The following is a 288,358-nucleotide window of genomic DNA, read 5'->3' as shown; positions in this document are numbered from 1 at the left end:
CTGCCCACGTAAAACAAACGCTTTGCCTTCATGAACGCTGTTTGGAGGGTCATGACTCGTGGGAATAACGCCGCCCAATCAGTTAACCTGCTAGAGAGATCTTTCGTTGCTCCCAAGCATGACATCACACTCCCTAGGAGGAAGGTAATGCCACTGTGGCGACCGTACTCCTGGGGGCGACACAAGTGCACTGATGCCCAGCCACTGCTCGATGAATCTGCTGGTACATTGACCCAGACCACTACATTCCCCTCGCATGCTACACAGCCTGAATCTGACCCTGATGAAACTCAGGTTACCCTTCCCATATACAGTTCCATCTTACACGGTGACAAAGAGGAAGCTGCAGATGAAAGTGCAGGTTCGGCCCACCCGCCATCAGACACACCACCGTACTATCAGGGGCCCTGTGCCAGTGCCGTCGCCAACGAGTGGGCCCCCCCTGCTTGCGCAGGATCACAGCACTTGCAAGGTTGAAATACTGTGCAGTGAGATGGAAGATGGGGACGACGAGGAGTCCAGACTAGTACAGGGCTTCCCTAGCGAGGAGACTTATTTAATTGTTTTCAATGTTGGGACAGCAATTTTTGGGGAGCACTATACTCTGGAGAATGATAGATGGGGCCCACCATACACTGGAACATTCCAAAGGTGGACATCAGACACTGGAGCAGCATTTACAGGGCCCATTATACACTAGAGCATTAGAAATGGGGCCCATTATGTTTGGAGCATTATTTGGGCCCATAAGACAGTGGAGCTTCATCCATGGGGACCAACATATACTGTAGCATTATGTGGAGCTCATCATATACTGTTTCAAACATTATATGGGACCAATGATTCTGTATGGAGAAATAGATGGGCCTCGTCATGAGATGTAAAAAGTGAGGTATTTTTCATTGTACTATACCGCTATTTCTCTGCCGTATCGGAGCATGATGAGTTGTGGTATTATGTGTTAAAGGGGCGCTCTTTCGCCCAGGGCACATGAAAACCTGGAGCCAGCCCTACCCCCCCACAACTTTAGCCAAATAACCCCCATTTTTCAGTGCGTAACTTGTATTATGAAGTTAATTAAGGTTGACCAGCTTAAGTAAGAAGAATTGATGCTTTTGGCATTCAAATGAGCACTGTAGGTGTGTTTCCTTTCCTCCTCTCACTGCCGACTTTTATTCCCCATTGACTTACATTGGGTTTCATGTTTCGGGACGACCCCGACTTTTCCCTATAATCCGCCGATCTTGCTCGACCCGACTTTTGGAAAAGTCGGGTTTCACGAAACGAAACTCGACCATAAAAAACCAAAAGTCGCTCAACTCTAATTAGGAGCATTCCTCTTCCAAAACCCAAAACAGGCGCTCCCAGAACTTGCAGTGCGTGGTCCTTTTTTGACACAGTTGCAGATGATATTTGCTTAGTCAAATGCAAGCTGTGTCATCAGAAAGTCAAAAGAGGGAAAAGTGTCAGCAACCTCAATACCACAAATATGTGGAAACATGTGCGGACCAAGCACGTGGTGCAGTTACAAAGACACACTGAAGACATAGGCCAACCTACAGCACCACCTACCACCTCTTCAGCTCGTGTTGCAGCCTCTTCCTCCAGCTCACACACAGCTGGTTCGGCTTCCTCACAGGACCGCCATGGAAGAACCTCTGGCACTGTTGTACAGAGACCCAGTGTAATTCCACCCACAGCACCACATTCCCTGTCATCCTCACACTCCCAGGCCACTCTACAGCCATCGGTAACACAGGCATGGGAGAAAAGGCGGCCATACTCAGCAAACCATCCCCGAGCACAGGCTCTGAATGCTGGCATTGCAAAACTATTGGCCCTTGAACTGCTCTCATTCAGGCTGGTGGAGACTGACACCTTTCGTAACTTCATGGCATTGGCAGTCCCACAATACAATGTGCCCAGCCATCCCTGCCCTGCAAAAGCATGTGGAGGGAAAAATTAAACATGCGCTACTAAACGCCGTCAGTAGCAATGTCCACCTGACCACCGATGCGTGGACCAGAAACCATGGACAGGGACAATACCTTTCCCTCACTGCCCATTGGGTAAATGTTGTGGAGCCGGGTACAGATCTTGAGAGTGGCGATGTATGTGTTCTGCCAACTCCAAGGATTGCAGGAATCCAGTCTGTACACATTGACTCCTCCTCATACTTCAGTTCCTCAGAATCAGCACTGCAGGAGCCGTCACGGTCAACCTCCACATGGACCCATGAACGCTTACCTGTTACGACCGATATGAGCACAGCCGTAGCCAAACGTCAACAGGCCGTACTGAAATTAATTTCTTTGGGGAATCAAAGCCACACAGCGCAGGAGCTCTGGAATGCCATCAAGCAGGAGAGCGACATGTGGTTTGTGCCAGCGAATCTCCAGCCAGGCTTGGTAGTGTGTGACAATGGCCGAAATCTGGTGGCAGCCCTGGGCCTAGGCAACCTCACTCCCATCCCATGTCTGGCACATGTGCTCAACTTGGTCGTTCAGAGTTTTTTGAGGGACTATCCGGATCTTGATGCACTGCTGCACAAGGTCCGCATACAGTGCGCTTCCTTGCGGCGTTCCAGCATCGCAAGATCGCAAGATCACACTAGTGCATTCCATCATGTTCTCCATTCCACCCGAGAGCAGTGCTGCTAGTGCTTTACAAAGCAGCTCTGTGCTTCGAGGCAGTGGAGGAAGCTCTGCACAAAGAGGGAGCAGAGGCAGCGCCTCAGCACAAGGCAAGACCAGTATGGCCCAAATGTGGCAAAGTTTTGTGTGCCCGCCATAAATGTCTACACCATCACAGACGGCTCCAGTCAGCAGGAGGCAACATTTCCGTCAGATGGTGACAGACTACATATCTTGCCCTCTCAGTGTACTCCCAGATGGCTTTTCCCCCTTCAAGTTTTGGGTCTCTAAGCTTGATACATGGCCAGAGCTTAGCCAGTATGCATTGGAGGTGCTGGCTTGCCCTGCTGCTAGTGTATTATCGGAACGCGTCTTTAGTGCCGCAGGTGGTGTACTAACAGACCGTCGCACGCGACTATCCTCCGATAACGTTGACCGGCTTACTTTTCTGAAAATGAACAAGGCCTGGATCTCGCCGGAACTTGCCAGTACTCTTCCAGAATAAATAATTGGCTGGCAACAGTATCCAGGTCTCCTGTTGTGTTCATGTTTCTACCACCTGAACTGTAATCCCTTGGCTCCTGTGTTAGTGGGGTTCAGTAACGCCAGCTGCTCCCCTGCTGTGTGTCCGGCAATATCTCCTGCTCCCTCCACATTCATCCCAACATGAGATATTAAACTTGCTCCAATTAGGCCTTAGCCTACTCCATGACTGACCCTGGGCTCCAATACCACCAGTTGCTGCTCAGATGTGCCGTCTGCACACAGAAAAACACTAGCTCCTGTGTTAGTGGAGTTCAGTAACGTCAGCTGCTCCCCTGCTGTGTGTCCGGCAATATCTCCTGCTCCCCCCACATTCACACTACAACTGATTTTAAACTTGCTCCAATAAGGCCTCAGCCTACTCCATGATTGACCCTGGGCTCCAACACCGCCAGTTGCTGCTCAGAAGTGCCATCTGCACAGAGAAAAATACTAGCTCCTGTGTTAGTGGAGTTCAGTAACGCCAGCTGCTCCCCTGCTGGGTGTCCGGCAATATCTCTTGCTCCCTCCACATTCACACTACAACTGATTTTAAACTTACTCCAATTAGGCCTCAGGCTACTCCATGATTGACCCTGGGCTCCAACACCGCCAGTTGCTGCTCAGAAGTGCCGTCTGCACAGTCAACATACTGTATGCTCCAGTGTTATTGGGGTTCAGTAATGTCAACTGATCCCCAGCTGTGTGTCTGGCAATTTCTCCTGCTCTGTACACACAAACACAACTACAGATTTTAAACTTGCTCCAATTAGGCCTCTTTCTCCACTCTGTTTGTAGTAATTACCCTGGGTTCCAGCCAGCACCGCCAGCTGGTTCCCGGCAGTGTCTTTGGCACGGGTACTCCCTCCTGCCCAGCCTGGTTCCAGCACGCCAGCTGTTTCCGGGTAGTGTCAACATCACTTTGCCTCCAAAACTTTGTCCTGTCGGGTTAGCCGACTCTATGGTGCCTGCAGTTTAGGTGCTTCCTATGTGGGCTGCGGGATCTGGCAATAAAGGCTGGTTCCGTAGTGCTAATAGGACAAGCACCCCCTGTAGGACTGTGGGTTTCGGCAACTGCGGCCGGCTCGCGGCCTTGCAACTTTGTTTTTCATGGGTACCTTCTGCTACCCATCCGGGTTCCAGTACCATCAGCTGGTTCTCGGCAGTGCCTTTGGCTTAGGCGCCTCCTTCTCGGTATCCGAGTGCCAGCAATGTCTGCTGGTCCTTGGTAGTGCTTTCTGGCAAAGGTACCTCCTGCTTAGTAACCGGGTTCCAGTACCATCAGCTGGTCCTCGGTAGTGCCATTGGCTCTTGTTCCTTCTGCTGCCCATCCGGGTTCCAGTACTGTCAGCTGATTCTCGGCAGTGCCTTTTGCTTAGGTGCCTCCATCTCGGTATCCGAGTTCCAGCAACGTCTGCTGGTCCTTGGTAGTGTTTTCTAGCACAGGTACCCCCTGCTTAGTAACCGTGTTCCAGTACCGTCAGCTGGACCTCGGTAGTGCCATTGGCTCTTGTAGCTTCTGCTAACCCTCCGGTTTCCAGCACCGTCAGCTGGTTCTCGGCAGTGTCTTTGGCACGGGTGCTCCCTCCTGCCCAGCCTGGTTCCAGCACGCCAGCTGTTTCCGGGAAGTGTCAACATCACTTTGGCACCAATACGTTGTCCTGTCGTGTTGCAGTTGGGTTAGCCGACTCTATGGTGCCTGCAGTTTAGGTGCTTCCTATGTGGGCTGCGGGATCTGGCAATAAAAGCTGGTTCCGTAGTGCCAGTAGGATAAGCACCCCATGTAGGACTGTGGGTTTCGGTAACTGTAGCCGGCTCACTGTCTTGCAACTTTGTTTTTCATGGGTACCTTTTGCTACCCATCCGGGTTCCAGTACCGTCAGCTGGTTCTCGGCAGTGCCTTTGGCTTAGGTGCCTCCTTCTCGGTATCTGAGTTCCAGCAATGTCTGCTGGTCCTTGGTAGTGCTTTCTTGCACAGGTATCTCCTGCTTAGTAACCGGGTTCCAGTACCATCAGCAGGTCCTCGGTAGTGCCATTGGCTCTTGTAGCTTCTGCTACCCCTCGGTTTCCAGCACCGTCAGCTGGTTCTCGGCAGTGTCTTTGGCATGGGTACTCCATCCTGTCCAGCCTGGTTCCAGCACAACAGCTGTTTCCGGGAAGTGTCAACGTCACTTTGCACCAATACGTTGTCCTGTCCTGTCGCGGTCGGGTTAGCCGACTCTATGGTGCCTGCAGTTTAGGTGCTTCCTATGTGGGCTGCGGGATCTGGCAATAAAAGCTGGTTCCGTAGTGCCAATAGGACAAGCACCCCCTGTAGGACTGTGGGTTTTGGTAACTGCAGCCGGCCTGCGGCCTTGCAACTTTGTTTTTCATGGGTACCTTCTGCTACCCATCCGGGTTCCAGTACCGTCAGCTGGTTCTCAGTAGTGCCTTTGGCTTAGGTGCCTCCTTCTCGGTATCCGAGTGCCAGCAACGTCTGCTGGTCCTTGGTAGTGCTTTCTGGCACAGGTACCTCCTGCTTAGTAACCGTGTTCCAGCACCGTCAGCTGGTCCACGGTTGTGCCATTGGCTCTTGTTCCTTCTGCTGCCCCTCCGAGTTCCAGCACCCTCAGCTGGTCCTCGGTAGTTTCATTGGCTCTTTTAGCTTCTGCTACCCAACCGGGTTCCAGTACCGTCAGCTGGTTCTCGGCAGTGCCTTTGGCTTAGGTGCCTCCTTCTCGGTATCCAAGTTCCAGCAACATCTGCTGGTCCTTGGTACTGCTTTCTGGCACAGGTACCTCCTGCTTAGTAACCGTGTTCCAGCACCGTCAGCTGGTCCTCGGTAGTTCCATTGGCTCTGGTAGCTTCTGCTACTCCTCCGGTTTCCAGCACCGTCAGCTGGTTCTCGGCAGTGCCTTTGGCTTAGGTGCCTCCTTCTCAGTATCTGAGTTCCAGCAACGTCTGCTGGTCCTTGGTAGTGCTTTCTAGCACAGGTACCTCCTGCTTAGTAACCGGGTTCCAGTACCATCAGCTGGTCCTCGGTAGTGCCATTGGCTCTTGTTCCCTTTGCTACCCATCCAGGTTCCAGTACCATCAGCTGGTTCTCGGCAGTTCCTCAGCCTTCTTGTACATTCTGCTACATTTCCAAGTTCAAGTTTTTGGAAATGGTTTTTGGTAATCACTCTGGATCTCCGTGACGACGACCCTGAAGACGACGACCCTGAAGACCACCCCGAAGAAGACGACGACACCTAAGATGATGACCCTGGAGACGACGACCCTGAAGACCACCCCGAAGAAGACGACGACCCCAAAGACGATGACCCTGAAGACGACGACCCTGAAGACCACCCCAAAGAAGACCAAAAAGATGACCCTGAAGAAGATGACCAAGAGGACAAAAAACATGAAGACAACCACCAAGATGCAGAACAACAAGAGAGAGAAGACCAAGAAGCAGAAGAACAAAAAGCCGAAGAACATTAAGCATAAGACTAAAATTCAGAGCAAAAGATATTATCTAAATTATAAGCAGAAGAAGACTAAGCAGTGTATGGGGGTGAGTCCGTTCCTCCTCGTGGTGCCCCTGGAAAATGCCTGCTGCTGCAGGCCAAACTGAACGTGGACAAATCCTGTTGTACATCTTTTGTGACAGGCAGAACGGAAGGTGTCATCTTCAAACTTTTATAGATAACAACTACAGGAATGCCTGTCACAAATAAGAATATGATGAAGAAGAAGAATAGGAAGAAGATGAAGAAGTAGAATATGAAGAAGAAGAATAGTTGAATAAGAAGAATATGAAGAATGTAAAAAAAAGAATAATAGGAAGAAGGTGAAGAAGAAGAAGATGAATAAGGTGAAGAAGAAGTTGATGAAAAAGATGCTGCTGCTGCTGCTGAGGATCATGAAGGAGAAAGTGTGGGAGAAGTAAAAAAGAAGGTGAAGAGCATGGAAGTAGTGAAACATACATATCTGACAAAATCTAAAAAAGGTTAACATAGTCAATATCTTTGAAACTCCGAATGTCTTAAAAAAATTTTTTTTCCTGCTATTCCATTTGATTGGGCTAAACCTCTATGCCTTTAATGTCTCCTCCACCTCCCCCAATACATTCTACATTATTCTTAGTTGTTTTTCTTCATGTAGAATTAATCTACAAGGAAAAAAAGGGTTTATGTTAATTCTGATATTTCTGTCCCATTGACTTGCATTGGTTTCCGGTATCGGAATCGGCGATATCCGATACTTTTTGGGTATCGGTCCGATCCAATCCGATCCGATATTTCACGATATCGGAAGGTATCGCTCAACACTAGTCACCAGATCTCAACCCCATTTTACTGTTGTGGGAGCAGCTTGACTGTACAGTACACAAAAAGTGCCCATCAAGCTAAACCAACTTGTGGGAGGGGCTTCTGGAAGCGTGGGGTGAAATTTCTCCAGATTACCTCAGCAAATTAACTGCTAGAATGCCAAAGGTCTGCAATGCTATAATTACTGCAAAGGGAGTATTCTTTGACAAAAGCAAAGTTTGAAGGAGAAAATTATTATTTCAAATAAAAATCTTTTTTTCAAACCTTGTCAATGTCTGGACTAGATTTTAAATTCATTTGGCAACTCATTTTATTGATAAAAGTATGAATTTTCATGGAAAACACAAAATTTTCTGGGTGACCTCAACATTTTGAATGGTAGTGTAAGTGTGACAAACATGCAAATGAATAGGAAATCAGGAAGGAGACAAAAAACACTTTTTCGCACAATTGTATATACTCAGCCACTGGAGTTCTTCTAACAATATATTAGTGAAAGCTGCATATGCAAATAATCGTTCTTCCAAGAAGAGGAAAGATAGCTTTCGAGTGACACCTATTGGATTCTGGAAGCAGCATGCTTTACATCACTCCATCTGGTTGTTGGCATTGTGCTTGGTGATGTAAGGCTTGCATGCAGTTCTTCAACAATGAAGACTCATGCTATGAATCTCCCGGCGAACAGCTTTTGTGCTGATGTTAATGCCAAAGCAGAATTGGAAATCTGAAGTTATTGAATTAGCAGAGTGCTGGAGACTTTTACGCACTCTTCACCTCAGCAATTGGCAACCCCTTTTTGTAACCTAATGTGGTTAGCCACTTCATGGCTGAGTTTTGTGTGCTTCCTGAACACTGTTACTTTTCATTAAAACCTTTCACAGTTAATTACAGAATGTTTAGAAGGGAAGAACTTTCACACACTGACTTTTTACTATGGTGCCATCATACTCTGTTTTTAACTGGTATGTCTGCTGAACCTGCTTCAGAATACTCACTGCACCCCTGAACCCTCTCATGCATTGTTCACCCTCTGTTTTTAACTGGTATGTCTGCTGAATCCGTTTCAGAATACTCACTGCTCCCCTGAACCCTCTCATGCATTGTTCACCCTCTGTTTTTAACTGGCATGTCTGCTGAACCCACTTCAGAATACTCACTGCTCCCCTGAACCCTCTCATGCATTGTTCACCCTCTGTTTTTAACTGGCATGTCTGCTGAACCCGCTTCAGAATACTCACTGCTCCCCTGAACCCTCTCATGCATTGTTCACCCTCTGTTTTTAACTGGTATGTCTGTACTCTGTTTTTTCCCTGACTTTAATTCCATGTATCATACCTCAAATTGACTGTATGCATATTGATATAGCCATGCTCCTCACATCTTGTCTTATCTGTCCATCCTGTTCCAACCTCTTTCTTCAGCTTTGATGCTAGGCAAATGTCCTATTAACTGCAACCTTTTAATTGCCCCCTGCTGTGAACCATCCTCCAGCCCCCTTCTCCTCCCTCCCTCCCTCACTCACCTGACTTCACTTCATGGACATTTGAATGGTATAAAGGCCCATTTACATTTAGCGATGCACGAGCGATCCGACCAGCGATACGACTCAGTCAGGATCGCTGGTGCATCGCTAAATGATCGCTAGCGAGCTTCTACACAGGAAGACCTCACAGCGATGCAGCAGCGACGCAGCGGACGATACTCACCTTTCACACACAGCGATCCAGACATCCTCCCGCCCGCGTCCAGCGTCGCTCGTCTCCACACAGCAGGAAGCCCAGCAGGAAGCAGACAACGAGAAATGGAGCCGCCCGATCTCGCGCGATCAGCGATGGACAGCGGGGGAGCCGGTCGGAGGTAAGTATCACACATAGCGATATCGCTAGCAATATTGCTATAACGTCACAAAATCAGTGACGTTTTAGCGATATTGCTAGCGATATCGCTATGTGTAAAACCCCCTATAGTTGAACAGAGCAGGTCAGATTTGACCTTGGTCAGATGTAACATCATTTGAAGTGTAACATCTTTAAAGTGTTACATCAGAAATATTACCAGAAATCGGTCAGACGGTAAGACTAACCACTGCTTTCTTACTTTACTTTTTTTTTTTTCCCCTCCTCCTTAACCATGCTCACATTTGCCATCACCATTTTTGCTCCACTAATCTTTACTCTCCTTCGCTATCCTCAACTCCTGCACCCTCGAACCAAATAACTATCTTCCCCTCTCTTACCCCCCACCTCGCTTTTTCTGCAGACATACTCCTTAACCTCAGACCTCTCCTACTAACATACAATACAAGACGATCACTCTCCTTCACCCACCTGCTTTCACTTTCTCTGCTTCTTCTCACTGCTGGTGACATATCCCCCAATCCTGGCCCCCCCTACCTCATGCATCCCACTAATCCTCACCCCTATCTTTCTCACACTAAGAGAAACTACCGCAATCCCTCACACTTAAAACCTGTGCCACTGACCCCCTCCCTCCCGCACCCTCTTTCTGGAGCACTTTGGAATGCTCGCTCCATCTGCAACAAGCTCCACGTAATCCACGACCTCTTTACCTCCCGCAAACTTTCCTTCCTGGCCCTCACTGAGACCTGGCTGACACCCCCTGACATGGCCTCCCCGGCCGCACTGAGTTATGGTGGCCTCCACTTTACCCACACTCCTCGCCCTGGCAACAGACATGGTGGAGGAGTGGGTTTCCTCCTTTCTAAAAACTGCTCCTTCAACCCTATCCAACGCCCACCCTCCCTTATCCTCCCTTCTTTCGAGGTTCACTCTGTCCGTATCTACTCTCCCTCTAATCTTCAAATCGCTGTCATATACCGACCACCGGGCTCAGCCACTACCTTCATCGACCAATTTTCCACTTGGCTCCTCCACTTTCTCTCTGCTGACATCCCCACCATCATCATGGGGGACTTCAACATCCCCATTGACACCCCCCAGCCAGCAGCCTCCAAACTCCTGTCACTTACCTCATCCTTTGGTCTTACTCAGTGGTCCACCACAGCCACCCACACAGATGGACATACATTAGACCTCATCTTCACCCGCCTCTGTTCCCTTTCTAATCTCATAACCTCTCCCTTCCCCCTATCTGACCACCATCTACTCACCTTCTCATCCTTGTCCTCCTCACCTGCCCCCCATGTCCAGCCACTAGCACATCCTCGCAGAAACCTCGCACACATAGACATTCACAGATTCTCAGACTCTCTTCTACCTCTGTCCTCCATATCTTCACTCCACTACACGGACAGTGCCACCGCTTTCTACAATGCCACCCTCACATCAGCCATAGACTCAGTCGCCCCTCTAATGCATGGCAAAGTGCGACAATCTAATAGGCAACCCTGGCACAACAACCTCACCAAAAACTTCGACAAGCATCCAGGGTCGCGGAGCGTCGTTGGAAGAAAACACGTGCCAGACGACTTCACTGCTTTCAAACAAGCTACACTTGCCTTTAAATCAGCCCTCACCTCTGCTAAACAGACCTATTTCACAAACCTTGCATCTTCACTATCCCACAACCCAAAACAACTGTTCAGCACATTCAACTCTCTCCTCCGTCCACCACTGCCACCTCCAACTCCCCTCATCTCTGCTGAGGACCTTGCCACCTACTTCAAAAACAAGATTGACCAAACAAGGCAAATGTTTACAGCTCCACCACCCCAACCGCTACACATACCAGACCTCTGCCCTTCCCTAATAACCTCCCTCTCCAACATCACTGAAGGAGAGCTTACTCATCTCCTTTCCAAATCACACCTCACCACCTGTGCACTTGGCCCCATCCCTTCCCTCCTGCTTCCCGACCTCACTAACATGATCATTCCAGCCCTAACCCATCTCTTCAACCTATCCCTAACTTCTGGTACCTTCCCTTCTGCCTTCAAACATGACACCATAACACCCATCCTCAAAAAAATCAAACCTTGACCCAACTGCTCTGCCCAGCTATCGCCCCATATCACTGCTCCCGTTTGCTTCCAAACTCCTTGAACAGCATGTCCATGCTCAACTTTCCTCCCACCTGTCATCTAACTCCCTCCTTCACATCCTGCAATCTGGCTTCTGCCCCCACCACTCCACTGAAACTGCCCTGACCAAAATTACTAATGACTTACTCACAGCCAAAGCTAACAGACAGTTCTCCATCCTCCTCCTTCTTGACCTGTCCTCTGCCTTTGACACAGTTGACCACTGCCTACTGCTACAGATTCTTTCTTCCCTTGGCATAAAAGACCTTGCCCTGTCCTGGATTTCCTCATACCTTTCTGACCGCACATTCAGCGTTTCCCACTCCCACACTACCTCCTCATCCCGCCCTCTCTCTGCTGGAGTCCCCCAAGGCTCTGTCCTGGGGCCCCTACTTTTTTCCATCTATACTGTTGGCCTAGGACAACTCATAAAGTCCCATGGCTTCCAGTACCACCTGTATGCAGATGACACTCAGATCTACCTCTCTGGCCCAGATGTCACCTCTCTGCTGTCCAGAATCCCGGAGTGTCTATCAGCCATATCCTCCTTTTTCACCTCTTGCTTCCTAAAACTCAACGTAGACAAAACTGAACTCATTATCTTTCCTCCATCTCACATATCTTCCCTACCCGATCTATCTATTATGGTAAATGGCATCATGCTCTCTCCCGTACCTGAAATCCGCTGCCTTGGAGTAACTCTTGACTCTGCCCTGTCCTTCAAACCGCATGTCCAATCTCTTGCCACCTCCTGTCGCCTCCAACTCAAAAATATTTCCAGAATCCGTCCCTTCCTCAGTCTTCAATCTACTAAAACTCTTGTACATGCCCTCATCATCTCCCGCCTTGACTACTGCAACACTCTCCTCTGTGGCCTCCCTGTTAATAATAATAATAATAATAAATTTTATTTTTATAGCGCCGACATATTCCGCAGCACTTACATTTCAGAGGGGATTTGTACAGACAATAGACATTACAGCATAACAATAATCACATACAGTAGATTATAACAAATACCAAGAGGAAAGAGGGCCCTGCTCGCAAGCTTACAGTCTATGAGGAAAGAGGTAGACACGAAAGGTGGGTGGTAACAGTTGCCCTGATTGTAAGGACCAGCCATAATGTTAAGTGTTTGACAGTACAGACACAGAGGGCTAATGGATGCATAAAGCATGTGGGAACATGATGCGGGAAATCTGGTTATGGTAAAACTTTTGGCTGTGCCACACAGGGATAGATTAGGTTAATGTGTTGAGGCGATAGGCCAGTCTGAATAAATGCGTTTTCAGGACACGCTTAAAATTGTGGGGATTGGGGACTAATCGTATTGACCTGGGAAGTGCATTCCAAAGAATTGGCGCGGCACGTGTAAAGTCTTGGAGACGGGAGTGGGAGGTTCTGACTATTGAGGATACTAACCTCAGGTCATCAGCAGAACGGAGGGCGCGGGTAGGGTGGTATACTGAAACAAGGGAGGAGATGTAGGGTGGTGCTGAGCCATGGAGGGCTTTGTGGGTGAGGGTAATAAGTTTATACTGAATTCTGGAGTGGATGGGCAGCCAGTGTAATGACTGGCACAAGGTAGAGGCATCGGTGTAACGATTGGTGAGGAATATGATCCTGGCTGCAGCATTCAAGACAGATTGGAGAGGGGAGAGTTTGGTAAGAGGGAGGCCGATTAGAAGAGAGTTACAATAGTCGAGACGAGAATGAATAAGAGAAACAGTAAGAGTTTTTGCAGAGTCAAAAGTAAGAAAAGGTCGAATTCTAGAAATGTTTTTGAGGTGCAGATGACAAGAGCGAGCCAGTGATCGAATGAGGGGGGCAAAGGAAAGCTCGGAATCAAGTATGACCCCAAGACAGCGGGCATGTTGCTGGGGAGTAATAGTGGAACCATACACAGAAATAGCAATGTTGGGTATAGGTACATTAGTAGCGGGAGGAAACACCAGAAGTTCAGTCTTTGACAGGTTCAGTTTCAAATATAGTGAGGACATGATATTAGACACAGCGTTTAGACAATCGCCGGTGTTTTCTAGAAAGGCTGGCGTGATGTCAGGAGAAGAAGCGTATAATTGGGTGTCATCAGCATAGAGATGGTACTGGAAACCAAATCTACTGATTGTTTGACCAATAGGGGCAGTGTACAAGGAGAAGAGGAGGGGGCCTAGAACCGATCCTTGGGGGACCCCAACAGTAAGGGGAAGGTGAGAGGAGGAGGAACCGGCGAAAGATACAGTAAAGGAGCGGTCGGAGAGATAGGAGGAGAACCAGGAGAGAACAGTGTCCTTGAGGCCAATGGAACGGAGCATAGTGAGGAGGAGCTGATGATCCACAGTGTCGAATGCTGCAGAGAGATCCAAGAGAATTAGCATGGAGTAATGACCATTTGATTTAGCTGTTAGCAGATCATTAGAGACTTTAGTGAGGGCAGTTTCAGTGGAGTGTAAAGAGCGGAAACCGGATTGGAGAGGGTCGAGAACAGAGTTTTCTGAGAGATAGCGGATAAGACGGGAGTGGACCAGGCGTTCCAGGAGTTTAGAGATGAAGGGAAGATTAGAGACAGGTCTATAGTTAGCGGCACAGTTTTGGTCGAGGGATGGTTTTTTAAGTAGTGGATGTATGATGGCATGCTTAAATAAGGAGGGAAAGATACCAGAAGAGAGAGAGAGATTAAATATTTTAGTTAGGTGAGGGGTGACAGCAGGGCAAAGGGACTGGAGGAGATGTGACGGAAATGGGTCACTGGTGCAAGTAGTTGGGCGAGAAGATGCAAGGAGCCTGCTTACTTCTTCTTCTGTTAACTCTCTAGCACCACTCCAGTCTGTCCTCAATTCTGCTGCCCGACTAATCCACCTCTCTGCTCGCTACTCCCCTGCCTCTCCCCTCTGCAAATCCCTCCATTGGCTCCCAATTCCCCAACGAATCCAGTTCAAGATATTAACACTGACCTACAAAGCCATCCACAACCTTTCCCCTCCCTATATCTCTGAACTAATCTCCCAATATCTTCCCTCACGTACTCTTCGATCCTCCCAAGACCTCCTACTCTTCTCCACACTTATTCGTTCCTCACACAACCGCCTCCAAGATTTCTCCCGAATATACCCTATCCTCTGGATCCTTCAAACGGAACCTGAAAACCCATCTTTTCAGGAAAGCTTACAGACTGCAATAACCATTTTGCCGCCTCACCACCGCCTGAGCTGCAGCCTCATCACCACCAGAGCTGCTGCACCCCAGACCTTTTGTCTCTTCCCCACTATCTGGTAGAATGTAAGTCCACAAGGACAGGGTCCTCTCCCCTCTGTACCAGTCTGTCATTGTAAATTTGTTGTGGAAACTTGTTTACTGTTAACGATATTTATAACTTTGTATGTAACCCCCCTTCTCATGTACAGCACCATGGAATTAATGGCGCTAAATAAATAAATAATAATAATGATAATATTCAGCAAGCCCTTTGGAACAAGATATTTTTTCACAATTGGTTGTACGGGGTGACTTCACGGCTATTGGCTGATTTATACATCTGTGAGAATGGGACTGTATGAGAAATCTGAATTTAGTTAAGACTGGTGTCCCAGTACTTTTATCCATATTATATTTTTTCAAAAATAGGATCAAGAATGTTTCAAGTATTCTTATACGATCTATCAATTTCTTTGGAGATACTATATATTCAGCCCCAAATATGAAACATATATTAGATCTTATTTTAAACTTTCATTTGTTGTTTCATATGTGAAAAATTCCCTTAATTCAGTGGATAGTAGCTACATAAACCTAGGCATTAAGAAAGCCTGAACACCCACGAGTATATTACGCAAAGCTGATATGAAAAATTGCTAATGTCCTAATGTCTTTCAGCGGAGAGTCCAATGTGTCTATATTTGAGATTTTACATATTCTTCTTATTTTCATTTAAATGGAAACGACACAGCCCATGGACAGAAGTCTGAGTATTTTCTCATCCTAAAAAGTCCCGTTCAGTTGACCAGGTCTACTCTTTCCATCACAAAGCTGTGACATATAAACCGTATAAAATTGAAAAAATAAATGTATAGAAAAAGATAAATATGGGACAACATTTAAGAGAAACAAAATGAAAGATACATACAGATATGTTTGCCTTAAGAGGAATCTTGGCGATCCCTGTAGCTTCACCAAAATGGAAATTAAACATTGTGCAGTTCATATGTAGATCATTGGGCCATCTATGTACTGCATTGACACCATGGGTCCTTCAGAGAGAAATGCTCTTTATAGCTGCCCTCCACTCTGGCAAATAAATGGAGTTCCCAAATTAGGGTCACACCTTTATCACAATGATCCAGTAGACTCTGACTTGATAATGGGAAAATCAAAAATATTTTGTAGATAATGTATTTAAGGCCACGGTCACACTTGCGAGTGCAATGCGAGAAACTCGCGTGAGTCTCTCACCTCAATACCCGACACTGCCGCCGGCACTCGAGACCAGAGTGCGCGGCTGCATGTCTTTCCATGCAGCTGAACTCTCTGGTCCGAACCGCCGGCGGCAGTGTCGGGCATTGAGGTGAGAGACTCGCGCGAGTTTCTTGCATTGCACTCGCAAGTGTGACCCCGGCCTAACTAAGTAAATTGTACCAGAAACACAACACCACATAGAGAAGCACAACAGTATGACGATAGCACCGTGTTACAAAGGAATTAATAATGTGCTGTATAGATGTATGCGGCTTTTTCTGCTCTGTAATTTATAACGTTCCACACTGTAACTATATTTCAGGCTTACTGTTATTGTTTCTTCTATGTGCCTAAAATGTGGTATTCAGCTGTGGTTATGTGTATATCAGAGCCATATTATTATGTTTACCACTGTGTTTAATGAGCATATTGTATCATACACCATATTCCTAGTACTTCATAAACTTCATATCAAAGTGGAAACTTGTCAACGATGGTATGCTTAGCATTATGATAATCATCTCTTTGTGAAGAGCAGTGCGCAAATGAAAAACAGTGATGACAAAGCAAGAATAATCATATTGCAAAGATGGAAAAGAAGAACCAGGTTGTCTTAGCTGACAATATATTAGAGATGTGTGCAACTGATATATGAGCTAGGAAGGACATGAGGAGGGGTTAATGACATGAGGAGGGGTTTGGGGAGCCACACAGAATGATTGCAGAATAAAAAGTGCCAGGTGCCTGGATCTATCACACAGATGCTTCCAAGGTGCATAAATAATAAGGAAGAGCAACCGAGGAAAAAGTCATATGAAATATTGTAAAAGCAAATAAAATCTGTAAAGAGAAGTGCATTGTATGTGGACCAATGTTTAGATCTCTTTAACCATGCTTAAAGGGAATCCGTCTACATTTTTGGCCTCCTTAACGAAAACCGATACGTCTTTTTTCTCAGAGCCGCTTTTTAACTGCTCTGAAGAATAAGGAAATAGCGCCGCCCGGCGGTGGCAATTCCCGCGTGTGTCAGCTGTACGTGACAGCTGACACCCTGCAGTATTGGACCCAGTTGGTTTTGTGACTGATCGGGGCCGATTAACCCCTTAAATCCCTCTCTCAATTGCAACAGCAGTATTTAAGTTGTTACAATTTTTGAAAAATATCAACAATCTCAAGGCTACAAGTTTATCTCCAGAGATCTTGTTGTTCCTTATCCACGGTGTGCAATATAACGAAGAAATTTACAACCCATAGGACTGTAACCGATCTCTTTGGACGTGGATGGTAGAAAAAAATTGAAAAAAGGTTGCAACGCAGGATAGTTCAGATGGTGGATTATCAGCCCCAATCAAGTTCCAAAGAAATTCAAGCTATCCTGCTCAGGGTGCATCAGTGTCAGCACGAACTACACGTCAATATTTGAAATTAATCGCTATAGCCAGAGACCCAGGAGGACCCCACTGCTGACAAAGAGACATAAAAAAGCTAAACTGTCGTTTGCCAAAATGTACATGAGTACGCATCTAGGAAAGCATCTTGTTAACAGAATGAGGCCTACAAAGAAAAGAACACAGTACCTGTAGTCAAATATGGAAGAGGTTCAAAGATGTTCTGTTTTTTTTCTTTTGCTGCCCCTGGCACTTGGTGCCTTGACTGTGTGCAAGACATCATAAAATCTGAAGATTACCAAAGGATTTTGGGTTGCAATGTAGTGTCCAGTGTCAGAAATGTGTGTTTGTGTCCTGGATCATGGGGCTTTCAGCAGGAAAATGACCCCAAAAATACTTCAAGAAGCACTCAGAAATGGATGGAAACCTAGCACTGGAGAGTTTTGAAGTGGTCAGCAAAGGGTACAGATCTAAATCACCTTGAACACCTGTGAGGAGATTTTAAAATTGCTGTTGAGGGAAGGCACCTTTCAAATATGAGAGACTTGGAGTTGTTTACAAACGAAGAGTGGTCCAAAATTTCAGCTTAGACGTGTAAGGGTATGTGCACATGTTGCGAATTGCTGTGCGGATTTTTCTGCGCAGAATCTGCATCTCTTGGCAGAATCCGCAGGTCAAAATCCACAGGTTTTTTATGAGGATTTATTGCGGATTTATTGTGAATTCTGTGCGGATTTGGCATGCGTTTTTACACCTGCGGATTTCTATAATCCGCACAAAGAATTGACATGCTGCGGAAAATGAACCGCTGCGGATTCCGTGCGGAATTTTCCCGCAGCCTGCACACAGCCAATTTTTTTCCCATAGGTTATCATTGTACTGTAAATCTCTTGCGGATCTGCAGCGGCAAATCTGCAACGTGTGCACATACCCTAAGAATCTTGTTGATGGTTAAAGGAAGCGTTTGATTGCTGTTATTTATTCCAAGGGTGTGCAGCCAAATATTAAGTTGAGGGTGGAAATAATTTTATTCTGCCAATTTTGGGGGTTTTGTGTGAAATTACATCAAATTTGCATTTTTTGCTATGTTTTGTTTTGTATTGTCTCAATACACTCAAAGGGAATAAACATGTGTATAACAAAACATGTGTTACTGCAATAATTTTCTCTAAGAAATACTTCATTTTCTGGAAAATTTTAAGGGTGCCAACACCTTTAGCCATGATTGTAACTCAGATGGGGATCAAAACGTAATGCTTGGACTGGCTGATGGTTCTTCTGACCTGAGCGTAGTAGCTGCACAGAAGTACATGCTGTCATGCTTGAGATGGGAGAGCCGTCAGCCAGTCCGAGCATTATGTTGCGATCCTTGTCCGTATTATATGGCTGTCTGAATTTTCCTTAACTTTATCTTTTTTCACCAAGATAAATGGACCATGAAATAAACAGATCAATTATAATGCCTATAACAGAAGGTGAGTAGTTTACAGAATTGCGTTTTAAAGAACTTGCCAGACATTGGTGGTATATTGTTGTATCAATTGATGATGTTCCGAACTCTGTGCCCCCTGCCAATCACTAGAATAAATTAGCTCTAGGGCAGCGCCATGCCACTTTGCACACAAGTTATCAGACATTATTGATGGACAAAGCCTGTGATCCTTTTAAAGGAAATATGACTTCTTTATAAAGTTTGCCAATTATTTAAGAAAAAGTCATCTATTATAATTATATTAAATATAATTATATTGGTTCAGAATTAAATATTTAGTATGTTTCTTCTATTTTCCTTTGTTTATTATATATTTTGTTGTTTTTATATTCTTGTATACAAAACCTGAATATCTAAAATGAAATGTTTGCAGTGATCTATCATACTGTGCTTTCTAGATTAATCAGATGGTCTCCAGATGCAAACTCCATGGGTTATGACCAATGGTTTCATCAATTTGCTCTCAAAGTGGCATGATTTGAGATAGTGATATCTTATGAATTTACAGTATGTCTTTGATGTCTATATTGGGACCAGAATATGGAACATCTACATCTGTATTTTACATCCAGCAGACTCACCTCATGACTCAAAGGAGAAGCAGCACAGAATAATTGTAAAGGATAACATTTCAGAATTGAAGTTGGGCTTTTTTGAATTATGTAGTTTTGCTGACAAAGGTACTATTTTTTTATTCGATTGAGGACTCTGAAATCTCAGTAAATTCACTGAAGTGCCAAGAAGAATTGCTTTGACTTTTTTAAAAAGTAAGGTAAAAAACACTTTTTATCTTTTGTTTTTATATGTTTTTAGTTTACATCAAAATACAATATACACATAATATCAGAATGAGAAGATTATTGTGACATCTACATGCAATGACAAAATGTTAATTCTTACAACTAAATTGGAGGGAGTATCATGGTTGGTAGATGCATTACATATAGTGTTGAGCGATACCACCCGATATTGAAAAATATCGGATTGGATTGGATCAGCCGATCTAAAAAAAAGTATCGGGTATCGCCAATTCCGATCCCGGAAGTCCCATTAAAGTCAATGGGACAGAAATATCGGAATTAAAAAAACCCTTTCGGGAGGGGGGAAGAGTGTGGGCGGTGCGTGGGCGGACACTGTGCGTGTCTGTGTGTGCTGGTGGGGCCTGTGCGGGCTGTCGGTGGTCTGTACGAGCCTTTCGGGGGCCTGTGTCGGCTGCCGGTGGTCTGTACGGGCCTCTCGGTGGTCTGTACGGGCCTTTCGGGGGCCTGTGCCGGCTGTTAGTGGTCTGTGCCGGCTGCTGGGGGCCTGTGCCGGCTGCCGGTGGTCTGTACGGGCCTCTCGGTGGTCTGTACGGGCCTCTCGGGGGCCTGTGCCGGCTGCCGGTAGTCTGTACAGGCCTCTCGGGGGCCTGTGCGGGCTGTCGGTGGTCTGTGCGGCTGCCGGGGGCCTGTGCCGGCTGCCGGTGGTCTGTACGGCCCTCTCGGGGGGCCTGTGCCGGCTGCCGGGAGCCTGTGCCAGCTGTCGGTGGTCTGTGCGGGCCTGCCGGGGGTCTTGTGTGTGTGTGCAGGCATCGTCCGATGGGACTACAAGTCCCATCGGGCGATGCCTGCTACACTGACAGTGATTGACATATTAGCCAATGATGGGACAGTAGTAGTCCCATCATCCGGCTAATGTGTCGAATGTAAAAAATATATATATATATATACATACATACTAGATACATACTACATATATACTACATTCATACAACATACATACTACATTCATACAACATACATATATACTACATACTGCATATATACTGCATATATACTACATTCATACAACATACATACATACTACATACAACATACATGCTACATACTACATTCATACAACATATATACATACTACATGCAACATACATGCTACATACTACATTCATACAACATACATGCATGCTACATACTACATACATGCTACATATATACTACATTCATACAACATACATATATACTACATACTACATACATATATACTACATTCATACAATATACATATATACTACATACTACATACATATATACTACATTCATACAACATACATATATACTACATACTACATACATACTACATATATACTACATTCATACAACATACATACATACTACATACAACATACATGCTACATATATACTACATTCATACAACATACATATATACTACATACATACTACATATATACTACATTCATACAACATACATACATACTATATACAACATACATGCTACATACTACATTCATACAACATACATACATACTACATACAACATACATGCTACATATATACTACAGTCATACAACATACATATATACTACATACTACATACATACTACATATATACTACATTCATACAACATACATATATACTACATACAACATACATACTACATATATACTACATTCATACAACATACATACATACTACATACATACTACATACAATACATTCATACATTTATACAATACATACATATAGACATACAGTACATATAACATAGAGTACATACTCACCATTACTTGTCACATTGTTCCCCAAAGCCAGTGTCATCTATGAAAAAATATGAAAATGACAAACAAGCCATATACTCCCTGATCCGCAGAAATCCACGACCGAGTGTCCCACGCCGATTTCCCGTGGAGAACAGCAGCATCAGCTGATGCGACCGCTCTCTAGGGGCTTCAATAATACAATGTCGGAAGGTAGGTATCCTACCGCACTGCATTCCTCCGCCACTGTAAAAAAATAGTCCCTAGTCTCACTTTATGGCAAAAGCTGTGTGAGAAAGTTCCCACGCAGCTTTTGCCATAAAGTGAGAATAGGGACTATTTTTTTTTAAAGTGGCGGAGGAATACAGTGCGGAAGGATACCTACCTTCCGTCATTTGATTCCTGGAGCCCCCTAGAGAGCGGTCGCATCAGCTGATGCTGCTGTTCTCCACGGGAAATCGGCGTGGGACATTCACTCGTGGATTTCTGCGGATCAGGGAGTATTTGGTGGTTTGTTTTTTTCTAATTTCTTTCATAGATGACATTGGCTTCGGGGATCAAAGTGACAAGTAATGGTGAGTATGTACTGTATGTCTATATGTATGTATTGTATGAATGCATGAATGTATTGTATGTAGTATGTATGTATGTTGTATGAATGTTGTATATATGTAGTATGTATGTAGTATGTAGTATATATGTATGATGTATGAATGCATTGTATGTAGTATGTATGTTGTATGTATGCAGTATGTAGTGTGTATGTATGTTGTATGAATGTAGTATATATGTAGCATGTATGTAGTATGTATATATGTTGTATGAATGTAGTATATATGTATGTAGTATGTATGTATGTTGTATGAAAGTAGTATATATGTATGTAGTATGTATGTATGTTGTATGAATGTAGTATATATGTAGTATGTATGTAGTATATATGTATGTTGTATGAATGTAGTATATGTAGCTTGTATGTTGTATGCAGTATGTATGTATGTTGCATGAATGTAGTATATATGTAGTATATCTTGACTTCAGCAAAGCATTTGACAAAGTCTCTCATACAATCCTTATTGAAAAAATGACTAAGTATGGAATGGACAAGGCAACTGTTAGGTGGATTCATAACTGGCTTAGTGATCGGACCCAAAGAGTGGTCGTAAATGGCTGCACATCCAGTTGGAAGAATATCTCAAGTGGGGTACCACAGGGCTCTGTCCTGGGCCCTGTATTGTTCAACATCTTTATCAACGATTTAGATGAAGGAATTGAGGGTAAACTGATTAAATTTGCTGATGACACAAAGCTAGGAGGGATAGCTAATACTAGAGAAGAGAGAGAGAGGATTCAAAAAGATTTAAATAAACTGGAGAAGTGGGCAGCAACTAACAGAACGGTTTTTAACAGGGAGAAATGCAAAGTACTACATCTGGGCAATAAAAATGAAAAAAGCATATATAGAATGGGAGGAATAGGGCTAAGTGACAGCACATGTGAAAAAGACTTGGGTATACTAATAGATCACAGACTGAATATGAGTCAACAGTGTGATGCAGCAGCAAAAAAGGCAAATGCAATACTAGGATGTATTAACAGAAGCATACAGTCTAGATCACGTGAAGTCATTATTTCCCTCTACTCCTCTTTGGTCAGACCTCATCTGGAATATTGTGTCCAGTTTTGGGCACCACATTTTAAAAAAGACATCAACAAACTGGAGCAAGTTCAGAAAAGAGCGACCAGAATGGTGACCGGTCTGCAAACCCTGTCTTATGAGGAAAGGTTGCAGGATTTGGGAATGTTTAGTTTGCAAAAGAGAAGACTGAGAGGAGACTTAATAGCTGTCTACAAATATCTAAAGGGCTGTCACATTGTAGAAGGATCAACTTTATTCTCATTTGCACAAGGAAAGACTAGAAGCAATGGGATGAAACTGAATGGGAGGAGACACAGATTAGATATTAAAAAAAACTTTTTGACAGTTAGAGTGATCAATGAGTGGAACAGGCTGCCACGAGAAGATGTGAGTTCTCCTTCAATGGAAGTCTTCAAACAGAGGCTGGACAGACATCTGACTGGGATGATTTAGCGAATCCTGCTTTGAGCAGGGGGTTGGACCAGATGGCCCAGGAGGTCCCTTCCAACTCTACGATTCTATGATTCTATGATTCTATGATTCTATGTATGTAGTATGTAGCATGTATGTTGTATGTAGTATGTATGTATGTATGTTGTATGAATGTAGTATGTATGTATGTTGTATGAATGTAGTATATATGTAGTATGTATGTAGTATGTAGTATATATGTATGTGGTATGAATGTAGCATATATGTAGCATGTATGTAGTAGGTAGTTTATATGTATGTAGTATGTATGTAGTATATATGTAGTATGTATGTTGTATGAATGTAGTATGTATGTTGTATGTATGTTGTATGAATGTAGTATATATGAAGTATGTATGTAGTATGTAGTATGTATGTAGTATGTATGTAGTATGTATATATATATATATATATTTTTTTTACATTCAACACATTAGCCGGATGATGGGACTACTACTGTCCCATCATTGGCTAATGTGTCAATCACTGTCAGTGTAGCAGGCATCGCCCGATGGGACTTGTAGTCCCATCGGACGATGCCTGCACACACACACAAGACCACCGGCAGGCCCGCACAGGCCCCCCGGCAGCCGGCACAGACCACCGACAGCCCGCACAGTCCCCTGAGAGGCCCATACAGACCACCGGCAGCCAGCACAGGCCCCCGGCAGCCGGCACAGACCACCGACAGCCGGCACAGGCCCCCGAGAGGCCCGTATAGACCACCGGCAGGCCCGCACTGACCGCGCATCATGATGCGCACAGACCGCGCATCATGGTGACATAATTTCAGCAGCCAATCACAGCCATGCCAATAGTTAACATGCCTACATGCCTAACAGGATGTGCCCACACTTCTGAGGATTCCCATTGGCTGAATCAAATCGAGCGGGCTCATTGCATTATGGGAACCTCCGGTTCCGGTATCTGATATAGAAAAAATATCGGTACTCGGTATCGGAATTCCGATACAGCGAATATCGGCCGATACCCGATATTTGCAGTATCGGAATGCTCAACACTGATTACATACGTAAATTACATATGTCACCCATGTATGACAGATGTGCACACTTACTGTACAAGGCAATAAACCAAGTCCATACAACGCAGGTAAAGAGCAGAACTAATTTTTTGCCTGAAATCTGCCTAAAAAGTACTTAAAATACTAAAAAAAATGGACATATGCACAGAAAGTCATTTTATTTTAAGTACCTTTAACCATGTTCAGTCTTTTGGAGTTAATTTTAACTGCTTCTGGTTTTGAAACCCATGAAGCAGCTGAAAAAGTTTTGCTATGTAAATCAAGAGCAGCATGATGTAGTGGCTGAGGGTCATATCTCTCCACCAGAACCTGCTCCTGCAGCGTTGCCTTCTGTCATCATGCATTTATTCTGAAGATGACACTGGTGATAAAAGAGATGTTGGAAGTAGAAGCTCTGGACGCCACAGGCTCTGTCCAGCTATTTAGATTAGGGTGGCTGAGACCTGCAGTGCCATCCAGGCTTACAATATGGATGTGTGTACTTCCCAGCTGGAGTTATCAGCTTTCTGCTCCAGCCACTTTAACCGCATCACACCCTATACTCAAGCTAACAGCTTACTGCTGGAAGCTGCCAGACCTAGTCTTGAGCTCCACTCCTGGCAGCCTGCACCACCTCACAGTAGATATTGAAAGACCCCAGCCCAGGAGTCCCTGTTTAAATCCAGATTTCTGTAAAGGGCTTAAAGGATGAAGACCAGGGCAATTATTGGAATCTGCAAAGTGGAGTGGTTTTCCAGAATCCTGACCATGGTAATCATTTTAGGGCTGCCAGGTGACCACTGACAGAATGTCATTACACTGAGACACATATTTCAACGATGTGTCTGTTAGGGCCCTGGATTGTCCCTCTGCACAGGGTGGATTTCGAGCCTTATCTTCTCCTGCGGTCTCCCATTCAGTTCCAACCACAGTGGATGCTGCTCAGTAAAGCATCTTGCTCAAACTTGGGCTGTGCGCATTGTTACCCTGCCTCTCCAGGTTCAGCTATGGTAACTAACAATAGACAGCAGCGAGCAGTCAATCCTTAATCTAAGTCCAGGATTCGCTCTTCTGAGTACGCTCGTGAGGTGGCAACCTCTCATTGGTGGTCAGTCGTCAGCTGCTCAGGTTCTATGCCAGCTCTGGATTGGCCAGCGAGCAAGGTCCTGTCTGATTGGACTTAGGCACAGTCTATAAAAGGGTCCTTGGGGTGCCTGGCGGTGTGCTAAGATCATTTTCATTGTGTGTGTGTGGGTGCAGACTTTGCCGCTCTGTCGGCTTGTGTGATCGCCTAATTTTACCTAGAGAGGCAGGTTTCTCTTTGGCTTGGCCTAGCACCTGTATCGGCCACGTGTACTGTTAGCACGGGCTGTTTACAGGGCACAGTCAAACCCATGTGCTTTAATCCTTTTGTTTTGGGTATAGCACACACCTTTTTGGTACCGCTCGGCGGTTAGCTGAGTGTGGTACTTGTATTTTTGTGCCACTCAGTGGAGCTGTATTAGTTAGTTTTATTTTCATTGCCACTCGGCGTCTAGCTGAGTTGGTATTCCACATCCAGTGCTCACCCCTCTGAGAAGTTATTAGAGCAGAGTAATCTGCACTCAGTCCACACAGGGTGACGATTAACCTTGTGTGGACTGAGTGCATTGCTCATTAGCAGCAGGTTAACATCTCTGTACAGTGGACCCCGGGTTGCGATCACACTAAATAAAATCACTAATAAAGTGCAATTCGCCAACCCTAACAGACACCAGGGTCTGGCTAGCAATGGCAGACGAGCAGCGTTTACAGCGTTACAGCCAGCAGCTGGAGGGTAGGTTGTCCGCTCTTGAGCGCATGACCGCAGCAGTGGATGTTACTGCAGTAGAAGCTCATGCAGCCAGTGAGGCTGCGTCTCGTGTGTCCGTTGCCTCGTCTATTCCGTCTCTCTCACACCTTCCCCTGCCTGATAAGTTCACGGGTGAGAGCAAAGTCTGTAGGGGATTCATGAACCAGTGTGCTATACATTTGGAGCTGCTGGCGTCATGTTTCCCATCTGAACGAGCTAAGGTGGGATTCGTGATTTCATTGTTAATGGACAGGGCTCTGGAGTGGGCTACACTGTTGTGGGAGCGCAAAGACCAGGTGTTGCAGAGCATCTCGCAGTTTCTGAGCACTCTGAAGCAGGTTAGCTCCTCGCATCACCCATGACACCGCACTCCAACGTTTGGCTTTAATCCAGGGCTCCTCCATGGTCAGCCATTTCGCCATCCGTTTCCGGACTCTAGTTCTGAGTTAGAGTGGCTGGCTAAAGTCCTCATCTCTGTCTTCTGGAGGGGGCTGACTGATCATGTGAAAGACGCTCTGGCCACTAGGGAGATTCCGGCCACACTGCAGAAATTACTTTCTGTCGCCACCCGCATCGACCTTCGGCATTCTGAGCGAAGGTTGGAGCGAGCCCAGTGTAGGCAGAGGTTTTGGCTGGCTCCACATTTCACCAAGCCTCTGGAATCTCCGGCCCAGGTGTCAGAACCACAGGAGGTCATGGAGGGTTCTTGAGTGGAATCCAAGTCTCGTCCTGCTCATGCACCCCCGATCTGCCATATTTGTAGGCAGCCTGGCCATTATGCCAACAAGTGTCCCCAGTGGCCGGGAAATGACCGCGTCTAGTGGCTATAGGAGAAGGCTCACTAGACATGGCGGAGTTGTCCTCCAAGTTGACCACTAGGGTGACACTTTCTTATGGCTCAATCAGCCACTCTATGGAAGTTTGTGTGGACTCTGTGGCTGAGGGTAATTTTATGTCTTCTGCCTTCGCCCAACAGCACATAACACTGCTGGTGATACTCACCAAGCAAGTTACCATCAGGATGGTCAGTGGGTTCGCCTTTTCCTCGTAAATCACATATCAGACCATTCCTATCTCTCTGGCCATGTCTCCAGAACATCAGGAGATAATCTCATTGTTGGTCATTCCCGAGGGTAATCGCGAGGTATTTTTAGGGATACCCTGGTTATGTCATCATTCCCCTCATCTTGACTGGTGTGCAGTGAGTAGAGTTGAGCGACTTTTGGTTTTTTAGGGTCGTGTTTCGTTTCGTGAAACCCGACTTTTCGAAAAGTCGGGTCGAGCAAGATCGTCCCATTATAGGGAAAAGTCGGGGTCGTCCCGAAACACGAAACCCAATGTAAGTCAATGGGGAATAAAAGTCGGCAGTGAGAGGAGGACAGGAAACACACCTACAGTGCCCATTTGAATGCCAAAAGCATCAATTCTTCTTACTTAAGCTTGTCAACCTTAATTAACTTCATAATACAAGTTACGCACTGAAAAATGGGGGTTATTTGGCTAAAGTTGTGGGGGGGTAGGGCTGGCTCCAGGTTTTCATGTGCCCTGGGCGAAAGAGCGCCCCTTTAACACATACCACAACTCATCATGCTCCGATACGGCAGAGAAATAGCGGTATAGTACAATGAAAAATACTTCACTTTTTACATCTCATGACGAGGCCCATCTATTTCTCCATACAGAATCATTGGTCCCATATAATGTTTGAAACAGTATATGATGAGCTCCACATAATGCTACAGTATATGTTGGTCCCCATGGATGAAGCTCCACTGTCTTATGGGCCCAAATAATGCCCCAAACATAATGGGCCCCATTTCTAATGCTCTAGTGTATAATGGGCCCTGTAAATGCTGCTCCAGTGTCTGATGTCCACCTTTGGAATGTTCCAGTGTATGGTGGGCACCATCTATCATTCTCCAGAGTATAGTGCTCCCCAAAAATTGCTGTCCCAACATTGAAAACAATCAAATAAGTCTCCTCGCTAGGGAATCCCTGTACTTGTCTGGACTCCTCGTCGTCCCCATCTTCCATCTCACTGCACAGTATTTCAACTTTGCAAGTGCTGAGCAAGCAGGGGGGGGCCCACTCATTGGCGACGGCACTGGCACAGGGCCCCTGATAGTACGGTGGTGTGTCTGATGGCGGGTGGGCCGAACCTGCACTTTCATCTGCAGCTTCCTCTTTGTCACCATGTAAGATGGAACTGTATATGGGAAGGGTAACCTGAGTTTCATCAGGGTCAGATTCAGGCCGTGTAGCGTGCGAGGGGAATGTAGTGGTCTGGGTCAATGTACCAGCAGATTCATCGAGCAGTGGCTGGGCATCAGTGGCATTACCTTCTTCCTAGGGAGTGTGATGTCATGCTTGGGAGCAATGAAGGATCTCTCTAGCAGGTTAACTGATTGGGCGGCGTTATTCCCACGAGTCATGACCCTCCAAACAGCGTTCATGAAGGCAAAGCGTTTGTTTTACGTGGGCAGTATGGTTGCAAAGCTGAACCTTAAAGGAATGTCCAGAAGGGCACCACCAGGAGTGGAGCCTACGGTTAAATTCGACTCCACCTGGGAAACCTCAACCATGCCAGCTACAGAACAGATGCACACATTGCAAGCTTAATTCCGTTAACGAACGAGACTCCGTCATGCCCCGCGGTCCGAGTCCGGCTTACTAGAGGGACACGTGAGGCTCTGGCACATGAGATTGGCCAATAACTGGTGTGTCATGCCATTACATGTCCGTGGCTGCATGTGCGCTACACTGAAAAGGCCAGCATTTGTCGCTTACAGGTGCAGATAACCCGCTGAACAGCGTTAGTGATGGGGATCACTGATGACAATTATTACCCGCGAACAATGATTTCCAGTAAGTGCAGGTCAACCACAGTTCCGGAATTAGGCCTAACCATCATTCCTGAAAAAATGAAAAACTTACGTGTGCAAACCACAGGTGCTGTAGCTTGCTTAACAGCTCGCCAGCCGTTCTCACGCCCAGTATGGATTGCACGTGATTGCACAAAGGTTAGAAAGGGTACCGTATCCCCGGATAACATGTATGGATAGCGTACACATTCAAAATATATGTCTGTACATCAGGAGGCAGGCTCAGACGGTGTTAGGCCCAGTATGGATTGCACGTGATTGCACAAAGGTTAGAAAGGGTACCGTATCCCCGGATAACATGTATGGATAGCGTACACATTCAAAATATATGTCTATACATCAGGAGGCAGGCTCAGACGGTGTTAGGCCCAGTATGGATTGCACGTGATTGCACAAAGGTTAGAAAGGGTACCGTATCCCCGGATAACATGTATGGATAGCGTACACATTCAAAATATATGTCTGTACATCAGGAGGCAGGCTCAGACGGTGTCAGGCACAGTATGGATTTGACGGCCCAGATTACACAGCGGAGGAGCAGGGAGAGGTAAAGATTGCAAATGCTGGGGCCCTGCCCAAGCAAGGGGGGCCCACTCATGGGCGTCGGTACTGGCACTGGGCCCCTCATAGTACGGCGGTGTGTCTGACGGTGGGTGTGCACCACCACAGTCAGAGACACTTGATTGCACTATGAGGGACCCTGTGCCAGTGCCCGCGCCCAAGAGTCGGCCTACCCACCTGTCCAGGGCAACGGCACTCGCACGGTGTCGTGCGCTAGGTGGTGACCCCGGCCATGGGGGGGGAGGCAGCACAGTTAGGGAGTTTTAGAAAGTGGCATATGTTAATGTTGGACATTCAGCTGATGCAAAAGGCGAAATAGGTGAAGTCCCAGGAAGAGGTGGACCAAAGCAAGCCATTTTTCTGTCTCCCTATGTGTCATCAGGGGAAGGTGGGACAAAATCCTTGGAAACCCATGCATGGTTCATTTTAATGAAGGTTAGATCATCCACATTTTGGGTTGACAGACGGGTCCTTTTTTCTGTCAGGATTGATCCAGCTGCACTGAAGACTCTTTCCGATAGCACACTTGCAGCTGGGCAAGCGAGCTCCTGTAAGGCATATTGGGCCAATTCAGGCCAGGTGTCCAGTTTAGCGGCCCAATAGTCAAAGGGGAATGACCTGTGTGGGAGAACATCGATATGGGAGGAAAAGTAGTTTGCAACCATAGTTGACAACTGCTGTCTCCTGTCACTTTCCATCGATGCAGTATTACCAGTTGTGTGAGCGGTATTTGAAAAATCAGTCCACAACATTGTCATGAAACCCCTGTCTCCAACGCCACTTCTGCTGTGTGCACCACGAACACCTCTGCCAGGCTGCCCCCGGCCAGTACGGCTCGTGTGAGAACCATAACCGCTGCTGTGGGCTGGGAATGCCTCAAGCAACCGATTTACCAGAGTTGCTTGTTTATTAGCCAATATTAGGTCAAGGTTCTCCTGTGGCATGATGTTTTGTAATTTGCCTTTATAGCGTGGATCCAGGATGCTGGCCAACCAGTAGTCGTCATCGTTCATCATTTTGGCAATGCGTGGGTCCCTTTTTAGGATCTGCAAGGCATAATCTGACATGTGGGCCAATGTTCCCGGTGTCAATGATGCACTGCGAGTGCTGGTTGGAGGAGCACTTTCTGGCAAATCCACATCCCTCCAGTCACGCACAAACCCTGTACCAGACCTTGCCACGCCAACATTTTCACTTGCCCCACGAGATGCATCCTCCTCCCCTAAGTAATCATCCCCATCATCCTCCTCCTCTTCTTCCTCCACCTCGTCCAGGAGAGGTCCCTGAGCAGACAATGGCTGAATGTCATCAAGGATTCCCTCCTCCTCTTCCTCCTCATCAACATTGGCTGCAGAAGCCTGCTCCTTAAGGTGCATCAAAGTTTGCATGAGCAGACGCATAAGTGGGATGCTCATGCTTAGGATGGCGTCGTCTGCGCTTACCAGCCGTGTGCATTCCTCAAAACACTGAAGGACTTTGCAGAGGTCTTTCAGCTTCGACCACTGCACACCTGTCAACTCCATGTCTGCTCTCAAAGTGCCTGGCCGTGTATCCTCCCACAAATGCATTATGGCCTGCCTCTGCTCGCACAGCCGCTCCACCATGTGCAGGGTGGAGTTCCACCTTGTTGCAATGTCGAAAATGAGGCGGTGGTTGGGAAGGTGGAGCAATCGCTGCAGCTTCTGCATACGAGCGGAGTGTACAGGCGACCGGCGGATGTGCGCACACAGTCTTCGCACCTTCTGGAGCAGGGCTGTTAACTCCGGATAATTTTTGAGGAAGCACTGCACCACCAGGTTCAAGGTGTGAGCCAAGCAAGGTATATGGCTGAGTTTTGAAAGGGCTATGGCTGCCACAAAATTACGGCCGTTATCACTAACTACCTTGCCTGCCTCAAGATGTACACTGCCCAGCCATGTCGCTTCAAGTACTCGGCCAGCACCTCGGCGGTGTGTCTGTTGCCCAAACACATCATCTGCAACACAGCCTGCTGACGCTTTCCACTAGCTGCTCGATAGGGGGACACATCGTGTGCAACAGTGGCAGCTGCAGATGGAGTGCTCGTACGACTGCGCTCTGTGGACGAGCTTTCGCTTCTGGAGGAGGAGGAGGGTCGAACGCCTACAGCCAACTGTTTCCTATACCATGGGCTAGGCAGCACTGTCCCACCACCGCTGTCCCCTGTGGACCCTGCATCCACCACATTAACCCAGTGCGCAGTGATGGACACGTAATGGCCCTGGCCATGCCGACTGGACCATGCATCAGTTGTGAGGTGCACCTTTCCGCTCACTGACTGCTTGAGTGCATGGACAATGCGGTCTTTCACATGATGGTGGAGGGCTGGGATGGCTTTGCGAGAGAAGAAGTGGCGACTGGGTAGGTCATAGCTTGGTACTGCATAGGCCATGAGTTCGCGGAAAGCTGTGCTTTCCACCAACCGAAAGGGCATCATCTCAAACGAGATTAGTTTGGCAATGTGGGCGTTCAAACCCAGTGTACGCAGATGAGAGACTGAGTACTTTCTTGACCTACTCATAGTGTCTGGGAGGGTGAGCTGGACTTGAGAGCTGCATATGGTGGAAGTATCGGTGGACAGGGTGGACTGAGAGAGGGTTGATGATGGTGATGGAGTTGGTGTTCTTTCTGATGGCCTAGAATCAGTCTTTCGTTGATATAACAGTGGGATTCCCTGACTGCTGTGGCCTTGCAACGACACCTCAACATTTGCTGCTGTGCTAACCGGTGGGCTTACAGTGGGGGAAACAATGTAGCGTTGCTGACTACCTTCGTTGTGATCAGTTGCACATGTGGCACTTGCGGTTTGGTGTTGTGTCCACGCTTGCAAGTGCATGCTGGTTGAATGTCTAAGAATGCAACTGGTATTCAAATTTTTCAGATTTTTCCCTCGGCTAAAGGTCTTTACGCACTTCTTACAGATAACCTTGGCCTGATCATGAGGATTTTGGTCAAAAAAGTGCCACACTGCACTCTTCCTACTTTGGCAGACATTTTGCGGCCTAGCACGCTGTGATCTTTTGACCCTCTGGACAAGCTGTCCAGCAACTCTTTTGATGTTTGGAACCTGTCTTTGGAGTGCTCCGGGCCTGCCAGATAACAGCTGTTGTGATGTCGATGTCTGCTGTGGATGCTCCTCATCTGAGCTATTGGAAGCAGCACCCTCTTCCCCCAATGGATGCCAATCTGGGTCAACAACTGGGTCATCCATCACCTCCTCTTCTATGTCATGTGCACCTTCCTCTGTGTCACCGTGTATGGTGGTATAGTGTGCGGGAAGGGGCACCTGAGTCTCATCAGGGTCAGAATCTGGCTCTGTACACTGCGAGGACAATGTAGTGCTCTGAGTGAATGTACCAGCAGAATCATCCATCAGCGGCTGTGCATCAGTGCACTCCATGTCAGATTCATCTTGGCCTGGGTAATTCACCATTTGACTTGATAATCCAGGCATGGTATGTGAAAACAGCTCCATGGAGTAATCAGTAGTATTGCCTGCGTCATCCTTCAATCTTGGTTGGGGTGAAGGACACAAGGAAAGGTGTGGTTCATGAACATGAGCCTCCAATGACGACTCAGTGCTTTTACTTTTTACAACTGAAGAAGAGGAGGCGATAGAGCTGGAGGCTGAGTCAGCAATGTAAGACAAAACTTTTTCCTGATGCTCTGGCTTTAAAAGCGGTTTGCCAACTCCTAGAAAACTAAGCGTTCGAGGCCTTATGTAGCCAGACGATGACGCAGGCTCAACACCTCCTGCATTCGGTCCTATTTTGCGCTTACCACTACCATCAGATCCACCACCAACACCATCAGTACCAGCTGCCAACCCCCGCCCAATTCCACGGCCTCTTCCACCAGCCTTCCTCATTTTTGGCAGAAATGTAGACAAAATCCAACAAACTATATAGTAATGTAAAACAAGGTACAAGGTGTCTATAGGACAGGGGAGATTTTGAATTTCTGCAGACACTTGTGGACACTGGACACTTTTGGATTGTGTGAGGCCCACTGATATCTGAGCGCTATGTCACAGGCTCGATGGCACAGCTGTGACAAAAGTGACGAGAGGATAAGGGAGATTTTGAATTTCTGCAGACACTTGTGGACACTGGACACTTTTGGATTGTGTGAGGCCCACTGATATCTGAGCGCTATGTGACAGGCTCGATGGCACAGCTGTGACAAAAGTGACGAGAGGATAAGGGAGATTTTGAATTTCTGCAGACACTTGTGGACACTGGACACTTTTGGATTGTGTGAGGCCCACTGATATCTGAGCGCTATGTCACAGGCTCGATGGCACAGCTGTGACAAAAGTGACGAGAGGATAAGGGAGATTTTGAATTTCTGCAGACACTTGTGGACACTGGACACTTTTGGATTGTGTGAGGCCCACTGATATCTGAGCGCTATGTCACAGGCTCGATGGCACAGCTGTGACAAAAGTGACGAGAGGATAAGGGAGATTTTGAATTTCTGCACACACTTGTGGACACTGGACACTTTTGGATTGTGTGAGGCCCAATGAATATCTGAGCGCTATGTGACAGGCTCGATGGCACAGCTGTGACCAAAGTGACTAGAGGATAAGGGAGATTTTGAATTTCTGCAGACACTTGTGGACACTGGACACTTTTGGATTGTGTGAGGCCCAATGAATATCTGAGCGCTATGTGACAGGCTCGATGGCACAGCTGTGACCAAAGTGACTAGAGGATAAAGGAGATTTTGAATTTCTGCAGACACTTGTGGACACTGGACACTTTTGGATTGTGTGAGGCCCAATGAATATCTGAGCGCTATGTGACAGGCTCGATGGCACAGCTGTGACAAAAGTGACGAGAGGATAAGGGAGATTTTGAATTTCTGCAGACACTTGTGGACACTGGACACTTTTGGATTGTGTAAGGCCCACTGATATCTGAGCGCTATATCACAGGCTCGATGGCACAGCTGTGACAAAAGTGACGAGAGGATAAGGGAGATTTTGAATTTCTGCACACACTTGTGGACACTGGACACTTTTTGATTGTGTGAGGCCCAATGAATATCTGAGCGCTATGTGACAGGCTCGATGGCACAGCTGTGACCAAAGTGACTAGAGGATAAGGGAGATTTTGAATTTCTGCAGACACTTGTGGACACTGGACACTTTTGGATTGTGTGAGGCCCACTGATATCTGAGTGCTATGTGACAGGCTCGATGGCACAGCTGTGACAAAAGTGACGAGAGGATAAGGGAGATTTTGAATTTCTGCAGACACTTGTGGACACTGGACACTTTTGGATTGTGTGAGGGCCACTGATATCTGAGCGCTATGTCACAGGCTCGATGGCACAGCTGTGACAAAAGTGACGAGAGGATAAGGGAGATTTTGAATTTCTGCAGACACTTGTGGACACTGGACACTTTTGGATTGTGTGAGGCCCACTGATATCTGAGCGCTATGTGACAGGCTCGATGGCACAGCTGTGACAAAAGAGACGAGAGGATAAGGGAGATTTTGAATTTCTGAAGACACTTGTGGACACTGGACACTTTTGGATTGTGTGAGGCCCACTGATATCTGAGCGCTATGTCACAGGCTCGATGGCACAGCTGTGACAAAAGTGACGAGAGGATAAGGGAGATTTTGAATTTCTGCAGACACTTGTGGACACTGGACACTTTTGGATTGTGTGAGGCCCAATGAATATCTGAGCGCTATGTGACAGGCTCGATGGCACAGCTGTGACCAAAGTGACTAGAGGATAAAGGAGATTTTGAATTTCTGCACACACTTATGGACACTGGACACTTTTGGATTGTGTGCGGCCCAATGAATATCTGAGCGCTATGTGACAGGCTCGATGGCACAGCTGTGACAAAAGTGACTAGAGGATAAGGGAGATTTTGAAATTCTGCAGACACTTGTGGACACTGGACACTTTTGGATTGTGTGAGGCCCACTGATATCTGAGCGCTATATCACAGGCTCGATGGCACAGCTGTGACAAAAGTGACGAGAGGATAAGGGAGATTTTGAATTTCTGCACACACTTGTGGACACTGGACACTTTTGGATTGTGTGAGGCCCAATGAATATCTGAGCGCTATGTGACAGGCTCGATGGCACAGCTGTGACCAAAGTGACTAGAGGATAAGGGAGATTTTGAATTTCTGCAGACACTTGTGGACACTGGACACTTTTGGATTGTGTGAGGCCCACTGATATCTGAGTGCTATGTGACAGGCTCGATGGCACAGCTGTGACAAAAGTGACGAGAGGATAAGGGAGATTTTGAATTTCTGCAGACACTTGTGGACACTGGACACTTTTGGATTGTGTGAGGGCCACTGATATCTGAGCGCTATGTCACAGGCTCGATGGCACAGCTGTGACAAAAGTGACGAGAGGATAAGGGAGATTTTGAATTTCTGCAGACACTTGTGGACACTGGACACTTTTGGATTGTGTGAGGCCCACTGATATCTGAGCGCTATGTGACAGGCTCGATGGCACAGCTGTGACAAAAGAGACTAGAGGATAAGGGAGATTTTGAATTTCTGCAGACACTTGTGGACACTGGACACTTTTGGATTGTGTGAGGCCCACTGATATCTGAGCGCTATGTCACAGGCTCGATGGCACAGCTGTGACAAAAGTGATGAGAGGATAAGGGAGATTTTGAATTTCTGCAGACACTTGTGGACACTGGACACTTTTGGATTGTGTGAGGCCCAATGAATATCTGAGCGCTATGTGACAGGCTCGATGGCACAGCTGTGACCAAAGTGACTAGAGGATAAAGGAGATTTTGAATTTCTGCACACACTTATGGACACTGGACACTTTTGGATTGTGTGAGGCCCAATGAATATCTGAGCGCTATGTGACAGGCTCGATGGCACAGCTGTGACAAAAGTGACTAGAGGATAAGGGAGATTTTGAATTTCTGCAGACACTTGTGGACACTGGACACTTTTGGATTGTGTGAGGCCCCCTGATATCTGAGCGCTATGTCACAGGCTCGATGGCACAGCTGTGACAAAAGTGACGAGAGGATAAGGGAGATTTTGAATTTCTGCACACACTTGTGGACACTGGACACTTTTGGATTGTGTGAGGCCCAATGAATATCTGAGCGCTATGTGACAGGTTCGATGGCACAGCTGTGAACAAAGTGACTAGAGGATAAGGGAGATTTTGAATTTCTGCAGACACTTGTGGACACTGGACACTTTTGGATTGTGTGAGGCCCACTGATATCTGAGTGCTATGTGACAGGCTCGATGGCACAGCTGTGACAAAAGTGACGAGAGGATAAGGGAGATTTTGAATTTCTGCAGACACTTGTGGACACTGGACACTTTTGGATTGTGTGAGGGCCACTGATATCTGAGCGCTATGTCACAGGCTCGATGGCACAGCTGTGACAAAAGTGACGAGAGGATAAGGGAGATTTTGAATTTCTGCAGACACTTGTGGACACTGGACACTTTTGGATTGTGTGAGGCCCAATGAATATCTGAGCGCTATGTGACAGGCTCGATGGCACAGCTGTGACCAAAGTGACTAGAGGATAAAGGAGATTTTGAATTTCTGCAGACACTTGTGGACACTGGACACTTTTGGATTGTGTGAGGCCCAATGAATATCTGAGCGCTATGTGACAGGCTCGATGGCACAGCTGTGACAAAAGTGACGAGAGGATAAGGGAGATTTTGAATTTCTGCAGACACTTGTGGACACTGGACACTTTTGGATTGTGTAAGGCCCACTGATATCTGAGCGCTATATCACAGGCTCGATGGCACAGCTGTGACAAAAGTGACGAGAGGATAAGGGAGATTTTGAATTTCTGCACACACTTGTGGACACTGGACACTTTTTGATTGTGTGAGGCCCAATGAATATCTGAGCGCTATGTGACAGGCTCGATGGCACAGCTGTGACCAAAGTGACTAGAGGATAATGGAGATTTTGAATTTCTGCAGACACTTGTGGACACTGGACACTTTTGGATTGTGTGAGACCCACTGATATCTGAGTGCTATGTGACAGGCTCGATGGCACAGCTGTGACAAAAGTGACGAGAGGATAAGGGAGATTTTGAATTTCTGCAGACACTTGTGGACACTGGACACTTTTGGATTGTGTGAGGGCCACTGATATCTGAGCGCTATGTGACAGGCTCGATGGCACAGCTGTGACAAAAGAGACGAGAGGATAAGGGAGATTTTGAATTTCTGCAGACACTTGTGGACACTGGACACTTTTGGATTGTGTGAGGCCCACTGATATCTGAGCGCTATGTCACAGGCTCGATGGCACAGCTGTGACAAAAGTGACGAGAGGATAAGGGAGATTTTGAATTTCTGCAGACACTTGTGGACACTGGACACTTTTGGATTGTGTGAGGCCCAATGAATATCTGAGCGCTATGTGACAGGCTCGATGGCACAGCTGTGACCAAAGTGACTAGAGGATAAAGGAGATTTTGAATTTCTGCACACACTTATGGACACTGGACACTTTTGGATTGTGTGAGGCCCAATGAATATCTGAGCGCTATGTGACAGGCTCGATGGCACAGCTGTGACAAAAGTGACTAGAGGATAAGGGAGATTTTGAATTTCTGCAGACACTTGTGGACACTGGACACTTTTGGATTGTGTGAGGCCCACTGATATCTGAGCGCTATGTCACAGGCTCGATGGCACAGCTGTGACAAAAGTGACGAGAGGATAAGGGAGATTTTGAATTTCTGCAGACACTTGTGGACACTGGACACTTTTGGATTGTGTGAGGCCCAATGAATATCTGAGCGCTATGTGACAGGCTCGATGGCACAGCTGTGACAAAAGTGACGAGAGGATAAGGGAGATTTTGAATTTCTGCAGACACTTGTGGACACTGGACACTTTTGGATTGTGTGAGGCCCAATGAATATCTGAGCGCTATGTGACAGGCTCGATGGCACAGCTGTGACCAAAGTGACTAGAGGATAAAGGAGATTTTGAATTTCTGCACACACTTATGGACACTGGACACTTTTGGATTGTGTGAGGCCCAATGAATATCTGAGCGCTATGTGACAGGCTCGATGGCACAGCTGTGACAAAAGTGACTAGAGGATAAGGGAGATTTTGAATTTCTGCAGACACGTGTGGACACTGGACACTTTTGGATTGTGTGAGGCCCCCTGATATCTGAGCGCTATGTCACAGGCTCGATGGCACAGCTGTGACAAAAGTGACGAGAGGATAAGGGAGATTTTGAATTTCTGCACACACTTGTGGACACTGGACACTTTTGGATTGTGTGAGGCCCAATGAATATCTGAGCGCTATGTGACAGGTTCGATGGCACAGCTGTGACCAAAGTGACTAGAGGATAAGGGAGATTTTGAATTTCTGCAGACACTTGTGGACACTGGACACTTTTGGATTGTTTGAGGCCCACTGATATCTGAGCGCTATGCGACAGGCTCGATGGCACAGCTGTGACAAAAGTGACGAGAGGATAAGGGAGATTTTGAATTTCTGCAGACACTTGTGGACACTGGACACTTTTGGATTGTGTAAGGCCCACTGATATCTGAGCGCTATGTCACAGGCTCGATGGCACAGCTGTGACAAAAGTGATGAGAGGATAAGGGAGATTTTGAATTTCTGCACACACTTGTGGACACTGGACACTTTTGGATTGTGTGAGGCCCAATGAATATCTGAGCGCTATGTGACAGGCTCGATGGCACATCTGTGACCAAAGTGACTAGAGGATAAGAGAGATTTTGAATTTCTGCAGACACTTGTGGACACTGGACACTTTTGGATTGTGTGAGGCCCAATGAATATCTGAGCGCTATGTGACAGGCTCAATGGCACAGCTGTGACCAAAGTGACTAGAAGATAAAGGAGATTTTGAATTTCTGCACACACTTGTGAACACTGGACACTGTTGGATTGTGTGAGGCCCAATGAATATCTGAGCGCTATGTGACAGGCTCGATGGCACAGCTGTGACAAAAGTGACGAGAGGATAAGGGAGATTTTGAATTTCTGCAGACACTTGTGGACACTGGACACTTTTGGATTGTGTGAGGCCCACTGATATCTGAGCGCTATGTGACAGGCTCGATGGCACAGCTGTGACAAAAGTGACGAGAGGATAAGGGAGATTTTGAATTTCTTCACACACTTGTGGACACTGGACACTTTTGGATTGTGTGAGGCCCAATATATATCTGAGCGCTATGTGACAGGCTCGATGGCACAGCTGTGACCAAAGTGACTAGAGGATAAGGGAGATTTTGAATTTCTGCAGACACTTGTGGACACTGGACACTTTTGGATTGTGTGAGGCCCAATTAATATCTGAGCGCTATGTGACAGGCTTGATGGCACAGCTGTGACAAAAGTGACGAGAGGATAAGGGAGATTTTAAATTTCTGCAGACACTTGTGGACACTGGACACTTTTGGATTGTGTGAGGCCCACTGATATCTGAGCGCTATGTGACAGGCTCGATGGCACAGCTGTGACAAAAGTGACGAGAGGATAAGGGAGATTTTGAATTTCTGCAGACACTTGTGGACACTGGACACTTTTGGATTGTGTGAGGCCCACTGATATCTGAGCGCTATGTCACAGGCTCGATGGCACAGCTGTGACAAAAGTGACGAGAGGATAAGGGAGATTTTGAATTTCTGCACACACTTGTGGACACTGGACACTTTTGGATTGTGTGAGGCCCAATGAATATCTGAGCGCTATGTGACAGGCTCGATGGCACAGCTGTGACCAAAGTGACTAGAGGATAAAGGAGATTTTGAATTTCTGCAGACACTTGTGGACACTGGACACTTTTGGATTGTGTGAGGCCCAATGAATATCTGAGCGATATGTGACAGGCTCGATGGCACAGCTGTGACAAAAGTGACTACAGGATAAGGGAGATTTTGAATTTCTGCAGACACTTGTGGACACTGGACACTTTTGGATTGTGTGAGGCCCACTGATATCTGAGCGCAATGTGACAGGCTCGATGGCACAGCTGTGACAAAAGTGACGAGAGGATAAGGGAGATTTTGAATTTCTGCACACACTTGTGGACACTGGACACTTTTGGATTGTGTGAGGCCCAATGAATATCTGAGCGCTATGTGACAGGCTCGATGGCACAGCTGTGACCAAAGTGACTAGAGGATAAGGGAGATTTTGAATTTCTGCACACACTTGTGGACACTGGACACTTTTGGATTGTGTGAGGGCCATTGATATCTGAGCCCTATGTCACAGGCTCGATGGCACAGCTGTGACAAAAGTGACGAGAGGATAAGGGAGATTTTGAATTTCTGCAGACACTTGTGGACACTGGACACTTTTGGATTGTGTGAGGCCCACTGATATCTGAGCGCTATGTCACAGGCTCGATGGCACAGCTGTGACAAAAGTGACTAGAGGATAAGGGAGATTGGATTGCTTTTAAAAAAGCAGTTTGCAGAGCAGTGGGTAAACAGCAATGCCATCCTGTCAGGAAGCCTTAAAAGGCAGCCCAACAACCAACACCACTGATACACCACAATATAGCCTCCCCTTGCACTGCACACACAGTGACTGGTGTGTTGTGCAGGCCAAATCGCTAGCAGCAGAAGCAGTTTTTTTTTTCTTCTCAGCAGGACAAAAAAAAAAATTGGGATTGCTTTTAAAAAAGCAGTTTGCAGAGCAGTGGGTAAACAGCAATGCAGGAATGTCAGGAAGCCTTAGAAGGCAGCCCAACAACCAACACCACTGATACACCACTATATAGCCTCCCCTTGCACTGCACACACAGTGACTGGTGTGTTGTACAGGCCAAATCGCTAGCAGCAGAAGCAGTTTTTTTTTCTTCTCAGCAGGACAAAAAAAAAATTGAGATTGCTTTTAAAAAAGCAGTTTGCGGAGCAGTGGGTAAACAGCAATGCAGGAATGTCAGGAAGCCTTAGAAGGCAGCCCAACAACCAACACCACTGATACACCACTATATAGCCTCCCCTTGCACTGCACACACAGTGACTGGTGTGTTGTGCAGGCCAAATCGCTAGCAGCAGAAGCAGTTTTTTTGTCTTCTTCCCTGCCTAACGCTCTCCCTACAGAATCAGCAGCAACCTCTCCCTATACTGAGATCGGCAGAAGTAAGATGGCGGTCGGCGTGCACGCCCTTTTATACCCCCTGTGACGCCCACCAAAGCAAGCCAATCACTTGCATGCCCTTCTGAAAGATGGTGGTGACCCCTGCCTATGTCATCACGTTGCCCACAGTGTCCGTGGATCCTGATTGGCTGAAAAAGAGCGCAAAACAAACTTTTGAAACGCGACTTTGGCGCGTAAGTCGCCGACCTCGTGGCCGACCTCATCCTAGGGTCGGGTTTCGTTTCATGAAACCCGACTTTGCCAAAAGTCGGCGACTTTTGAAATTTTTCGACCCGTTTCGCTCAACTCTAGCAGTGAGCATATTGGGATGGAGTGGGTCATTTAAGGGAAGGTGTCTGAGGGCTCAGGTTGCTACATCTGAGATCATCTGTTATGAATTCTCTCTCTGGCTTCCCTCTGGTGATTACTGAAGATAGTGGAGCTGGTCAGATTGAGAGTTATCTTTCTGGACTCCCTCTGGTGGTTACTGGAGGTAGTGGAGCTGATCTGATTGACAGAGGCTTGCCACCTGATAATGAGGAAGACGATTGGAGATCTGGGGTTTCTGAATGGGATTTAAGACTGCTGACTTCCTCTATCCCTACTGGTGATTTTTTTCCTGTGCCTCCTGAGGTCTGATGTATCCTGATCTTTCCCTGCATGTTCAGCTAAGTGGTTCATTTGCTATTCTGTTTGCATTTGATCTGGTTTTGTTTATCTCTGCTTTGTGCGGGTCAGCTAGCTCCGGCTGGGGCTGTGCTGAATCACCGCCCATATGTTACTTCATGTGCCAGTTTGTTTTGTCCCTTTTTAGATTGGTCTCTTTTTGCCTTGCTTTCAGAATATACCTGAGTGCTGATATAGTGGGGGGCGAAGTCGTGTGACTTCAGTGTTTTTTTTGCATCAGGCGTGTTGGACTTTTGCAGGGTTTTTTGCGTGATTGCAGACAGTGTCTTTCCTTTCCTGTCCTGTCTAATCAGTGTGGGCCCCATTGTTTGCTCAGTCTATTTTTCTGCCTGCGATTGTATTTTCATCTTGTCTCACCGACATATGTTTGGGGGCTATCTATTCCTTTGGGGTCTGCTCCAGGGCATTTTCGATTTCCCCTTTCTTGCTTTAAGCTTAGTTAGCTCTCCAGCTATGCCAAGGCATCTAGGATCATTGTAGGTACGCTCCACGGCTACTGCTAGTTGTGTGGAAAGGATCAGGGGTCTGCATCCGCTTAGTTACCAACCTCTCTGGTTTTCTGTTTAATTTTACCCTTCATTTTCTCTCTAGGGAGAAGAATCTCTGTGCTCTATCCCATTACGTTGTCTCATATGAGGAGGGGGACAAGCCTCAGCTTATTGTCCTGTTAGAGAGTCTGCGAACAGTAGCCCTGGTTTCCCTTGAGTCGATGCCTCTGGGCAAGAATCTGGTACCACCAAATCTGCAGCCAGAGGTCCTCTCTTGGGATCAAACATTCAGGTTGGGTGGACATTTTGGGACCAAAAGGACCTCTGAGCTTCTGGCAAGTTCATATTGGTGGCCAGAATGGCACGCAACGTTAGGGACTATGTCCAGGCATGTGTCTCCTGCACCAAGAATTGGCCATCCTTGCAAAGGCCCGCGGGCTTGTTACATCCCCTGCCGGTGGCAGATAAGCCCTGGGAGATGGTCGGGATGGACTTAATTGTGGGATTGCCCAAGTCCTGTAACAATACAGTCATCTGGGTAGTCACCGACCATTTCTCCAAGATGGTACATTTAGTTCCCCTTTAGCGGGTACCATCGGCAAGCGCTTAAGCACGTCTTCCATCTACGCGGCATGCCTGACAAGATAGTCAGTGACCGGGGTCCCCAGTTCGCTTCTTGGTTCTGGAGAGAGCTCTGTTGGCTGCTCAATATTGAGCTTAATCTCTCTTCAGCATATCATCACGAGACGAACGAGTTGGTGGAGAGGGCCAATCAGACTCTGGTCACATACTTACGGCACTTCATCTCTGCCAGGCATGATGACTGGGCATCCTTGCTGCCATGGCCAGAGTTTGCCATTAACAACGCCTTTGCCGATTCTACAGGGCAGACTCCGTTTCTCCTTATTTATCGTCAGCATCCGCGGGTTCCTATGCCCATGCCCGTTTCATCCTCCAACTCTAGGGTGGTGGACTGGGCTGAAGTTTCCACAATCAATGATGGTTTTTGGGAGCTATGTCATCTGTTGATGTAGGTCCACTTTGTTTTATCAAGACCAAAGTCAGCGCTGCCATCTACTAGAAAATTTTAGAGCACTTCATGCTTCCCTGTGCTGACAAGCTTTTTGGAGATGGAAATTTCATTCTCCAGCAGGACTTGACACCTGTCCATACTGGCAATTCCTGTTTAAAAACAATAGTATCACTGCTTTTGATTGGCCAGCAAATCTGTCTGACCTTAACCCCATAGAGAATCTATGGGGTATTGTCAAGAGGAAGATGAGAGACACCAGACCCAACAATGGAGATAAGCCAAAGGCTGCTATCAAAGCAACCTGGGCTTCCATAACACCTCAGCAGTTGCACAGGCTGATCGCCTCCATGCCATGCCGCATTGATGCTGTAATTGATACAAAAGGAGCCCATACCAAGTATTGAGTGCATTTACTGAATATACATTTCAGTAGGCCAACATTTTGGATTTTAAAATCATTTTTTCAAGCTAGTGTTATAAAGTATTCTAATTTAATGAGATAATAACTTTTGGGTTTTCATTGGCTATAAGCCATAATCATCAACAATAAGAAAAATAAACACTTGAAATAGATCACTCTGTTTGTAATGAATCTATATAATATATGAGTTTCGCTTTTTTATTGAAGAATTGAAATGGATTAACTTTTTGATGATATTCTAATTTTGTGAGATGCATCTATAATAAATAACATAAAAAGGAGATCAAGATTGGGTAAGGATGCAACAATGGCTGGAGCAGTTAAAATGCATGCAAAAAGTACAAAAAATACAAAAAAAAAAAAGCTGTATACATTTCATAAGTTATAAAAGTACAGATTCCAGGTTAATTAAATCCTGTTGGAAAATTAATAAATACATTTAAAAATAGTAAAAATCAGCTGAATGTGGGAAAAAAAACAAAAAGTGATAGTCCAAGTGCACTCAAGATAGGAAATATATATATACCATTTAAGAATAATAATTAAATGGCTACATCTATTATCTCACAATATATGCATGTTGGTGGTATTGTCATGTCCGTGAAGAAGCTTAGGTGAAGCATGAGCCGGGCGTGCTCTCTTGAGTGAGTATGTGTACTAAAAACAATATGGCTCTCTGTCTATCGCTACTCTCTTGCAATACTGGCTGCTGGGATATCCATGGTTTACAATAGCACTCTGAACACTTGTTTACCTACATAGCAAGATAATTCATTTGGCAACTTTTTATGTGATTTATTATTTTTCTGTATGATTAATCCAATAAAAAATATTTGCTTTTATTTTTCTGTTTGGCATAATGTTTTTTTTCTTGTGTTATACATGGTTTAATACCTTATTTAAATAGTACCCTGCTGGCAATTGCCTTGTAAGAGTTGACTCAGGTTACGTAGCAAAGAGTTGCTGACAATAGAGAAGGGCAAACATGTTCGGAAAACGTTCGCCAATCTCAAATTCGGCATGATGCAGCACATTCGGATTTGTGTTCGCTTGCATGAGCATTTTTATTCAAAGTCGGCATAAGTTGGTCACAGTTCGATAAATCATCGTGTCACCACTAATGCTTTTGTTATGACTTTGGCTATGATAGTGGTGCAGTATGATGATTGTGAGGGACAGGAGGACGTGTTTGATGAGGGAAGGGGGTGTGGAGAGGTTAGAGGTTGGTATCGCTGTGTCCAGAACAATCCAGTCTATAAAAGTGTCACACTAGTTAACCCCTTCAGTGAACGCTGTAAAAAAACACAAAAATTAAACAATGCTTTATCATCATAACGCTTGGAAAAAGTGGAATAAAACGCGATAAAAAAGATGAATGTAAATAAAAATAGTATCGCTGAAAATGCCATCTTGTCCTGCAAAAAAACAAGCCACCATACAGCTCCATCATCGGAAAAATAAAAAAGTTATAGCTCTCAGAATAAAGTGATGCAAAAATAATATTTTTTCTATCAAAGTTTTTATTGTGTAAAAGCACCAAAACATAAAAAAAGATATAAAGAGGTATCTCTGTAATCGTACTGACCCAAAGAATAAAACTGCCTTATGAATTTTACCACCAGTAGAAGGAAGAAAACAAAAAAAAACAATTCCTGAATTGTTAGTTTTTGTTCTTTCTGCCACCACAAAAATCAGAAAGAGATAAAAAAAAAGTTATGTGCCCGTAAATGGTACCAATAAAAAAGTCAGCTTGTCCCACAAAAAACAAGCCCTCACATGACTCTGTCGGCTGAAATATCGAAAAATTATAGCTATCAAAATAAGGCAATGCAAAAATTTCTTCTTGCAAAAAAAAGTCTTTTAGTATGCGACAGAAGCCAAACATAAAAACATAAAAAAGGATATAAATCTGGTATCCCTGTATTCGCACCGACCTAAAGAATAAAGTTACCTAATCACTTACAGTATACCGCACGAAGAATGGCATAAAAAATAAATAGAACCAATTGTTCACCTGTTGTATATTTGTTTATTCAGCCTCCCAAAGATCGCAGTAAGGCTCAGCGCACATTTATCCTGCGCTCTATAATGAGTGCTTATACCGGGGTTTCCGTGTAAATCTCTGAAATATGTGATTCAGACAGATCCGCCGGCATAAGATTCCCTATAATGAGGCAAATGGAGGCACTGTGAGCGCCATAGGACCTGTGATCTGGCGTTGTCCATCTTTTTAGCCGTGCACAAAAACGCGGTCCCCCATAGTTTTGTTCACCTCTGAAAGAAAGGACAACGCTGAACAGAGGCCAGATGAAGTTCAGAGTAAGGGTACCGTCACACTTGGCGACGCACCAGCGATCACGACAACGACGCAACCTGGTAGGGATCGCTGGTGCGTTGCTATGAGGTCACTGGTGAGATGTCAAACAGTCAGATCTCAACAGCGACGCAGCAACGATACGGAATGATACCATGGTCATTGGGACCCTGTCTCTCAGACCTGTAGTATTGAGGTTGTTCGTCATTGTCCCTGTCAAACACAGCGATGCATGCTGGCCAGCGGGACACCAGCGATCAAAAAATGACCCAGGACATTCGGGCATGATCAGCAACATCAAAGCAGGGGCCCGTTCACAGCTATGTGTCACACGTAGCGAGATCGCTGGCGAGGTCGCTATTGCGTCACAAAATCGGAGACACAACAGCGATCTCACTAGCGATCTCACTATGTGAGCCAGGGGCTTAACTCAGCTGTCTCATTATAGTGAATGGATCCATCTGGGGTTTCATCTGTCATGTAGCTCGGAAATTTAGATGGAAACCCCAAACTACGTGCTCAGCATAGAGCACCAGATAAATATGATCCCAAACATTATGTAAAATGTTCCCAATGAAAGCTTCAACTCAATCCACAAAAAAGGCAAGTACGCAATTCAGGTCCGTCATCTGCTAACAACAGGTGTAACATCTGTAACAACAAAAGGATCTGGAAAAGCAAAATAGCTCATTGTCCTCCAAAAGAAATTTAGCAAATTCTGTGTTCCCAAATCCAAATGCACCCCTGCCTTCTGAACCCCAGTGTGCATAAACCACCTTTAGCATTCACATTTGGCAGGGCTATAATTTCCAAAATGGAGTCACTTGGGCTGGGGGATTCTGTAAAGCACCTTGTGTTTCAAAATGCTCACCAAACATCTAGATAAGTTCTTTGAGAGGTCTGGTTTCAAAAATGGTGTCACTTGTGGGGGTTTCCACTATTTAGGCACATCAGGGGCTCTCCAAACGCGACATGGCGTCCGCTCTCGATTCCAGCCAATTTTGCATTCAAAACATGAAACGGTGCTCCTTCACTTCCAAGCCCCTGCTGTGCACCCAAACAATGGTCTTCCTCCACACATGGGGTATTGATGTACTCAGGAGAAATTTCACAACAAATATTGTGCTTCAGTTTCTCCAGATACCTTTGAGAAAATAAAAAAAATTGTGTCCGAATTAAAATTTATGTGAAAAAAGTTAAATATACATTTTTTTCCTTCCAAATTGCTTCAATTCTTGTGAAGCATCTGAAGGGCTAATAAACTTGAATGTGATTTTGAATACCTTGAGGGTTGCAGTTTGGAGAATGGTGTCACTTTTGGATATTTTCTGTCATACAGACCCTCAAAGTCACTTCAAATATGAGGTGGTCCCTAAAAAAATGGTTTTGTAAATTTTGATGGAAAAATGAGAAATCGCTGGTCAACTTTAAACCCTTATAACGTCCTAACAAAAATAAATTATCCTAATCCTATTAGAACAAGGAAGCATGAGCCAAACGATATATAAAAAATTACACCTTTATTGACAAACAATAAAAAAAGTAAAAAATGAAGATACAAATACATAAAGAAATACAAGAAATATTGCCTACATGAGATCATGAACCTATATTTCACTAGACAAGTGTCATAAAGAAGGGAGAATAAATCAATAAGTGCAATAGCCACAACATTGCCAGGAAAATAAAATGCCAAAAATAAATAATGTACATCTATAAATCACAGGCATCAAGCATAAATCTAAATAGGAAAAAGATTCCTTATAGAGCCAGTCTAATAGGTACATAGAAAATATATAGGCAATGTAAGGGTTAATCCTATGGATTAGAGCTGAAAAAAGGGGGCTCTAAAAGTACTGAACATGTAAATAAAGATCTGCCTTTCAAAAACTCCTAGATAAATATATAAAGTGTATAGTGCTGATAATGGTGTCTAATGCAAATCGAAGTTGTGTTAGGGTACCGTTACACCTAGCGATGCACCAGCGATCCCGACTAGCGATATGACTCGGTCAGGATCGCTGGTGCATCGCTAGGTGGTCGCTAGTGAGCTGCCACTCAGGCAGATCTCACCAGCGACATCGCTGGGGACGGGGATCGCTACTTACCTGTCAGACACGGCGATCCTGCGTCCTCCCGCCCGGCTCCACACGTCGCTCGTCGGCGCCACAAGAAGCGCCGCAGGAAGTGACCGACGAGGAATGGTCCAGCAGCTTCTCGCGCGATCAGCGATAACCAGCGGGGGAGCCGGTCGGAGGTAAGTATCACATGCAGCGATATCGCTAGCAATATCGCTGCAACGTCACAAAATCGGTGACTTTACAGCGATATTGCTAGCGATATCGCAGTGTGTAACGGGGGATTAAGCTTAACTACCATAGTGTAGCAATCAAAAGGGCTGAGGCCTCAGACATAGCAGCAAATAACAATGGGAGCAAATAAGAGCAGCAGATTATTGAGTAAGGTGACAAGTGTGCATAAGGAAATAAATTAAGGGAATAGGACCTAATGAGGCAACGTTTCGCATGCAGCTTCTTCCTGGGGGAGTTTTCATGAAACCCACTATGCACTTTATCTATTTATATAGGAGTTTTTGAAATGCAGATCTTTATTTACATGTTCAGTACTTAGAGCCCCCTCTTTTTCAGCTCTAATCCGTAGGATTGTATTAAACCTTACAAATTGCCTATATACAGTATTTTGTATGTACCTATTAGACTCGCTCTATAAGGAAACTTTTTCCTATTTAGATTTACGCTTGATGCCTGTCATTGTGCTTATGTGATTTATAGATGTACATTATTTATTTTTGGCATTTTATTTTCCTGGCAATGTTGTGACTATTGCACATGTAGATGTAAGCCCCCAATCTAACCTGAAAGAGAAGAAAAACAAGTTTTATTATACTCACCCAGGGGCGGTCCGGTCCGATGGGCATCGCAGATCCGGGTCTGACGCCGCCCATCTTCATGCAATGTCGTCATCTTCCTTGCTTCGTGTCGTGGTTCCTGCACAGGCGTACTGATCTGCCCTGTTGAGGGCAGAGCCAAGTACTGCAGTACGCAGGTGCTGGGCCTCTCTGACCTTTCCCGAATGCTGTAGATAACTCCCTAAAGGCAGTGGCCGCTTATAGCTGAAAAAAGAGGTGACAGGTTCCCTTTAAGTATTTTGTGTGACATATCACTCTGATTTAGGTGCATAAAAACCAAAAGTTTGAAAATTGTGAAAATGTTATACATTTTTGACAAATTTACATTTTTTTTCACAAATAAACACATGAAATTTTGAAGAAATTTTACCACTATCACAAAGTACAATATGTAATGAAAAAACTCTCTCAGAATCAGTGGGTTCCGTTGACGCGTTCCAGAGTTATAACAACATAAAGTGACAGTGGTCAGATTTCAAAATTAAGGCCTGGTCATTAACCTACAAGGTGGCTTGGTCCTTAAGGAGTTAAACTAAGACTCCTTTAAGTTTTATTGTGACCTTTGCATTCAAAATGACATTTTGGCCCTTGGACTAGAAACTACAAGCATGATATGCCACTTATATTCTTACTTTCTTTTTTTGCAAGCCATTCTTTTACAAAGCTCATACATTTTTATGCACGGTTTATATAAATAAAAGAAACAAGGTGCTAGCTGCAATCTAATGCTCAACAATGAGATATTAGGCATTAGATTTAGATTTCTACAATTTTTTGCATGCTCGGTGTAGCGATCTTGATATCTACCGTACTTGTTTTGAATAAAAAGCCACTTTTCTTGTCCTACAAAATGAATTTCAGTGGTCATTTCCTCTACTGTACTCAACGCCGAGACACAACAAGATCAAATGGCACTTGATATAGAATGTAATGAATTGAATTCCAGTATGTGTCTGTTGGTTTAAAAAGAGTGTAGCAGAATTTCCAGCACACTATATAAACTCAAGTATCAGCTTGCTTTGATCAAAAAATCTCAAAGTTTTGCCAACACACCTGCACAAACCTAGGGTTATCAAGGACAGTGTGATATTTAATATCTTCTGCAAGGAAACCAATCATTGTTGAGTTAATGCTACAAAAGAGCTGTGCAGTCTAACACCATGACCGATCATATATGAATAGTATTTTAAAACATAAATGTAATGAAAAATAACATTCACCTGCAGTTCTCCAATTCTTCCTAGCTAGATACAAATTAAAGCAGACAAAAGCACATTAGGAATTAACTTAGCACAGAGCTGAGCACAGTAAACTTTTGAACCAATGTGATTTTGCTATTTCACCACTGGGCCAACACATATTGTATTTCTTAACGCTATATGGGAAGGTGCACTCCATTTTAAAAGACATTAAAATTAGAGCCTAGGTTTATTAGCAATTCTATAATTCTTTAGAGAAAATAATTTTGCTGGAAGTACAAGGATTGGACTGCAGAGGACTGGGGTAAAGTTATTTTCTCTGATGAAGCCCACTTCAAACTATTTGCGACTTTTGGAAGAATAATTGTCCAGAGAAGAAAAAGTGAGTGCTTCCATGAGTCCTGTGTCATATCAACTGTAAAGCATCTTGAGACATTCATGTGTGAGTGCTTTTCCTCCATGGAGGGGGCTCACTCACAATTTTGCCTAAGAAAACTGCCATAAATAAAATATGGGATCTAAACATCCTCCAATAGAAACTTCTCCCAAGGATCCAGGAGCAATTTGGTCATGAACAATGCTTTTTCCTGAAAGATGGAGCAACATGTCAGAAGGCAAAAGTGATTATTAAGTGTCTTGGTGAACAAAACATTGACATTTTGGGTCCATTCCAAAAAATTCTCTAGATTTTACTCTCATTGAGTATCTGTGATCAATCTTATAAAACGGGATTAGATATTAATGAGTTGTCTGGATTTGGCCCAGAAGCTGATATCCAGCTGCCAGGGAAAATAGCATAAGTCTTGAAAATAAGGGTCTACACGGTAAATATTCAGTCTTTGCAAAAACTTTATGTATTTATTAATAAAAGTTTCAAAAAAGAAGGCAGATATGAGGGGGAGGAGGTGTATGCTGCTGCATTTATTGACTCATAATGCGTTGAAGTGTGTACATTCTATGAGAAGGGAGGATCATGGGAAGGGGTCACCTGGCAAAAGCAACATGCACAAAGAGAAGGAGAAGACCAAAAATATGCAGTTAAGGCACATTTCTGACTGTCACACTGGTAGTTGTGGAATTAGTGTGCCACGGACCAAGTAGAGGCTAGAGGGGCATAACTAAGCAACCACCTGGTTCTTCATTAGAGTCCCTGATGGTGTGGTTAGATTTGGCTGCAGGGTGGATGCCAGGTACAACTCAAAGACAGACCCCAGAGCCTCAGCAGCTGACCACCTAGGAGGCAGACATCAGGGATGGTCTCGCAGAGTTGGACTGGCCAAGAACTGGCTAACAGGAGAAATGGATGCTGTACCGCTGGTTAACAGAGCAGGGTCTGAATAGTAGATCATGGCTGGTAGACAGAATGGATACTAGATCAAGCACGGACGGGATAGTTTCAGGAACACAGGGCGTACTCGCATGCACGATGACAGGAGCAGGTTTATACTGGACAGGTGAGCATAGTGGTACAAGTGTGGATTAGACGGATCAAAATCAAGACTTGGTATAGGCAAAGAGATAGATTCAGACAGGATGGACAGGATCAGGTTCCTGCAGGACGGATAGGATCAGATTCAGGAAGCCCAGATACAGGGACTTTACAATGAAGTAGCAAGTGTACACTAATCACTAATGTTTCTCATGCACCTCTATAAAGGGGAGGATGCCTTTAATACATGACGTCTCCCAGCTATTGACTGGGGACATTTTCAGAAGTGTGCTGCCCCTTTAAGAAACAGGAACATGCGTGTGCTCAAAGCACATTCCCAGGAGTCTTGCTTTCTGTGCGGGAAGAAACAAACGTGGCCGGACTGGAGTAGAGCAGGTGCATGGCTGAGCATGTCGGTGTCCCTGGAGGAGAAAGAGGGTTCATGCAGTTATGCCAATGCTGTAAATACAGTGGCTACAAGGCCATGAAGTTTTCAACTTCAACTCTGCATAATCTACTTTTCCATACTTTGACTTCATCTCTGTAAAATGGTTCTTAGATGGACAGAATATAAAGCATATTAACATGATTGCCATGTCTAAACTTGTCTAAATTCCCATTAAAGTTAATTTACCAATTAGCCAAAACTAGTTATAAACAATATATTTTTGTTAATCGTGGAGATGAAGTTGGTACATTTCCTCTGACTCTGATTTTAACTGTACAAAAATTAGATCCAACTTCAAAGTCCTGCTGGCAATGGCATCTACTATACATCTCTATCTACCTAAGTGGAATTTGTGATTTACAAGAGGTATACTTTAATTTAACAGGTGTGCAATTTTAAACTATTTAGTTAAAAATGTGTATTAAACACATTAATTAACTCATTTAACTGAAAATACCAGTACTTTTTTATTTTGTTCTCAAGCACATGATTGTGATTTTATAGCAGTGTAAGACTGTTCCCTTTATGACTTTATTAGTACAAGCAGGTCTATAGGCATCAAAGTGGTGCCCATGTTATGTTAGAGCTTATTAAAAAAGAGGTGGAAATAGTCTCATGAATTTTAGCTAAACATGAGAAGTTACATACATAGTAAGTTATTCTGTTTCTTACGTATATGATGCTCTCGCACGAAGATTGTTGCTTTTTCCAGAATTTGTCCTTACCGAAAAAAAAAAGCTCAAGGAGGTCACGAGATGCCCCAAGGCAGCACTTAATGAGATGAAGGCTTCTCTTGTAATGTTTAAGGTCAACTTTAATGAGTCCACCATAAGAAAATACTGAAAAAAGTGTTTTCTGCAATGGAGGAAAAACAAGTTGCTGATGTCTTTCTACTGAGACATGATGCAAGAAAGTAAAAGACTGCACAACTAAAGCTGTAATCCTTTGAATGAATATCCTCCCCATTCAATAGTAGATTGAACTATTTCCTAAGAAAGTGTTCTAACTACTTAAGTAATTTAGTAACTTTTAGTGACCTAAACTTAGTATATTGTTAGTGTGGTCTTATGCCTGGTATCTGTAGCGTATGAGACAAATTTTGCCTGATCACAAGATGCTAGAAACGAGCAAATATATTCGAGTGGAAATGAATTCTACTAGAATTTTACAAAACTTTGGCACATGCAAATTTTTAGCAATTCACTTTTGTGTTGATTCATCAAAATGACGGCCTATGGTCGCCATTTTCCTGAACCATAATAGGCCATCAAATGGTTGAAAACATAAAAGAATGGTTATATTCATTTAACTATTCACCTCTCCAGCATTTCTGCTACTCACTGGCACCTCTCCGATCCTCGCCGCATCATCTGATACCCCACCCCTCTCGATTGAATTTTTGGACCTCTCGTAATGTGCTGGACTTCCAAATGTCATGGCGCAGGAGGGTTTAGCACAGGTGCATGATGTCATGATGCCATTGACTTCCTGTACTTGTGCCCAGAACCCTCCTGTGTCCCTTGATACCTGGTAATGCAAGAGGACCAAAGATTCCAACTCAAGTGGCAGGAGATCATAAGATGCCACAAGGACTGGATGGGAGGCAGTGATAACTGCAGGATCTGGAGAGGTGAGTGGTGAAGTGAGTATAATGATTTTTTTTATATTATATTATGTTTATTGTGCTTTGGGGTCTGGAGAGACTCAAGAGTAAAATAATGGACATTAAATTCATGGAGAATAACTTCTCTGGTTTGACTTTGCAATGACAATAATAATAAAAGTATTTTTTCATATGATAAAGTGGCTTAGATACCTCCATTTTTACTTGTAAGTGTTATATGAACTAAATGAGAGGGTGTATTGAAGCCTGTCTATACAGGTAAGCATCTCTGTCTGTTTTTGTTTTTTTCTCAAATATTGGAGGATTTTTTCCTCTGTTCTGTGGTTTTCATGTTAGAGTAGGACTGGCAAGTGTAAGGAACTTTGACGTTAGTTTGCCAGCTTACGTATTATGGCCATAATTTTTACCAATACCTTACATATATTTATATGTTTTTGTGCACTTTTTATCTTTTCAGGGTGCAGTTGGGCTCAAATGGTTCTGTAAACTTGTGGCCTCTGTTCACACGGGATGCATTATAGTTAGCACTGGGCAGCCTCCCTATATGGTGTTACTAAGAGGCTGTGAACCATATGCTCTGCATTCCCTGTGTGAACATTGCCACATACGGATTATTTTTTTGCACTGGTGTACCACACGGCCAATCCCTGATTGTAGGCTGGCTGTTTCATTAGGTATTATTGCACCTGTGCAGTTGCCATTTTACATGGATTCGCTGCACCCTGATAGTGCATTTGTATTGAGGCCTGTCTATACAGGTAAGCATCTCTACCTGTTTTTGTTTTTTTCTCAAATATTGGAGGATTTTTTCTTCTGTTCTGTGGTTTAATTGAGAGGGTGTGTTTCATTTACAATCTATAGTAATTTAAAGAGTGTGTGTAACTTGCTGTAGCAGAGCTGGATGTGCGGATAGCTCCCAGGAACAGTAGTGTTGAGCAAGCAATCAGTAACCTTCTTCAACGAGAGCTGAATATGTGGATAGCACTCAAGAATAGAGATGAGCTAACTTGTTTGAAAAACCTTTGCCAAACCCAGATTCGATACGAACGTAGTACATTCTGATCCGTTTTTGGTTTCCCGAGTATTTTCCCGCAAAGTTGGCAAAATTTGGTCACAGATCAGTTAATGATCACGTTTCGACTAATGTTTTCATTTTGACTTTGTCTAGGATAGTAGTGCTGTATGATGAGCACAGGGGGGGCATGTTTTATGAGGGGATGGGGTGTATATAGGTCAGAGGTGGGGCGGAGTGTTTTTTTTTAAATAACTTAATGTGTGCATATTTTGGCAGACAATCAGGGAGCAGAAACCATCCACGACGTCATGACAGAAGGGCTTCTGTGATTGGCTGCTGAAGTCACATGTCCCTCTCCATATAAAAAGAGGAAATGTTGTTTTGCTGGTGCCATTTTCTCAGTGTAACAGTGCAGAGAGGCCACTCCTGCTGCTGCTGCAAGTGAAATTGTCATTTAGTTAAATAGGATCCTGTCCTGTGTGAAATCAATCTTCCAACATCTAACTATTTTGTTCTTATAGTGTTGTGCAGGTAGGAGTCCACATTTCCTACTGAAATTCATTTGGCTAAAACTGTGTTGCTCTCAGGAATCAGGAGGCCCCATTTGCTAATAAAAATTGTTAGGACTAATAGTGTTATGCAGGCTAAAGTCCACATTTCCTACTCAAAATCGTTTGGTCTAATATTGTGTTGTAGTTATAACTCAGTAGGCCCCATTTGCTAATAAAAATCATTAGTGCTAATATTGGAGTGCTGCCAGGAGGCACAATTTTCTAATCCAATTCGTTAGGGCTAATAGTGTTGTGCAGACCAGAATCCACATTTCCTACTCAAAATCATTTAGGCTAATACTGTGTTGCCTTCACAACATAGCGGCCCCATTTGCTAATCAAAATTGCTAGGCCTAATACTGGGGTTTAGCAAGGAAGCCACATTTCTTAATCAAAAATCTTTTGGGCTAAAAGTGTTGTTCAGGCAAACTATCTCAGAAAATAAATACTGATTGTTCATTAAGGGACTGGTGACTGACAGGTGTGTGCCTAAGGTTGTGAAACAACTGGTTAAAAGATGGGAAAGGTACATACAACATGACTGGGAAAAAGCGAGGTTGTGGTGGAAGGGGGAATAGTTTTGGTGTTCGGCATTGTACGTGAGTTAGGTGCTAATGTTACTGAAAGCTCTACTGAACAAAAAACGTCAAGTCCTATCCAAAGACAACTGACAACATCTGTTCCGGATGGACTACTCGACTCCCTTTCTTTGGCAGTCGCACAGCGGTACGCCTTGTAGATGAGGCTCAGAAAGAGCATGTGTTCCAGTGGATGGCAAGCACCGCATCAAATGGCCTCTCCTCCTCTTCCTCCACCTTAACATCAGGAACAGTACAATCCTGAGAGGTGGCCACCCAATCACTCTTGTTTCCTCGCACATCACAAATTTCCAAACGCCCAGCTGACTGTGGGGAACCACAGGTGGGCAAGTCTGCAGAACTGTTCACACATTCTATTCCAAGGGCATCAGAGGTCTGATTCAAAGATTTACTGAATCCAGAGGAGGAAAACATCTGCACCGATGCCTAATAATAATAATCTTTATATAGCGCTAACATATTCCACAGCGCTTTACAGTTTGCACACATTATCATCACTGTCCCCGATGGGGCTCACAATCTAAATTCCCTATCAGTATGTCTTTGGAGTGTGGGAGGAAACTGGAGTACCCGGAGGAAACCCACGCAAACACGGGGAGAACATACAAACTCCTTGCAGATGTTGTCCTTGGTGGGATTCGAACCCAGGACCCCAGCGCTGCAAGGCTGCAGCGCTAACCACTGAGCCACCGTGCTGCCTAACATTTTTTCCTGTTGGATCCGGGTCTGGATAAAGTGGGGTCTGAGCAGAATCCAGACCCTCATCACTAGACTTTAACCTGATGAGAATTAGATACCAGATGTGCACTCAAACTGTACTGTGATGTCAAGGAAGGAAGAGGAGTAGGGTGACTCTTAGAGTGAGGAGTTGGAGAACAGAGAGGATTATGATGAGGTGGTAGATCCCATACTTTGTGAACCCTGAAGCACACAGCTGAGTAGCTCAGGAGAGGAGGTAGAGGAGGATGAAGATGAGGAGGATGCCACACAGACACGGAGTGATGCAACCATGACAAGCACTGCATCCTCAGCCACAACAGTGGCTGTGGTCAGCACCGGTTGCAAATCTGCAGTTCACAGTGGCTGCAAGGGTTGCTTAGCCTGTGTCTTTTTGAGACCCGCAAAGGATGTCCCAACTAACGTTATCTACCAACTTTGCCAAAAATGATAGTAGAGGCAAAAATTTGACTGCTACATGCATGAACCAGAACATGCGTGATCAACATGCCTTAGTCTGGGAATTACACTGCCTTAAAATGCAGACTAGAGGGCCTCGCCAACCACCAGCCACATCATCAATTATATCTCGTGCTTCTTCCTCCTCCGTCACTGTGCCAAGTGTTATCACACATGTCTCCATCTGCAGAACCTACACTTGTTTACCCCCTACAGTCGGGGTGAGTGAGAGCCCATCAGCTGTTATGGAAGTGGTCATGCTTGTTGTTTTTGTTTCACTGAGCACAACACAATTTTTTTTAATTCACCATAACATCTCCATCTGCAACTCTACTGACAGTCCAGCAGTTTGTCCTGTTCACCCTACTCCTCCTTTTCTCAGCACAGCACCCAGCCCTCGTTCCCGCAGTTATGGTCACATAAAAGAACATCTTCTCCTTCACATGGTAAAGCTAAGAGCTTGAACTCCACTATTTCCAATCTGTTGGTCACGAAAATGCTGCCTTTATGCCTGGTGGATACAGACAGTTTCCATAAGTTTGTGGCCATTGCAGTCCCCCAGTTCCAGTTGCTCAGTCGCCATTACTTCCCTAAAAAAGCTGTGCCTGCACTACACCAGCATGTCTCAGACAACATCTACTGTTCCCTGAAAAAATCTATGTCTGCCAGGATCCATTTCACCATTGACACCTTGGCAAGCAAACATCGGCAGGGGCGCTACATCTTGTTGACTGGGCACTGCTTGACTCTTGTGGCTGTGAGGGGCAGGTAGTCAAGTGACTGCTCCACAAGTCTTGGAAACCCCAAGGCTTGCGGGACTAACCTCTGTATCTAACATTTTCTCCACTGCTTCTGGCTCCTCCACCTCCTCTTGGGCCTTCACCTGCACCCTCAACCTCTGCTGTAATAAGACACGTGTTTCAACAGTGCAGAGAGAATCCCCCATCCTTCGTACTGTGCCGTCAAGGACCACTGCAATCAGGTAGTGTTTAACCACAAAATAGCAAGTACTTGTGAAGTGAAAAGGAAATGATACATAGTTTTCTAAGTATTTTCTAAGTATTTAAATAAAATTTAAATCTGAAAATTGTATCATATATTTGTATTCAGCCCCATCTGAGTTAATACATTCATTAGAATTACTGCTGCAAGTCTTTTGGGCTATGTTTTTACCATTTCTACACATCTAGAGGCTGACTTTTTTACCCATTTTTTTTTTGCAAACTTACTCTGGCTCAGAGAGATTGGATGGAGGCGTCTGTGAACAGTAATTTCCAAGTCTTGTCACAGATTCTAAATAGGGTTTAGGTTTGGACTGTAACGGTGCCTTTTACACAGATGAATATGCTACAATCTATTGTAGCTCTGGCAGTATGTTTAGAGTCATTGTCCTCTTGGAAGGTGAACCTACAACCCAGTCTCAAATCTTTTGCAGCCTCCAAAAAGGTTTCCTGCAGGATTGCCCTGTATTTAGCTTCATCCAGCTTCTCATCAACTCTGACCAGCTTCTCTGTCCCTGCTGAAGAAAAGCCTCCCCACATAATGATGCTGCCACCACCATGTATGATGGTGGGCTGGTGTTTTCAGGGGATGTGCAGTGTTCATTTTCCTCCACACACAGTGCTGTGCATTTATCCCAAAAAGTTCTATTTTGGTGTCATTTAATCTAATTTTGCCACGGAAAAATGTCTCGAGTATAAGCCAAGTATGTATTGTCTCCTCATCCCTGTCCTAGTATGCATGGCTCCCCCATTGCTGTCCTGGTATGCATGTATCCCCGGTCCCTGTCATTTTATGCATGACTCCCTGCGGTTCCTGTCATTGTATGCATGGCTCCCCAGTCTGTCCTGCTATGCATGGCTCCCTAGTCCTTGTCCTGCTATACATGGCTCTCCGGTCCCTGTCCTGCTATGCATGGCTCCCCCATCTCATCCTGGTATGCATGGCTCCTTATCCCCTATCCTAATCTCCCACCCACCAACGTGCCCTTGCAGCATCTCAATGGTCCCGACACCCTCGCAGCATCTCGATGGTTCCGGCTTCCAGCAGCTCTTCGGGCGCGATTACGTGGAGCTGCTGATTAAGGTATTGAATATGCAATCCACACCTATGGGAGTGCAGATGCATGCGTGATCGCATCAGAAGAGCTGCTGGAAGACATAACCATTGAGACGATGCGAGGGTACACTGGCAGGTGAGTAGGATGTCTCTGGAAGCTTGCAGCTGTCACTGTGTGCTGCTATGCTTCTGACTCCTGTGACCCGCTGCTCCACCGCTCCCCCTACCCTGCTAGCTTTCTGGACAATTGACTCGTGTATAAGCCGAGTGGGGCGTTTTGAACAAAAAAATGTGCTGAAAAACTCAGCTTATACACGAGTATATACGGCATTCTATCTACTAATATCAACAGTATAAGCAAACAAATATATTTTTTTATGCCAGAGAGAGCATTTTGTAAAGAAAACATACAGTACATTAAATGGCACCATACATGTATCAGAAAATATTCCTTTAAAAATGCACAACATATTTTTAAACAATCCTGTAAATATTTAAATGCCATCAAAAATATGATATGCGATATAAAAACATGAGGAGATTAAAATTAAATTGAAGGGTTATGGGGTAGATAAAAAAATAACATTATTTTTGGAAAATGATAAAGATTGCACAAAAATCCCCAACAAAATAAAATGTATTTTTAAAGTAAAAAAAAATGGATATTAATAGTATGGGAAAGTAAAGTCATTTTGTTAGTTTTTTAATTAAAAAGCATCCTGAAGAAATGTCAAAGATTTGTCATTTGCCAGAGAATGTCTTCACGTTGGCTCTCTCTATACAGTCCTACTGTTTTTGCAAACAGAAGCCTGTAATTCTAACTTAATAGACAGCTGATATATGTGTGTATTTCAGTTTCCAGGGAGATTTACCAGAGCCTTACAAGCTGTTTCAAAACACATTAGTAGACTCCAAATTCTATTTCAGATCCAAGTCTTGTTACAAATTTATGTGTTTAACAGAAGTAGGAAGGAAAAATATAATGGGTATAGTAAAACATTTACATTCCTGTCACAAACTGTGCAAACACATCTGTTCAAACTGCTAAATGTAGTTATGGCACTGCAATTTCCAGAGTTTTTTTCTTATTTTTTGTTAGATTTCCAAGAATATTTGAACATTCTGGCATAGATAAACGAAGAAATTCATCCTTCTTGCAAAGGTACAACTAAAAATGAACGTGACACCCCAACATGTTCGAAAATTTATAACATATTAAATTATACTCCAATCCCACCATGTAAGGTGCAGAGGAACATAGTGAAACCACTTGACTATTGGCACAGATATTTTATAGAAATAACATTGCAACTGTATGGTCCATCTCATGACTTATGTGGTCTGAGGTTTGGCAGTTCCTCATTATAGCTTCCTTCGTTTTCCAAGCATAATTTTACAAAATGTAATCAGGAGACTGCAAGAAACATCCTCTCCCCGGCGTATGTATATCGTCTTTATTCTACATTTAACAGCTAGGAACATTTGCTGTCATTACTGATAACTAAAGTACATTCAGAAGATATATAACTGTCAAGCTAAGCCAGCTCTGTCCATTTTATACCTATATTTTTGTTTTTATGTGCTCTAAAGTCAAGCGATAGTTTTTTTTAATAACGTGTTTAAGCTATTTCTCCAAAAACAGTGATGTGAGTGAAAATATTTTACACATGATGCAAAAAATTGTAAAATTACTCCCCCCAAATATATATACCCTATTTTCTTCCACACGTGGCATTAATTGGTTGATTTGGTGTTCATTTATGAGAGAGAGCTCTGTATTGCGGGATAGTATTGGACCACTTCTCCTGCTTAACTACAATAGCACCCATGATCACCTAGATGGGGACAAGTTCATGCCAATATCACTTCCATATTCTGTAGGTTGATTGCTCGCAACATTTGATAATCTCCACTCCCCTCTCATCAGAGGCCACATAGTAGCCACATAAGCTAATTCTTTGCCAGTATCTCATAAGTGAGAAGCGGCTGTGAGGACAATCAAGCACAAAAGTCCGTTATCCAGACAACAGCATGGAGGTAAAGCAGTACTGCTCACCTGATGCAGTTGTGTGCGACACATCACTAAGAGAGTTTCAAAGTAGAAGTTTTCAGTTGCTACAGCTCTACAGATTGGCATAGCCAAGGTAATGTTCATGTAATAAGAGTTGCGGGTGTCCGCACTGTTGATTGCATACCCCCAAAAATCCAATAAATTATATATATGTGGAGCGCCACACAGGGCCGTGGGGTTCTCGGTACCTACCGGGCCGTGCGGGTCTTAAAGTGGAATGTTATGGCAGTAGTGACCCGGTCCGTGGCCCTGGGCGTCCAGTAAAATTAATAAATGATGATGATGATAGGGTAGTTTGTAGAGGAAATAGTTATGTGGTGTTTAATTGTGACGCCACCCGTGTTATTCGGCAAGGGTTGCCGATGCTGCAATGCAGATCCTCAGGGATGGTGTTAGGGCAGCAAAGATGGTTAAACTCTCCATGGGTAGAGCTGTGTCCCAGGGCAGTTAGGATGTTAAAAGTGATGATAGTGGCTGTTGTGGTGAGTGCAGTGCAGGGCAGGAGAGATGTGAATGACTCAGATGTAACAGCAGGGTGCAGTTACCAATGCTTTACTCACAGTTCACTTATGCACAGATGCCCGCTTAGTGCCGTGTCCTCCAGGTGAGGGGTCCCACAAACTTCCAGATAGATTGGGATACACCTTTCCATGACTCCCTTCTGTGTGCTTCCCTCCTGGCTGTCTCATTGCTCTGGTTTCCGCTCTCCTGCCCAGCACCTTCACAAACAGTGTCCAAAGCCAGCAGCTGCGGACCTTGTTGGGTGATGTCCTCTGAGTCCCCTTGCTCCTATATAGCTGCCTTTTTGGTGAATGAATGTGGTTGTGGCTGAGGTACGTACATCTACCCCAGCCTCTGGCTTGCTAGCTGAGTCTTGTAGTCCTCCACTAGTCTTAGGGGCTGGCTCCTCCACTGCGACCTGGTCCCTCCACTTCTGGATACAGGCCCAATGGGTGGCCTCCACACTTCCCGTGCTCCAAGGACCCCTTCTGTCCTCCCGGGAGCTGACTTCAGGCTCCCCTCACAACTCTCTCTCCAGCTCTTCCTATTGCACTCCTTCTCTGTCTCCTCACATTATCACTAATTCTCCCCAGACTCTGTCAGCCCTCAATCCTTCTCTCACTCCCCTCTGACTGACTCTTTCTAGAACAATCTTCTTACCTCAGCACTAGCTCCTCCCACCAACTGTAACTCCCTTAAGCTCCACCCCTTCTCTACCTTCCCTACTCATTCCCCAACCCCTTTCCTAGCCAGCCTGGGATGAGGCCATCCTTCCTAAGAGTACACCCAGATGCCCTGACTGAACTGGTGTGTGTTGGGTGCGAGTGTTAGAGTTCTAGGTAGTGCTCTCCCCTTTCCTGAGAGAGGGATACCACACCTCTGGTGAGGTGCAGTACCTCTGTGGTGACCGGACCCTCAGGGGCACCACATTTGAGGGCAACAGTGTGATTTATTCTAGACATATTTTTAAGTGCTCTAACTTCTTCATCAGGAGGACTACAAGGATTGTCAATCTTTGTAGACTCCTGATGAAGGATTTAAGTCACTTCGCAACATGTTGAGAATAAATTGCACTGTTACCCTCATATGCCATTTGTTGGATTTATTTGGATATACAACAAGCAGCACAGGATACCTGCAACTCTTATTACTCAAACATTATCCCATGAGTAATATAAGACTGTCCACGCATTAGATAACTATCAGCCAAATAGATCTTCCTCTATACTCAACCTGACTGATCATGTATGTCCAGATCCTTATCTCCTCTTGCGAACTGTTATGAGAGCAAAGTAAGGAGGTCATCATATATATTATAGGAAATCAAATTTGTGAACAATTTTAGGGAATGTTCTTGACCCATCAAATATGAACAATTTGCGATTCATAGAATCATAGAATGTTCGAGTTGGAAGGGACCTCAAGGGTCATCGTGTCCAAACCCCTGCTCAATGCAGGATTCACTAAACCATCTTAGACAGATGTCTGTCCAGCCTCTGTTTGAAGACTTCCATTTGAAGGAGAACTCACCACCTCTCGTGGCAGCCTGTTCCACTCATTGATCACCCTCACTGTCAAATAGTTTTTTCTAATATCTAATCTATATCTTCTCCCTTTCAGTTTCATTCCATTGATTCCTGTGTTTCCATGTGCAAATGAGAATAATTTGGATCCAATTCGACAAATAATGCCAACTGCCATTTTACATAAAGCTGAATATTGCATCAGCAAGAGAAGGCTCATTTGATCACAAATGCTGTCACAAAGGTTTCTCCATAATGTCTTCAAGCTATCACTACACATTGTATAGCACAGCTAATCAGAAGGAACTACAATAGCCTGTATAAAAGGAGAGGCAGAGAATACAGCAGCTATTTTGCAGTAATTCTGCACAGTGAAAGCTCACAGATTAATAGTAGACATAAGGAGAGAAAGCTTTAAAATGCTGATTAAACATTACAGGTAGTAAGAGTGACAGTACTGCAATGAACAATTGTTACCATCTGTTTATCCGTAACCAAATATTTTGAGACCATTTGGACATTACTAAGGCTGATTTTGAGCTATAGAGTTTAAAAAAATGCTCAGTACAGGGTTAGGAGACCATAAATTGTTACAAACTTAATTTCAGGGCAATTTGAGGTATTGGCATACCTGCTATTTGTGGCAAATCGATTTTCTGCAAATCAATTGTTTGTGAAAATTTGTCAAATCTAACAAATTTTATTTTAAAAAGACTCATCTATTTTCTATGCGGTTGACAGATCCCACCAAACACGTGGGTTTGGCCAATATATTATATGGGACTCACTCTGACAGTGACATGGACAATCACTTTCTCTGACCTGGCATCTTGCCACTGCAGGGCCTGCTTTGACTTACAGACAGGATTAGTTTTTTCTTACTTCCCAAATCTTTATATAAACTCCCCTGATGAATCCCCACAATTGGGGAAGAAACGTGTATGGAGTATTCAGACCCATATCATTGGAGGTATCACTATAGGGTCCACTTGGGGCCTGTCCTTGTTAGGACAGGAGCAATACTGGGGCACGACAGGAAGTCTAGAAAATTATTACATACCGCTTACATCTCTCTCCCCATATATATTCCCCTTTCCCTTGTTTGGATCCATCTCCCGGCAAGGTACTACCGGAAGGAGGCCGGGATATTTTGTCCGTCAACAGTAGTGAGACCAAACCATTTTTTAATGAGCACTGGTTTGCATGAGCACTTTATTTGGCTTGATTGTGATATTTGTCTTTTTAATAATTGATTAAAGGTTGTGTTTTAATATTTGGGGACCCCTCCAGGCTATATTCGCCAATATATCATATATCTTATATGTATGGTCTATGTTGAGTTTATTTCCACTCTCCAAAAAAGGATTTCTTGTAGAAATCCTTGGCTTATTTGTTTGTCTTAAATATTTGTTTTGAAATAAAAATTTAAATGTCACTATAACTTTGAGAAAGACATTTTTCACCTGTAAGCAAATAATAATATATATAAAAAATGAAAGATAGAAAACAAAACATTGGATTGGAAGCAAATTACTCATTTGGATAAAAAACATAGGATGATGAACTTGGTAAGCATTGTGCAACCAGACTAATGAACTGTTTACCGTCTTGGTAGCCAGGGAAAGTTTAGAAGGAAGTTATGTCTTCTGACTTTTCAGTGTTAATGAAAACAAGCCTTCAAAAACAGCTATCAAAATATATCCACGAGACATAGGAAGCAATGTTCAGAAGCTAAAACTCTAGAATGTGTCTTAGACAATTGTAGATATACAAGTCTTTAACATGGAAATATGATCCATGGAGGAGGAAATGACAGAGGTAAACTAGGGGTGAGGTGTTAAAGATCAAGATTCCCAACACATCAAGGAAACATGGAGGTTGTTTTTGGTCAAACTGTTGTAAAAAACAAGTATGCAGGATTTCCTGTTTAGGACTTCATTTTAAGATGTCGAAGTTTATACAGATCATCAAACTTCAACTTAAGTGTGCCCATAAATTTCTTGTCATTTAGCCCATTAAACACTCTGGGGGTCATCAACTAAGATAAACACTATATTTAATGCACAGATGATTTAAGTTGGTGTTTATTATACTACAATCTTGTTAAGCAGTTCCAACTAGTTAATAAATACTGATAAGGAAGCTTTTCCCTTTGGGATTCTCTTTGGGATTTTTATCTGAGGGGGAAATATTCAGTTTATATTTCGTCTGTACAAATATAACTTGAACAGTTTTTGATGTCTTTTGTTGACTATAAAAAGTGTATCTTTTTAACATTTACTTGAGTATTCCTTATTTATTTAATCATCTATTAAACATGCAGTAACAATCTATTTTATTCATTCATTTTTGTTATATATATTTTTAGTTAATCATATTACATTCATTTATATTTATTTATTATCATCTTAGTTTTGTGCCCAACATTAACAAAAAACTTTATGGGTTAGAGATAATATTTTTCAATATTTTACCAATCAAGAAAATCCAATGAGATAAGATATTCCTTGTCTTATACAGTCCCATGGACTTTGAATAGACCCATAAAGTGCATGCTTTGTTTAATCTCCTTACATCAGTTATAAATTGAGGAGGTGCAAAAGTCTCAAAACCACCTTCTGACAATTAATTGCATGGGTTCCAAGCCATGAAGGTGTCGATTTGTCACTATCAGCTGTTAACCTGTTAAATCCGCAGTTAATCTCTCTGGCAATCAGCAACCAAAATATTGATGGAACAATAAGTAGTTATAGCTTTTGGAAGAAGGGGAGGAAAAAAATTAAAATGGAAAAATGGAAAATGGCCCGAGAGTGATTAATGGTAATTTTTTTTCTATTTTTCAAATAATCTCTATGTATAAAACATTTGAAATCTTACAATTTTCTCACTGGCCACTGGCAGCACATAAAGTAAGCGTGATCAGTGTAAAAATTGCAAAATTTTACATTTTTGTAACACAGATTTGTGATGTGAAAAATAAATTAGAAAACATTTGACACACAGACATACTGTAAACAATAAGACTATTTCTCATGATACATTCCCTTTAAAGGGGTTATCCAGGACTACATATTTTTTCTTACTATGGGCCTCAGAATTAACAGGCAGGTAACTACTAATTATCTGCCTGTCCAGATCTCTGCCATCACAGAGTGGACAGACGGCTCCTGCTGGCGGTTCTATGGTTTCCCCTGATGTCACACCGACAGATCAGTGGCTTCTCTTCTGCTGCTCTGTTGATTAGTTGTGACTGCTGATGTCATGTTGATTGACAGCTGCCTGCCTGCTGCCTGAATGCCATGTCCCATCGACAGAGCAGCCCAGAAGAAGAAGAGCTGCTCTGTTGACATAGAACAGCTGAATCACTGGCAGGAGCGGTCAGTGATTGCTCTCACCTGGCGCCAGATAGACCAGGCAGGTAGTTGCTAACTACTTGAAAACTACCTGCCTGTTAGTTTTTTGGCTCGTACCATAGTACAAAATAATTCCTGGTTAACTCCTTTAAAGAAAATGCAGTAACTCTGCAAAGTTCCATTGGAACAAACATTTAAATAGAAACTAGCATTGTAGATGAAATCTTTCACTGAAGGCACAGTGTTGGCATTTACACATAGTATTAAGGCACAGAGCTTGATGCTTACCCAACAAAATAAGACAAAGGCCAATAAGAAATAATAAAGTTGAACCCTGAATTGTTAAGAATGATAATTTTAGAATATTGGAACTGTATTACTGCTATAGAAAATAGTAAAATGCTACATTATATACATATGGAATATTGGAGAAATGAGACTGGAATATTGGTATGACAAATTACAGTAAAAAGGAAGGTACTTAGCGCATACAGTAGACTGGCCAATATACAGTATGTGAGCCCAAAAGCTAATAATAAGGTTTCCTTCATTGTTGGGTCCCTGTCCTGATAAAACACCTCTCCTGGGCAAAAAGCCTACAATTTATAGGGCAGGAAGGAACCAGCTAGCTAGTTCAAACCACCTGATGCTGATGAGAGTAGGAGGGTACATGTCAAAAAGGTTTGCTACTGAAAAAAAATTACCAGCACATCCAAACTAGTGTGTATAGAAATATAGTTCCAGTATTCTAAAGTAATAATTATTCTTAGCAATTGAGGGTGCAACTTTGTTCTTTCCTATAGTTATTTTTTTATTGGCATATACACACGTGGTCAAACTTGTTGGTACCACTCGTTTAATAACAAAAACCCACAAGGGTGACAGAAATAACTTGAATCTGACAAAAGTAATAATAAATTAAAAATCTATGAAAATAAACAAATGAAAGTCAGACATTGCTTTTCAACCATGCTTCCACAGAATAAAAAATAAATAAAACTCATGAAATAGGCCTGGACAGAAATGGCAAGTTAATATACCCTTAACTTAATATTTTGTTGCACAACCTTTTGAGGCAATCACTGCAATCAAATGACTCCTGTAACTGTCAATGAGACTTCTGCACCTCTCAACAGGTATTTTGGCCCACTCCTCAAGATCAAACTGTTCCAGTTGTCTCGTGTTTGAAGGTTGCCTTTTCCAGACAGAATGTTTTAGATCTTTCCAAAGATGCTCAATAAGATTTAGGTCAGGGCTCATAGACGGCCACTTATGAATAGTCCAATGTTTTCCTCTTAGCCATTCTTGGGTGTTTTTAGCTGTGTATTTTGGGTCATTATCCTGTTTCAAGACCCATGACCTGCAACTGAGATCAATCTTTCTGACACTGGGCAGCACATTTCTCTCTAGAATCCCTTGATAGTCTTGTGATTTCATTGTACCCTGCACAGATTCGAGACACCCTGTGCCAGATGCGGCAAAGCAGCCCCAGAACATAACAGAGCCTCCTCCATGTTTCACAGTAAGGACAGTGTTCTTTTCTTGATATGCTTCATTTTTTCCATCTGTGAACATAGAGCTGCTGTGCCTTGCCAAAAAGTTCCATTTTTGTCTCATCTTTCCATAGAACATTCTCCCAGAAGCTTTGTGGCTTGTCAACATTTAGTTTCGCAAACTCCAGTCTGGATTTTTTTAGGATTTTTTTTTCAACAATGGTGTACTCCTTGGTCATCTCCCATGAAGTCCATTTTGGCTCATACAATGACAGATTGTGCAATCTGACACTGATGTTCCTTGAGCTTGAAGTTCACCTTTAATTTGTTTAGAAGTTTTTCTGGATTCTTTTGTTACCATTCATATTATACATCTTTTTGATTTGTCATCAATTTTCCTCCTGCGGCCACATCCAGGGAGGTTGGCTACAGTCCCATGGAGCTTAAATTTCTGAATAATATGTACAACTGTAGTCACAGGAACATGAAGCTGCTTGGAGATGGTCTTCTAACTTTTACCTTTAACATATTTGTCTATCATTTTCTTTCTAATCTCCTGAGACAACTCTTTCCTTCCCTTCCTCTGGTCCATGTTGAGTGTGATACACACCATGCCACTAAACAGTGAGTATCTGTAGCCCTCTATACCAGTCCACTCACTGATTCCAAGATTGTAGACTCCTGTGATGCTAATTAGTGGACACACTTTGATTTAGCATGTCCCTTTTGTCACATTATTTTCAGAGGTACCATCATTTCTGTCCAGGCCTATTTCATGAGTTTTATTTTTTTCATGAGTTTTATTTTTTAAAACATTCTGTAGAAGCATAGTTGAAAAGCAATGTCTGACTTTCATTAGTTCATTTTCATAGATTTTTTATTTATTATTACTTTCGTCAGATTAAGTTATTTCTGTCACCATTGTGGGTTTTTCTGTCATTAAACGAGGGGTACCAACAATTTTGACCACGTGTATATAGCTATAGGAAAGGATAAAGTTGTACCCGGAATTGCTAAGAATGATAGCTATAGATTATTGGAACTGCATTACTGCCATTGGCGTACTGCAGTTCAAATATTCTAAAGTTATCATTCTTAGCAATTCAGGGTGCAACTCTATTCTTTCCTCTAGCTATATTGTTTTGCTTGGCACCTGTACACACTACAAAGACCAATAGCTCAGAAGAGCAAAACTATCAAAATTGTTAATGAAATATGCACATTTAAAGAGGCACTCCTCCTCCTCCCATCAAAGTTTTTATCCTCTTAATATACTGTAATCATCATATTATACAGCACTGTGTACTTACAATTGCTCATTTTACCTTTGCTCCCAGCTAATTCTTTTCTTTTTCTCTACTCTATGTAGAAACAGCATGTTTCTTGATCCTTCAGAAATCATTCCTCTCTTCAACTCTTGACCCAGCTGTTCCCTCCTTCCCCCTGATGAGTCACACAGGGAAAATTGACCTCTTGTTTCTACATAGAGCTTAGAATCATTCAGCTGCACTGTTTTTAATCACGTGATGTCATAGACCAATGGGAAACAGAAGAATAAATTGGGTAGAAAGGCAAAATGAGCAATTGTAAGTAGACAATGCTATTTAATATAATGACTGCAATATATTAACAGGATAAAAATTTTGATGGGAGGAGTGCTTCTTTAAGCGAAAAAAGCCACAAAATATGTACATCTCTAAAAATTTAACTTAAGAGGACCTGTCACCAGGTTAGAAGTGGTCAGTCTTTGCTCTTATTTTACTTCCACTGCTCCTTTAACTATTCCCATTTTAATTTTTTTTTTCAAATCTACAATTCGGTTCTAGAGATATAAGCCTTTTTATTTAGTGTTAATTATGATAATCTTTACAAGGGGGTGTAGCTCATATGATTCTGTCAGGGTGTGTCTTTAGGCTCCTCTGTATTATCTGTGAGCACAGCCCCCTTGGAAAATCCATAAAAATAGCACTGAATAAAAAAGACTCATATTTCTGGAACAGTATGGCTGATTTAAATAAAACAAAAAGTAAATTACTCAGGGGAGAAGTGGGTATACAATACCTGGTCACTTTTAACCTGTGGCAGGTCCTCTCCAAGCATAGGAATGCCAAATTTCTTTTAAATGTTTAACGGATATAAGTAAAAAAAAAAATCATGAATATTATTTTATACAATGTGAACTTTTCTTGCTCAAATATGGGAATATTTCAAGACCATTAGGATGATTTCCGTTCTGGGTTGCTTGATAAAGTCAATAAAAGGAAGGGTTATTTCATTTCTAATGATAGCTGGGTCTTTTAATGCCTCATTGATTAGGTAGCACACAACTAAGAAAACACCAGCATAACGTTAAGGCGGAAGGTTTTGTATTATTTTAATCTGTGTGTAATGTAATAACAATTACTTCAGTCCGCCACCCAAGTAGTAAAGTTGAACAGTTAAGTTAAATGAAAACATCTCTTACCTTCTAAGCTGTAGGAAAGGGTGACATTTTACAGAACAGCTATTGTGGGCTCTTACAGATAATTGTACATAGTTGTTGGATAAAGCAACCCAGGATAACTTTCTCCAGGAGAAGGCACAAATTGATTGGAACTAATGGTAACCTTATTTCTAAGACAAACGTGCTCATACCACATTATCCAATATTCATAATGATCAGAATGGTTTTAGGTTTGCAATTCATGCGAAAACGAACAATGTCTCAGTGCACCTTGTCCTTCCATTTGTATTTTACATTATGCTCATGCAAGCCCCTCCAGATGAAACAAACTTATGCTACTTATAATTGTACCTGGGTAAGGCTGGTTTCACATCTGTGGATGTCAGAACTGCGGAGGGCTGCATAGTTCCTCAGTGCCACTGCCGCACCTCCTCTGTTCAGCTCCACCTACGTCTGCATGCGGCCTGCGTACCTATCTTTAACATTGGGTACGCAGGCCATGTGGATGTATGTGGATGCATCCGCATGCGCCGTTTTTGACGCTGCGGCGACCTGCGTCGAACGCAACATGTTGCATTTTGTTGCGGTCGCCGCAGTGTCAAAACAACGCATGAGGACGCATCCGCATACATCCGCATGGCCTGCGTACCCAATGCTAAAGATAGGTATGCAGGCCGCATGAAGACGTAGGTGGAGCTGAACAGAGGAGGTGCGGCAGTGGGTGGAGCTTAATGGACGAACTACACAGCCCTCCGCAGCTCTGACATCCGCATATCTGAACCTAGCCTTACCCTGACAAATATTTTACAACAGTAAAATGATGAACTTGGCACTCAAATGAGTGAAAAATAAATTTTCTTTTCATTGGCATCCAAATCACACGTATTCTGAACGTTTTCAGTCCAGGATAGGACCTTCATCAGAGAATTTATGATTTACTGTTTAACATAAATGAGAACAGAAATAAATATACCACAGTATTATATGATGCTCACAAGAGAAACTGAAGCAAAATACATGAAAAAAGTTATGTCGATTAAAGTACATATATAGTCTCGTGCTGTGAAGATTGTCGCCAAAAGGCACTGTGAGTGATTCCTCTGTGGAGATATATGTTAATGAACGTTATTAAGGAAAAATAAACAACCATATTATCCATGGATCTGGTGAATTACAAATTTTTCTGTGGTAGAAAAAAGGATATAAGTGCTCCAAAATATTTGGTTGCAGTTAGTGACAAAGAGAATATGCTTGTGCCTATATCAAGATGGTCCTCCTAGGAGGGAAAGGAATAGTAAAATTAGAATATATAATAAAATGCCATATATACAATCATGTATTCAGCTAGTACTGGAGTGCGGCATATTGTGCCCTAAATCTGTACCATTCTTTTACTTCGATGCTGCCTTAAAAGCAGGTATTTTGAGAAAAAGCGCTATGTATATGCGACTCACGTCGCTTTGGGATGGCGCTAAAAAAAAGGGGGGGGGAGAAAATATACTTAACACATGCCTGTCATATACAGTGGGGCAAAAAAGTATTTAGTCAGTCAGCAATAGTGCAAGTTCCACCACTTAAAAAGATGAGAGGCGTCTGTAATTTACATCATAGGTAGACCTCAACTATGGGAGACAAACTGAGAAAAAAAAATCCAGAAAATCACATTGTCTTTTTTTTTTTCATTTTATTTGCATATTATGGTGGAAAATAAGTATTTGGTCAGAAACAAGCAATCAAGATTTCTGGCTCTCAGAGACCTGTAACTTCTTCTTTAAGAGTCTCCTCTTTCCTCCACTCATTACCTGTAGTAATGGCACCTGTTTAAACTTGTTATCAGTATAAAAATACACCTGTGCACACCCTCAAACAGTCTGACTCCAAACTCCACTATGGTGAAGACCAAAGAGCTGTCAAAGGACACCAGAAACAAAATTGTAGCCCTGCACCAGGCTGGGAAGACTGAATCTGTAATAGCCAACCAGCTTGGAGTGAAGAAATCAACTGTGGGAGCAATAATTAGAAAATGGAAGACATACAAGACCACTGATAATCTCCCTCGATCTGGTGCTCCACGCAAAATCCCACCCCGTGGGGTCAGAATGATCACAAGAACGGTGAGCAAAAATCCCAGAACCACTCGGGGGGACCTAGTGAATGAACTGCAGAGAGCTGGGACCAATGTAACAAGGCCTACCATAAGTAACACACTACGCCACCATGGACTCAGATCCTGCAGTGCCAGACGTGTCCCACTGCTTAAGCCTGTACATGTCCGGGCCCGTCTGAAGTTTGTTAGAGAGCATTTGGATGATCCAGAGGAGTTTTGGGAGAATGTCCTATGGTCTGATGAAACCAAACTGGAACTGTTTGGTAGAAACACAACTTGTCGTGTTTGGAGGAAAAAGAATACTGAGTTGCATCCATCAAACACCATACCTACTGTAAAGCATGGTGGTGGAAACATCATGCTTTGGGGCTGTTTCTCTGCAAAGGGGCCAGGACGACTGATCCGGGTACATGAAAGAATGAATGGGGCCATGTATCGTGAGATTTTGAGCGCAAACCTCCTTCCATCAGCAAGGGCATTGAAGATGAAACGTGGCTGGGTCTTTCAACATGACAATGATCCAAAGCACACCGCCAGGGCAACGAAGGAGTAGCTTCGTAAGAAGCATTTCAAGGTCCTGGAGTGGCCTAGCCAGTCTCCAGATCTCAACCCTATAGAAAACCTTTGGAGGGAGTTGAAAGTCCGTGTTGCCAAGCGAAAAGCCAAAAACATCACTGCTCTAGAGGAGATCTGCATGGAGGAATGGGCCAACATACCAACAACAGTGTGTGGCAACCTTGTGAAGACTTACAGAAAACGTTTGACCTCTGTCATTGCCAACAAAGGATATATCACAAAGTATTGAGATGAAATTTTGTTTCTGACCAAATACTTATTTTCCACCATAATATGCAAATAAAATGAAAAAAAAACAGACAATGTGATTTTCTGGATTTTTTTTTCTCAGTTTGTCTCCCATAGTTGAGGTCTACCTATGATGTAAATTACAGACGCCTCTCATCTTTTTAAGTGGTGGAACTTGCACTATTGCTGACTGACTAAATACTTTTTTGCCCCACTGTACAGTGTGGCTAAAGTTCCATTGGGTCCTGGACATACCTGGGTGGATGGTCCATTCAGGTTTGCGGTATGCACTGCTGTGAGCAGGGGACACCAAAATCGGGGTTTACTTCCGAGTTTTTAACTGGGAGGGAACGCCCCTAAGACCGCGTCATGGTGGTCACTTGGTGCCGCGTCATCGCGGTCACGTGGTGCCACTGAGTGTAACAGTTTACCGGAGCGCGTCACAGCGGTTACTAGACAACGCTGTGTGTGCATGCGCTATGTGTGTAGAGGCCACAGGAGTGTTTAGCCTCATGGGAATGCCCCTAGGGTTGTGTCATAGCGATAGAATGTAAACAGTGTATGTGCCTGCGCTGTGTATATGGTACCTTGTATAAAAACATAGGTCACCCGGCTATGTTAACCCTCTATGTACTATGTGAGTAGGTGTACATAAAAAATGATAGAAAATGTAGAAAATTATTGTAAATACGGGGCTCTTATAGTATATGAGTCATCCTAGAGATGGACAAATACGGATAAATCATATTAAAAGAATACATGATAAAAGTGAATAAGAACCATAATAAGGGGAAGACAGCATTTATATAAGTACTTCGTATAGGTTGAAGGCTGCAATAAACATTTTTTTTGGCCGCAATAAAAGGTTTTTTGTTGTTTCTATATGTATATATACGTATTATTTATACATAAACTCTTTTATACAGTACATAATGTATCTCCTTTGTCCCATGTGTAGGCATATCCTAAATCAAAAGGGAGGTGGTGAGATATATATATCATACCATGTAAATAGAGGTGCCCAGTAGGAGAATGAAGAGTAGATCTAACGATTCTATTTAGAGACAAAAAGAGAGAATGTCTGGTTAGTAATCAAAATTACAGGTAAACAGGTGAATAATGCGAAACAAGAGGAAAATCACGTTATAACGGTACTCAATGTCTCATAAGAGACTCTGAATGTCATAGTCTCTATTTAGTCCCTTGGGTTCCAAAGTCTGTAGAGTAAATATCCAATAGGCCTCCCTCCTTTTGAGGGCCTTAGATCTGTCCTGATCCCGCCTGTTGGGTTCGATCTGTTCAAGAATTTGAAACTTGAGTTGGGAAATGCTGTGTCCCTTCTCCAGAAAATGACATGGTAAAGGTAGGTGAGTTCTTTTACATCTTATATTTGATTTATGTTGGGATATTCTATCCCTTATCATTTGAGTCGTTTCACCAACATATGCCAGGCCACATGGGCATTTTATCAAATAAATTACATGTGTAGACTCACATGTGTAAAATCCTTTGACCGGGATAGCTTGTCCAGTCTGTGGATGAAAAACCTGATTCCCTCTCTGTATGTTATTGCACTGTAAGCATGATAGGCATGGAAAAGTGCCCTGTTTCTGCGTACAGAGAAATGTCTGTCTCGATACTTTGATGTCCGAAACTGCATCTGCCCTAACCAACCTATCCTTCAAATTCTTTGGTCTGCGGTAACATGAAAGGAATGGATTCTGGAATTCTGGTATCTCTGGGTAACTGTTGGTAAGTATGTTCCAATGTTTGTTAATAGTGGACTGTATTTTTCTGGAGTAGGGGTGAAATGTGTTGACAAAAGGGATGCGTTTAATGGAATCTGTAGTAGTGTAGTCCTGTAAAAATGAAAAAGGAGAATTATCTATCTATTTATATGTAAAGGCAACAGATAGAAATAGCATTCTACATTTAAATAATTTCCATCCTCCAGCTATAAAAAAATCTATCCCTAGATCCCAATACGGTAGGATCGACAGGATAGTTACAGATGTTGAAACAAAAAAATTGAGATTTGAAGAAATGACTAGAAAATTCACGGAAAGAGGGTACCCAGATAGATTATTCATAGACTCCAGATCAAATAAAAATCCCAGGACAACAGATTCCATTAAACACATACCTTTTGTCAACACATTTCACCCCTACTCCAGAAAAATATGGGCACGGGACTATGGGATGGAGGATAATTATAATTTGTTGTAACTAACCACAGTTAGTTACTATGCCCAGGCAGCGCCAGGCTCTTCAGCTAGTGTGGCTATATCGATGAAAAAAAAAGCTTTGGCTCTTGGCAGAAGAAAAGGCAAAATCAAAAGTACAAAAACAAATTGGTCCTACCAGGAAAGGAGTTGAAGGGGTTGTACAATTATATTTATCTTTATGTTATGAAATGTGTTGAGGACAAGATGTGTGGCTCCTGCTAGTCTAAAATAGGACAGGTCCTGCTCCTTTACTTGTTAGCCTATGTTTCCTCACTGACTGCAGTTTTCTTGTCCACAACATGGCTGCTGGTGGAGAAGAATGTGACCAGACCTGTCCGTCAACTGAAAAATACTGCATACAGGAAAGCTATATTTCGATTGAAGGAGGCTGATTGGCAGGTCTGGTCACACGCGCCTCCATCACCGGCCATTTTGTGGACAGTAGAGGAGCACAGTGCAGTCTATGAGGAAGGCTGCAATAACAAGTGCAGGAATAGAACCTTCAAGACTTAGGGCTCGCGCTCACTTGCGATGTAATCGGATGAGTGCAATCTGATAAAAAAATCAGATTGCACTCGATGGAATGCTAACCTATGGAGCAGCTTACATCTGTGATTATTTTTTCATGCCGATTCGGCATACGAGAACAATCGTAGCATGCATATAAGTCTATGGATGTGTGTCAAACATCACACTGCACTCAGATATCACTGTCAGTGCGATTCCTGCCGAAGCCCGCAGCAGAGGAGATGGAGAAATTAATTTATATGTTTCCTCCGCAGCTATGCTGCGATTCTCTCATGTGAGAGGATCGTAGCACAAAGCGCTGACACTCGGCTCACGCACGCAGCAGTAACAATGATGAACTTGGCATTCAAATGTGTGAAAAAAAATTTTCATTTTATTGGCATCCAAATCACATGAATTCTGAACGTTTTCGGTCCTTCATAGGACCTTCATCAGAGAATTTGTCAATATGATTTACAGGATGCTGCTTTGGAAGTTATGCATTAACATAAGCGCTATATGTATTGCGACATAAGTCGCTATGGGAAGGCGCTTGGATGGTGGCTCCTTGTGGCTCGCGGTGGGTACCGCTCTGAGATGAGGACGCCAGAGCAGGAGCTGAGGGTCATTAATATATCGCATCCGCTTATGTGTCTCCGGCCTTATGGTATATATTCATAAATTTGCCCAATTATAATCTATGGTGCTGGTCACATGTCCTTGCAAAACTCACACAGACATGTCCATTTTTCTCAGCCAATTTTTTTTCCCATAGGTTATCATTGTACTTTAAATCACTTACGGATCTGCAGCGGATCCACAGCTGCAAATCCGCTGTGGATCCGCAACAAATCCACAACGTGTGCACATACCCTAAGGCTGTGTGCCCACGATGCGATTTTTAAGTGTTTTTACCGTGATTTTCGGCGCGAAAATGCTGCGAAAATGTTTAAAAATCGTGTACAGAACACCCCCCATGCATTCCTATGGCATTCCGCACATGCTGTGCTAATGCTGCACTTTTTTCCATGGCAGAAACGCATTGCGGAAAAAATCGCAGCATGCTCATTCTTTTGTGTGGAATCGCAAAGAATTGCCGCGATTCCGCACCCATAGGAATGCATGAGAATCGCTTACTTCCCGCATGTGGCTATGCCCACCATGCACGAAGTTAAGCGTCTCATGTGCGGTTGGAACCCACGGTGTGGAGGAGAGGAGACTGTCCTCCAGGCCCTGGGTACCATACCCCTGTAAAAAAAAGAATAAAAAATAAAAAATCGGGGTATATTTACCTTCCGACGTCCCGCGCTGCATTCCCGGCCTAAGCGTTCCCAGTAATGCCTTGCGGCAAGGTCCTGTGATGACGTAGTCTCGCGTGACTCTAGTAGTCTCGCGAGATCGCTATAGTAACGCGAGACCAACGTCATCACAGGTCTCGCAAGGCATTACTGGGAACGCTGAGGCCCGGGATGGCAGCGCGGGACGTCGGAAGGTAAATATACCTCGATTTTTTATTTTTTTATCATTTTTAACATTTTAGCTTTTACTATTGAGGCCGCATAGGCAGCCTCAATAGTAAAAAGCAGCTCACACTTGTCAAACACTATGTTTGACGAGTGTGACCAACCTGTCAATCACTTTCCAAGCGATGCTTCAAATCGCTTGGAAAGTGCTTGAGAAAATCACGGCAAAATCGCAAACAGAATCGCAGTAAAATCGCTGTGAAATCGCGCTGAAAAAACGCGCAATTTCTGGGAAGGAGTCCGGTTTTCACTGTGCGTTTTAACACGCAACGTAGGCACATAGCCTTATAGTGATTTCCAGAAATCAGGCCCGCTTGATAGAAGCACCTACAAGATCTCTTGAAAAGAGCTTGTCAGCACTGTCCATATTCAGCCACTTCTGCTACCCTAAAGTGGTGGCCAGTATCCTAACAAAGTATCAGTAAACAACAGAATTAAACATCTCTCCATTCTTGAGAATGAAAAGGAATTTTAATAAAAAGTAAGTTGGAAAATTGTTGTTTTTTTAAAACCACTTGGCAATTTTACCCATGTAGAATTGTTAGACTAACCCCTGAATTAAAGACAGTTTAGATTTGGGAATGATTCTACAGAATTCTGCCTGCCAATAAATAATGTTGCTGACAAAATGAACATAGCCATGAAACTTAAACCATGCAATATATATAGAACAGTAATGATGAGGGAATATTTTATTTTATCCTGCTTGGACAATATAAGTATAAAATTCATTATTCTATGACATCTATTTTCTGCTTGGCTAAAAGCTTGAAATTTTGAAGCTTTTCTAATTAAAGTGGAACTATTGCGATTTCATGGTTTTTCATGTAAATTTCCACGGTTGTCAGAATAGATCCAGTTTATAAAAACTTATTCATTAGACCAAATTAATTTGCTCCACGGCACATTAAAATGTAATATATAACTGCAGGGTGGACAAGAAATCATAATCTGAGCTTAGAGTCTATGTGCTATTTCTTCATGAAGAGCTCCAGTGAATCATCTCAATCTTCCACACTATACTCGCCCTCTTCTGTATGGATAAAGACAGCAGATCAACGACAGCAGGCATAAGCCCAGTGGTGTGGGGTCACCCATCTGTTCTCAATTTTAGTGGCCTCATTAGTTATGGTACTTAGCTGATTATCCTTTTTATACCTTCGTCTTATCCATTTTCCTTTCTATCCAACTAGTACTTTTATATGGTCACAAAGTTTCAAGCAATATCTGCTTCTTATCAACAGATTGCACAATGCTGTATTCCTGCATGATTAAGGCACCCACCCATATTAGACTGATGTTATCCAAACCAACCGATATAGATGGGTTCAGCTGGCAATCTAATGTGTATGGGCACTGAGTGACTGATTGTAGGGGGAGATGGCGATTGCATATGTCCGACTTTGGACTGCCAATCATATTTCTCTTCCAGAGATAAGTCGCCAGTTGATGTATCAGTCGGCAGCTTTCTCATAAAGAATACAAAAGCCCTTGGCCGATCAAATGCTCCTGCACATGGGAGTGTGATGTATAGCATACAGTTCATATAGCGTCTTGTGCTTAGGTGCGAGGAAAACACAGGAGACACAGGTGCGATTAGAAAGGACTTGTATTACTTCATGCAAGTAATCAAAAGGGTTCACACAGTTTGCAGATACAAGGCAGGAGACACAGCAGGCCAGAGTAAACTTTTAGCACAGCAGAACTTTCACAACAGGTTCAGGGTCTCTCTCTGTTACTTCCCTTGTAACTGTGGATTTAGCAGGCAGCAAGTTTCCAGTGTCCACAAGTGTTCCCAAGTTCATAAGCAGGCGGTGGCTGGAGTACCAAGTCCAAGGCTTCCAGGAGCCAGGTCACAGGCTAACAGCAGACTTGATTCTGAAGCACAGATTGATCAGCTGAGGCTGCTTAAAAGGCAAGAGGGAGAGAATCAGAGCGGGAACATAAAAGCTGGAAACTTCATAAAAACTGAGGGTAAGATAGCTACAGCAGGACAGAAAGCAAAATGGCCGACGGAAAAACCTAAGTTTCAAAAACATGTCCAAAGAGACTGAGAACGTTACAGGGAGAGTCGGCTGAGATGGATATTCACTGAACAATCAGCTGGCAGCCATCTTGTCATGACTCAGCTGTCAAGTGACCCGGGACCAGGGGCTCCTTCCCTGTCCTTAACACTAGGAGGCGCGCTAGCTAGACCTATTCCCCGGGATACTTCTGAAGGTGAAGATACTGGGGCTGCCACCCTTGCCTTATCTCCTGAATTAGCCCTCTGTCTGTTCTCTTCCCCCACCCAGGGAAGAGAGGAGCTACTGTGCACCACCGTGCACCAAACCGACAAACAAGGCTACACAAACACGGGTAAGCTGAAAACACAAGGCATACAAAATACCCACTCACCTATAACAGAGAAATGCATTGGGGAGTGGAGGATAGGGAAAAACCAAAGTAGAGGAGGGAAGGGAATTGCCACACTTACAAACCACACAACAGTCACAGATATCTCCTCCAAACTCCTCATATAAACATCTCTCCTCCAAAGCCATGCAGCAAATTCTAGCTCTGATGTGGGTATGAATCAGGACGAGATTATAAAGGGGATTGGAGTGCCTAACTGAGCTCAGCTGAGAGCTTAGAGTTCCCAACATGGCTGATTAATCCCCGTTCTGCCAAAAGAAATAAACATCATTAAAAAGGAGAAGTGCTTCATCTCAGCGCAGAAGTAGGAGCAATCAGACGCTGGGGTCTTCTAGCTCCTCTCTGTTGTTGTAACCTTGTCACACATTTAATGTGTATGGCCAGCCTTAGGCATAGACATAGTAAGTAGTGAGCGAGCGTGCTTGGATAAGATAAGGTATTTTCCGAGTATGCTCGGGTGCTAACTGAGTGTCTTCGGCTTGCTTGAAAAACATGTTCAAGTCCACACGCCTGCATGTCTCGCTGCTGTTCGACAGCCACAACACATGCATGGGATTCCCTGTTTGTTATGCAATCCCTGCATGTATTGCTACTGTCGAACAACCATGAGACATACAGGCGTGGGAACTCGAATATATTATTCGAGGCCCCGAAGACACCCGGTTAGCACCCGAGCATGCTCCAATAACACTTTATCCAAGCACGTTCGCTCATCATTAGTAGTAAGAACTATGTTGGGTCTCTAAACCACCACCCTACTTATCATGCACTTAAGCATTCAAGTTGAGCATTAATCCCTGGTCAATCTGTCCCTGAACTCATGTGTCAGTGCTAATATTTGTGCAACACATTTTGTGTCTGGAGTAAAACTTCCTGGCTGTATCCCATTCCACAGACAAATATTGAAGCTGCTTCTATTTTGCAAAACATGGTCTAATCTATAATAAAGTGTGTTTTTACAAAATATTCGTCAAAGACTGGATTAACATTGTTGAAATTAACCTTCTAATTTCTTGATTTTATTCACTAACAGCCACTTAAGAGCAATTATAATTTTTCCTTAATCCTTTGAACAGGCCTTTCAGGGTGGCCCATGGAAAAGTAGTGAATAGTATAACAAAATGAAGGCGCAAGTGGGTTGTTTTTGTTCACTTATTCACAAGTCACAATAGATATTATTCAGTTCTGTTTGAGGTTCACAAATCTCAGCACTCGCTGACACGTTGTTCGTAATACACTAAAGGGCCTTTTACACATTGCGAGATCGCTAGCGATATCGCTAAAGCGTCACCGATTTTGTGACACAACAGTGATATCGCTAGCGATCTCGCTTTGTGTGACACGTACCTGCAACCAGCTCCCCCGCTGGATATCGCTGATCACGCTCAAACGTCCTAGGCCATTTTTTCCTCGTTGACGTCCCGCTGGCGCCGACTAGCGACGCATGGACGCAGGCGGAAGTTGTCATCATTGCTGCGGTGTGACAGGTAAGAGTAACAACCAACGGATTGCTTATCGCTGCTGTATCGCTGGTGAGATCTGCCTGTTTGGCAGCTCACTAGCGACCATTTAGCGATGCACCAGCGATCCTGACCAGGTCGTAACGTTGTTGGGATCGCTGGTGCATCGCTAAATGTAACGGGACCCTAACTTACTGAGACAGTCTTCAAGTTGACTTTTGGGGCTTCTTGCTGAATTTCATGGATGACTGGCCGATGGAGGCCTTGGTTTCATCATGTTTGTGACGGAGCCAGTTTGATGCCCTTTCTGAACCAGACTCTGAATACAAAATTTAGCTGATGGTTTTGTTTCTGGGTACTTGTCGGTGAATGCCTATTGAATTCCTTCATCGATCCACTTTGCACATAGCCTTCCACAATCACTCTTCACTGTTCCAAGGAGAACACCATCTTTGTGACACAAAGTGCACAAAGACTAAACAGGAAAGTAAAATAAAGCCAGAATGCTGCGCATGGGGTGACACAACGTTGCCAGACAGAGACCAATGAGCTATAGCCTCCTCCATAGGGACTGGCATGGGTGGTGGGCTACTTTTCCATGGGCAACCCTGTATTAAGATAAGGTATCTGTATATGGAGCTAAGAGATGAAGAACCGTGGTAAAACTGATATTTCATAGTCCCATATTATATACACCAGCATGGCATAAAAGCATCTCTCAGATTTCACAAAACTAACTGAATACATTATTAAATTGTGTTTTTTAGACTTGATGAGGCAGGTGTATTTACTCATAAGATTCAGGTAACAATGGCTTTGTAATCCTTATATGAATATGAGATCATGTTCATTTTTATATCAAGCAGGAAACTTTCAGAAAGAATTATACAACCACTCTCACGTTGATTTTCATAGTAAGTACACCAGCCTCATCTATTTAATAATGTATGCAGTTTGTATTTTTAAATACAGAATTCTGTACAAATAAAGGTGCTTTTTTCAAAACTTAAATAGAGAATATTCCCATTAACATTGGGCTTATTTTTCAAATTTCTACTTTTTTGTGTTGATAATCTTTAAAAGAAATATTATATTAAAAGTTACATTTTAGCAGGTATTTTGTTTGGCAAGCCTATCTACGTAAAACCAGCCTAAATCTCACAATTCCTTCTACATTCATTGTGCAGTAATTATAGCTGTCATAATTAACCTACCAAATTAAATGTTCTTCACTCCTCTGTGTCCTTTTTGTAGTATTGCCTAATTGACAGTCATTATTTCCATAATTACAAGGTGAGGCCTGCTGGCTTCTTGATTACAATGACCACACAGCAAACATGGACTTTTAGATAAAATGTGGAAAAATCAGAAGAGTTGAAAACATTGATGCAATGGAAATATATGGTTAACTATTTCACGCCCAAACCTAGGGCCATATATACAGGTCATGCTCTGCCCTAGGCACAAAGCCTGAATACACTTCCATTAAAGGGCATTCCCAGGATCAGAATACTGATGAGCTATAATAATAATAATCTTTATTTTTATATAGCGCTAACATATTCCGCAGCGCTTTACAGTTTGCACACATTTTCATCACTGTCCCCGGTGGGGCTCACAATCTATATATCCATAGGATAGGCCATTAATATTAGATTAGTGGAGGGCCAATTCTTGATACTGCTGTCCATAAGCTGTATGGTTACTGTGTTAATACCGAGACCTCTTCAATGCTTACATAGTGTCATCTACCTGTATGCAATCTGCTTAATAGAGCCATGGCAGAGTATTGCAGCATTACCCTATAAAGTGATTGGTATAACTCAGCAATCCCTGGACAAAGCCTTCCTTGGCGAAACGCGTGTCAGGCATGGTGGGTCCATGGCACTAATGGCTATTTTATTTTTTTAATAATATTTTTGCTTGCTCAATGATGTTTGTATATTTTTTCTACTCTCTATACCAGGACTGATTTATTTCTGAGTGTTACAACAGTTCCAGTATGTTATTAACTGATTACTATGGGTATTACATGTGAGTTCATCTTTTTACCACTTTTAAAAACCACTTACTGATCACTTATATATTATTGGAGTGCCTCATATGCCATTTATTTCCCTGTATACCCACCTTCCTTTCCTGTAATTGTATCCCCATTTACATTTATATACCCTTCTTCTAATTGTTTTCATCAGTATTATCATATTAATAAATATTATTTTAGCCTTTCTAAAAAGCCTTCTCATGGAATCATAGAATGGTGGAGTTGGAAGGGACCTCCTGGGCCATTTGGTCCAACCCCCTGCTCAAGGCAGGAGTCACGAAATCATCCCAGGCAGATGTCTATCCAGCCTCTGTTTGAAGACTTCCATTGAAGATGAACTCACCACCTCTCGTGGCAGCCTGTTCCACTCATTGATCACTGTAACTGTCAAAAAGTTTTTTCTAATATCTAATCTGTGTCTCCTCCCATTCAGTGTCATCCCATTGCTTCTCGTCTTTCCTTGTACAAATGAAAATAAAGATAATCCTTCTACAATGTGACAGCCCTTGAGATATTTGTAGACAGCTATTAAGTCTCCTCTCAGTCTTCTCTTATGCAAGCTAAACATTCCCAAATCCTGCAACCTTTCCTGATAAGACAGGGTTTGCAGACCGGTCACCATTCTGGTCGCTCTTCTCTGAACTTGTTCCACTTTCTTGATGTCTTTTTTAAAATGTGGAGCCCAAATCTGGACACAGTATTCCAGATGAGGTCTGACCAAAGAGGAGTAGCGGGAAATAATGACTTCACGTGATTATATCATTATTAAGGAGACAGTGTGCAGGTAGATTTCACAAGAACCAGGTGACATTGAACAGGCTGCAAGTTTGATTCTTCAAACCTTGTGACAAGCCCCACAGGCGCTCCAAACAGCTGATTGTCAGAGTGCCAAAAGTCAGATCATCAATAATCCACTAATATCATTTTGATAGTCTGTCTGAAAAATAGGCAACCAATATTCTAAATGAGACAAACCCCTTAAATGGAAAATTTATGCTTACCAATTATTGCCACGATTTGTTTTTGAGCAATCATAGCAAAGAAGATGATCAACATTAAAACTACAATTTTGCCTTGATTTTCAATTAAGATGCCATGAACATAAATTTATTATGGGCAGAATTAATAAAAATGCAGCAACATTTACAAAAGTCACTGCAGTCAAATGCACAGCAAGGTTCTGGCCTTCAGTGGTTTGGACTGTGCTCCCCTAAACCCACATGCTTTATTGAGAAATTCAGGGCACACTATGCTGCCCATTATTATATACAGTAGATAGAGCATCACAGCCCACAAGTAATAAGAACTTCAGTGACTAAATACCGCATTCCGTTACTAATTAGCACCACCATAATATGACTCAGCAACATGAACATACCATGACCGAATATCACCACTATATTGTGGCTATAAAACATCATCTTACCATAGCTAAATAATATCTTCATACTGTTGTTTAATAAAAATCCCTGCAGTGTTCCTATGCACCGCATTCCACATTATTCTGCAAATACTACTTTTCTCTGATTTTCCTAAGGCTGTGTTCACACACAGCGTTTTTTTAGCGGTTTTTCCCGCGGTTTTCACTATAAAACCGCTATAAAACCGCTAAAAATAAGTTGCACAGTCATTTCTATGCATTTTGCACTTTTTGTGCACATTGATGCGTTTTTTACCGCGAAAAAAACGCATTGCGGTAAAAAACGCAGCATGCTCATTAATTTTGCGGATTTTTCCGCGGTTTTGGCTTCTCCCATGCGTTTAGAAACCGCTGCGGTAAAAAATGCATCAAAAACGCATCAAAACCGCACAAAAAACGCGCAAAAACCGCCGCGGAAAAATAGGTGCGGTTTCTGGGAAGGGATTCAGGTTTTTGTGCAGAAATTTTCTGCAACGTGTGCACTTAGCCTAAATGGTTAATGCAGATAAATCAAATCATCAATGGTTGCAGTATAAAGTACATTTTATTGGACAAGCCTCCCAATGATAACAGTATTTTTTTCAAAAATAAAAAACTTAAAATGCACTGTTCCAAATTATTATGCACAACAGAGTGTCCAAACATTATATAGGTTGTAAAGAACTGAAAATGGTCATTTGTTCAAACTGGCAACATTGAAGATCAAATACTGAAATCAAAAGCTTTTTCAATTAAATCAAAAACATCTTAACAGGGCAAGTTACATGTTAAAATGCAACTTTTTTTATACCACGTTCACATTTCTTGCATCCATTAAACTTGTGAGTTTTTGAATAGTTTCTGCTTGAATTTCTTTGAAGGATGTCAGAATAGACTCCGAGAGCTGTTGTTTTGATGTGAACTGCTTCAAATACTCATAGATCTTTTGCTTGAGGATACTTCAAAGGTTCTTAATTTGGTTGCAGCTAAGAGATGATGGTGGCCACACCATCAGCTTCTCACCTTTCATGCTCATAGCAGCCAATGACTTAGAAGTATTCTTTGTAGCAAGAGATGGTGCAATGTCAGGCATGAAAATGACTTTACTACGGATGAAACCGCTTTTCTTTTAATACCATGTTAGAAAGTTGTCAGTCAGAAACTCGATATACTTTGACATGGTCATTTTCACATCTTAAGGTACCCTAAAGGGGCCTACCAGAATTCTTCCCATGATTCTGGCCCAAAACCTGACACCGTTATCTCCTTGCTGACGTCGCAGCCTTATTGGGACACGGTGGCCATCTGCCAACCATCCAATACTCAATCCATTTGGATAATCCAGGGTTGCACAGTGCTCATCAGTAAACAAGACTGCTTTAAATTAGTATTAGTGTATGTCTCAACCAATTGCAACCATTTCTACTTGTCAGCACTGTTTAGGGGTGGCCGAATAGTAGGTTTATGCACAACAGCAACCCTCTGGAGGATCCTACACCTTGAAGCTTGTGAGATTCCATAGGCAGTTTAAAAATACCTATTTGCTGACTTGTTATCTTATTTTAGCAGCTGCTTTCTTAATACCACTGTTCTGTTCGCATTGGCTATACACTTGCACTGTTCAGGTTGATATGACCTATTAAAGTCTGTTAATTTTGATATTTAGCTACTCTAAGCTTATTATTTGAATATCAGCTTCATTATTTAACTGTATGTGAACATGGTTGTTCAAAAACAAATGAAAAATGAAAATCAAAACTTCTGTTTGCTTTGTCTTCTGATAAAGATTGTACAGGTTAATAATAATAATAATACATTTTATTTCTATAGCGCCGACACATTCCGCAGCACTTTACATTTCAGAGGGGACTTGTACAGACGATAGACATTACAGCATAACAATAATCACATAGATCATAACAGATACCAAGAAGCATGAGTGCCCTGCTCGCAAGCTTTCAATCTATGAGGGAAAAGGGGAGACACGAAAGGTGGGTGGTAACAGTTGCCCTGATTGTATGGACCAGCCATAATGTTAAGTGTGTAACAGTACGGACACAGAGGGCTAATAGATGCATAAAGCATGTGGGAACATCATACGGGGAACCTGGTTATGGTAAAACTTTTGACTGTGCCACACAGAGATAGTTAGGTTAATGTGTTGAGGCAGTAGGCCAGTCTGAAAAAATGAGTTTTCAGGGCACGCTTAAAATTGTAGGGATTGGGGACTATTCGTATTGACCTGGGAAATGCATTCCAAAGAATTGGCGCAGCACGTGTATAGTCTTGGAGACGGGAGTGGGAGGTTCTGATTATCGAGGATGCTAACCTCAGGTCATCAGCAGAATGGAGGGCACGGGTAGGGTGGTAGACTGAAACAAGGGAGGAGATGTAGGGTGGTGCTGAGTCATGGAGTGCTTTGTGGGTGAGGGCAATAAGTTTGTACTGGATTCTGGAGTGGATGGGTAGCCAGTGTAAGGACTGGCACAAGGTAGAGGCATTGGTGTAACGATTGGCGAGGAATATGATCCTGGCTGCAGCATTCAAGGCAGATTGGAGGGGGGAAAGTTTGGTAAGAGGGAGACCGATTAGAAGAGAGTTACAATAGTCCAGACGAGAATGAATAAGAGAAACAGTAAGAGTTTTTCCAGAGTCAAAGGTAAGAAAAGGTCGAATTCTAGAAATGTTTTTTAGATGCAAATAACAAGAGCGAGCCAGTGATAGGATGTGGGGGGTGAATGAAAGCTCGGAGTCAAGTATGACCCCAAGACAGCGGGCATGTTGCTGGGGAGTAATAGTGGAACCACACACGGAAATGGCAGAGTCTGGTATAGGTGCATTAGTAGATGGAGGAAACACAAGGAGTTCAGTCTTTGACAGGTTCAGTTTCAGATATAGTGAGGACATGATGTTAGACACAGCGTTTAGACAATCGCCGGTGTTTTCTAGAAAGGCTTGCGTAATGTCAGGAGAAGAAGCGTATAATTGGGTGTCATCAGCATAGAGATGGTACTGGAAACCAAATCTACTGATTGTTTTACCAATAGGGGCAGTGTACAAGGAGAAGAGGAGGGGGCCTAGAACTGATCCTTGAGGAACCCCAACAGTAAGGGGAAGATGAGAGGAGGAGGAGCCAGCAAAAGATACAGTAAAGTGACACGACCAGTCAGACAGATAGGAGGAAAACCAGGAGAGAACGGTGTCCTTGATGCCGATGGAGCGGAGCATAGTGAGGAGGAGCTGATGATCCACCATGTCGAATGCTGCAGAGATATCCAAGAGAATTAGCATGGGGTAGTGACCGTTAGATTTAGCTATTAGTAGATCATTAGAGACTTTAGTGAGGGCAGTTTCAGTAGAGTGTAGAGAGCGGAAACCAGATTGGAGAGGGTTGAGAAGAGAGTTATCAGAGAGATAGCGCATCAGACAGGAGTGGACCAGGCGTTCCAGGAGTTTAGAGATGAAGGGAAGATTAGAGACAGGTCTATAGTTAGCGGCACAGTTTTGGTCGAGGGATGGTTTTTTAAGTAGTGGATGTATGATGGCATGCTTAAATAAGGAGGGAAAGATACCAGAAGAGAGAGAGAGGTTAAATATTTTAGTTAGGTGAGGGGTGACAGCAGGGGAAAGGGACTGGAGCAGATGTGACGGAAATGGGTCACTGGTGCAAGTGGTTGGGCGAGAAGATGCAAGGAGCCTGCTTACTTCTTCTTCTGTGACAGGTTCAAACTCAGAGAGTGAGCTAGATGCAGTGGGGGAGGGAAGATAGTGCATGGTATCAGATGATTGGGAGATAATTTCCTGTCGGATATGATCAATTTTTTCTTTAAAGTAATTGGCCAGACCGTCAGCTTGAAGCTCTGTGGTTGGGGCCTGCACTCTTGGGTTGAGCAGGGAATAAAAAGTGTCAAAGAGACGTTTCGGGTTATTGGACAGTGAGGTGATGAGGGTGTTGAAATAGGTTTGTTTGGAGAGGTGAAGGGCAGTGTTGTATGTTCTAAGCATGAACTTATAATGGATGAAATCTTCATATAGATTGGATTTTCTCCATAGACGTTCAGCACATCTGGAGCACTGCTGCAGGAAACGTGTTTGCAGGGTGTGCCAGTGTTGTTCTATGTATAGGAGGTGCAAAATCATCCAGGGCAGTTTGAAGTGTTTCATTGTAATGCTTCAGTGCAGAATCAGGACATGAGAGGGAGGAGATAGGGGCCAATGAAGACCGCAAGTTCATCGTAAGTTTCTGGGTGTTAATGGCCTGTATGTTTCTATAAGTATGGACAGTGGGGGGGACCTGAGCGGCCTGGCAGTTCTTGATAGAGAATGAAAAAAGGTTGTGATCAGAGAGCGGGAGAGGGGAGTTTGTGAAATTATCCACTGCACAAAGCCGAGAGAAGACCAAGTCGAGGGAGTTTCCGTCTTCATGCGTTGGAGAATTAGTAAGCTGTGAAAGGCCAAATCAGGAGGTTAGAGATAAAAAGTGAGCAGCAGATGGGGAGAGGGGAAGAGCAATGGGGATGTTGAAATCACCCATGATGAGGGTAGGGATGTCGCAGGAGAGAAAATGTGGAAGCCAAGTGGCAAAATGATCCAGGAACTGATGGGAGGGGCCGGGAGGACGATACACTACGCCACTCGCATGGAGAAGGGGGTGTAGAGTCTGACAGCATGGACTTCAAAAGAAGGGAAGACTAGTGAGGATACTTGAGGGATAACCTGAAAGGTACATTTTGGTGATAGAAGCAGACCAACGCCTCCACCTGCTCTTTTGTCTGATCTTGGGGTATGAGAGAAGTGTATGCAGAGAGAAGTGCATAAGAAAGAGCAGTAGCAGTGGTAGTGTCTGACTGTTGGATCCAGGTTTCAGTAAGAGCCAGGAGGTTAAGAGAATTGGAAAGGAAGAAGTCATGGATGAAGGTTCACTTATTGCTATATTCCAGCATTCTTACATTCTACACAGAAATAATTCACACGTGCTTTACATAAATATTTACTACGACTAGAACATGTAATATTTGTTTTCTCACTCGAAGATGGACAAATGCTGCATCTTTTCCTTAGTCTTTTTCCAGTGCTGGTGGAGGCCGTGGGTTCATGTTGTTGAGCATGCTGCTGGATATGGTTTACTATGGCTTCTGCACCTTTACTTCGTGGTTTTACTTTTCTTCCTAAAATAGATGCATAACAAGTGGCTTTTCTAATTTTTCCAGAAAGAGTCTTCATTTCTGCAGTTTATTGGCTTTCCGGTCGGGGTTTGTTTCATGCCATAAAACAAATGCATTATAGGCAGATACATCAACAATGTTACAGAATAAAACCATTGGACACCGATTGGTTTTGTGTCTGCTTGTGTACGTAGCCATTAGTTGTTCTAGTGTATCAACTGCCCCTTTGGTGAAATTAAAATCTAATATCATCTGCATATTTTAGTCATCTCGACTGCTTACTGCATTATCATGGTGTATCATGCTCATCAGAATGACATTTTTTGGGGGAATGTAAGAAAACATTGTTGTACGTATCTCCAGTAAGGTAAAACAATGAACCAGTACCTTGCGGCAGTTACAGTGCCCACCATTATAAGTTTTCGTTTTAAATACAACTGCCCCTGTTGTTGCCATGTAAAACAGTTGTCACATCACATTTTGTCCTTAGTCCATACATCGAATCTGAAATGACTTGCATACTCTGATTCTTTTCAGGTTATATCCAGGCTTTTTTCTTGTATATACATGAGTATTTAGGCTAGTTTCACACTTGCTTTTTTTTGCAGCGCGTTTTTCCCGCAAAAAAACGCATTAAAAAAACGCATACAAATGCATACAAACGCTGCGTTTTTTTCAAGCATTTTTATGCGCATGCAGGAAAAAAACGCAGCGTTTTTGCGCGTTTGTATGCGTTTTTTGTGCGTTTGCGTTTTTTTTACAGATTTTGGAAAAACCCCACAAAAATGAAAAAACAACCATTCAACAACACACAAGACCAATGGGACTTCATTGTGGGTGTGGTATGTTAATATATAGACCCTGTCTACAGTATTCTTCACATTTGCTTGATTCTTCTCGTGACCATGGATCTGCGCTGGAAGAGTTTTCACTTCAACTTGGATTTGGACATCGCGATGGCTCAGGCGTATGCAGTTGCTTGCCATGAACAAAGGAAGAGAGAGAGGCAGCGAAGACGGCGGCGTATGTGGATACATCCGATTGTTGAACTCCGGGAGAGCCGTGGGGCATACCACACCCTCTACAGCGAGCTACAGGCAAACCCGGAGAAATTTACAGATTATATCAGGATGTCCCACGAAAGTTTCATGGATTTGCTTGCTCGTGTCCAACAATCCATCCGGAGACAGGACACACAGCTCCGTCGTGCGATTCCTCCTGAGGAACGGCTACTGGTGACATTACGGTATGTTTTAAAAACCAAGGGGTGCGGTCTGATGTTTTTTTTTTAAATTTAGTATTCAAAACCTTGGGTAATTAGTTTTCGTGAATGTACTAATATTTTATTTTATAGTTTTTTAAAATAATATACATAAATATTAATTTTACTTCTTTGTCTGTTCACAGATTCCTGGCGACTGGAGAAACCCTATCTTCACTACACTTCCAGTACCGTATTGGAATCTCTACCTTGTCTGGAATTGTTGCTGACACCTGCCGGGCTCTCTGGAATGTTCTTTGCCCAGAATTTATGCCCCTGCCCACCGCTGAAAAGTGGATGGAAATTGCTGACAAATTCTGGACAGTATGCAATTTTCCCAACTGTTTGGGAGCTGTTGATGGTAAACACATACGGATCATCAAACCCCAAAGAACGGGATCTGAGTACTATAATTACAAAAAGTACTTTTCAATAGTACTCATTGCGATTGCGGATGCCGGATGTATGTTTGTAGCAGTGGACATTGGAGCATTTGGCCGTGGTAATGACTCACAGGCTTTTAAAAACTCAGACATGGGCCGGAGGTTGTATGGCAACCAATTTAATTTCCCTATGCCACGGCCTCTTCCTCACACCGAAGCTCCGCCACTGCCCTTTGTAATAGTTGGCGATGAGGCTTTTCAAATGTGCGGAAACTTACTGAAACCCTACTCCAGCCGGGACTTGGACCACACCAAAAAAATATTTAATTACAGGCTGACCAGGGCCAGAAGAACTGTCGAGTGTGCTTTTGGGATTCTTGTTTCCAGATGGCGAATTCTGGGCACGGCCATTAATCTTAAACTTGAAACAGTCGATGAGGTGGTGAAGGCCTGTGTGGTTCTACATAACTTTGTGATGGCTAAAGAGCACCCGACCTTTGAACTGGACGATGATGCTCCTAACCCATTGCCTGAATTCACTCAGCACACTCTCAGGTCATCCGTTGAAGTTGGCCAAATGAGGGACCAATTTGCGGCCTACTTTATTTCTGATGTAGGACGGGTGCACTGGCAAGATGAAATGGTGTAATGTTTTTGTTTGTTTATGGTAATAAAAAACCTTATTTGATACCATTACTGAGTGCACTATATTTTTTAAACTCCAATTTAATAAAAAACTTCCCATGTATAACTGAATTTTTTGATGTTCACACACCTGGGCAGGTAAATACACATATGAGTTAAAATGCAGCATTGCTAGTCTGCGTGAAATATATTGGAATGAGCAAAGCTGCAGGCCATGAATCAGGAAACCATTCTTTTTCAAGAGAAAATTGTGCAACTAGTTGAAAACAAAGTATGTGATTTTCTCAAAACACAACCCTCAAAACCCAACCCCAATGAAAGTCCATGGGGAATACAAGTCAGCATTGAGTGGATGAATGTAATCTGCTCCATTCCAACTTACAAGTTATTACACTAGGCCTTGGAATGACTATACTAGGCCGTGGTATTTCAAATATGAGTATAGTATGCCTTGGGCCTACTAGTATAGTCATATGTGAAATACCACGGCCTAGTATAGTCATAACAAGGCATACTCAATTTTTGCCAACTAGGATCTTGTTTCACGAAAAACAAACGGGTGAAACTTGAAACCAACAGTTTGCTTTTCATGAAACCAGATTCTAGTTGGTAAAAATAGAGTTATTACACTAGGCCTTGTAATGACTACACTAGGCCGTGGTATTTCAAATATGAGTATAGTAGGCCTTGGGGCTAGTAGTATAGTAATATGTGAAATACCACGGCCTAGTATAGTCATACCAAGGCCTACTGTAATAACTCGATTTTTAACAACTAGCATCTTGTTTCACAAAAAACAAACTGGTGAAACTAGAAAGAAACTTATTTTTAAGACAAGTTTCAACAGTTTGTTTTTCATGAAACCAGATTCTAGTTGGTAAAACTAGAGTTATTACACTAGGCCTTGGAATGACTATACTAGGCCGTGGTATTTCAAATATGAGTATAGTAGGCCTTGGGCCTACTAGTATAGTCATATGTGAAATACCACGGCCTAGTATAGTCATACCAAGGCCTACTGTAATAACTCAATTTTTAACAACTAGCATCTTGTTTCACAAAAAACAAACTGGTGAAACTAGAAAGAAACTTATTTTTAAGACAAGTTTCAACAGTTTGTTTTTCATGAAACCAGATCCAAGTTGGTAAAACTCGAGTTATTACACTAGGCCTTGGTATGACTATACTAGTCCGTGTTATTTCACATATGACTATACTAGGCCTTGGGTTGGTTTTTAACATGTATTTACCCATCAGTGTGTGTGAGCGGCGCAAACAACATTAATGAAACTTAGTAATGGTGAACCACAAATGTAAATTTATTTTTTATCACAAAAATAAACCAAAAAATTATTTTTTCCGGCGTTTGGGGGCAGATGGTTTCAATTTGGGGGTGTGCAGGGAATATGCAACACTTGCTGTTGAAGACGGTGTTTGAGGGGAAGGGGCAACAAAACTTGTGGGGGAAGGTAGTCCAGTTAAGGGAATTAAACTAGGAACACTTGGAGGAGAGGAAATCTGTTCAGGTACATTAGTTGTAATGGCATGTCGCCGTAGGCTTGTGTGCCTGGACCGACTTTGGCCCAATGCCCGCCTTGAAAGATTTCGCCTTGAACTAGGGGCAAATATTGAGTGTAGGTCCCCCGTCTGCAGGTGTGGCTGCTGCTGCTGCTGAGGTGGCGGCTGCTGCTGCTGAGGTGGCGGCTGCTGCTGAGGTGGCGGCTGCTGCTGAGGTGGCGGCTGCTGCTGAGGTGGCTGCTGCTGCTGAGGTGGTTGCTGCTGCTGAGGTGGTTGCTGCTGCTGCTGAGGTGGCTGCTGCTGCTGCTGAGGTGGCTGCTGCTGAGGTGGCTGCTGCTGCTGAGGTGGCTGCTGCTGCTGCTCTTCGTTGTCAGTGCTCGTCCTTGCAGGAGGACTGGTGGCGGCAGTGATGGTCCAGGTTTGCAGAGTGGTGGTGGCAGGGCTACTACATGTTGTTGTAGCGGCAGGGCTGTTCCATGTTTGCCTAGTGGTGGCTGAGCTCCACGCATGCATGGGAGTGGCGGTGGTGCTCCAGACAGGAGCAGCGCTTGCCATGGTGGTGTCGGTGAAGTGACCAGCTGCACTCAGACTTGTGGTGGTGTAACGGTGGGTGTCCTGGCTTTGAATAGAGGTGTCCGTGCAGTGGTATGCAGCACAAGTCGGTAGTGAGGTGAAGCGAGTCAATGGTGGCACAGGTGGAAAGGACACCACTGACTGCTGACCGTACCGATTATGCTGCATAGCCTGCAAGAAAGCATTGTTGCAGGCCTGCAGCACATTCAGCTGTTAATCAGGACTAAGGTGTTCCGCCATGCCCTTTTCAATCTTACCAAAAAAAATGGTGTGCTGGTCTGTTGAGGTCGGCCTCCAGACGGTCAAGGCGCTGTTCTACAGAATTGAAGCGGTGTTCAAAGTGGTTAAAACCACGTTCCATGAGTGCAAAACCGCTTTCAACTCTGTCGGACAGTGACTTGAGGCTGGAATTAAATGTCTCGCTCAAATGCATAAACTCGGGCAAGACATTCCTGTCCAAGGCCCTCTGCCGCTGGCGGGTAGTGCCCGCATAACCAGTGGCAGAGACCTGGGACAGGGGAACACCTGATGGCCCAGCTTCCTGGTCACCAGCTGTGTGTGTGGTTGACCTGCAAGATGCTTCCTGGCTGTCGGATGGCTGGGACGGGTCAGAGGACGTCCGAGGAAGGACCGCTCCAGGGCCAGGTTGCAGGGTGCTGCTCCAGGTGCTGTTGAAGAAAGGAAAATCATTACTACCATGCCTTTACAAGAAGCATCAGCTGTGGATTAGAAAAACACAGATTAATAAAAATAAAAACCCAAAATTTATAATACTTACGATCTCGTGGCAAGGACCGGTCTTAGGAACTGCAACGCGTGATAGTGACGGTATCTAGTTCTGGTCCTTGACGCAGATCCACTGCGAACCTGGCCCTCAGCACGAACATCACTGTTGAAGCGGTCCTTGATCGAACGCCAACGTGTTCGGACTTTGTCCACTGTTGATAAAAAAAAAACAGTGCCGTCAAGGACAACAGTCACTGCGGCACAATGTAGCAATACAATACTCAAAGCAGTCACTGTAGACCCCGATGACACTGTTGGGTTTCCTGCTAGAATACACCTAGCACGAAACCCAACAGTGCCGTCAAGGACAACAGTCACTGCGGCACAATGTAGCAATACAATACTCAAAGCAGTCACTGTAGACCCCGATTACACTGTTGGGTTTCCTGCTAGAATACGCCTAGCACGAAACCCAACAGTGCCGTCAAGGACAACAGTCACTGCGGCACAATGTAGCAATACAATACTCAAAGCAGTCACTGTAGACCCCGATGACACTGTTGGGTTTCCTGCTAGAATACACCTAGCACGAAACCCAACAGTGCCGTCAAGGCCAACAGTCACTGCGGCACAATGTAGCAATACAATACTCAAAGCAGTCACTGTAGACCCCGATGACACTGTTGGTTTTCCTGCTAGAATACACCTAGCACGAAACCCAACAGTGCCGTCAAGGACAACAGTCACTGCGGCACAATGTAGCAATACAATACTCAAAGCAGTCACTGTAGACCCCGATGACACTGTTGGTTTTCCTGCTAGAATACACCTAGCACGAAACCCAACAGTGCCGTCAAGGTCAACAGTCACTGCGGCACAATGTAGCAATACAATACTCAAAGCAGTCACTGTAGACCCCGATGACACTGTTGGGTTTCCTGCTAGAATACACCTAGCACGAAACCCAACAGTGCCGTCAAGGACAACAGTCACTGCGGCACAATGTAGCAATACAATACTCAAAGCAGTCACTGTAGACCCCGATTACACTGTTGGGTTTCCTGCTAAAATATGCCTAGCACGAAACCCAACAGTGCCGTCAAGGACAACAGTCACTGCGGCACAATACAGAGCAGGGAAATACTCACTAAACGCCTTTTTGGAGGATGCTGTGGCGCTGTCCCAGCCATCCATCAACGCTGCGGCCACCTCATTCCATAGCCGCCGGGTCACCACAATGTCCTTGTGCAGCCGGTCACGGCTGTCCCACAACGGCGAACGCTCCTGGACCAGGCTGATGAGCTGCTCATTATCCAGGTAGACGTCTTCATCCCGTTGTGGAACCTAGACAAAACACATTCATTAGAATAATCAAATTTAAATTGAATAAAAAGTTACAAAAAAAGAAACATAAAAAAGAGTAAAAATAGAAGATAAAAAATAAAGAACATTACAAATCATTTGATACTTACATTCCGTATCACCACCGGGACTTGGCTTCGCTGCTCCTGCTCTTCGCCCTCACTAGTCCCGTCCGCAGAAGATGATGATGACGATGTCTTAAAAAAGTTGAAAAAAACGTAAGAAATTTGGAGAAGCAGCAGATATACTTACCAGATGCACGAAAATAATCACCTCACGGTCTGCTTGCGCCAATTCCTGCCGCGATGGGGAATACTCTGATTCTGAAGACATACTGCATGTAAAAATAATAAAAATCATTAGTACATACATAATTTAAAAGGACAGGCATATAATGTAATATACTCACATTCTTCGCTGATATAATGGGTTCTTGGTTGACTGTCTGCTCTTCAATCTGTCAGTGTAGTAGTGGCAGAGTTTTGGCAGGCACCTCCTTTATATAGACTTTTTTTTTTGACTTTAGAAGATTATAACTAGGACAACAAGTGGACACTACCAAAAAAACGCAGCGCTAAAAAAACGCATACCTGCGCATGCCAGTGCGCACGTATGCGCATCCATAGGCTATAATGGCCATTTTTAGCGCAAAACGTGCGCATACGTGCGCATGCGCTTTTTTCCAGGGCCAAAAAATGCAACATGCTGCGTCTGGAAAATACCAACGCACACCCCAAAAAAACGCAGCGCATGAAAATCGCATACATGCGCTTACCAGCGCGCAGGTATGCGCACCCATGTTAAATATAGGGGAAAAAACGCATGCGCACGTATGCGTTTTTTTCCAGCGCAAAAAAACGCAAATGTGAAACCAGCCTTAGAGCTATGAACTGCTGCTGTCACAAAGTGTCCATATCTTAATGTCGTTGTTTGCTGGCTTATTCGATGTGTATATAGTTTGTACTGGCACCTACCTCGGAATGAAACAACTTGTTCATCCACAGTGACAATTTCACCAGTATTGTATAATTTTGGAAGAACAGGATTATCTCATGTTAGCAGAGGACAATTTTCTTGCCAGGGCAGAAGGCTGCAAATTCCAAATTACATTTTTGTTTTTAGACTGACTTGCTTGCATCGGACTAGTTTTCTAGGTATCGTCCTTCATCAGGTTCAACTTCAGAGTCAACCAGAGTTCTCACAAATATTTTTCCCACCACTCATGTGGTCCTCATCTTCAGACACTTTCTCCAGTTGGATATCATCATCAGAATCTGAGGCGTTAGCAAGCTTTTACAATTCAGCTTCACTCAAAGGACATTTTTGCCACATGTTGCCCTGCTTTTGAAACAATGGACATGACTTTCACGCGGTAAAATCAATGTTGTGGAACAAAATAATACTACATAAATAAACAACAATAATAATAATAAAAATTGCAGCAAAGACTAGTCGGTTTAGCAACAATAAGAGCTTATACAATACAGCAAAACAGACTTGCAAGACCTTCACTCAAAGTCCATCCATCTGCAGTAATTTGCAAATATATCAAGTGCAGCGACCTGCAAAACTGGAGATATTGATAAAAAATAGTAGATACAATAAATCATCCACATTGATATTATAAATCAACACCAATCTACAAACAAATTCACCTAAACACTGTAATGGTACACAGCATGTGTGTATCCGGAGGTGAAGCCTAGGGGGTGCCAGCTGGGAGCATGGGCCAGCAAGGGAGTAGTGAGAGCACCGCAAGGTGCCGTGCACACTGGACCAAAGCCCAGCTGAGCGTGCAAGGTCAGAGGGAACGATGGGGGCGGGGCCAACAATGCGACGGAACGGGAGCTGGCTGGATGTGGTAACGGGTACGTAGTCCAGAGTGAGCAGAGGGTTGGAAGCCAGATGGGGATTGCAGGTGCAAAAAGGAGAGACCAGAGATTAGTCAATAATGAGCCTGGGGTCAGAGGCCAGAAGGGAGCATGGTATCCAAATGGCAGGACAGGAGAATGGTAAGGAGGGAAGCCAAGTGTCAGAAACCAGAGACGGGAGACAGAAACAAGTCAAGGAACAAACCGGGTCATACTCAGATAAACACACGCATACAGAAGAACAATGATAGTTAACTGAGTAACCTGGGTCAGCTACACCAGCAGAGTAAAACGAAAGTATCACCGACACCAGACCCAGGAACAACCAGCATTAAATAACAGCCCCAGAACCAAAGAGAGGCGAACTAGCATTAACCCTGACCAGACCAGGACGGAGGCAGAACTACCCCGTCCTGAGTCATGACAAGCACAATTTGGAAATCATCATAATAAATAATCTTCAGCTTCACAATTTTTTTCTCAGAACAGCAGGGTTAATCTAATGAATTTGTCTGACGCAAACCTTCCTCATTATACTTTTAATTGCACAAACCCATTTGTGCTCTGTATCAGCCACAAAACTCTTCACAGCGCGATGATCATGCTTAACTTTATATGAACTATTGAATGTTTTTATACCTTGTCTAATGCATATTACTTGAAACCCGTGGCCTGCTTACTAATGAGGAACATCATTCTTAAGTATTTTTCCTTTAATTGGGGTCACTTGGCAAACTAATTATCACAGGTGTTTGAAATTGATTTCAGAGAACCAAAGAGCTCTGAGACACAATATTATCCATGAATTTATTCAAAAAACAAAAAATTACATCTTTATAGAACCTATATTCAATTTGCACCATTCTTTGGAATGAGGTGTATATTGGTCAGGTACCACACTGTATTACCATAATACAGACTGGACAAATAAATAAAATACTGATCAGACACAGTCAAAAAGTACTGACAGATTGTGCTGCAGTAGTGCAGCCAATGCTCTGGCCAGCTGCGATGGGCTAATGTCTGAATGATTGTGAAACAAAATTGCGCATTACCTGGCCATCATGGTGGGCAAAATTTCAGCCTCATGAGGATGACTGCATCATGTGTCCAAAAATAAAATAACCTACTAAATTTAATGACTTATGGATTACATTTTCTTCAACTAGAAGAGTTCACTTTTCTCCCTTCTCCATCATGCTCAGAACACCATGATGACTTTTCCTGCTACAAACCACCTCTACCAAGTTTGCACACATTTAGCTCCATGCAACAGGACAGAAAATAATGCAGGTAATGTTTTTTGTTATTTTGAAGAATCACAGAATAATGGAACAGAATAGGCTTTATGTTCCATGCAGTTTTATAGGTCGCATCTTTATTGAAACGCAGTACAAGACACTAGACACAAGACACAAAGGCATGGTGTGAACAGGACCTTATAGCCCATTCTCATGTCTAACAGCATTCCTAGTTCTGCCAAACTCTAAGGTCAGGTCTTTCAGGTATAACTGCCTTTTTTGGTGCCTTTCTAATTATTTGCATTCAGAGATGTAAAGAGAAAGCAAAGCACAGCTTGTTTCTGTAGGAGTGACTGGTTAACCTATAATAGATATGAATAGCAGACAAATACATTATAGAAAGTCATATGTGTGAGCCTTTCAAGACATTTTCATCTAATTAACCTGTGCAGTCTACCAGGCTTAGATATTTGTTCATGGGCAGTCCCAGGGTTTAGGAAAAAATGGGAATCATAACCACATACAACATCTCTTTAGCCTGGAGCACAGTGATTGTACAAGTACATGCTCTCTCACTTTTCTTTATCATCTTGGGATTTTCCATTGATCAGGTGCAGCCAACCATTGCCACCCACAGTGAGTACAGGATCTAAGGGCATATGGCGAGTGGCCAAGTAAAATCGCTGTTACTGAAGTGCTCACATCTTTCACAGCGGGCTACTTGCTTGATGAACATAGAGAAGGAGAAATATACTGTATCTAATAAAAGGCCTTGATATAGCTTCCAGAACATCTTTGCCGCTGCAAGATCACAGAGAAAATAAAATTACGCTCGTTTACAGCAAGAAGGTTATTACATCACAAAACATTGGGGGAAAATATTATTGAATTTTATTGTTGTAGAACATTCATTATTCTCTTTTTCTTAAAGTTTACTTATAGAAAAATTAATTGACCCAGAGAGAACACTTAGGGTATGTGCACACGTAAGCGTTTTTTTCGCGTTTTTACCAAATAAAACGCTTAAAAATCACTTAAAACAAGCATTCCATTCATTTTAATGAATTCTGCACTTTTTGTGCATATTGATGTGTTTTTTCTCCGCGAAAAAAACGCATCGCGGTAAAAAACGCAGCATGCTCATTAATTTTGCGGAAAAATCCGCATTTCTAGCTATTTTCCATGAGACTGGGGATGCTCCGGAAAAAAAAACGCATTAAAAATGTGCATTTTTTGCGCAAAAAACGCACAGAAAAAGCTCAGAAAAAAACGCGTGTTTTCTGGGAAGGAGTCCGGTTTTCAGTCAGGAATTTTCTGCATACGTGTGCACATAGCCTTAAGATTTTAGATTACAAAATGGGCTTGGTTTCTAGTCTACTTACTAAATTTTCTTTTTAGATTCGTTTTTCTGTTTCATTTTTTAAAGAATTTTCTATGTCATATTTACATGGTCATTTCATCACATATTATGCCACAGAATACTACCCTATGAATAGCAAGAGTAATTAAAATGAGTGTATGGAAAAACGCAAGATAAGAAAAACAGGGATACAATATAAAATCTTACACCTCTTGTTGCCCTAAATTGGCCCATTTACATTAGATTGATGTTGAAAGTTCTCACCTATATCAGATCTGTGAACATTCTAAATATTAGAAGTCTATAGAAGGTGTTGTCCACTACCTGGACAAACTCATTTTCAATAAACTATGCACTTAAGCCCCCGTTATACACTGCGATATCGCTAGCAATATCGCTGTAAAGTCACCGATTTTGTGACGTTGCAGCGATATTGCTAGCAATATCGCTGCATGGGATGCTTACCTCCGACCGGCTCCCCGCTGGTTATCGTTGGTCGCGCAAGAACGTCCTGGATCATTTCTCGTTGTCAGCTTCCTGCTGGGCTTCCTGTGGCACCGACGAGCGAGGCGTGGACGCGGGCGGGAGGACGCCAGGATCGCCGTGTCTGACAGGTAAGTAGCGATCTGCGACCCCCGCTATGTCGCTGGTGAGATCTGCGTGTGTGGCAGCTCACTAGCGACCACTTAGCGATGTACCAGCGATCCTGACCGCGTCATATCGTTGTCGGGATTGCTGGTGCATCGCTAAGTGTAATGGTACCCTAAGGCGTATTAATACTTCCTATTAACAATAAATGCAAACAAACATAGGAGGGAAGTATTTACCATAAAGATAAGAAAGACTTTTTATCTTATTGAAACCAACATTTTATTTGGTAGATAATCAAAAATAATGAAACTCATTTGTAAAAGTCACAAAAGAGAGATACATAAATGCAAAAATAGCAACCAGCAGAGATCCCTCAGAACAATATTTTGGGAAAAGAGTACACTGAATTATGTCATCAGTCACTATAAATTTGCAGTTGAGTTATATGTATGATCTAAAATAGGTGTGCACAGCATGACATAGTTCCCAAAAAGTTGTAAATATCTGCCTTGAGTGTAACCAAGGGATACACTATCATAGAAAAGGCTGCCCTAATAAAACATGTATGTGAAAAAAGTCTCTATAAAAAAGCACAAGGATCAAACTTGTGAATAGCTATCATATATCTATAGCTTCAATGTATATATATTGTCATTGCCCTTATATTTATACTGGAGCCAGCTTTCATGCACCTATGGCTTATTCCAATGATTAAATCAGCTATGCAATCTGTATGCCTATACATTAGCTGTTTTTTATACCATTCTGCTGCTGCCAGTGTCAATTGCACATGATCAGCATCTACGCTCTATCCATCATGTCTTCTATACTGTAGTACTTCCGCTGTTGGTTTTACAGTGAAAGCCATCTTGCCAACCCTGTCATATTTTTATACCGTGCTACTTCTGCCCTGCCCTGCACAGCCACACATCATGGCAGGCCACGTGTTTTATAATTCTAGACCGTACTGCTGATGCCAATGCTGCTCTTGCTTGCCCTATAATGCCATGCAATTCCTTGCCTGCCCCACCCTAAATCTCTTCTGCATGGCTTCTTTCACTGCTATTGCAAATTCACAGCAATGCCAGCCTCATATCTCCTGGTGGCCCACCATATTTTTAAATGTTAGACAGTACTGATGCTGGGAAACTTGTTCACTTTAGGGAACAGAAATAAGAAACAGCTGCCGAAATAAGGCTTTTTTAAAGGCTTGTTATTGTTAACAAAACAATTGTTTTTTCACTTTGAAAACAGGATCATTTTTGGACAGCTTGATATAAGTATTTGTTATTGCTTAATCATTTTGAGAATAGCAAACCTTATATGGATCCTAAAAAAGGGGATATTTTTTCCCCTCCAAGTTGAGAAGTCATTATTTCATTATGTTTGAAACATCGCAGCTGTGTTGTTACCTAAATAAAAAATTATTTTTTGGCCAACTTGTGAAAAAGCTATCATTATTTCATTTAGCAAAGAACAAAGCTGGTGACACCTCCAAAATAGATATAATTATTGCACCAACCCTTGTGAAAAGCCACATCATTTTCTGTTCACATTACCTGTGCGTAAACACCAGCAAAGCATGCATGTGCCACAAAAGTGGATAATTTTTAGACCAGTTTTACAATTTAAGTAGCCTAAAAAGTTTCATCTTACAGTGTGCTGTTCAATGGGCTGTTGATTATCACAGGGTACCATCTGTTTACACCTAGGTTTAGCCCATTTGGCCATTAATAAGGTTGTGTTTGCAATAAAGAGCTCAAAACAGGTTTAATATAGTCTTTGGGGATGTTAAAGTGTTATATGCATATTTCCCAAGAAATTAGAGGTTATGCAATTTTGATATTCACAGAAGATTTATTGGCGGCAAATTGAAATTTTGATGAATGTTCGATATAGCTGGGGAATTCGAACTTCAAAATATTTAACCAGCTCTAGTTATTATGGCACCTTGGGTTTTGCTAAAGGCCTCTGTCATTACTATTTTTGTTGCATTTTGAAAAGAAATAATAGGATAAAGTCAATTTAATTATACAATGCAGTGTTGTAGTATTGTCACATATGATATAAGTGACCAAGTAGTTGAGATTTCAAGTCACCTATTGGGACTGAAAAACTCGAGGAAAAAATGTGTTAAAAAATATTTACCGTAAATCACCCCCACCCCAGTTTAAAAATAAATGCACAAAATTGATATCATCCTGTCTGTAAAAGATCAATCAATATATATAGTAATTTAAACCGTATGTTAAACACTGAAAAGAAAAACGTAATGAAAATAGCAGAAATGCAATTTTTTGGTCATAGATAATGATGACACCCTATTTTTTTATTTAACATTCAGAGTTTTTTTTAGCCACTAAAATATATACAAAAAATCTTACAAGTTTGTTATTTTCTTAATCATATTGACCTGGAGAATAATAATACCAAGACATTTTTGCCTTCCAATAAACGCCGTAAAATTAATACTCAAAAATGAGTGGCAGAATTATGTTTTGGTTACCATTTCATATCACTTGGAATCTTTTTCCTGTTTTTAAGTACATGGTAAAATGAATGATTTTATTCAAAACTAAAACCAACCCTACAAAAACCAACCCCTCATAAACCTATATCGCTTCAAAAATAAAGTTTGGGCACTCAGAAGGGGAGGAAAAAAGAAGAATATAAGAACGAAAAAATGGCTGGTCATGAAGGGTATACTTTAAAGATGGAAAACTCAAGTGCATTCTTTGAATTTAGGTAAAAATTTGATTTATCGTTGAAGCAGAATGTATGGAAATACAAATGTGAGCTAACTGTGTTTGCCTTCAGAGTGACATTTCGTAGAATTAAAATTTTGAAACACATTACAACATCTCAAGGTTGCACTGTACAAATGATTCATTCCTTACAGTAAGACTGATAACCTCTGCCTATCAAGCTAAAGAACCTTCATGATTTTCAGCATTGACCCCATCCTCCAAGAGTTCAGCTTTCTCTTAACTAAGAAATAAATGTGACATACTTAAGTACTATAGGAATGCTTACATCACCCACATCTGAGAGAGTTAATTTGGTCAAAATGCACTTTGGCCATGTTTATGTCTCAGATAAGAGTCCTACCATCTTGTAAGTCACCTTTTGACCTCTCTTTCCTTGTTCATGTATAGTTAAGAGAAAGTGATACTTAATTCCAAGTCTTTACTTTTGTAAGGTCCCAAAGTGGAATAGGATTTCACCCCCAGCCTTATCTCAGCTATAAACATCCTGCGAACATTCATATCTTGTAGATATCTTTGCGAAAAATGATTAAATGCATACCACCAGGCCCAAGGTTAAATCTCTTGGTATGCTGAACAGCAGGACATGTTAAGCATTTTTTCAAGTCTTCACATTTCTTTTTTCTTGGATAACTCAGCCACTGTACAGTTGTAAACTTCCATAGAGTGTAACCTCATTTTTAAGGTCTAGACGTGTGGTGTCAAACTGTAGCAATTTACTGCTACATAGATATAATCACTTTCATATGTTAATCTAAAAAAACCATGAAGTGTGAGAGTACTCTAATGGATTTTTAGAGAAAAATGTATCGTTATAAAAAACATTTCTTTTCTCAACAGATAAAGAGCTGAGTTTTTCACATGTAAATTTTAGGCTTTTGTAAAATTCTTTGATATCACCTTATGTTTCCTATGCCTTCATATTAGCATTATTAGCGCTATACAGAAATTATTACCATTTAAGTAGTCCCTATCAGCAATTCGGCTCATATAATTATTTATCTATGCCAGGAAATGAAAAATAATAATAATAGATTTTATTTCTATAGCGCCAATCTATTCCGCAGCACTTTACATTTCAGAGGGGACATGTCCAGACGATAGACATTACAGCATAACAATAATCACATAGATCATAACAGATGCCAAGAGGAATGAGGGCCCTGCTCGCAAGCTTACAGTCTATGAGGAAAGAGGTAGACACGAAACGTGGGTGGTAACAATTGCCCTGATTGTATGGACCAGCCATAATGTTAAGTGTGTAACAGTACAGACACAGAGGGCTAATGGATGCATAAAGCATGTGGGAACAAGGAAGCCAATTATCCTACAGTATCTGTATTTTCTTGGATTGTGGGACTGAACCCACTCAAAAATGGGGAGAACATATAAACTCCATTAACTTAACTTGTAACTAAGAGCCAATATTATAGACCTACTATTCTACTAACTGATGGCATGTGTGGCTGGAAATCTATGACGGCATATGTGGCTGGTATTTTCTTATATATTTTTTTCTTTTATATACTTTAAGACGCTAGCAACTCTGATTCACACCAGCAAGTCTGCAAATGTTCCTGGAGAAAAAGATTGAATATTCAATTCAATGAACCTGAGGATCATGATTGAGTAAGTTAGCATCAAAGAATCCATTGATGCAACTGTTTTTCACATTTTTACCTTTTTACACTTTTTTTTTTTACACCCAGGGTTGTCTCGTTTCCTTGTTGTGCCATATCTCTTGCACCACTAAACCGCTTGCCCCAACCCCCTGGTCTGGTAACTTTACAAGCCAACATATTCCTGTGTCATTCCTATGTAAATCCAATTAACCTATTTGTATGCTATTAAAGTCTGAGGTTTAAAAAATTATGGCTATCATCTTAAGGGCCCGTTACACATAGCGATATCGCTAGCAATATCGCTGTAACATCACTGGTTTTGTGACGTAGCAGCGATATTGCTAGCGATATCGCAACATGTGATACTTACCTCCGACCGGCTCCCCCCGCTGTCTGTCGCTGATCGCGCGAGAACGTCCTGGACCATTTCTCGTCGGGCACTTCCTGCTGGGCTTCCTGTGGCACCGACGAGCGACGCGTGGACGCGGGCTTGAGGACATCAGGATCGCCGCATCTGACAGATAAGTAGCGACCACCGACCGCTGCTATGTCGCTGGTGAGATCTGCCTGTGTGGCAGCTCACTAGCGACCACTTAGCGATGCACCAGCGATCTATATCGCTGTCGGGATTGCTGGTGCATCGCTTAGTGTAATGGTACCCTTAGTTTTGCCCCATGCAAAGATATATACCTACCAATCTGGTAGAGCCAATTTTTTTTGCCATTCACCTTCCTATTGTAGCTTAACCTTCTTGCTGGCTGCTCCCTCTTTTTACCTAAAATTCCAGAGCCCATAGACAATAAAGAAATTTACTTAAGTTTTTCAAGGGGCCAATCTGAGCAGTGGTCTACCTTCTAACTGTAGCCATTGCCTTTAGGATAAATACAAAACAAGCTTGGTGCACCTGAAAAGCCAAGTGCCATGAGCAAACCCAAAAAAGGAGTGGAAGTGGAATTTTTGTAAAGTTTGCTTGCTTAGTTTGATGTGCAATAACAAATTATATTGTGGTACTGTGTAGTACCCAGTTAAGGTACTGTCACACTTAGCGATGCACCAGCGATCCCGACCAGCGATATGACGCAGTCAGGATCGCTGGTGCATCGCTAAGTGGTCGTTAGTGAGCTGCCACACAGGCAGATCTCACCAGCGACATAGCAGAGGTCGGGGGTCGTTACATACCTGTCAGACGAGGAGATCCTGATGTCCTCCCGCCCGCATCCACGCGTCGCTTGTTGGCGCCACAGGAAGCCCAGCAGGAAGCTGATGACGAGAAACGGTCCAGGACGTTCTCGCACGATCAGCAATAACCAGCGGGGGAGCGGTCGGAGGTAAGTATCAGACATGGCGATATCGCTAGCAATATCACTATAACGTCACAAAAACCAGTGACGTTATAGCGATATTGCTAGCGATATCGCTTAGTGTGACAGGCCCTTTAGTTTGTGACCCAGAAACCCCACCTTAAGACAACAGTGGTATCTGACCTATTATGCCACTAATTGTTGAAAAGACTTTAGTTTTTCATGTCAATTAAAAGCGGAGGTAACTCTTCATAGTTTTAATTTAATATTAAAGTTAAAGAGAAATTCAGACATGACTACATAAGTGAATCTATATAACTACTGTATATATATATATACTTCATATAGACATGCACCTATGTAGCTATATAACTGAATCTATATGACAAAAGGGTTGTCCAGGCTTGTGTGCGAAGTTAACCCACTAAGCCCCAGGTTCAGGTGGATACATGGGCCTCGGACATTGGTGCCGCTGGCAGGATGGTATATGGGAATCGAGGATGATGAACCCTCAGAAATCTTGTGAGCAGCAGGATGGATGAAGTGAAAAGAGTAGAATAGCAGGGATAGACAACAGTTAGCATGGCATGCACTGAAGGTGGATTACACCAAATTAGAGCCTTGAATCGTTCTCTGAAGACACAGGTGTGTGTTTTAATGGGCCTTAAATAGACTTAAGGGGATGATGTCACTGAGCCATGCAGGGTAACTTGTTAACCCAATGTGGAGCACAAAAGGAGGCAGCAGACTGAAGTGAAGGTGGCAGAGCTCAGGATACCTGGGATAGTTGTGTAACAGCTTGAGAGCAAAGTATAACTACTACTGCAAGTGATTCGTCACATATCTGCATGTATGCAAATTACGTGCCGACTAGTCACCCAGCTTCTTCCTATAGAAGTGACTTGAATGAAGTTGAATACATGAGCTTAGGTGACCGCTCGCTCACATAGGTAATACTGGGGAATCATGAAAGTGTCTGCACTTTAACAACCCCTTTAGGTCACTTAGTGTTCTGTAAATGAAAACTAATTTTTTTATATCATCTCTTGGTGGTACCTAAAAACAGTAAGACAGGTAAGAAAACAAAGTAGAAATAAGTATTTATCAAGAACAAATTTGAAAATATCAAGTGGAAAGAAACACATTTTCCATAAACCAATGCACAAAAAAGTCCTGTATGACAAAGAAGCACAACTTTATTTTTTACTGCTTGTTCAGAAAAATTTACTCAGTGTCTGGTAATGGCCGGTAATTTGAAGGCATTTATTTTTGTTTTATAATAACACAGTGTAAAGTTATTTAAAGAGTAGAAAAGAGAGACAGGAAAAAGACAAGAGTGTGATTTTGAGCATTGAGTTAATAGACGTGTGTAATCCCTCACTTTAGCCTGAAGGATTTTTTTTATCTGTTTTGACTTCCTCTCTTTTTTCGTATCAAATACTTCTCAATCCATTTTTGTAGTCAGTTTATATTGATTGTATTAAATGGAACATTTCATTAGAAAATTATTTATTGTTTAAATACAAATTACTTGTAATTTTTTTTCAATTTGTATTAAAAACAAAATTAGAAATCCTGTAATTTTCACACTGGTCATTTGGATTATTTTAGACTAAAAATTTCTTGTTTTTTCAGGTAGAGTTTTCAGAAGCCTGATTATCATCAGAGGCAGGATTACAATGACAAGTGAAGCCCCCCGTCACACACAGCGATCTCGCTAACGAGGTTGCTGCTGAGTTACAAGTTTTGTGACGCAACAGCAATCTCACCAGCGAGATCGCTGTGTGTGACACCTATCAGCGACCCCATCACATGTTTCTCAATGCAAACAATGACCAGCCAGGTCTTTGCCCGGGAAGGAACAACCACGGGAAGGGCAGTCTCCAATGAAGGAAACCACCTATGCCAAAACATGGTATCCATCCACATACAGCTGTTTCGGGGTATTGCCCCTCATCAGTGTGGAGTAGGAAACTGGCTGGTAGGAGCAATGCCTAGTAAAAAGACTATGAAAAGGAGGATGAATGAACTCATGGAGATCAACATCCGACACTGCGGAGACACCATCACGTGTTTCTCAACGCAATGATTCTAGAGAACTGCCCCATCCCTTATGGGAAATATGTAAAACATGCAAAAACAGAAGCCGCGGAGACACCATCACATGTTTCTCAACGCAAGCAAAGACCAGCCAGGTCTTTGCCCGGGAAGGAACAACCACGGGAAGGGCAGTCTCCAATGAAGGAAACCACCTATGCCAAAACATGGTATCCATCCACATACAGCTGTTTCGGGGTATTGCCCCTCATCAGTGTGGAGTAGGAAACTGGCTGGTAGGAGCAATGCCTAGTAAAAAGACTATGAAAAGGAGGATGAATGAACTCATGGAGATCAACATCCGACACTGCGGAGACACCATCACGTGTTTCTCAACACAATGATTCTAGAGCACTGCCCCCATCCCTTATGGGAAATATGTAAAACATGCAAAAACAGAAGCCGCGGAGACACCATCACATGTTTCTCAACGCAAGCAATGACCAGCCAGGTCTTTGCCCGGGAAGGAACAACCACGGGAAGGGCAGTCTCCAATGAAGGAAACCACCTATGCCAAAACATGGTATCCATCCACATACAGCTGCTTCGGGGTATTGCCCCTCATCAGTGTGCAGTAGGAAACTGGCTGGTAGGAGCAATGCCTAGTAAAAAGACTATGAAAAGGAGGATGAATGAACTCATGGAGATCAACATCCGACACTGCGGAGACACCATCACGTGTTTCTCAACGCAGTGATTCTAGAGCACTGCCCCCATCCCTTATGGGAAATATGTAAAACATGCAAAAACAGAAGCCGCGGAGACACCATCACATGTTTCTCAACGCAAGCAATGACCAGCAATGAGTTCATTCATCCTCCTTTTCATAGTCTTTTTACTAGGCATTGCTCCTACCAGCCAGTTTCCTACTCCACACTGATGAGGGGCAATACACCGAAACAGCTGTATGTGGATGGATACCATGTTTTGGCATAGGTGGTTTCCTTCATTGGAGACTGCCCTTCCCGTGGTTGTTCCTTCCTGGGCAAAGACCTGGCTGGTCATTGCTTGCGTTGAGAAACATGTGATGGTGTCTCCGCGGCTTCTGTTTTTGCATGTTTTACATATTTCCCATAAGGGATGGGGGCAGTGCTCTAGAATCACTGCGTTGAGAAACACGTGATGGTGTCTCCGCAGTGTCGGATGTTGATCTCCATGAGTTCATTCATCCTCCTTTTCATAGTCTTTTTACTAGGCATTGCTCCTACCAGCCAGTTTCCTACTCCACACTGATGAGGGGCAATACCCCGAAACAGCTGTATGTGGATGGATACCATGTTTTGGCATAGGTGGTTTCCTTCATTGGAGACTGCCCTTCCCGTGGTTGTTCCTTCCCGGGCAAAGACCTTGCTGGTCATTTCTTGCGTTGAGAAACATGTGATGGTGTCTCCGCGGCTTCTGTTTTTGCATGTTTTACATATTTCCCATAAGGGATGGGGGCAGTGCTCTAGAATCACTGCGTTGAGAAACACGTGATGGTGTCTCCGCAGTGTCGGATGTTGATCTCCATGAGTTCATTCACCTATCAGCGACCGACCCCCCTGCCGGGTATCGCTGATCATTGTGGAAAGCCCTGGACATTTTTTTGATCGTTGGTCTCCCGCTGGTCAGCACGCATCACTGCATTTGGCAGGCGGGAGACCAGCCCAGCGATCAACGAGCAGGAGCTGGTAACCAAGGTAAACAGCGGGTTTCTAAGCGCCGCGCGTCGCTTAGAAACCCTCTGTGTACCTTAGTTACCAGCGCGCTGGTGCAGGGAGCTGGTAACCGGGTAAACAGTGGGTTTCTAAGAGCTGCGCAGTGCTTAGAAACCCGATGTTTTCCCTGGTTACCAGCCCCCTGCACCAGCGCGCTGGTATCTAAGGTACACAGCGACGCGCACACTCGTCTTCGCTGGTGCTGATTGCTGGTGAAGCTGCCTGTTTGACAGCTTACCAGCGATCATGTAGCGACATACCAGCGACCCTGACAAGGTGATATCGTTGTCGGAATCGCTGGTGAGTCGCTATGTGTGATGGGGCCTTAACACCTCTGTATGGATAACAATTGACCCAAAAATCACTATAGATGATGTCAGAGCTCATGTTTTCCTGCACCTTCATAAAGATCTTTGCATATGCTCATTAGATGTTTCAAAACAAAGCTAAAAGGAAATAAAAGGAAGTATGAGTCTAGAATAGCCTCAGTGACCAAAGTAAAATAACGAGATTTCTAATTTTTCTTTACAAATTGCGAAATAAAAAAATTGCCAAAATTTAAAAAAATACATTTAACACAAAAACCTGATTTAAACAATATAATAATAAATGTTATTTCTATAGCGCCGACATATTCCGCAGCACTTTACATTTCAGAGGGGACTTGTACAGACAATATACATTACAGCATAACAATAATCACATAGATCATAACAGATGCCAAGAGGAATGAGGGCCCTGCTCGCAAGCTTACAATCTATGAGGAAAAAAGGGAGACACGAAAGGTGGGTGGTAACAGTTGCCCTGATTGTATGGACCAGCCATAATGTTAAGTGTGTAACAGTATGGATGCAGAGGGCTAATGGATGCATAAAGCATGTGGGAACATGATGCGGGGAACCTGGTTATGGTAATACTTTTGGCTGTGCCACACAGGGATAGATTAGGTTAATATGTTGAGGCGATAGGCCAGTCTGAATAAATGCGTTTTCAGGGCACGCTTAAAATTGTGGGGGTTGGGGACTAATCGTATTGACCTGGGAAGTGCATTCCAAAGAATTGGGGCAGCATGTGTATAGTCTTGAAGACGGGAGTGGGAGGTTCTGATTATTGAGGATGCTAACCTCAGGTCATCAGCAGAACGGCGGGTGCGGGTAGGGTGGTATACTGAAACAAGGGAGGAGATGTAGGGTGGTGCTGAGCCATGGAGGGCTTTGTGGGTGAGGGTAATAAGTTTGTACTGGATTCTAGAGTGGATGGGTAGCCAGTGTAATGACTGGCACAAGGTAGAGGCATCGGTGTGACGAAGGAATATGATCCTGGCAGCTGCATTCAAGACAGATTGGAGGGGGGAGAGTTTGGTAAGAGGGAGACCGATTAGAAGGGAGTTACAGTAGTCGAGATGAGAATGAATAAGAGAGACAGTAAGAGTTTTTGCAGAGTCAAAAGTAAGAAAAGGTCGAATTCTAGAAATGTTTTTGAGGTGTAGATAACAAGAGCGAGCCAGTGATCGGATGTGGGGGACAAAGGAAAGCTCAGAGTCAAGTATGACCCCAAGACAGCGGGCATGTTGCTGGGGAGTAATAGTAGAACCACACACGGAAATGGCAATGTCGGGTATAGGTAGGTTAGTAGCGAGAGGAAACACAAGGAGTTCAGTCTTTGACAGGTTCAGTTTCAGATATAGTGAGGATATGATGTTAGACACAGCGTTTAGACAATCGCCGGTGTTTTCTAGAAAGGCTGGCGTGGTGTCAGGAGAAGAAGCGTATAATTGGGTGTCATCAGCATAGAGATGGTACTGGAAACCAAATCTAATGATTGTTTGACCAATAGGGGCAGTATACAAAGAGAAGAGGAGGGGGCCTAGGACTGATCCTTGAGGAACCCCAACAGTAAGGGGAAGATGAGAGGAGGAGGAGCCAGCAAAAGATACAGTAAAGGAGCAGTCAGAGAGATAGGAGGAGAACCAGGAGAGAACGGTGTCCTTGTGGTCAATGGAACGGAGCATAGTGAGGAGGAGCTGATGATCCACAGTGTCAAATGCTGCAGAGAGATCCAAGAGAATTAGCATGGAGTAATGACAATTTGATTTAGCTGTTACTAGATCATTAGAGACTTTAGTGAGGGCAGTTTCAGTAGAATGTAAAGAGCGGAAACCAGATTGGAGAGGGTCGAGAAGAGAGTTTTCTGAGAGATAGCGGATAAGACGGGAGTGGACCAGGCGTTCCAGGAGTTTAGAGATGAAGGGAAGATTAGAAACAGGTCTATAGTTAGCGGCACAGTTTTGGTCGAGGGATGTTTTTTTAAGTAGTGGATGTATGATGGCATGCTTAAATGAGGAGGGAAAGATACCAGAAGAGAGAGAGAGGTTAAATATTTTAGTTAGGCGAGGGTTGACAGCAGGGGAAAGGGGCTGGAGTAGATGTGACGGAAATGGGTCACTGGTGCAAGTGGTTGGGCGAGATGATGCAAGGAGCCTGCTTACTTCTTCTTCTGTGACTGGTTCAAAGTCAGAGAGTGAGCTAGATGCAGTGGGGGAGGGAGGACAGTGCATGGTATGAGGTGATTGGGAGATAATTTCCTGTCGGATCTGGTCAATTTTTTCTTTGAAGTAATTGGCCAGATCGTCAGCTTGAAGCTCTGTGGTAGGGGCCTGCACTCTTGGGTTGAGTAGAGAATGAAAAATGTCAAAGAGACGTTTCGGGTTATTGGACAGTGAGGTGATGAGGGTGTTGAAATAGGTTTGTTTTGAGAGGTGAAGGGCAGTGTTGTATGTTCGAAGCATAAACTTATAATGGATGCTTTTATTTAACTTGATTTGCTAAAAGTAATCAGAAGATAAATATCTTGGGGAAATTTAGATTTGCTAATCCCTGATGGAAATAATAATTACTCTCATTTACACATAAATTATTTTATATATAAATTAGATTTTCCATTTTTGCATTTCGTTTTTTTGCTCCCCTTCTTCTCAGAGCCATAACTTTTTTATTTTTCCATCAATATGGCCATCTGAGGGCTTGTATTTTGTGGGACGAAATGTACTTTTGAACGACACCATTGGTTTTACCATATAGTGTACTGTAAAGCAGGAAAAAAAATTCAAAGTGCAATGAAATTGCAAAAAAAGTGCAATTCCACAATTTTTTTTTACAATGTTCACTAAATGCAAAAACTGACCTGCCATTATGATTTCCTAGGTCCCCAAAAGTTTTCAGATGCCAAGTATGTATAGATTCTTTTTATTTAAGTGGTGAAAAAAATTCAAAGTTTGTAAAAATTAAATGGCGCAATTTTTTCAAAACCCTTAGTATCTCCTTTTTTCGGTATATGGGGCGGGGTTAAGGCTTATTTTTCCACGCCAAGCTGATGTTTTTATGGAAACCATTTTGGTGTATATACGATATTTTGATTGCCTCTTATTGCATTTTATTGCAATGTTGCGACAATCAAAAAACCATAATTCTGGCTTTTTGATCTTTTATCTTGTTACATTGTTTACTGACCAGATTAATTATTTTTATATCTCGATAGATCGGGCGTTTCTGAATACAACAATGCCATATATGTGTATAGCTTTTTTATTATTGTTTTATTTTGAATGATTTGAACTTTTATATTTTTTAAATTTGTTAAATATTTTTGAAAACATTTTTTAAAATATTTCAATTGCTTCAATATTCTCCTTAGGAGACTTGAAGCAGCAATCTTCTGATAACAGGGCTTCATAGCTGAAATGTTCATCAGCTATGAACACCAGCCACAGGCAATGACAAGCACAGGGGTCTCCTGCAGACACTCAGTTGTCGTGCCAACCCATCAGTGCCCCACGATCATGTGACTGGGGTGCCGATGGGCAGGATTTGTGACATGCTTCCAGCACAGGCATGATATATGCCGCTATAATAAATTGACAGTGCCACTTATCATGTTAACAGCTGCGGGTGGATCGCTATTCCACCCGCGACAGTCAGGGGTACATGATAGATGATCAAATCACCAAGGCTTATCACCAGAGGGAACAGAAGGATTCAGTTTAAGCTATTGTATCCTGGCAGGTTTTTCAATCAACATCGCAGAAAAAGGCAGACGTCTTTACGAACACCAGGTCACAATACTAATGCACTGCAAGATGCTGCAGTCCCTATGAAAAAGGCGGAGGAAGCACAGATGCAAAATACTGTTGAAACAACCACTCACACACTGACCAATCATGGAGGAAGTGGTTGCCTAATATTATAAATGCACATAGATTAGACTTATATAGGCCATTAATCACACATATAAGTGTAGTGCATGGTGTCTGACTTACAGCCTATTAGTGACACCCATACTAATAGATTAGGTGGATTGCCAGCACTATTTAAGTGCCACCCGCACTTATATATTTTTGTTGCACATTATTTAATTTTTATACAGAATGCAGCCAGGCAGTGTTGTCTTTGGGAAATTGGGTGCCTGTCCTTGTGAGGTGCACATATAAAGAGCCGAGCAGCCCGACTGATCTAATAGTATGGGCATCTCTAATAGACTGTCAGCCAGACACTGTGCACTGCATGTACCTGTGTGACTGGTGCCCTATACAAGCCTAATCTGTGTGCATTTGTAATACTAGACAACTACCTCCTCCATTAATTCATGTGTGAGTGGCTGTTTCATCAGTATTTTGCATCTGTGCTGCCTCTGACTTTATCATGGGAGCCTATTGCATTGTGCGGTGCATTAGTATTGTGACCTGATATTGGCAAAAACGGCTGCCTTCTTTTCTGTAATGTTTTTTTTTTCATTTTATGCCCCTTTTGGTGAGTATGTTTGCCATGCATCCAGAAAATCCTGGACAGTACATAAAATTAGAGCACATTTTCTTCTTGTTCATAAAAAAATATTGACGTATCTGTGATTTTTTTTAAACTGCAAAAACTTTTACAGATAACGATGACTGTAATTATCAGTATTTTACAGTTCACGGTGAATGCAGCTAATGTCTATACATCACAATTATAGGCTGTAGCCATATATCACTTAATCATTTATTAATAATAAATTATAATAATAAATTTTATTTCTATAGCACTGACATATTCTGCAGCACTTTACATTTCAGAGGGGATTTGTACAGACGATAGACATTACAGCACAACAATAATCACATAGATCATAACAGATACCAAGAGGAATGAGGGCCCTGCTCGCAAGCTTACAATCTATGAGGTAAAAGGGAGACACGAAAGGTGGGTGGTAACAATTGCCCTGACTGTATGGACCAGCCATAATGTTAAGTGTGTAACAGTACAGACACAGAGGGCTAATGGATGCATAAAGCATGTGGGAACATGATGCGGGGAACCTGGTTATGGTAAAACTTTTGGCTGTGCCACACAGGGATAGATTAGGTTAATGTGTTGAGGCAGTAGGCCAGTCTGAATAAATGCGTTTTCAGGGCACGCTTAAAATTGTGGGGATTGGGGACTAATCGTATTGACCTGGGAAGTGCATTCCAAAGAATTGGCGCAGCATGTGTAAAGTCTTGGAGACGGGAGAGGGAGGTTCTGATTATTGAGGATGCTAACCTCACTTCATCAGCAGAACAGAGGGCGCGGGTAGGGTGGTATACTGAAACAAGGGAGGAGATGTAGGGTGGTGCTGAGTCATGGAGAGCTTTGTGGGTGAGGGTTATAAGTTTGTTCTGGATTCTGGAATGGATGGGTAGCCAGTGTAATGACTGGCACAAGGTAAAGGCACCGATGTAACGATTGGTGATATGATCCTGGCTGCAGCATTCAAGACAGATTGGAGTGGGGAGAGTTTGGTAAGAGGGAGACCGATTAGAAGAGAGTTACAATAGTCCAGACGAGAATGAATAAGGGAAACAGTAAGAGTTTTTGTGACGTCAAAAGTAAGAAAAGTTCGAATTCTAGAAATGTTTTTGAGGTGCAGATAACAAGAGTGAGCCAGTGATCCGATGTGGGGGGCAAAGGAAAGATCGGAGTCAAGTATGACCCCAAGACAGCGGGCATGTTGCTGGGGAGTAATAGTGGAACCACACACGGAAATGGCAGAGTCGGGTATAGGTACATTAGTAGCGGGAGGAAACACAAGGAGTTTAGTCTTTGACAGGTTCAGTTTCAGATATAGTGAGGACATGATGTTAGACACAGCGTTTAAATAATTCCTGGTGTTTTATAGAAAGGCTGGTGTGATGTCAGATTTTCCAGTTAAAAATGTTGGCTGTCTGTGATTTTTTGGTAAGCTGTACAGAAAAAAAATTCAAGTTGGCAGCCAAGCTCTTAGAACGCCGTCCCACATTATACTAGCTGCCGATCCTACCAATGCCAGCTGGTTTGTCCAATTTTAGTCTAATGTATATGGCAGCCATAACTGTAGCAATAAAACACTATAGTGCAAACAAGGCTGAATGATGTCAGTGATTATCGCTAAGTACGATTCCTGATATTTCATAGAGACAGTGCAGGAAGGGTGCTGGTTGAAAGAAAAGTTTGCATACAGATACAATTACTTACTTGCGATTATGTGCAGATTAGAGTTGAGCGATACCGTCCGATACTTCAAAGTATCGTATCGGATGGTATCGGCCGATCTTTAAAAAAAGTATCGGTATCGCCGATTCCGATACCGGAAGTCCCATTCAAGTCTATGGGACTTCCGGTATCGGAATAAGAAAAACCCTTTCCTGCCCTTGTACAGCCTCTCTGGGGTCTGTACGGGCCTTTCGGGGGGCTGTGCCGGCCTGCCAGGGGGTCTGTGCAGGCTCCGGTGGTCTGTGCCGGCCTGCCGGTGGTCTGTGCAGGCTCCGGGGGGCTGTGCCGGCCTGCCGGGGGGCTGTGCCGGCCTGCCGGGGGGCTGTGCCGGCTCCGGGGGGCTGTGCCGGCCTGCCGGGGGGCTGTGCCGGCCTGCCGGGGGGCTGTGCCGGCCTGCCGGGGGGCTGTGCAGGCATCGTCCGATGGGACTACAAGTCCCATCGGGCGATGCCTGCTACCATGACAGTGATTGACACATTAGCCAATGATGGGACAGTAGTAGTCCCATCATCCGGCTAATGTGTTAAATGTAAAAAAAAAAAAAAAAAAAATTACATGCTACATACATACAACATGCATACTACATACATGCTACATTCATACTACATACTACATACATGCTACATACATACTACATATATACTACATGCATGCTACATACATACTGCATGCTACATACATACCACATACATACTACATACATACTACATACATACTACATGCTACATACATACCACATACATACTACATATATACTACATGCATGCTACATACATACTACATGCTACATACATACCACATATATACTACATACATACTACATATATACTGCATGCTACATACATACTACATATATACTACATGCATGCTACATACATACTACATGCTACATACATACCACATACATACTACATACATACTACATACATACTACATACATACTACATGCTACATACATACTACATATATACTACATGCATGCTACATACATACTACATGCTACATACATACCACATATATACTACATACATACTACATATATACTGCATGCTACATACATACTACATATATACTACATGCATGCTACATACATACTACATGCTACATACATACCACATACATACTACATACATACTACATACATACTACATACATACTACATACATACTACATGCTACATACATACTACATATATACTACATGCATGCTACATACATACTACATATATACTACATGCATGCTACATACATACTACATGCTACATGCATGCTACATACATACTACATACATACTACATGCTACATACATACCACATATATACTACATACATACAATACATTCATACAATACATACATAGACATACAGTACATATAACATAGAGTAACATACTTACCAATACTTGTCACATTGTTCCCCGAAGCCATTGTCGTCTACGGAATAAATATTAACATAACAAACCACAAAAATACTCACCCACGATCCGAAGCAGTCCACGAGTGTGTCCCACGACGATCTTGGGTAGAGAACGGCAGCATCGGATGATGCTGCCGTTCTCTACGGGCTGCAGGAATCCAATGACGGAAGGTAGGTATCCTTCCGCACTGTATTCCTCCGCCACTTAAAAAAAAAAAGTCCCTAGTCTCACTTTATGCCATTGCTGTGTGGGAATTTCCCACACAGCAATGGCATAAAGTGAGACTAGGGACTTTTTTTTTTTAAGTGGCGGAGGAATACAGTGCGGAAGGATACCTACCTTCCGTCATTGGATTCCTGCAGCCCGTAGAGAACGGCAGCATCATCCGATGCTGCAGTTCTCTACCCAAGATCGTCGTGGGACACACTCGTGGACTGCTTCGGATCGTGGGTGAGTATTTTTGTGGTTTGTTATGTTAATATTTATTCCGTAGACGACAATGGCTTCGGGGAACAATGTGACAAGTATTGGTAAGTATGTTACTCTATGTTATATGTACTGTATGTCTATGTATGTATTGTATGAATGTATTGTATGTATGTAGTATATATGTGGTATGTATGTAGCATGTAGTATGTATGTAGTATGTATGTAGCATGCATGTAGCATGTAGTATGTATGTAGCATGCATGTAGTATATATGTAGTATGTATGTAGCATGCATGTAGTATATATGTAGTATGTATGTAGCATGTAGTATGTATGTAGCATGTAGTATGTATGTAGTATGTATGTGGTATGTATGTAGCATGTAGTATGTATGTAGCATGCATGTAGTATATATGTAGTATGTATGTAGCATGCAGTATATATGTAGTATGTATGTAGTATATATGTGGTATGTATGTAGCATGTAGTATGTATGTAGCATGCATGTAGTATATATGTAGTATGTATGTAGCATGCATGTAGTATATATGTAGTATGTATGTAGCATGCAGTATGTATGTAGTATGTATGTAGTATATATGTAGTATGTATGTAGCATGCATGTAGTATGTATGTAGCATGCATGTAGTATGTATGTAGCATGTATGTAGTATGTATGTAGCATGTAGTATGTATGTAGCATGCATGTAGTATGTATGTAGTATTTTTTTTTTTTTTTTTTTAACATTTAACACATTAGCCGGATGATGGGACTACTACTGTCCCATCATTGGCTAATGTGTCAATCACTGTCATGGTAGCAGGCATCGCCCGATGGGACTTGTAGTCCCATCGGACGATGCTTGCACAGACCCCCGGACATCAGCACAGCCCCCCGGCAGGCCGGCACAGCCCCCCGGCAGGCCGGTACAGACCCCCACAGGGTGCACAGACCACCGGCAGGCTGGCACAGCCCCCCGGCAGGCCGGTACAGACCCCGGGCAGTCCACACAGCCCCCCGGCAGGCCGGCACAGCCCCCCGGCAGGCCGGCAGAGACCCCCGGAAGGCCCGAAATGACGGCGCATCATGATGCGCACACACCGCGCATCATGATGACGTCAGGCCGTCAATCAACTTTGAACTTCCGATTCCGATGCCGAATTCCGATATTGAAAAAATATCGGAAGTCGGTATCGGAATTCCGATACAGCAAGTATCGGCCGATACCCGATACTTGCGGTATCGGAATGCTCAACACTAGTGCAGATATAGGACCCGATTCATCAAGACCGGCGACTTTCCATGAGTGGATGCTCCTGATTGAATAAGAGGCCCACTTTGTTGGAGATGGGGAAAGAATGGCGTGAAAATGCTAGAAGTCGCATATCGTTGTGTAACTTCAGGTTGCGCAAAAAAAATGCAACCTTTTGAAGCTCCAACATATTGAAGAATCACTCTCTTTTTGTTTATTGTTTATTGATTATCTAAAATATCAACATAGAAAAGAGCAGATACCGACCCTAGAGTATTTAATTTAGGAGCAAGTTTTCTATTTAAGCATGAGAACAAATACTCAAATTTTATAGGGTCACAGAGGTTCACTATTGACCTTTTAATCCACTGACTTGGAAGACAATAATTTTTAAACTGTGAGCTGCTTTTACTGCTTGGATTTCTGTTTATGCACATCTGGCAGACATCAGTCCCTTTTACAGTTTATCTCTAAATCCAATTTCCCATTCTCGGGTACATACAAACCTAATGATAATAGGAAGCCAATTAAACTGCCAGAATATTTTCCAATTGTTAAAAGAAACTAGTACATTGAGGAAAAGTTTATATAAATACAAAAAGTAGAGGAATATTTCCATGCAGATGATGTAAAGACAGGGTCCAAGCAATACCCACTTACTATTACCAATTATTCCATTAAAAGCTGAATAAAGTGTCCACCTCCGGATGCAGATCTCAAAATGATCTGATCTTAAAGGTCTTTGTCTTTGAGGGCTTTTCTTGTTTCACGCTAATTCATATAGCTTTCTATGTAAAGCATTTTTGCTTAATTAAAACATTCATTACTTTTATGGGAGTTCAGAAAATATATCTATAAACTGTTTGCGCAAGTGATAAAAATCAATTGATGTTGTGAATTTCTCCACTATAGAATAGTGAGTAAAGTCTAGTGGAATTGAATTCTACTTGAATTTTACAAACATGCAAATTTGACAAAATGTGGGTTTTTTTTGTAATTCGCTCCTGTGCGGATTCAACAAAATGTTGTCAGCTGGCCACTATTTTTCTGAATTATAATGAGCAATCTAAAGGCTTGACAATTCATTATACTGACCTCACCGCCACCTGTCTGGTCCTCACCACATCTTCTGACTCCCGTCACTCCTGATGGAATCTTTGGGCTTTTTGCATCATGCCAAATTTCTGGGTGTAATGATGCCCTGGAGGATTCTGTGTATGCGAGCAAAAGGTCAAAGGTACACATCATAACATTGTTGATCTCCTGCATGCCTTTGCAGAAACCTCCTGGGCACTATGACACCCTGAAGTTTAGCACAACACATGCAACAAGGGTTCAGAAGATGATGCGAGGACCAGATGGGTGGCAATGAGTAGTGGCGGTACCAATAGGTGAACAGAGGGTAACAATTTTTTTTTACATACTACGTTTATTAGGGATTAATATATAAATTACTCCTGTGAAAAATGAATTTCCCAAGAAAAAAACGCTTGATCGACCAATTTGAACTTTGCCTGATCTGCTCATTTCTAGTCTCCATGGATAGTGTACATGGAACAAAATCACAAACTAGTCATACAATGTTAGTAGTCGGCAATACTAAACAGCAAATGTTTGTAGATTTAAGTTCCCTAACCTCAAAGGTGTTGTCCAGTGAAAACAAGTTATCACCTATCCAGAGGATAGATGTTAATTTGATAATCAGTGGGTGCCCCACCACCAGAACCTGCACCGATTGACATATCAGGGAATTTTTATCCCTGACAGGTTACTTTTATGCCTGTTAAAAGATGTGGAATTAGGTGGATGTCCAACCACTCCTTCAGTCATTCTCTGAGGGGTTGCCGGAAAGTGCAGTCTCATAGAGAGTGAATGGAGCAACCATTAAAAATGTGCACTGCCGCTTAAATATAACAGTTTCCTCTTCAGCTGATTAGTGCAAGTCCCATTAGTTGGAAACCCACTGATTAACAAGTTATCACCTGTTCTGTGGATAGTTGCTCCAATGGAAAGTTTAGATAAATACTTTTAGTCCCCCTCAAAATGAGGATGAGGTTGGAATGAAAATAAAAGTCTTTTTCATGTTGTGGAAATTCTGAGTGCAGCAGTATGTGACCAGTGGTTATTGTACAGCTTCAACACCAACCAAAAAGTATTCCTACATGCTTCAGAAAACATGTTTTTGCTTCTCAGAAATGATTTTGGTCTCTTAGTTGTCACTTTATATACTTTAGCAACCCTTAGGTTTAACTTTACACAATTAAGAAATTTACACCCACATTTAGCAAAAAAGAAATGTAGCCATATAAAAATGGGGAGTTATTTACTCATTCATGCACCATAGCAACTAACAGTAATACCTTTGTGAAGGATGGCACCAGAGAGATCACACAGAATGCCACTGCTGCTACCACATGTTACAAACCCGTACTTTACCTGACGTCGCTATTACATCAGAAGGATCTCGTAATGAGGTCTCCCCACTTTCACCAGCATATCATAGAATAATAGAATCGTAGAGTTGGAAGGGACCTCCTGGGCCATCTGGTCCAACCCCCGGCTCAAAGCAGGATTCGCTAAATCATCCCAGTCAGATGTCTGTCCAGCCTCTGTTTGAAGACTTCCATTGAAGGAGAACTCACCACTTCTCGTGGCAGTTTGTTCCACTCATTGATCACTCTAACTGTCAAAAAGTTTTTTCTAATATCTAATCTGTGTCTCCTCCCATTCAGCTTTATCCCATTGCTTCTAGTCTTTCCTTGTGCAAATGAGAATAAAGTTGATCCTTCTACAATGTGACAGCCCTTTAGATATTTGTAGACGGCTATTAAGTCTCCTCTCAGTCTTCTCTTTTGCAAACTAAACATTCCCAAATCCTGCAACCTTTCCTCATAAGACAGGGTTTGCAGACCGGTCACCATTCTGGTCGCTCTTTTCTGAACTTGCTCCAGTTTGTTGATGTCTTTTTTAAAATGTGGTGCCCAAAACTGGACACAATATTCCAGATGAGGTCTGACCAAAGAGGAGTAGAGGGAAATAATGACTTCACGTGATCTAGACTGTATACTTCTGTTAATACATCCTAGAATTGCATTTGCCTTTTTTGCTGCTGCATCACACTGTTGACTCATATTCAGTCTGTGATCTATTAGTATACCCAAGTCTTTTTCACATGTGCTGTTGCTTAGCCCTATTCCTCCCATTCTGTATATGCTTTTTTCATTTTTATTGCCCAGATGTAGTACTTTGCATTTTTCCCTATTAAAAACCATTCTGTTAGATGCTGCCCACTTCTCCAGTTTATTTATGTCTTTTCGAATCCTCTCTCTCTCTTCTCTAGTATTAGCTATCCCTCCTAGCTTTGTGTCATCAGCAAATTTAATCAGTTTACCCTCAACTCCTTCATCTAAATCGTTGATAAAGATGTTGAACAATACAGGGCCCAGGACAGAGCCCTGTGGTACCCCACTTGAAGCATTCTTCCAACTGGATGTGCAGCCATTTACGACCACTCTTTGGGTCCAATCACTAAGCCTGTTATGAATCCACCTAACAGTTGCCTTGTCCATTCCATACTTAGTCATTTTTTCAATAAGGATTGTATGAGATACTTTGTCAAATGCTTTGCTGAAGTCAAGATATACTATATCTACAGCATTTCCTTGATCCACCCAATCAGTGATTCCATCATAGAAGGAAATTAAGTTAGTCTGACATGACTTATTAGTTACAAACCCATGCTGACTCTGTTTAATCACTTCATTCTTATCCAGGTACTGACATACATGTTGTTTAATAATTTGTTCAAAGATCTTTCCTGGTATAGAAGTCAAACTTACCGGCCTATAGTTGCCTGGGTCCACCTTCTTCCCCTTTTTGAAGCTAGGAACAACATTTGCTCTTCTCCAGTCTTCTGGGACATCTCCTGTTCTCCAAGAATTTTCAAAGATTATGGAGAGGGGTTCAAAAATTTCTTCTGCTATCTCCTTCAGTACTCTGGGGTGTAATTCATCTGGACCTGGAGACTTGAATTCATTTAGGTTAGCTAAGTGTTTCCTCACTATCTTTCTGTTTATAGATATCCTGGATTCTTCTATTCCCTTAATAGGACAGTGAAGAACAGTTGATGTTACATTTCCTTTCTGAGAGAAAACAGATGCAAAATAGGAATTTAAAAGTTCGACCTTCTCAACATCCTGTCTTACCATTTCATCATTTTCATCCTGTAAAAATCCTATAGCATCTTTGACTTTTCTTTTACTTTTGACATATCTCCATAATCCTTTATTACTGCTTTTGACATCTCTTGCAAGCCTCAATTCATTTCCAGCTTTAGATATTCTGATTTGTGCCCTGCAGGTTCTGCAGACAACATTATATTCTTCTTTAGATATGCCTCCCTCTTTCCATTATATAAACATTTCTTTCTTCCTTTTTAGCATGTGCTTAAGTTCCGTGTTCATCCATCCTGGTTTCCTTAAATGCTTCCTATTCTTCCCTCTTTTCGGAATTGTTAACAATTGTGCTTTGAGAATTTCATTTTTCAAGATTTCCCATCCTTCCTGGACATTTTTGTCTTTAAGGATATCCAGCCATTGGATCCCTCCAATTCTCTTTCTGAATCCCTTAAAATCTGCCTTTCTGAAATCTAACCTTGACGTCTGAGTCTTCACAGGTCTTCCTCCTCTAGTTATCCAAAATTCTAAAATAGCATGGTCGCTACCTCCTAGGGTCCCAGCCACTTTTACCTCCTCAACCATTTCCTCCCTGTTTATAAGGAATAGATCCAAGGTAGCAGTTCCCCTTGTTTTCTCCCCTACCTTTTGGAAGATAAAGTTGTCAGCAAGAGAGGATAAGAATTTTCTTGACCTGTTAGTTATGCCTGAGAGAGATTCCCAACAAATGTCTGGATAGTTGAAATCTCCCATGACAACTATGTCATATTTTTTGGAGAACTTGGCCATTTGATGCATAAAGAGTTCATCCATATTTTCAGCTTGCACAGGCGGCCTGTAGTAAATGCCTACAATGGTGTCCTTTCCATAGTTCTGTCCTTGTATTCTTACCCAAACAGTTTCCACATAACTCCCGGTCTCAGAAGCTTCAATCTCTTTGCAGATATACGCGTTTCTAACATACAATGCAACACCTCCTCCTCGTTTATCAAGTCTGTTTCTTGCAAATAAGTTGTATCCTTCTAGTCTTGTATTCCAATCATGTGTATTGTCCCACCAAGTTTCAGTGATTCCAATGACATCATATTTCTTTTCCTGTGTTAGTAGTTCCAATTCTCCTTGTTTGTTGCCCATGCTTTGTGCATTAGTATAGAAACATTTTAGTTTGTGATTGTTTTCTCTTTCTCCAATATTTTTATTAATTAGATTCTTTTGTCTTTGTTCTTCCTTTCCACTTCTAATAGCAGAGTTCTCAATAGCATTTGTCAGGTGTATGGCTATTTCTGGTCTTTTGCTTCCCTTGCCATATTGTTCTAGTTTAAAGCTCTCCTTACAAGTGTAGCAAGGCGACTTCCAAATACATGTTTTCCAGTCTTCGTAAGGTGCACCCCATCTCTAGCAAGTAGTCCATCGTAAAGGTAATTCACTCAGTGATCCAGAAATCCAAATCGTTGCTGATGGCACCATCGACGTAGCCAGTTGTTCACCTGCAGAATCTTATTCCACCTCCTTGTTCCATGGCCATCCACTGGGAGGATGGAAGAGAAGACCACCTGCGCTCCCAGTTATTTCACTTTCTTGCCTAAGTCTTCAAAGTCTCTGCAGATGGTTTCAAGGTCATTTCTTGTGGTGTAATTTGTCCCCACATGTAGTAGCAGGAACGGGTAGTCATCTGTAGGTCTGAAGAGTCCTGATATCCTGTCAGACACATCTTTAATTTTTGCACCTGGAAGACAGCACATTTCTCTTGAAGTTATATCCGGTCTGCAGATAGCGGCCTCTTTTCCTCTCAACAGGGAATCCCCCATGACCACCACTCTCCATTTCTTCTTCACAACATTTTTCTTTCTCCATGCAGGAGGACTCTGAAGGCGTACAAGGTTGCTGTTTGTTGGCAAAGTCTTATCCTGATGTATTTCTTCATTGTTTTCCTGCGTGAAAGCCTGGTACTGGTTCCTGAGCACTATGGGTGCTGACTGCCTCCTGCTTTTCTGGGTCACATGTCTCCATTCCTCTGTTTCTTCAGGTGCACTTCGAATTCTCTTTCTGTAATATGAAGAGATAATTCTGCTCTGTCTAAGAACTCTTCACCTTCCTTAATGATCTTCAACGTAGCTAACCTCTCTTTGAGATTTTGCAACTTCCCCTCCAACAGGGACACAAGCTTGCATTTGTGGCATGTGAAGTTTGGCTTTTCCACTGGTAAGTCTGTGAACATGTAGCAAGAAATGTAGCTCACCAAATGGCTCCTGGCCTCTTCCATATTGAGATTTCTTAAAAACGGTGAAAGAAGAGCCAAAATTTGCCTCTTTTCAGCTGCAACGGCCAAAACCCAGTGATCGTTGAGCTCGCGGAGACTCTTCACTTATCCCAGAAGAAACTGGGAATATGCAAATGATCTCCTCAGAACTCCTCCCTGGATTTCCGATTTCCTCTTTTCAGCTGCAACAGCCAAAACCCAGTGATCGTTGAGCTCGCGGAGACTCTTCCCTTATCCCAGAAGGAACTGGGAATATGCAAATGATCTCCTCAGAACTCCTCCCCTGGTTTTCAGATTTCCTCTTTTCAGCTGCAACGGCCAAAACCCAGTGATCGTTGAGCTCGCGGAGACTCTTCAATTATCCCAGAAGGAACTGGGAATATGCAAATGATCTCCTCAGAACTCCTCCCCTGGTTTTCCGATTTCCTCTTTTCAGCTGCAACGGCCAAAACCCAGTGATCGTTGAGCTCATGGAGACTCTTCACTTATCCCAGAAGGAACTGGGAATATGCAAATGATCTCCTCAGAACTCCTCTCCTGACGTGACGTTCTGCATCCCCTGTGCACACATAAGGTCAGCTTGGTACAGTTTTACACAGACACATCCTGTACATTTGGGCCCAGGGAGGCACGGGAAGTGAGAAGGTGTGGCCCACACAGTCATTGACGTGGCACCACACTCGCTCACAACTCTGACAGTTCCCTTTCACTAGCACCAGTGAAACAAAGCAGTGGGAGCCCAGTAGGACTGCCACCAGTTCCTTATTAGATCTAAGCTTGGTCTGTTAATGGGATTATATCAAGCCAGAAATCAACCCCAGTAGCATGGAAAGTTAAACCGAGAAATGGAAGCGTGGATTGAGATAAAAGGGCAACCCAAAGTTAAATTATATATTTAATCGCCTTAAGGGCATACTAGAAAACACATTAGATACAGAAGGGTTTTACATATACAATGGTCAGATAGTGGTAGGACAAAAGATATAAGCAGACTATATGTCAATTACCGGGTTGATGATAGACCATGTGTGTGCTGGGCCGCAGGAGCCATGGACTTCCAGCTGTCTCCTTGGTCTCTTCTCAGCAAGTTTCTTCACAAAATGACCAGCAAACATTCCAGAGAGATAGATCATATAGTCTTACACTAGACTTTAGCCCCTTTGGGTCACTCCCCCTCATGCCCTCTGGGCTGAACCTAAATGCCCTCCTCTTGGATCTGCAAATAAAAACTCCAAAACCTAAGAAGGGTCATAATTAGTGTTGGTCGATACCATCCGATATCGTGAAATATCGGATAGGATTGGATCGGACCGATACCCAAAAAGTATCGGATATCGCCGATTCCAATACCGGAATCCAATGCAAGTCAATGGGACAGAAATATCGGAATTAAAAAAAACCCTTTCTTTCCTGTAGGATAATTCTACATGAAGAAAAACAACTAATAATAATGTAGAATGTATTGGGGGAGGTGGAGGAGACATTAAAGGCATAGAGGTTTAGCCCAATCAAATGGAATAGCAGGAATAATTTTTTTTTAAAGACGTTCGGAGTTACAAAGATATTGACTATGTTAACCTTTTTTATATTTTGTCAGATATGTATGTTTCACTACTTCCATGCTCTTCACCTTCTTTTTTACTTCTCCCACACTTTCTCCTTCATGATCCTCAGCAGCAGCATCTTTTTCATCAACTTCTTCTTCACCTTATTCATCTTCTTCTTCTTCACCTTCTTCCTATTATTCTTTCTTTTACATTCTTCATATTCTTCTTATTCAACTATTATTCTTCTTCATATTCTACTTCTTCATCTTCTTCCTATTCTTCTCATCATATTCTTATTTGTGACAGTCATTCCTGTAGATGTTATCTATAAAAGTTTGAAGATTACACCTTCCGTTCTGCCTGTCACAAAAGATTTACAACAGGATTTGTCCACGTTCAGTTTGGCCTGCAGTAGCAGGCATTTTCCAGGGGCACTACGAGGAGGAACGGACTCACCCCCATACACTGCTTAGTCTTCTTCTGCTTATAATTTAGATAATATCTTTTGCTCTGATTTTTAGTCTTATGCTTATTGTTCTGCTTTTTGTTCTTCTGCTTTTTGTTCTTCTGCTTCTTGGTCTTCTGCTTCTTGGTCTTCTGTCTCTTGTTGTTCTGTATCTTGGTGGTTGTCTTCATGTTCTGTGTCCTCTTGGTCATCTTCTTCAGGGTCATCTTTTTGGTCTTCTTCAAGGTGGTCTTCTGGGTCGTCGTCTTCAGGGTCATCGTTTTCGTGGTCGTTGTCTTCTTCGGGGTGGTCTTCAGGGTCATCTTCAGGGTCGTCGTCAGGGAGATCCAGAGTGATAGCCAAAAACCATTTCCAAAAGCTTGAACTTGGAAATGTAGCAGAAGGTACAAGAAGGCTGAGGAACTGCCGAGAACCAGCTGACGGTACTGGAACCCGGAAGGGTAGCAGAAGGAACAAGAGCCAATGGCACTACCGAGGACCAGCTGACGGTGCTGGAACCTGGTTACTAACCAGGAGGTACCTGTGCTAGAAAGCACTACCAAGGACCAGCAGACGTTGCTGGAACTCGGATACTGAGAAGGAGGCACCAAAGCCAAAGGCACTGCCGAGAACCAGCTGACGGTACTGGAACCCGGATGGGTAGCAGAAGGTACCCATGAAAAACAAATTTGCAAGGCCGCGAGCTGGCCGCAGTTACCGAAACCCACAGTCCTACAGGGGGTGATTGTCCTATTGGCACTACGGAACCAACCTTTGTTGCCAGATCCTGCAGCCCACATAGGAAGCCCATAAAGTGCAGGCACCATAGACTAGGCTAACTCGACCGCAACACGACAGGACAACGTATTGGTGGCAAAGTGACGTTGACACTATCCGGAAACAGCAGGCGTGCTGGAACCAGTCTGGGAAGAAGGGAGTACCCATGTCAAAGACACTGCCGAAAACCAGCTGACGGTTCTGGAACCCAGATAGGTAGCAGAAGCTGCAAGAGCCAATGGAACTAGCAAGGACCAGCTGACGGTGCTGGAACCCAGTTACTAAGCAGGAGGTTCCTGTGCTAGAAAGCACTACCAAGGACCAGCAGACGTTGCTGGAACTCGGATACCGAGAAGGAGGCACCTAAGCCAAAGGGACTGCCGAGAAACAGCTGACAGTGCTGGAACCCGGGTGGGTAGCAGAAGCTGCAAGAGCCAATGGCACTACTGAGGACCAGCTGACGATGCTGGAACCTGGTTACTAAGCAGGATGTACCTGTGCTAGAAAGCACTAACAAGGACCAGCAGACGTTGCTGGAACTCAGATACCGAGAAGGAGGCACCTAAGCCAAAGACACTGCCGAGAACCAGCTGACGGTGCTGGAACCCGGGTGGGTAGCAGAAGCTGCAAGAGCCAATGAAACTAGCGAGGACCAGCTGACGGTGCTGGAACCTGGCTACAAAGCAGGAGGTACCTGTGCTAGAAAGCACTACCAAGGACCAGCAGACGTTGCTGGAACTCGGTTACCAAGAAGGAGGCACCTAAGCCAAAGGCACTGCCGAGAACCAGCTGACGGTACTAGAACCCGGAAGGGTAGCAGAAGGTACCCAAGAAAAACAAAGTTGCAAGTCCGCGAGCCGTCCGCAGTTACCGAAACCCACAGTCCTACAGGGGGTACTTGTCCTATTGGCACTACGGAACCAGCCTTTTGTTGCCAGATCCCGCAGCCCACATAGGAAGCCCATAAACTGCAGGAACCATAGACTCGGCTAACCCGACCGCAACACGACAGGACAACGTATTGGTGACAAAGTGACGTTGACACTACCCGGAAACAGCAGGCGTGCTGGAACCAGGCAGGGCACGAGGGAGTACCCGTGCCAAAGACACTGCCGAGGACCAGCTGACGGTGCTGGAACCCGGAGGGGCAGCAGAAGGAACAAGAGCCAATGGCACTACCGAGGACCAGCTGACGGTGCTGGAACCTGGTTACTAAGCAGGAGGTACCTGTGCTAGAAAGCACTACCAAGGACCAGCAGACGTTGCTGGAACTCGGATATCGAGAAGGAGGCACCAAAGCCAAAGGCACTGCCAAGATCCAGCTGACGGTACTGGAATCCGGATGGGTAGCAGAAGGTACCCATGAAAAACAAAGTAGCAAGGCCGCGAGCTGGCCGCAGTTACCGAAACCCACAGTCCTACAGGGGGTGCTTGTCCTATTGGCACTACGGAACCAGCCTTTGCTGCCAGATCCCGCAGCCCACATAGGAAGCCCATAAACTGCAGGCACCATAGACTCGGCTTACCCGACTGCAACACGACAGGACAACGTATTGGTGACAAAGTGACGTTGACACTACCCGGAAACAGCAGGCGTGCTGGAACCAGGCAGGGCACGAGGGAGTACCCGTGCCAAAGACACTGCCGAGGACCAGCTGACGGTGCTGGAACCCGGAGGGGCAGCAGAAGGAACAAGAGCCAATGGCACTACCGAGGACCAGCTGACGGTGCTGGAACCTGGTTACTAAGCAGGAGGTACCTGTGCTAGAAAGCACTACCAAGGACCAGCAGACGTTGCTGGAACTCGGATACCGAGAAGGAGGCACCAAAGCCAAAGGCACTGCCAAGATCCAGCTGACGGTACTGGAACCCGGATGGGTAGCTGAAGGTACCCATGAAAAACAAAGTAGCAATGCCGCGAGCTGGCCGCAGTTACCGAAACCCACAGTCCTACAGGGGGTGCTTGTCCTATTGGCACTACGGAACCAGCCTTTGTTGCCAGATCCCGCAGCCCACATAGGAAGCCCATAAACTGCAGGCACCATAGACTCGGCTAACCCGACCGCAACACGACAGGACAAAGTATTGGTGGCAAAGTGACGTTGACACTACCCGGAAACAGCAGGCGTGCTGGAACCAGGCTGGGCAGGAGGGAGTACCCATGCCAAAGACACTGTCGATAACCAGCTGACGGTGTTGGAACCCGGATGGGTAGCAGAAGCTGCAAGAGAAAATGGAACTAGCGAGGAGCAGCTGACGGTGCTGGAACCCGATTACTAAGCAGGAGGTACCTGTGGTAGAAAGAACTACCAAGGACCAGCAGATGTTGCTGGAACTCAGATACCGAGAAAGAGGCACCTAAACCAAAGGCACTGCCGAGTACCAGCTGACGGTGCTGGAACCCGGATGGGTGGCAGAAGCTGCAAGAGCCAATGGCACTACCGAGGACCAGCTGATGGTGCTGGAACCTAGCTACTAAGCAGGAGGTACCTGTGCTAGAAAGCACTACCAAGGACCAGCAGACGTTGCTGGAACTCGGATACCGAGAAGGAGGCACCTTAGCCAAAGGCACTGCCGAGAACCAGTTGATGGTGCTGGAACCCGGATGGGTAGCAGAAGCTGCAAGAGCAAATGGAACTAGTGAGGACCAGCTGACAGTGCTGGAACTCGGAGGGGCAGCAGAAGGAACAAGAGTCAATGGCACTACCGAGGACCAGCTGACGGTGCTGGAACCTGGTTACAAAGCAGGAGGTACCTGTGCTAGAAAGCACTACCAAGGACCAGCAGACGTTGCTGGAACTCGGATACTAAGAAGGAGGCACCTAAGCCAAAGGCACTGCCGAGAACCAGCTGACGGTACTGGAACCCGGATGGGTAGCAGAAGGTACCCATGAAAAACAATGTTGCAAGGCCGCGAGCTGGCCGCAGTTACCGAAACCCACAGTCCTACAGGGGGTGCTTGTCCTATTGGCACTACGGAACCAGCCTTTGTTGCCAGATCCCGCAGCCCACATAGGAAGCCCATAAACTGCAGGCACCATAGACTCGGCTAACCCGACCGCAACACGACAGGACAACGTATTGGTGGCAAAGTGACGTTGAAACTACCGGAAACAGCAGGCATGCTGGAACCAGGCTGGGCAGGAGGGAGTACCCATGCCAAACACACTGCCGAGAACCAGCTGACGGTGCTGGAACCCGAAGGGGCAGCAGAAGGAACAAGAGCCAATGGCATTACGGAGGACCAGCTGATGGTGCTGGAACCTGGTTACTAAGCAGGAGGTACCTGTGCTAGAAAGCACTTCCAAGGACCAGCAGACGTTGCTGGAACTCGGATACCGAGAAGGAGGCACCTAAGCCAAAGGCACTGCCGAGATCCAGCTGACGGTACTGGAACCCGGATGGGTAGCAGAAGGTACCCATGAAAAGCAAAGTTGCAAGGCCGCGAGCCGGCCGCAGTAACCGAAACCCACTGTCCTACAGGGGGTGCTTGTCCTATTGGCACTACGGAACCAGCCTTTGTTACCAGATCCCGCAGCCCACATAGGAAGCCCATAAACTGCAGGCACCATAGACTCGGCTAACCCGACCGCAACACGACAGGACAGTGTATTTGTGGCAAAGTGACGTTGACACTACCCGGAAACAGCAGGCGTGCTGGAACCAGGCTGGGCAGGAGGGAGTACCCATGCCAAAGACACTGTCGATAACCAGCTGACGGTGTTGGAACCCGGATGGGTAGCAGAAGCTGCAAGAGAAAATGGAACTAGCGAGGAGCAGCTGACGGTGCTGGAACCCGGTTACTAAGCAGGAGGTACCTGTGCTAGAAAGCACTACCAAGAACCAGCAGACGTTGCTGGAACTCGGATACCGAGAAGGAGGCACCTTAGCCAAAGGCACTGCCGAGAACCAGCTGACGGTGCTGGAACCCGGATGGGTAGCAGAAGCTGCAAGAGCCAATGGAACTAGCGAGGATCAGCTGACGGTGCTGGAACCCGGAGGGGCAGCAGAAGGAACAAGAGCCAATGGCACTACCGAGGACCAGCTGATGGTACTGGAACCCGGTTACTAAGCAGGAGGTACCTGTGATAGAAAGCACTACCAAGGACCAGCAGACGTTGCTGGAACTCAGATACTGAGAAGGAGGCACCTAAGCCAAAGGCACTGCCGAGAACCAGCTGACGGTACTGGAACCTGGATGGGTAGCAGAAGGTACCCATGAAAAACAAAGTTGCAAGGCCACGAGCCGGCCGTGGTTACCGAAACCCACAGTCCTACAGGGGGTGCTTGTCCTATTGGCACTACGGAACCAGCCTTTGTTGCCAGATCTCGCAGCCCACATAGGAAGCCCATAAACTGCAGGCACCATAGACTTGCCTAACCCGACCGCAACACGACAGGACAACGTATTGCTGGCAAAGTGACATTGACACTACCCGGAAACAGCAGGCGTGCTGGAACCAGGCTGGGCAGGAGGGAGTACCTGTGCCAATGACAATACCAGGAAACAGCTGGCGGTGCTGGAACCCAGGGAAAATACTACAAACAGAGTGGAGACAGAGGCCTAATTGAAGCAAGTTTAAAATCTGCAGTTGTGTGAGTGTGGACAGAGCAGGAGAAATTGCCGGACACACAGCTGGGGGTCAGATGACATTTCTGAACCCCAATAACACTGGGGCATATGTTGACTGTGCAGATGGCACTTCTGAGCAGCAACTGGCGATGTTAGAGCCCAGGGTCAATCAGGGTGTAGGCTGAGGCCTAATTTCATCACGTTTAATATCTGTTGTAGACTACTACTGATTTTAAATGTGCTCCAATTAGGTCTCTGGCTCCACTCTGTCTCTAGTATTCACCCTGGCCTCCAACACCGTCTGTTGCTGCTCAGAAGTGCCGTCTGCACAATCAACACTTGTTCCTGTGTCACTGGGGTTCCGTAACGTCAGCTGATCCCCTGATGTGTGTCCGGCAATGTCTCCTGCTCTGTCCACATTTCCTAGTAGTGGGAATGTGGACAGAGCAGGAGACATTGCCGGACACACATCAGGGGATCAGCTGACGTTACTGAACCCCAGTAACACAGGAACAAATGTTGATTGTGCAGATGGCACTTCTGAGCAGCAACTGGCGGTGTTGGAGCCCAGGGTAAATACTAGAGGCAGAGTGGAGCCAGAGGCCTAATTGGAGCAAGTCTGAAATCAGTAGTAGTGTGAATGTGGAGGCAGCAGTAGACATTGCCGGACACACAGCAGGGGAGCAGCTGGCGTTACTGAACCCCACTAATACTGGAGCATGTGTTTTTCTCTGTGCAGACGGCACTTCTGAGCAGCAACTGGCGATGTTGGAGCCTAGGTTCAATCAGGGTTTAGGTTGAGGCCTACTTGGAGCAAGTTTTATATCTGATGTAGTTTGAATGTGGAGGCAGCAGGAGACTTTGCCGGACACACAGCAGGGGAGCAGCTGGCGTTACTAAACCCCAATAACACAGGAGCTAATGTTTTTCTCTGTGCAGAAGGCACTTCTGAGCAGAAACTGGCAGTGTTGGAGCCCAGGGTCAATCATGGAGTAGGCTGAGGCCTACTTGGAGCAAGTGTAAAATCTGATGTAGTTTGAATGTGGAGGGAGCAGGAGATATTGCCGGACACACAGCAGGGGAGCAGCTGGCATTACTGAACCCCACTAACACAGGAGCTAGTGTTTTTCTCTGTGCAGATGGCACTTCTGAGCAACAACTGGCGGTGTTGGAGCCCAGGTTCAATAAGGGTTTAGGCTGAGGCCTACTTGGAACAAGTTTTATATCTGATGTAGTTTGAATGTGGAGGCAGCAGGAGATAATGCCGGACTCACAGAAGGGGAGCAGCTGGCGTTACTGAACTCCACTAACAGGAGCTAGTGTTTTTCTCTGTGCAGATGGCACTTCTGAGCAGCAACAGGAAGAGTTGGAGCCCAGGGTCAATCATGGAGTAGGCTGAGGCCTACTTGGAGCAAGTGTAAAATCTGATGTAGTTTGAATGTGGAGGGAGCAGGAGATATTGCCGGACACACAGCAGAGGAACAGCTGGCGTTACTGAACCCCACTAACACAGGAGCTACTGTTTTTCTCTGTGCAGACGGCACTTTTGAGCAGCAACTGGCAGTGTTGGAGCCCAGGGTCAATCATGGAGTAGGCTGAGGCCTACTTGGAGCAAGTGTAAAATCTGATGTAGTTTGAATGTGGAGGGAGCAGGAGATATTGCCGGACACACAACAGAGGAGCAGCTGGCGTTACTGAACCCCACTAACACAGGAGCTAGTGTTTTTCTCTGTGCAGACGGCACTTCTGAGCAGCAACTGGCAGTGTTGGAGCCCAGGGTCAATCATGGAGTAGGCTGAGGCCTACTTGGAGCAAGTGTAAAATCTGATGTAGTTTGAATGTGGAGGGAGCAGTAGATATTGCCGGACACACAGCAGGGGAGCAGCTGGCGTTACTGAACCCCACTAACACAGGAGCTAGTATTTTTCTCTGTGCAGACGGCACTTCTGAGCAACAACTGGCGGTGTTGGAGCCCAGGGTCATTCATGGAATAGGCTGAGGCCTACTTGGAGCAAGTGTAAAATCTGATGTAGTTTGAATGTGGAGGGAGCAGGAGATATTGCCGGACACACAGCAGGGGAGCAGCTGGCATTATTGAATACCATTAACAAAGGAGCTAGTGTTTTTCTCTGTACAGACTGCACTTCTGAGCAACAACTGGCAGTGTTGGAGCCCAGGTTCAATCAGGGTTTAGGCTGAGGCCTACTTGGAACAAGTTTTATATCTGATGTAGTTTGAATGAGGAGGCAGCAGGAGACTTTGCCTGACACACAGCAGGGGTGCAGATGGCGTTACTGAACTCCACTAACACAGGAGCTAGTGTTTTTCTCTGTGCAGATGGCACTTCTGAGCAGCAACAGGCAGAGTTGGAGCCCAGGGTCAATCATGGAGTAGGCTGAGGCCTACTTGGAGCAAGTGTAAAATCTGATGTAGTTTGAATGTGGAGGGAGCAGGAGATATTGCCGGACACACAGCAGAGGAACAGCTGGCGTTACTGAACCCCACTAGCACAGGAGCTACTGTTTTTCTTTGTGCAGACGGCACTTCTGAGCAGCAACTGGCAGTGTTGGAGCCCAGGGTCAATCATGGAGTAGGCTGAGACCTACTTGGAGCAAGTGTAAAATCTGATGTAGTTTGAATGTGGAGGGAGCAGTAGATATTGCCGGAAACACAGCAGGGGAGCAGCTGGCGTTACTGAACCCCACTAACACAGGAGCTAGTGTTTTTCTCTGTGCAGACGGCACTTCTGAGCAACAACTGGCAGTGTTGGAGCCCAGGGTCATTCATGGAGTAGGCTGAGGCCTACTTGGAGCAAGTGTAAAATCTGATGTAGTTTGAATGAGGAGGGAGCAGGAGATAATGCCGGACACACAGCAGGGGAGCAGCTGGCGTTACTGAACCCCACTAACACAGGAGCTACTGTTTTTCTCTGTGCAGACTGCACTTCTGAGCAACAACTGGCGGTGTTGGAGCCCAGGTTCAATCAGGGTTTAGGCTGAGGCCTACTTGGAACAAGTTTTATATCTGATGTAGTTTGAATGTGGAAGGAGCAGTAGATATTGCCGGACACACAGCAGGGGAGCAGCTGGCGTTACTGAACCCCACTAACACAGGAGCTAGTGTTTTTCTCTGTGCAGACGGCACTTCTGAGAAACAACTGGCGGTGTTGGAGCCCAGGGTCAATCATGGAGTAGACTGAGGCCTACTTGGAGCAAGTGTAAAATCTGATGTAGTTTGAATGTGGAGGGAGCATGAGATATTGCTGGACACACAGCAGTGGAGCAGCTGGCGTTACTGAACCCCACTAACACAGGAGCTACTGTTTTTCTCTGTGCAGACGGCACTTCTGAGCAGCAACTGGCAGTGTTGGAGCCCAGGGTCAATCATGGAGTAAGCTGAGGCCTACTTGGAGCAAGTGTAAAATCTGATGTAGTTTGAATATTGAGCGAGCAGGAGATATTGCCGGACACACAGCAGGGGAGCAGCTGGCGTTACTGAACCCCACTAACACAGGAACAAGTGTTGATTGTGCAGACGGCACTTCTGAGCAGGAACTGGCAGTGTTGGAGGCCAGGGTAAATACTAGAGGCAGAGTGGAGCCAGAGGCCTAATTGGAGCAAGTTTGAAATCAGTAGTAGTGTGAATGTGGAGGCAGCAGTAGACATTTCCAGACACACAGCAGGGGAGCAGCTGGCGTTACTGAACCCCACTAAAACTGGAGCATGTGTTTTTCTCTGTGCAGACGGCACTTATGATCAGCAACTGGCGATGTTGGAGTCCAGGTTCAATCAGGGTTTAGGGTGAGGCCTACTTGGAACAAGTTTTATATCTGATGTAGTTTGAATGTGGAGGCAGCAGGAGACTTTGCCGGACACACAGCAGGGGAGCAGCTGGCGTTACTGAACCCCACTAACACAGGAGCTAGTGTTTTTCTTTGTTCAGACGGCACTTCTGAGCAGCAACTGGCAGTGTTGGAGCCCAGGGTCAATAATGGAGTAGGCTGAGGCCTACTTGGAGCAAGTGTAAATTCTGATGTAGATGGAATGTGGACGGAGCAGGAGATATTGCCAGACACACAGCAGGGGAGCAGCTGGCGTTACTGAACCCCACTAACACAGGAGCTAGTGTTTTTCTCTGTACAGACGGCACTTCTGAGCAACAACTGGCGGTGTTGGAGCCCAGGTTCAATAAGGGTTTAGGCTGAGGCCTACTTGGAACAAGTTTTATATCTGATGTAGTTTGAATGTGGAGGCAGCAGGAGACTTTGCAGGACACAACAGGGGAGCAGCTGGCGTTACTGAACCTCACTAACACAGGAGCTAGTGTTTTTCTCTGTGCAGACGGCACTTCTGAGCAACAACTGGCAGTGTTGGAGCCCAGGGTCAATCATGGAGTAGGCTGAGGCCTACTTGGAGCAAGTGTAAATACTGATGTAGTTTGAATGTGTACGGAGCAGGAGATATTGCCGGACACACAGCAGGGGAGCAGCTGGCGTTACTGAACCCCACTAACACAGGAGCTAGTGTTTTTCTCTGTACAGATGGCACTTCTGAGCAACAACTGGCGGTGTTGGAGCCCAGGTTCAATAAGGGTTTAGGCTGAGGCCTACTTGGAGCAAGTGTAAAATCTGATGTAGTTTGAATGTGGAGGGAGCAGGAGATATTGCCGGACACACAGCAGGGGAGCAGCTGGCGTTACTAAACCCCACTAACACAGGAGCTAGTGTTTTTCTCTGTGCAGACGTCACTTCTGATCAACAACTGTCGGTGTTGGAGCCCAGGAATTACAGTTCTACCACAGAAACATGAACACAACAGGAGACCTGGGTACTGTTGCCAGCCAATTATTTATTCTGGAAGAGGACTGGCAAATTCCGGCGAGATCCAGGCCTTGTTCATTTTCAGAAAAGTAAGCCGGTCAATGTTATCGGAGGATAGTCGCGTGCGACGGTCTGTTATTACACCACCTGCGGCACTAAAGACGCATTCCGATAATACACTAGCAGCAGGGCAAGCCAGCACCTCCAATGCATACTGGCTAAGCTCTGGCCATGTATCCAGCTTAGAGACCCAAAACTTGAAGGGGGAAGAGCCGTCTGGGAGTACACTGACAGGGCAAGACATGTAGTCTGTCACCATCTGACGGAAACGTTGCCTCCTGCTGAGTGGAGCCATCTGTGACGGTGTAGACATTTGTGGCGGGCACACAAAACTTTGCCACATTTGGGCCATACTGGTCTTGCCTTGTGCTGAGGCGTTGCCTCTGCTCCCTCTTTGTGCAGAGCTTCCTCCACTGCCTCGACGCACAGAGCTGCTTTGTAAAGCACTAGCAGCACTGCTCTCGGGTGGAATGGAGAACATGATTGAGTGCACCAGTGTGTCTTGGTACTCCCGCATTTTACGCTCCCGGTTCAACGGTGTTATGAGGCTTTGTAAGTTGTCCCGGTAGCGAGGATCTAGGAGGGTGTACACCCAATAATCAGCCGTGTTGAGAATGTGGGCGATGCGGCGGTCGTTTCTCAGGCACTGCAGCATGAAATCAACCATGTGCTGCAGACTCCCAACTGCCCAAGAAACGCTGTCCCCTGCTTGAGGCGTCATCTCTGCCTGCTCTGCGTCACCCCACCCTCGCTGTACATACTGACTACTAAAGTATTGTGTACCTTCCTCCTCTGGAGAGATGTCTTCCTCCTCCATTGACTCCTCCTCATCCTCACAAAGTGTCCCCTGCCTAGGCCTTTGTGAGGAACCACGTTGCACAGACTGTCCAGAAGCAGATGGCATTTGTGACTCCTCATCCTCCACCTCATTCAAAACCTCCTCCCTTAGTGCTTCCAGTGTTTTTTGAAGCAGGCAGATAAGGGGGACAGTCATGCTGACTAGTGCATCATCTGCACTCGCCATCCACATGGAATCATCGAAGGCACGCAAAACGTGGCAGATGTCCTTCATAGAGGCCCACTCAGTGGTGCGGAAGTGTGACCGGCGCACAGTGCGACTTGTTTGCGACTGATGCAGCTGGTACTCCATTACTGCTGCCTGCTGCTCACACAACCGCTCCAACATATGTAACGTTGAATTCCACCTGGTGGGTAGGTCACATATGATGCGATGTTCCGGAAGGCGGAATCGGCGCTGCAGAGCTGCAATGCGCGATCTTGCCATGCTGGAACGCCGCAAGTGAGCGCACTATATGCGGACCTTGTGCAGCATTGCATCAAGATCCGGATAGTCCCTCAGAAAGCTCTGCACGACCAAGTTGAGCACATGTGCCAGACATGGGATGTGAGTGAAGTTGCCTAGGCCCAGAGCTGCCACCAGATTTCAGCCATTGTCACACACTACCAAGCCTGGCTGGAGATTCGCTGGCACAAACCACACGTCGCTCTCCTGCTTGATGGCATTCCAGAGCTCCTGCGCTGTGTGGCTTCGATTCCCCAAAGAAATTAATTTCAGTACGGCCTGTTGACGTTTGGCCATGGCTGTGCTCATATCGGTTGTAACAGGCTCCTGCAGCGCTGATTCTGAGGAACTGGAGTATGAGGAGGAGTCAATGTGTACAGACTGGATTCCTGCAATCCTTGGAGTTGGCAGAACACGTACAGCGACACTCTCAAGATCTGTACCCGGCTCCACAACATTGACCCAATGGGCAGTGAGGGAAAGGTATCGTCCCTGTCCATGGTTACTGGTCCACGCATCGGTGGTCAGGTGTCCTTGCTACTGACGGCGTTTAGTAGCGCATGTTTAATTTTTCCCTCCACATGCTTTTGCAGGGCAGGGACGGCTTGCCTGCTGAAATAAAAGCGGCTGGGCATGGTGTATTGTGGGACTGCCAATGCCATGAAGTTACGGAAGGTGTCAGTCTCCACCAGCCTGAATGAGAGCATTTCAAGGGCCAGTAGTTTTGCACTGCCAGCATTCAGAGCCTGTGCTCGGGGATGGTTTGCCGAGTATGGCCGCCTTTTCTCCCATGCCTGTGCTACCGATGGCTGTAGAGTGGCCTGGAAGTGTGAGGATGACAGGGAACGTGGTGCTGTGGGTGGAATGTCACTGGGTCTCTGGACAACAGTGCCAGAGGTTCTTCCATGGCGATCCTGTGAGGAAACCGAACCAGCTGTGTGTGAGCTGGAGGAAGAGGCTACAACACGAGCTGAAGAGGTAGTAGGTGGTGCTGTTGGTTGGCCTACGTCTTCAGTTTGTCTTTGTAACTCTACCACGTGCTTGGTCCACACGTTTCCACATATTTGTGGTATTCAGGTTGCTGACACTTTTCCCTCTTTTGACTTTATGATTACACAGCTTGCATTTGACAAAGCAAATGTTATCTGCAACTGTGTCAAAAAAGGACCACGCACAATGAGCTTTACTGCCATTTCAATCGCCTCAGGGCACGTTTTTAACTAGCTCTTAAAGGGCCGACGCGCCAAAGTGATTGTTAACGGGCTGGCGCACCAAAATGATTCTTAAAGGGCCGACACACCAAATCGAAAGCTGAGTGACCCCAGGCTCCAAATCGGAGGCTGATCGATCCCGGCCTCCAAATCGAAGGCTGATCGACCCCGACCTCCAAATCGGAGGCTGAGCCACCCCGGCCTCCAAATCGGAGGCTGAGCCACCCCGGCCTCCAAATCGGAGGCTGATCGACCCCGGCCTCCAAATCGGAGCCTGAGCCACCCCACCCTCCAAATCGGAGCCTGAGCCACCCCGGCCTCCAAATCGGAGGCTGATCGACCCGGGCCTCCAAATCGGAGGCTGATCGACCCCGACCTCCAAATCGGAGGCTGAGCCACCCCGGCCTCCAAATCGGAGGCTGAGCCACCCCGGCCTCCAAATCGGAGGCTAATCGACCCCGGCCTCCAAATCAGAGCCTGAGCCACCCCGCCCTCCAAATCGGAGCCTGAGCCACCCCGCCCTCCAAATCGGAGGCTGATCGACCCGGGCCTCCAAATCGGAGGCTGAGCCACCCCGGCCTCCATATCGGAGGCTGAGGCACCCGGCCTCCAAATCGGAGGCTGAGCCACCCCGGCCTCCTAATCGGGGGCTGAGCCACCCCGGCCTCCTAATCGGAGGCTGAGCCACCCCGGCCTCCAAATCGATGGCTGAGCCACCCCGGCCTCCAAATCGGAGGCTGAGCCACCCCAGCCTCCAAATCAGAGGCTGATTCACCCCGGCCTCCAAATCGGAGTGGCCCCAACCACAAAATCGGACCCTGAGGGGCCCCGGCCACAAAATCAGACCCTGAGGGGACCCACCCACAAAATCGGACTCTGAGGGGCCCCGGCCACAAAATCAGACCCTGAGGGGCCCCACCCTCAAAATCGGACCCTGAGGGGCCCCACCCACAAAATCGGACCCTGAGGGGCCACACCCACAAAATTGGACCCTGAAGGGCCCCACCCACCAAATCAGACCCTGAGGCCAAAGTGGCCCCTGAGAGGCACCCACAGTTAAAACGGATCCTGAGTTGAAAGTCTTGCAGGGGCAGCAGGCAAGTCTCTCTTAAAGGGGCAGCCCGGGCACCATTTCAAAGCACTATCTGTACTTCCTTCAGGAAATACACATTTAGTTATTATTATTCATTTGATTTCTGCAATTAATGCGGCCTGAACCGCTACACGCACAGACTCCGTTGAGGTGTCATTGCGAAGCCAGCGTCCACGAGTGGTGTGCTAAGTATTTTTCGTATCGATCGGATTTGTAGTTTTTGTGCAATTTGCTTGTGAAATTTTTTTTCCCGTTATTGGAATGCATTGTCTCAATGCATTTCAATGGGAAAATTTTGCCATAAGAATATATTGGGCAGTCGTGAGGTGATTCAAATGGCAGTTAAGCTCATTGATATGCGCAGGCACACCCAGTTACTATGCCAACGCCTATGAACTTTACATGACCCCACCAGGACAGAGTTTTTGCCAGATAATATCAGCTCTTAAAGTGAAACCAAAGCACAAATGCAAATCTGATCAACCCTGGCCTACAAATCAGAGGCTGAGCCACCCAGGCCTCCAAATCGGACCCAGAGTGGCCCCGCCTGCCAAAATGGACTCTGAGGGGCCCCGCCCACCAAATTAGGCCCAGAGTGGCCCCACCCACCAAATCGGACCCAGAGTGGCCCCGCCCACCAAATCGGACCCTGAGGGGCCCCGCTCACCAATTGGACCCTGAGAGTCCACGCCCACCAAATTGGAACCTGAGAGGCCCCGCCCGTCAAATCGGACCCTGAGGGGCCTGGCCCACCAAATCGGACCCTGAGTGGCCCCACCAAGCAAATTGGACCCTGAAGGGCCCCGCCCAGCAAATTGGACCCTGAGGGGCCCCGCCCACCAAATCGGACCCAGAGTGGCCCCACCCACCAAATCAGACCCTGAAGGCCCCCGCCCAGCAATTCGGACCGTGAGGGGCCCCGCCCACCAAATTGGACTCTGAGGGGCCCCACCCACCAAACCAGACCCAGAGGGGTCCCGCCCACCAAATCGGACCCAGAGGGGCTCTGCCTACCAAATTGGAACCAGAGGGGCTATGCCCACAAAATCAGACCCTAAGGGGCCCCACCTACAAAATCGGACCCTGAGGGGCCCCGGCCACAAAATCGGACCCTGAGGGGCCCCACCCACAAAATCGGACCCTGAGGGGCCCCGGCCACAAAATAGGACCCTGAGGGATCCCGTCCACCAATTCAAGCCCTGAGGAGCCCAGGCCACCGAATAGGATTGTGAGGGTCCCCACCCACCAAATCAGACCCTGAGGGGCCCCACAGGCCAAAGTGGCCCCTGAGAGGCACCCACAGTTAAAACAGATCCTGACTTGAAAGTCTTGCAGGGGCAGCAGGCAAGTCTCTCTTAAAAGGGCAGCCCAGACACCATTTCAAAGCACTATCTTTACTTCCTTCAGGAAATACACATCTAGTTATTATTCTACTTCTTCTCCGCGTTTTCTGCAATTAATGCGGCACGAACCGCTCGGCACAGAGACCCCGCTCAGGCGGCGTTTCGAAGCCCTCGGTGAGGACAGGTGTGCTATGTATTTTTGGAGTCGATCCAATTTGTAGTTTTTTAAAAAATCGCATTTTAAGCAAAAATTTTCCCATAGCAATTAATGGCGACCTTTCCATGACCCCCAACTGACATGGATTGAAGCCACAGCGCAGGTGCAGTGACCTTACAAAGATGGCAGCTATGCAAATGCAGCTTCCACACATGACCCACATTAGCTAATAGAAGCTGCCAGATCGCTGACTCAAGGTCTTACAGGCGCAGCGTGCCAATGGCTTCTGAAAAGCCCCACCCAGTGATGGCTAACCTTAGCACTCCAACTGTTGTAAACTACAACTCCCAGCATGCTGGGAGTTGTAGTTCCCCAACAGCTGGAGTGCCAAGGTTCACCATCACTGCAGTCGGACGCCAAAGTGGCTTTAGAAACACAGTGTGCCAAAGTGGCCCCAGAGGGGCCCGGAGCGCCAAAGTGGCCCCTGAGGCAAAGTGGCAGCATGTGTCAACATGGCTAAAGTGGCTACCGAGGTGCCAAAGTGGCTACCTAGTGGCCAAAGTGGCTACCAAGTGGCCAAAGTGGATACAGAGGTGCCGAATGTGCCAAAGTGGCTACCAAGTGGCTAAAGTGGCTACCGAGGTGCTGAATGTGCCAAAGTGGCTACCAAGTGGCCAAAGTGGCTACAGAGGTGCCAAATGTGCTAAAATGGCTACCAAGTGGCCAAAGTGGCTACCGAGGTGCCGAATGTGCCAAAGTGGCTACCAAGTGGCCGAAGTGGCTACCCAGGTGCCGAATGTGCCAAAGTGGCTACCAAGTGGCCGAAGTGGCTATCGAGGTGCCGAATGTGCCAAAGTGGCTACCAAGTGGCCAAAGTAGCTACACAGATGCCGAATGTGCCAAAGTGGCTACCAAGTGGCCAAAGTGGCTACCAAGTGGCCAAAGTGGCAACAGAGGTGCCAAATGTGCCAAAGTGGCTACCAAGTGGCCAAAGTGGCTACTGAGGTGCCGACTGTGCCAAATTGGCTACCAAGTGGCCAAAGTGGCTTCCAAGTGGCCAAAGTGATAATACAATATCTCAATGGCACAAGTCATTACAAAAAGTAGTGGTCAGGGAAAAACCTCCACCACCAACTAGCATTAGCAACAGGAAAACTCCATCAACCACATAAACAAAGAGAAAGAAAGGAGTCTAAATCCATGTGAAAAAAATATCCCAATTATTTTATTAGATGCATTACATCTAGATACATTACATCACACATTAAGACATGATCAATGTACAATTTTATGGCAGAGTGTAAAGCTGAGAGACCAAGGTGCAACACTAGTGCAGTATTTTAGACAGTAGGGTTTATCAGACTTATATAGAGAAAGCCAGTGCCGCAGTATAAATGAGGCCCCACAGACAAAGATAGGTAGAGGCGTGATAAACCCCCTAATGAGGTGTACAAATGACCCAGTGATCCCTCACCTATCCGTCAGTGGGTCATAACCCCAGTCAGTAGCTCTTACCCATAACTGTCACAAACGTCCGCACACTGTGCCTCACACACAGAGGTGCTGAATGTGCCAAAGTGGCTACCAAGTGGCCAAAGTGGCTACTGAGGTGCCAAATGTGCCAAAGTTGCTATACACAACATTCATATTCTAACTTTACTTTCTTACAGTCGACACCCGATACACTGCTGTAAAGCTGGCAGCGCTGTTCAAGCGCCATGTATTTCCTTCATCTAGTTCTAAATTGCAATTTAAACGCCTCTTACTTGAGGTTGTGTGTTACATATATTGATTGGTGGATTTGTTGCCCCACAATAAATAGGAGATTGTGTTGAAATGTTCTACATGGTGTCTGCAGCTTCAGCAGGGCTCTATATAGCAAGCAGGCCTTTGTCCTGCTCTGAGCTAGTCAAGGTGTGAGATCTTTCACTCATATCCTTTGAGGCTTGACCCCCCCATGCTAAGCTAGATGTTCTCATTCAGCTGCATGCTGAAGGGGGTTTTATAATCCCATGCCAGATAGGATACAAATGATTGACATGAATTTATATCTCCATATTCTTCACAACCTACATATTGACATCTAGTTGTCACTTTCCAAATTAGCTGCAGTATGTCCTCAAAAGCCGGTTTATGATGTTTCAGATAAATAATTAATTTTTCTTAAATTCTGTATGCCTAAATTGTTTATATGTATTTTAGCTCAACAGCATGGTTTTATGCTTTGGATGTATTAATGCGCTCTATTTTATAGATTTTGTGTGTACTCTCTAGGAGAAATAAGTGTGGTTTTGAGAGCTCATAAAACAGCTGTTTTTTTAAATTTTAAGGAACTCTGGTAGAAGTGAATTGACGGTGCCTTGCATACACGGCCAATTACCCATTCCTAATGATGTGGGACTGGGCACCATTCTAGAAAGGAGAACGGGGACCCACATTCATCTGACATTTACGGCATATCCAGTGGATTCAGTATGTGACCTATATACGTATGTTTATCACCTCCCCGCAGGCCTTGCACGAGGCGTACCATAGTTACTTTTCCTGGAATGTTCCTTTCACTTTGATTGTGAAGTGTTTCATAGATTTAGTTTACCCCAAATCTATTTTGAGAAACAGTCTTGCTATCTGGAAATGATCTTTATTGGAGCACTATTTAAAAGGTATTTACGTTATGAACTTAGGCAATAACATAGTCCAAAATCAGTGAGTTAATCAAAAGTAAGAATAGTTGGTTTAAAAAATGTAATTAAAAATGAAATACTTTAGTATTTTAATGTTTATCTTGCGATTTGCATCTGAATTGCATTCTTCTCAGTAGATATGCATTGTTGTTCATCCTGGAGGACATGTCAGGCTAAATTTGATTTGCTGCACTATACAGATTTTAGATTAAATTCCAATCAATCTATTTCCTTCCTTTTTTCTAGGGGGGGGGATTATGAAATTGATTAATTATTAATCTGATTTACCAAAAGGCTCAAGAAATTCCAAATGTAAAGGAAAAGCTTTTCTAAAGTGATGCACAATATTACACCAAGAACGTTATGGCTCATATTTTTTACATTTCTTTAATGCCCTTCCATTAACTTTAAATAACTTATAATGTCTTAAAATAATTTAAAATTACAATTGATAGTTAATAATTTACATTTTGAGAAATTTAGATAGTTCTTTAGTTTTCCTCCATGAAACAGGACACATTCAAATCTACATGTAGTAACTACAGCTATGTACTACAGTATGTATTGTAGACATTCTATATGGCTTATAATGGTGTCTCTATGTTAGTTAGTCTATGGGTCCATGAAAAAAATCAGACTGCTCAGATGACATCTGAGTGCGGTACGATTTTCAAAGACTGTCACAAAGGAAAAGGTGGAGAAACTTTTTTTTATTTTTACACATACGAGAAAAGTGGATGACACTCGAACCAAACTCTGATCAGAGTCTGATCAAAATAATCAGTCTGTTTATCTTGTAAGTGAGAAAAACTGATGTCTGAATGAAAACTTATAGTTATATTTTCCATAGAATCAATGTTTCTAGGCAGGGCTGCCACCAGGAATTTCAGAGCCCATACTGGAAAAATTTTTATGCCCCTTTGAGACTCTGCACAGGCTCCACCCCTTGAATCTTCCACTGTCTCACTGCCCACTCCCACTACCCACTCTTCATGACTTGAACAAACACACATTGAGCACTGAACATATATTCACTCACTCTTTTCTGCAGGCAGCTGGATTTCTTCATCACACACACAGGCCTGACCCGCATGTCCTGCCCTCAGCCTCGTATCCTCACAGCACTGATCCTCCCTCACTCTCTTCTGTCTCGACTACTGATGACATCACAGCAGAGGGAGAGGGAACCTCCATCTTGCTCTCCTCACAGCCCTGGCCCTACCCACCTCCTCTCATTGAGTTCTGCAGTCACCCTGCTTGATTTCTTTGACTGAGCATGCTAGAGATAGCAGCTGCTGGAGATTTAAACTAGGTGTGACCTCTGAGTCACATATGTAAATTAGCAATGTAATGTGGCCATGAACAGGAGAAGGGGCCTGGTGAGAAGAAGCAAAAAGGGGGGCCTGGACTGGGTGAGACACACTGCTAGCAATGGCAGTAATGTGTTATGAATGAGTCACCGTAGGAGGCAAAAGCAGAAATACAAGCTAAGTCCAGAAAACCAGAGAAGTTGGCAACTATCAGATTGCAGACCACTGAACCTATCAACACAACTAGCAGTAGCCGTGGGGGGTTCCTATGATGCCCTAGACCCCTCGATCACAGCCGGAGAATTACATAGGCCTAAAGAAAGAAAGGGGAAATCTAAACTGCCCCAGAGCAGACCCCAAAGCAATAGGCAGCCCCCAACATATAATGACGGTGAAGCAAGATGAAAATACTAACACAGACAGAAAGATAGACTGAGCAAAGACGGGGCCCAAAACTACCTAGATAGGAAAGGACAGGAGGGCTGCTGACTGCAATCTGCCAAAACCCTATCAAAGACATAAGCCAACAAGCTGATATGAAAAAGGCCCTGAAGCAGCTAGGCTTCAAAAACTAAATCAGCACTCAGGTATTTTCAGAAGACAGAGCTAAATGAATTCAGCACACCCCAGCAGGGAATGGCAGAAATCCAGAAAAACAAAGCAAAACAAAGTCAAAGCACCAAAGCAAAAGGCCGAGCAGCAAACTTAGCTTTAGAGGGGCAGGAATTCAGACTGGTCTCCAAGGATCCCACAGAGAAATCACCCGCAGGGCAGAAGGGCGTTGGCAGCCTTATATCCAGTCAGTAACTCCACTCAGCCAGTCATCATCATCAGCCTCAGGTGTTTGATAATCAGGCTCACTACCTTTCTTTACCAGAAGAGGGAGTTCCTCGGGCCTCAGTAATGAAGGGGAAAATGAACTCACAACAGTAATGCCTTAATGGTGTCCCTGCATCTAGAGGAAGATACCTTATATAGCACATGATAACATATGCCATAATTCAGTAAAATATAACATGTCATACGTCTCTTGACACTGTATTTTGTCTCTCTATTACTGTACACTGGCTATATAGTCATGGCCAAAAGTGTTGGCACCCTTAAAATTTTTCCAAAAAATGAATTATTTCTACCAGAAAATTATTGTAATTACACATGTGTTGTTATACACATGTTTATTTCCTTTGCATGTATTGGAACAAAAAAAAATAGAGAACAAAAAATTGGGCATAATTTCACCCAAAACCCACAAAAATGGACTGGACAAAATTGTTGGCACCTTTCCAAAATAATGGGTGAACAATTTTGTTTCAAGCATGTGATGCTCATTCAAAGTCACCTGTGGCACGTAAAATGTGTAGGCAGTATGAAAATTATACCTGAAACCAGATAAAAGGGGGATAATTTGAGTCAATCTTTACATTTTGTGTCTTTGTGTGCTACACTAATTATGAAGAACAGAAGAGGAGAAAAGAACTGTCTGAGGAATTGAAAACTAACATTGTTGAAAAATATCTACAATCTCAATGTTGCAAATCCAGTGATCTTGATGCTCCTTTGTCCATGGTGTGCAACATAATAGGCAAATTTATAACCCATGGTACTGTGCCTAATCTCCCTGGATGACAGGTTGCAATGTAGGATACTCCAGATAGTGAATAATCAGTCCTAATCAAGGTAGAAGTAAATTTAAGCTGTCCTGCGTTCACAGGGAGCACCAGTACTATCTGTCGACATTTGAATTAACTGAAATGCTATTGCATGAGACCATGGAAGGTACCATTGCTGATGCAGAGACATTAAAAAGCTTGACTGCTGTTTGCCAAAATGTATGCGAGTAAGCCAAAATCCTTCTGGAAAAACGTCTTGTGGACAAATGAGACCAAGCTAGAGCTTTCTGATAAAGCGCATCATTCTACTTTTTACCAAAAATGGATTGAAGCCTACAAAGAAAAGAACACAGAACCTACAGTCCAATATGGTAGAGTTTCAAAGATGTTTTTGGGTTGTTTTGCTATCTCTGGCACTGCGTGACTTGACTGTTTGCAAGGCATCATGAAATCTGAAGATTACCAAAGAATTTTGGGTTACAATGTAATGCCCAGTGTCAGAAAGCTGGTTGTAAGTTCTAGGTGATGAGTCTTCCAGCAAGACAATGACCCCAGACATACTTCAAGAAGCACCCAGAAATGGATGGAAACAAAGTGCTGGAGAGTTCTGAAATGTCCAGCATTGAGTCCGGATCTCAATCCTATGGAACATCTGTGGAGAGATCTTAAAATTGCTGTTAGAAAAAGACACCCTTCAAATATAAGAGACCTGGAGCAGTTTGCAAGATAACAGTGGTCCAAAAAAACAGTTGAGATGTATAAGCAGTTTGTTGATGGTTAGAGGAAGCGTTTGATTGCAGTTATTTATTTCAAAGGGTATGCAATCAAATATTAAGTCTAGGGTGCCAACAATTTTGCTTGACCCATTTTGGGGGTTTTGTTTGAAATTATGTCCAATTTGCCTTTTTTTCCTCTTTTTTTGTGTTGTTCCAATACATACCATGGAAATAAACATGGGCAATTGCAATATTTTTCTGAGAGAAATACTTAAATTTCTGGAGCAAATTCAAGGGTGCCAACACTTTCGACTGAGTCTGTATGCAGGACCTCAAAGGTTTATTGCTGCCTAATCCAAGTACTAATACCAAGCAACAGAGTTTACTTATAAAAGGTGGGTGAAAACAGAAGCATAGGTTTTATATTACAAGTACAAACCAACCAAATTCTATCCTATCACAATCCAGAGCCAACTACCCCACCTGTGGCATGCACAGAGAGAAGGTAGCGACAAGCTTAGGAAGCTGAAAGTCCATTGAGATACAAGGCCAGTTCCAACATATCCATGAGGCTCAGGTGACTGGTGAGTCCAAATTCTGACTCCCCCAAACTTATTCATGATTCAGTGATGATCAATGGAGCGGATTTGTATTTTTTCATCCAGGGCTGTGGTCCCCTAAGATGGCATCCTGTAGAATGTCAAATCTGTGTCCCTCGTGATGGATCCATGATCTACAGCTATCCTGCAGGGTGTTCCTGGCTGTGGTTTTGTAGAGAGTTTCTGGATCTCTGGATCTCTTGGATGTATGAATGTCTGGATGTATATGTGCTACAGAAGTGCATTTCCTCTTTTTATAGTTAACAAATGTCCTTCAAGCCAGCCGTCAAGAAAAAGATGTGATGAGATCATCCCGCATTGTTTGACCATCTAATCAATTTGCATAGTTTTTACTCCTCTGTTTTGCAGGTCAACAATCTAGCTGACCTGGACAGAGTGTAATCAAAATATCAGCAGGCATCATTGTTTAATTGACCTGCGTTTCTGTCATCCCGGATAACAGCACAATATGTTACAACGAACGTCAACTTAAACGTCAATATTACAGACTTATATGAACCAAAGTCTGTGTTTTCTTGACCAACCACAAAGAAGAACATAAATTCAAAAGTCAACATATAGATAACAGTCCATTTCTCCTGGCTTACTGAAAATAGACGTCTGGTTAATTAAGCTAAAATACTGTGTTGTCACAGAGGGCTTAAAAGTGATTTACAGACAATAAAACAATAAAGATGCTTAAATATTGTTCCTAAAAAATAAAATTGATGAACACTAGGAAGTCCATCTGGTGTAGTCATTCTAAATGTGCATGGATGTTGCTACAGTAGTCCTATGAGAGATGCTGGCTCTGATGGGGTTGCACTAGTGACACGTTAGTAGAAAAGATCTCTCCAAGTGGCTGTCAAATAGAAGCCAAACCAAGAACTTTGGCAGTGCATGAATATTAGCCGAAGACGTGGGAAACTTCTATCATGTTCACAGAGCACAGCTCATAAAGAAGTGCTGAGTGGGTAGTATTAATGGTGGTATGACACAGCTATTCAGAAATGATACAACTTTAGAACACAGCATGGCTCGATGCGTATATTATGTGTGTGAATCATTAAAGGATGGTCCGGGAAAAAAATTGGCATAGGAAAGGTATGATGTCATATAAATAGCAGAGGTCTGATCAGTACATTATGCTAATCCACATTTGTACTTGGCATCATACTGTATGAGTGAAAATAATATAAATCCATATATTGTATTGTAGTATGGGGAAGTAACTGTATCTCAACAAATAAATGTCTTCGTGTACAGTACCTGATCAAACTTACAAGGCAATATTCCCCTATTTGGCTTTTTTCCTCTAGTTTCCATATTGGATATGAACCCACACCTGTTATAGAAACCCTTGGTAAAGTCGTTGATTTAACCACCAGTTTCCTCATCTTCTTCAGGATGAAAGGTGGGAGTGCCATAAATGCTTTAGGATTGAATAACCCTCTAAGTAGAAAAATGCAAATGTGCTACCCTAGATCAAATTATGTTGAGCACCCCTTTCATGTAAGGCTCGGGAATCAAAATACATGATATCCAACACAAAATTAAAAAAGACAACATCCATCCTGGTTATGAAAAAAAAACAAGAAAGGTTTATTTCACCAAATAAATCACTGATACTTTTTTAACCCAGCTTTGACCAGTATAGGTGATTATTAACCTTTTTTAAAAAAATAAAATAAAATAACTATACTAGGTCGAAACAAAGTGAGGATATGTATGGCGAAATAAATACATTTTGTCTTTTTCACAACCCAAATGAATGCTATCAAATTATTTTATTTTGTGATGTTTTCTCCATGTTGTATATCTTGGTTCACTGATGATGCTTTCTCTCTTTGGCAAGAATTTAGCTGGCTGCCATATTCTACATGCTAATGAGAACACAACGTAAAAAAGCATGCAACACAAAAGAGATCACCTTAAAAATAACAAATATTTATTGATACTGATAATATCCAAACAATACACTTAAAAACAATAAAAAAACAAATGGCACAACACATGAAACAAATCAGCTTTCAATGGACCTGAATCCCACCCTCCCTAATCATAAAATTCACAGGTATTAAAAAGGTATGAATAAATCCAAAAATTACCCAAAAATATTAGTGTAATACAAAGCACCTCTGCCAGCATAAACCAAGTAGGCACATGGTAAAACCAAACCTAGATAGTAGTAAAGTGCATAGAGTACTGATAATATGCAGTAATTCTGAGCATGAAATATATACTGCAACCGCCCCGGCTATAAACTACTGCTGAATGAATGAGATGATGCCAGAGCTTGCTTCAGAGACAAGCGCTGACGGCACTGAGTCTGCCCTCCCAGTCTGAGCTATTCCTACCATCAAAAGTACTGTAAATCCTAATGGAAAATCAGATAAATCTCATTAACTTATCCTAAAGCGGGAGTCACACATAGCAATCTCGCTAGCGAGATCGCTGCTGTGCTGAGTCACAAGTTTTGTGACGTAACAGCAATCTCACCAGCGAGATCGCTGTGTGTGACAGCGATCAGCGACCGGCCCCCCTGACGGTATCGCTGCAAGAAACCTCTGGACATATTTTTCGTCACTGATCTCCCGCTGGCCAGCACGTATCGCTGCGTGTGACAGGCGGGAGACCAGCGATCAGCTGTAAAAAATAATAAAAAAATAAAAAATATTGTTATTCTCACCTTCCGACGTCCCGCGCAGCCTTCCTGCCTCTCTCCATGCTCCCGGTCCCAGTGATCCTTTCCACGAATGACCACAAGACGTCGCGCTGCCGCGAAACCATGACATTCTCGCGGTCATTCTCGCAAAGGATCACTGGGACCGGAGCATGGAGAGAGGCAGGATGGCTGCGCGGGATGTCGGAAGGTGAGAATAACAATATTTTTTATTTTGATTCTATTGTTTTACAGGGATGGCATCAGCGCTAACGAACACAGCGATGCCGGGCGCTCGGCATCACTGTGCTGATCGTTGGTGAAGCTGTCTGTTTGACAGCTCACCAGCGATCACATAGCGACTTACCAGCGATCCTGACACGTTGATATCGTTGTCGGGATCGCTGGTAAGTCGCTATGTGTGACTCCAGCTTTACACGCAAATGAAAAGAATGTGCTGCATCTACAGTACATATTAGAAATGTATTAAAATATCTCTAATTTGTTTGTAACTTATAAATCTGTATTTAAATTGCTCATTATTATTGTTTTATTTATTCTTATTTAGTATTTTTTAAATAATAAAATATATATTTTTTTATTGTTTGAAAGATACAATTAATGGAATAAAATGCTTTAAAATGTTTTATATTATAGCTTATATTTGAACTGTTGAGTATCTACCACGTAATGTCTCTGTATGGTCATATTTAGCAATTTTCAGTACCTCGAAATTGGATGGCCAGGTCCTAAACTTACTTTGTATAGTGTAAAATGGTCTACTTTGTTTTGTCAACCTTGCTGAACTTCCTCTGTTCCGTTGAATCAGAGAATGAGTGCGGTATTTCTATGAGAGAGAAATATTGGTCTCAGTTGGAAATCTCCTCCATGTGTGTTGAAATTTATATCATGACAGATATTTCATTGCATACAATATTGTTATTCACATGGTCGAAATGTTACCAACTTTCAGACATTTTTTATGGAACCCATAACTTTTTCTTGCAGAAAAATGTGCTAAATTTAAATTATACATTTATATTAAAAATCCCATTTGTATTGAATTTCCTCAATAAATCTGGATAAAATGTCAGGTTGAGTGTTCATATATAAAATATAAGAATAAACACTGTCATTCTAATTGAAAAATCTCCCCTTGGAAAGAACCAAGGAAACGTAGGTTGAGACTGAAAGATGAAGTGCTTATTTAGTACAGATCAGCCACACCTGTCAAAAGGCAATTCCTTCGTCCTCCCCAGATGGTTTTAAAGATATCATGCACCATAAAAGTCTGTCATTTCTGCCATGCAAAGGTTTAATGCACACTTTCGGTGTGATAATCCAAGAACACTTTAAAGATGCAAGGTCGATTCCCATAGTGCAAAGCTTTGGCCAAAATCCAACATGGAAACATACTGTAGTTATTCACTGTATTTTGTATGTTTAGACAAGTCAAAATACTGACATTTAATAGAAGAAAAGAAAGATTTCCATTTGTTTTAGATGGATACTAAAGAGACAGAACATTAAAACAGTGTTTACTGAAATAATATATTTTTAAGCGAGGCAGGATTTTCTTGAACGCACAAAAAGACAAATGTTTAGAAGGAAGGAACATCTAGGCTAAATTCTAACAGTGCAGATTTGACGCATTTTTGATGTTGCGGATTCTCGGGCAGGATTTCTGAACCGATTAATCAATTTAGGTTATCTTTTTTTTACCCCTACATTTTTATTGCATTTTTATGGGGTTTTTTAGCTGTGGTTTTTGTCTCTTAGGCAGGCCTAGTTTTAAAAATAAAACTGGACTGTTTTTTAAATTTCCTGTTTGCGCAATTACGTAGCTTTTTTTTTTTTAAATAAAATCATGTGTGGATGACATGAAGTAGAAATGCAATAAGAATGCGTATATATTTTTTCATCAGCTACATTTTTGCACCACAATCAAATCAATGGTAAAGATAGGTATGTAAAATACATTTTTTGCCTCATTAGAAATTGAAATGCTGCGGATTTTAAAAACTGATTGCAGGTCAATTTCTTAGTGTTTAAAAAAAGCACAAGATTTATACAGATGTCATACACTTTACTGATACTGCGATATACTGCATGTTATTCCGCATGCACATGCTAAAGGAGAAAATGCAACATGTACGCTTCATAATAAACTTAGATGCAAAGAAAAATCCCATATGGAAATATAAAATTATTCCGAGGTCATAACTCAAGAATAAATACGGGCATTAAAAAAAGCCCAAACACCCAAACTATATTAAACCATAATAAATCTTTCTTGATAAATAAATAAAACATAATAGGAATAAAGACATTATGCTGCAAAATAGATGCGGGGACGTATAGTCTATAATTTATACCAGTCAAAAATGCAGGACATAAGAGTGCAATATAGCATTCATTTTAAAGCTAGACATGACTTAAAGGGAATCTGTTAGATCATTTTTCTGCAGCATACTAATAGGGCAGCCCTTGGGCAGCCCTTTCAGGATATGTAACTTTTCTTTCTCTACATGGCCCCGTTGTCTAAAGGTACTGTCACACTTAGCGATGCACCAGCGATCCCGGCGACGATATGGATCGCTCGTGCATCGCTAAGTGGTCGCTAGTGAGCTGCCACACAGGCAGATCTCACCAGCGACATGGCAGTGGTCGGGGGTCGCTACTTACCTGTCAGACGAGGCGATCCTGACGTCCTCCCGCCCGCGTCCATGCATCGCTTGTCGGAGCCACAGGAAGCCCAGCAGGAAGCTGACGACGAGAAACGGCCCAGGCCGTTCTCGCCCGATCAGCGATAACCAGCGGGGGAGCCGGTCGGAGGTAAGTATCACACATAGCGATATTGCTAGCAATATCGCTGCTACGTCACAAAGCCAGTGACGTTATAGCGATATTGCTAGCGATATCGCTTAGTGTGACAGGCCCTTTACTGTAAGTCCTGGATAAATTTATTGTCACGCGCGTCAAGTCAAGCACATGTAAATGGAAAATGAATATTCACCCCTTACTCCCCATAGTCCTGCCCACCCCTGTGCACTAGTGTCACTGGATCTGTCAGACTGCCATATACCCTAGGATCATATCATAATGCTTATACTGTACATCTGCTTTCCTGACCTGATCAGTGGCAGCTGCATAGAAATACAGGCTGTTATGCTCATGTCAGGAGAGCAGTTGGCTAGTCTGACAATTGTGATGCAATTCCCTGGTGAGTAACTCAGCAGTCTGACTGCACCCAATTAGTGAGGCTGGATGGGAGAGGTTGGTGGGATTATGTGCGTGGGGATGGGGTGAATATTCATTTCAGATTTACAGGCACATTGAAAAGTCAAGCGCATGTAAATGCAAAAAGAATATTCACCCCTTCCCCCACACATAAACACTACCTCCCCCAGCATCACTGATTCCGGTCAGGCTGCCATATTATTCGCCATAGGATCACAATCCTTGGACTGGCCATTTTCTCTCTTGACATGAGCGTGACAAGATGAATTTTTTTGTAGCTTTCACTCTCAGGTTAGGAGAGCAAACAACCAGTCTAAGGATTGTGATGCGATCCTCGGGAATACGGCACTCTGACAGAATCAGTGAGGTCAGTGCAGAGGGATTTGTGGTATTATGGGTTGGGGAAGGGGTGATTATTAATTTGCAATTTACATATGCTTAACATGCCAATAGATTTGTCCAGGACTTACAGCAACACAACGAGGTCACGTACAGAAATATAAGACGCATATCCTGAATGGACTACCAAAGCCCTATTTAAGAAGACTTTTAGTATGCTACAAAAAAATGACCTGACAGATTTCCTTTAAGATGTAAAATACTTAAAGGGGTATTCCCATCTCTTACATTTTTTCCATATCCACATGATATTCCAAAATTCATAATAGGTGCAAATCTCATCAATGGGATATAATATTTCAAGAGCATATATCTCAAGAACAAAGCCCTTACTTCTTATTAATTTGTCTCAGGAAAAGTAGCATCTTATATAGCTTAAGTTTAGACCTCCATGACCATTTGTTCCTTCCATGATTTTTCCTGAAAAATTAAACACAACACATATTTGGCTTATCACTTTTGCAGCACCATCCTCACATTCCCCTACCTCTACATAAACCATTTAGTGCTATAATCAGTGATCTAGACCATAATAATGTCCAGATATGCACAGCAACAGTACCCTCCTTTTGTGCCCCAAACAGTAACAATGCCTCTTCTCTTCCCCTATGACTTAAATATGCTTCCTCAGTGACTACACATAGTGATAGTGCCCCCTCTGCTCTGTGCCGCATTGGAGATATTATGCCACCTGTGCCTCTTTATGATTATACAAGCACAGAGAGTGGCCACAACTTCCTCACACCTGATGTACATTTTGCCATTGGTTCTTGCAAGGGCAGACCTGCTTAGCCTATAATATCTATTAGGTCCATATAATCCAATGCATACAATATTTATCTATGAATATTTAACATGATGCACTTTATTGACATATCAGCCTGAAAACACACATGGTCAAAATTGTTGGTACCCCTCGTTTAATGACAGAAAAACCCACATTGATCACAGAAATAACTTGAACCTGACAAAAGTAATAATAAATCAAAAACCTATGAAAATGAACAAATGAAAGTCAGACATTGCTTTTCAACCACGCTTCCATAGAATTAAAAAAAAAATAAAACTCATGAAATAGGGCCTGGACAGAAATGACAGCAACTATAACTGACTACCTGATATATAGTTTGGGGCTATCTATCAAATTTCTACTGACGGTACACAGTTTTTGAGCAACTTTGTCAAAATTGATGTACGTAGCTGTACTTACTAAGGATGAAACACTGCTTTTTTAAATGTTTTCATATTTTTTCATATTTAGGCATGTTCTAATAAAGATTGACTTTGATGATTAAGGTTTTCTATTAAGTTCTAATGAATGCATACCAGTACTTAATGCTATACACTTTTGGCCCAAATGGCTTTTTTGCCACAATTTTATAGGTTGTCTCTCTGCTCCATCACTATTTTTGCAAACCATTCTGCCCACTGCCAGACCAGCCCATCTGGCATTTGACAGAATTATCAGTCAGCCAAACAGTCTGATCTTCTGTAGTACCCAGTCTTCACTTCCCGCTCTAGTAGTGCATCATGCCCCAATGGTATGACATCATGAGGCCTAGTAAATGTGAAAGTCACCCAAGATGCCAGGTCCAGGATGTCAGATGTGGAAGTGAAGAATGGCTGCCACGACCGGACAAGACATGACATTGGATCAGGTCAACTTGAAAAAAATTACTCATCAGAATGTTTTAGCTGCCAGAACACAATTTTTTATATTTTTTAAAGTGTTATTAAAACTATTTTCCCCATATGCTCTGCATAATTTAAAGTTATTTCATATGGTGATAAAACTTTTATATGACTAAAACATCTCCTTAGTGACTTTGTTTTTAATAATTTACAGACATAAATTTCCTAAATACTATTCTTTGCAATAATAATGGGTGCCACTTAATGTTATACATGTTACAGGATGTGAGCAGTGTATTTTTCATCAATGTACATTTTGAAAATGCAGAGATGGTTTAACCCCTTCACCCCCAAGGGTGGTTTGCATGTTCATGACCAGGCCAATTTTTACAATTCTGACCACTGTACCTTTATGAGGTCATAACTCTGGAACGCTTCCATTGATCCTGGTGATTCTGACATTGTTTTCTCGTGACATATTGTACTTCATGTTAGTGGTAAAATTTCATTCAAATAACTTGCGTTTATTTGTGAAAAAAATGGAAATTTGGCAAAAATTTTGAAAATTTCGCAATTTTCCAAATTTGAATTTTTATGCCCTTAAATCACAGAGATACGGCACACAAAAAACTTGATAAGTAACATTTCCCACATGTTTACTTTACATCAGCACAATTTTGGAACCAAAATTTTTTTTGGTTAGGAAGTTATAAGGGTTAAAAGTTGACCAGCGATTTCTCATTTTTACAACACCATTTTATTTTTAGGACCACATCACATTTGAAGCCACTTTGAGGGGTCTATATGATAGAAAATACCCAAAAGTGACACCATTCTAAAAACTGAACCCCTTAAGGTGCTCAAAACCACAACAAGAAGTTTATTAACCCATTAGGTGCATCACAGGAATTTTTTCGAATATTTAAAAAGAAATGAACATCTAACTTTTTTTCACAAAAAAAATACTTCAGGTTCAATTTTTTTTATTTTACCAAGGGTAACAGGAGAAATTGGACTGCAAAAGTTATTGTGCAATTTGTCCTGAGTACGCTGATACCTGATTTGTGGGGGGGAACGACTGTTTCGGCACATGGCAGAGCTCAGAATGGAAGGAGCGCCGTTTGACTTTTTCAATGCAAAATTGGCTGGAATTCAGATCAGACGCCATGTCACGTTTGGAGAGTCCCTGATGTACCTAAACAGTGGAAACCCCCTACAAGTGACCCCATTTTGGAAACTAGACCCCCCAAGGAACTTATCTAGATATGTGGTGAGAACTTTGAACCCACAAGGGCTTTTTGTCCTGAGTACGCTGATACCCCACATGTGGGGGTAAACCACTATTTGGGCGCATGGCAGAGCTCGGAAGGGAAGCAGTGCCATTTGACGTTTTTGGCTGGAATTGAGATCGGACACCATGTCGCGTTTGGAAAACCCCTGATGTACCAAAACAGTGGAAACCCCCCACAAATGACACCATTTTGGAAACTAGACCCCCTAAGGAACTTATCTAGATGTGTGGTGAGAACTTTGAACCCCCATGGGCTTCACAGAAGTTTATAACATAAAGCCATACAATTAAAAAATCATATTTTTTCCACAAAAATGATCTTTTCACCCTCAATTCTTATTTTTCCAAGGGTAACAGGACCCTAAAAGTTATTGTGCAATTTGTCCTGAGTACGCTGATACCCCACATGTGGGGGTAAACCACTATTTGGGCGCATGGCAGAGCTCGGAAGGGAAGCAGCGCCATTTGACGTTTTTGGCTGGAATTGAGATCGGACACCATGTCGCGTTTGGAAAACCCCTGATGTACCAAAACAGTGGAAATCCCCCACAAATGACACCATTTTGGAAACTAGACCCCCTAAGGAACTTATCTAGATGTGTGGTGAGAACTTTGAACCCCCATGGGCTTCACAGAAGTTTATAACATAAAGCCATACAATTAAAAAATCATATTTTTTCCACAAAAATGATCTTTTCACCCTCAATTCTTATTTTTCCAAGGGTAACAGGACCGTAAAAGTTATTGTGCAATTTGTTCTGAGTACGCTGATACCCCACATGTGGGGGTAAACCACTATTTGGGCGCATGGCAGAGCTCGGAAGGGAAGCAGCGCCATTTGACGTTTTTGGCTGGAATTGAGATCGGACACCATGTCGCTTTTGGAAAACTCCTGATGTACCAAAACAGTGGAAACCCCCAACAAATGACACCATTTTGGAAACTAGACCCCCTAAGGAACTTATCTAGATGTGTGGTGAGCACTTTGACCCCCCCAGTGCTTCACAGAAGTTTATAATGCCCGGGCGTGAAAATAAATAATTCGTATTTTTTCCACAAACATGATCTTTTAGTCACCATTTTTTTATTTTCCCAAGGGTACCAGGAGAAATTGGACCCCAAAAGTTGTTGTCCAATTTGTCCTGAGTATGCTGATACCCCATATGTGGGAGAAAACTACTGTATGGGCACACGTCGGGGCTCGGAAGGGAAGTAGTGACGTTTTGGAATGCAGACTTTGATGGAATGGTCTGCGGGTGTCATGTTGCCTTTGGAGAGCCCCTAATGTACCTAAACAGTGGAAACCCCCCACAAATGACACCATTTTGTAAACTAGACCCCCCAAGGAACTTATCTAGATGTGTGGTGAGCACTTTGAACCCCCCAGTGCTTCACAGAAGTTTATAACGCCCGGGCGTGAAAATAAAAAATTCGTATTTTTTCCACAAACATGATCTTTTAGTCACCATTTTTTTATTTTCCCAAGGGTACCAGGAGAAATTGGACCCCAAAAGTTGTTGTCCAATTTGTCCTGAGTATGCTGATACCCCATATGTGGGAGAAAACTACTGTATGGGCACACGTCGGGGCTCGGAAGGGAAGTAGTGACGTTTTGGAATGCAGACTTTGATGGAATGGTCTGCGGGTGTCATGTTGCCTTTGGAGAGCCCCTAATGTACCTAAACAGTGGAAACCCCCCACAAATGACCCCATTTTGAAAACTAGACCCACTAAGGAACTTATCTAGATGTGAGGTGAGCACTTTGAACCCCCAAGGGCTTCACTGAAGTTTATAATGCCAGGGCATGAAAATAAAAAAATCGTATTTTTTCCAGAAACATGATCAATTAGTCCCCAATTTTTTCATTTTCCCAAGGGTAACAGGAGAAATTGGACCCCCAAAAGTTGTTGTCCAATTTGGCCTGAGTACGCTGACACCCCATATGTGGGAGAAAACTACTGTATGGACACACGTCGGGGCTCGGAAGGGAAGCAGTGATGTTTTGGAATGCAGACTTTGATGGAATGGTTTGCGGGTGTCATGTGCGTTTGGAGAGCCCCTGATGTACCTAAACTATTGAAACTCCCCACAAGTGACCCCATTTTGGACACTAGACCCCCCACGGAACTTATCTAGATGTGTGGTGAGCACTTTGAACCCCCAAGTGCTTCACACAAGTTTATAACACTCGGACGTGAAAATAAAAAAATCATTTTTTTCCACAAAAATGATATTTTTGCCCCCAATTTTTTATTTTCCTAAGGGTAACAGGAGAAATTGGACCCCAAAAATTGTTTTGCAATTTGTCCTGAGTAGGCTGATACCCTACATGTGGGGGTAAAACACTGTTTGGGCGCATGGCAGAGCTTGGAAGGGAAGGAGCACCATTTGACTTTTTCAACTCAGAATTGGCTGGAATTGAGATCAGACGCCATGTTGCATTTGGAGAGCCCCTGATGTGCCCAAACAGTGGAAACCCCCAATTATAACTCCAACCCTAACCCCAACACACCCCTAACCCTAACCCTAGCCCTAACCCTAGCCCTAACCCTAGCCCTAACCCTAGCCCTAACCCTAACCCTAGCCCTAACCCTAACCCTAACCCTAGCCCTAACCCTAGCCCTAACCCTAAGGCTGTGTGCACACGTTGCAGATTTTGCTGCGGTTCCACAGCGGTTTTGGCTGCTGCGGACCCGCAGCAGTTTCTTCTGCGGTGTACAGTACCATGATTCCCTATGGGAACCAAAAACCGCTGTGCAGACGGTGCAGAATTTTCCGCGCGATTATCTGCGGTTTTCAATCCGCAGAAAGAATTGACATGTCAATTCTTTCTGCGGATTCTCCTGCGGTTTGCCATCTCCTCTATTGAGGACATGAAAAACCGCAGGACAAAACCGCAGAGCAATCTGCAGGTAAAACCACAGGTCTTTTGACCTGCAGTTTCACCTGCGGATTTTACAAAATCCGCGCGGATGAATCCGCACCTAATCCGCAGCGTGTGCACACAGCCTTACCCTAACGAGAAAATGGAGATAAATACTTTTTTTTTAGTTTTATTATTTTTCCCTAACTAAGGGGGTGATAACGGGGGGGTTTGACTTACTATTTATGGCGGTTTTTATGTTTGGCGGCTGTCACACGCTAAAAGACGCTTTTTATTGTAAAATAGTTTTTGCATCACCACATTTTGAGAGCTATAATTTTTCCGTATTTTGAACCACTGAGTCATGTGAGGTCTTATTTTTTGCGGGACGACTTGACGTTTTTTTTGGTACCATTTTCGGGCACGTGACATTTTTTGATCGCTTTTTATTCCTATTTTTGGGACGCAGAATGAACAAAAACCAGCGTTTCATGAATTTCTTTTGGGGGGGTGCGTTTACACCGTTCCGCGTGCGGTAAAATTGATAAAGCGTTTTTATTCTTCGGGTCAGTACGGTTACAGCGATACCTCATTTAGGTCGTTTTTTTATGTTTTTGTCGGTTTTATGCAATGAAAACTATTTTATATAAAAAATAATTATTTTTGCATCGCTTTATTCTGTGAGCTATAACTTTTTTATTTTTTCGTTGATGATGCTGTGTGGCGGCTCGTTTTTTGCGGGACAAGATGACGTTTTCAGCGGTACCATGGATATTTATATGCGTCTTTTTGATCGCGCGTTATTACACTTTTTGTTTGGCGGTATGATAATAAATCATTATTTTTTGCTTCGTTTTTTATTTTTATTTTTTAAGGGGTTAGCTAAAAGGGTTAACTAATGGGACAGTTTTATAGGGCAGGTCATTACGGACGCGGCGATACCTAATATGTGTACTTTTATTGTTTTTTTTTTATTATTTCCAAAAAATGGATTTATTGAGGGAATATTTTTTTTTTTTTCTAATTTATTTGGCGATTTTTTTTAATTTATTTTTACATTTTTTTTTAATTTTTTTTTTACTTTATTACATAGTCCCAGGTGGGACATCACTGTCCTGTGACAGATCGCTGATCTGTCACATCACAGATCACTGTGACAGATCAGCAATCTGTCACAGGCATTGAAGAAGACTTCCTCTTGCCTGCGCTTTGCGGGCACTGAGGAAGCCAGCTTCCTCAGGTCCCCGAAGGCCCCCGTCGCCATCTTGGATTCGGGGGCCTGGAGGATAGGAGCCCCCCGCAGCAGCGCTGCACATTGCGCTGCCGTGGGGGGCTCAGGGAAGCACGGAGCGAGCCCCCTCCCTGCCGATGATTCCCTTTAACTCCCGGTACACCGCGATCATGTTTGATCGCGGTGTGCAAGGGGTTAACGTGTCGGGGGCGGTCCGTGACCGCCCCTGACACATAGTGCCGGGTGTCAGCTGTGATAATCAGCTGACACCCGGCCGCGATCAGCGGCGCTCACCACGTGGGCGCCGCTGATCGCGGTAGACGTACTATCCCGTCCACGGTCATACGGGCCCGGGTACCGTGAACGGGATAGTACGTCGGATGTCAGGAAGGGGTTAAAGAAGAAAAAAAACAAAAATAAACAATTGTCCTGAAATCACCCAGTTTGGGAGACACCACACAAAACATACAAAAAATACTAAATTTGTAAACTATTTTTGGAGAAAAAAAGGAATGGAGTTGCCCTCAAAGGAAATTTGTGTGTTGCTACAGGAAATAAATATGAGCTTCTATATATTTAAATCTCAATAAAGTGTATGTGGTTTATGTGAGAGAAAGTACACGCCATGTGTTCGTCCGGGAATAGGACATTCCAAAACAAACAATCTCAGTATTTCCCTAGAAACTGATTTATGATGGGATGTATTTTATGCACAGTAGATTATTCAGTATGACCCCAGTTATGGAAGAACAATTAAAAAAAAAACCTCAAGATACATTCTCTCCCAATGACGTTTGGGAGAAGAAAAAAAAGATTAAGCAGTAGATTTGTAGATATAAACGCACACATTAATACTTAAAGTTATAGCTGTTGAAATAGATTGAAATTTGGCATTTACATTTTAATAGATACCCTTAAGCCTATGCTTTGTGGTCGACTTCTCTGTCCTCTGAGCCACAGCAGATATACCTTTTGTTATTTAGTTTCTGTTATCCTTGCTTCAGTCTTTTTAGGGTAACAGGTTTTTTCATTTACTCATTTGTCTTCCTTATCCCCTTTCAGGTGTGACTTTACATACATTTCCTCAGCTTGGACTGCAGGTTCGGCACTTGGTACTCAAGCTACAGTGAGACCCAGTGGCTGTGAACTCAGGTTTGAAGTTAGCAGAGATCGCAGCCAGCAGGTCTCCTCATGGGAACCTTTGAGGGACACTTTAAGGTTGCTGGAGTTTCCAGCTGCTAGTACACCTGAAGGCTGTGAACTAAGCTTACCTTGGATGTGTATTTTATTGTCCTTGCTAATAAATAAATAAACAAATGAAAAAAACGTGGAGTCTCCTCTATTTTTAATAACCAGCTGAGGGAGAAGGAGAATGAGTGCAGTAGGAAGAGCTGGAGAGAGAGTTGAGAGGGAAGCATGAAGGTAGCTCCCAGGAGGAAAGAAGTGTGGAGGCCACCCATGGGGGCTATATCCAGAAGTGGAGGGACCAGATCGCAGTAGGGGAGCTGGCCCCTAATACTAGCGGAGGGCAACAAGACTCAGCTAGCAAGCTGGAGGCTGGGTTAGCTGTACGTTCCTCAGCCACAGCCACATTCATTCACCAAAAAGGCAGCTATAGAGGAGCAAGGGGACTCAGAAGACGTCGCCCGACAAGGTCCGCAGCTGCTGACTTGGGGACATTGTTTGTGAAGGTGCTGGGTAGGAGAGTGGAAACCAGCGCAGTGAGATGGCCAGAAGGGAAGCAAACAGAACCAAGTTCTGGAAGGGTGTATCCTAATCTATCTGGGAGTTTGCTGGACCCCTCACCTGGAGGACACGGCACTAAGTGGGCATCTGTGCACAAGTGAACTGTGAGTAAAGCATTGGAAACTGCACCCTGCTGTGTCACCTGAGTCATTCACGTCTCACTTGTCCTGTACGGACTCACCACAACAGCCACCACCATTACTTATAACATCCTAACTGCCCTGGGACACAGCTCTACCCGTGGAGAGGTTAATCATCTTTGCTGCCCTAACACCATCCCAGAGGATCTGCATAGCAGCGTCTGCTACCCTTGCCGAATACCACGGGTGGCGTCACAACTAAATCCCCTACAAACTACCCCATCATCATCTTTTATTAATTTTACTGGACGCCAAGGGCCACGGACCGGGTCATTGCTGGCGTGATATTTCCATTTAAGAACCGTCCGACCCGGTACCCAGTACCCCATGGCCATGTTGGGCGCTCCACTATTACTTGACATAGCTGTGATTGAGCCAGAACTGCTTGAAGGATGACGAACCCAAACAGGAAACCAGGCATACGGTAAGTATTCCATATTCAGGGTCAGGTACCGGACATTAGAAGTTAGGTATAAACCCCGAACTTTCCAGTTAGGGTTCTCTTATCCCTAAGTGTCTGTGAGCTGTGATGCCACTATGGGTGAACTACAGCAAAGGAGACTAAGGGACAAGGGAGTACCGCGACCTTGAACTACCCAAAGAGAAAGAGGCGCCTTCCACAGAAAAAGGGGTCCTGGGATAGTATGACTTGTCATGAGAAACCATAAGCTTACAAAATGCTGAAGGTAACGGACTTATTGTTACCATCCACCTTTCGTGTCTCCCCTTTTTCCTTATAGATTGTAAGCTTGCGAGCAGGGTCCTAATTCCTTTTGGTATCTGTTTTGCTCTATGTATTAATTGGTATGCTGCAATGTCTAGAGATAAGCGACTTTGCCTTTTTTAGGGTCGAGTCGGGTTTCATGAAACCTGACTTTCGCAACAGTCGGATCGAACGAAATCGGCCGACTATAGGGAAAAGTCAGAGCCCGACTGAAACATGAAACCCAATGCAAGTCAATGGGGAAGCAAAGTCGGCAGGGAGTGGAGGACAGTAAACACACGTACAGTGCCCATTTTAATGCCAAAAACATCATTTCTTATTACTGAAGCTTGTCAACCTTTATTTACTTCATAATAATAGTTACGCATTGAAAACTGGGGGTTATTTGGCTAAAGTTGTGGGGTGGGTAGGGCTGGCTCCACGTTTTCGTGTGCCCTGGGCCAAAGAGTGTCAGTGTGCCCCTTTTACACATACCACAACTCATGATGCTCAGATACGGCACAGAAATATACGTATAGTACAATGACAAATACTTCACTGCTTACATGATTTGACTGATCTATTTTAAATTGTACAATAGCTCAAAAAAAGGACAGTATATTACTCCATACAGTATTATGGCCACCACATTGTGTGCCATACAGAATAATGAGCCCCATATATTTCTCCATACAGAATAATTGGTCACATATAATGTTCCATACAGTATATGATGAGCTCCACATAATGCTACAGTATATGATGGTCCCCATGGACGATGCTCCAGTGTGTTATTGGCCCAAATAGTGCTCCATATATAATGGGCTCCATTTGCAATGCTCCAGTGTATAATGTGCCCCATAGATGCTGCTCCAGTGTCTGATCTGCCCAATTTAGAATGCTAAAGTATATGATGGGCCCCATGGATGATGCTCCAGTGTCTTATGGGCCCAAATAATGCTCCATATATAGTGGGCTCATTTTCTAATGCTCCAGTGTATAATGGGCCCTGTAAATGCTGCTCCAGTGTCTGATGTCCCCCATCTGGAATGCTCCAGTATATAATGGGCCTCATGGATGATGCTCCAGTGTATGATGGGCCCTAATAATGTTCAATATATAATGGGCTCCATTTCTAATGATACAGTGTATAATGGGCCCTGTAAATGCTGCTCCAGTGTCTGATGTCCCCCATCTGGAATGCTCCAGTATATGATGGGCCTCATGGATGATGCTCCAGTGTATGATGGGCCCAAATAATGATCCATATATAATGGGCTCCATTTCTAATGCTCCAGTGTATAATGAGCCCCGTAAATGTTGCTCCAGTGTCTGATGTCCCCCAATTGGAATGCTCCAGTATATGATGGGCCCCATTTTTAAATAACCCAGGCATGGTATGTTAAAAGAGCTCCATGGAGTAATCTGAAGTGTGTGCTGCCGCATCCTTCACTTTTGGTGTGGGTGAAGGACACAAGGAAAGGGGTTGCTCCTGACCAGAAGCCTGCACTGACGACTCAGTGCTTGCATATTTTGAAACTTCAGAAGAGGAGGCGATAGAGCTGGAGGCTGTTTCAGCAATGTAAGCCAAAAACAGTTCCTGATGCTCCGGCTTTAAAAGCAGTCTACCTACTCCCAGAAAAGGGAGCCTTACAGGTCTTCCAGAGCTACTGCATGATGCAGGCTCAACACCTCCTGTCTTAGCTGCTATTGTGTTTTTGGCACTACCAGCAGATGCACCACCACCACCATCAGTACCAGGTGGCCCCCCATACCCACGTCCGCATCCTCTTCCACCATACTTCCTCATGTTTTGGAAAATGGACCCAAAATACCAGCAGATATATGGTACTGTATCAGAAGCGTACAGCTCTACACAGTCTAGGGATAACAGTAAATCTCCGTATATATTTCATGAGTCACACACAGACGCTCACAGGCTCAGTATGGAGTACACAATAAAATAAAAAGTTGAAAAAGGGTACTGTATCACCAGTTACAAGGTATATATAGTATAGTGTAAACATTAGGAATCTCCGTATATATTTCAGGAGGCAGACACAAACGCTCTCAGGCCCAGTATGGATTACACAAGACTATGAAAAGCTGTAAATGGGTAATGTAACACAAGCGCACAGCTGTATACAGTGTCGGGGTAATCTTAAATCTCCAATTATATATTTCCGGAGTAACAGACAGATGTTCACAGGCTCATTATGGATTACACCAGAATCTAAATAGCAAAAAAGGTTACTGTATCAGAAGCATACAGGTGTATACAGTGTTGGCCAAATTTGAAATCTCGGTATATATTTCAGACGCTAACTCACTTTGGGTTTGACCATAATAAAAAATGTTGTAAAAAAGGTACAGGATAACAAGATAGCAAATATATATATTATAGGGTACAATTGAAATTTCTGTATACATAGTCCCGTAGTCACTCTCAGACGCTTACTTAGTATGGATTTGACCGTAATACTAAATGTCGAACAATGGTACTGTATAACAAGATACAAGCTGTATCGAGTATAGGGTAAAAATTGGTATCTCCGATTCACCGTATATATAGAAGGCGTAAACCACACACGCTCACTCCCAATGGATGATACCGTAATAAAAAATTTAGAGCAAAGGTACTGTATCAGCACATACCAGATGTATCCAGTCTAGGGGTAATTGTAAATTTCCGTCTATACTTCCGGAGTCAGACACAGACACTCACAGGCTCACTATGTATTACACCAGAATTTAAAAAGTAGAAAAAGGGAAAGGTATTTGAAGCGTACAACAGTATACAGTGTTGTGGTACTTTTAAATTTTTGTTTATATTTCAATCTCAGTAAGCCAGTCCAGACTCTCAGCTACTGGAAACTACATGGATACAAGTACAGACGAAAAGTTGAGTGTTAGCAGAAATTTGGAAATTACTCATCATGGGAAAACCTCGCTGTAGATAGTTGCAGAGGCGATGCAGGCCCTCAAGGATCACAACACTGTTACTCATCTCCATCAAATTGTGATCACAGGGATAGATGTAGACATGGTCCTCACTGCCTATCATGATGCGTCTGGTCATTTTGGAGTGCAAAAGACAGAAGCCACAGGCCGTAGGCGATTCTATTGGATTGGCATGAGAGGAGACATTGAAAAATGGTGGCAGGAATGTCACACGTCTGTGACTATCACAACTGTGAAAGGTGATCATAAAGCACCACTGCATCTGCTTGCAAGTTGACGTCCATTACAAATGGTAGCCATTGATCATCTGAAGGTAGAGGCCAGCAGGACAGGCCATAGCTACATCTTAACCATCATCGATCAATACACCAAATTTCTAGTGGCCGTCCCTGTGAAGGATTTAACTGCCCAGACTACACAGCGGTGGAGCAGGGAGACTTGCAAGCGCTATGGCCAGGACCAAGCAGGGGGGCACACTCGTGGTCGACGGTACTGGCCCAGGGCCCCTCATAGTACGCTGGTGTGTCTGAAGGCGAGTGGGCCCCCCCACCGTCAGAGACACTGTATTGTACTATGAGGGGCTCTGTGCCAGTGCCGTCGGCCATCAGTGGGCCCATCCACCTGTTCAGAGCAACGGCACTTGCCTGGGTGCACCAGGTGTTGACCCCAGCCCTTGGGGGGGCAGCCCAGTTAGGGAGGTTTAAAAAATGGCATATGTTGATGTGTAGGCTGGACATTCAGCTGCTGCAAATGGCGGAATTGGGCAAGTCCGAGGAAGAGGAGGACAAAAGCGAGGCAGTTTTCTGGCAACCTATGTGTCATCAGGGGAAAGTGGGACAAAATCCTTTGAAACCCATGCATGGTTCATTTTAATGAAGGTTAGATTATCAACATTTTGGGTCAACAGACGGGTCCTTTTTTTTGTCAGGATTGATCCAGCAGCACTGAAGACTCTTTCAGATAACACACTAGCTGCAGGGCAAGCAAGCTCCTGTAAGGCATAGTGTGCCAATTCAGGCCAGGTGTCCAGCTTAGAGGCCCAATAGTCAAAGGGGAATGACTTGTGAGGGAGAACATCGATATGGGAGGAGAAGTAGTTTGTAACCATAGTTGACAACTGCTGTCTCCTGTCACTTTTAATCGATGCAGTATTAGCAGTCGTGTAAGCGGTACTTGAGAAATCATTCCACAACATGGTCATTAAACCCCTGTCTCCAACGCCACTTCGGCTGTGTGCACCACGAACACCTCTTCCATTGTGCCTACTACGGCTCGTGGGAGAACCAGCGCCGCTGCTGTGTGCTGGGAAAGCCTCAAACAAACGGTTTACTAGAGTTGCTTGTTTGTTAGCCAATATTATCTCTAGGTTCTCCTGTGACATGATGTTGTGTAATTTGCCTTTACAGCGTGGATCGAGGATGCTGGCCAGCCAGTAGTCGTCATCCTTCATCATTTTGGCAATGCAGGGGTCCCCTTTTAGGATCCGCAAGGCATAATCACACATGTGGGCCAATATGTGGGCGTTAAATATCGCCTCCTCTAATTCCACATTGGACACGATCAATCCCCCTCATCGAGAGAAACTTAGGATCACATTTGTGGAACTGCAAAAAATGATGTGGTAAAGTTTTTAATTGAACTATATCAGTGGCATTTTCAGCCGCCATTATATCTCGCACATGTTCCCACGTTCGTGTACGCAGGCGTCTGGTTGTCATTCCAATGTACACTTTAGGGCAACTGCGTCTCGCGTAATATATTACCTGGGTAGTTCCACAGGTAATATGAGAATTTATAGAAAAGATCTTTTTACCATCCGAAGATGCAAATTCTGTTGTACGACAGATGTTACTGCAAGCTATGCAGTTGCCACATGGAAAGCATCCCCTAGGTAGACCACGTGAACCAAAAATATTTTGCATAGGCGTTGGAATGTAATGGCTTGATACAAGCAAATCTTTAAGATTTCTACCACGTCTAGAGGTCATAGATGGATATTTAGTCAGATATTTTGATAGAGTTAGATCCATTAAGAGAATATCCCAATGTTTTTGTAAACAATTTCCCATTGAGACCCATTCTCCATTATATGTGGATATGAAACGGACAACATCTTTATCTTTATTCATCTTAATCCGAGGACATAACAAATCCTCTCTTGATTGATATTTGGCCCTTTCATATCCTCTCTTAATGGATCTATTGCTATATCCCCTTGCTTTAAATCTAGATTTCAAGTCCTTGGCCTGTAATTCAAATCTGGCAGTTGAAGAGCAGATACGCTTCATTCTCAGATGCTGACCAACTGGGATGGCATTTATTGTAAAGTAGGGATGACTAGAATCCGCATGCAATAGAGAGTTAACAGCAGTGGGCTTCCTGTACACATCAGTCTGCAAGTAACGATTCTCATCCACCTCAATCTTTATGTCCAGGAAGTCCACTGCCTTTTTACTAACTTGATAGGTCAATCTGATATTAAACCCATTAACATTCAATTGTTGCATAAATTGATGTAACATATCCTCTGATCCTTGCCATATGATGAATAAATCATCAATATAACGCAACCAGCACTGCACATGGTCAGCGACCCGCGCACCTCTCCCGCCAAAAACCTCCCTTTCCCAGAAACCCAGGAAGAGGTTGGCGAAAGAAGGCGCACAGGCCGCACCCATGGCAGTGCCGCGTTGTTGCAGATAAAAGACATCCCTAAAGACAAAAAATTTTTTTGTCAAAATGAATGTTAACAATTCAATAACAAGGTCCCAAATAGCATCATCCCAGTTGCTTGCATCTAAGAAGAAGCGAACCGCCCGTAGACCATCATCATGTCGAATGCATGTGTAAAGAGATTCTATATCAGCTACCACCAACCACATATCTTCCTCCAATTGAATCCCATTGATCCTACATAGGACGTCCAATGTGTCACGGGCATAGGAGGGAAGCGACTCCACAATAGGTTTTAAATAGAAGTCCACAAACTTACAAATAGGATCGCTTAAACCCCCAACCCCGAGACAATCGGACGGCCAGGAGGATCAGTGGGATTTTTGTGTATTTTGGGGATGAAATACAAAGTCGGAACTTTAGGTTTTTTAGTTAGAAGTCCATCTACAATTTTTTTGGGTATTACTCCCTTCTCATACGCATTCAACAGAATGACTTCCAATTCTTGTTTGAACTTGTCAATGGGATTGTGATCCAATTTATGATATGTTTCCTTATCCTTCAGATGTCTAAGTGCCTCTCTTTCATAAAGGTCCTTGGGCCACAAGACTATGTTTCCCGACCTTGTCTGCTGGTTTTATAACAATATCATCATATGTCCTTAGTTTTTCAAGAGCTAATCTTTGTTTAGATGTCAGATTGTCACATCTACGTCTACTGGATATGCTTTGGAAGTCCTGCAATACCATTTTTGTAAAGACTTCCACCGCCGGACACAGAGACAAAGGGGGAAACTTAGTCGATCTAGGATAACAATTTTGAGGAAAAACATTTTTTGTACCTGAAGATTGTTCTTCCAGGAGATCCTCAAGTGCCATGAGTGCCTCACATTCTATATTCTCTCCTGCTGGCATATGGACATCTTTTTCATGTAATTTTTTATCGCTGGATAACATGTGTTTCTAAACCATCTTTAACTTTTTATATGATCTTTCTTGAATGGTGCATGTGTTATTTAAATTTTGGGTCCCGCTTTTCCTGGTCATTATATTGACCCATGGAGTTAGTCACATGACATTTATGTATGCCCATGCATGTTCGTTAACATATGATGTTTGTATTACATATTTATTAAAGTATAACTTTTGATAAATACAATTTTTCTCTGTACTTTTGGCTATATATACTCGTTGTTCCTCCTTTTTTTGAAGTATGATATTGAGTCGACTTATAGCATGGACATGTGATATCTTTTGCTGGTGTTTCTATTTACAATTGATTATTTCTGTGTTTTTCACAGCATTCACTGTTTTATATACTTTCAATCATACTATCTCATTGCATTCACCCTCGGTACAACGCCGCAAGTGTGTGACGTGAGCGGGTGCTCGGTACCAGCCCCATCATGTGACCATCTTGTGTGAGCCGAGAGCGAGGTTTGGATGTGGTGGGCAGCACACTTCCGCGTTCCACGCCTGCGCATTATTCACCTTGCACTTTAGTCACGTGACCGGATTCATTTGTCATAAATACCCGACCGAGACCGGGATTAGGCCACGCCCCCTGAGGAAGCGATACCTTGTGTACGCGAAACGCGCGTCGGGGTATATGATTTTGCATCACTTCTTTTATAAACCTTTCCTTCACCGCGCACCGAATTATACACTTGTAGAGGCACTAATTAGTGTCTATGGGAGGTTGTTTACCTAGCGGTATAGGAATTGTATGCTTTGGGGAAGTCAGCACTGTTTAATCCCTATCGCTGGATAACATGTGTTTTTAAACCATCTTTAACTTTTTATATGATCTTTCTTGAATGGTGCATGTGTTATTTAAATTTTGGGTCCCGCTTTTCCTGGTCATTATATTGACCCATGGAGTTAGACACATGACATTTATGTATGCCCATGCATGTTCGTTAACATATGATGTTTGTATTACATATTTATTAAAGTATAACTTTTGATAAATACAATTTTTCTCTGTACTTTTGGCTATATATACTCGTTGTTCCTCCTTTTTTGATCTATGATTAGGTGGTGCTTGGGGAGGTGGAGCAATTGCTGCAGCTTCTGCATACGACTGGAGTGTACGGCCGAGCAACGGATGCGCAAGCACAGTCTTCGCGCCTTATGGAGCAGTGATGTTAACTCCGGATAATTATTAAAGAAGCACTGCACCACCAGGTTCAAAGTGTGAGCCAGGCAAGGTATGTGTGTGAGTTTTGCATGGGCTATGGCTGCCACAAAATTACAGCCATTAACACTGACTACCTTGCCTGGCTCAAGATGTAGACTGCCCAACCATGACTGAGTTTGTCGCTGCAAGTAGTCAGCCAGTATCTCCGCGGTGCATGTGTTGTCGCCCAAAGACATAATCTTTAACACAGCCTGCTGACGCTTACCACTAGCTGTTCGATAGTGGGACACCTCGTGTGCAACACTGCCAGCTGCGGATGGAGTGCTCGTGTGACTGCGCTCTGTGGACGAGCTTTTGCTTATGGAGGAGGAGGGTTGAAGACCTACAGCCAACTGTTTCCTATACCGTGGGCTAGGCAGCACTGTTCCACTGCCGCTGTCCCCTGTAGAGCCTGCATCCACCACATTAACCCAGTGCACAGTGATGGACATGTAACGGCCCTGGCCATGCCTACTAGTCCATGCATTTGTTGTGAGGTGCACCTTTCCACTCACTGACTGTTTTAGTGCATGGACAATGTGGTCTTTCAATTGCTGGTGGAGGGCAGGGATGGCTTTTCGAGAAAAGAAGTGCCGACTGGGTAGGTCATAGCGTTGGACAGCATAGGCCATGAGCTCACGGAAAGCTTCGCTTTCAACTAAACGGTAGTACATCATCTCTAATGAGATTAGCTTGGCAATGTAGGCGTTCAAACACAGTGTATGCGGATGGGAGGATGAGTACTTTCTTGTCCTACTCAGAGTGTCTGGTAGGGTGAGCTGGACTGGAGAGCTGCATATGGGGGAAGTAGCGGTGGGCCAAATGGAGTGAGAGGGGGTTGGTGATGGTATTGGTGGTGATGGCCTAGATTCAGTGTTGTGTTGCAAAACCATTGTGATTCCCTGAGTGCTTTGGCCTTGCGACGACACCTCCACATTTAGTGCTGGTGCTGTGCTTAACGGTGGCGGTGGTCTTACAGTGGGGGAAGCGATGGAGCGTTGCTAGCTACCTTCAGTTGGAGCAGGTGCACATGTGCTACCTGAGGTTTTGTTGTCCGTCCACTCTTGCAAGTGTATGTTGATTAAATGTCTAAGCATGCATCTGGTATTCAAATTTCTGAGTTGTTTACCTCGGCTAAAGGTCCTTCCGCACTTCTTACAGGTAACCTTTGCCTCATCAGTAGGATTTTGGACAAAGAAGTGCCACACTGCACTCTTCCTACTATGGTGTACATTTTCTGGCCTTGCACACTGTGCTAAGTTGACCGTCTGGCCAAGCTGTCCTACAACTCTTTTAGTTTTTGTTCCATGTTTCTGGACTGCTACGGGCCTGCCAGATAACCACTGCTGCGATGTCAATGCCTGCTGCGGATCCTTCTCCTTATCTGAACTATTGTCAGCGCCACTCTCCTTACCCAATGGATGCCAATCCGGGTCAAGAACTGGGTCATCCATCACCTCCTCTTCAAAGTCATCTGCACCTTCCTCTTTACTTTCCTCTGTGTCACCGTGTAAGGTGGTATAGTATGCGGGAAGGGGCACCTGAGTTTCATCAGGGTCAGATTCTGTCTCAGTAGACTGCAAAGGCAATGTAGTGCGCTGGATCAATGTACCAGCAGAATCATCTAGCAGTGGCTGTGCATCAGTGCACTCCATGTCAGATTCATCTTGGACTGGGGAATTCAAGATTTGACTGGATAACCCAGGCATGGTATGTGAAAAGAGCTCCATAGAGTATTCTGAAGTGTGGGATGCCGCATCCTTAACTTTTGATGGGGGTGAAGGACACAAGGAAAGGTGTTTTTCCTGACCAGAACCCTACACTGACGACTCCGTGCTTGCAGGTTTCAAACGTTCAGAAGAGGAGGCCATAGAGCTGGTGACAGTTTTGGCAATGTACATCAAAACTAGGGATGGGCGAATCCTGAAATATTCGGAATCGCTAGGCTGTAACGAGTCCGACTTGGAAACTCGCTATTCGTTGCAAGTCTAGCGAGTCCAATGTTAATGAATGGGGATGCAAGTTTTGCAGCGATTCCTGTGCTTGGGAGGAGGAGAATGGGGATGCAGATTTTTTTTTTTGCAGAGTTTCTTAGCGATTTTGTGTCAGCAGCTGGACACAAAATCGCTAAGAAACTAGGATTGCTTGTATTAAACTGTTAAAAAACTAGCTAGGAGTTCTCTCTCTCTGTTTTGCAGCGATTCCTGTGCTGGGGAGGAGGAGAATGGGGATACGAGGAGAGAGAGAGAGAGAGAGAGAGAGAGAACGAACTCCTAGCTAGTTTTTTCACAGTTTAATACAAGCAATCCTAGTTTCTTAGCGATTTTGTGTCCGGCTAGGACACACAAAACTAGCTAGGAGTTCTCTCTCTCTCTCCCCTCCAGCACAGGAATCGCTGCAAAACTTGCATCCCCATTCTCCTCCTCCCCAGCACAGGAATCCCCCAGCACAGGAATCGCTGCAAAACAGAGAGAGAGAACTCCTAGCTAGTTTTTTCACAGTTTAATACAAGCAATCCTAGTTTCTTAGCGATTTTGTGTCCAGCTGCTGACACAAAATCGCTAAGAAACTCTGCAAAAACTAGGATTGCCATTCATTTGCATTGGACTCGTTACTGTGCGAGTAATCGCTTGGAAACTCGCAGAGTACTGACTCCTGCGAGTCCCCTACTACTCGCAGAGTAACGAGTCCTAACGAGTAGATTCGCCCATCCCTAGTCAAAACCTGTTCCTGATGCTCCGGGTTTAAAAGCGGTTTTCCTACTCCAAGAAAAGGGAACCTTACAGGCCTTCTTGGGCTCAACACCTCCTGCCTTAGCTGCTATTGTGCTTTTGCCAGAACCAGCCGATGCACTACCACCACCATCAGTACCAGCTGCGGCCCCCTGCCCATGTCCGCGGACTCTTCCACCATACTTCCTCATGTTTGGGAAAATGTACCAAAAATACCAGCAGAGAGATAGTACTGTATGAGGAGCGTCCAGCTGTGTAAGGTGTATTAAAAAAATTAAAGCTACGTATATATTTTGTTAGTCACAGACGCTCTCCCAGTATATATTTGACCGTAATCCAACAAGCAGATATTCGGAACTGTATCAGAAGCGTACAGCTGTGTTTTTTTTTTGTGTAACTAACAATCTCCGTATATGTATTTACGGAGTGTCACACACACACACGCTGACTCTGTATAGATGTGACTGTAATGCGAACGGCAGATATACAATACTGTTTGAGAATCGGACAGCTCTATACGGTGTCTGTATGGAAAATTGTCAATCTCCGTCTATTTTTATACAGAGTGACACACGCTGTCTCTGTCTAGTTTTGACTGTTATCAAACAGCAGATATACGGGGGGCGTGGCCTGCTTGCTAATGGCACCGGTCACTTAGCTGCTGAGCTCCAGCCACTTCGACTCCTAATCGGCTCATTGCGGCTCGCCAGCGGCACCAATCTCTCTGCACACGGGGGGGAGTGCTGCGGAGGTATCCAGGATCGTAGCATGCCAAGGGGAAAATCCCAGAAGAAGCCGTCCCCGGCGAAAGTTACAGACTTCTTCTCCAGCACGGGGCGAGGGAAAATGGCGGCAGCATCCTCCTCCACAGCTTCCTCACGCTCATCCAGGAGGGGATCCACAGCAGGCCCAGACTTGGACACAGACGCTGCAGATATACCGCTTACCAAAGGTACAATGTAGAAACTGCTCAGTGCCCTCCGCTCATCACTGCAGCAGGATTGGAAAGATATGGTGGCTGAGCTGAGGGGAGATATCACTGCCATAGGCAGCCGTACAGCACATATTGAATCTAAAATGGGGGAGCTGACAAAGTCACACAATAGCCTCATTGATGCCAATGCAGCACTGGAGGAACAAGTGCAAAAGCTCCATACCAAGGTCTTGGATTTAGAGGACAGGTCCCGCCGAAATAATATAAGAATCAGAGGAATTCCAGAGGCCATACCAGACAAGGGGCTGCAGAGTTTTCTGGGCTCCTTGCTGCAGGAGCTGCTCCCAGACCTGACTGCAACTGATTTCCTGGTGGACAGAATACACAGAGTCCCTAAGCCTAAATCCCTCAGTGCTGATGTCCCTCGGGACACTTTAGCTCACCTGCACTTTTACAAGACCAAAGAAGCCCTGCTGCAAGCCCTGAGAAAGAGACCCCCTCTGTCTGAGCAATTCCGGCACCTGTCCATTTTTCCAGATCTGTCTGCAGGAACCCTGGCAAAAAGGAGGGAATTTGCTCCTTATACCAAAGTTCTCAGGGATGAAGCTATATCCTATAGATGGGGTTTCCCTGTAAAGATCCTGCTTTTCCGAGCAGGAAATACCCACGCCTGCCATTCCCCACAGCAGTTGGCAAAGCTCCTATCCTCATGGAACTTGGCAAATCTCCCGGCCAGATCTCCAAGAGCTACAGGATCATCCCAACAGGATAAAGTGAATGAAGATTGGTCCGTCGTGTGAGTTATGTGATATGTTTGAGTCGCGGCTGAGACTTAGTTGCTACTTTTAAGGTCCGCTGGTTCTGTTCAACCAGGACCCTGAACCCCCATGGCGGTAAATTTCCACCATACCGCAGGCCCCTTTTTTGGGCTTTTTTCTTTGTGGACTGATGCTCCCTACATCAGTAATGTTAGTGATGTCAATATTGTTAGTGTTATCTCTTTCCTGCCTGACCTTCCTTTTCCCCCTGCAGCTCTAGGCAAGAGACTTTTTTTTCATGTACAATGGTACTGAACTGTATGTCTATAAATGTTAGGGGTCTGAACTCGCCAGCCAAGAGATCCATGTTTTGGCGGGAAGTGGTTAAATCCAAATGTGATGTAATATGTGGTCAGGAGTCTCATCTCCTCCAAGGGGACTCGCACAGGTTAAATAATGCTAAATTTCCTTTCATACTGCTGGCTTGTGGAAAAAAAAAAAAGGCTGGAGTATTCATTTGTGTAAAAAATACTGTTGCGTTCACACTACATTCACAACATTTAGACCCTGACGGTAGATACGCCATTATTAATTGCTCCATAAATGGATCTAAGTATACTATTGCAACCGTTTACGCCCCCAACTCTGGTCAGATCAGCTTTTTGCGGAGGTTTCTTTCCAAGCTTTCATCCGTTAAAGAGGGTAAGCAAATAATCTGCGGGGATTTTAACATTGTAATGTCCAGCACTCTGGATTGCTCCAATACTGCTGTAAAGAGGAAGGAGATGAGCACAATAATTTCAGAAAGGCATCTCCATGATATATGGAGATACCAACATGCAAATGAGAGGGACTACACATTCTTCTCGCCTCGATTCACCTCTTACAGCAGATTGGACTACTTTCTGGTTGATAGCTCACTTATTATGGATTGCTCAGATTCAAAAATTGGACTTATAGCTTGGTCGGACCACGCCCCCATATACCTGACAGTTCAGGAGCAAAACTGCGCGCCTGTTTTTACCCGGTGGCGCATGAATGACTCCCTCCTAGCCTGTAGACAAATCTCTGAGGAGTTGCAGGCCGACCTCGCAGAGTTTTTTAACTTTAATGATAACAAGGAGGTGACAGAGGAAACGCTTTGGTCTGCACACAAGGCCTATATTAGGGGGTCATTCATCAAAATTGCCACTAGGGAGAAAAGGAGGCGTCAGGCAACTTACAAAGCTCTACTGTCCCACATAGTACTTTTGGAAGCCCACAATAAATCTGCCCCAAACTTGTCGACATCTGACGAACTCAGGAAACTAAGAACACAGCTCCGCCAGGTGTTGATGGCAGACTATGAGAAAAACTTAAGATCCCTCAAACAGCGGTACTATGTGATGGGTGACAGGGCGGGTGCCTTACTAGCCAGGAGGGTTAAAAAACGAGAAATGCAAAATAAAATTGAATACCTCGTGACGGGTTCTAATGCCACAATACGCAACCCAACGGAAATAGCCAACGCATTCGCTGACTTTTACCAGTCTCTCTACAACCTTAAAAATGACCCCACTGCCCCAAAGCCTTCTTAAACAATATTAATCTTCCTCGGTTATCTGCAGTACAGCTGGAGCAACTAAATTCCCCTTTTTCTCTGGAAGAGGTTCGCCAGGCGGTGACCACAGCCAAAAGAAATTCAGCTCCAGGCCCAGACGGCCTCACTAACTCCTATTATAGGCAATTCACTGAAACCCTGTCTCCTTTCCTCCTGAGACTTTTCTCCACTTGGCGAGCCACAGCAGATATTTCACCAAATAATCTAGAGGCCATTATAACTACCCTGCCAAAACCAGGAAAACCCCCTATTTCACCGGGAAACTTCAGGCCAATATCCCTCCTAAACTGCGACTTAAAATTGTACGCCAAAATAATCTCAGCTAGAATACATAAAGTTCTTCCATCACTGATTTCCCCGGATCAAGTGGGGTTTGTGGCGGGGAGGCAGGCGAAAGATGGGACAAGACGTATGCTGGATCTGATTGCGGTGGCTGAGGGGAGGAAAATCCCCAGTGTATTCCTGTCCCTGGACGCAGAGAAGGCGTTCGACAGGGTGCACTGGGGATATCTGAAATCTGTTCTGGCCAAGTTTGGTTTCAAAGGCCCCATACTTAATGCCATAATGGCGCTGTACTCTAACCCTAACGCCAAAGTTCTGGCATCCGGATTTATATCTCGGAGTTTTGAATTAACCAATGGGACACGCCAGGGGTGTCCGCTCTCCCCTATCATCTATGCCCTTGCTATAGAGCCTCTGGCGCAGACTATCCGTGAATGCCCTCGGATCTCGGGGATTCGAGTGGGGAGTATAAATCATGTGGTCAGTCTATATGCAGATGACGTGATTTTATCTTGCACTAATGTAGAGGTGTCCCTACAACACGTAATGGAGATCGTGTCCTCCTTCGCTCAAGTCTCGTATTACAAGCTTAATATTACCAAGTCCTTAATTTTTCCGCTCTTCTTGCCAGCCTCTACCAGAGCCACTCTTTCTCATCTTTACCCTTTCAAATGGGAAGACGAGGGAATCCCCTACCTGGGTATTATACTGGCCCCGCTACACTCCGTGATCCGGAAAAATCTGCTGACCCTGCACACCTCATTGGATAAAGAACTTACTCGCCTTTCTCTTCTCCCGCTCTCTTGGGTGGCGAGAATGCAGACTTTTAAAATGATCTGTCTCCCAAAAATTATCTACTTACTTCGGTGCCTGCCCCTAACAATTCCGCAACGGTATCTCACCAAAATTCATTCGCTAATGAGTAAATTTATATGGGCTGGGAAAAAACCTAGAATAGCCCTGAGATGTATGCATGCCCCGTTCAGTGGTGGAGGAATGGGTATTCCTAATATTCTAACATATCACAGAGCTGCTATCCTGGAACCGGCTCGAGATTGGTGGAAGAATGATTCAGACTTGAGATGGTTACAGATTGAGTACACCTGGGCACAGGCCCACTCCCCTAAACAATTCATAGACTCCCTGCTCCTAACCCCTTCGCCCCCGGCGATCTTCTACCCACCACAGCAGCTCTAAAGAAAGCTTGGTCCTTATGGAGCAAGCCAGTGTCACAGGCTCTAGGTCCCAGCCTTCCCCTTAGATCGCTGGAAGCCTTCATTCCGAATTTGAATCTTGCCGCCTGGACACGTGGAGGTCCAATTACCCTAGCAGATCTCTATAGAGAAGGCGTCCTACTCCCGTACTCAGAAATGTGTGTTAAATTTAACCTCCCCCGACACAGTTTATTCCAGTTTTTTCAAATACGTCACTTCCTTCAGTCCGCTCCTCACCTACCGGTTCCCACAACAGCCGACCACGCTGCAATTAAAAAATTCTTTCAAAATAGCAAAATCAAAGGCCTTTCATACATCCATAACCTGCTAAACTCCCCGGAACCGGACAAACAATTGCCGTATATGCTCAAATGGGAAAAAGATCTAGCCTCTCAGCTTCCGTCGCAAGAATGGTTCGCGGCCTCAAAATGGATCCACAAATTCTCTTCATGTCTCAATCACATAGAGCAATTAAAAAAGGTTCATCTGCGGTGGTACAACTCCCCTACTAAACTGGCTTCTTTTTCCCCACATATTTCACCTTTGTGCTGGAGGGGATGCAACCACAGGGGCACCTTGTGTCATATGTGGTGGTTTTGCCCTAAGTTATCTAACTTCTGGCAGGAGGTGTTCAATCTAATCCATGAGGTTACTAGTCTCCGTCTTTCCCCAAACCCAACCTTAGCGGTGCTACACATTGGCCTAGATGGGATCCCGGATCTTTTAAAAAATATCATTTCTCACATTCTCATAGCCGGCAGGTACTGTGTGGCATACAAGTGGAGGTCGGTGAGCCCCCCTACAAAAACAGAACTAATTGAGAGGACCAACCTACACTGGCTATACGAAACCAACTTGACCCCCAATCTAGAGAAGAGAACGGTGAGACTTAAACAATGGCATCCGTGGGCCACTTCCCTTTATGCAACGGCCCTCCCCCAGATACAGACACCTACACCATAAATAAATTGATTGTGCCTAAGAATGCCATGCATGTAGAGCTGCTTCCCCTTCCCCCTCCCCCCTCTCCCCGCCTCTATGTTCAAGTTGTTGTTGGAAGGGGTATTTAATGTCCCAGATTGATATTCTAATAATGGCTCGAGGTTATTCCACCTCTTGCTACTCATTGCTCCTGTTCTTGATGTTTTTGTATGAGAAGTTTGTATTTTTTCTGAAAACTCAATAAAAACCTTTATGATAAAAAAAAAACAGCAGATATACGAAACTGTTTGAAAAGCAGACAGCTCTCTAAGGTGTAGGTCTGGAAAAATGGAAAATCTCCTCGGCTTGTTTTTCCAGAGTCACACCCAGATAGCTTCTATTTGTCCATGATACAAGGCGGTACACGGTAGTGTATGAGGAGCGTACACCGCTATACGGTGTCTGTATGGAAAATTGTCAATCTACGTCTATTTGTATAAGGACTGACACACGCTGTCTCTGTCTAGTTTTGACCATTATCAAACAGCAGATATACCAAACTGTTTGAAAAGCGGACAGCTCTCTAAGGTGTAGGTCTGGAAAAATGGAAAATCTCCTTGGCTTGTTTTTCCAGAGTCACACCCAGATAGCTTCTATTTGTCCGTGCTACCAGCCGGTACACGGTAGTGTGTGAGGAGCGTACATCGCTACACGGTGTCTGTATGGAAAATTGTCAATCTCAGTCTATTTGTATACGGACTGACACATGCTGTCTCTGTCTAGTTTTGACCGTTATCAAACAGCAGATATACAAAACTGTTTGAAAAGCGGACAGCTCTATAAGGTGTAGGTCTGGAAAAATGGAAAATCTCCTCGGCTTGTTTTTCCAGAGTCACACCCAGATAGCTTCTATTTGTCCGTGCTACCAGCCGGTACACGGTAGTGTGTGAGGAGAGTACACGGCTATACGGTGTCTGTATGGAAATTTGTGTTACGGCGGCGGAACACGCTTAAAAAATATAAATAAAGCGTGTTCGCCGCCTGGGGTCCACCGTGCGGCAGATGTAATAACCGCTGCTGAAAAGGCAGAGCAACAGGACGGTAATGTGCATAGGGAAGGACTGCACCTGATGCACAAAAGCAAGCTCTGTTGGAACTCACAGAGTTGCACACAAGAACACAAACACAAAAACGCTGAGTCTGTATATACTGCACAGATAATCAGCGGCACACATGCAGTAGCCAGAGATTGGGGTAGTTAGAGATGTCACTACCACCAAATGGACTTACCGTGACTAGACGTGTGCACGGTGTCGCAGCTGCGGACGCCCAAAACGGGTGCAAGTGCAATTAGCAGGCGCAATGCAAGATGCTGGCTGCTGTAAAAGGTGGAGCTTGAGCGCGCTGGCGCTAGCGCGCACACTGGCTGTATCCCAATCACTCACACATTCGTATTATCAGAGGGAAGGGGTTTCATATTAAGTCATTCACCAGTCCAAGCATTCATCACCAAACACACAGCAGCAAGTATAGAAAATACTAGCGCATGGCATAGCGGCCATGCGCACTTTTTATAGCGTACGGGACCTGCCGGAAATCTCCAGAGCCCCGAGCATAACCAATCAAATCAGGAGCAGGACCTGAGCACCTGACTCCTGAACTCCAATGAGAGCTAGTCCCGTGAGCATGCTCAGAAGCAGGGAAAAAGGACTTAGCCTCTGGAGAAAAATGTGAGAATCTGGGTTGCTGCATATGCATAGAATGACCTAGATTCCTAACATTACCCCCCCTCCTAGGGCCCCCTCCTCCCTGAACCCTCCGATCCACGTGCCTGACAGCAGCACAGGTCCCTCCGATCCTGTGCCTGACAGCAGCACAGGTCTCAAACTCGTCAAAAGGCGAGCCTGATCTCCCGGTAGGTGAAACCGAAAACCGGGAGATGCGGACGGTATTGGGGGAGACCAGATCATCAGGTCTCAGGAGGGACACCCGGGAAACATTGGGAGTTTTAGGAGAAGGCCGCCGTGTATCGGCGGGCGTAGCCGCTCTCCGTTCGGGAAAGCTATCCCAAGCACATAGGGTGCAGGCCCGAATTAATTTTTTTACATCGCGAGCCCTGTGCGGCCACCAATACAAACCGGCCAGTGACTTCGTGGTCTGCATATAGCCACGATGGCCATCCGTATTGGACGTGTGTGCCCATGCGAGAACTTTAGGCCGCTGGCGAGGAGGGACAAAAGTCTCGCCTACCGATTCGCAATCAGACCATTGCGGGGTGCTGTCTTCCTGAGAAGCAGCAGGCAGATGGTGACAACCGCATATGGTCTCCTGCTCCCGACATGTCTCTGAAATGGCGCGAGACACCTCCATGGGCTCCGGGGGTAGAACCTCTGGCTCGGGCAGATCCAAAGGCTCAAAAAATTTGGGAGCCGGAGTACCTCTACGCTTGGTGTGGGCACGCTCCAAACCACGCTCCGAAAAACGGAGGTCGATACGGGAGGAGATGGAGATTAGCTTCTCCAGAGTGGTGGGGATCTCTCTAGTGGAGAGAGCATCCTTTATGTGCTCAGCTAGTCCTCTCCAAAAAACTGGGATAAGTGCCTTGTCAGACCACTCTAACTCAGATGCCAGTGTACGAAAACGGACGGCGTATTGACTTACTGAGAGTGATCCTTGAGACAAGGCAAGCAATTGGAGTGAGGTATCGTGTGTAACCCGTGGACCGAGAAACACCTGCTTAATAGCAGTAAGGAGATTAGCTGCGGTCCGAGCATCCGGGTCACCACGCTCCCAAAGTGGCGTTGCCCATTTCAGCGCCTTGCCCGACAGTAGGGAAATAATAAAGGCCACCTTGGCCCGTTGTGTAGGGAATTGCGCAGCCAGCAGCTCCAGATGGATTGAGCACTGGCTGATAAAACCCCTACAGGAGGCGCCATCCCCAGAATATTTCTCAGGTAACGGGAGGCGGGTAACTGCCGGCGCAAGGGCAGACATGGACATAAGACCCACCGCGTCTGTAAGTGCCTGGACAGCAGCATCCGTGGCCTGCGAAGCTGCGAGGGCCCTCTCAAGGGTAGTCAAGCGAGCATCGAGCTGTCACATGCATTGCACGAGTTGCTGCTGATCTGCCATTTAGCCAGACCGTGGCGCTAGTATTGTGTTACGGCGGCGGAACACGCTTAAAAAAATATAAATAAAGCGTGTTTGCCGCCCGGGGTCCACCGTGCGGCAGATGTAATAACCGCTGCTGAAAAGGCAGAGCACCAGGACGGTAATGTGCACAGGGAAGGACTGCACCTGATGCACAAAAGCAAGCTCTGTTGGAACTCGCAGAGTTGCACACAAGAACACAAACACAAAAACGCTGAGTCTGTTTACACTGCACTGATAATCAGCAGCACACATGCGGTAGCCAGAGATTGGGGTAGTTAGAGACGTCACTACCACCAAATGGACTTACCGTGACTAGACGTGTGCACGGCGTCGCAGCTGCGGACACTCAAAACGGCTGCAAGTGCAATTAGCAGGCTCCATACAAGACGCTGGCTGCTGTAAAAGGTGGAGCTTGAGCGCGCTGGCGCTAGCGCGCACACTGGCTGTATCCCAATTACTCACACATTCGTATTATCAGAGGGAAGGGGTTTCATAATAAGTCATTCACCAGTCCAAGCATTCATCACCAAACACACAGCAGCAAGTATAGAAAATACTAGCGCATGGCATAGCGGCCATGCGCACTTTTTATAGCGTACGGGACCTGCCGAAAATCTCCAGAGCCCCGAGCATAACCAATCAAATCAGGAGCAGGACCTGAGCACCTGACTCCTGAACTCCAATGAGAGCTAGTCCCGTGAGCATGCTCAGAAGCAGGGAAAAAGGACTTAGCCTCTGGAGACAAATGTGAGAATCTGGGTTGCTGCATATGCATAGAATGACCCATATTCCTAACAATTTGTCATTCTCCATCTATTTGTATACGGACTGACACACGCTGTCTCTGTCTAGTTTTGACCGATATCAAACAGCAGATTTACTAAACTGTTTGAAAAGCGGACAGCTCTATAAGGTGTAGGTCTGGAAAAATGGAAAATCTCCTCGGCTTGGTTTTACAGAGTCACACCCAATAGTTTCTATTTGTCCGTGATACCAGCCAGTACACGGTAGTGTGTGAGGAGTGTACATGGCTATACGGTGTGTGAAAAAATGAACGCTCGGTAACTCACCAGAACAAAATAATAAAAGTTGGAGTGCTTTGAAAAAACAGTTTGAACAGCAGTGTGCACACAGCAATGCAGCTATCAGGTAGCCTTAAAAGGCAGCCTAATCACCACCAGCGCTGCTGCACAAAAGCAAAAATCCTCCCCTTTCACTGCACACTAACTGTACAGTGAAAAGCACTATCAGCAGAAGCTATTTTTTTTTCTTCTTCCCTGCCTAACGCTCTCCCTATTCAGAATCAGCAGCAGCAGCACCTCTCCCTATTCTAAGATCGGCAGAAGTAATATGGCGGTCAGCGGTCACAGCCTTTTATACCCACTGTGACGTCACACAGAGCCAGCCAATCACTTCAATGCCCTTCTCTAAGATGGTGGTGGCTGCTGCCCATGTCATCGCGTTGCCCACAGTGTGCGTCCACCTTCATTGGCTGAGAAAAGGCGCTGGAAGCATTATTTGAAACATGACTTTGGTGCTCTGATCGGCGACCTCATGGCCGACCTCACGCTATGGTCGGGTTTCGATCGGTGAAACCCGACTTTAGCTAAAGTCTGCGCTTTTTGAATTTGACCGACCCGTTTCGCTCAGCTCTAGTAATGTCTATTGTCTGTAGAAGTCCCCTCTATAATGTAAAGTGCTGCAGAATATGTCGAATCTATAGAAATAAAATTATTATTATTAGTACTATTATTATTAATATTATTATAAGCAGTACTGAGTTTGTGAGGCTAGTGAGGGTTCCAAGTGGTAGATTCAGGACACCAGTAGTGGAAGCAATAGAACCACTGAGCACTGAGCAGGTAGAGAGACTTGCTGAACAGGACTGTGGTGACAAGCTAGGCTATGACTAAGTGGGGTAAAACAGTGTGCTTCACTGGCCATGGAGTAGACTACAATGGAAAGATACTGTGCGTGAAAATGTTTTGTATTGTGAAAGAAATATTTGTAAGACTTTGTACCTGCAACCCCTTGTACTGTACATAGACATTCTCAAGTTACCGTTCAGTAAAGACTGTGCTTTAGAATGGGAGTCTCCTTTATTGAACACTAAAACCTATGGTCCTGGCTGGCCAACACCTTCAGCTACAGGCAGCATATAAGGACTCAAGGCCCTCACAGCACCAACACCCAGCCAGGACCCACTCTTCATGTAGCCCGTCAGGAAGTCACAGAAGACGAGTGCTTTGACCTTGGCTACCGCCTTACGCCGTACTACAAATACATTAGAGAAAAACCCTCTAAGCCATGCCCAAAGTAATGTGAGCCTTCTCCAGCTGAAGCAATCTTCTGCAATGTGCAATATGTCAACAGTTAACTTAGGTGATTCACACAAAACCAGGTTCAGTGAATTCCTAAAAATTTTACATAAATCTGGATCACATCATATGAATTTATTCATCTGAAATTATTATACCTTCAACAGATAAACAGTATTAATTATATTGAAAAGCTCTAGAATTTCCTAAGTACAGTTCTTTTTTTGTATTTATTTCTGTTGGATCAACCCCTTATGCAAATCGATCTACATCACTAGTAGTGTTGAGTATTCCGATACTGCAAATATCGGGTATCGGCCGATATTCGCTGTAACGGAATTCCGATACTGAGTACCGATATTTTTTCAATATCGGATACTGGAATCGGAAGTCCCCATAATGCAATGAGCCACTGTTGTGGCTGTGATTGACTGCTGAAATGATGTCATCATGATGCACGGTCTGTGCACATCATGATGCACGGTCTGTGCCGACAGCCGGGGGTCTGTACGGGCCTGCCGGGGGCCTGTGCCGGCTGCCGGGGGTCTGTACGGGTCTGCCGAGGGCTTGTGCTGGCTGCCGGGGGCCTGTACGGGCCTGCCGGAGGCCTGTGCCAGCTGCCGGGTGTCTGTACGGGCCTGCCGGGGGCCTGTGCCGGCTGCCGGGGGTCTGTACGGGCCTACCGGGGACCTGTGCCAGCTGCCGGGGGTCTGTATGGGCCTGCTGGGGGTCTGTGCCGGCTGCCGGGGGTCTGTATGGGCCTGCCGGGTGCCTGTGCCGGCTGCCCGGGGTCTGTGCGGGCCTGCCGGGGGTCTTGTGTATGCAGGCATCGTCCGATGGGACTACAAGTCCCATCGGGCGATGCCTGCTACAATGACAGTGATTGACACATTAGCCAATGATGGGACAGTAGTAGTCCCATCATCCGGCTAATGTGTTGAATGTAAAAAAAAATATATATATATATACATACTACATACATACTACATACATACAACATTCATACAACATACATACGTACTACATACTACATACATACTTCATATCTACTACATTCATACAACATACATACATACTACATACATACTACATATATACTACATACATACACACATACTACATACATACTACATATATACTACATTCATACAACATACATACATACTACATACATATATACTACATTCATACAACATACATACTACATACATACAACATGTATACAACATGCTACAGACATACAACATACATACAACATACATACTACATACATACTACATACTACATACAATACATTCATACATTCATACAATACATGCATACTACATATATACTACATTCATACAACATACATACATGCATACTACATACATATATACTACATTTATACAACAGACATACATACTACATACATACAACATGCTACAGACATACAACATACATACAACATACATACTACATACAATACATTCATACAATACATACAGTACATATAGACATACAGTACATATAACATAGAGTACATACTCACCAATACTTGTCACTGTGATCCCCGAAGCCAGTGTCATCTGTGGAAAAATATGAAAATAACAAACAAGCAATATACTCCCTGATCCGCAGAAATCCACGAGTGTCCCACGCCGATTTCCCATGGAGAACAGCAGCATCAGCTGATGTGACCGCTCTCTACGGGGCTCCAGGAATACAATGACGGGAGGTGGGTATCCTTCCGCACTGTATTTCTTCGCCACTGTAAAAAAATAGCCCTTGGTCTCACTTTATGGCAAAAGCTGTGTGGGAACTTTCTCATATAGCAATGCCAAAAGTGAGACTAGGGACTATTTTTTTTACAGTGGCGGAGGAATACAGTGCGGAAGGATACCTATGTTGTAGTTAAAAAGTGAAACATATGATAAACAACTTGCTATTCACCAATATAGCTCCCTCCTGGTCCTCTGCTAGCTTCATCCGGTTCTAGTTTCTTCTGGTCTTCATAGCAGATGATGTCCACTTCTGCATCTTCCAAGACTTTGCGCCACTGTTTCCTGCACTGAGTAGGCCTTAGGTGATGCACTTAGTGAAGACATAATGTCAGGATGTCATAAGACGCTTCGCGTTAGGCCTACTCAGTACAGGAAACACCAACACAGAGTGAAGGATGACCGAGAAGAGGATATTGCCAGCCATGAAGAGTATTAAATAATGGAACCGGAAGGAGTCAGTGTAGGACTGGGTAAAAAGCTGTAGCAGCAGTATAGGTGAGCAATGAGGTGAGTATTTTATTTTAACATCTTTCCTGGCTTTCTACAATTATCTTGTAGAATCATCTTCCGCATAAAGCAAATCACCAAACATTCAGATTTTGGCAGTGAGACAGTGTTTCCTTTGTCTGTCCATTGCTGTCCCCTTTTCCTATACCATTTGAGGCCTAGTAATCTACTACTATCCTATAAAAGTTAATTATATAGTATGCAAAGATACAAAAGTAAGTGATATGAAAGTAGCATTGTATGTACAGTAGTAGTGCATGCTTTATGTGTCATTTTACTGTATTTTGTCTCTTTTTTTTACCCTTGACAGCAATAACAATAAATCTATTGGATTGGATACTGGAAAATATGGCACAAAGAACTTTCCTTGATATACTACATCAATTAGGTTTTCTTCTGGCTTACCCACACAAAGAAAACTACAGGATTTGACTAGGTTTTGTTTCCAGCATTAAGGTACACATATTTTAAAGATAGTCTGTCATTTTAAATTTACACTTTAAACAACCATGTAGCCATGTAGTAGAGCTAAACTAAACATTGCTCTTTTTAGTTTTCTAATCTGTTCCATTTACCCCCCCCAAAAAAAAATAAATCAATGTTTTAATATGCAAATGAGTGTGCTTGGAGCACTCTTTGTGTGGGTAAACTCCCCAGTGCTTCATTTCGGAGAACACTAAAGGGCATGTCACACTAAGCGATATCGCTATCAATATCACTATAACGTCACTGGTTTTTGTGACGCTATAGCGATATTGCTAGCGATATCGCTGCATGTGATACTTACCTCCGACCGGCTCCCCCGCTGATTATCGCTGATCGCGCGAGAACGTCCTGGACCATTTCTCTTCGTCAGCTTCCTGCTGGGCTTCCTGTGGCGCCGATGAGCGACGTGTGGACGCGGGCGGGAGGACATCTTCATCGCCTCGTCTGACAGGTAAGTAGCAACCCCCGACCCCTGCGATGTTGCTGGTGAGATCTGCCTGTGTGGCAGCTCACTAGCGACCACTTAGCGATGCACCAGCGATCCTGACCGCGTCATATCGCTGGTCGGGATCGCTGGTGCATCGCTAAGTGTGACAGTACCTTAAGAGAATCAAGAAGAGCAGCTAAAGACTGTAAGCATGTAATCACTAATGTGCATTTACATGACGACTACTCAAACCTCTGAAGCTTTGTATTGGCTATGAAATTGTTGAGACCTATTACCTATTGTAATTTAAATGTAAATTAATTTAATTAAGGGCGCAGTCAAACGGCCATAGTAACCGGACTGAGATTGGATCTCAATGCTTTGATTGTCCACAGCTCCCCAGACCCGAGCATGACAGCTGCATAGAAATTTATGGAGATGTCACACTCAGGTTATGGAGACCCACTGGCCAATTCTTGCATAGTGGCCCAGTCTCAGTCAATTCATACAGTTGCCTGACCATTCCCTAGAAATTCTCTTGTGTAGGTCATATTGAAGATCGAAGTTCCCATGAAATAAAGTTTGATTTTAATTTGTGGTTTTATAGTTAACACCATATTACGTACATGTATGTGACTGTAGGGGTGATGCCCAGGGATGCAGCAGTGATGCAGGACTCAGCCAGCCATCACCACTTGCTATTTGGAAATCTCACAGCTGGTTATGCAGCTCCTGCATATCTGCTTTCTCCCTTTTTCATGTACAGAGCACCAATGAAGAGTACACCTGGCTTCCCTATGCATTTCCAGGGAGGCAGAAAGTCAAGCACACGTGCAAGATTTGTAAAGAGTTTTCGGTGATGCCGCTCTTGCAAATCATGTAAATGATAACATGATTAGTGGGAAGACTAGTCTGGGGAAAACAATGTCCCTACGACTGATCATCCTTTAAATAGCATAGCACAAGCCTTAGGTATATAAATGATTTTATGGAGAATCAAAAATCTTTAAAGGGCTTGTTAGGAAATACAGTCATATGTAAAAGTTTGGCCACCCCTATTAATGTTAACCTTTTTTCTTTATAACAATTTTGGTTTTTGCAACAGCTATTTCAGTTTCATATATCTAATAACTGATGGACTCAGTTATATTTCTGGATTCAAATGAGGTTTATTGTACTAACAGAAAATGTGCAATCTGCATTTAAACAAAATTTGACTGGTGCAAAAGTATGGGCACCCTTATCATTTTCTTGATTTGAACACTCCTAACTACTTTTTACTGACTTCCTGAAGCACTAAATTGGTTTTGTAACCTCATTGAGCTTTGAACTTCATAGCCAGGTGTATCAAATCATGAGAAAAGGTATTTAAAGTGGCCACTTGCAAGTAGTTCTCCTATTTGATTCTCCTATGAAGAGTGGCATCATGGGCTCCTCAAAACAACTCTCAAATTATATGAAAACAAAGATTATTCAACATAGCTTTTCAGGGGAAGGATACAAAAAGTTATCTCAGAGATTTAACCTGTCAGTTTCCACTGTGAGGAACATAGTAAGGAAATGGAAGAACACAGGTACAGTTCTTGTTAAGCCCAGAAGTGGCAGGCCAAGAAAAATATCAGAAAGGCAGAGAAGAAGAATGGTGAGAACAGCCAAGGACAATCCACAGACCACCTCCAAAGACCTGCAGCATCATCTTGCTGCAGATGGTGTCACTGTGCATCGGTCAACAATACAGCGCACTTTGCACAAGGAGAAGCTGTATGGGAGAGTGATGTGAAAGAAGCCGTTTCTGCAAGCACGCCACAAACAGAGTCGCCTGAGGTATGCAAAAGCACATTTGGACAAGCCAGTTACATTTTGGAAGAAGGTCCTGTGGACTGATGAAACAAACTTTGAGTTGTTTGGTCATACAAAAAGGCGTTATGCATGCGCTGTATTGTTGACCGATGCACAGTGACACCATCTGCAGCAAGATGATGCTGCAGGTCTTTGGAGGTGGTCTGTGGATTGTCCTTGACTGTTCTCACCATTCTTCTTCTCTGCCTTTCTGATATTTTTCTTGGCCTGCCACTTCTGGGCTTAACAAGAACTGTACCTGTGTTCTTCCATTTCCTTACTATGCTCCTCACAGTGGAAACTGATAGGTTAAATCTCTGAGACAACTTTTTGTATCCTTCCCCTGAAAAGCTATGTTGAATAATCTTTGCTTTCAGATCATTTGAGAGTTGTTTTGAGGAGCCCATGATGCCACTCTTCATAGGAGAATCAAATAGGAGAACTACTTGCAAGTGGCCACTTTAAATACCTTTTCTCATGATTTGATACACCTGGCTATGAAGTCCAAAGCTCAATGAGGTTACAAAACCAATTTAGTGCTTCAGGAAGTCAGTAAAAAGTAGTTAGGAGTGATCAAATCAAGAAAATGATAAGGGTGCCCATACTTTTGCACCGGTCAAATTTTGTTTAAATGCAGATTGCACATTTTCTGTTAGTACAATAAACCTCATTTGAATCCAGAAATATAACTGAGTCTATCAGTTATTAGATATATGAAACTGAAATAGCTATTGCAAAAACCAAAATTGTTATAAAGAAAAAAGGTTAACATTAATAGGGGTGCCCAAACTTTTACATATGACTGTATAAAGACATGGTGGTGGTTTGGCGTGCCAGGAGAAGCGGTCAGGTTTCCTTTTACGTTGAGGGTAACTCAAATCTTCTTCAGTGCCACCATAAGCGAAGTAAATCATTGCACCACTCAAACTGAAGTCTTTGAGCAGACCACACAGTGCTTAGATGTGCTGGGTCTTCCAGAGCTCTGGTTTCCTTAGGCTCATAAGATATGTAAATGGGACAGGGTTGGAGGTGGAACTCTACTTTTATTAAAGTAGAACCAAGGAAATGAGCCTGAGCATAAGTTGATACACATGCAATGTGAAGGAAGATGTTCACACGGGGCCATTTTAGGGACAAAAACTGGGATAAAAACAAAATAAGCATATACGAGGGGCGATCCAAAAGTAATGATAATCAATAGTAAACACAATGAATATAGTAAAAAAAAAAATTATTTTTCTACATAGTCTCCTAACAAGTCTATACATTTAGTCCATCTCTTTTCTAAACTTAGAATTCCCTTCGAAAAAAATTATTGATCTTGACCCTCAAAAAACTCCCCAACAGCGGTTATCACGTCGCTATTGTCGTCAAATTTCTTGCCCCGGAGGTGTTCCTTGAGCCGAGGAAAGAGAAAGAAGTCACTGGGGGCTAGATCTGGCGAATAGGGGGGGTGTTCCACCAGTTCAAAGTCCACTTCTTGAATGGTAGCCATGGTAACTGCAGCTTTGTGAGCCGGTGCGTTATCTTGGTGAAACAGCACTCCAGCCCGCAGTTTGCCGCACCTTTTCTCCTTGATAGCCTCCCGCAATCTTCTTATTTGTTCTCCGTAGTAGGAGCCCGTAATAGTGACTCCCTTCTCCAAATAGGCCACCATAATAATTCATTCAGCGTCCCAAAAAACGGACGTCATAACCTTCCCTGCTGAGCTTGACACTGAATTTCTTCGGCGTCGGTTCGTCGGCTCGTTCCCATGTCATCGATTGTTGTTAAGTTTCGGGATCAAAGTGGTGGATCCAGGTCTCATCCATGGTCAAAAAACGTGACAAAAAATTCTCCTTGTCTGCTTGGAACTTTTCGAGATTTGCTATTGAAATGTCAACTCGTTTCTTCTTTTGCTCGTCGGTTAACATTTTTGGCACCCAACGCGCGGAGACCTTTCTCATATGCAATTCTTTTGCAAGGATTCTTTGAATACTGCCATATGAGATCCCTGTGACCTCAGCTACATGCCTGATAGTCACTCTTTGATCTGCCAACACAACTTCTTCAACTTTTTTCACGTTTTCTTCATTGAGGGACGTGGATGGGCGTCCTTCGCAATGTTCATCTTCCGTCGATGTTCTTCCCAGCTTAAATTCCTTGGCCCAGCGTGCAACTGTGGAATATGGAGGAGAAGAGTCCCCCAATGTTTCCACCAAGTCGCTGTGTATGTCTTTGGTAGACATTTTTTTCAAGCAGAGGTATTTGATGACAGCTCTGAGCTCGTTTTTTTCCATTTTGATGTTCACTCCTTGGCAGTTCATATTCAAATGAATGTAGCTCCCGGGAATTGTGGCCTATTTAAGTGATTTTTTTTTCCTGGACTAGTGGGTACCTAAGAGAGAAGAAAACATTTTATTTTAATTTCTGTGTGCAATAGAAATAACCGATTATCATTACTTTTGGATCACCCCTCGTATTCTGTAGCAAGTTAATAAGTAAATAGTAATAATACATGTTAATAAGAAGGGGTGCTTACTATTTGGGAGTCTGTGCTGCTTGAGGCTGTGCTTGGGCTCATAATGCATAAAAGGAGGCTGTGTGGGAGCTCATGCTATATATGTGGATGCTGTGTGGGGGCTCAGGCTGTGTATAGGAGGCCTGTGTTGGGGGCTCAAGATGAATATAGGGGCTCATGCTGTATATAGGGAGGTTATGTGGCGGCTCATGCTGTATAAAGGGGATGTCAGCATATTTAATTCTGCTCAATATTAAGTGATAAAATAAATACAAAATAACAATTATAATTGTAATTAATATGTTAAAATTAACCGCTTAATGTCTATTAACGGACACAGTCCATCATGGCCGGGTGTAAGTTCCTGCACCATGATGGACTGTGTCCGTCATGCATTTAAACTACCACTACCACAGAAGTTTATAACGTTAAGCCATGAAAAAAAAAATCACATTTTTTGCAGATAAATCTTTTCTAGCTCTAAGTTTGCATTTTCATAAGGATAACAAGAGAAATTATTGGATACAATTTGTTGTGAAATTTCTCCTGAGTGTGCAGATACCAAATATGTGGAGGAAAACAACTGTTTGGGTGCACGGCAGGGCTTGGAAGGAAAGTAGCGCCATTTGACTTTTTGAATGTAAAATTTACTGGAATAATTAGTGGATGCCATGTTGCGTTTGGAGAGCTCCTGATGTGCCTAAACAGTGGAAACCCCCCTCAAGTGACCTCATTTTGGAAATTATAACCCTTTGGGAATTGATCTACAGATGTAGTGACGATTTTGACTGCATGGGTGTTTTTCAGAAACAAGCAGCAGTGGATGTTGCTGAGTGAAAATTGCAAATTGCCGTTGTAGTGACCAGTACATTATGCCCAGCCCCTGCTTCTGGAGACAGGCACCTGTAAATTAGCTGGGCTCTCATCACTACAGAAATGCACATGTGGGTGTTAAATGTTATTTAGGTACACTGGGGCTCAGAAGGGAAGGGGATTTGGATTTGGGAGTGCAGAATTTGCTGAATTTCATTTGGTGAGCGTGAAGCCATTCCGCTTTTCCAGAGCCTTTGCACTACCAGGAAAATGAAAGTCCCTTATATTTCCATTAACAGATGATGGACCTGAGTGATGACTTGCTTTTTTGTGGACTTGGTTAAAGCTTTTATTGGGAACATTTTATATAACCCTAAGGATCACAATTATCCGGCGCTCTTTGCTGAGCACTTTGGGGTTTCCGTCTAAATCTCTGAATGACGTGACAGATGAAACCTCCGAGGGATCCATTCACTATAATGAGGCAGCAGATTTACTATGGACGCCATCTGGCCTCTGTTTCGCGGTTTCCTTCTTTTCAGAAGTGTACAAAACTGTGGCTGACACAATCCTAAAAAGAAGGACACCACTGGATCACAGGTCCTATGGTGCCCACAGTGCCTCCATCTGCCTCATTATAGGCAATCTTCCGCCGAGGGTTCTGTCTGAATCACGTATTTCAGAGATTTACACAGAAACCCCAGTGTAAGTGCTCAGTGAAGGATGCAGGATAAATGTGCACCGAGCATTACTGTGATCTTTGGGAGGCAGAATGAAAAAATTGGCTTTATTTTTTATGCCGTTCCTCGTGCGGTATAAGTGATTAGGCGACTTTATTCTTTGGGTCGGTGCAATTACAGCGATACCACATTCATATTGGGTTTTTATGTTTGACAGCTGACACACACTAAGGCTATGTGCCCACGTAGAGTTTTATTCTGGACACTGAAAACCGGACTCCTTCCCAGAAATCGCGCATTTTTTTCCGCGCGATTTTACCGCGATTATGATCGCGATTTTGCCGCGATTTTCGCGTGCGATATTCAAGCACTTTCCAAGCGATTTGAAGCATCGCTTGGAAAGTGATTGACAGGTTGGTCACACTCGTCAAACAGTGTTTGACAAGTGTGAGCAGGTTTTTACTATTGAGGCTGTCTATGCGGCATCAATAGTAAAAGATAGAATGTTAAAATGCTAAAAAAATAAAAAAGTCGGGGTATATTTACCTTTCGGCGTCCCGCGCTGCATTCCCGGGCCTCAGCGTTCCCAGTGATGCCTTGCGAGACCTGTGATGACGTTGGTCTCGCGTTGCTATAGCGATCTCGCGAGACCGCTAGAGTCACGCGAGACTACGGCATCACAGGACCTTGCCGCAAGGCATTACTGGGAACGCTGAGGCCGGGAATGCAGCGCGTGACGCCGGAAGGTAAATATACCCTGATTTTTTATTTTTTATTCTTTTTTTTACAGGGGTATGGTACCCAGGGCCTGGAGGACAGTCTCCTCTCCTCCACACCGTGGGTACCAACCGCACATGAGACGCTTAACTTCCCACATGGTGGGCATAGCCACATGCAGGAAGTAAGCGATTCTCATACATTCCTATGGGTGCGGAATCGCGGCAATTCTTTGCGATTCCGCACAAAAGAATGACCATGCTGCGATTTTTTCCGTGATGCGATTCCACCACAGAAAAAAGCGCAGCATTAGCACATCATGTGCGGAATGCCATAGGAATGCATGGGGGGCGTTCTGTACACGATTTTTAAACGTTTTTGCAGCATTTTTGCGCTGAAAATCGCGGCAAAAACGCTTAAAAATCGCATCGTCGGCACACAGCCTAAAGGAAGCTTTTTATTGCGAAAACAAGTTTTTGCATCACCATATTTTGAGAGCTATCATTTTTTTATATTTTGCCCCACAGCATCATGTGAGGGCTTGTATTTTGCAGGATGATCTTACGTTTTTATTGGTACTATTTCGGGCACATGACATTTTTTGATCGCTTTCTATTCCGATTTTCGGGAGGACAGAATGAACAAAAACCAGCAATTTAGGAACTGCTTTTTGTTTTTTTATACAGTTCTGTGTATGGTAAAATTGATAAGACAGCTGTATTCTTCGGGTCAGTATGATTACAGCGATACCTCACTTATATCTTTTTTATGTTTAGGAGCTTTTACACAATAAAAGCTATGTTATAGAAAAAATAATTATTTTTGCATTGCTTTATTCTGAGAGCTTTAACTTTTTTATTTTTCCACTGATGGAGCTCTATCGCAGCTTGTTTTTTTGCGAGACAAGATGACGTTTTCAGAGGTACCATTTTTATTTACATCTGTCTTTTTGATTGCATTTTATTGCACTTTTTGTTTGGCGTTATGATGATAAAGCATTTTTTTGCCTCATTTTTTATTTATTTTTTTACGGTGTTCTTTGAAGGGATTAACTAGTGGGATAGTTTTATAGAGCAGGTCGTTACGGATGTGCCAATACCAAATATGTGTACTTTTATTGTTTTTTTACTTTACATAAATAAATGTATTTATTGGAAAAATATTGATTTTTTTCTTTATTTCAGAATTTAAAAAAAATATATTTTTACACATTATAAGATTTTTCCTTTTTACTTTTTTACATTGTCCCAGGATGGGACATCACTATATAAATGTCAGATCGCTGACTGCTTAGTATCAGATCAGCAATCTGACAGGCAGGGAAGGAGGCAGGCCGACAAGTCACCTCCCTGCAGGACCCGGAAGGACCCCACAGCCATCTTGGTGCAGGGGTTCTCCATGGAGACCATCAGAACAACGCAATCTCATTGCGATGGTCTGAGGAAAGCATGCCGGGAGCCCCCTCCCTGCACAATGATTCTCTATGCCTCTGTCACTACTGACAGCGGCATCAGAGGGGTTAAATAACCGCGATCGGTGCTAGCACCGATCGTGGGCATTGCTGCGGGGTCTCAGCTGTCACATATAGCTGACACCCGCAACCGATCGCCGTGGCACTCAGCGTGAGACTGCGTGATCCGTGCTCTGTACTAGTACTGCTGTTTGCGGGAGCCCACCTCCCGCAAACCACTACTAGTATGGCGCATGTCGGGAAGGGATTAAAGTACTGTCACACTTATCGATGCACCAGCGATCCCGACCAGCAATGTGACGTGGTCAGGATCGCTTGTGCATCGCTAAGTGGTCACTAGTGAGCTGCCACACAGGCAGATCTCACCAGCGACATAGCAGCGGTCGGGCATCGCTACTTACCTGTCAGACGAGGCGATCCTGACATCCTCCCGCCAGCATCCACGTGTCGCTCATCGGCGCCACAGGAAGCTGATGATGAGAAATGGCCCAGTACGTTCTCCCACGATCAGCGATAACCAGCGAGGGGAGCCTGTCGGAGGTAAGTATCACACATAGCGATATCGCTAGCAATATCGCTATAACGTCACAAAACCAGTGACGTTATAGCGATATTGCTAGCGATATCGCTTAGTGTGACAGGCCCTTTAAAGTAGATGTAATGTATTTGAAAAGCAACTCTTGATACTTTCATAAAAACTGTAGAAGGAAGCATTATACAAAAATTCTGATTATAGAAGATATAAAAGAAGACGAGTCAAAATGTTTTGCAAACAGACGCAAATAGTATTTTAGGAATACTGTAAGTTGACAACTAAATTTGGAAGTGGTGTATTCTTGGATGACAGCACTTCAGGAAGAATTATGGTCTCCTGCAGTTGCTGTTTGTAAACTCTCTTCTGTAATTGCCCTACAAAAGAAACCGTAGGATGGAGAAACATTTTATGAATCATATGTACTAGATATAGAAGGATGTGTATACTTCAAGCCACATGTTAAGATTTAGAGTCACTGAGTCATGCTAAGAGGTCCTTGAAAGACCAAAGGGATATATTGTTTCTTTCCCCGAGAAGGCACCTAATAGCATGTATAATTACTACAAGATGGGGTTGGACAATGTTCTTTTTAACAACATGACTGTATTAGCAAGGTAGCACTGAATAAGTTCCATACAAATACAAACTGTTGTTTTGTGTGGTTTACCCTAGAAGGCCAAAACGGAATACTTCCTAAAATAGAGCTAAAACTTAACTATTCTCAGCGCTCTTAAAAAAGATCTGGCAGCGACTGTACTACACGTGTAATTGCTCTCCAGGAGAATGAAATTGTCCATCCTGTTCTGTAGGTACTTCACACCATGCAATTGAAAGGCCTAATTAAAGGGTCTGTAGAGAAGTTATAAAAATGCATACCAGATATAATTCTCCTTGTAATTTGATCACTAATGAATACATTTAGTTGAGTTGCTGCTAGTGCGGAAGGGTGTTTGTCATAGTTGAAGGCATTTAAATTAATGTAAGGGTTCGTGCGCACGGCCATGTTACTGCTCCGTACAAACTCTGTGTTGGACAGACAAAGTATACAGGTTAATGACCCTTACTCAATCTCCACCTGCTTCTGAAGTCATACAGATATATATGGACTTTTTACTTTCGGGCTCTGTACTAGAGACGAGCGAATCGCTCAAAATTATTTGTTTCCAGCAGATTCACTCTATTCGACCGGCAGATTCGATATTCTATTCAGTCTGAATAAATTTGGTCTGAATCAAAAGTGACCAGAAAAGACATTTAATAAAAAATGATAATAACCTGTCCAAGGCCCGGCATTCACTTGTCCTTCTGACCCAGCTCTACCAAGTTCTCGTCATGTCTTTTGGCACTGACTAAGTCTCATGGGTTCACATGAGATGTCATTTTCCTTGTCGTCAATGATGTGTGTCAGTCCATGCAGGTGAATATAATATTTTTACTTCACAGTTACTTCTCAGACCTCAAAATAATCCAGTAAAATAGCTGCCGACTAGCAATCATTTTGATGGGTTCATGTGAATTGAGTCTCAAAACTTTCAAATTTAGTAAAAACTGAAACTTTTAAGAAATTTGTGACAAATGTGATTCGCAATAAATCAATTTCCTTATCTCCACTCTGAAAAAAATCTAAAAGGAACAGTGGCGCCGATCCATTCAGCACCAATATTCTCACTAGTCTTGATAAGGGGCGGCCGTGTTGGAGTCAGATGCTCCTGATTCATTAAAGGCACACCCCTGTTAATGAATCAGGAGCGTGGGACGAGTGGCCAGTACTTCTGTGCGCCACAGCAGACATCTTACTCTAGCCAAAGACTGGAGTAAGATCTCTGGAGTAAGAAATACGACAGCTCAATGAATTAGATGAGTTGTGGTGTCACGCCTCTGCTGCGCCCTCGTGCTGCCATATCTCTGTCAATTTTGGCAGAGTTGGGAGAAACTGGCATGAAAACAGCATATTTCGCAACATTTTGGCGCAACTGTGAGTTGCACAAACATTCTGGGACTTTACAAAATAATTTATGCCAGAATTCTGATGAAATTGCTTTGATGAATTGGGGCCGATGTGTGATATGCTCTATTAGATGCTGTATATATAGAGATGGTCTCTCATATGACACCCAGTGAAGCCTAATTAAACTATATGGAGGTCATATGACTGTGAAAGTCACTGATGTAGAAGACGTTAAAATGATAAACTATGTCTGCTAAAGAGACTCGTCAGAGGAAGAACCTCGTGAAAATTGATCTGACACCAATTGTACCAAAACAAAAAACATGTGTAAGGCTCCTTTACACAGCTTTTTTTTTCTGTTTTTACTGGCTTGCTAAAAAAGCCATGATTTTTATCTTTCTTATAGGGCTTTTTGGTATCAATTCATGCATTTCTTAAATTCTATAATGAAGAAATTGTGAAAACATGAAAAAAAACCATGCCTACAGTCTGCAACTTTCCAAAGAACACAGGGACCCCAAAATGCACAAAATGTGTGAAATAATGACATGAAAACTATTTTTTTTTGTATATATTTTTGTATATGTACAGCTCTTGCAAAAATTAAGAGACCACTGCAAAATTTTCAGTTTGTTTGATTTTTCTCTTTATAGGTTTATTTTTTTTTGTTTCAATAATTTTTATTTGGGGAAATGTTGCAATAAAAGGGTAGGGAAACAAGTTATATGCGACGATATAACATGAGCTGAAATTCAACATATATAATATTATTGGAGTATGACGAAAGATACCATATAAACTGTATGAAACTGTCGACCTCACAGCTCACAGAGCATGTCAGACCAAATGAGAATCATGAGGTCAAAGGAACTGGCCAAGGAGCTCAGAGACAGAATTGTAGCAAGGCACAGATCTGACCAAGGTTACAAATGAATTTCTGCAGTACTCAAGGCTCCTAAGAGCACAGTGGCCTCCATAATCCTTAAATGGAAGAAGTTTGGGACCACCAGAAGTCTTCCTAGATCTGGCCGTCCAGCCAAACTGAGCAATTGTGGAAGAGGTAAAGAAGAACCCCAAGATCACTGTGGCTGAGCTCCACAGATGCAGTAGGGAGGTGGGATAAAGTTCCACAAGGTCAACTATCACTGCAGCCCTGGAATAATTTTATTAATGTAAAAATAATTAAAAAAAACCATAATTTTTATCGGAACTATAGAAGTTGCTACGTCAGGCTGCACTTAACAGCAGTTACAAATGTGTTGGCTACAAAACATATGACAAAAAAAAGAAAGAAAAGACTTCAAATATACTCTAAGGTAAAGGCAATCTGGCTTCAGAGTTTGCTAATTTAAACAACTGTACTTTTTAAGAATTTTCCTTTGAGAGAAAATTACAGGCTCTGTTAGAGAAGCTGTTTTCTGAACTGTTATTTGGTGTTAGTCAGCCCCCCACCCAAAAAAACTAAAAAAAAAAAGCCAGGAGCTAGAACAATATTTGCCACACACAGTCACATCATCTTCAGGAACATCAGTCACATAACATTCCCTTCTCAGTCTTGTCTGCTGGCTAAAACGTCTGTTACTTTCTGAAGGTCCATTAAGATCCTTAATTACACAATTAAATGACAAAATGACACTTCCCTTCTACTAGAGCAGTTCTGGAAGAAGAAATCCTGTTTGAACATGATAAAAGATGGGAAGGTTTTTTCAGACAGCGGTGATTACAACTTTCTGTCAACAATTTTTGCCCTGTGGCTAAAAAATAGCCTGTGATCTTCCCATGTCTGCTCTTAGGAACTGGAAAATTCTACAAATATAGGAAAGAAGCCAAAGAGAAAATCTATGTCTATGGATATTTATTTATCCTTCTATCTATCTATCTATCTATCTATCTATCTATCTATCTATCTATCTATCTATCTATCTATCTGGCTATCATCTATCTATCTATCTATCTATCTATCTATCTAGCTATCTTCTATCTTCTATCATCTATCTATCTATCTATCTATCATCTATCTATCTATCTAGCTTCTATCATCTATCTCTCTATCTACCTATCATCTATCTATCTATCTATCTATCTATCTATCTATCTATCTCTAGCTATCATCTATCTATCTATCATCTATCTATCTATCTATCTATCTATCTATCTATCTATCTATCTATCTATTATCTATCTCTCTATCTATCATCTATCTTCTATCATCTATCTATCTATCTATCTATCTATCTATCTATCTTCTATCATCTATCTATCTATCTATCTATCTATCCATCCTTTTGTGAAACATGGTTTTTAATGGCCAATGTGTACTGTGGATACATTTGGGCTCAATATAACGTTTGGCCTGACAAAGACTCTAGTATATAGAGCTTAAACCTTGCTAAAGTTTGCATTAGCCATTGACAATTACATGCTTTACCAAGGCTAGGTTCACATTGCGTTAGTGGCATCCGTTAATGCATCCGTTACTAAGCAGCACTAATGCACCCACTGCCAGCCATTATAGTAACGCATCGTAACGCATGTCAAATTCGGCATGCGTTAGCAGTGCTCCGTTACTTTGTGACGCACCCTTGAACACGGCATACCGTGTTTTCGGGTGCGTTGGGTCTAACGCACAGCGAACGGACGTGTTCTGTGTGCATAGACCTCCATTGCTAATGCATGCCCACGCAAGGGTACCTTGCATTAGCGCATCCGTTAGCGTGATTGACGAAAATAGTCAATTTTGCCCATCAGCGTTAGCGCATCCGTTTAACGGATGCGTTAAACGGATGCCACTAACACAATGGGAACCTAGCCTAAGGGATATCTTGGAATGCCATCTACATTTTTTAACTTGTGCATAAGACAGCTGTTGGGTTGCAAGAATTCGTTTGGCCAAGTGTGAATTGTAAACCTTGAACACCAGTGAAACACGTGATGAAGAGACAATGTCTTCCCTCACACTAAGGGTTCGTTCACGCCAACTATGCTAATGTCACTCAGATCAAACACTGTCACAGTTTAATCCGAGTGACACCTTAGTGTGATCTGATTCTCTTGCATGAGAGAATTGGACAACAAGTGCGGAGAAGACGGAGAACTTAGTTTCTCTATCTTCATCTCTGTGTCCTCAGTAATCAGACTGCACTTGGATGACATCTGAGTGCAGTCCGATGTTTCACAAGCACAAGTAGACTTTTATGGGTGCACGTGAAGCAATCATAAGATCCACTCAAAAGAACATGAACTCGAAAGAACATAACAGATAACAGACATCAGAGTTTTCATACATGGCAGTAGTATACACTTCTTTTCCAATACGATCTCACAGTCACATGAACCCATTTTAGCAAAATCTATCTTTACTACTTTCTGCACACCAGCTACTTTTCCAGATGCTCCCATGAGGCAAGAAATAGAATTCTTTCTCTAAAACCTTCACACTAGGCTTTCACTTGTAGTCCACCACTGTATGTATACAGATGACCTTGTCTAACCCCCAGCAGTCTCAGAACTTATAATAGCTCTGCATCACCATGGTTTCCAACTATGTTCCAATTCGGGCTGCTACCAGCTTCCCACTAGGCTGCACTCACTTCCAGGATGACGCTTTTGCCACTTTCTTGCTGGACTGCTATTTGATAGAACTTTCTGTCTGGCTGATGTTCGCTTGTGTTGTAACTATAGACTTCTCTTTCGAGCTAAGCCTCAACAGCCCTTTATATAGCTTGAGCTTCCCATTGCTAACCCTTTGATTTCCAAACCTGCTGTAGCTAGCCAAAAAACTAAATCAATGTCATAATTGAGAAATGCATTAATTATAACACAATTAGTGTTGAGCATTCCGATACCGCAAGTATCGGGTATCGGCCGATACTTGCTGTATCGGAATTCCGATACCGACTTCCGATATTTTTTCAATATCGGAATTCGGCATCGGAATCGGAAGTTCAGTTGATTGACGGCCTGACGTCATCATGATGCGCGGTGTGTGCGCATCATGATGCGCCGTCATTTCGGGCCTTCCGGGGGTCTCTGCCGGCCTGCCGGGGGGCTGTGCCGGCCTGCCGGGGGGCTGTGTGGACTGCCCGGGGTCTGTACCGGCCTGCCGGGGGGCTGTGCCGGCCTGCCGGTGGTCTGTGCACCCTGTGGGGGTCTGTACCGGCCTGCCGGGGGGCTGTGCCGGCCTGCCGGGGGGCTGTGCTGATGTCCGGGGGTCTGTGCAAGCATCGTCCGATGGGACTACAAGTCCCATCGGGCGATGCCTGCTACCATGACAGTGATTGACACATTAGCCAATGATGGGACAGTAGTAGTCCCATCATCCGGCTAATGTGTTAAATGTTAAAAAAAAAAAAAAAAAAAAAAAATACTACATGCATGCTACATATATACTACATACATACTACATACATGCTACATACATACTGCATGCTACATACATACTACATACATACTACATACATACTACATACATACTACATACATACTACATATATACTACATACATACTACATACATGCTACATACATACTGCATGCTACATACATACTACATACATACATACTACATACATACTACATACATGCTACATACTGCATGCTACATACATACTACATACATACTACATGCATGCTACATACATACTACATATATACTACATACATACTACATACATGCTACATACATACTGCATGCTACATACATACTACATACATACTACATGCATACTACATATATACTACATACATACTACATACATGCTGCATGCTACATATATACTACATGCTACATACATACTACATGCATGCTACATACATACTACATATATACTACATGCATGCTACATACATACTACATACTACATATATACTACATACATACTACATATATACTACATACATACTGCATGCTACATACATGCTACATACATACTACATACATACTACATACATACTACATGCATGCTACATACATACTACATGCATGCTACATACATACCACATACATACTACATGCATACTACATACATACTACATACATGCTGCATGCTACATATATACTACATGCTACATACATACTACATGCATGCTACATACATACTACATATATACTACATGCATGCTACATACATACTACATACTACATATATACTACATACATACTACATATATACTACATACATACTGCATGCTACATACATGCTACATACATACTACATACATACTACATACATACTACATGCATGCTACATGCATGCTACATACATACTACATGCATGCTACATACATACCACATACATACTACATGCTACATACATACCACATATATACTACATACATACAATACATTCATACAATACATACATAGACATACAGTACATATAACATAGAGTAACATACTTACCAATACTTGTCACATTGTTCCCCGAAGCCATTGTCTATTCCGGGATAAATATTAACATAACAAACCACAAAAATACTCACCCACGATCCGAAGCAGTCCACGAGTGTGTCCCACGACGATCTTGGGTAGAGAACTGCAGCATCAGATGATGCTGCCGTTCTCTACGGGCTGTAGGAATCCAATGACGGAAGGTAGGTATCCTTCCGCACTGTATTCCTCCGCCACTTAAAAAAAAAAAGTCCCTAGTCTCACTTTATGCCATTGCTGTGTGGGAATTTCCCACACAGCAATGGCATAAAGTGAGACTAGGGACTTTTTTTTTTTTAAGTGGCGGAGGAATACAGTGCGGAAGGATACCTACCTTCCGTCATTGGATTCCTGCAGCCCGTAGAGAACGGCAGCATCATCTGATGCTGCAGTTCTCTACCCAAGATCGTCGTGGGACACACTCGTGGACTGCTTCGGATCGTGGGTGAGTATTTTTGTGGTTTGTTATGTTAATATTTATCCCGGAATAGACAATGGCTTCGGGGAACAATGTGACAAGTATTGGTAAGTATGTTACTCTATGTTATATGTACTGTATGTCTATGTATGTATTGTATGAATGTATTGTATGTATGTAGTATATATGTGGTATGTATGTAGCATGTAGTATGTATGTGGTATGTATGTAGCATGCATGTAGTATGTATGTAGCATGCATGTAGTATGTATGTAGTATGTATGTAGTATATATGTAGTATGTAGTATGAATGTAGTATATATGTAGTATGTATGTAGCATGTAGTATGTAGCATGCATGTAGTATATATGTAGTATGTATGTAGTATGTATGTAGCATGCATGTAGTATATATGTAGTATGTATGTAGTATGTATGTAGCATGCATGTAGTATGTATGTAGCATGTAGTATGTAGCATGCATGTAGTATATATGTAGTATGTAGCATGTAGTATGTATGTAGCATGCATGTAGTATATATGTGTTATGTATGTAGCATGTAGCATGTATGTAGTATGTATGTAGTATATATGTGGTATGTATGTAGCATGCAGTATGTATGTAGCATGCATGTAGTATATATGTAGTATGTATGTTGCATGTAGTATTTATGTAGTATGAATGTAGCATGTATGTAGTATGTAGTATGAATGTAGCATGTATGTAGTATGCATGTTGTATGTATGTAGCATGTAATTTTTTTTTTTTTTTACATTTAACACATTAGCCGGATGATGGGACTACTACTGTCCCATCATTGGCTAATGTGTCAATCACTGTCATGGTAGCAGGCATCGCCCGATGGGACTTGTAGTCCCATCGGACGATGCCTGCACAGACCCCCGGAGCCTGCACAGACCACCGGCAGGCCGGCACAGCCCCCCGGCAGGCCGGCACAGCCCCCCGGAGCCTGCACAGCCCCCCGGCAGGCCGGCACAGCCCCCCGGCAGGCCGGCACAGCCCCCCGGAGCCTGCACAGACCACCGGCAGGCCGGCACAGACCACCGGAGCCTGCACAGACCCCCTGGCAGGCCGGCACAGCCCCCCGAAAGGCCCGTACAGACCCCAGAGAGGCTGTACAAGGGCAGGAAAGGGTTTTTCTTATTCCGATACCGGAAGTCCCATAGACTTGAATGGGACTTCCGGTATCGGAATCGGCGATACCGATACTTTTTTTAAAGATCGGCCGATACCATCCGATACGATACTTTGAAGTATCGGACGGTATCGCTCAACTCTAAACACAATACAATTAATATATCATCTCCAGGGGGTGCAGATCATTCTTCTACTGTCTTACAGGGTTACAACTTGTGGATTTGCACCCATCTGCTACCTGGACTTGCTCTGTCTGTCTGTCAGTCTATCTGTCTATTTGTGAGTTATCTATACACCTGGGGCGGACATATCGTTGATGCAACCTGTACAGCCTCCCCAAGAGGTAAAGAGACCAATAACACCCCAAAGGCAGGTGTAGTTGTGCATTATGATGAGTTATTGGACTGAAACTGACCCGCATATTGTTCTTGACTGTGTCCTGCAATGGCTATAAAAAACATATACACAGTGTCACCGTTACCTATTTATGTATATTTTTGTTAATTGCAAACAATGGACAGCACGGTGGCTCAGTGGGTAGCATTGCAGCGCTGGGGTCCTGGGTTCAAATCCCACCAAGGACAACATCTGCAAGGAGATTGTATGTTCTCCCCGTGTTTGCGTGGGTTTCCTCCGGGCACTCCGGTTTTCTCCCACATTCCAAAGACATACTGATAGGGAATCTAGATTGTGAGTCCCATCGGGGACAGTGATGATAATGTGTGCAAACTGTAAAGCGCTGCGGAATAAGTTAGCGCTATATAAAAATAAACATTATTATAATAATACAAATACTAACAACGATTATAACAATGTGTATACATAACTAATAGATATCCTTATATTGAAAATGAAATTAGACAAGAAAAATAAAACAAAATAAAAGAACATTCACATCAGTACATAGATTCTATAAAGCCATGTTCACACGTTCAATATTTGGTCAGTATTTTACATGAGTATTTGTAATGCAAAACCATGACAGAAGTTCCGCACGGTATTATATGTTTCCTCTGATTGTTACAGTCCTGGTTTTTGCCTACAAATACTGATAAGGGATGAGCGAGCACTAAAATGCTCAAACTGAGTAATGAGTATAACGGGAGTCAATGAGAAATCCGAGCATTATTCTGGCAGACCCTAAAAGAAGGTCTGGGGGAAGTGAAAATTTTGAAATGGATGGAAAAAGTGCTAAACGGAAGGGGAATAGCATGGGAAAGACCCATGGAAGCATCTTAGACTCCCAGATTACTGCTGAGAACAATGGTGTCACATTTTTACTTCACTTTAACGACTGACAATAAAACATTCAAAATCGACAAGAAATTGGAGCTTACAGGAAAAAAAAATGTTATGACACAGCATTTCCTGTATAATGACTTGTATATATGGCAAAATTTAAAAAGGATTTAAAAATAATAACTTAAGTAAACCAAAATTGAAATATTTATTGAAAAATTGGAAATTTCAGTGTAATTTATGAAGGAACTTAAAACTGCTAAAAAAATTTATGGAGGAGGGACTCAGATATGCCCTGTATTAGACATAAAAGAGGAGGGCCTCATACACATTCTGTTCAAATTGTCATGTTGTGGTACTCTTAGACTCATAAAGGCTAAGCACTCAGTGCCAAGCCTGACGAAAATTACAAGCAGGGTCATCCATACACCCTTCAAAGCACCAACTGTAGTATCTCAGTCAAATATTATTCAAATATTATAAACAAAGTATAGTTGTGGTACTCACAAATTTATAAAAGGTCTGCACACAGTGTGAAGCGTGCCAAAAAATACAAGTAGGGTCATCCATACACCCATCAAGGCACCAGCTGTAGTATCTTATTAAAAAATTGTGAACAAAGTGTAGTTATGTTACTCTCACAATGACAACAGCTCTGAACACAGTGCAATGCCAGAAAAATGCATAGGAAGGATCATCCATCAACCTTGAAGGCACCAAATGGAATGCCTCATAAAAAATAATAATGTGTACTTGTGGGACATCTACACACATAAAGGCTTTGAACACAATGTAAAGCCAAGAAAAAGTTATAAGGAGGGTAAAGCAGTCATCCATAGACACTTGAAGGCAACAACTAGACGTACTTCTACACTCATAAAGGTTTTGCAGTAAGTGCAAAGCAAGGAAAAAAATATTGTTATGATCATCAAGTCATCCATAGACTCTGTAAGATAGCACTGTCATTCACATAGGGGATCACTCGCTTAGCCGCCATGACACCAGATTCGGCACAGGTTTTTCATAAAACAGTTATAGTCCATGTGGTTTATTCAGCATCATAAACCCACAGCAGTAACATACAGTTCATAGAATCAGCATAGCGTCCATGACAGAGCTCAGCTCTGTAATCCCTGTGGTCACACAGGTTATACATACATAGGCTCTTCAGCCTCAGATATCTCACCCACATCAGGGTTTCCTCATAGTTCCTTCATCATGCTGCAGACATCCATTCCCTCCAGGGAATCATCAGGCACGTGCAGCCATTCAACCCAGCATTCACGTGCTGTCAGGAAAGGAGACACATCTCCCAGCGGGACTTTCCACAACGGACCAACTGGGTCCCAGCATTCACCCTTGTGACCTTCCCTGACCACCTTATATGGTCCATAGCCACGCCCACCGGGTCACATGGCTATGACCTCATCACAGGTCCTTGAACCATTCTCACACTCTTTCCAATATCGTTCTTAACCACACCCCTGGGTGGATTTGTAGATAACTAGTACTGCCCGACTCACCAGCTACCTGGAGACTTCTCCCGGACACGTTTAAACAGCACCTCAGCATTATCACTGCTGATCAACACACACATAAGTCTCCATCTCAAGGCCACCCACCTTGAGATACACAATGGTCATTCAGTATTCTGCCATTCATCCTCTCTCCTAGGACATCCATACAGCGCCCCCTAGCAGACCCAGTGGTCACTACACCACATACCTCCCCCCTCTGTTCAAACCTGTGGGGTTGAACACACAGCATAACCCCAGGATTTCGAGACCGGGCACTCATTACACCTTGCCCCACAGGTCGAGAGAACCGACTCCATCTGTCATACGGCCTCATTCCTACGTCAGGCCTCCCCTGCCCCCAGTGGTCAGAATATCGGCCCTGATCTTTGGCCCTCCAGTCACAGCCTGTCTGCGTCATCAGACACTGTTTGGTCACCACATTCCTCTCCCTGTTTATTCCATTCCCCGACCAGCTCCCCTGGTCAGTACAGTCATAAGTCTTAGTTAAGCCTACTGTCTGGCCTGAGTCTGACTCATTCAGCGTCTCACAGGAACTACAGTCTCTCAACGTCATCCTGCCAGTCGAACTACTACTAGCTGACATTCTTTGGCCATCTGCCATGTCACTTCTTGGAGGAACCGTTCGGGACCTTAAATCTTGGGTTGAAGACAGCCGCCACCTGGTGTTCCGTATCTCTTTATTGATTCGCCGACGGTCCAGCCTCAACTGCTCAATCTCTTGCAGGTACCCCACTCGATACTCCAATAGCATCCGAAAGTTTCTCTGGCTTTCCACGGAGCCAACCACAATGATGGGAATCCTACCCTCTTCACTGGATATCTGGTCTTCATCATCAGGAAAGATCCTCACCCTCACCACACCGGAGATATTCACAAGGTTTTGCATTACCTTCCCGAATCTTCCAATGATTCTCCCAATCTGACTTTTGGGAACCGGAACTACATCTTTCCGCAAACCCAGCCGATCCATAGCCTCCCTTGCTAACTGTAGGCATCGAGCAGCTTTCATATTACTCCGCCTAACCAGCTGTTTGGCGTGAAGACATTGCAGATGCATTTCTTTCAGGACAGCTACTCGGTTTGATGTATCTTCTCTGGCTGATATTATCACCAACTGCCGAGTCTCAGGCGCCCAGTGCACATTACACGCTTTGACCGCCTCTTTGAAAGCCTCATGCTCACCTTCCTCAGCACAGGCTTCTTGCATATCTTCGGATACCTCGACTACAGATTTGAAGGTCGTGGTCTTTCTCTCTTCCTGGACAGAAGACTCTGGCTTTACCATGGACACTTCCCTCACTACCGTTGACCAGACCGAGTGACTGTCTTCTTCAGTTCATTGCTCCCCAACTTCACAAGATTTTATCTCTTCATGACCCTTTGCCACGATTGGTACTGGCAGTTACGTCTTGTTGTCACTCGGGCCCGGCCGCTGTACATCTTTGTCCAAGCTCATCTCCCGCAAAGACCTCTTACAGTTTCTTTGAGCTCCACCACTTCTTTCTCGAGCTCCTCTACCCTGTGCTCGGTCATTTGTCTCAGGACTCCATTTCGTTTGACATGTTCTTCCACCTCTTCTCTGAGGGTCTTGTTCACGTATTGCCACGTTGACAGGTGACCACTGAGCTCAGAGACTTCTTTCTCTAGCTCCTCCAGTCTGTGCTCCCTTTCCCTCTCAGAGCCACAGTCACCCCCAGAGCGACCTGCCGAGCAATCCCTCCAGTTACCCATTAGCTGTGTGAATACTTCAGCCGTCTTATCAACCAGGTCAACGTCAGTCCAGTCACGAGATGCCAGGTCTGTCCGTTAGGCAGACGTAACCCTTTTCCTGGTCACTTCTACCTCTGACCTCTCCACGTCAAGAGCCGTCACGTCTTAATATCTGTTAGCCCAACAGTAGAAACGTCTCCACCCTCGTACCATAGGTCATCAAACACGACAAAGTCCCGGCCCCCCTCCAAGGTATACACTAAGTCTGGTGGTATACCGCCACCTTGGCACTCACTGCCTCCGGGCCCCTCAAACACCACTCTGTCTAGCGCATAGTTCACAGTGACCTCATGTTTACAGCAAACCTGGGCCATTTTCTCGGTCAGACAGAAAGTGAGAGGAGTTCCTAACAGAGTCACCTGACTCTTTGAGTCCAACCATCCCAAGATTCCTCCCCGGTGCAGCATCACGGTACACACTTGCGGTCCGTCATGCTCCGGAAAGTATAACCCACGTTCTGAAAACACTCTACACGAACACTGCTGTTCCTCTTTTGACACACCGGCCCCTTTCTGGACCACCACCCCAATTTGGGTCACTGCCCCCTTCTGGACTCCACCCCCTTTTGGGCTACCACCCTGATTTGGGCCACCGCCCCCTTTTGGGATTTCCCCATGTCCGTTATACCGGTCTTCTCAGACCACAGTTCACACAACACAATTTATGTCTCTTACGATACCACACAAGTCCTTGTTGGCACCACCACAGCTCCTCCTGTCACCGATCTTCGACACCACCGGCTGCCGTTCACACACAGCTGCTGGTGTCACCTTCGTATCCCCACCGAGTTACCGGAAGTCGCTTGTCCCCTTCATACCCCACCGAGCTACAGGAAGCAGCTTGTCACCTTCTTGACTCCCACTGAGCTACCGCAAGCTGAGTTGAGACAAGAAAAAAAACACACCACACAAAACTCACGTGTCCTGTCTGTGTGCTATTCAGGACGTTCCATCTCCAACTGAGACCGTCCAACACACAGGGCGCACCGGGTGCGATTCATGGAGCGACCCTCCTCCCGGGGTCTCCCCACACACCGGCCTCACCAGGTCCAGGGGCTCGGCGGGTGCTCTTCAGGACATCCGTCTCCGCCTGAGACTGCCCAACACTCACGCCTCACCAGGTCCAAGGTCATACCACGTGCTCCCGGCATCTGATTCTTTCTCCTAGAATCTCCCAACACTGACCCTCCAGGACCTTTCCTCACTGAACCCTCCAGGTACACAGTCTTACTCACTGACCCAGGTCAGTACCACACGAACACTTGTCCATTACCTGTGCGGCCACACAGGTCCTCGGGTACCTCTTCTCCGCAGAGGCACCCTAGCAATCACCAGTCTCTTTCTCCTGGGGAAGCGGCCACACTGGGTTCACTGATCCGGACAGTGCCTTACTCACTAGGCCGCCCCACGGTTCTAGAACTACAGCCGGGCAGTGACTTCCCCAAATGCAGGCCGTCACAGGCTCTGCTCACACACATGGCCGGTCAGCATTACACGGCTTTCACGACCGTCCGCCCTCCTGGCTCAGCATTGCCAGCACTGCAACATGTGCCTTTGGAACCATTGTCCTTAGCAACCGAGTTTTGCAGTCCTCTTCCGTTGCCCCTAGCAACAAGGCTACAACATTGCCTTTTGCAATCTCCACCATTTTGTAAGTTAGTGCTGTCATTGACATAGGGGATCACTCGCTTAGTCGCTACGACACCAGATCCGACACAGGTTTTTCATAAAACAATTATAGTCCATGTGGTTTATTCAGCATCATAAACCCACAGCAGTAACATGCAGTTCATAGAATCAGCATAGCGTCCATGACAGAGCTCACCTCTGTAATCCCTGTGGTCACACATGTTATGCATACGAGCAGGCTCTTCAGCCTCAGATATCTCACCCACGTCAGGGTTTCCTCATAGTTCCTTCATCATGCTGCAGACATCCATTCCCTCCAGGGAATCATCAGGCACGTGCAGCCATTCAACCCAGCATTCATGTGCTGTCAGGAAAGGAGACACATCTCCCAGCGGGACCTTCCACAATGGACCAACTGAGTCCCAGCATTCACTCATGTGACCTACCCTGGCCACCTTATATGGTCCGTAGCCACGCCCACCAGGTCACATGGCTATGACCTCATCACAGGTCCTTGAACCATTCTCACACTCTTTCCAATATCGTTCTTAACCACACCCCTTGGTGGATTTGTAGGTAACTAGTACTGCCCGACTCACCAGCTACCTGGAGACTTCTCCCAGACACGTTGAAACAGCACCTCAGCATTATCACTGCTGATCAACACACACATAAGTCTCCATCTCAAGACCACCCACCTTGAGATACACAACGGTCATTCAGTACAGTGGTCACTACACCACAACTCTTGAAGGTAACAACTTTCAGGACTCATTAAAAAATTGATGAATAAAAACACTTTATGTGCTGCTGTCATCTGGTGGTGTGGAAAAGTCAGGGCTAATCCTGGCTTTGTTCATTTTTATCAGACTCAGCCTGTCAGCATTTTCTGTTGTCAGCTCAATGCGCCTGTCTGTTATAACCTGACAGTGGCACTAAAAATCCATTCAAACAAGATGCTGGGGCAGGGCAGCACATCTCTAAGGCATAGTGGGACAGCTCATGCCAGGTGTCCAGCTTTGAAGGTCGCACAAGAATTAGGGAGTAAGCTGGTTTTGTTGGCCAGGTATTGCTTGACTATTTTAAAAAATTTTTTCCTTCATTGTAAAAAAAACAGGTCATCAAGGCATGGACACTGGGAGGGTGTCATGAAATTTACTCCGGCCTTTGACAGTGTACCCCAGCCTCTACTGTACCTGGTATCTCCTTCTCCTCCCCTCCTTGTATGGTCATGGAAGCTTGCCCCCTTGCTGCTAGCTTTTATTGATGGGCATTTTTACAATATATTTTCCACAATGGTCTTCTGGTATAGCATCATTTCAGTAGACATCTCTGCATCAGGAAGGAGAGATGCAAGGTTCTCCTTGTAGCATGGGTCTACCAAGGTGAACAACCCGTGCTCTTTTTTTACCAAGATGAATGTAACGCGAGGGTCACCAGAAAGGTATAAAGTCGGTTATGTGTCCCAAGCTCCCTTCAGCCAACACTTCCCTGTTGCCACCATGATGACTACTCTTCATCTCCTTCTCCTCCTTCATCTTTTCCTCCTCATTACCCTTCTCAGCCTCTCCACATAGGAGAGGTGGGACAAAGCTTGTTTGGGTACTAGCCTCTGTTGCACTAGCAATCAGCTCCTGTTCTTCCTCATCCTCCTCATTGTTACCCAATCTGTGCTGAACAGATGAGATGAGGCTGGGCTGGGTAGTGTTTCCCTGTGTCATGTCTTCCTCCATATACACCTGGTATGCATGCAAAGCTTCAGCTTTAATTGTGAGCAGCGACTGTTTAAGTAGGCACAGAAGCAGTATTGTTGTGCAGATTATGGTGTCATCACCGCTCAACACATTTATCTTGGAGAACCTCACAAATGTCAAACATCCATGCCCACTCTTCAGTTGTTATTAGTGATGGGCGAGCACTAAAATGTTTGGGTGCTCGTTGCTCGGGTCGAGCAAATTGGAATGCTCAGGTGCTCGACCCGAGCAATAAGCCCAATGTAAGTCTATGGGAAACCAGAGCTTTTTTGTTGCGACACCCCCTGGATCTTTTTAGGGTCTAAAAACATCTGAAATTGATGGGAACAGTGCTGAAATGACATGGGAACATTTTGGGGAAGATCCCTGGAAGCATTTCTGACTTCCAGGTCACAACTATGAACAATGTTGTCAGAAACTTACGCCACTTTTACAGGCACACAATAAAACATACAAAAATGAAACCAAAATTGATTTTCCTGGGAAATATGTTAAGGAACATCCTTTCCAGGATAATGATTTGTATGTAAGGCAAAATAAATAACCCAAAACAAAAATGTTTCTTGACCACTTGGGCTATGTTCACACATAGCGTTTTTGATTTAATTTTCAACTTTAGCATTGCTTTCAACCAAGACAAATGCATACACTGGGAAATGTCATTTTAACATTTTACTTCCTTATCTGGCCATATGGTGTGTGACACATCATCAGACACATCCTGTTTCATTTATGAAGGAGGGATTGTTAAAGGAGGAGGGCCATCAGGCTGACTTTAATCTTCTTAAAGGGACAGCAGTTGGTCCTCACTATTCTTAGAGAGCCATCAGCCGGCTATGCTTCGTTGTTTCCATTATTAAACAGTGGTTATCCTATACTGTTATTGTCTAATGCATTGAATGCAAGACCTGCCCTAAATTTGAATGCACCCCAATAACCCATTGAACAGAAGTCCTGGATGGCCTCATGAAACCAAAGTTCCCATTCTTATTTATTTGGTACGGCCATACTGTTAGCCTATGCATTGAATGCAAGGCCTGCCCTGCTCCAAAATTACACGCACCCCATTAACCCTTTGAACCAACCTACTGAATGGTCACATGAAACCAAAGTTTCCATTTTTATTAATTTGCTCCTCCTATAATGTTAGCCTATGCATTGAATGCAAGGCCTGCCCTGCCCCAAAGTTACACGCACCCCAATAACCCTTTGAACCAACATACTGGTTGGCCACATGAAAGCAACGTTCCCATTTTTATTAATTTGCTCCTCCCATAATGTTAGCTTATGCATTGAATGCAAGGCCTGCCCTGCTCCAAAGTTACACGCACCCCAATAACCCTTTGATCCAACATACTGGATGGCCACATGAAACCAAAGTTCCCATTTTTATTAATTTGCTACTCTCATAAAGTTTGCCCATGAAGTGAATGCAAGGCCTGCTCCAAATTTGGATGCTCCCCAATACCCCTTGGAAGAGATGTGGAGGATGGCCTCCTAAATATCTTTTCCCAATTTAAACAAGCAGGTCTCCTATATTTGTAATGCCCATACACTAAGTGTAAGGGCTGACAAACATTTCCCCCTGGGAGGTACACATCAACATAATGTGTAAACATTTTTTAAGGGCATCAAAAACACCCTTTAACACAATAACGTGGCTGTTAAATCTTTAAAAAATTTAAAGGAGTGGGTCTCCTATACTTGTAATGCCCATACACCAGGTGTATCGGCTGACAAACATTTCCTGGGGGGTACATATCAACATGACGTGTAAACACCTTTTAACACAATAACATGGCTGTTGCATCACGGACCACGGTCACCATGGTGATCTAGTAGTGGTGGATGATGAGGATGAGGAGGAGGATAACAGCAAATAGCCAAAATCAGGAAGAGTATACCCATATGTGGGTGTGAAGAGGCGCATGGGAACAGACCTCCCAAAAAAGACACGGGATTTGAGGTTATGTTTCGCTGTTATCATTCAGTAGTGCAGAGAAGTCTGGCCCAATTGAGCCCTTGTTCATTTTTCTAAGAGTCAGCCTGTCTGCATTTTCAGTTGACAGGCAGATGCGCTTATCAGTTATAATTCCACAAACGGCACTAAAACCCGCTCTGACCAAACGCTAGCGTCAGGGCATGCTAGGACCTCCAAGATGTTTAGAGCCAGATCATGCCACGTGTTCAGCTTGGATACCCAATAATTATAAGGCACAGAGGAATCATGGAGGACGTTGGTACGGTCAGCAAGGTACTCCTTCAGCATCTTCCAAAACGTTGCACTCCTTGTGGCAGTACCCCGCGCCTCAGGGCCAGTGCAATGGGAGGGTCTGAGAAAACTCTCACAGAACTTTGCCAGTGTTCCCCTACCTCTGCTGGATTGGAATTGTGTCTCTCTTGCCTGTACTCCTTGGATGTCCAATGAACTGTGACCTCTGCCACCAGCGTTTTCAGACGGGAATTTTTTTAAATAATTTCACAACTAGGGCGTTCTGGTACTGCACCATTTTAGTACACCTGACTGCCTCTGGAAGAAGAGATTGAAATTCTTCTTGTAGCGTGGGTCTAGAAATGTCACCAACCAGTAATGACTTTCACCCAAAATTTGGAGAATACGAGGGTCATGGGAAAGGCAGCGCAGCATAAAGTCAGCCATGCATGCCAGACTGCTAACAGGCACGACTTCCGTGTCCTCACCAAGAGGATGGCTGACCATGCTCTCCTCCTCCTCCCTGTTCTCAGGCCATCCACGCTGAACAGACGGTATGACAGTTGTGCTTGTATTACCATCTATTGCACATGAAAGTACCTCTGTTCCTCCTCCTCCTCTTCCTCATTGTCAACCAATCCACGTTGGCATAAGATGAGGCTAGGCTGTGTGTAATCACAATGTATGGTTCCTTGCTCCATCTCATCGTTCTATGCCTGCATTGCATCCTCTTTGATTGTGAGCAGAGAGTGATTCAGAACACAGAGAAGCGGGATGGTGATGCTAATTATGGCATCATCGCCGCTCACCATCTTAGTGGACTTCTCAAAGTTTTGGAGAATGGTCTGACATCCATGTCCACTCCTGAGGTCTTATGTGTGGAGTCTAAACTGAATACCGATGGCTTTGTTGATGCCCTCTTCTGCTCACAAATCTTTTCCGACATATGCTGTGTAAAGTTCCAACGCGTGGAGACATCACACACCAGTCAGTGATCTGGAAGCTGCAAAAGCTGCTGAAGCACGGAAAGGGAGGCGGAAGCTGTAGCTGACTTTCTAAAATGGACACATAGGCAATGTACTTTCCCAAGCAGATCCGGCAGCTCCAGGTAGCTTTTGAGAAACCGTTGAACATCGAGGTTAACCACATGGGCCAGGTAAGATATGTGTGTGAGCTCGCCTCACATCAGAGCCACCACCAGGTTCGAGGCCATAGTCACACACAACCATGCCTGACAGTAGGTTCAGCGGAGTCAGCCACAGATCTGCCTGCTCTTTCAGAGCTGTCCACAACTCTTCAGCATTGTGCGGTTTGTTACCTAAGCATATTAGCTTCTGCACAGCCTGTTGCCACTTGGCTGAGGCAGTGCTGCAGTGCTTCCAGCTTGTGACTGATGTGGTCATTTCGGAGAAGGAGGCTGAAGAGGAGGAGGAGGAGGTGCAGGAGCTGTGGACTGTGGGGGAACCCTGATTGATGTAGGGCTGGCAATCCTTGGCATTGGGAGGACGTGTTCCATCCCAAAGTCCGACTGGGTCCTGGCTTCCACTATGTTAACCCAGTGTGCCATCAGCGAGATGTACCATCCCTGCCCACAAGCAGCTGACCATGTGTCCATGGTTAGGTGGACTTTCCCAGTAACAGCATTGTTGAGGGCACGGGTAATGTAATGGGACACGTGCTTGTGTAATGCTGTGATGACACAACGGGAGAAATAGTGGCAGCTGGGGACCAAGTACTTTCGGATGGCCGCCGCCATCAGGTTGAGGAAAGCTTCCATCTCCCCGAGCCTAAAAGGTAACATTTGAGCGCAAGCAGATGAGAAATGTGTGAATTTAGTACTGTGGCCTGTAGGGCATTGGTTGCGTATTTCCAATTGCGTTCCAATGAGGGGTATGGACAACTGAAGTGTCATGATCCAGGTCGGATCTGACAGATTAAATGCACAAAGTAACCTTTTTTTCCCTTGGCTGTGTGCCAAAGGTGGTTTTGCCTCGGTGGCCATTAGGGTCATTGCACTCTGGTTACCTTAGTTTGTGCACGTGATTATGTAACAGGTGTGATTGCTCTATAAAAGAGTATCAGGTGTGTTAATCACTGTTGGTGATAGTTCCTCATTTGCAAGCAAGCCTGGGTAAAGAATGGAGCTGAAGGAGAGTCACGGGCAGCCCAGTCAGAGTGCTAGAGTAGCAGCTATGGTGTCTGCAAGGAGGGCTGGCATGGATTGGTGGAGTGTCACCTATGGTGTCTGCAAGGAGGGCTGGCATTGCTTGGTGGAGTGGCAGCTATGGTGTAGAGCTGCACTCAGGATGCTGGACTCGGTTGCGGAAAGCTGGACTCAAAATGTTGGACTCTTTGGCAGAAAAGCTGGACTCATTTGCTGGACTCTGTTTCTGGACAGCTGCACGCAGGTGTGGACTCTGTTTGCTCCAAGGCTGCACTATGGTGCTAAGAATAGTCCAGGACAACTCAGTCAGAGTCCTGGTGTGGCAGCTATGGTGTCAGTGAAGAATTCTTGCAAAGCTTGGTGGAGTGGCAGCTATGATGTAGCGCTGCACTCAGTTGCTGGACTCTTTTGCTGAAGCTGCACTCAGGTGCTGAACCCCATTGCTGGACAGCTGCACTCAGGTGCTGGACTCCATTGCTGGACAGTGCACCCAGATGTTGGACTCGGTGGAGGAAAAGATGCATGCAGGTGGTGGGTTCTGTTGCTGGGAGCGTAAGCAACAGAGCAAAGCTAAGTGGTGTTCCCCTGTTTTGTCACTTTTCCTTATGTGTGTTTAGTGCAGTGGTGGGATTAGTTTCCTCACCGACCAATTCCCTTGCGAGGGTTTAGGTGCAGGGCGAGTCAGGGTTATTAGGTTCCTGATCAGCGCCCGGTGCGGAACCGGCTTTGGGAACGTTAGGAGTGTAGAGACACTGACTCAGGGGAGTGCAGGAAGTCTCCACTTCCCCATTCCCTATCGCAGGGTCACCATTGTTATTGTTACCCAGGTTTTCCTTATTCCCTTGTCTTATTGTTTTAGTTACTAGCCTGCGGGCCACGTCACATAGGACAATTACACGTGCTGCGTCCTGTTGTATCAGTTACCGGCCTGCTGGCCGGGTCACTCAGGACGGTGCACGTAACATTATCACCAACCAATACTTTTTTTTTTCTGGTGAGCCTCGGGCCATGTTCAGACCTGTGAGCATTTGCTGCTGGGCCTCACTGAGGTGAGTGAGGAGCTGCATGGTGTGTAAGCAGTTCCAGCAGCAGTAATCAGGGTCTGGGGCCTTCCCTCTGACTCAACCAGAAAATCAAATAGCGGCTGGCAATGAAGCCCCCTAGAGTCGCTACTGGGGAGTGGGACTTGCTCATACAGGTGGACGCACCCTGACAGGTGGGTGGAGTTGGTCCCCATGGTGCTGTCTGGGGTTTCCCAAGGTGAAGGGGTACATCCCGGTAGTGAGTAGACTGGTGTGATAGTCCGTGGGGTTTACGCCAAATCTTCCTTACCACCGAAGAAGCCGCCCCTCCTGGTCGTTCGGAGGAAGGCGACCTGGGAGTGAATTTTTCCTCCATTTCCCAGTCCCCTCCCTCACTGGTGTGAGCAGCAGGTGTGCTGCGGGGGAGTAGGGGCATGTCTCAGCCCTCGCCATTAGTCAACACAGAGAGGCATAAACCTCGTGGTGAAAAGGTTTGGAGGGTGGTGTTCCTGTGGTGAATAGCGGGGGTGTGAGTGTGGTGACACAGGGGGACACCTCTGTTGTCGATCCCAGAATGAGTTCACCGAAATATGACAAACGAACGTGTGGCAATAAATGTTCAGGTCCGGACCTGTGTGTGAACGAGCATGTATGGGTGGCCACCAAAAAGCATCCTGTGGAAGTGTGTTGCGGAGTCTTACCAGCTCATACCGAACATACACATACATAACTCGCTCCCCAGGTCGGCGCTTTGGAGATGTTTGGTGCCTCCGGAACATACACTGCCTATACCAGCGGTGCGTTTGTCATAAACCTGAGATGCAGGTAGTTGCAGGAGTGAACTCTGGATCTGGGCGTCCCCGCTGTAGGTGGTGCCTTGATGATGAGTTGTCTTGAGGGTTCAGAGGCCCCTCATCATGATCCAGGTCGGATCTGACAGATTAAATGCACAAAGTAACCTTTTTTTTCCCTTGGCTGTGTGCCAAAGATGGTTTTGCCCCCCGGTGGCCATTAGGGTCATTGCACTGTGGTGATTTCAGGTAGTTTTCCACCCGGTGGCCATTAGGGTCATTGCACTCTGGTTACCTTAGTTTGTGCACGTGATTATGTAACAGGTGTGATTGCTCTATAAAAGAGTATCAGGTGTGTTAGTCACTGTTGGTGATAGTTCCTCATTTGCAAGCAAGCCTGGGTAAAGAATGGAGCTGAAGGAGAGTCACGGGCAGCTCAGTCAGAGTGCTGGAGTAGCAGCTATGGTGTCTGCAAGGAGGGCTGGCATGGATTGGTGGAGTGTCAGCTATGGTGTCTGCAAGGAGGGCTGGCATTGCTTGGTGAAGTGGCAGCTATGGTGTAGAGCTGCACTCAGGATGCTGGACTCAGTTGCGAAAAGCTGGACTCAAAATGTTGGACTCTTTGGCAGAAAAGCTGGACTCATTTGCTGGACTCTGTTTCTGGACAGCTGCACGCAGGTGTGGACTCTGTTTGCTCCAAGGCTGCACTATGGTGCTAAGAATAGTCCAGGACAACTCAGTCAGAGTCCTGGAGTGGCAGCTATGGTGTCAGTGAAGAATTCTTGCAAAGCTTGGTGGAGTGGCAGCTATGGTGTAGAGCTGCACTCAGTTGCTGGACTCTTTTTCTGAAGCTGCACTCAGGTGCTGAACCCTGTTGCTGGACAGCTGCACTCAGGTGCTGGACTCCGTTGCTGGACAGTGCACCCAGATGTTGGACTTGGTGGAGGAAAAGATGCACGCAGGTGGTGGGCTCTGTTGCTGGGAGCATAAGCAACAGAGCAAAGCTAAGTGGTGTTCCCCTGTTTTGTCACTTTTCCTTATGTGTGTTTAGTGCAGTGGCAGGATTAGTTTCCGCACCGACCAATTCCCTAGTGAGGGTTTAGGTGCAGGGCGAGTCAGGGTTCTTAGGTTCCTGATCGGCGCCCGGTGCGGAACCGGCTTAGGGAACATTAGGAGTATAGAGACACTGACTCAGGGGAGTGCAGGAGGTCTCCACTTCCCCGTTCCCTATCGCAGGGCCACCATTGTTATTGTTACCCAGGTTTTCCCTATTCCCTAGTCTTATTGTATTAGTTACCGGCCAGCGGGCCGCGTCACATAGGACAATTACACGTGTCGTGTCCTGTTGTATCAGTTACCGGCCTGCTGGCTGTGTCTCTCAGGATGGGGCACGCAGGGGCGTATCTAGGGGGGGGCAACCGGGGCAGTTGCCCCGGGCACAGCCGGCAGGGGGCGCAGTCCGGGCTGCCTAATGCAGCGGTCAGCAGTGTCCTCCCTGGCTGCTGCGTTCTGCCGCTCCCCCCGGCCTGAGAGTCGGCGGTTCTCTCTGTCAGCTGTCAAGCTGACAGCTGGCGCAGAGAAGGTGCGCGTGCCGGCTCCCAGGCAGCAATTGTACTGGGGTCTACACAGACGCCAATGCAATTGCAGCTCTGACCGCCGGGCCAGAGCGACGTCAGCAGCGTGACATATCACGCTGCTGACGACACTCCCCGGCCCCCAGAGTGAACGCTCAGCACTGGTGGTAAGTGTGCTCCAATGTGGAGCTGAAGAAACCACCGAAGATGGGGGGTGTTAATGTGTGGCGATGGGGTTAATGTGTAGTGGGGTTAATGAGTGGGGATGGGGTTATTGGATGGGGGTTAATGTGTGGGGATGGGGGTTAAGAGTGGGGGGGTTAATGAGTGGAGATGGGGTTAATGTGTGGGGGGTTAATGAGTGGGGATGGGGGTTAATGTGTGGGGGGTTAATGAGTGGGGATGGGGGTAAATGTGTGGGGGGTTAATGAGTGGGGATGGTGGTTAATATGTGTGGGGGGTTAATGAGTGGGGATGGGGGTTAATGTGTGGGGGGGTTAATGAGTGGGGATGGGGTTACTGTGTGGGGGGTTAATGAGTGGAGATGAGGTTAATGTGGGGATGGGGATTAATGTGTGGGGGGTTAAAGAGTGGGGATGGGGTTAATGGATGGGGGTTAATGTGTGGGGATGGGGGTTAATGTGTGGGGGGTTAATAAGTGGGGATGGGGGTAATGTGTGGGGGGTTAATAAGTGGGGATGGGGGTTAATGTGTGGGGGGTTAATAAGTGGGGATGGGGGTTAATGTGTGGGGATGGGGGTTATTGAGTGGGGATGGAATTAATGTCTGGGGGGTTAATGAGTGGGGATGGGGGTTAATGTGTGGGGGATTTGGAGTGGGGGGTACATAATGTGTTGGGGGATTTGGGAGTATGGACGGGGGGTTAATGAGTGGGGATGGAATTAATGAGTGGGGATGGGGGTTATTGTTTGGGGGGTTAATGAGTAGGGATGGGGTTAATATGTGGGGGATTTGGAGTGGAGGGTACATAATGTGTGTGGGGGATTTGGGAGTGGGGATGGGGGTTATTTAATGTGTGGGGGATTTGGAGTGGGGATGGGGTTAATGTGTGGGGGATTTGGAGTGGGGGGGCGCCGAACCAAATTCTTGCCCCGGGTGCCAGGACGCCTAGATACCCCTCTGGGGGCACGTGACATTAAGGCTGCGCTGGGACAAGGACGCGGACGTGCTTGATGATGGTGCTATTTGTGTTAGGAATCTGGTTTCTGACACGTCTATACAGAAACCTAGATTCTCACATGCTGCAGTCTCTTGCCCATCTGCTGCAGCATAAGGGATTGCTGAGGAGATTGTCTCACAACAACTGTCTCCAGAGGCTAAGTCCTTTATTCCATCTATTGGGCATGCTCACGGGACGAGCTCCTATTGGACTTCGGGAGTCAGGTGCTCAGGTCCCGCTCCGGATCCTATTGGCTCTTCCTGGACTCCTGGAGATTTCCGGAAGGTCCCGTGCACTATAAAAAGTGCGCATGGCCGTTCCGCCATGCGCTAGTGTAGAATATTATGCTGTGTGTGTATGGTGATGGATGCATGGACTGATGACTGACTCATAAAGAAACCCCTTCCCTTGGTTAATACAAATGGTGACAGAGTGTTGGTCTAGTCACTACAGCGCCAGCGCGCCATTGCATCCCTGCCACAGCAGCCTAGCGTCAGCATTGCGCTTGCCTGATAGCAGCGTCCTCTTTGCGGCTGCGTTCCTGCCGCGCTGCAGTTGCAGTGTACGTCCGCAATTGCGACGTCTCTGCCACAGACGTATACGGTAGGTCTAGACGGAGTTGGTGCCGTCAGCCTTCACCTCTCCTGTGACCATTTACCGCGTCTGTGTCGCTGAGTCCCTGTGATTTAAACAGACTCAGCGCTTTTCTATTTCCGTTTATGCTGGCAGCTCTGTGAGTTTAACTGAGCTTGCCCAGTGCACCAGGGTGACGTAATAACCCCGTGCATTCTGTCGCCTTATATTCTGCCATCTCCTAGCAGCGGTCTTACCATCTGCCGCACGGTGGACCCCGGGTGGAGAAGGCACTTTATTTATAATTTTTATTTAGTGCCTTCCGCCACTCCTAACAATTTGAGTGTGGGCAACGACAGGTGCAGGGCAGGAGGCATTTTCGCATGCCCCGTGGACAGGTAATAGGTTTGCATGCACAGCAGTGGAAGAAGCAGTGGTGTCACCCACAGACACTGTTCCTGGAGCCTGGGGTTCGGCCCACAAAGTCGGTTGCTTTGCTGCTATGTGCCTGATCATGCTGGTGGTGGGCAGGCTGGTAGTTTTGCTACCCCTGCTGATGTGGGCACGGCAGGTGGTGCAAATGGCCTGTTTGGGGTTATCGGCAGAGTCTTTGAAAACAACAAGACTTGGGAAGACCCAACAGTTGTACTCCCAACTTCCGTCGTGTTGGTGTTGCGAGGAATGGTTGCCCGCCTTCTGTCTGCGGCTACCACACTGCTTCTTCCTGCCTGTTGGGGTGCTACACCTCCTTCCCCCTGTATGCTGCTGTCCTTGCTCTGCATGTCCTCCTGTCAGGTTGGGTCATCCACCACCTCGTCTTCCACGTGTGTGAGCTTGCCAAGCTTCACAGCCACCATCAGGTTACAGAAATTGACACAAAAAACCTTGCCTTGTTGGAGGGTCAGCAGCAAGAGTCACAGGTCTGTCTGGTCCATTATGCCTTTCAATAACTCTGCCACAGTGTGCGGTTTGTCTCCTAGACAAATTACCTTCAGGAGAACCTGTTGTCACTTCGCTGAGGTAATGCTGCAGCGCTTCCAGCCTCCGGCTGATGTGGACGATGTGCTCTGAGAGATTAAATCAGGGATGGAGGATGGGGAGGTGCAGGATGGGGTGTAGAAAATGGAATAGGAGGTGGAGGAAACCCTGATAGAAGTTAGGGCCAGCAATCTTTGGCATGTGCTATTTTTCTCTCTGTGTGCCATCAGGAAAATGTAGCATCCCTGGCCACAAGCGCTTGTCCATGTATCGGTCGTTAAGGGTACAATTACAGTAACTGCCTTGGTAAGGGCATGGGTAATGTTACTGGACACGTACTGGTACAAGGCGGGGAACGCCACACGGGGAGAAATAGTGGAGACTGGGAACCGAGTACTGATTGACGGCTGCTGCCATTAGTCGGTGAAAATCCTCCATGTCTACAAGCTCAAATGGCAACATTTACACAGCAAGCAGCCAGGAAATTTTCCTGTTTGAAATTTGTGCCTTTGGGAACTTTCTTTTTCATTCAAAGGTCTGGGGTAGGACAGCTGAACACTGTGCTGGGATAGGTTTTTGGAAGTACCTGATGATGGTGCCTCAGAATGTGCATGGACAGATGCAGGGCAGGAGGCAACTGCTCCAGTGTCATGGATAGGGGATTGTTAAGCACCTAGCACAAGTGAAGAGGTAGTGGTGTTACCCACTGGCACCAATCATGGACCCAGGCGTTTGACCCACCGAGTTGGTGTAACAGGTGTGTCAGAGGCTGCAGACCGTCACTCTGCATCTGACTGAAAAAAGTCTCAGCAGTTTGCTTTGCAGACTTCTTCCTGGTCCTTCTGACTCTAGGACTCAGTGGCAGCCTTCCCCCAGCTCTATTTGATATACCTGGATTGGGGTGTTTATAACTCCAAGCTTGCTGCTGGGAGTTGCTGGTGATATTTCCAGTTCCATTTCCATTTCCCTGTTGAGGCTTGGAGCTATAGCAGTCGATTATATTTGTCTTTAGTTTTTGGAGAACGTCTGTGTTTCTCTCTGAGTCTATTCAAGCTAAGTGCTCCCCCTGTTTCTGTATTCCTTCTGTCTTTAGTGGTAGTGGGTATTGACTAGAGCACATCCTGTCCTTCCCTATGCATGGCTTACTGCTAGGGTCAGACAAAGATTAGGTTTCCTTCTCATGAAAGGCACAGAACCTATATAGGGATGTTACGGCAGACAGGGTGACGTGTTAGATCTGCCTAGGGGTCTCCACTCTCCCTTTCCTAGTAATTAACTCCCTTCTCTTTATCCCTTTGTGTTGCCTTTAGTCTTTCCTACACTGTGTGTGACAGTTGGGTGCTTAGATGATATGTGCCCGATCAAGCTGGTGGTGGTTAGGTTCTTACTGGTCAGAACTCTGCTGCTCTTAGCATGGCACAGATTGAAATTGACAAATTTTTTGTCACAGAACTCTATATAAAAAAGTTCCAGACTGGTAAACAACTAACCTTCTCCCTCTGGTCACCCCACTGCCTCTTCCTGCCTATTTCAATGCTGCCAATCCCTCCCTTTCAGCTCTGCTGTCCTCTCTGTACATGCCAGCTTCCAAGGTTGGGTCGGTGAGTTAGTCATCCACTATCTCATCTTCCTCCGCCACACCCTGGTACTCTTACTTTGGTGACTTAACAGCAATCTGACTTATCGGCAACTGTGTTTCATCATCATCTACCTCATTGGACAAAATTTGGCTTTCCCCACCATCATTTTCTTGTGACCCTGGCTACTCTTAGTTTTTAGATCACTACACAGCATCTCCTCCTGTCCCTACTGGAACATGCATGGTGAGAGGCAATAATCTAAAAATCATGTAAAGAGCTACTCAGAGAGTCATAGTGTGGGATCACTGGTCTCCTGGAAATCAACATGGTGGGAGGATGGAGGATCAGGATGAGTATTAAGTGATCAAGACTGTGGGCTGGTGAGACCGGACCATGTGGAAGACAGGGTGGTGCTGGCAAGCATGCTGGATGCACTACCTGCCATTAGAGTTGAGCGAAACGGGTCAAAAAATTTCAAAAGTCACCGACTTTTGGCAAAGTCGGGTTTCATGAAACGAAACCCGACCCTAGGATGAGGTCGGCCACGAGGTCGGCGACTTAAGAGCCAAAGTCACGTTTCAAAAGTTTGTTTTGCGCTCTTTTTCAGCCAATCAGGATCCACGGACACTGTGGGCAATGTGATGACATAGGCAGGGGTCACCACCATCTTTCAGAAGGGCATGCAAGTGATTGGCTTGCTTTGGTGGGCGTCACAGGGGTTATAAAAGGGCGTGCACGCCGACCGCCATGTTACTCATGCTGATCTCAGAATAGGGAGAGCTGCTGCTGCTGCTGATTTTGTAGGGAGAGAGTTAGGCAGGGAGGAAGACACCAAAAACTGCTTCTGCTGCTAGCGATTTTGCCTGTACAACACACCAGTCACTGTGTGTGCAGTGCAAGTGGAGGCTGTATTTTGCTTGATCAGCGGTGTTGGTTGTTAGGCTGCCTTCTAAGGCTTTCTGACGGCTGCATTGCTGTTTACCCGCTCTGCAAACTGCTTTTTTAAAAGCAATCCCAATTTTCTTTTTGTCCTGGTGAGGTACTGAGCGTGCATTTTTTCACACCATACAGCGGTGCACACTCCTCACACAGTACCGTGTAACGGCTGTTATCACAGCCACAGTGAAGCTATCTGTGTGTCACTCTGTAAGGATAAGTCGAGGACATGTTCCGTTCTTACAGACCTGCACCTTCTAGTTTTGTCTAGCTTTCAAACAGTTAAATATATTTGCTGTTTGATCACATTCAAAACTATAGAGAGACAGCGGGTGTCAGTCCGTATACTTAAAAAACACGGAGCTTGACAATTTTACATACACCGGACAGCCGTGTACGTGCACGCTCCTCTCTCAGTACCATGTAACGGCTGTTATCACGGCCACAGTGAAGCTATCTGTGTGTCGCTCTGTAAGGATAAGTCGAGGACATGTTCCGTTCTTACAGACCTGCACCTTCTAGTTTTGTCTAGTTTTCAAACAGTTAAATATATTTGCTGTTTGATCACATTCAAAACTATAGAGAGACAGCGTGTGTCAGTCAGTATACTTAAAAAACATAGAGCTTGACAATTTTACGTACACCGGACAGCCGTGTACATGCACGCTCCTCTATCAGTACCGTGTAACGGCTGTTATCACGGCCACAGTGAAGATATCTGTGTGTCGCTCTGTAAGGATAAGTCGAGGACTTGTTCCGTTCTTACAGACCTACACTCTAGGGAGATTCCTATTCTGCCCAATTCTATATACACCTTGTAGTTTGTCATACACTAGCCAATTTCTGCCTGTGACATAGCGCTGTGATATTCAGTGGGCCTCACACAATCCAAAAGTGTCCAGTGTCCACAAGTGTGTGCAGAAATTCAAAATCTCCATTATCCTCTAGTGACATTTTTCACACCTGCGACATCAAGCCTGTGACATAGCGCTGTGATATTCAGTGGGCCTCACACAATCCAAAAGTGTCCAGTTTCCACAAGTGTGTGCAGAAATTCAAAATCTCCGTTATCCTCTAGTGACATTTTTCACACCTGCGACATCGAGCCTGTGACATAGCGCTGTGATATTCAGTGGGCCTCACACAATCCAAAAGTGTCCAGTGTCCACAAGTGTGTGCAGAAATTCAAAATCTCCGTTATCCTCTAGTGACATTTTTCACTCCTGCGACATCGAGCCTGTGACATAGCGCTGTGATATTCAGTGGGCCTCACACAATCCAAAAGTGTCCAGTGTCCACAAGTGTGTGCAGAAATTCAAAATCTCCGTTATCCTCTAGTGACATTTTTCACACCTGCGACATCGAGCCTGTGACATAGCGTTGTGATATTCAGTGGGCCTCACACAATCCAAAAGAGTCCAGTGTCCACAAGTGTGTGCAGAAATTCAAAATCTCCATTATCCTCTAGTGACATTTTTCACACCTGCGACATCGAGCCTGTGACATAGCGCTGTGATATTCAGTGGGCCTCACACAATCCAAAAGTGTCCAGTGTCCACAAGTGTGTGCAGAAATTCAAAATCTCCGTTATCCTCTAGTGACATTTTTCACACCTGCGACATCGAGCCTCTGACATAGCGCTGTGATATTCAGTGGGCCTCACACAATCCAAAAGTGTCCAGTGTCCACAAGTGTGTGCAGAAATTCAAAATCTCCCCTGTCCTATAGACACCTTGTACCTTGTTTTACATTACTATATAGTTTGTTGGATTTTGTCTACATTTCTACCAAAAATGAGGAAGGCTGGTGGAAGAGGCCGTGGAATTGGGCGGGGGTTGGCAGCTGGTAATAATGGTGTTGGTGGTGGATCTGATGGTAGTGGCAAAAGCAAAATAGGACCGAATGCAGAAGGTGTTGAGTCTGCGTCATTGTCTGGCTCCACAAGGCCTCGAAGGCCTAGTTTTCTAGGAGTTGGCAAACCGCTTGTAAAGCCAGAGCTTCAGGAAAAAGTTTTGGCTTACATTGCTGACTCAGCCTCCAGCTCTATCGCCTCCTCTTCTGAAGTTGTAAAAAATAAAAGCACTGAGTCATCATTGGAGGCTTATGTTCATGAACCACACCTTTCCTTGTGTCCTTCACCCCAGCCAAGATTGAAGGATGACGCAGGCCATACTACTGATTACTCCATGGAGCTGTTTTCACATACCATGCCTGGATTATCAAGTGAAATGGTGAATTACCCAGGCCAAGATGAATCTGACATGGAGTGCACTGATGCACAGCCACTGATAGATGATTCTGCTGGTACATTCACTCAGAGCACTACATTGTCCTCGCAGTGTACAGTGCCAGATTCTGAGCCTGATGAGACTCAGGTGCCCCTTCCCGCACACTATACCACCATACACGGTGACACAGAGGAAGGTGCACATGACATTGAAGAGGAGGTGATGGATGACCCAGTTGTTGACCCAGATTGGCATCCATTGGGGGAAGAGGGTGCTGCTTCCAATAGCTCAGATGAGGAGGAGGAGCATCCACAGCAGACATCGACATCGCAACAGCTGTTATCTGGCAGGCCCGGAGCACTCCAAAGACAGGTCCCAAAAATCAAAAGAGTTGCTGGACAGCTTGTCCAGAGGGTCAAAATATCACAGCGTGCTAGGCCGCAAAATGTCTGACAAAGTAGGAAGAGTGCAGTGTGGCACTTTTTTGAACAAAATCCTCATGATCAGTCCTAGGTTATCTGTAAGAAGTGCGCGAAGACCTTTAGCCGAGGGAAAAATCTGAAAAATTTGAATACCAGTTGCATGCTTAGACATTTAACCATAATGCACTTGCAAGCGTGGACACATCACCAAACCTCAAGTACCACATTTGCAACTGATCACAAAGAAGGTAGTCAGCAACGCTACATTGTTTCCCCAACTGTAAGCCCACCGGTTAGCACAGCAGCAAATGTTGAGGTGTCGTTGCAAGGCCACAGCAGTCAGGGAATCCCACTGTTATATCAACGAAAGACTGAATCTAGGCCATCAGAAAGAACACCAACTCCATCACCATCATCAACCCTCTCTCAGTCCGCCCTGTCCACCGCTACTTCCACCATATGCAGCTCTCAAGTCCAGCTCACCCTCCCAGACACTATGAGTAGGTCAAGAAAGTACTCAGTCTCTCATCCGCGTACACTGGGTTTGAACACCCACATTGCCAAACTAAACTCGTTTGAGATGATGCCCTATCGGTTGGTGGAAAGCGCAGCTTTCCGCAAACTCATGGCCTATGCAGTACCATGCTATGACCTACCCAGTCGCTACTTCTTCTCTCGCAAAGCCATCCCAGCCCTCCACCATCATGTGAAAGACCGCATTGTCCATGCACTCAAGCAGTCAGTGAGTGGAAAGGTGCACCTCACAACTGATGCATGGTCCAGTCGGCATGGCCAGGGCCGTTATGTGTCCATCACTGCGCACTGGGTTAATGTGGTGGATGCAGGGTCCACAGGGGACAGTGGTGGTGGGACAGTGCTGCCTAGCCCACGGTATAGGAAACAGTTGGCTGTAGGCGTTCGACCCTCCTCCTCCTCCACCTCCTCCAGAAGCGAAAGCTCGTCCACAGAGCGCAGTCGTACGAGCACTTCATCTGCAGCTGCCACTGTTGCACACGATGTGTCCCCCTATCGAGCAGCTAGTGGAAAGCGTCAGCAGGCTGTGTTGCAGATGATGTGTTTGGGCGACAGACACACCGCCGAGGTGCTGGCCGAGTACTTGAAGCGACAAACTGAGTCATGGCTGGGCAGTGTACATCTTGAGGCAGGCAAGGTAGTTAGTGATAACGGCCGTAATTTTGTGGCAGCCATAGCCCTTTCAAAACTCAACCACATACCTTGCTTGGCTCACACCTTGAACCTGGTGGTGCAGTGCTTCCTCAAAAATTATCCGGAGTTAACAGCCCTGCTCCAGAAGGTGCGAAGACTGTGCGCGCACATCCGCCGGTCGCCTGTACACTCCGTTCGTATGCAGAAGCTGCAGCGATTGCTCCACCTTCCCAACCACCGCCTCATTATCGACATTGCAACAAGGTGGAACTCCACCCTGCACATGGTTGAGCGGCTGTGCGAGCAGAGGCAGGCCATAATGCATTTGTGGGAGGATACACGGCCAGGCACTTTGAGAGCAGACATGGAGTTGACAGGTGTGCAGTGGTCGAAGCTGAAAGACCTTTGTAAAGTCCTTCAGTGTTTTGAGGAATGCACACGGCTGGTAAGCGCAGACGACGCCATCCTAAGCATGAGCATCCCACTTATGCGTCTGCTCATGCAAACTTTGACGCACCTTAAGGAGCAGGCGTCTGCAGCCAATGTTGATGAGGAGGAAGAGGAGGAGGGAATCCTTGATGACATTCAGCCATTGTCTGCTCAGGGACCTCTCCTGGACGAGGTGGAGGAAGAAGAGGAGGAGGAGGAGGATGATGGGGATGATTACTTAGGGGAGGAGGATGCATCTCGTGGGGCAAGTGAAAATGTTGGCGTGGCAAGGTCTGGTACAGGGTTTGTGCGTGACTGGAGGGATGTGGATTTGACAGAAAGTGCTCCTCCACCCAGCACTCGCAGTGCATCATTGACACCGGGAACAATGGCCCACATGTCAGATTATGCCTTGCAGATCCTAAAAAGGGACCCCCGCATTGCCAAAATGATGAACGATGACGACTACTGGTTGGCCAGCATCCTGGATCCACGCTATAAAGGCAAATTACAAAACATCATGCCACAGGAGAACCTTGACCTAATATTGGCTAATAAACAAGCAACTCTGGTAAATCGGATGCTTGAGGCATTCCCAGCACACAGCAGCGGTGATGGTTCTCACACGAGCCGTACGGGCCGGGGGCAGCTTGGCAGAGGTGTTCGTGGTGCACACAGCAGAAGTGGCGTTGGAGACAGGGGTTTCATGACAATGTTGTGGACTGATTTTTCAAATACCGCTCACACAACTGGTAATACTGCATCGATGGAAAGTGACAGGAGACAGCAGTTGTCAACTATGGTAACAAACTACTTTTCCTCCCATATCGGTGTTCTCCCACACAGGTCATTCCCCTTTGACTATTGGGCCGCTAAACTGGACACCTGGCCTGAATTGGCGCAATATGCCTTACAGGAGCTCGCTTGCCCAGCTGCAAGTGTGCTATCGGAAAGAGTCTTCAGTGCAGCTGGATCAATCCTGACAGAAAAAAGGACCCGTCTGTCAACCCAAAATGTGGATGATCTAACCTTCATTAAAATGAACCACGCATGGGTTTCCAAGGATTTTGTCCCACCTTCCCCTGATGACACATAGGGTGACAGAAAAATGGCTTGCTTTGGTCCACCTCGTCCTGGTACTTCACCTATTTCGCCTTTTGCATCAGCTGAATGTCCAACATCAACATATGCCACTTTCTAAAACTCCCTAACTGTGCTGCCTCCCCCCCCATGGCCAGGGTCACCACCTACCGCATGACACCGTGCGAGTGCCGTTGCCCTGGAAAGGTGGGTAGGCCGACTCTTGGGCGCGGGCACTGGCACAGGGTCCCTCATAGTGCAATCAAGTGTCTCTGACGGTGGTGGTGCACACCCGCCGTCAGACACACCGCTGTACTATGAGGGGCCCAATGCCAGTACCGACGCCCACGAGTGGGCCCCCCTTGCTTGGGCAGGGCCCCAGCATTTGCAATCTTTACCTCTCCCTGCTCCTCCGCTGTGTAATCTGGGCCGTCAAATCCATACTGTGCCTGACACCGTCTGAGCCTGCCTCCTGAGACATATATTTTGAATGTGTACGCTATCCATACATGTTATCCAGGGATACGGTACCCTTTCTAACCTTTGTGCAATCACGTGCAATCCATACTGGGCCTAACACCGTCTGAGCCTGCCTCATGCTGTATAGACATATATTTTGAATGTGTACGCTATCCATACATGTTATCCAGGGATACGGTACCCTTTCTAACCTTTGTGCAATCACGTGCAATCCATGCTGGGCCTAACACCGTCTGAGCCTGCCTCATGCTGTATAGACATATATTTTGAATGTGTACGCTATCCATACATGTTATCCAGGGATACGGTACCCTTTCTAACCTTTGTGCAATCACGTGCAATCCATACTGGGCCTAACACCGTCTGAGCCTGCCTCATGCTGTATAGACATATATTTTGAATGTGTACGCTATCCATACATGTTATCCAGGGATACGGTACCCTTTCTAACCTTTGTGCAATCACGTGCAATCCATACTGGGCCTAACACCGTCTGAGCCTGCCTCATGCTGTATAGACATATATTTTGAATGTGTACGCTATCCATACATGTTATCCAGGGATACGGTACCCTTTCTAACCTTTGTGCAATCACGTGCAATCCATACTGGGCCTAACACCGTCTGAGCCTGCCTCATGCTGTATAGACATATATTTTGAATGTGTACGCTATCCATACATGTTATCCAGGGATACGGTACCCTTTCTAACCTTTGTGCAATCACGTGCAATCCATACTGGGCCTAACACCGTCTGAGCCTGCCTCCTGAGACATATATTTTGAATGTGTACGCTATCCATACATGTCATCCAGGGATACGGTACCCTTTATAACCTTTGTGCAATCACGTGCGAACCATACTGGGCCTAACACCGTCTGAGCCTGCCTCCTGAGACATATATTTTGAATGTGTACACTATCCATACATGTTATCCAGGGATACGGTACCCTTTCTAACCTTTGTGCAATCACGTGCAATCCATACTGGGCCTAACACCGTCTGAGCCTGCCTCCTGAGACATATATTTTGAATGTGTACGCTATCCATACTTGTTTTTCAGGGATACGGTACCCTTTCTAACCTTTGTGCAATCACGTGCAATCCATACTGGGCCTAACACCGTCTGAGCCTGCCTCATGCTGTATAGACATATATTTTGAATGTGTACGCTATCCATACATGTTATCCAGGGATACGGTACCCTTTCTAACCTTTGTGCAATCACGTGCAATCCATACTGGGCCTAACACCGTCTGAGCCTGCCTCATGCTGTATAGACATATATTTTGAATGTGTACGCTATCCATACATGTTATCCAGGGATACGGTACCCTTTCTAACCTTTGTGCAATCACGTGCAATCCATACTGGGCCTAACACCGTCTGAGCCTGCCTCATGCTGTATATACATATATTTTCAATGTGTACGCTATCCATACATGTTATCCGGGGATACGGTACCCTTTCTAACCTTTGTGCAATCACGTGCAATCCATACTGGGCCTAACACCGTCTGAGCCTGCCTCATGCTGTATAGACATATATTTTGAATGTGTACGCTATCCATACATGTTATCCAGGGATACGGTACCCTTTCTAACCTTTGTGCAATCACGTGCAATCCATACTGGGCCTAACACCGTCTGAGCCTGCCTCCTGAGACATATATTTTGAATGTGTACGCTATCCATACATGTTATCCAGGGATACGGTACCCTTTCTAACCTTTGTGCAATCACGTGCAATCCATACTGGGCCTAACACCGTCTGAGCCTGCCTCCTGAGACATATATTTTGAATGTGTACGCTATCCATACATGTCATCCAGGGATACGGTACCCTTTATAACCTTTGTGCAATCACGTGCGAACCATACTGGGCCTAACACCGTCTGAGCCTGCCTCCTGAGACATATATTTTGAATGTGTACACTATCCATACATGTTATCCAGGGATACGGTACCCTTTCTAACCTTTGTGCAATCACGTGCAATCCATACTGGGCCTAACACCGTCTGAGCCTGCCTCCTGAGACATATATTTTGAATGTGTACGCTATCCATACTTGTTATCCAGGGATACGGTACCCTTTCTAACCTTTGTGCAATCACGTGCGATCCATACTGGGCCTAACACCGTCTGAGCCTGCCTCCTGAGACATATATTTTGAATGTGTACGCTATCCATACATGTTATCCAGGGATACGGTACCCTTTCTAACCTTTGTGCAATCACGTGCAATCCATACTGGGCCTAACACCGTCTGAGCCTGCCTCATGCTGTATAGACTGTAGGGATTTGACTCGCTTAGGTGCAGCGGGAGACAAACATGAGGCACGTTCCTTTAAAATTTCACCAGGTTTATTACTCCATAAACCATAGACAGCATAACACTGAAATAGCCTCTAGCTTAGGCACAAAAGAACATAAACGTCCGTGGCTTCAGACTCGGACTGAGAGTCTCAGCACATGCTGGGAGCTGTAGTCCTCCCCATATACACTCTCTGTAGTGTCCAGGTGGGACCCTCCTCCCAGGGTCTCCCAACACACCGGCCTCACCAGGTCCAGGGGCTCAGCAAGTGCTCTTCAGGACATCCGTCTCCGCCTGAGACTACCCAACACACACCTCACCAGGTCCAAGGTCATACCACGTGTTCCAGGGATCCGATTCCTCTCCCAGAACCTCCCAACACTGACCCTCCAGGACCTTGCTCACTGACCCCTCCAGGAACACAGTCTCTCACTGACCCTGGTCAGTGCAACACAGACTCCTGTCTGTTACCTGTGTCGGCCACACAGGTTCCTGGACGCCTCTTCTCCTCAGAGGTATCCCACAAATATTAACACAGTCACTTTCTCTGACCTCAGTCAGTATTACTCACGGTTGTCAGACCGTCTGCTCTCCTGGCTCAGAATCGCCAGCACTGCCACACGTGCTTCTGGGAGTCGCTGCCCGCAGTCTGTCACCAATTGTAGGGATTTGACTCGCTTAGGTGCAGCGGGAGACAAACATGAGGCACGTTCCTTTAAAATTTCACCAGGTTTATTACTCCATAAACCATAGACAGCATAACACTGAAATGTAACCTTCACTTCAGGCAAAGGAACAGAAATGTCCGTGGCTTCAGACTCGGACTGAGAGTCTCAGCACATGCTGGGAGCTGTAGTCCTCCCCATATACACTCTCTGTAGTGTCCCACCTGGACACATGGAAGTCTGTCCACACTCAGACAGACTCCCTCCACACTCTCACAGACTCCCTCCACTCTCTTTCACATGTGCCAAACACCTCAATTACATAGCCCTGTAACCACACCCACAGGTGATCACATGGCTATGACATCACTAAAGGTTGTATAGACACACACAGGCTTCCCTGACACAGTGTAACAGAAAGATCAGCAGTACCTCTGCTGATCAATACACCCTGGAGCCTGCATCCCAAGGCCACCCACCTTGAGACCCATAATGGTCATTTAGGACCCTGCTCCTGTTACCACACTGAATGTGCCTGTACACCCGTCCTGGGACACCCACACAGCGCCCCCTAGCTGACATAGTGGTAACTATACCACATACCTCCCCCCTCTGTTCAAACTTGTGGGGTTGAACACATGACATCACCCAGGGATCTTGAGACCTGGCACCCATGTCACCTTGCCCTACCAGTCGGGAGGACCATCTCCGTCTGTTTCGGTAGTCATACTACATATTTACATTAGGCCTCCCCTGCCCCCAGCGGTCAGTATCTCGGCCTTGGGCTTTGGCCTTCCCGTCAACGTCCGTCAGTGTGACCAGACACTCTTTAGTCTCCACCTGTCTGCAGTGTGCTTCATCACGCGACCTTTCTCTCACTGGCTGGCTCTCCCAGTTCGCACGGTCATGAGTCACACGTCCAGCTGGGCCAACTGGCTGGTCTGAGTCTGACCCTCGGTCGCTATGTCCACCACCGAGTCTCGTGCCTATGTTACTAAGATTAGAACGGCCACTTGCGGACTCTCGACGTTCTTGCCTTCGACTACCTGTCCTTTCATTCCTTGGAGGATCCTTTCGGGTCCTTACACCTTGGGTTGGAGGGGGACGCCACCTGACGTTCTCTATCTGCTCATTCATCTGCAGTCGATCCTGTCTTAGCTGCTCAATCTCCTTCAGGTACGCTACCCGATATTCCAGGAGCATGCGAAGCTTCCCAATGCTTTCCACTGAACCAACCACAATGACAGGAACCATGTCATCTTCAATAACGACTTGGATTTCACCAGCAGGTGGGATCCTCACTCTCTTCACACAGGATCGATTCACCATCTCCTGCATCACCTTTCCAAGTCTGCCAACGACTTTCCCCACCAGATTTCTGGGTACCGGAATTATGTCTTCCACAAAGCCCAGCCGACTTTGTGCTTCCCTTGCAAGCTCCAGACGTCGAGCGGCTTTCCAGTTACGCTTCACGAGCATCTGTTTCGTGCGGAGACATTGTAGGTGCATCTCCTTCAGGACAGCCACCCTTCTCTCTGTGTCTTCCGTTTCTGCCAGTATCACCAACTGGTCTGTTTCTGGTGCCCAGCTCACACTATAGGCCTTTACTGCCTTTTTAAAGGTCTCATGCACACCTTCGCTGGCACACGCTTCTCGCACGTCTTCGGGTACCTCCATCACACACTTGAAGGTCATGGACTTGCTCTCATCCTGGACAGATGGCTCTGGGTTCCCCACTGACACTTCCCTCAAGGTATCTGCCAAGACCGGGTGACTGTCTTGTGCAGCTCTTGGCTCACCATCTTCCTGAGATTTACAGTCTTCAGGACCCTTTTCCAAGATGGGCTTTGGCAGTTCTGCCTTGCTATCAGTCGGGCAAGGCCGCTGTACGTCTTCACCCATCCACTTCTTCTCCTGTAGAAGACCTTTTACTACTCCACTGAGTTCTTGCAGAACTTTATTTCGCTCCTCTGCCAGGTAGCGACGCTGATCCTCTCTCCTGAGAATCTCCTGTTGATGCTTCTCTTGGGCCTCTCTGAGCACCTCCATATCTTCCAACAGGGTCTTGTTCATGGTTTTACACGCTGACAGGTGACCTCTGAGCTCAGAGACTTCCTTCTCCAGCTCATCCACTCTGTGCTCAGCTGCTTGCCTTAGGACTCTTTCCCGTTCGACATGTTCTGTTACAGTCTCCTTTATAAGCTGTATCTCACAATCATGTTCTCTTTTGGCCAGCACGTGTCTCACCACTACCTCTTTAATTATATCATCAAAGGGTACCACTGGGTCAGTCACACCAGTCGAGTGAACCCTCCAGTTACCGTCCAGCACCAATGTGTCTAGTCCAGTCGTCTCATCTCCCAGCCCACCATCTGTCTTATCACGAGACGTCAGGTCCGTCAGTTGGGCAGATGTACTTCTTCCTCTGGTCAGTTCTACCTCTGACCTGTCCATGTCAGGAGCCGTCACTGTTTCAGTGTCTGCTTGCCCCACAGTCGAAGCATCTCCACCGTCCGACCAAACGTCATCAAACAAAAGAAAGTCCCGGCCCCTCTCCCAGGCATAGACTAAGTCCCGTGGTATCCCTCTACCTTGGCACTCACCACCTTTGGTCCCCTCAAACACTACTGTGTCTACTGCTTAGTTCACCGTGACCCCGTGTTTACAGCGAACCCTGACGTTTTTCTCGGTCAGAGAGAAAACGAGAGGCGTTCCTGTCAGAGTCACCTGACTCTCTGAGTCCAGCCGACCAAAGGCTCCTTCCCGGTGCAGCATCACTGTACACATCTGTGGCCCGTCATTACTACCCGGAAAGGATATTTCACATTCTGAAAAAGACCTGCACATACACTGCGGTACTCCAGACATACCTACTGAGTCACCCAGTGCTGTCACTTCTTCACAGTTGGCCACTTTCTGGACCACCACCCCACTTTGGGTTGCCACTCCAATTTGGGTCACCGCCCCCTTTTGGGTTTCCACCCCTTTTTGGGTTACCACTCCAATTTGGGTCACCGCCCCCTTTTGGGTCACCGCCCCCTTTTGGGTCACCGCCCCTTTTGGGATTTCCCCATGTCCGTCCTGCAGAACCTCTTAGGCCACAGTTCACACAGTACAGTTTGTCTTTTAACGATACCACACAAGTCTTTGCTGGCACCACCACAGCTCCTGCTGTCACTGATCACCGGCACCTCCGGCTGCTGTTCACACACACACACAGCGGCTGGTGTCACTGCAGCTCCTGCTGCGCCATCTTCGTGGACCCGCCGATCCACCGGAAGCCGCTTGTCACCTTCGTAACCCCGCCGGGTTACTGGAAGCCGCTTGTCACCCTCAAAGATAAAAAAAACCACAAAAGCGCGCCCATAGGGCCTTACCAGTGCAGGTATAATGGGTTATGCAGCAATAATACAGGGTACTCACCCTTAATAGTTGTGTAAAGCCACAACTACTGTATCCGCTTAGTTACACTCCATAAAGCTGCAGCAGGATGGTGTAGCCAGACAGCGTCTGCTACCAATGCTCAAAGAGGAAAAACACCAGGTCCCTGTGCTGCGAGACCTTCGTGACCACTCTGAGCCACAGCAATCTGCCTTGCAAAAAAACCTTCGTGACCACTCTGAGCCACAGCAATCTGCCTTGCAAAAAAAACCTTCGTGACTGCTCTGAGCCACAGCAATCTGCCTTGCAAAAAAAACCTTTGTGACTGCTCTGAGCCACAGCAATCTGCCTTCAGGTTTTGCAGAGGAAAAGAGAAAAAAACAAACAAAAAAAAAAAAAACACATGCACAGTCTCTCACGTGTCCTGTCCGTGTGCTGTTCAGGACGTACCGCCTCCACCTGAGAACGTCCAACACACAGGGCACACCGGGTGCTATTCAGGGAGCCGACCCATCTCCCAGGGTCTCCCAACACACCGGCCTCACCAGGTCCAGGGGCTCAGCAAGTGCTCTTCAGGACATCCGTCTCCGCTTGAGACTGCCCAACACACACCTCACCAGGTCCAAGGTCATACCACGTGTTCCAGGGATCCGATTCCTCTCCCAGAACCTCCCAACACTGACCCTCCAGGACCTTGCTCACTGACCCCTCCAGGAACACAGTCTCTCACTGACCCTGGTCAGTGCAACACAGACTCCTGTCTGTTACCTGTGTCGGCCACACAGGTTCCTGGACGCCTCTTCTCCTCAGAGGTATCCCACAAATATTAACACAGTCACTTTCTCTGACCTCAGTCAGTATTACTCACGGTTGTCAGACCGTCTGCTCTCCTGGCTCAGAATTGCCAGCACTGCCACACGTGCTTCTGGGAGTCGCTGCCCGCAGTCTGTCACCAATTGTAGGGATTTGACTCGCTTAGGTGCAGCGGGAGACAAACATGAGGCACGTTCCTTTAAAATTTCACCAGGTTTATTACTCCATAAACCATAGACATCATAACACTGAAATAGCCTCTAGCTTAGGCACAAAAGAACATAAACGTCCGTGGCTTCAGACTCGGACTGAGAGTCTCAGCACATGCTGGGAGCTGTAGTCCTCCCCATATACACTCTCTGTAGTGTCCCACCTGGACACATGGAAGTCTGTCCACACTCAGACAGACTCCCTCCACACTCTCACAGACTCCCTCCACTCTCTTTCACATGTGCCAAACACCTCAATTACATAGCCCTGTAGCCACACCCACAGGTGATCACATGGCTATGACATCACTAAAGGTTGTATAGACACACACAGGCTTCCCTGACACAGTGTAACAGAAAGATCAGCAGTACCTCTGCTGATCAATACACCCTGGAGCCTGCATCCCAAGGCCACCCACCTTGAGACCCATAATGGTCATTTAGGACCCTGCTCCTGTTACCACACTGAATGTGCCTGTACACCCGTCCTGGGACACCCACACAGCGCCCCCTAGCTGACATAGTGGTAACTACACCACAAGACATATATTTTGAATGTGTACGCTATCCATACTTGTTATCCAGAGATACGGTACCCTTTCTAACCTTTGTGCAATCACGTGCGAACCATACTGGGCCTAACACCGTCTGAGCCTGCCTCCTGAGACATATATTTTGAATGTGTACGCTATCCATACATGTTATCCAGGGATACGGTACCCTTTCTAACCTTTGTGCAATCACGTGCAATCCATACTGGGCCTAACACCGTCTGAGCCTGCCTCCTGAGACATATATTTTGAATGTGTACGCTATCCATACTTGTTATCCAGGGATACGGTACCCTTTCTAACCTTTGTGCAATCACGTGCGATCCATACTGGGCCTAACACCGTCTGAGCCTGCCTCCTGAGACATATATTTTGAATGTGTATGCTATCCATACATGTTATCCAGGGATACGGTACCCTTTCTAACCTTTGTGCAATCACGTGCAATCCATACTGGGCCTAACACCGTCTGAGCCTGCCTCATGCTGTATAGACATATATTTTGAATGTGTACGCTATCCATACTTGTTATCCAGGGATACGGTACCCTTTCTAACCTTTGTGCAATCACGTGCGATCCATACTGGGCCTAACACCGTCTGAGCCTGCCTCCTGAGACATATATTTTGAATGTGTACGCTATCCATACATGTTATCCAGGGATATGGTACCCGTTCTAACCTTTGTGCAATCACGTGCAATCCATACTGGGCCTAACACCGTCTGAGCCTGCCTCATGCTGTGTAGACATATATTTTGAATGTGTACGCTATCCATACATGTTATCCAGGGATACGGTACCCTTTCTAACCTTTGTGCAATCACGTGCAATCCATACTGGGCCTAACACCGTCTGAGCCTGCCTCATGCTGTATAGACATATATTTTGAATGTGTACGCTATCCATACATGTTATCCAGGGATACGGTACCCTTTCTAACCTTTGTGCAATCACGTGCAATCCATACTGGGCCTAACACCGTCTGAGCCTGCCTCCTGAGACATATATTTTGAATGTGTACGCTATCCATACATGTTATCCAGGGATACGGTACCCTTTCTAACCTTTGTACAATCACGTGCAATCCATACTGGGCCTAACACGGTCTGAGCCTGCCTCATGCTGTATAGACATATATTTTGAATGTGTACGCTATCCATACATGTTATCCAGGGATACGGTACCCTTTCTAACCTTTGTGCAATCACGTGCAATCCATACTGGGCCTAACACCGTCTGAGCCTGCCTCATGCTGTATAGACAAATATTTTGAATGTGTACGCTATCCATACTTGTTATCCAGGGATACGGTACCCTTTCTAACCTTTGTGCAATCACGTGCAATCCATACTGGGCCTAACACCGTCTGAGCCTGCCTCCTGAGACATATATTTTGAATGTGTACGCTATCCATACATGTTATCCAGGGATACGGTACCCGTTCTAACCTTTGTGCAATCACGTGCAATCCATACTGGGCCTAACACCGTCTGAGCCTGCCTCATGCTGTATAGACATATATTTTGAATGTGTACGCTATCCATACATGTTATCCAGGGATACGGTACCCTTTCTAACCTTTGTGCAATCACGTGCAATCCATACTGGGCCTAACACCGTCTGAGCCTGCCTCATGCTGTATAGACATATATTTTGAATGTGTACGCTATCCATACATGTTATCCAGGGATACGGTACCCTTTCTAACCTTTGTGCAATCACGTGCAATCCATACTGGGCCTAACGCCATCTGAGCCTGCCTCCTGAGACATATATTTTGAATGTGTACGCTATCCATACATGTTATCCAGGGATACGGTACCCTTTCTAACCTTTGTGCAATCACGTGCAATCCATACTGGGCCTAACACGGTCTGAGCCTGCCTCATGCTGTACAGACATATATTTTGAATGTGTACGCTATCCATACATGTTATCCAGGGATACGGTACCCTTTCTAACCTTTGTGCAATCACGTGCAATCCATACTGGGCCTAACACCGTCTGAGCCTGCCTCATGCTGTATAGACATATATTTTGAATGTGTACGCTATCCATACATGTTATCCGGGGATACGGTACCCTTTCTAACCTTTGTGCAATCACGTGCAATCCATACTGGGCCTAACACCGTCTGAGCCTGCCTCATGCTGTATAGACATATATTTTCAATGTGTACGCTATCCATACATGTTATCCGGGGATACGGTACCCTTTCTAACCTTTGTGCAATCACGTGCAATCCATACTGGGCCTAACACCGTCTGAGCCTGCCTCCTGAGACATATATTTTGAATGTGTACGCTATCCATACATGTTATCTGGGGATACGGTACCCTTTCTCACCTTTGTGCAATCACGTGTAATCCATACTGGGCGTGAGAACGGCTGGCGAGCTGTTAAGCAAGCTACAGCACCTGTCCAGACAAGTACAGGGATTCCCTAGCGAGGAGACTTATTTGATTGTTTTCAATGTTGGGACAGCAATTTTTGGGGAGCACTATACTCTGTAGTATGATAGATGGGGCCCACCATACACTGGAACATTCCAAAGGTGGACATCAGACACTGGAGCAGCATTTACAGGGCCCATTATACACTAGAGCATTAGAAATGGGGCCCATTATGTTTGGAGCATTATTTGGGCCCATAAGACAGTGGAGCTTCATCCATGGGGACCAACATATACTGTAGCATTATGTGGAGCTCATCATATACTGTTTCAAACATTATATGGGACCAATGATTCTGTATGGAGAAATAGATGGGCCTCGTCATGAGATGTAAAAAGTGAGGTATTTTTCATTGTACTATACCGCTATTTCTCTGCCGTATCGGAGCATGATGAGTTGTGGTATGTGTTAAAGGGGCGCTCTTTCGCCCAGGGCACATGAAAACCTGGAGCCAGCCCTCCCCCCCAAAAGTTTGTAGCAAAATAACCCCCATTTTTCAGTGCGTAACTTGTATTATGAAGTTAATTAAGGTTGACAAGCTTAAGAAAGAAGAATTGATGCTTTTGGCATTCAAATGGGCACTGTAGGTGTTTCCTGTCCTCCTCTCACTGCCGACTTTTATTCCCCATTGACTTACATTGGGTTTCATGTTTCGGGACGACCCCGACTTTTCCCTATAATCGGACGATCTTGCTCGACCCGACTTTTGGAAAAGTCGGGTTTCACGAAACGAAACGCGACCCTAAAAAACCAAAAGTCGCTCAACTCTACTCGCAGTGCATCATTGACACCGGGAAAATTGGCCCACATGTCTGATTATGCCTTGCAGATCCTAAAAAGGGACCCACGCATTGCCAAAATGATGAACGATGACGACTACTGGTTGGCCAGCATCCTGGATCCACACTATAAAGGCAAATTACAAAACATCATGCCACAGGAGAACCTTGACCTAATATTGGCTACTAAACATGCAACTCTGGTTAACCGGTTGGTTGAGGCATTACCAGCACACAGCAGCGGTGATGGTTCTCACATGAGCCGTACGGGCCGGGGCAGCTTGGCAGAGGTGTTCGTGGTGCACACAGCAGAAGTGGCGTTGGAGACAGGGGTTTCATGACAATGTTGTGGACTGATTTTTCACGGACCGCTCACACAACTGGTAATACTGCATCGATGGAAAGTGACAGGAGACAGCAGTTGTCAACTATGGTTAACAACTACTTTTCCTCCCATATCTATGTTCTCCTGCACAAGTCATTCCCCTTTGACTATTGGGCCGCTAAACTGGACACCTGACCTGAATTGGCGCAATATGCCTTACAGGAGCTCGCTTGCCCAGCTGCAAGTGTGCTATCGGAAAGAGTCTTCAGTGCAGCTGGATCAATCCTGACAGAAAAAAGGACCCGTCTGTCAACCCAAAATGTGGATGATCTAAGCTTCATTAAAATGAACCATGCATGGGTTTCCAAGGATTTTGTCCCACCTTCCCTTGATGACACATAGGTTGCCAGAAAAATGGCTTGCTTTGGTCCTCCTCCTATTCCGTGAACTTGACCTATTTCGCCTTTTGCAGCAGCTGAATGACCCACATCTACATATGCCACTTTGCAAACCTCCCTAAGTGGGCGCCCCCCCCATGGCCGGCATCACCAACTAGCGCACAAAACCGTGCGAGTGCCGTTGCCCGGGACAGGTGGGTAGGCCGACTCTTGGGCGCGGGCACTGGCATGCGGTCCCTCATAGTGCAATCAAGTGTCTCTGACAATGGTGGTGCACACCCACCGTCAGACACACCGCCGTACTATGAGGGGCCCAGTGCCAGTACCGACGCCCACGAGTGTGCCCCCCTTGCTTGGGCAGGGCCCCAGCATTTGCAATGTTTACCTCTCCCTGCTCCTCCGCTGTGAAGTCTGGGCTGTCAAATCCTTCACTGGGACTGCCACTACAAATTGATTGAACTGAAAGATGATGGTTAAGATGTAGCTATGCCCAGTCCTGCTGGCCGGGCTCTAGCTCCAGATGATCAGTGGCTTCCATTTCTTATGGACGTCGACTCACAATTACATGCAGTGGTGGTTTATCATCAGCTTTCACAGTTTCCCTACTCACAAACATGTGACATTCCGGCGCACATTTCAAAATGTGCCCTCTCATGCCAATCAAATAGAATCGCCTACGGCCTGTGGCTTCTGTCTTTTGAACTCCAAAGTTACGTGACAGATCATGATAGCCAGTGAGCACCATGTTTACATCGCTCCCTGTGATAAAAATTGGATTGAGATAAGTAACAGTGATGGAATCAACGGAAGTGCGATACAGCAAGACTTTATTCACAAAAAATGTTTTCACTATCTCAACACACAAATTAATTGAGGGTCAGCATCGCCTATGAGAATTGTGACGGAAGTTTTTCCCGTGAATAGTAATTCCTAGATTTCTGCAATCAATAGCCTTTATGTCACTAATTGTATGCATCTCATTTCCTATTGCGGAGAGGCTGGACTGTATTACTGAGACAGAAATATATATGAAGATTTAAAAATAACTCCAAAAGTAGTAGTAGTAGTAGTAGTTGTGTACGCCTCAAATGCATTTCCTTTTTTCCACTTTTTAGATTGCTGTGTAATCCATACTGAGAACACGGAGATTTTACATGTTTAAACTATGCTATATATACCTGCTATCCAGTGATAAAGTACCCTTTCTCAACTTTGTACAATCTGGTCAAATCCATACTGGGCCTGAGAACATCTGAGTCTGCCTCCTGATCTATAGACATATATTATTAATGTATAAACTAGGCTACATATATACGTGTTAACCGGTGAAACTGTACCCTTTATCAACTTTCTACAATGTTGTTGAATCCATACTGGGCCTGAGAACGGCTGCCAAGCTGTTAAGCAAGCTACAGCACCTGTGGTTTGGACACGTAATTTTTTCAGGAATGATGGTTAGGCCTAACTCCGGAATTGCGGTTGACCTGAACTTACTGGGAAATCATCGTTCGCGGGGAATAATCTGAATCCCAGATCCCCATCACTAACCGAGTTCATCAGGTTATCTGCACATGTAAGCGACAAAAGCTGGTCCTTTCATTGTAGCGTGCATGCAGCCCTGGACATGTACTGGAATGCTAGACCTGTTATTGCTCGATCCCACGTGCCACAGCCTCGCGTATCCCTCTAGTAAGCTTGACGCGTACCACGGGGCCATGCCGGAGTCTCGGTCGTTAACGGAATAAAGCTGAGAAATCACTAGCACAACTACAAACGGACATACCCCACCACACACAGAATCGACAAAGCTTGCAATCTGTCCTTCTTTTCTGTAGCTTGTATGGTAGTGGTTTCCCGGGTGCAGTCCAATTAAGCCACAGGCTCCACTCCTGGTGGTGCCCTTTTGGACATTCCTTTAAGGTTCAGCTTTGCAATCATACTGCACCCGGAAACCAAAAACTTTGCCTTCAGGGACGCTGTTTGGAGGTTCGTGGGAATAACGCCGCCCGATCAGCAGTCGGCATATGGGTCGCCCTCCCAGGGCTGTGGGGTACTCGGTATCGGGCCGGTGTCAGTGGGATGTGTCACAGCAGCGGTGACCCGGACGGTGGCCCTGGGCGCCCATGTAAATGGCGTGGTATAATGGTAAAGAGTTTATATAGATAGTTTGACGCCACCTGTGGTGTTCGGCAACATAGATATTAGGCCGACGCTGCATGCAGATCCTCTAGGACTGATGGTGTTGTGCAGCAAAGATGGTGAAGCTCCGCACAGGTGGAGCTGGAGTCCCAGGGAAGTGTAGATGTAGTGATGGGGGAAAGGCACAGGCGGTGTAGGTGCTGGTACCCAGATGTAGCGGTGCTGGAATAACTGTAGGACACCAGAGCGTGCAGTTCCAAAGCTTTACTCACAGTCTGCAGGTTACACAGATGCCTGCCTCCGTGCTGTGTCCTCCGGGTCAGGACCTCTGCCAACCTCCGGGACCAGAATGGAAAGCTCCCTTCCAACACTCCGCCAACATGTACCTTCCTGAACGTCTCCTTTCTAGCGCTTGTGGGGGAAGCACTCATAGGACCGTGGTTCACTGAAACGCCTCCTGTCTAACAGATGTTCCTCAGACTTTACTTGTATGGCAGACAGCTGTAGCCTTTTCCTTCTGCCTCGCACACGTCGATGCTGGGGCCTCCGAGCCTTAGTTGGGTACAGAGCATTTATAGCTGCTACTTCCCCCGGTTTCTGCTGCAGGAACGTCAGTGTCCCTACAAACTCGGAGACCGGAATCCGGACCATGCGCTCCAGCTAGGAGTGAGCCTTAACTCTGCTCATCCTCCAGCTCCCCTTCTCACATCCACACACTTCCCCTTCCCTGCACAGAGTGCCCTAACTTACCTCCTCCTGACCACAGAGAGCAGCTCCTCAACAGTCAGGTTCAGAGGTCTCCCTGCTGGCCTGGAGTGGGAAATGTGTTGTGTGTTGGTTTCACTGCTAGAGAGATCCTTCGTTGCTCCCAAGCTTGACAACACACTCCCTAGGAGGAAGGCAATGCCACAGTGGCGACCGTACTCTTGGGGACGCCACAAGTGCACTGAGGCCCAGCCACTGCTGGATGATGCTGCTGGTACATTGACCCAGACCACTACATTCCCCTCGCACTCTACACAGCCAGAATCTGACCCAGAGGAAACTCAGGTTCCCCTTCCCGCATACTGTACCACCTTACACGGTGACAAAGAGGAAGGTGCAGATGAAAGTGCAGGTTCCTTGAGCAGGTGGGGGGGCATACTCATGGGCGATGGCACTGGCACAGGGCACCGCATAGTACGTAAAAGTGTCTCTGCCGGTGGGAGGGCTTAAACAGCCAAGTGCAGTGAGATGGAAGATGGGGACGACAAGGAGTTCAGAGTAGTTCAGGGATTCCCTAGCAAGGAGACTTATGTAATTGTTTTCAATGTTGGGACAGCAATTTTTGGGGAGCACTATACTCTGGTGAATGATATATGGGGCCCACCATACACTGGAGCATTCCAAAGGTGGACATCAGACACTGGAGCAGCATTTACAGGGCCCATTATACACTAGAGCAGTAGAAATGGGGCCCATTATATATGGAGCATTATTTGGGCCCATAAGACAGTGGAGCTTCATCCATTGGGACCAACATATACTGTAGCATTATGTGGAGCTCATCATATACGGTTTGAAACATTATATGGGAATAATAATTCCATATGGAGAAATATATGGGCCTCATTACTCTGTATAGCGCACTAAGCGCTGGCCATAATACTGTATGGAGTTATATACTGTCCGTTTTTGGAGGTATTGGAGAATTTAAAATGGATATCAGTCATGAGATGTAAGAAGTGAAGTATTTTTAATTGTACTATACTGCTATTTCTCTGCCGTATCGGAGCATCATGAGTTGTGGTATGTGTTAAAGGGGCGCTCTTTGGCCCTGGGCCCACGAAAACCTGGAGCCAGCCCTCCCCCCACAACTGTAGCCAAATAACCCCCATTTTTCAGTGCGTAACTAGTATTATGAAGTTAATTAAGGTTGACAAGCTTCAGTAACAAGAATTTATGCTTTTGGCATTCAAATGGGCACTGTTGGTGTGTTTCCTGTCCTCCTCTCCCTGCCGACTTAAATTCTCCATTGACTTACATTGGGTTTCATGTTTCGGGACGACCTCGACTTTTCCCTATAGTCGGCCGATTTTGCTCGACCCGACTTTTGGAAAAGTCGGGTTTCATGAAACGAAACTCGACCCTAAAAAAACAAAAGTCGCTCAACACTAGTTGTAAGGAATTCCTTTTTTTTTTTGCTCATGTGGAGCAGTTATCAACGGAGCAATGGAATTCCTTACAACATTATCTGTTGGTTGTCCTTGTGGACTGGAGTTGGGGAACCCTGCTGAATTCAGTCTGTGCAATATTACAAGAATGTAGACACTGCTGCGGAAAATACAAGTTATATAGATTGTTTTTTGTTACAACAAATTTGTCCAAGTCTGACACAAGAAACATCAGTAATGGTGTCAAAAAAACAAATCTATGTGACTTGCATTTTCAGCACCAGTCTCTTCAGTCATATAATATTGCACAGACTGAATTGAGCAGGGTTCCCCAACTCCAGTCTTCAAGGCCAACAAACAAATCATGTTTTAAGTAATTCCATTACTCCGGTGATAACTGCTTCACCTGACCCCCAAAGAAAAGGAAATCCTTAAAACATGATCTGTTGGTGGACATTTAGGACTAGCTTTTGGAAACCCTGGTATAGAGGATGTTGTTGAGTGCAAGGCATATCTATTGTTACCTTGCCTTTTTTGTACCATCATCATTTAACTATTTTAGAGACAAGGCAAGAGACTGTAGATATACCTTGTAATTAACCACATACTCTATTACGTGTGTGTTGAAGAAACTGATGACATGATGGTGAAAATAAATGTTATATTTACTTCACAAATACCCTGGCCTTGTATCATCATCACTATCACACCTGGGCAGGTGAATACACATGAGCTTTAACCTGCAGCATTGCTTAACTCTCCATATATTTGAAGCAGACTGTAGCGATGCTGCAGTTTAATGTGTATTCTTGTGCCCATGTGTGATAACTTTGTTAAGTAGTGGTAACTTCAGCATAACACCAGGCCTGGGTATTGTAGATGCTGTATAAACTTTATTATGTCACCAGTGTGCTTTCAAAATCAAGCCACAGTGTTGATCCTACAAATAATATTTATAGTCACATGTTTTGGTGGCCCATGTGACACAAATATTATTTGCATTATCTCCACCGTCGCTGTTAATTGAACACACACTGTATAGATTATAAAGGTCATACAACTTGTGTGTGTATGTATAGTGACCTGGTCAGGAGTATTAGTAAATTCATGATGCACAAAACACAGCATCATAAATTCACTGATACACCAGGCTACTTGATAACAGTATTGGGAGTGTAAAAACACAGAATTAACTCAGTACAGGTATCAAAACAGTGTTTTTATTAACATACCAACAAGAAATTTTTTTTTACACCATTTGCTCTTGCCATTCCACCCGTCTTACATCTGAGTTGAAGTAAGCCACAAATTGGTGCCTCATTTGGCCAACTTCAACTGATGACTTGAGAGGGTGCTGAGTAAATTCAGGCAATGGGTTCAGAGCAACATCTTCAAGATCTAAGTTCGGGTGCTCTCTAGCAATTACAAAATTATGTAGAACCACACACGCCTTCACCACCTCATCCACTGTTTCCAGTTTCAGATTAATGGCTGTGCCAAGAATGCGCCATCTGGATACAAGAATACCAAAGGCACACTCTACAGTTCTTCTGGCCCTGGTCAGCCAGTAATTAAAAATTCTTTTGGTGTGGTCCAAGTCCCGGCTGGAGTAGGGCTTGAGCAGGTGTTGGCACATCTGGAATGCCTCATCACCAACCATTACAAAGGGCTGTGGGGGACCTTTGGTGTTGGGAAGAGGCCGTGGCATGGGGAAATTTAACTGGTTGCCATACAACCTCCGGCCCATGTCCGAGTTCTTAAAAGCCTGGGAGTCATTCCCACGGCCAAATGCACCAATGTCCACTGCAATAAACATACAGTCTGTATCCGCAATGGCCAGGAGTACAGTAGAAAAGTACTTTTTATAGTTGTAGTACTCAGATCCAGTTCTTTTGGGCTTGATAATCCGGATGTGTTTCCCATCAACCGCTCCCAAACAGTTGGGGAAATTGCAGACTGTCCAGAATCTTTCGGCGATTTCCAACCACTTTTCTGCGGTGGGCAGGGGCATGAATTCTGGACAAAGAACCTTCTACAAAGCCTGGCAGGTGTCCGCTACAATTCCATACAACGTGGATATTCCAATACGGTACTGGAAGTGGAGTGAAGAGAGGGTCTCTCCAGTAGCCAGGAATCTGTGACACAAAGAAACAACAAAATTAATATTTGTGTATATGGATTTTTAAAACACCTAAAATTCACTGAAAAAAATAAATAAAATCATAAAAATACATCTGCAGCCTTTTGTTCAATATATGCCATAAAAAAATTACTGCAGCCTTTTGTTGACTACATGGCAGAACTATAATTCTGCCAGATTTGGAAAAGAACATGTCACAACAAAGAAAATTCTGCAGGCATTGGTTTTGCAAAACTACGTACCATAATGTGACCAGGAGCCGTTCCTCAGGAGTAATCGCACGCCGGAGCTGCATGTCCTGTCTCCGGATGACTTCTTGGACACGACCAAGTAAATCGTTAAAGGTTTCTTGGGACATCCGGCTATAATATGTAAATTTCTCCGGGTTTGCCTGGAGCTCGCTGTAGAGGGTGAGGTACGCTCCACGGCTCTCCCGGAGTTCAATAATGGGATGTATCCACAAACGCTGCCGCTGCCGTCTTCGCTGCCTCTCTCTCTCACTCTGTTCATGGCAAGCAACGGCATAAGCCTGAGCCATCCTCATGTCCAGATCCAAGTCAAAGTAAAAACTCTTCCAGCGCAGAATCCCTGTTTCACAAGGCAAATGCAAGCAAATGTGAAGAATTCAGCTGTAAACAGGGTCTATATAAAGAATTTCAATAAGACACGCCCACTGCTGTCCCATTGGTGGAGTGTGTTGCAAGAATTTTTCAAGGATTTTTTCTCCTGTGAAATGACACCATTGCGCATAAAGAATGCAAACGCATGAAAAACGCTTACAAACGGATAAAAACGCTGCTATTTTTTTGTCGTAATGCGCACAATAATGCTACAAAAAACGCAGCATTTACAACCGTTTGCATGCGCTTTTGACATGCGTTTCATGTGTGCTCGATACGCTGCGCAAAAAGGCGCAAGTGTGAAACTAGCCTTAAATATGAGTGACTGAGCAAAGGGTCTGAATACTTATGACCATGTGATATTTCAGTTTTTCTTTTCTAATAAATTTGCAAAAATTTCTACAATTCTGTGTTTTTCAGTCAAGATGGGGTGCAGAGTGTACATTAATGAGAAAAAAATGAAATTTTTTGAATTTACCAAATGGCTACAATGAAGCAAGAGTGAAATATTTAAAGGGGTCTGAATACTTTCCGTACCCACTGTAGCTTGTTTGTAGTCTGTTACCATGGAGATGGAGGATGATGTCACAAAATTCTTTTGAAAAACCAATGAAAATTCATCTTTACATGGATATTGCTTTTCTTCAATTAACAGCAAATATAATAATACATTATAGTTAGGGCACTTTGTAATTTGAAGCCGTACATAACATCAACACAGTATATTGTCCTGCATATGTGAAACTAATAGAAGGTTCAATAATTGGTTCAATAGGCTTCTATAAATAATATATTTACATCCTATCTTGTATATTCAGTGACTTCCAAGATTTATGAGAAGTGTGCCTCCCAGTAATCTTTTAATTAAAAAATGTTGCTGTTGTGCATTAATTCATAGCCTGGACATAATACATTACAGACAGAACATAACACATTACAGACAGAGCATAAACTGCAGGTGCTGCTGTCATGTCCTCTTTATGAGGGTGCAGCTGCTTAAGACAAATATTATCCTTAAATGGTATTATATGACTTCAGTAGTGGCATTAATTGCTAATATACTCTGTAATTCTGGATCGTGAAGGCAGAAGTGATGTTACGTAGTTACACACATACAGTACAGCCGTTAGATCATATGGTAGCTGAAAAAAAAAATAAATGTTCCTTACATTTGACCTAGGGAAGGGCATGGGTAACATAAAAGTAAAGGATTAAATTAGGAAAGGGGAAGGTGAGTTTCATGTAAATTACTGATATTTGTTTAAGGACGCTCTTTCATCAGGTCAAAAGTGGCCAATTCTTGCTCTTATGTTATTCACCCCATACAGCCACAATCCATGTGATAAGGCTCACATGCTTCGTTTAGAACACCAATAATCAAAATAATGCAAGTTAAATAAGAATAAATCACTTTATTCAGACATAAAAGTCAAATAGCATATTAATATTAATACTGAAGCAACACAGGTCAGGCTAAAACAGGGGCACCTGGGAAATGTAAGGAGAATTACCCTGCCTCCTAAGATCATATAAGTGGAATACACTGCATGAAGCATTTCTGTGCGAAACGCGCAGTGGGAGCTGTGGATCCATGGTTCCTGCCTCTGTTCACTGCAAGGTATTCTTTGGTCATTTGCTATTGCTTATATCTTTTTAAAAACCTTCATATTTGGAGCTCTCTAGTTTAGCTGTACGTGGATGGAGTACGTGGTCTTATGTTTCTCTTACATATTCCATGTCATATTTCCTATATTAACTCATATACATGTGCAACGCTAGAGCCAGGGGTACTCAACTTTCTCTCCAACTGTCACTCTACCTCAAGGTCTCCTACACTTATCTACTTCCTTCACCCACACCCTCTACCTAGTTCCCCCTCCAGCCTGAGATGGGGCCCTCCCTAAATAGGGTCCGCCCAGATCCCCTGGCCTGGAGTGGTGTTGGATGCTAGTGAGCGGGTACTGGGTAGTGCCCCCTCCTTACCCGAGAGTGGGGTACAACATCTCTGGCTGAGGTGCAGTACCTCTGTGGTCACTGGACCCTCAGGGGCGCCACCACACATGTATTCTGTACAGGCTTTTGATAGCTTAGGTACACTTTGATGTGGCTGGATGGCTTTTATACTCTGATTAAAAAAATGCTAAGTACCTTATGTTTTTAATGTGCTTACCAATATTACATAACGTTTCCACCAATATTGGAGTTCATGTATTCATTAATTGCAGTGTGCTGACACATTGTGTATGTATGATTGTTTATTGGGTGGATAGTATTTTTGTGCACCTGTACATTAATTTAATATTAATGGTGTGTGCACCCAATTTTTTATTTTTTTTTTTGTATTATACACTGGGATTGTGACCCCTCCAGGACTCAGCACTCTGATGTACACATCCTTCCCAGACAAGGTTTTAATTGCAAGATACAACTGGTTTTCTTTCACTACCCTTTCAGATGAAGCCTGGATTGGCACATGGAGAGACTACACATTAGTGATAGGGACTAGAGGTCCTGGCAGCTCAGTCAGAGCCCTGGTGTGGAAGGAGTCAGAGGGGATTTCCTTACTGCTCTGACAGAGCTTCGTGGCAGCTATTCAGGAGGAAAAGCTGCATTCAGGTGGTGGACTCTGTTGCTGGGAGCAAGAGCAACAGAGCAAAGCTAAGTGGTGTTTCCCTGTTTGTATTTTTCCCTGATGTGTATTAGTACAGCGGTGTGGCCAGTGCCTGCATCACCCAGCTCCCTAGCAAGGGATAGGTGTAGGGTGTGCTAGGGTGACAGGTATCCTGATCGGCGCCTGGTGCAGAACCGGCCTAGGGAACGTTAGGAGTGTGAGGGACACTGACTCAGGGGAGTGCAGGAGGTCTCCACATCCCCGTTCCCTATCGCAGGGCCCACCATTGTAACTGCTTCCCCTTCCCCCGTGTCTTGTTGTTTTAGTTACCGGCCTGCGGGCCATGTCACACAGAACAGTTTCACATGCCGTGTCTTGTTGTTTCAGTTGCCGGCCTGCTGGTCGCGTCACACAGGACGGGTCCACGTGACACGATGTCTGTAAAGAAAAAAAAAATTATTACACATTTCTAGAGGCAGCAGCTAAACTTACCCAAAGGCAGCAATATCCTCACCTCATGATCAGCTTGGGCCAGTTCTTGCCGAGATGGCGAATAGACCGATCCAGAAGAAGACATGCTGAAATTTAACAAAAAATATATTAGTGCATAATAAATTGTACAGGACACACACACATTATGTTGAAGAATACTCACATTTTGGCTGCTGAAGCTTGAATCCAAGGCTCTTGTCTGGTCTTCTATTCAAGGCTGTCTGTAGCTGCTCTTCTCTTGCTCTCTGTAGCTGCTCTAATCTTCAAGGCTGTAGTGGTGTGGCCCTGAAGACACCTTCTTTTATCAACACTCCTCCCAAACAATGTTGCTTGTTTTTAGGGGGAGGTTTAAACAACTGTCTAGACATTGTTTACTCAAATCGCGTGCACGCACAAAGCGCTGTCATGCGCGTATCCAAGCGCACGACAGCGACCCCATAGACTGTAGTGCTATTTTTGGGTGCACACCGTGCGCATACGTACGCGCGCGATTTTTTTAACAATGTAGGCGGAACAAAAAATGCAACATGTAGCGTACGGCACGTCTGGGTGCACACCTGGAAAATGCGCAGCGCACACTAAACGCTGATGAGTGCATGCAATCGCAAGACCCTGCGACCACCATGTTAGAGATATGGGAACATTGCGCGTGCGCCCGATAGCGCATGATGCGCTGCGTGATGAAACGCTAGTGTGAAACCAGCCTAAGTCACATGCTGTCCATTTCCTTGTGAGTCTCCTTGAGATGGTTCGACTCCTTCATTGGAGTCCAGCTGTGTTTAATTAAACTCATAGGACTTGATTTGTAAAGGCACACACCTGTCTATATAAGACCTCACAGCTCACAGTGCATGTCAGACCAAATAAGAATAATGCTGGTGTAGATATAGTCTTCTAGCTAGTAGATCACTCGCTGTTAACCGTCAAAGGAACTGGCCAAGGAGCTCAGAGACAGAATTGTGGCAAGGCACAGATCTAGCCAAGGTTACAAAAGAATTTATGCTGTTCTCAAGGTTCCTAAGAGCACAGTTGCCTCCATAATCCTTAAATGGAAGAAGTTTGGGACCACCAGAAGTCTTCCTAGACCTGACCGCCCAGCCAAACTGAGCAATCATGGGAGAAGAGCCTTGGTGAGAGAGGTAAAGAAGAACCCCAAGATCACTGTGGCTTAGCTCCACAGATGCAGTAGGGAGATGGGAGAAAGATCCGCAAGGTCAACTATCACTACAGCCCTCCACCAGTTGGGCATTTATGGCAGAGTGGCTCAACGGAAGCCTCTCTTCAGTGCAAGACAAATGAAAGCCCGTATAGAGTTTGCTAAAAAACACATGAAGGACACCCAGACTATGAGAAATAATATTCTCTGGTCTGATGAGACAAAGGTAGAACTTTTTGGTGATAATTCTAAGCAGTATGTGTGGAAAAAACCATGCATTGCTCATCATCTGTCCAATACAATCCCAACAGTGCAACATGGTGGCAGCATCATGCTATGGAGGTGTTTTTCAGCTGCAGGGACAGGACTACCGGTTGCATTTGAAGGAAACGTGAATGTGGCCGAGTAAAGAGATATCCTGGATGAAAACCTCTTCCAGAGTGCTCTGGACCTCAGACTTGGCTAAAAGTTCACCTTCCAACAAGATAATGACCCTAAGCACACAGCTAAAATAACAAAGGAGTGGCTTCAGAACAACTCTGTGACCATTCTTGACTGGCCCAGCCAGAGCCCTGACCTATACCCAATTGAGCATCTCTGGAGAGACCTGAAAATGGCTGTCCACCAACGTTCACCATCCAACCTGACGGAACTACAGAGGATTTGCAAGGAAGAATGGCAGAGGATCCCCAAATCCAGGTGTGAAAAGCTTATTGCATCATTCCCAAGAAGACTCATGGCTATACTAGCTCAAAAGGGTGCTTCTACTCAATACTGAGCAAAGGGTCTGAATACTTATGACCATATGATATTTCAGTTTTTCTTTTTTAATAAATTTGCAAAAAATTCTACATTTCTGTTTTTTCAGTCAAGATGGAGTGCAGAGTGTACATTAATGAGAAAAAATGAACTTTTTTGAATTTACCATATGGCTTCAATGAAACAAAGAGTGAAAAATGTAAAGGGGTCTGAACACTTTCCGTACCCACTGCATATGTAGTCTGATCCTACTATCTTCTATCTGTCCTCTATGTCTTCCTAGCCACACAAAGATATTAAGTTAGCATGTGGTATAAGCATACAGTTATAAGAATAAAAAAGTACACCCTCTATCAGTTCTATGGTTTCATGCTTTAGGACATGACAAGAAAACATCTGGTCTTTAGAAGGTATTAATATTGGGTAAATCCAACCTCATATGAACATCAACACGTGACAAATTACACCATGTTATTAATTACTTTAAACAAAAGCAATGCAGAAGGAGTGTGTGAGAAATGAAATACACCTCATGAATCAATAACTTGTAGAACCACCTTTAGCAGCAACCACTTAAAGCAAAGGTTTACTTTATAACTTTATCAGTTTCTTACCTTGTTCTAGAAGAATTTTGGCCCATTGTTGTTTACAACATGACTTAAGTTTATTGAGGTTTGCGAGCATTAGTTTATGCACAGCTCTCTAAAAGTCCACCACAGCATTACAATTGGGTTGAGGTCTGGACTGTCACTGGTCCAATGCGATAGTTTGATTCTTTTCTTTTTGGGGCTTTCTGATGTCGATTTGCTCATGTGCTTTGAATCCTTATCCTTTAGCATAACCCAGTTTTGAACAAGTTTTAGCTTTTGGACATTGCTGGACAGTTAGCAGGAGGTTGAATGTGTTCACATGCTGTGTTTGGTTTTCCATATGACATTGTTCCAGAAGTCTGGTGGTTTGGTCAAATGCACCTTGATAATCTTTAACCACTCCACCACACAATTTTTATAAAGAAGAGGCTTTCTTTTGGCAACTGCTTTGATTAAGCTACGATGTTGCATGGCAATTATTAAAATTTTGGTTTGCATCATATGACGTCATAACGTTGTGATGAAGTTGTGGTATTTTCAGCACAGCAAACGCCAAAGAAGCTGAGCATTGGCATTTAAAAAGATACTGTTCACCAGAAGATGCCAAACATGGCCCAGTGAAGGCTGCCCCACTGACCAAACTGAATAAGACAACCGGACATGATCGAGACTGTGGCTTCACATATGAGGGTTGGGTGAGAATTATTTATTTTTACTGGGATCTGGGATCTGGAGGGACCCTAGATAATAATGATGTGCATCACATAAAATAGATGCAAATCAATTTTTTTGGCAAACTTGATTCTCTCCCCACTATTACACAGGCATTCTGGTGTTGACTTTCCTCCAGTCACCTCTTCACCAGTCTTATCAAGTTTCATATCATATGTATTAATTTATGTGGTCTTTAATGTAAGATCTGGTGACAGATCCACTATATTAAGAAGCAGAAAATCCTTCAGCAAGTTTACCTAATGTTTACTTTTGTCATTGAAGTGGAGTTCTCAAGTTTGAAAGTTATTCACTATCCAAGTGGATAGTTTTCCAATTGCTAGGCGTCCAACTGTCATGGCCTCCTCGATCCCGAGAACCAACCTCGGCTAAATGGAGCCAAAGTCAATCATCCTGCCTCTTCATTCATTCAGCACTGCACTCAGCAATCTCAGATGCTCCCATTAGGAATCGATGGAGCAGAAATGATTGACCTATGCTCCATTTAGCTGCGGTTCTTCAGTTCACTAATTCTTGGGATCAGAGATGGCCGCGGCGCTCGCACCCCAGTTATCAGAAAATTATTCCCTATCCTGTAGATAGGTGAAGGCAGATAAACTTGAGAACACCACTTTTATTTCTAGGTTTATTGTCCCATTTAATTTTATCTCTTTTTTGACTCACTTATCAGTGGGAATTCATTCCACATTTAAGAACAATCCCATGTAGTAGTTATATACTATCGCTTTATTACAATATATCGAGCAACATTTAAAGTTACACATTTTATTTTTTACCTTCACCTGTTGCCTTTAATATATTTTCTTTTATTAACCAAAACAGGTCTGTTTATACATTTATAACACAGTATTCACTTTTAATTAGACCTCTTGGTTCCACGCACAGTATTTACCTTGGTTGTAATGTTTGTCATGAATCACAGGTAATTGTTCTAAATTAAACATATGACTCATTTCAATGAATAGTCTAGATGATCCATAGGTCAGGGTTCATGGAAGGTGTTTTTTTTTCTAGACTTCCATGAAAAAATATCTGGTTGGAAAAGAAAACTGTTTTATTTGGGAGTTTTGCAGACAGTGACTCAGATCTTTACTTTCCTGGATCTCTCCTTTTACATATGGCTCTTGATAGACAGATATTTGACCCACACCTGCAATGGAAAGATCAGCAGGAGTTCAGGCAACCTTACCAAACAGTTGCTCACTTGTTCAAAACATGAATAACATTTTGCTTAAAACAGATTTTGGTGATAGTTTTAGATTCCAGTAGCTCATATACAGGATGTCACAATTTTTAGATCTTACAATAACTTGGTAAATATGTAGTAATAAATATTTTCTAATGAGAGTTTACCATTTGATCTTCTTAGAAATAAGGAGAAATTTACCCTTTGAGTTTTTGGCTTAGCTTGAGTGAATTGAGTTATTTGGGTAGTCTGTTTATAGTAAATGTTGTCTAAATGGATACTTTTCTTGATACACATAATACACCAAGTAATCGGCAGCAGCTTAAGATGGGAGTTGCATTGTTGAATTTTTGGCGCTGGAAATATATTTTTTCTTCTAATATACACACGGTAGGATGGCAGGTTGCCTCGTTATTGCGGCACCATGCAAAATTGGCATTTAAAATGTTTCAACCCCTTTTGTAAATTTGATTTATTAGCAACATTTACAAACTTTTTGCTTTTCCCTCGTTACACATAGCGATATCGCTAGCAATATCGCTGTAACGTCACTGGTTTTGTGACGCAGCAGCGATATTGCTAGTGATATTGCTACTGTGATACTTACCTCCGACCGGCTCCCCCGCTGGTTATCGCTTATCGCGCGAGAAGGTCCTGGCCCATTTCTAGTCGGGCGCTTCCTGCTGGGCTTCCTGTGGCGCCAACGAGCGACGTGTGGACGCGGGCGGGAGGACGTCAGGATCGTCGCGTCTGACAGGTAAGTAGCGACCCCCAATCCCTGCTATGTCGCTGGTGAGATCTGCCTGTGTGGCAGCTCACTAGCGACCACTTAGCGATGCACCAGCGATCCATATCGTTGTCGGGATCGCTGGTGCATCGCTAAGTGTAACGGTACCCTAAGCAAGCAAGAACAATTGGAATAGATTAATTAAATTAATAAATCAAGTGTTTTCTCCAAATTAAAAACAAATTGCCACTTTTAAAGAATAATGAAGTCTCAGAATTAGTCAATCTTAGTTCTTTCTTTGGTTTGAGTGCAACAACTTTCTTCTTTTAATCTCATCAAACATGTGTTACATGGTTCAAGCTAACCAACTGTGAAGGAGGCACCAATATCATCCATGACTTGTTCTGAAAACAAGTCTTCATGCATTTTGTGGTTTGTATGGAATCATTGTTCTTTTGGAAGAACCAATGATCTCCCCATCTTCTTATTCCCAAGAGCAGACGTAATGTTTTTTCCATGGATTTCTTGATACTTGACTGAATCCATCTAGCCTTCCACACGTTGCAAGTTCCCAGTGCTAGAGCAATGGCAGGTTCCTTTTAAAGACCTGATATCATACAAGCCTGCATTTCCATGTGCATATTTTGTTTGTCTTTTCAATGCATGTGCATTATTGAAATAAGCAGAAGTGGAGAGAATTAATTAATTATTATTGGATCTGTCTGTGTTCCATTTTGTGGCAGATTTTATGCTGATATTTTTTCTTTCTAAAAACTGTCACAAAGGAAACCAGACGGACATCATAATAATCAGATATGCAACTGATTTTTTGTTTATTTTGTTCTGTTTGTCTGTTACTTAAAACACAATGGACACCATGTTTTTTTTTTTATTTCAGCGCTGAAGTGGTGCTACTAAATTAGCTTCCTTGTCCCAGTCTTATATTTACCGGCCGTCATCTTCATCTGTTCCCGGTGCCAGTCCCACAATGCCATTTTGTTTTTATAGCATCATTCCAGCTCTGCAATAAAAAAAATAGCTGGAGTGGTTTGAAAAATTACAATATCTGTTTGCCTTTTATTCATTTATCGTGTAATGTGTAATGAAAACCAATAAATTAATTTGTTTTTTAATAAAAGATGATGGGAAACTACCGAGCTAAAAATACCATATAACAACTCAATTTGTTTACCGATGCAAATTTATAGTATTAATCATCAAGTAGTTAAGAAGTGATGCAATCTGCAGGCTTGTACTCATTAACTCGTAAAAAATGATTACAACCACAGTCAGTGTCCATAATCACACTTGTTTGCTCAGTCTATCCCTGGGCACGCACATTAAATTTATTTAGATTTTAAAAATAAGTTCACAAACATTTCATTTACTACATAAACATGGAGCAGATATTTCTAGCTTCTACGTTTTACAACACACATAGATAATGGGTATTTGTAAGTATCAATTACAGCCATATCCTTTGACAATTATGCGTGGCATCATTAGCCTGTGGGTCTGAGCACCATTCTTAGGCCGGAGTCACACTACCATAGAATACGGCCGAGTGCTAAACAAGAAAACATCACACAGCACTCGGCCCAGTGTTAATCTATGAGGCAGCTAACATCAGAGTTTTTTTTTCTCAGGCGTATTCAACATGCATGTAAAATCGCAGAATTCTACAATTGTATGCGTGAGACTCACCAATGCAAGCCTATGAGTGCGAGAAAAAAATCGGATGACACACGAACCTTGTGAGTGCTACCCGATTTTTATGCACCGATGTCCTTTAAAAGCCGGCAATTCATCTGCCAAATACAGTAAAATCACAGCGTGACATGTTAGAGTAGAGATATACACATAGAATACATAGATATACAGATGTCAGTGAAATACATACTGTATATATATATGTATATATATTGCATAGATACAGTAGATATAAGAAAAGCCGGCAATTCAGCAGCCACGAAGCGTAAAATCACAGCAGGAGCCAACAGGATAGAATACATGGATTACATAAAGTAAATACACATCGAATACATAGATATATAGGTGTCAGTGACATATACAATTAGTACAGTGTGTGTGCAGCTTACTGTACATGTATTTAAGAAATAAAAAAACATTTTTTTGAAAAAATGGTGTCGGCTCCCGCATAATTTTCTTAAACAGCAGAGGGAAAGCCGACGGCTGGGGGAAAATGTTTATAGCCTGGGAAGGGGTTAATACCCATGGAGCTTCCCAGGCTATTACTATCAGCTCACAGCTGTATACTCAGCCTTTACTATCAATTAAATAGGGGACCCTAAAAAAAAGACATAGGGTCCCCCTATAAGTAATAACCAGCAAAGGCTATACAGACAGCTGCAGGCTGATATTAATAGCCTAGGAAGGGGCCATGGATACTGCCCCCATACTGGGGGCAATTCTGGAACTTAGCCTCGCTCTTCCCACTTACTCTGTAGCGGTGGCAAGTAGGGTGATAGTTGGGAAGAGTTGTTGTCACTTTTGTATTGTTAGGTGATATAAAGCCCCAAGTTTAGCAATGGAGAGGTGTCATTAAGACACCCCCTTTACTAACCCCATGGTCATATCGTATAAAAACATACACACCCAGAATAAAGTCCTTTAATTGAAAAACTCCTTTAATAAATCTTAATTAAACCATACTTATGACCTCACCCATTCCACTGACACCTTTGTCTTCTGAAAAAGAGTTTGAAAAGCAAACAACCATATTCCTCACCTTTCCAGAGAGATGATAATCCATCTGTCCCATGACACTTTTAGCTCTGCTACATCTAGATGGCAGGCTGCATGGTTGCATGATACGACCATACAGCCTGTCATCCAGCAGAAACACGGAGCATTGTGTGCTTAGTGTCTCCCTATGAACTACTATTACCTATCTGATGACACTGCGAGCGTGAGAAAGTTGTCCTGCTCGCAGTGCCATCAGACAGGTCCTGCGAGTTTACAGCCAATGAACTCACCTCACTTATGTGACGTCAGCATGAGTGCGAAATTTTTCCTCTGTGCTTGAGCTGATATCAGAAAGATGAAGTGAGTTCATTGGCGGTGAACTCACAGGACCTGTGTGATGGCACCGGAAGCAAGAGAACTTCAAATAGGTAATAGGAGTTTACAAGGAGACACTGAGCACACACTGCTCAGTGTCTCAGCTGAACCATGCAGCCTGCTATCTAGATGTAGCAGAGCAAGACCCGTCCACAAAAATCCAGCCCTTAAAATGGCTAATTAACCCCTCTCAACAGATAGTGTGCTGGAGCAAACTTCTGAGTTTCAAATCACTGAAGCTAATAGCCTCAGCTGCCCAAAGCCAGGGGTATTGGCACCTTTACTCACCAAACAGGCAAGCCTGGACAGGGCATCTGTGTTACCATGTAGTTTCCCTGGCCTATACTCCATGAGGAAGCTGTAGTCCTGAGGTGCCAGAAACCACCTAATCACACGAGCATTCTTACCATTCCTTTCCCTCATCCATCTCAGGGATGCTAGGTCTGACACTAACCTGAGCTTCCAGCCTAATAGGTAGGAGCTCAGTGTGTCAATTACCCATTTGATGTTCAAGCACTCTTTTTCCACAATGGAGTAGTTTTTCTCACAGAGTTTTCTGCTTAAGTATAGGATGGGATGTTCCTCCACATTTACTTCCTGAGACAACATGGCCCCTAACCCGACCTCTGAGGTGTCGGTCTGGACCATAAATTCACTGCTGAAGTCAGGTGTGATCAAGACAGGCTGCTTACACAGAGGATGACCTTCAACTCCTGAAATGCCATTTTTGCTTGAGAGGACCAAGAAGATCAGTCAGGTGGTGGCTTTCATGGTGAAATTTGGGATAAATCGCTATAGCATCCCACAATTCCCAGAAATGCCCAAACTTGTTTCTTGGAGACCAGTTACGGCCAATTCTGTATTGCCTCTACCTTATTTACTTACAGCCTGATTTTGCCCCTTCTGACTATATAGCCTAAGTATTTTGCCTCTTCTTTACCCATGGTGCATTTCTTTGGGCTTACGGTAAACCTTGCCTTCCTATGAGCATCTATTACCGCCTGGACCTTCTGTGGATGACTTCCTCAATCCAGACTGGAGATCATGGTGTAGTCCAGATAAGCTGCGACGTAACTTTTGTGAGAGGCTAGGATTCGGTCCATGGCCCTTTGGAAGGTATCTGTGGCTCCTTGTATCCTGGTGCATTGAAAGCACCCGTCAGGTGTAGAGTGTTTTCTCCTTGGCACTTGAGGAGAGGAGAATTTACCAGTACCCTTTTGTTAGTTCCAGGGCAGTAATTTTCCTGGCTGACTCTAGCCTCTCAATGAGCTCATCGACCTGGGGCATCGGATATGCATTGAACTTGGACACCTCGTTCAGCTTCCTGCAGTCTTTACAGAAATGTCACTCTCCATTTGGCTTCGGCACAAGGACAAGAGGGCTAGACCAGATGCTCTTTGACTCCTCCATGATACCCAGATTCAACATTCACTTCCTTGGCAATCCAACACAGCTTTTGGTTCACCCTCACATGCAGTTCTGTCAGGATTTCAAGGTCCACAATCTGCGTACAAACTGGAAACTCCAAAAACATGTTCAGGTTCTTCTAAAGTAATCCTTGGCACTGTTGCTTCTGGGCTGGTGACAGTGTCTCTACCACTGTGACATCATCAATCCTGACTTAAGGATTGGCCCCTAGGCACATCACTTCCACCAGTTCACTGTTTCACCAAGATTTCAGTGTGTAATGTGATACAACTAGTATGGCTTTCTTCTTTCTGGTTGGTGGTCCTTGTAAATGACATCACTCAACATGTTGACCACCTCATATGGCCCTTGCCACTTGGCCAGGAACTTACTTTCCACAGTGGGGATCAACACCAACACCCGGTCTCCAGGGCTAAACTGTCTAAGTCTTGCCGATCGATTGTAAGCCCTTGCATCACCCTTATGATCCTGCCCTGCATCTGGGACACATGTTCTATGACGCTTTGGTGGGGTGTTATCCCCGCTTCCCAGGTCTCCTTTGCAATGTCCAGAAGTCCCAAGGGTGCCATCTGTATAGCAACTTGAATGATGAGAACCCATAGAGGCCTATGAGATTTCTATAGTGGAGAACAGTAGATATGGTAGCATGCATTCCCAGTATCAGCTATACTTCTCTACAACCTTCTTCAGCATAGATTTCAAGGTCTTGTTGAACCTATCCACCAGGTGGTCAATCTGCGATTGGTACACTGTCTGGAGTTGGGTAATCTGGAGAGCCTTACACAACTTCCTCATCACTTTGGATATAAAAGGAGTCTCTTGGTCTGTCAGGATCTCCTTTGGCAGGCCCATCCAGGAGAAAATATATACTAGCTCTCGCACTATACTTCTGACGGAGAAGTTTCTCAGTGGTACCGCCTCTGGGTACCTTCTTGCATAGTCTATGACCACCAGGATGTATTGGTGACCCTATGCTGACTTAACTAAGGACCCGATAAGGTCCATGGAAATACAGTCAATTGGGACTTCTATTATGGGCAATGGCACTAGGGGACAGCAGAAGTGGGATATGGGAGCAATAATCTGACAGGTAGGACAGGATCGGCAGAAATTAACAATTTCCTGGTGACACCCAGTCTAGTAGAACCTCTGAAGGACCCACTCTTTAATTTTTTCTACTCCTAGATGCCCACCTATGACATGAGAATGGGACAGATCTAGTACCCGAAGCTTATAGGGACCAGGCACCAACAACTGCTCTATCTCTTCCCCTCTCGGTTTAGTGACCCGATAAACCAACACCTCATTTAAAGTAAAATATGGAAGCCTGGTGTCAGCCCCTGGCTCTTGAGAAAACCCAGGAATCTCATGGGTAACTGTCTTGTCCTCAATACCAGCAAGGACACACAAGGGGAACTCATTTGCCTCTGACTGCAATGGGGATTCTTCATGGGTCGACCGGCTCCTGTCTTAGTTAGTCGGCACCTTTCCTATAAGTCCCAGAACAGGCTAAAGTCCTGCATGATTATCACTGAGTGTTACAAGTTTTTGTCTACTCTGACATCATGGGACTCAGTTCATTTATATTGTCACACTGGGGACAGGGTAGTCCTTGGCATCCCCATTGATACAGCGGACGCCCACGTGTTTCCCTAGGATTAACTGGTGGGAGAGTGTGGCCCTTACCAGGGTCACCAAACTCCGTGAGTAGAAGAGTCCTGACATCAGCACCCCATTTCTTGTCACAGAACATGCCTGTGGCTCCTCACTGGGTTGATAGTCCACACTGCAGGCAGTTCATAGTATGAACATGGTCTCCCTACACTGCAGTCCATCTGTTTGGAGGATATAGGACACTGAGTGACTATGTGTCCAGGACTGTGACATCTCCAGCAGAGCATGTCTTTACATGCAGCCTTTGGCAACCCCTTGGAACCTTGGATTTACCCAAGTGGTGGCTCTTGTACCCCTCTTTTGATATTTGGGCTCATTCTGGGTACCACAGTATGGGGATGCAACATCACCCAGCTTCCTTAGGGGCCTTTTGACTACCTGTTACCTTTCTACTAGGCCTACCAGGTTGTCTGCATTTTGGGGGCCGCTCGGGGTAACCCAAGTCTGCACCGGTCTATGAAAGGAGTGAATAAACCTATCCATTAAGACGTGTTCTACCATCTGAGCTGGGGTGGAGGATTCCGCTGCAACCATACCTGCACCAGATGCAGGGAGTGAGGGGGTTTATCACTGTAATACAGTAATACACCAAATGGTGGACTCATTGAGCTCAGAGAGACATAGTCACCCCTGAGCGTTTCAGTATTTCCGGACATCTTGTAACGCAAAATCATAATATGCCTTTTGGGGCTCGCCAGTTAGATAGGGGGCCAGCACCTCGGCCCACTGCTTTGGCAATAGTTTCCTAAACTCTGCTACCCATGCAAAAACAGTCAGAAATGCTCCCACGTTATCCCCCATTGTCATCTTTTGCAAGGCTTGTGCTTATCGCTTTCCAGAGATATGTGTCATCACCTGGACTTGGGGGAGGGGCTGCCAGCCTCCCACAAACCATCTCTGCAGACAAGTTGATCTGCTGCCAATGTTGTTGCATCTGGTGTATAAGCAGCTTACTGGTCTGTTGTTGTGCCAACTGTTGCTGCTGCTTGTGCTGATACTGATGCACCTGCACCACATATTTAATCAGGTCCTCCATTTTGCCTGATGTCGTTTGATGGCTTTTGGCCGCCTTCACCCAGGACATGCAGTAACTCTTGTAGCAGTCACACGTGTTCGCTGGGAGTGCTGCCCGCACTTGTAACACCTCCTCTGGTAGATTGACTCACTCAGTTGTGCATACAGGTCAACACTGAATCACTGTCTCTTTACGATGTTCACTGGTTTATTATATATACAGAGTTAGCCTCTCCAGACACACTCAACACTGAATGCCTGAGGATGACTATTTAAATTCCAGACCACACCCTGAGGTGGAGATAAGGTGGACAACCTCCCACCTGCTCTATGGTTGCCCGCAAAAGCCCAGCCCTTAAAATGGCGGATTAACCTCTCAACACATAGTGTACTGGAGCAAACATTTGGGTTTCAAATCACATTCGCTAATAGCCTAAGTGAAACGTATCTCCCCTCCAGCACTTTGCAAGTAACTTTGTCACAGTATATACAAAAATTAAGCCCTAATATATTATTAGAGATGAGCTGATCGATCTGCGAAGGAATGAGTTTGAGATGAACTTCCTGAAATTTCTATTTTTTACGAGAATTTAAACACTTTCAGATTCCATTTGCTGTTAGCAAAAAAACCCACAAAAACTTGCACAACACAATTTCCCACACTGCTGAAGCATTATAGAGCAGGATAATAATTTTGCACCGTGTACAGTGGTGGTCAGTGCCTGGGCCATCACAAATCAGCGATTCCAAGGGAGCACACTTTGTATAGCGCCTCTTTCCCCATATCCAGAATCACTGAGTCAGTGGGGTCCTCTCTCTCTTCTGAACAATGTAAGCTATTATGTTCAGTGGGGTTCTCTCTCTACTGTAGAGTGTAAGTTCTTATGGTCAGTAGGGTTCTGTCTCTCTTTCTCATAGAGTGTAAGCTCGTATGATCAGCAGGAAAGATGAATGAATAAATTCAAGTAGATTGGAATATTACTCAAATTTTGCAAAAATGTTGATTTTGTTTTTGTAATTAGCTTCTGAGCGAATTCAGCAAAATGGCGGCCATTGGCCGAGGGGCCAGAGAGGTGAGTGGGAAATTGAGTATATGGATTTTTCATATTTTATACATTTTATGTTTATTTTTCTCTCAGGTCTGGAGAGTCTTTAGGTCCTAATACGAGACATTAAATTAATGAAGAATAAATTCTCTGCAAATCGAATTGCCCAGAAAATTCAAATTTTGACTGATCCTCTCCTCTCTAATCAGCAAGGTCTCTTTCTTCTGTAGTGTGTAAGCACCTATGATCAGCGAGGTCCTCTAGATTTCTCTTTCTGTCACCTATAGAGTGATATGCTCTCTATCAGCGCAGTCCTCGCTTTCTTCTGTAGATTGTAAACTCTCATGGTCAGTGGACTCCTCACTCCCTTCTGCAGATTCTAAGCACTTATGGTTAGCAGGGTTGTCTATCTTTCTCTCTCCTCTCACTCTCATGTACCATATTGTCTGAGCAATTACAAGCTTCCAATTATTGAGATTTGTGCAAATTTATTCAACACAAATCAAAGTTCTTGGGGAAGTAATAAAATTGGAGTTTGAAAATATTCACTCATTACATTTTTTCTTAATCTGGACCTCCATGAGATCTTTATGCATGTTTATTAGTTTCCACACCCCCCAAAAAAAAATCTGTGTACATTAACATCCCTGAAAATTCTGAAAAAAATATTAATATTCCCTTCAATCTATAGACTTTGTTTTATGTTATTTAAGAATTAGTGTTTGCATTAGAGATACCAAGTAAATTCTTTAATCTTAAAGCAATCTCAATATGAATATGCAGGAATGTAAGAAGTGACAATATCCTTGGCACCGGCAACCGTCTCTCTTAGCTCAGGGCTACAATCAAGGGAGTGTACCCTACCTGGCAACATGAGGCAAAACTGTATTTGTTTGTGTATAATTATAAAGAATATGGTGACTATACATATATGTTACGTGCATGGCTTCTAGAATATTTTTTATTTTACCATAACAGATTTCTATAGAGCTATTATTTGGAACACATTTGGACTTTGGGTTATGTTATGTACCCATGGTGATGGTAAACAGGGAACAGCTGTATGTACACTTACTGCAGATAGAGTTCAGGGTTAACAATTGTGCATTCTTTCTTGACCTTTGCAACTACAGAATTAAAGAGAAGACCGGCACCTGGAACCTGCACTCATTTTACTACAGTTATTAATGTACTGTATATGTTACAATGTCAGTTCATCATTGTTGACAAGAAGACATTCTTTGCAGTCTTCTAAATCTAAAATGACCACAATATTCCATTGAGTCTTTTAAACAAATATACTTATACTCCAAATAATGTTCCCAGGGGCAGGACGAGCCCAAATGTCTGTTAACATTGTCTCTGTGTGTATTAAAGGTGAAAGTGATATATAGTGTACTTAATGTACTGTATACATGGAATTTGTGTGTGTATATAAGCATATACACTCCTCAACATTGAAATTGCAACACCAAGAAGGAAAAGTCAGGAAATTATCAAAATCACGGAATGGACAGACATATTATTAGTGATATGTAAATAATGAAAAAATTGAAACAAAAATTCAAAACATCTTGATTTATTTAGTATCGAGTATAAACGAAAGTACAGAAATCCGTGAACTTATACACCTTGTCTGCTTTCAAAAAGGTTATTAATGATTGTCTCAGTAATGTTCTGCCACACAGAATGCAGTTGGGCAAATCATCAAGATCCACCGCTGGCTGCTCCCTTTGCAACTGCCGATCAATGGTGTCCCATATGTGCTCATTCGGAGACTGCAGGCCAAGTCTGGAGTCACTGCAGATTTCAGTGCTGAGATTTCATCTCCCGAAATCTTGGTGCTGAGATCTCCATCTGCACATGTGCTTCCCCCGGCGGCCATTTTCCCGGAGTCCACCGCACAGGAAACTATGGAACTGCAGGGGCTCTAGACTTTCACAAAATGTCAGCAGAGCCCCGGCAGCACTGGAGACCCCTGCAGCAGCAACGGAGGCCCCCGCAGCAGCACCAGAGACCCCCGCAGGAGTACCAGAGACCCCCCACAGCAGCTACGGGCAGCAGCACCGAGCAGCAGCGCTGGGCACCAGCAGCTATGGAGACCCCTACAGCAGCACTGGGCAGAAGCGCCGGACTCCGGAACACCCCCTCATCCCAGCCTGCGGCCTGCAGCATCACCCCACTCCTGCCTCTTCCAGCAGCGACCCTGGAACCCCGTTTCACCGCAACCACCCCCCCAGTTAGCAGTAAAACGCATGGATTACAAGAAGCACCATCATTTTATAAAAAATAAAATTTCCTATTTGTCTCCTCAAAATTTGGGGTTCGTCTTATAATCCAGAGCGTCTTATAATCCGAAAAATATGGTAATTGAGCTGAGAAATTGGTCTGCCCTTGTTAATAACAGCAACTGCAGGATATTTTGATTAAACGAGGCAGGTGATGAAAAAAAAGTAATCTGTTGGTCATAAACCATAGATAGCCAGGTGTGTGGATAATGGACAGGCAGGAGAAGACCAAGTGCATCGTCATGCTCAATAACACTTGTGTCTCATTGACATAAAATTTTATCAAGTGATTACAGAAGAATTACCAAATGGATTTCTTCAAAAAAGGTCTAAGGGGTAACGTTTTTCCTTGTGGAGAGTGACATACTGGTTCTGGCATGCCAAGATCAGGAGGCTTAGTCGCTGTGCAGTGCTCTTCTGGGAAATTTAATATGCAAATTGAATCTTCAGAGAGGAAGAGGACTTGAACACTATAGCACCACCTGTTGCAAGCAGCAACCATACAAGTCATTATCAACCCTTTAATGTGTCTTGCAATAAGACTTAGGATAAAAGTCATATCAGAATCTCAATTTGCAGACACAGTGTTTTGGGGTATTGCCCCTAATCAGTGCAAAGTATGAGAACTGATTTGACTAGGTCACAGGCTCTAAGAGGTAACATTTCTCCTTGTGGAGAGTGACATACCGGCTTTGGCATGCCAAGGTGAGGCTTATTCTACGTGCAATGCTCCTCTGGGAAATTTAATAAATACATTTTCTATTATATCAAATACTTATTTCAGGCAATAAAATGCAATTTAAATATTTAGAAATCATACAATGCTTTTTTCTGTTTTTTTTTTATTTTTAGACTCTGTCTCTCACAGTTGAAATGTACCTATGATAAAAATTACAGACCTCTCTATTTTTTGTAGGTGGGAAAACATGCAAAATTAGCAGCGTAACAAAACCAAGTAGCATGATACTATCAGAGGCAAATAGTGCCAATTGGCACACAAACACTATAGAACCGGCTCAAGCTCCATATAAGCACAAAAATAGGAGAACCACGGAGAATAAAAAGGCAAAAAGTTTATTAACATGATATCAATAACATGGTATTAAATAGTACAAAAATTGGTGCAAAAATACATTGTAGCGGATACACAAAGGGAAGGAAAAATTGAGGGTAGGTATCTCACAGCTTAGTGTCAGTACGAATAGTATACACCATAAGGCACAAATGAGCCCCCCTAGGGATGATTAAGTTGCTAATAGCCCTGACAATCATACCAGGACATGCATACATAGTCATAAATGGGGGCAGAATGTCCTCTGTCGTGGAGCTGACACCATATTGTATATGAGAACCATGGAAAAATACCCCATAGCACTGGTGTACCACACCAACCAAGGATAAAAAAGTCCTGGCAGTGTGCCGCCTGAAACTGTTAAATATAGCCAATAAAGGGTAAGTATAGGGCAGGACGGCGCTTACCTGCAGGGACGGAGCTAGGCATTTTGATATCAGACAGCATGTCACATGTGGTATCAACAATGTCATTTATTACGCCACAAAGTGGCTGCTTTCTGATATACATAGGGCTCACGTCCAGAGAACTTCGTATTAGAGTACGGGAGCATGTGAGGGACATACGTGCTGCCGCACAGGAATCTGACCTCTCGTGTCTAAAGACGCTACCACGTTATTTTAAATTAAAACATAATTGTGATGTGACCAAGTTTTGTACTATTTAATACCATGTTATTAATATCATGTTAATAAACTTTTTGCCTTTTTATGCTCCGTGGTTCTCCTATTTTTGTTGTTAATGTGGCTAAGAATGTCTTTTTCCCACACCAATGTCACTGTTTCATAAAAGAATTTCACATTATGGCTTTACTAAATCAATGAAACATGATCCTGGTTTAGATACATTTAGTCTTTTCTATTTTAAGTATAAAGCACTGAGAAGTAATTTATGACCTTAAATTTAGAAAATATTTTGCATTTTTTTTCTAATGTAGTTAGCAGATACTATACATAATGTTGTGTCGGTTAAAAAAGTTACATTTTATAATCCCCAAGAATCTTACCATATTTAGAAATCGATATAAAACATCTGCATCTGGAAATGTCATATCCCACCTCAAACTGTATCTTACTGTATCTGCTCTGTTTTCTTTGGGTTACATTCTGCGCTTTTTCTACTTATTGCAATGTTTGTGTTAAAACATTTCTTAAATGGTTTTCAGGGTCTAGACAGCGATCGACTGGAAAATGTTGCTCCAGATAGTTACAGAGACCAATTAAAATGTAGTAATCACAATAAAAAATGAGATATTAAATCAATTTGGAAATCCTGTCGGAAGCAGCTTGTACTGTAGAAATCAGATGAACTTAAAACTATTGTGTTTACAACTAAGAGAAACCTGCAATGTAAAAATCCCTTACTGCAATAAAATTGGAATAGTGTGAACCCTGTGTAAACTTAGAAGTCACAATTTCTTTAAGAAATATAGAAGTATGCCACGTTCAGATCATCCATGTGAAAGTAACTGTACAAATGTTGCTAATAATATTTATAACCTCTAAAATCTTGTGTGAACTGTATACTGGACCACTCCATCAGTAAAGTTATATTGATTTAGTTATATGACATGATATTGTTATTTCAGTAGCTTTAATGCACCTTTGATTAAAATGAAAATCATGTTGTTGTATACCTTACATTATGACCATGCTCTACAGCAGGAGTCCCCAACCTGTAGCTCAGGAGCCACATGTGGCTCGCGGTCCCATGAATTGTGGCTCGCGACTGTCTGCCAGCTTGGTGCATTAGGTCCAGGTCTAGCAAACAGGTATGAAGAGAACATCTCAAACTGGTGAATTTTGTGAGTAGCCCAGCACAGAAGATCAGATCTGGATGCACATATACTGGTCTTAGGGGTTTAGAGATGTTTTAGGAATGGTACGCTGGAGGATGGTACTACCTGTTAGAGGAGGTGCTCAAAGCTGGATGTGACAGTGTGTTGGGAGTCCTTGATGGGAGAATACTGAATCGGGGTATTGTGGAAACCCCTGGATCTCAGTGTACTGCTTTGTAGTAGAGATGAGCGACTTTGCCTTTTTTAGGGTCGAGTCGGGTTTCATGACTTTGACGATTGGGTCGCCGACCGCATGGCCAACTTCACAATGTGATCGGGTTTTGTTTCATGAAACCCGACTTTGGCAAAAGTCGACGACTTTTGAATCTGACCGACCTATTTCGCTCAACTCTACTTTGTAGTGATTTTTGTGGAAAAGCTTTGGTTTATCATTATACCTGAAAGGAAGGCTTCGGTTGACACTAGGAGATGGGAGCTGGATGTGGCTCACGACCCTCTGTCTAAGCTGAATATGGCTCTCAAGATCAGAAATGTTCGAGACCACTGCTCTACAAGAACAAATATATATTTTAACATCCTAATATGTGCAAGATTTTTGGGGTAGTTGATGTAATAGTACTTTAAACAGAACTAATAATTAAAAGTACTGTATTGTCTACAATAATCTAGCCTAGTGATGACTGGCTCTATTCTGTTGGTCCAAGGAACCTGATCCCTTTTATTATCAATTTTGACCAGCTGGATTTTTTTTCGTCTTAGTTGAGAAATGATTGGCCAATCAAATAATGTATAGAGAGGCTCGGTGGTTGAAAATAGAAGACCTTTCAGATTGCATTCAAGATTTGCTGAAGAAGCCAAGGTCAAGTTTTGCTGCTACATCAAGTTAAATAATTCCATACTGGCATTAGCTATGCATTGAATAATTTCAAAAGTTATTCAATTGTCACAGGCTCATCAGTGTTGATTGCCATTACTGGCCAAGCTGGTATGGTTGTCATGTTGACTTCACTGCTAATGACCAGCAGAGGGTGAGCAGCAGCAGGTATTGCACCCACTTCTTTGCTAATATATGAAAAGGAAAAAGTTCAGCTCACCCCGTTATGTCCAGATTCCTTGGCTGATTATCGGCACACGGAGCCACCCTGGTCCCAGAGGTATTTAGTTGTCTGAATGCCTCTTTTTCATAGTCAATTCTTGGCCAGATGACAATGTTGCCCTCCTTGTCCGCCTGTTTGTATACAACATCGGGAAGGTCGACAAGGTAACGCAGCTGCTCCCTCTCTTTGTTTGTCAAATTGTCTTTATGTATGTGACGAGGTATCTTTTGTAGGCCACTAGTCACAATTTGTACAAACAAGTCCACATTGGAAGAAGATGACAGTGGAGGAAATTTCCTGGAACGTGGTCTGACAGTAGGGGGATTCTTACCTCCTTCGGTTTGGTTGCTTTCCACCGAGAACTCTTCTAACATGCGTATGGCGGCTTGTTCCTCCTCTGTTGGAAACAATTGTGATAAACTAGGATCATGGAAATATTTTTTAAAAAGTAATGAGCGTGCAAAAAGGCGAAAATCCTTATTTGTGGTAAACATGTCAAATGCAGCAGCTGGCGAGAAAGACAAACTCCACCTGTGTAAGGCAACACAGGGCCAGGCGGAGCCAAAAGGTCTGGCACCCCTCAGTGTACATGGCGGTGGAGGATTGACTATGAAAAAGAGCCATTCAGAGAACTAAATGACGGGTTGTGCTATAAAAAACTAACTTTTAACCCCTTGTTCGCCTATTTGTCCCAATTGAAGAACATCATCACCCGGGCTGTGGAGAATGGTTTGATTACTAAAGAATTGGCAGCTGCTCTTATGGTAACTGAACCCACCATCTCCACATTCTATCTACTACCCAAAGTACACAAGAGTATACACTCCGCCCAATTATATCAGGGAGGGGAAATTTCCTGGAGAACATTAACCAGTGAATCGACTCCAAACTTCAACCACTATGAACATCTGAGTTATTCTACATGCCCATAGCTTGCCAGCAAGGAAAATGGTACCCTTTTGATCACCGCATACTGTGTGCATGCGCTGTGCTCCTCCTCTACCCATTGCTGCATGACGCGGCGGTGCGCTGACTTCCAGGTCACGTGGGGCTCCACGTGCTTCTGGTGTTCGGCTGCCCTGCACCGCGCTGCGTGATGGGCACAGCAGGAGTCATGGCAATGTGACGTCAGCCTTACTTCCGGGATGCCACCAATATAAAAAAGCTGTGTGCCAGCTCTGTATTGCACGCCCCTTGAGAAAGGCACCGCCGAAACGCGCATTGGGATCGGCCAGCACATCCCCCTGGACCCCTCTTTTGGAAGCCTAGACCAGCTATTTCTATTCAGGTAATACATTATTGGCATTGGCAAGAAAATACTAATTATGTGTTCACCTTTCTTTCTGGGACACTTATCTTTACTATTTATACCTGGTATATTGGCTTCACAAAATAATTTAACTATTAAGATGATTTTGTCAGCACTTGCTATATAGCTCCCCTATTTGGTCCTAGGGAGGTGTGCGGCCACTTTTTGTTTATACAGCAGCATTCTGGGCACAATTGTTCCATTGGTCCCCCACACCAACTCGTGGTTTGATCTATTTTGTCTTGTATAAATTTTAATCAATAAAGTTTTCTTAATATTTAATACAATCACTCTTGTGGACTAGTACATCCTTGTTGCCATTGGCAACTGTTTCTCGTTGGAAATGTTTTAGTGTGTCCAGCACTACAATCCCACACACTTTTAATGATGCGGAGATTTATCATGTGTGTTTGTTGGTGGAGAATTTTGTACAGGTGGAGTTCTGCAGAGCCTTCTGCTCTGCACATTTGCAAGACCAAACTAACACACCCAACCCTATAATGCAAGGGTTCATACAAGGAACCTGTGGCCATAGGCCACATGGAAAACCCAGCCAGGAAGGAAATGGCCCGCCCCACTACCATTCTGTAGTCCATTTCAAAAATAAAACCCCAGATCAGGCCTTGGACAAATAGTTTGCCCAAGACCAACAACAATTATTTTTTATTTTGCATGGAATCACAGCTATGACTGTGACTGCAATGCACTCCCACGGCCTCAATACGCCTCTGTGCACATCCTGGGGAGACAAAGAGCAACCCTCGCATAAGACACTGATCACTGCCTCACATGCCCCCTTCTGTTCAAACTTGTGGGGTTGAACATTTGTCGCCATACAGGGGGTCCATGACAAGGCATCCGCATGTCCCTGTGACTTCCCTGCCCGATGCTCCACTGAGAAACCAGTTTTGTAGAGACCGGAACCATTGGGTGACTAGCGCATTCCTCTCCTTTGCATTTCTCCTCCATGCTTTGTTCCATGACTGACCACCTCTCTGTTCTCCATTGCAGAAGACATGCCCACTTTCCTGACAACCCCACGACTTATCCCGTAACCTAAGTACTGGGCTTCTGACCCTCGGTGTGGTTTCCTCCGTACCCTTACTCGGGGCTCGGTGACTATGTCAAGCTGCATCCCCGAGGTCTGCCCCGGCAGCTCAGAGAACATATCTATACTCTGTCTCACCTGAACCTGAGCCTCGCGTCGCTGCTGATCAGCGAGAGCTCCATTTATTTTTATCTGACCCCTGGCTCTGTCCTTGGACGGTGCCAAAGGGTTCCCCGTTGATATGACGGCAGTCGCCCCTGTGACTAAATATTCCCAATTCCTCCAGGCTTTTTTTTTTTATATGCGCCTCTCTGAATGAGACCCTGGAGCTGAGCTGTCCTGAACTTACCATGGGACACTTCCAGCTCATGATCGGTGGGATCACCTCAACCTTTCCTGCCACTACCTCTAGAGGAAGCCTATCGGAGTAAAGGGGGTTTTACACATAGCGATATCGCTAGCAATATCGCTATAACGTCACTGATTTTGTGACGTTATAGCGATATTGCTAGCGATATCGCTATGTGTGATACTTACCTCCGACCGGCTCCCCCGCTGTCTGTCGTTGATCGCGCGAGATCGGCCGGCTCCATTTCTCGTCGGGCGCTTCCTGCTGGGCTTCCTGTGGCGCCGACGAGCGACGTGTGGAGGCGGGTGGGAGGGCGTCAGGATCGCTGCTTCTGAAAGGTAAGTATTGTCCGCTGTATCGCTGCTGCATCGCTGTGAGATCTGCCTGTGTGGCAGCTCACTAGCGATCATTTAGCGATGCACCAGCGATCCTGACCGGGTCGTATCGTGGTGTGGATCGCTGGTGCATCACTAAATGTAAAAGGGCCTTTACACTTTGTCCCTAGTTTGGTGACCCCTACGGCAGGTATCCCTGACTCGGAATCTTCAGGTTCCGCACCTGGAACAACATTTACCTTGGGAGGGTTAACCCTTGTCTCCCACAGGGACCAGAACAGGGGCAAATCTCTTCCCAATACAGTCCCATATGGAAGAGTCTTCACCACTTCCACCACATGTTTGATGTCTACACATGGTGTGGAAAGATAACCTCCACGGTTGGGTACTCCAAGAGTTCCCATGTATACCCATCACCTCCACTTTCTGTCCTTTGGGGTTGTCTCCAACAACAAGGGACCCATTGACCAAAGTCACTAAGCTCTCCGATTCCAAGAGAGCCTCCATTTGGTACCTGTTGATGAGTATCTGGCACAGTTGTGCTTCACTGCCAGCAGTGCCTGTAGTGATGGTACAGATGGCTGAGCATACATAGACACACGGTGAATATACCCACAATCCATGGGCTCAGATATCAGGGGGCAGTTGGCAGCCACATGTCCAGGCCCTTGGCACCGCCAACACTTAATAGCTGCAGCTTGACTAGACCTTGGGGCCACTTTAGGGGAAACGGGACTTTTTTCACCCTCACTTCGGTTTACCCCCTCATCACAGGCTTGGTCCTGGTTAGCCCCAACGGAGGTTTATGCACTTTTCCCAGGCTCCTGATCTGGCGAGTCCCGACGTGACAACCGAAGAGGAGCAGTGTCCCATACAAAGTCCTGAGTGACTGTATACCGCTCAACCAGTCCAACCACCTGGTCCAGAGTGCCTGGGTCCCCTTGCTGCATGGCTGCTGGCAGCACAGACAGTCCACCTCCGGATCGCAGCCGGGAACAAAACAGTCCATCTCTGAGACCCAACGCTCTACTGCAGGGGTATTTACAAGGAAACTGTGGCTGTAGGCACATGGAAAACCCATCCAGGAAGGAAATTAACCACCTCACTACCATCCTATAGTCAGTTGAAAAAATAAAAGCCGAAAGCAAGTTTCCTTAAATATGCCTTGGACAAATAGCTTGCCCAAGACCAACAATTACTTTTATTTTGCATTGCAATCACTCCTATCCCTGTGACTGCAATGAACTCCCACAGCCTCAGTACACCTCTGTGTGTATCCTGGGGGGTACATAGCGAACCTCACATATGTCACTGATCATTGCCTCACACCCTCCATGGCCATTTCTAGTTTAGTGCCCTAAGCCATCCTGTCCAATGCTTCAGAACATTTGCACCCATATATGGTTTGCCTGTATTTGAGCGATTGCAAAGTAGGTTGTCTTGATGAGATAAATCCATGTGCAGAATATTGCTTTGTATTAGAGGTCTATAGTAATGTATGCAATGATGTAATTGAGGAATCTCATTCAATAAACTTCCAGAATTTATCTGCTGCCATATATTTGAAAAGTTGTTTAAGGGGATGTCAGGAAAAAAAAGCATGTTATTGCTACTTGTCTGTTGTACCCGATCCCGGTCATTGACTGCTTCTGCCAGAGATTCAGCTACTCCCTGTCAATAAAGCAGTAGTTTCTCTTCCTGTTGACAGGGTGGAACTGGTGGAATCATGCTGATTGACAGCCAGCTTCCCCAATTAGGCAGCCGAGAGCCAGCTGTCCATCAATATGATACCAGTAGTCCCACCATGTCAACAGGAAGACAAACAGCCACTCTGATGATGCGACATGACTTTTTTAAAGTCAAGGATATCACCTTTAAGAATTACAAATGCATGTCTACCTTTTTCTAAAAACAATGTCACACTGGTCCATGGATTGTGTGGATTGTGTCTGGTATTACAGCTCTATTGTATTGAAATGAATGAGGCTTGACGTGCAGCAATACCAAACAATAAGCCTGTAGACAAGAGTGGTGCTGAAAGAAGCCATGTTTTTTCTAATCCTATACAATCTCATTAAAGGGAATCTGTCACCAGGTTTTTTCCACATAATCTAAGACCAACATAATTTAGAGACCGAGACCCCGATTCCTGCGATGTGTCGCTTACTGGGCTTGTTAGTGTAGTTTTGATAAAAACACTGCTCAACCAGCAGTAGTTTAAACCTTTCCCCACTATTGATTGACAGCTTTCTGCCTATGCAGAGGGTGCACAAAGAGCTCCCAATCAGTGGTGTGGCCGAGGTTCTACACAGCTCCACATTCAGAGAACAGGTGGATCTGTAGCAGATAAAACAGCCATTTAATGAAGTCGACAGTGTGCAGCCAAGTAAGTGACACATTGTTGGAATGAGGGTCTTGACCCGTAAATCATGCTGCTGGGTTGGGAAAAATCTGGTGACAAATTCCCTTTAAATACAAGCTGCATTGGAATTTGTTGCTGCTCCATAAATTTTATTATGTTATTATTGACCAATAAAAAAGTATCAGAAAATAATATCAACAAAAAAATATCTGTTGTGGAAAAATTTGGAAATAAGTAAGCCATTAGCAATGGTTAAGTAAGATTTGGAGAGATACATGTGAGACATAACTGAGGGTGGAGGGTGAATCAGCGCCTGTTTCCTATGCCCCATGTTAATTAGCGAGCAGCACCATCACAGCTGCGGCACAGAGATAAACACAACCTTGACTTTACTACTCCACTGATTTCGGGCCAAACCTAAGATCACAACTTTAACTAGACATAAGAAAATGTCTTTTTCTTTCTTGCATCATCAAAAACAACCTGTACTAAACAGGTGGCAGACTGCTATGGGCAAGCCAAAACATTCATGAAAAATGGAAACTGTTGCCATGGAAAGAATGTTGAGATGCTATTTTTCCATCTGTTTAAACAAACTTCAGAATAAAGCACATTAAACATGTTTCTCATGCTGGGACAGCAAAACGTAGCAATTAATTAATGTGAAATGACAGCCATTGATTGGATCATTCGTCATCCCATATATCAAAAAGTCGAAAAAGGTAAACATTTGTCTTGCACATCATTATGATTATTTTCTGTCTCTAGAAAGGTCATATTGGATCATAGTCAATATAAGTGGTTTTAGCAGATTTATTATCGCAGTAATCCCCATTGCTTGAATGTATGTAACTTTTTCTATCTTTTTTTTATATTACCCATGCATGTGTAACGTGGTGCAGGTGCGGTAGCCGTGGGCGAATTATTCATCTTTCACGCCCTGGCATGCCACATGAAGATGAAGGTCCTGGCTGGGTGTGAGGACTTTGTCTACAGGGGCGATATGCCCTTACGGGCCACATAATGCTAGTGACTTAGGCTGTCCAGGACCAGATGGTGAGAGGTCACAATAAACAGTTTTTTACTGAATAGCACCTTTATTGGAATTATGTACAATAGGTAGCGTGTGCATAACTTCATGAATATTTCCTTTACAACATGGGGCATCTTCAGACACTCTGCCTCTTTCAGGCTTATTTGCTTCTCTCCCCAAATTCCTTCACTTTTGCCACAAGCCCACAACCCATCACAGTCCTGCAGTTAAGGAAGTGAGAGTCCTGTTTTCAACCCGTGGCTTATCGTTCTTTTTCCCCCTAGGGGAGCTAGTTTGCCACTATGGCTGTTACTTAGCCTCTCTACTTGCTGACACCTTGGAACTACCTCCCGGGGCACTATGTTCACCTTTCATGTCCTGTTCTGTCCTGGCCCGTTACCTCTCTCTGATTTGCTAACTCAGAGCTGTAGTGCTAGACGTCGTGTCCCCGAAGATGTCTCCAGTGCATTACTCTGTCTTTCTGCCTCAAATCACGACAGGAACATCCACATCATGCAGCTATGCTGACCAGTCAGACCCTATGCCTGCTTTTACTGCAGGCTGGGCCCTATCTAACTTCCTGACAGGAAACTGTCTCTGTACCTTAACTTTAGCACCTCCCACTTTGGGCTAGTCCCAAACATTAACACTAACTCTAACTTCTGTCTGGCAGTATACAACATTATAACTACTAACGCAGGTCACAATGCATAATACACATTACAACAATACACGTGTCTTTGGGGGGACCGTGGGAAACACTTCCATCTTCTTGCACATGTAAAAGAGCTGCACAGGGATATTTCTCTATATATCACCACAAGGTGCTCCGTACAGCGCTTTATTGTGGAGCTATTCATTGCCTACAAGCAAATCTTCAAAAGTCCATGTTATTCTAAAGTCCATGTTCCCACACAGCAAAAACAAAGCAGTTTTTCTGCAAATGAACACAATCTGCTGGCTATACAGTGCCAGGATTTTAAGAACACGTATGCTTTGAAATATATCTGGAGAGCAAAATTGACAAGAGCTGAGGATTTGAGCTTCACAACATGTTAATTTATGTTGCGATAAATGATAAATGATGCAAAGCGGAAAATGTGAAACTCCCCATACCTTCTTTGCAATGATTTATGCACAATAAACGCCCCTGTGGGAGGTTTGCAGTGGTCACACTACATGGAAGCATGCCGTAAGGGCAAGGTCAGAAAGCCATATAATTAAAAAATATATTGGACCGCAGAGGCCGGACTTGCCGGTGGCTTTCCCAACCCGAGCATGACAACGTCATGTATCTCTATGTACTTCTAGCTGCCAGACTCGGGTCAGGAGAGCTGCTGGCCATTCCATATACTGCAGTCCGATCTCAGTCCGATTTATAATGCTTTCTGACTGCACCCTAAGAGAGAACGCCTTGGTAATACAGGATAGATTATGATGGAGCATGCCACAAATATTACACCATCAGATACAAAATCCAAAGCTTTGGGACGTCTTTTAAACTCATGCGATCCTGTTGAGTTTTTCAAGCCGAAAATGCTTCAGGAAATTATGAAGCCTTTTTTGACAAAATGTCCTTTGGTATCATTTTTTCGGCCATTTCCCTAGAGTTTTTCAGAGGTTTTGTGTCAGCAGCATTGTTTTGGGGTGGGTTTTCTATAGCTCATGTGCTGATTTTTTACTGTAATTTTTTTTTCAATCCATTGAATAATAAAGAAACAGCTAGCCGACTAAATAATGGCAATAGGCTCCAAAAGATATCTGGACAGCTTTTCAGCTTTCATATTAACTTCTATTATAAAGTCTTTATATTGTAAAGCATCTTTTGAGCAGAAAATGCCAGAAGAATGGACATCTCACTTTTACTAATCGCTTGGGGTTTTTAAAAACCTGAAAAGTTTGGGTGTGTGCACACATTGCGGATTCTGCTGCAGATCCGCAGCGGATTTGGCCCTGCGGATCCGCAGCAGTTTCTGCTGCGGTGTACAGTACCATGTAAGTCAATGCAAAATGAAAAACGCAGTTCCCACGGTGCGGAATTTTCTACGTGGATTTGCTGCGGGTTTTAAATCTGCAGCATATCACTTCTTTGTGCGGATTCCACAGCGGTTTGGCACCTGCTCCATGACAGGTGTCAAACCGCAGGCTAATCCGCAGTAAATCCGCAGATAAACCGCAGGTCTTTTGACCTGCGGATTTAGACAAATCTGCACGGAAAAATCCGCAGCAGAATCTGCAAAGTGTGCATGTGGGGAGGTTGAACTGATGGACAGGTCTGCCTGTGGAGAAAGGCAGAGGAATAGCGCAGTGTAGGCTGAGATACAGCGAGAGAGGTGTTATGTGGTAGTTTGACCATTAGAGGGCAGTGAGGAGTGTAGGAGAGAGTGACTGTGTAACTACCATCAGTCAAAGTAACTGCCATTGGTCAAGGTAACTGTCAGGTGATAGTGGGCGGAGTTACCAGGACTGGGAGTATAAAGGCTGAGGGAAGGTTCTAGAAAGTCCAGTCAGCCAGGGGAGCTCACTAGAGAGGAGGATCTGCCATAGAGAGAAAGACGGTAAAAGCCTTCAGAGAGTGACTGACGGTTGAGACGGTCACGGGGGTGACCCAAAGGACAGTAGCCGCAGACAGAGATGGTCTGGAGGTACCAAGTGGACGGTGTACTTTGATTGGTGAAGCGCTGTGGTGGATGTGCCTAGGGCAGCCACAGTGGGAAGAGCCACAAAGGACACCACAACGGTGAAACTAAGAAGTGAAGGTACCCGAGTCTGTGAGCCATAGGACTGTGAAATTCCAGTGAAGAATTGCATCGATCATCAGACAGGCAGCCAATAAAAACGGACCTGTTGAATATTACTCCTGTCTCAGTCTCATGTCTGTCGGCGGCAAGAAGTGGGTCACCCCCCATTCCTGTTGGATCATCATTC

This window comes from Dendrobates tinctorius, unplaced genomic scaffold, assembly GCF_039654945.1.
Source record: "Dendrobates tinctorius isolate UK_male_01 unplaced genomic scaffold, ASM3965494v1 ptg000203l, whole genome shotgun sequence".
Lineage (NCBI taxonomy): Eukaryota > Metazoa > Chordata > Amphibia > Anura > Dendrobatidae > Dendrobates > Dendrobates tinctorius.
The sequence above is the reverse complement of the archived record's forward strand: the minus strand, read 5'-3'. Positions refer to the sequence as shown.